Genomic DNA, 235,342 nt, shown 5'->3' on the forward strand with positions numbered 1-235,342 from the left:
TAGTGTCAGATCACTGATCTGACACTGCACAGCACTGTGTCAGATCAGCGATCTGACAGGCAGTGCTCCAGGCTTGCCGACGCCTGCTCTGAGCAGGCGCTTGCAAGCCACCTCCCTGCAGGACCCGGAAGGAGCCCCGCAGCCATTTTGGATCCGGGGCCTGCAGGGAGGAGGAGGTAGGAGACCCTCGTAGCAACGCGATCACATCACGTTGCTCTGAGGGTCTCAGGGAAGCATGCAGGGAGCCCCCTCCCTGTGCGATGTTTCCCTATGTTTGATCGCAGTGTTCCGGGGGTTAATGTGCCAGGAGCGGTCCGTGACCACTTCTGGCACATAGTGCCGGATGTCAGCTGTAATAATCAGCTGACACCCGACGGCGATTAGCCGCACTCCCTCCGTGAACGCAGCTGATCGCCCATGACATACTATGCCATCACTGGGAATTAAGTCCCAGATCACCTCGACGGGATAGTACATCAAACGGGATTAAGGGATTAAAGAAAATTAAAATGAAAATGTTTAAATGACACCCTTCTTTTATTATTTCAAAAAGAAATTAAAAAATTATGTTATCTTCATGTCAATAAAAGTCCAATCTATCAAGAAACCAAGCATTTTTCATCAAAAGAAAGAAAAAATGAACAGCCAAAATTGCCATGTTTCTAAGCAATGGTGACATAAATCAAAAATTCTTTTACAAAGTTCAGAATTTATTTTTAAGTAATAAAATGTCCAAAAAATGTCATAAGCTTAGTATCGCTGTAATAGAAGTGACCTAAAAAATCATGTCAGATCATTTTTACCACACAATGAACATCAAAATTACAAAATCCCCCCCAAAATGGCGGAATTTAGGTTGTTGGTTTTTTTTTGCTCCCGCCATCTCACCATTCCACCTAAACTTGGCGCACTAAAGTTGACAGGAAGGATAAAAAAATGTTGATACCTGGAAGAGGGAGTGGGGGGTGGGTGGACAAATGCCTGCAAGTGAAAACTGTCATGGTTGTGAAGATGTTAAAAGTGAACCCAGACTGATGGTGGGAACTACGACTTCCATGATGTACAGTGCACTTCCAAAACTGTTACCACTCCCAGTAACTTTGAAAAACTAAAAACCCACAGGGGCACGCTATGGAAATCTTCTCCGCCCTTGCCTTGCCAAGTTGCCAACCCTTCCCTGGCAGAAAATACAAGAAATAATAATAATAATGAGTAATTTTCTGGCACATCACATGAACGTGCTGCACAGATGGCTCCACACCTCTTGGTGTTTCAGCTCTGAATCAGGAAAACATGACATGAAAATAATAGCATTTATCTCCTCCAAACCGATTCACAACACGGCGTTCATCTCATAACAGCACGAGCCAGCACTGTGATTATGATTTCATATACCAATAATGATAATAGCAGCGTCTCGTCATCCAACACTGCCAAGAAATCATGCTCCGGCCTCCACCACTAAGCCACATTTACATGAGGATTTTTTGCTTAAAAAAAACGGTGAAAAACATACGTTAACTATGGTAATTTTGTGATATGTTCTTCTAAATATTTTTTGACTAATAAGAACCTCGTTGTACAAATGCAACAATCCACGGTAACATGACATGCAGTTTTTGATGCTTTTATCAACATGGGGTCAGTGTAACTTTCCACATCCTTGTTATTTAAGCATTTCCACCGCTATCCACCTTGATTTATAGTGTCAGCTCTGTATGTGTCAGCACTAGTAATGTGTTATCTGAGCATGCTCATGTGCTACCGAGTGACTTCGGCGTGCTCAAAAAATATATTTGAGTCCCTGCGGCTGTGGCCGCGATTTGCCTAACAAACCGGCAATCCCTGTATGTGTTGCAGCTGTCGAGACATGCAGGCGCAGGGACTGGAACACATTATTCGAGCACGCCAAAGCCACTCGGTTAGCACCTGATCATGTCTAAGATGCCCAAGTGAGGTAGTCGTGGGCGAGCTTCTGTTTCCACTTGCTTTGCATCCTACAGACATCTTGTGCTCCTGTGTGTGAGGAGCATCATACTTACTTTAGGGCTGCAGGCCTCTTCTGAGTCCAGGAATCCCTCTTGTGGAACCAGAGCAGAAATTAATCCAGGAGACATGAGGTTCATATAAACAATCAAACTTTTACTTGATGAATAGCAGTATTTACAGGCAGATGTAGAGGATAAGGCCCAACGGGTTGTCATCTTTCCCACAGGTACCGGATACAACTTCAACCCTGGTTCTCAGTATAGGTAGAATGTCCCTCTCATTGGCTTCTCTAGCCCTAGGGAGTAGAGATGAGCGAGTGAACTCGTTGCTCGGGTGGTCTCCGAGTATTTGTTAGTGCTGGGAGATTTAGTTTTCCTTGCCGCAGCTGAATGATTTACAGCTACTAGCCAGGCTGAGTACATGTGGGGGTTGCCTGGTTGCTAGGGAATCCCCACATGTAATCAAGCTGTCTTGTAGCCGCAAATCATCCAGCTGGGGCAAGGAAATCTAAATCTCCGAGCAGTCATAAATACTCGGAGACCACCTGAGCGTGCTCGGGAAAACCCAAGCAACGAGTACACTCGCTCATCACTACTAGGAAGCCTTCGCCACCATTAGCAGTATATTCGGATTGCAATACCCTCAGCCCCATGTAGTCTGAGTCTGTGTTTCCCTGTTGCTTCACAGGCTGAGTTCGCCCCAGACCCCCGACGTCCATCTCGAAGTTGCCCCAGGCCATTAAGTGGAATCACACAGAAAGGTTTTTCTACATGCTCTAGATTTCAATGGTTTCAATGGTTCTTGTAAATGAAGACAGGGAAGAAGAGAGACCAGGGTTGCCAACTTGTAATGACAATGATTTATTGTGATTTTACAATGTGTCCTTAAAAAACATATTGTCTGTCTGTGATTTTTAGATAAGTTATCCAGACAAAAAAAGTCAAGTTCACACCCTGGGAGATACATACAGTATATAAGGGTGGGATCACACATACGCGAGATACGGCCGAGTCTTGCAGGTGAAAACCAAGCTCTGGCGCTGGCACTCCGGAGCAGAGCGTGCAGCCGCACAGTAATACATGGAGCTGCACGCTCCGCCCCGGAGTGCCGGCGCCAGAGCTTGGTTTTCACCTGCGAGACTCGGCCGTATCTCGCGTATGTGTGATCCCGGCCTAACAAGGAGGTGGGAAGGTGTACGGAACCTTTCCGCAATGCCAAGGGAGCACCGAGCATCTTAATGGCATAACATCTTCAAAATAAACCAATAGATTTTAATACTAGAGGTATCATTTTTCTTAGGGTGCAGTACCTAAAAGTTGCCATCCTTAGTGTCATCAATAATTATGTCAATCAATAATCAATATTCATAATTATGTGCGGGCCCTTTAGTAATAAAATATAATAGATGATAAACTTGCAGAATTTTGCAATTTTTCATCTGAAAACAGAATTCTTTTTCTATTGTAGTGTATGGACAGAGGCGTATCTAGGGGGGGGGGCACGTGGGGCATGTGCCCCCCCCCCATACCATCAGATGAGAAGCATAACCTTATACTGATATACGCCGATGCTGCACTGAACTCTTCTGATACATTCATACTACTGGAGAATGTTTTACATAAAGAATGTGTGTAGTGTATCAGTATATAACAAGGCGTGTGAGTGCAGGATTTCTCAGTGTAATCTGCATATCAACAGAAGTACTGTGATAACGTACCCAGTTCAGAAAGTACCGTACTCCATAGCCTTTGGGTATCCAGGGCTCCATACAGAATTCACAAGGGAGGGATTGTTTGCGACAGGATGCTCAGGGGAGTGGGGGGGATATAATATATCCATTATTCCATCCTGTAAACTGTCTATGACATCATGTGATAACGCTCAATAACCAAATGTGTTAGTGGAGAATATATGCAGGACTTACATCGGCAGGAAGCTTATACTAACTTTACCTCTCACACGGCCAATATTTTTAACATCGTCCTAAATTTGTCTTAAGGCTACCTACCATGGAAAATCTTGGCATAAGCTACTCCATGTAGCAGGTCCAAAGAAGCCAAACCTCTGACTCCGAGATTTCCCTGACCTCCGACTCCACAGCCCTGGTCACTACTGAGCATGTACATAAAGTGCAGCACAGATTCATCTCCACTAAAAGCCGAGATCCTTAGATCATGAATAGAACATTTCATAACTTTCCCAAATTCTTATGAAAACATTTACAGCACATCCTGCACTGAACCCAATTTATTATTTGTTTTAGGAGTCGGTCCATTTTATACCGACTCCAGCAAAATGCACACCGACTCCAACTCCAGGACTCCGACTCCACAGCCCTCGTAGAGGCTCCAGGCTTGTGTCCACAGAGTAGCTGTTGGCAGGTTTAACAAATTGAGGGAAGAGGTGTCGGATCCGATCCATAGATTCTAGGACAATGACAGATTGGCTAGCGTTTGGCCGGTCAGCAGTGCCTTCGCCTATATTAGGTTGGTGGCGAATGCAACCGCCAACTATGACATCCACACTGCCATCTACTCTTGTCAGAGCCAACTGAATTGGAGCAGTGATGCTACATGGTACAGGCAGATCACACTGGAAAGGGGGACAGGACATTTTTCCACACTTATTAGGTGTCACAGTGCCCTTCTCCGGTACCAAACAATCAACAGAGCTAGAGTATAGTAAACAATTCCAAGACCTTTATTTAGGCAAAAATACGAAAGGTCCATATACGATCCACCATACAAAGGATAAAATAGTCCAGAACATGAATGCAGTTCAGTAACAGGATAAAAGTCCAACAATCCAGCAGAGGATAGCATAGTCCATATACTCTTCTTTCTCTCTGATATGCTGTGCTGTTTTCACATCATGGTTCCACACAGGATCTGTGATTGTGTCTCACCTCACTGATATTTTAAAAGTCTCCCTCCTCATTCACAGGTCAGGGGGGAAGGTCTCAGGGGCTCATTGTTTCAACAAGCTAGGTCAATATGTCATTAGCATATTAGCAAACAGTACAGTTCTGTGGGGGCTGATATCAGATGGCAGCAACAGCCATCCATCAATTAATAAATAAAGGTACCGTCACATTTAGCGACGCTGCAGCGATCCAGACAACGATCCCGATCGCTGCAGCGTCGCTGTTTGGTCGCTGGAGAGCTGTCACACAGACAGCACTCCAGCGACCAACGATGCCGGTCCCCTGGTAACCAGGGTAAACATCGGGTTACTAAGCGCAGGGCCGCGCTTAGTAACCCGATGTTTACCCTGGTTACCAGCGTAAACGTAAAAAAAACAAACACTACATACTTACCTTCCGCTGTCTGTCCCCCAGAGCTCTGCTTCTCTGCACTGACTGTGAGCGCCAGCCGGAAAGCACAGCGGTGACGTCACCGCTGTGCTCTGCTTTCCGGCTGGCCGGCGCTCACAGTGCAGGAAAGCAGAGCGCCGGAGGACAGACACCGGAATGTAAGTATGTAGCGCTTGTTTTTTTTTACTTTTACGCTGGTAACCAGGGTAAATATCGAGTTACTAAGCGCGGCCCTGCGCTTAGTAACCCGATGTTTACCCTGGTTACCAGTGAAGACATCGCTGAATCGGCGTCACACACGCCGATTCAGCGATGTCTGCAGGGAGTCCAGCGACTAAATAAAGTTCTGGACTTTCTGCTCCGACCAACGATGGCACAGCAGGATCCTGATCGCTGCTGCCTGTCAAACTGAACGATATCGCTAGCCAGGACGCTGCAACGTCACAGATCGCTAGCGATATCGTTCACTGTGAAGGTACCTTAACTCATTCTACAAGAGAACACCATGATAATCAGTAAAATATAAATATGCACAAAATGATACCCACATAACATATCCCACCATCACACTTGGTTAGGAACCGGATATCCAATTAAAAGAGATGGGAATGCAGTTCTCGGAAAAAGATATCACTGGGACATGAGAAGATGAGTAAAATCATGAATCCAAGGATTGCCCATTATCCATTCATTGCTCTACACACAAGATGTAGTCATCAATCCTTAACTGCTATAGACCACCAGGGACAGGTCCTATCAGTGATTTACATACTCTAGATGACATAAGATGTACTCACCAATCCTACACTGCCATAGACTACCAGGAATACACCAGTAACCCATACACAACTCTAGACCAGATCAGATACTCAATCCTTCACTTCTGCAGCCCACCTGGGATGCAGCCATAAACCCATTTACTTCTCAAGACTACATGAGATGCACTCATCAGTCTTTCACTGCTCTAGACCACCAGGGATATATCCATTATCCCATCTACTACCCTAGACCACAAGAGATATTATAATCCATCCTTCACTGCACTAGACCAGTGTTTCTCAAATCAAGTTGTCAAGTTCCCACATTAGGTCACGATTTATGTATTTCTTTAGAATTGCACAAATAATTATTGGCAATGCACCCCAAATTTCTTTCAGGGCTAGGGATAGCAGCAGGTGGAAGGGTTGTATACAGATCTTCACAATGTGGTGACAGAAGAAAGCATCTAGAGTTTCAGGGAGGGCAGAGAACATAGCAATCCACACAAAGTGAAAATCAGTGCCAGATAAAAGCTGTGCTGATATAGGAACTAATGAGGACAGCAGCACCCTGAATACACACACAGCTCACATCCAGCCTGTATTACTGGGAGAGACATTCCCAAGAGAGAAAAGTCAGATCAGGCTGCATACTGCACAAAAGAGGTTCCAAAAATGAATGAAAGATTGAAGATTGCAGAATGAAACTTAGGGCGATTTTATAAACTAAAACTAACTACTGTCTTATGTAAAAATCATTTTATCCATGTCAGAAGTGTCCATAGGCTTTAAAAGAGTCAACTTTTACTCAGGAAACTGAGATTTAACTATCTATTGTCCTGTGTGCGTGCAGCTATTTTCAGCTTTGGAGAGGCAGACTGTAGTTCTCTCCAATGAAATAACTTATAAAAAGTTCAAAAAACTCCCTGCCCACACAAACAAGATTTTAATCAAAAAACTCCAGATCTACAGTAGCAGTTCTTATAAAGGCTCCACTTTTTTTATACAGCTCCGATTTTGCTATTATTGTTTTGAATGTTTCCATTGACAACTATTACTGAATGCTTTGCTTCAGTCTCTGGCATCTCTTGCAAATTTCCACAATGCATTTCTTTCAGACACTTTCTTTTTGTCTGGAATTACACAGAGTATCTTAAGACACTGTTGCTTCAAAGAGAGATTCCAACCGCGTAATTTAATAATCTACGCCGGCCGGTCACCACATTGCTGCAGGACTGATGCATACCATTCAGAAATGTAACTTAGGAATGAATCACGTTTATGGTGATCCAATAATGGTCACTGTACTCCTTCTACTTATGCTGCACACGGCTTTCACAAAGCTTCCCTGCCTAAAAGCCATCAACACGCCAATGGCAGGATCAGCCTACCATCTACCATGTATGGAGGCCTCCCGACTCTCCTGACAGATGATGTCGCAATGCGGAAAAATTGGACAGTTTGAATTAAAAAGTTCCAATGTTTCCTAGCCAAATCACATCTCGTACTTTGCACTGATGAGGGGAAATACCCTAAAACACTTTCTGCAAATTGAGATTCTGGTTTGGCTTTTATCCCAAGTCATATTGGTCGATATTGACTTTTAGGATCGCTGCTTCCAATAGGAGGCACTAGAGTCCTAGTCATCTTCCTCTCTGAAGAGACAATTTGCACATTTAATTTCCCAGAGCAGCAGGCATGGCGTATAAGTCTCCTCATTCTGACAAGCCAGGCTTGGCTTGTCACTCTCCACAAGGAGAAACGTCACCCCCTTAGTCTCCATCTAAAGGATATAAGCCACCTCCACTGCTGTCTGGTAGCATTCTCCCCGTTGAAAGCGCATGAACACTCAGTTGAGCTGAACATTCATGTGTTGGGGGCACTCAGCCGGAGAGCTCTGTATATATGCATCATTTCGCCAAAGTGTCCTAGGAGCAGTTTTTCAACATGACAACGTCAGGCCACATGTTGCTCGTGCTACTGGTAAGAAGATTGTCTGATCTAAACGTGCTACCATGGCAGGCAGCGTCTCAGAACTAGTCTCCCATCGACCACATCTGGGACGTCATTGGTCATCAATTCCAAAGGTAGCTGCCAGCAGAGAATCTTGATGATTAGCGTAAGTGCATTCAGAGAGGCAGAACATTCCTCAGACGACCATTAATAACCTCATTGATAGAACACCAAGGTGTGTGACTACAGGATTTCAATGTATATACAAGTGTAAAAACGCTTCTCTTCACACCCCTTCCCAATTAAAAAAAGAAAAGAAAGAACAGACACAATTATTATTACAGCATCCATTAAAGTCCAATCCATGGAAATACAACTCATATGATAAACTCCATAAAGAAATGCCAGAATTGTTTATTCCGTCATCATACCTTCCCTAAAAAAAAAATCAGTAAATAGTGATCATAGCTTCATATATGCTCCCAAAAGGTATCAATAAAAATGTCAGCTCCCAATTAAAAAGCCCGCACATAGCACCCTAAAACGATGGAAAAACAAAAAAGTTACTGGTGTCAGAAAATGGTAAAACAAACCAAATTTTTCTTGCAAAGTACTTAACTCTAAAAAGAAAAAAAAAAAAAACTATGTTAGTGTGGTATGGGTGTAATTGTACTGACCTGGAGAATCATATTACCAGGCAATTTTTACTCTACAATGAATGCAGTTAAATGAAAATCAAAAGTCAATGTTGGAAAAGTTTTTGAGATTTTTTTACCATGTTACCCCACTTTGATTTTTCTGGTAAAGATAATGGTCTCATTCTAAACAACAACTTATGGCTCTGTCAAGAAGGGGTTAAGTATACATTCATCTTTAGGGGTATTACAAAATTTCCCATGCAAAAAGGAAAATTACCTTGGTGATGAAGAATACGCCCAAATAAATGTTACCACTCACTATAATACAATAAAACCTTTCAGACATTACTTATTGATCTCCTTCTGTGACCTATAGATTCCATATATTACACATACTGAACTGACCGATTTCACTGCAGTCCATTGGGGATAATAGTGACTGAATAAATGCTCTGTGCCATTTACATTTTATGAGGGTCTACAGATTTGTGAACAGTTGTTCCTCCATCTGCCCAAAGTCCTGGCCGTACATAGGACTCTGCCGTTGACCGATGAGTAGCTTTTCCTCTAAACTATGGCTGATCAGTACATTCCTGATTTTTATATAGCAGATATGTAGCTGGACGTGCAGGCATAATATTTTCCTCCATCTCATCCACTAAGAAAACTTCAGCTTATTAAATGGGGTTGTCGAAGCTTAAAGGGAACCTGTCACCCCGTTTTTTGAGATTGAGCTATAAATACTGTTAAATAGGGCCTGCGCTGTGTGTTCCTATAGTGTATGTAGTGTACCCCGATTCCCCATGTATGCTGAGAAATAACTTACCAAAGTCGCCGTTTTCGCCTGTCAATCAGGCTGGTCAGGTCGGGAGGGCGTGGTGACATCGCTGGTTCTTCCTCAGCTTTACGTTGGTGGCGTAGTGGCGTAGTGGTGAAGACACAGCGCGCGATCTGCGCTGTCATCCCTTTCGTCGGTGGGGGCGGCCATCTTCCTGGGGCCGCGCGTGCGCAGATCGAGTGCTCTGCTGCACGGGGCTTCAGGAAAATGGCCGCGGGATGCCGCGCGTGCGCATTAGAGATCGCGGCGGCCATTTTCCCAAAGCCGAGATGCAAACTCGGCTTTGGGAAAATGGCCGCCGCGATCTCTAATGCGCACGCGCGGCATCCCGCGGCCATTTTCCTGAAGCCCCGTGCAGCGGAGCACTCGATCTGCGCACGCGCGGCCCCAGGAAGATGGCCGCCCCCACCGACGAAAGGGATGACAGCGCAGATCGCGCGCTGTGTCTTCACCACTACGCCACTACGCCACCAACGTAAAGCTGAGGAAGAACCAGCGATGTCACCACGCCCTCCCGACCTGACCAGCCTGATTGACAGGCGAAAACGGCGACTTTGGTAAGTTATTTCTCAGCATACATGGGGAATCGGGGTACACTACATACACTATAGGAACACACAGCGCAGGCCCTATTTAACAGTATTTATAGCTCAATCTCAAAAAACGGGGTGACAGGTTCCCTTTAAAGAGAACCTGTCAGCAGCATTTACTAAGTAAAGTACAGACAGGGCCATATTGCTGCTGTCAGTCATACAGATTAATATGATACCTCTGGTGTAGAAATCCATTTTGTAGATTTTTTTTTAATCTCTGGAGTTTCCTTCTATTCATATCTTCGTGCATCGGGGCGGGCCCGTGGGTAGGGTCTTCCGCTTTGTTCCGTCCCGTGCACTGTGTCTGGGTGTTATTTCTTCTTTAGTTAAAATTTTGCGTTGGTGCTCTCCTAGCCGCGGGCAGCCCTTGCACAGATTGAGCTCTTGGAAGTCTTCATGAAAATTGTGGCGGCTGCGCATGCGTAGATTGCTCCATTTTACTGAAGTCCACCGTTAGATCAATCTGCAGAAGCGCCGCCCGCCGCTAGGACTAATGGTTGGCTTCATCAGAATGGTGCTGAGCAATCTATGCATGTGCAGCCACCATTTTCCTGAAGACTTCCAAGAGCTCAATCTGCGCAAGCGCCGCTCGCCGCTAGGACAGCGCCGGCGAGAGATTTTAAATATAGAAGAGTCAGAGAAGATGGAACAAAGCTGAAGACCCTACCAAGAGTCTGACCCACAGGCCCGCCCAATGCACGAAGATATGAATACAAGGAAACTTCAAAGATGAACGAAGATCTACAACATGTTAATCAGTATGACAGCGCAGATATGGCCTTGGGCCTGACCATACTACACTTAGTGAAATGCTGCTGACAGGTTCCCTTTAAGATATTGATGACTTATCGAAGGGATAGATTATCAATAGAGATGCGTGGGCCAATTTGCAGGTCTCCGGTCCAGCGTACAGGTCAGTGGTACCTGGCGGTGAATCTCTTACTTTCTGGCATCCCCAGCGGGGCATTTGATTTGTCAGGGCTGGCACCAATCATGTTTCGTCAGCTGTGGCTAATCAAAAGCTGTGCCAGGGACGTCGGAAGGTAAGAGATTTGAGGACATCCTGCCTAGCTGCAAGGTAACACTGAGTTCCGCAAATTGATCTGTTCATCCCAAGTAGCGATGAGCGAGTATGCTCGTTACTCGAGATTTCCGAGTATGCTTGTGTGTTCTCCGAGTATTTTGCTCGGAGATTTAGTTTGATTCAACGCAGCTGCATGATTTGCGGCTGCTAGACAGCCTGAACACAGTCAATCCCCACATGTATTCAGGCTGTCTAGCAGCTGCAAATCATGCAGCTGCAGCGACACAAACTAAATCTCCGAGCACGCCGAAATACTCGAACACCCGAGCATGCTCGGGAAATCTCGAGTAACGTGTACAGTCACTCATCACTAATCCCTAGTTATCAATGTCAGATCGATGTGAATCAAACACAAGACACCCCCACCAATCAGCTGTTTTTCAGCCACGGAGAAGTGAACAGAGGCAGACCAGCACAGCTCCATACACTGTACAGCAGATGGGTGCTACAGCTCAGGTCCTATTTACTTCAGTAGGAGAGATGATCTGCAGCCCTTGAGAACAGCCTCTAGACAGCGAACTTGGCCTTTTTTTGCAGATGTAAAAAAATAATAATAATAATTTTTGTCATACATTTGTGATTTTAACAGGAAATGTTGTATGTTTTTTCTCCAAGTTGCAAAATGAACACTTGTCTGAACTCAGCCTTTCACTTTATTCAGACATCCCTGATTTTTCATGTACGCAAAAAATGGTCCTACTTTCACCAGCGTGTTGAATGCAAGTTTCATCTGTGTGTCAATTTTTACCATCAATGTTTCGTCAATGATTTTCACTTATGTAAAAAATAAAAAAGTAAGTCACAAAACGTCTCCCATTCATTGCAATGTTAATCATGGACTGTACACTGACGCCATTCGTGGGCTGTCCGTGATTATACACGGATCCATAGACTTGTATGGGTATTTTTTTTTTTATCAATGTCTTGCACAGTTTCATAACATCAGTATTTAGTAACCTGCTTAGGAAAATACCATAAACACCTTGTATTATCAGCTGCTTACAATAACCTAACACTCAATAACCTAGCATCTCCTGTTTAATATATTTGCATCAACAGTAGTTTGCAAACATGCAATGAATCCCAATACTGTGTAGCTAAAAACTAGCACTAACAAATAAAGTTGCACTCTGTAACACTATAGCATGCAAACATTAAATATGTGAATTTAGAATTTCATTACTGCTCTAGAAAATAGCAATAATCTAAGATACTTAGCGCATAAATTGGCCAATTCATGTATGCCCTGCAGCCACGACAAGGCGATCCTCTTTGCTGGGAACCTAACCTAATGTGATAATCTAATGTGATTTCACCTACATTTATATGGGTTGGTAGGATCCTATATATAAGGAGATGGCTACACTTAGTATGCAACTGTTCATACCTGTTCTCTGTTTGGAAGTGACGGTCAGTCTCTGATAATTTTATACCTAGGTTCTCTAACCCGAGTACTCCACCTATCAGCCTATGGCGGTTTTAATCACAGCAGGATTCTACTTACCCATATAAATGTAGGCTATCAGCTCAGGAGAGGAATCACATTAGGTTAGGTTCAAAGGAAAGAAGATGGCCTTGTCGTGGCTGCCGGGCAAGCATGAATTGGCCAATTTATGTGCCAAGAATCTATGTTTTTTTACTATTTTCTAGATCAGTAATGCAATTCCAAATTCATGTATTTCATGTTACATGCTATTGCATTGCAGAGTGCAGCAACTTTATTTTTTAGTTATATATGGAAATGGCTACTCTTTTTATGTACCTGTTCTGTTTGGAGGTGATGGTCAGTGTCTGATAATTGTATAATTAAATACCAGCACTAGGCCTACCCTGCTTCCTTTATGGTGCCGGCCTAGTTTGAACTGGAAAACATTTAAAGTTTATCTTTAGGATATGTAATCAATGTCCAATAGTTGCATGGCCTGGCCACTGGGTACAATTGTCAAGATTCTGTTGTCGGGTGTCTTGGGACCAGCGGCTCCTTCCCTGTCCCTAACAATAGGGGTGCCCTAGCTCACCCTATTCCCCAGATTTCTTCTGATGATGAAGATGCTGGGACCACGTTCCTTGCCTTAGCTCCTGAATCCTCCCTCTGTCTGTACCCTTCCCCCACCCAGGGAAGAGGGGAGTACTAGTGTATCATAATACACCAACCAGACTAGCAAGTTAATACAAACAGGGATAAAGGAAAATACCAATCATACAAATTTACTCATGCAAACAACAGAGGTAAACAACAGGGAGTGGAGGATGGGGTAAAACCAAAACAGGAGGAGGGGAATTAGCGCACAACCAAAACCTAGCAAGAGTCTCAGATAAATCCACCAAAAGCCTTCTCAAACAACAAGAAACCACCATCTCATAACCATAGGGCATGAAGCTACTCCGGCAATGAGTGCTAGCCAGGGCCCAGATTATATAGGAGATATGAGTGGCCAAAAGTGAACAGCTGAGAGCCTTAATGCAGGAAAGCTTCCAGTAGCTCTCAACTGAGCAGATTAACCCCTGCACTGCTAAAAGAAACCTGCACCATTTAATATGAAGGTGAAGTGCTTCTAAACAGTGCAGGAGTAGGAGAAATCAGACGCTGCCGTCTTCTTGCTGCTTTCTGTCTCAGTAAACCCATGACAATAATGTGTTACTTTCCTCATGCTGAGACAATTTTTTTCTAGAAATCAGTGAGTGAAGTCGCACCAGTCGACAATGATTAATAAAAATACAATATAAGGGTTTCTTGCAAATAATTTGAGGTTTAGATCACATGCACATGGTTCTAGTCAAGATCCATATTATATAGATCATCAATACAGCATCCATAGCCTGCTGTGGGCCTATACCGTACCTCCATGTTTAATATGTACATGGTCTTTCTTTCTTCACAGATTCCATTGCAAGCCGAATTATGGAGCTATTCTCTGTGCCAATGGTGGCATGCAGATAACCTCCAGGTTTAGGGGACACAGAAACACTCTCAGATCGGGAGAACCGCTGGCCTGTCCTTATACTGTGTGCCGATATTGCACTGATTTATCTAGCCGTCTGATGGCGCCCCAAGAATATGTAACCAGACACTGAGTATACCACCGTCCAGGGCCCTCAGGGGAGGATATTAACAGTAGGAGATGGTCCTAATGCTATAATAGTACATTAGCATGCGTTCTGCTATCTAACAGCTAACTTATCAATAGTGAGACGGTAATTACAGTGCTCATTAATATAGTCAATAAGAAATCAGTAATTTTGAGAGCAAGGAACGTTCATACACTTTTATTAATGAGGTAAGGGACGAAAGGTCTCCTATGTATCTGCGCATGCCGCACCCATCCTATGTCTTCCCCTGTGTGGCAGTATTGTGTCTCTTTATGGGAATGTTTAGAAAGGAAAGAAGCGGCTGCTGGCAGTGTCTCAAGTCTGGAGCTCAGAATTATAAGGTTGTATTCACACAGAGTATAAAGGTGCTTAAAAAAAAATCTGGATTTGCAAGAGAAAACTAAGACTTGACCATGAAATCATTATTTTGACACATGAATAATGCACATGTGGCTACCTGCCAAGGTTTTCGAGCAGAATCTGCTTCAATAAATGAATTATTATTATTTTTTCTCCATGACACTGGTTTCTAATAAATGCGTAAAATATATTAACAGGGAATTTCCTTCTGAAATATATAGTAGATGATTTATGGCAGGATTCCACTTTGATTTTGCACAAAAATCCCCTTAAAAACCACACCTATCGCTCCCTGCAAAAACACAATGGCTAAGGCTACTTTCACACTGGCGTTTTTCTGAATACGTCGCAATGCGTCGTTTAGGGGAAAAAACGCATCCTGCAAAGTTGTTTGCAGGATGCGTTTTTGCCCCATAGAGTAACATTACCGACGCATTGCGACGTATTGACACACGTCGCAACCGTCGTGCGACGGTTGCACCGTGTTGTGGCGGACCGCCGAGAGCAAAAAACGTTAAATGTAACGTTTTTTGCTGCCGACGGACCGCTTTTTCCGACCGCGCATGCGCGGCTGGGACTCCGCCCCCACCTCACAATGGGGCAGCGGATGCGCCGGAGAAATGCATCCGCTGCACCCATTGTGTGATGTATCAAACACTAGCGTCGGAATCTTGGCCCGACGCAATGCGACGGGCCGAATCCGACGCTAGTATGAAAGTAGCCTTAGTGTATGTGCACAAGTTGCGGATTTGCCTGCGGATCCGCAGCGGATTGGCAGCAGTTTTCCATCAGATTTACAGTACCATGTAAACCTATGGAAAACCAAATCCGCTGTGTCCATGGTGCGGAAAATACCGCGCGGAAACGCCGCGTTGTATTTTCCGCAGCATGTCAATTCTTTGTGCGGATTCCACAGCGTTTTGCATCTGCTCCTCAATAGGAATCCGCAGGTGTAAAACCGCACAAAAAACGCAGGAAATCCGCAGGTAATCCGCAGGTAAAACGCAGTGCAGATTTTTAAAAAAAAAAACGGTGCGGAAAAATCCGCACACGAATCTGCCTTACACCCCAAGGCTATGTTCCCACGATGAGCTTTTGATGTTGCAGATTTTCTGCCGCCCATCAAGTAATATAATTTACTTGCATTTTTTCGAAGACACGCAACGAACAAAAAAAACTCATCGCGTGAACGTAACCTAATAAGCCCTATAAATCTACAATGAATTTGCAATATTTCCAAAAGAAAAAAAAAAAAAGTCTCTGGTCCCCTTTAATTAAAACAAAGCAAAAGTGTAACTTCAGTGCAACCACATAGGGGAAAAAAATAAAATAAGAACTTAAACCAAAACAGGAAATTAAGAGTTACTGGATGGTTTGTGCATTTGTTCTATTCGGAGGTAAGGCATACAACAGCACAAAGTAACAAGTAATACTGTAACATTTCCCCAATATAAAAGCAAACATGTACCTAAAATACAACATGGTCAGAATTGATACAAAAGAAGTCATTGGTGCAGGCATTCCTCCAAATACTGTCACTTTCTTGGCACCCAAGGACTGTGTCCCCCCCACCATGCCCCTATATAACGCTTTGCCCCCCTTTGCACTTCTTGTAGCAGAAGCAGACTGTGGTGAGCAGATACAAGAGGCTGCACAGGCTGGCGAATATAGAGGCCGTTAGGTAGGTATTATATGGGCATCGGTGCTGGTACTCATCCAGGGTGCAGTAGGAGTTCTGGTCCGTGTAGTTCGCCATAACGATGGTGGCAGCAACGTGCAAAATTGTGGCCAGGACATCATAGACGAGGTTGGTGAGCAGCCAGCGCTGACCCCCTAGGAGGGGCACTAAATCCTGCTTGTCCAGCAGAGTGAGGAAGTACAAGAGCAGGGTGAGGAGCCAGAAGAAGACAGCCACAAACAGGGCGAAGTGGATCCCACCACTGTAAGAGCTGGAGGCGATGGTGATCCACAGTGCAGCCCCCATGACCAGCTGCAGAACTCTCAGCACCCCAGGGAAACTTTTCAGGAAAGTCTTGTTGGCACTCAAGGAGCTCCTGGTCGCCTGGGCAGACATTGCAGCTGAGGACTGGGCACAAGGAGCAGCTAGGCAGAATCAGTGCCCCAGTGTGCCAGGGCAGGAGGCTTCAGCTTCAGAGCCTTGTCTGGTGTGCTGCAGCTTGTTCTTCAGATGTGGGGTGTGGGCAGTCCCACCATGTAACCTAATGCCTCTTCTTCCTCTGCTGACATCACTGTACATGCAACTTCCCCTGGACTCCAACATCTGGATGCAGTGGTTGTAGAGTGTCACACACCCTTTCCTCACCACCCTAGTGTGAGAAATCTGTAAAAGGCGGCTGTGGGATGAGAATCAGTGTTATTCACTGCTGCACAAGATGCACAATTTTGCCTCAAAGCTGTCAAGTTACCAAATAATGTTTTGGGTATTTTTTTGCCTCACGTAAAGAGTATCTGCAATGATTTCAGAGATTGGACCTAACCGGTTTGTGCAAAATATGTAATATGCAAAGTTCAGAGAGACAAGTACCGGCACCAGACGACATATAAAAAATTCCCCGGAAGACTGACTAGACATCCCATGTAGAGCTACAGCGGCTGATCCAACAGTGTTTGGTGTTCTGCATAAAGTGCTTAAATGAGCAATATCGAAGAAAAAAAAGATGCCACGCTCACCAGTTCAAATGAATGTGAAAAATTCCTTTAATAATAATAATAATCTTTATTTATATAGCGCCAACATATTCCTCAGCGCTTTACAGTTTAACAGTTTCAAAACACAAGTCATAAGTAACAACGTTAACGTTATTGAAGTTGAAGCGTTGTTAGGGGAAACAGAAGTCGTCCACTCTGCTGCTCCCTGCGGCCTCCGTAACCTGCGCATAATAATGATAATCTTTATTTATATAGCGCCAACATATTCCACAGCGCTTTACAGTTTAACAGTTTCAAAACACAAGTTATAAGTAACAACGTTAACGTTATTGAAGTTGAAGCGTTGTTACGCGAAACGGCCGTCGTCCACTCTGCCTCTCCCTGCGGCCTCCGTAACCTGCATATAATAATAATAATAATCTTTATTTTTATATAGCGCTAACATATTCCACAGCGCTTTACAGTTTTGCACACATTATCATGCTTCAGTCCAAATCCCAAGGCATGGAATGAAGGACTTTACCACATTCATTTGAACCAGTGAGTGCCACATTTTTTTTCTTCAATATTGCAAAATATGTAATAGATTGTTTGCAGCAAAAATTATTTCAAAGTCGAAAAAAATCCACAGTGTTAACCCCTTTACTACCTTGGGATTTTTCCTTTTTTGAGTTTCTGTTTTTTTGTTTCCAAGACCCGTAGCATCTCCATTTTTTGTGATCTGGGGCTGTGTGAGGGCTTATTTTTTGAGTGCCGAACCGACATTTTTATTGATACCATTTTGCAGTGGATATGATGTTTTGATTGCTCATTATTGCATTGTAATGTAGTGTTGCGGCGATAAAAAAAATGTGATTCTGGCGTTTCGATTTTATTTCTCGTTACACCGTTTACTAATCGGGTTAATTCTTTTTATTTATTGATAGAGCAGATGTTTCTAAACTTGATGATACCAAATATGTTTGTTTGCTTTTTAATTGTTTTATTTTGAATGTGACAAATGGGTGGGGTGATTTGCACTTTCATATTTTTTATTTTTTTTCAGATTTTTAAAACCTTTTTTTTTTTACTTTTTACTGCCTTCAATAGTCTCCATGGGAAACTAGAAACTATGACTATGCGATCGCCTGTGCTACACATAGCACTGTCATGTAGCGGATCTAATGACGCGCTTCCGATGCTATTATGTTAAATACCGCTGTCAGAGATTGATAGCGGCATTTAATAAGTTAACAGCTGTGGGTGGATAGCGATTAGGGGCACATGTAAACTGATGAAATCAGCTGACGTGCTGTAAATGTTGTGGGCTCATCGCCGGAGCCCGCATCAAACTGGTGGAGGCGTCCTATGACATATCTATACGTCATAGGTCGTAAAGGGATTTGAAAAGATCAACGCTGACAATTGAAAATCTCTATCATGTAAATTTATCAAGTAGATGTCAGTGGCTAATCCGCACCAGTTTGTATGTTCTCCCCATTTTGCATGGGTTTCCTTCGGGTTCTCCAGTTTTCTCCCTATCTCCAAAAGCATACTGATAGGGAATTTAGATTGTGAGCCCCAATGGGGACAGTGATGATTGCGTCTGTTAAACACTGCTCAATATAATGGCACTTCAGATTTCTCTACAGTGTTTACAAAGCCAAAATGCTACATGGTAATTTTTCTATATAAAAATACATGCTATAATAATATGACAAAATAAATACCATATTGATTCAGATGACGTGTTACAGAAGTTTTAATCAGTGGGGTCACTCAGAACCCCCAATCTATGGGTAAGGCCAGATTCACACATCTGTGTTTCACGAACCGAGTACAGACTTCGATGCCCAAAAGTCATTATCTCAGTAAATTAAAGTAATTAACAAAAAACACCTGCAAAGACTTCCTAAGTCTTTAAAATGCCCCTTAGTCTGTTTCATTAGGCTCCACAATCATGGGGAAGACTGCTGACCTGACAGATGTCCAGAAGGCAGTCACTGACACACTCCACAAGGAGGGTAAGCTGCAAAAGGTCATTGCTAAAGAAGCTGGCTGTTCACATAGTGCTGTATCCAAGCATATTAATGGGAAGTTGAGTGGAAGGAAATAGTGTGGTAGAGAAAGGCGCACAAGCAACCGGGATAACCGCAGCCATGAAAGGATTGTTAAGAAAAGGCCATTCAAGAATGTGGGGGAGATTCTCAAGGAGTGGACGCTGCTGGAGTCATTGCTTCAAGAGTCACCACACACAGACATATCCACGACATGGGCTACAAGTGTCCCATTCTTTGTGTCAGCCACTCATGACCAATAGACAATACCAGGAGCGTCTTACCTGGGCCATGGAGAAATAGAACTGGACTGTTATCAGAGGTCCAAGGTGTTGTTTTCAGATGAAAGTAAATTTTGCATTTTATTTGGAAATCAAGGTCCCAGAGTCTGGAGGAAGAGTGGAGAGGCCACAATCCAGCAGGACTTGGCCCCTGTCCACACTGCCAAAAGTACCAACACCTGGTTTAAAAACAACAGAATCACTGTGCTTGATTGGCAGCAAACTCGCCTGACCTTAACTCCATAGAGAATCTACTGTATGTCAAGAGACACCAGACCCAACAATGCAGACGAGCTGAAGGCTGCTATCAAAGCAACCTGGGCTTCCATAACCCCTCAGCAGTGCCACAGGCTGATCGCCTCCATGCCACGCCGCATTGATGCAGTAATTGATGCAAAAGGAGCCGTGACCAAGTATTTGAGTGCATTTACTGAACATACATTTCAGTAGGCCGACATTTCCGATTTTAAAATCATTTTTCAAGCTGGCGTTATAAAGTATTCTAATTTACTGAGATAATGACTTTTGGGTTGTCATTGACTGTAAGCCATAATCATCAACATTAACAGAAATAAACACGTGAAATAGATCACTCTGTGTATTGTAATGACTCTATATAATATGAGTTTCACTTTTTGTATTGAAGAACTGAAATAAATTAACGTTTTGATGATATTCTAATTTTGTAAGAAGCACCTGTATGTAAAATTTACTGAAATCTCATATGGGCACAGGTCAGTCTGCTAAGTTTGGGTCTGGAGACCTGTGGCCAGTCCCCCATCACAGACCATGGCACACGGATGTGTGACTCCAACCAACGCCATTTTTCAGCTACATGCAAATGTGACATTATCCGCGATCACAAATATCTATAACAATGAAATTTCATAGCTTTTGTTATGCTGCATAAATTGACTTGTGGAGTGTATTTAAAATCTTTAACATGTCAATTTCTTTTGTGCAGAAAATGGACAGAATTCACAGCACTTAAAAAACCACATTGCTGAGCACATGTTCAGTCCTTTGCGCTATTTATGTAGCTTGTGCAGACTTTTAGGCAGAATTGCCGCAGTCATAGCGTAGAGATATTCCAAAACTTTATGAGACCTGAAAACACCTTCTAAACAGGTGACCCCCTCTGGTACTGTCTGAGCCTTGTTGCTAGCTGTCCCTGTGCACTGTTTCTGTCACTGTTACTATAATGGGTAACATTTTTGAAATATACATTTCTCTCTTCCCTACTGAACACACTGCGAATATCCTGTGCACAGAAAGCCGAGTTAATGAATAGCTGGTGGAATCCATGCTTCATTAATAAGTGACTCTGGGGGAGGGTGGGAAAATAAAGTCCACGTCCCACATGTTTCATGTACTCAATAGCATCCTATATCGATATAAAGTCACAATTTTCTACTTTACTTACTGCTGAAAATGACAAGACAAGTGGTCGACTGGATTATTGGTGAATTCCATTTTGAATGCAATCATTTGGGTTGTGCCAGATGTCCAGTCTGAGTCTCGGAGCAGGAGAAGGAGGCACGATGGCGTCCCTATATTACGTATACAGCGCCGAGCCGCTGAACAGATTTGTAGGCCATTCTTTGTTGTGGAGGGCACATTGGGGCATTACATTACGTGGGTACATTGGGGCATTATATTGAGCAGGCACATTGGGGCATTACATTGCGTGGGTACATTGGAGCATTACATTGCATGGGCACATTGGGGAATTACATTGCGTGGGTACATTGGAGCATTATATTGCATGGGCACATTGGAGCATTACATTGCATGGGCACATTGGAGCATTATATTGCATGGGCACATTGGGGTATTGCATTGTGTGGGTACACTGGAGCATTACATTGCATGGGCACATTGGGGAATTACATTGTGTTGGTACATTGGAGCATTATATTGCATGGGTACATTACGGCATTATATTGTGTGGGCACATTGGGGCATTATATTGCGTGGGCACACTGGGGCATTACATTGCGTGGGCACATTGGAGCATTACATTGTATGGGCACATTGGAGCATTATATTGCATGGGTACATTAGGACATTATATTGCGTGGGCACATTGGGCATTACATTGCGTGGGCACATTGGGGGATTATATTGCACGGGAACATTGGGGGATTATATTGTGTGTGTGTTCCTTCCCAATGTTATGTGCAGGAAAAGCATTGTGAGGATACCATCCTGTGAGGGTTGCATTGCGGGTCAGAAAACACGTCTCTGTTTTCTGTCTTTTAGAGTTGGGACGTATGCTAGTAGAGTCCAACCCTGTACATACAATGATACACAGAAGTTTACTGCATGTCACAGTTACCCGACTCTGACAACACATGGTGGTAAAAAAAAAAAGGTGCTTGCTATTTCATATATAATATAGAGCCACTAGATGGTGGCTCGATTCTAATGCATCAGGTGCTCTAGAATATGCATGTCCACGTAGTAAATTGCCCAGCCACATAGTATTTTGTCCAGCCACATAGTATATTGCCCAGCCACGTAGTATATTGCCCAGCCATGTAGTATATTGCCCAGCCACGTAATATATTGCCCAGCCACGTAGCATAATGCCCAGTCACATAGTATATTGCCCAGTCACGTAGTATATTGCCCAGTCACGTAGTATATTGCCCAGCCACGCAGTATATTGCCCAGTCACGTAGTATATTGCCCAGTCACGTAGTATATTGCCCAGCCACGCAGTATATTGCCCAGTCACGTAGTATATTACCCAGCCACGTAGTATATTGCCCAGCCACGTAGTATATTGCCCAGCCACGTAGTATATTGCCCAGCCACGCAGTATATTGCCCAGTCCCGTAGTATATTGCCCAGTCCCGTAGTATATTGCCCAGTCACGTAGTATATTGCCCAGCCCCGTAGTATATTGCCCAGTCACGTAGTATATTGCCCAGTCCCGTAGTATATTGCCCAGTCCCGTAGTATATTGCCCAGTCCCGTAGTATATTGCCCAGTCCCGTAGTATATTGCCCAGTCCCGTAGTATATTGACCAGTCACGTAGTATATTGCCCAGTCACGTAGTATATTGCCCAGCCACGTACTATATTGCCCAGCCATGTAGTATTCAGCACAGAGCCACGTAGTATATTGCCCAGCCACGTAGTATTCAGCACAGAGCCACGTAGTATATTGCCCAGTCACATAGTATATTGCCCAGTGACGTAGTATATTGCCCAGTGATGTAGTATATTGCCCAGTCACGTAGTATATTGCCCAGCCACGTAGTATATTGCCCAGCCACGTAGTATTCAGCACAGAGCCACGTAGTATATTGCCCAGTCACATAGTATATTGCCCAGTCACATAGTATATTGCCCAGCCACATAGTATATTGCCCAGCCACGTAATATTCAGCACAGAGCCACGTAGTATATTGCCCAGTCACGTAGTATATTGCCCAGACACGTAGTATATTGCCCAGCCACATAGTATATTGCCCAGCCACATAGTATTCAGCACAGAGCCACGTAGTATATTGCCCAGTCACATAGTATATTGCCCAGTCACGTAGTATATAGCCCAGACACGTAGTATATTGCCCAGCCACGTAGTATATTGCCCAGCCACATAGTATTCAGCACAGAGCCACGTAGTATATTGCCCAGTCACATAGTATATTGCCCAGTCACGTAGTATATAGCCCAGACACGTAGTATATTGCCCAGTCCCGTAGTATATTGCCCAGTCACGTAGTATATTGCCCAGTCCCGTAATATATTGCCCAGCCACGTAGCATAATGCCCAGTCACGTAGTATATTGCCCAGTCACGTAGTATATTGCCCAGACATGTAGTATATTGCCCAGCCACGTAGTATATTGCCCAGTCACGTAGTATATTACCCAGCCACGTAGTATATTGCCCAGCCACGTAGTATATTGCCCAGCCACGTAGTATATTGCCCAGCCACGTAGTATATTGCCCAGTCCCGTAGTATATTGCCCAGTCCCGTAGTATATTGCCCAGTCACGTAGTATATTGCCCAGTCCCGTAGTATATTGCCCATTCCCGTAGTATATTGCCCAGTCACGTAGTATATTGCCAGGTCCCGTAGTATATTGCCCAGTCCCGTAGTATATTGCCCAGTCACGTAGTATATTGCCCAGTCCCGTAGTATATTGCTCAGTCCCGTAGTATATTGCCCAGTCCCGTAGTATATTGACCAGTCACGTAGTATATTGCCCAGTCACGTAGTATATTGCCCAGCCACGTACTATATTGCCCAGCCATGTAGTATTCAGCACAGAGCCACGTAGTATATTGCCCAGCCACGTAGTATTCAGCACAGAGCCACGTAGTATATTGCCCAGTCACATAGTATATTGCCCAGTCACGTAGTATATTGCCCAGTCACGTAGTATATTGCTCAGTCCCGTAGTATATTGCCCAGTCACGTAGTATATTGCCCAGTCCCGTAGTATATTGCCCAGTCCCGTAGTATATTGCCCAGTCCCGTAGTATATTGCCCAGTCCCGTAGTATATTGACCAGTCACGTAGTATATTGCCCAGTCACGTAGTATATTGCCCAGCCACATACTATATTGCCCAGCCATGTACTATTCAGCACAGAGCCACGTAGTATATTGCCCAGTCACATAGTATATTGCCCAGTCACATAGTATATTGCCCAGCCACGTAGTATATTGCCCAGCCACGTAATATTCAGCACAGAGCCACGTAGTATATTGCCCAGTCACGTAGTATATTGCCCAGCCACGTAGTATATTGCCCAGCCACGTAGTATTCAGCACAGAGCCATGTAGTATATTGCCCAGTCACATAGTATATTGCCCAGTCACATAGTATATTGCCCAGCCACGTAGTATATTGCCCAGCCACGTAATATTCAGCACAGAGCCACGTAGTATATTGCCCAGTCACGTAGTATATTGCCCAGACACGTAGTATATTGCCCAGCCACATAGTATATTGCCCAGCCACATAGTATTCAGCACAGAGCCACGTAGTATATTGCCCAGTCACATAGTATATTGCCCAGTCACGTAGTATATAGCCCAGACACGTAGTATATTGCCCAGCCACGTAGTATATTGCCCAGCCACATAGTATTCAGCACAGAGCCACGTAGTATATTGCCCAGTCCCGTAGTATATTGCCCAGTCACGTAGTATATTGCCCAGTCCCGTAGTATATTGCCCAGTCCCGTAGTATATTGCCCAGTCACGTAGTATATTGCCCAGTCCCGTAGTATATTGCCCAGTCCCGTAGTATATTGCCCAGTCACGTAGTATATTGCCCAGTCCCGTAATATATTGCCCAGCCACGTAGCATAATGCCCAGTCACGTAGTATATTGCCCAGTCACGTAGTATATTGCCCAGACATGTAGTATATTGCCCAGCCACATAGTATATTGCCCAGTCACGTAGTATATTACCCAGCCACGTAGTATATTGCCCAGCCACGTAGTATATTGCCCAGCCACGTAGTATATTGCCCAGTCCCGTAGTATATTGCCCAGTCCCGTAGTATATTGCCCAGTCACGTAGTATATTGCCCAGTCCCGTAGTATATTGCCCATTCCCGTAGTATATTGCCCAATCACATAGTATATTGCCCAGCCACATAGTATATTGCCCAGCCACGTAGTATTCAGCACAGAGCCAAGTAGTATATTGCCCAGTCCCGTAGTATATTGCCCAGTCCCGTAGTATATTGCCCAGTCCCGTAGTATATTGCTCAGTCCCGTAGTATATTGCCCAGTCACATAGTATATTGCCCAGTCCCGTAGTATATTGACCAGTCACGTAGTATATTGCCCAGTCACGTAGTATATTGCCCAGCCACGTACTATATTGCCCAGCCATGTAGTATTCAGCACAGAGCCACGTAGTATATTGCCCAGCCACGTAGTATTCAGCACAGAGCCACGTAGTATATTGCCCAGTCACATAGTATATTGCCCAGTGACGTAGTATATTGCCCAGTGACGTAGTATATTGCCCAGTCACGTAGTATATTGCCCAGCCACGTAGTATATTGCCCAGCCACGTAGTATTCAGCACAGAGCCACGTAGTATATTGCCCAGTCACATAGTATATTGCCCAGTCACATAGTATATTGCCCAGCCACGTAGTATATTGCCCAGCCACGTAATATTCAGCACAGAGCCACGTAGTATATTGCCCAGTCACGTAGTATATTGCCCAGACACGTAGTATATTGCCCAGCCACGTAGTATATTGCCCAGCCACATAGTATTCAGCACAGAGCCACGTAGTATATTGCCCAGTCACATAGTATATTGCCCAATCACATAGTATATTGCCCAGCGACGTAGTATATTGCCCAGCCACGTAGTATATTGCCCAGCCACGTAATATTCAGCACAGAGCCACGTAGTATATTGCCCAGCCACGTATTATATTGCCCAGCCACGTAGTATATTGCCCAGCCACGTAGTATATTGCCCAGCGACGTAGTATTCAGCACAGAGCCACGTAGTATATTGCCCAGTCCCGTAGTATATTGCCCAGTCACGTAGTATATTGCCCAGTCCCGTAGTATATTGCTCAGTCCCGTAGTATATTGCCCAGTCACGTAGTATATTGCCCAGCCACATAGTATATTGCCCAGCCACGTAGTATTCAGCACAGAGCCAAGTAGTATATTGCCCAGCCACGTAGTATATTGCCCAGTCCCGTAGTATATTGACCAGTCACGTAGTATATTGCCCAGTCACGTAGTATATTGCCCAGCCACGTACTATATTGCCCAGCCATGTAGTATTCAGCACAGAGCCACGTAGTATATTGCCCAGCCACGTAGTATTCAGCACAGAGCCACGTAGTATATTGCCCAGTCACATAGTATATTGCCCAGTGACGTAGTATATTGCCCAGTGATGTAGTATATTGCCCAGTCACGTAGTATATTGCCCAGCCACGTAGTATATTGCCCAGCCACGTAGTATTCAGCACAGAGCCACGTAGTATATTGCCCAGTCACATAGTATATTGCCCAGTCACATAGTATATTGCCCAGCCACGTAATATTCAGCACAGAGCCACGTAGTATATTGCCCAGTCACGTAGTATATTGCCCAGACACGTAGTATATTGCCCAGCCACGTAGTATATTGCCCAGCCACATAGTATTCAGCACAGAGCCACGTAGTATATTGCCCAGTCACATAGTATATTGCCCAGTCACATAGTATATTGCCCAGCGACGTAGTATATTGCCCAGCCACGTAGTATATTGCCCAGCCACGTAATATTCAGCACAGAGCCACGTAGTATATGGCCCAGCCACGTATTATATTGCCCAGCCACGTAGTATATTGCCCAGCCACGTAGTATATTGCCCAATGACGTAGTATTCAGCACAGAGCCACGTAATATATTGCCCAGCCACGTAGCATAATGCCCAGTCACGTAGTATATTGCCCAGTCACGTAGTATATTGCCCAGTCACGTAGTATATTGCCCAGTCCCGTAGTATATTGCCCAGCCACGTAGTATATTGCCCAGCCACGTAATATTCAGCACAGAGCCACGTAGTATATTGCCCAGTCACATAGTATATTGCCCAGACACGTAGTATATTGCCCAGCCACGTAGTGTATTGCCCAGCCACATAATATTCAGCACAGAGCCACGTAGTATATTGCCCAGTCACATAGTACAGAAGTGTCAAACTGCATTCCTCGAGGGCTGCAAACAGGTCATGTTTTCAGGATTTCCTTGTGTTGCACAGGTGATAATTTAATCACCTGCAGAGAATGATTCCATCACCTGTGCAATACTAAGGAAATCCTGAAAACATGACCTGTTTGCAGCCCTCAAGGAATGCAGTTTGACACCTCTGACATAGTATATTGCCCAGTCACATAGTATATTGCCCAGCGATGTAGTATATTGCCCAGCCACGCAGTATATTGCCCAGCCACGTAATATTCAGCACAGAGCCACGTAGTATATTGCCCAGCCACGTATTATATTGCCCAGCCATGTAGTATATTGCCCAGCCACGTAGTATATTGCCCAGCCACGTAGTATTCAGCACAGAGCCACATAATATATTGCCCAGCCACGTAGCATAATGCCCAGTCACGTAGTATATTGCCCAGTCACGTAGTATATTGCCCAGTCCCGTAGTATATTGCCCAGTCACGTAGTATATTACCCAGCCACGTAGTATATTGCCCAGTCACGTAGTATATTGCCCAGTCACATAGTATATTGCCCAGTCCCGTAGTATATTGCCCAGTCACGTAGTATATTGCCCAGCCACATAGTATATTGCCCAGCCACATAGTATATTGCCCAGCCACGTAGTATTCAGCACAGAGCCAAGTAGTATATTGCCCTGTCTCATAGTATATTGACCAGTCACGTAGTATATTGACCAGTCACGTAGTATATTGCCCAGCCACGTACTATATTGCCCAGCCATGTAGTATTCAGCACAGAGCCACGTAGTATATTGCCCAGCCACGTAGTATTCAGCACAGAGCCACGTAGTATATTACCCAGTCACATAGTATATTGCCCAGTGACGTAGTATATTGCCCAGTGACATAGTATATTGCCCAGTCACGTAGTATATTGCCCAGCCACGTAGTATATTGCCCAGCTACGTAGTATATTGCCCAGCCACGTAGTATTCAGCACAGAGCCACGTAGTATATTGCCCAGTCACATAGTATATTGCCCAGTCACATAGTTTATTGCCCAGCGACGTAGTATATTGCCCAGCCACGTAGTATAATGCCCAGCCACGTAATAGTCAGCACAGAGCCACGTAGTATATTGCCCAGTCACGTAGTATATTGCCCAGACACGTAGGTATATAACACTGCCCACGCAGTATGTGTGCACCATATCCCTGTTAAAAAAAAAATAATTAAAATAAAAAATAGTTATATACTCACCCCTGGGATCCAGCGAAGCTGTGTGATGCAGCCGCCATCTTCCGTTCCCAGGATGCATTGCGAAATTACCCAGATGACTTAGCAGTCTCACGAGACCGCTAAGTCTTCTGGGTAAGTTCGCAATGCATCTCTGGGAGCGGAAGATGGCGGCCGGCGGGAGCGCATCGTCCGACGACGGAAGGTGAGAATAGTAGGGTTTTTTTTAATTATTATTATTTTTAACATTACATCTTTTTACTATTGATGCTGCATATGCAGCATCAATAGTAAAAACTTGGTCACAGGGTTAATAGCAGCGGATACGGAGTTCGTTACCCGCGGCATAACACGGTCCGTTACCGCTGACATTAACCCTGTGTGAGCGGTGACTGGAGGGGAGTATGGAGCGGGCACTGACTGCGGGGAGTATGGTGCGGGGAGTATGGAGCGGAGCGCCGGGGAAACTGACTGCGGGGAGTATAGAGCGGAGCGCCGGGGACACTGACTGCGGGGAGCAGGGAGTATGGAGCGGGCGCCGGGGACACTGACTGTGGGAAGCATGGAGCGGGGAGTATAGAGCTGAGTGCCGGGGACACTGACTGCGGGGAGCGGGGAGTATGGAGCGGGCGCCGGGGACACTGACTGCAGGGAGCATGGAGCGGGCGCCGGGGACACTGACTGCGGGGAGTATGGAGCTGGCGCCGGGGACACTGACTGCGGGGAGTATGGAGCGGAGCGCCGGGGACACTGACTGCGGGGAGTATGGAGCGGAGCGCCGGGGAAACTGACTGCGGGGAGCGGGGAGTATGGAGCGGGCGCCGGGGATACTGACTGCGGGGAGTATGGAGCGGAACACCGGGGACACTGACTGCGGGGAGTATGGAGCGGGCGCCGGGGACACTGACTGTGGGGAGCATGGAGCGGGCGCCAGGGACACTGACTGCGGGGAGTATGGAGCGGGCGGCGGGCACTGTGACTGCAGGGGAGTAGGGGAGGGACTAATCGGACTGTGCCCATCGCTGATTGGTCGCAGCAGCCATGACAGGCAGCTGGCGAAACCAATCAGGGACGCGGGATTTCCGTTACGGAAGTTGCCGACAGAAAGACGGAAGTACCCCTTAGACAATTACATATATAGATAGGAACTCTGTAGCACCATACAAGCTGTCACATGGTTTTATTTTTTACTGAGCCCATAGGGGAATGGGGATGTAATGGATTGCTGTGAGTAACTACTCCACTTCCCCATGCACCATGTTTGATTAACCTCTCTTCCGTCATGTTTCATAATGTTTCAGGGCACAAAAAACACAAAATAAACATGTTTTAGCAAATCCACAAACATAGTAAGCATTGCGTGTTTAAGACTATGTGCACACGTTGCGGATTTTGCTGTTTATCCGCAGCAGTTTCCCATGCGTTTACAGTACAATGTAAACCTATGGGAAACACAATCCGCAGTGCACATGCTTTGTGCGGAATCCGCAGCGGTTTTACACCTGCTCCATAAGGCTACTTTCACACATCAGGTTTTTTGTTTCAGGCACAATCCGGCAATTTTTGGAAAAAACGGATCCGTTGTTTTTTTTACGCCGGATCTGTTTTTTCCCATACAGTTGTATTAGCGCCGGATTGTGCCTGATGGCCAGACGTTTCATCCGCTTTTTTCCGGATCCGTCCAAATAGTCGTTTCCGGCAGACGGAGAAAACGTCCACTGCACAGTGATGGAACCGGCCATAAACACATGAAACGGAGGTGTGAAACAATGAATCCGGCGTCCAGATCCGGTTTTCAAAGCATTTTTTGAAACAAATCATGCAGATTTCTTCTTCTTCTCTCGTCCCCGAAACAGCAAGTCAAAAATCCGTGCTCATTAAAGAAGGCCGGATCCAGCTACATAACAGATCCGGCACATCAGTTTTTCACAATTTGCGCCGGATCCGTTTTTTTACAAATTGGCCAGATTTAGCCTGAAAACAAAAAACTGATGTGTGAAACTAGCCTAATAGAAATCCGCAGGTGTAAAACCGCAGTGGAATCCGCGCAAAAACCGCGGAAAATCCGCGATAAATCCGCAGGAAAAACGCAGTGTTTTTGCCCTGCAGATTTATCAAATCCACTGCTGAAAAATCCGCAGTGGATCATTCTACGGGTGCACATACCCTAAAGATCTGAACGCAAAAGGTTTTTTTGAATGGAGACAATTCCAAATAGAAAACTTTTTTTGTAGATTTATTCTTCAAAATTCCTGTAGGGGGAGCTATAGACCAACTTTGATTTTTTTTTCTTTACTGGGAAAAAAGTTTCTTGAACAAAGATGTACTGCTATGCACAAGGCAAGAAGTAAAACATGGAGAATATTAACTCCTTCATGACCCTAGCTTTTTTCGGTTTTGCCCCTCCTTCCCAGAGCCATAACTTTTTTGTTTGTTTTTTCAATATGGCCATGTGAGGGCTTGTTTTTTGCGGGACAAGTTGCACTTTTGAATGACATCATTGGTTGTAGCATGTCGTGTACTAGAAAACAAGAAAAAAAATTCCAAGTGCGTTGAAATTGCAAAAAAAGTGCAATCCCACACTTTATTATTTATTATTGCGCAATTTTCCGATGCCCGTAGCGTCTCCAGTTTTCGTGATCTGGGGTCAGGTGAGGACTTATTTTTTGCGTGCCGAGCTGGCGTTTTTAATTATACCACTGTTGTGCAGATACGTTCTTTTGATCGCCTGTTATTGCATTTTCATGCAATGTCGTGGCGACCAAAAAAAGGTAATTCTGGCGTTTCAAATTTTTTTCTCACTACGCCGGTTAGCGACTAGGTTAATCCTTTTTTTTTATTGATAGATCAGGCGATTCTGAACGCAGCGATACCAAATATGTGTAGGTTTGATTTTTTTTAATTGTTTTATTTTGAATGGGGCGAAAGGGGGGTGATTTAAACTTTTTTAGATTTTTTTTTTTTTTCATATTTTTTAAAACTTTTTTTATACTTTTGCCATGCTTCAATAGTCTCCATGGGAGGTAGAAGCTGGTACAACTCGATCGGCTCTGCTACATAGGAGCGAAGCATAGATCGCTCCTATGTAGTAGATTTACTACATTGCTATGAGCGCCGACCACACGGAGGCGTTCACAGCAAGTCGGCATCAACAACTATAGAGGTCTTCAATAGACCTCTAGTTGTCATGTTGACGCATCGCTGACCCCTGATCACGTGATGGGGGTCAGCGATGCGCTAGTTAAATGCCGCTGTCAGCGTTTGACAGCGGCATTTAACTAGTTAATAGTGGCGGGTGAATCGCGATTCCACCCACCGCTATTGCGGGCACAAAACAGCTGACATGTCCCGGCTTTGATGCGGGCTCACCGCTGGAGCCCGCATCAAAGCAGAGGTTCTGACCTCGGACATACTATCCTGTCCGAGGTCAGAAAGGGGTTAAAATCAGGATTTTAAGGCTAAATTATAATAGTGTTCCTAATGTGTGTACACCTATCAGTCTATAGACTACCGAATAACAGTGAAAATCCGAGTGCGACACGATCTTTTCACGGACCCATAGACTTGCATTGCCGATCTTGATTCGACACTCGGATCAATATCGGATGTCTCTGCAATTTTGCACAGACTGACCGATCTGCAAAAAATCATGAACATGTGAACAGCCCGATTCATATAGGTACAAGTACTCTCCGTGGAAAGCACACGTACGCAAAAAAAAATGGACATTTGAATAGAGCTGTGGGCCTCATTCAGACATTTGATGCATATGAGCTCTATCAGTATATTGCATGGATAGCAATTGTACCCATGATATTCTAAGGGAACATTCACATGTCCAATTTTTTCCTCGGATCGGGGCTCCGCGGCAAATATCGGAGACATGTCTGATTTTGATCCAAGAGTCAGATCAAGATCGGCAATGCAAGTCAAAGGGTCTGTGAAAAAAAATTTCAAGGACTCTCAGAACAGAGAAGGTGGAGAAATTGTTTTTTTTTTTTTATTTCTCCACATACAAGAAAATCAGTTGACCCTCATACTACACTCTGGTCAAATTCTGATCAGAGTCTGATCAGAATAATTGGTCTGGTTTTCTTGTATGCAAAAAAAACAACAACCTTTGAATGAGGCTTTTGGGGTAGTTTATACAGTATGTCCATTTTTTATCTCCGACCACAGTGGTCCGTACAAATGAATGGAGTCTTGGATCAATCTCACCAAAAAAAGTCTATGGGTCTGTGTAAAAAATCAGACAGCACACAGATGACATGTATGTGCGGTCAGTTTTTCACAAAAAATTGGATAAAAACTTGAGAAACCGCCGTCAGTTGTTTTTTTTTCATCCGGAAAAACTGATGAAACTCATGGTTAAAAGGGACGTTGACCAAACTCTGATGACACTCTGATCAAAAACACAGATAAAATAAAAAAGTGATAATGAAAGAAAAAGTACTAAACCTGATGTTGCAGAAATGGCTCTTATCTTTATGGAGGGAACGGCTCCGATTAGGAAAATGGAACAAGAAATGAACAATGAGGTAAAAAAAAGCTGCAAGGACAAAAAGCGCAATAGACATCTTGCTCACCTTGTCAGGTTGTGTGCTCACAACCACTGAAAAAACTTAGGCTGTTCAGACCCATGGAGAAGGAAACATCAAGAGCTGGAAACAAACGGGTTAAAACTGCGCTGCCATCAGAAGGATAATGAAGGCAGGACTACAAAGTATGCGGTTTATTAGTCAACTGTTTCAAAGTTTCAGACTTCTTCATCAGAACAAAACACGGTGATCAGGACAGACACACAATGTCTTTTTATTAGCTCAAGGTTACACTCTCATACCTCCCCTTAGTGAGCTCATATAGAGGCTGGATGTGGGATGTACTAGGTCTGTTAGAATTCTATGAGATCCCTAACTTTCAGGATATCTTCACTCCTGGAGGTCCCAGGCAGTAGATATTGTCATCATGTTTCCAATTGTGATTTTACCTTTCTACAGAGATGTAACATGACATGGATAGCATCATCCATCGGATCAATATTAAGTTGAAGGGGTTAGAATGGCCTTACGGTGATGTGATTGAATGAGATATGTCCAGTGACCAGTGGGGATATGACCAGTGGGGTACCGCAGGGGTCAGTATTGGGACCTGTTCTCTTCAACATATTCATTAATGATCTGGTAGAAGGTTTACACAGTAAAATATCGATATTTGCAGATGATACAAAACTATGTAAAGCAGTTAATACAAGAGAAGATAGTATTCTGCTACAGATGGATCTGGATAAGTTGGAAACTTGGGCTGAAAGGTGGCAGATGAGGTTTAACAATGATAAATGTAAGGTTATACACATGGGAAGAAGGAATCAATGTCACCATTACACACTGAATGGGAAACCACTGGGTAAATCTGACAGGGAGAAGGACTTGGGGATCCTAGTTAATGATAAACTTACCTGGAGCAGCCAGTGCCAGGCAGCAGCTGCCAAGGCAAACAGGATCATGGGGTGCATTAAAAGAGGTCTGGATACACATGATGAGAGCATTATACTGCCTCTGTACAAATCCCTAGTTAGACCGCACATGGAGTACTGTGTCCAGTTTTGGGCACCGGTGCTCAGGAAGGATATAATGGAACTAGAGAGAGTACAAAGGAGGGCAACAAAATTAATAAAGGGGATGGGAGAACTACAATACCCAGATAGATTAGCGAAATTAGGATTATTTAGTCTAGAAAAAAGACGACTGAGGGGCGATCTAATAACCATGTATAAGTATATAAGGGGACAATACAAATATCTCGCTGAGGATCTGTTTATACCAAGGAAGGTGACGGGCACAAGGGGGCATTCTTTGCGTCTGGAGGAGAGAAGGTTTTTCCACCAACATAGAAGAGGATTCTTTACTGTTAGGGCAGTGAGAATCTGGAATTGCTTGCCTGAGGAGGTGGTGATGGCGAACTCAGTCGAGGGGTTCAAGAGAGGCCTGGATGTCTTCCTGGAGCAGAACAATATTGTATCATACAATTAGGTTCTGTAGAAGGACGTAGATCTGGGGATTTATTATGATGGAATATAGGCTGAACTGGATGGACAAATGTCTTTTTTCGGCCTTACTAACTATGTTACTATGTTACTATGTTACTATGTCCGTCCCTTCGTTACAACACCAAAAATATATCTCCCAGAAATATCAGATCAATGCAAACCCCATGTCACGACTCAGCTGTCGGGTGACCCAGGACCAGGGGCTTCTACCCTGTCCCTAACACTAGGGGGCACCCTAGCTTGCCCTATTCCCCGAGATACTTCTGAAGGTGAAGATGCCGGGGCAGCCACCCTTGCCTTGTCTTCTGAATCAGCCCTCCATCTGTTCCCTTCCCCCACACAGGGAAAATGGGAGCTGACATGCATGGCAGTACACCAACCAGACGAACAAGACAACACGAACAAGGGGTAACTGAACATACCAGGCATACAAATATTCACTCACATATGACAGAACAATGCATCAGTGAGTGGATGATGAGAAAAAAAATAAGAGGAGGGAAGGGAATTTGAAGTGGTTAAAATACATTCAAAACCCTGAACATAAGCACAGACATATAAAAGCATATGTTCATTCTTTTCAGCATTTTCTGAGTGCTTTTTCAGGCGGTTTTCGAAATGAACAAGGTCTTACTATTACGCAGAATTACGGTAGTTAATCTGCTTCTTGGGCAGCTGCAGAACTTCTTGTCATATACTGTTCTTCATATCCCCACTTCAGGGGTGTTGGTCCTCCATTTATTTGCATGCTTGCTCCTGCTTCACAGCCATATGTAAATCCGTGACAATGAAGAATGATGTGGTTAAACATCCTGAAATTTTATGACAAGATGGATGGAATTAGAGCGTGACTGAGGATAGGATGGACAGGTTTCCAGTTTCATCGCTGGCGTACGTTCACATGTGGAATATTCATTGCTCCATACATCTGACTGTAGTTGTCAATGCAACATGTCCATAGGATTTTTACAACCCACGCCCAGATATATAAGGCTATGTGCACACAGCGTTTTTTTTTTCGGGCAGATTCCGCCTGGAACCCGGCTGAAAAAGCGCCGTTCGACCGCCGCTTTTCTGGCTTTGGCTCAAAAAAACTTCAGTCAGTACCATTTTTATTTTTCAAAAAAATTGTGTGTGAAACCAAAGCAACATAATCAGACATAGAAATCTTCCAAGTGTGAACATCGCACCCTTCTGATAGTGGTTAAGCTGGAATCACACATGCAGTTTTGGTGGCAGATTTTGTGCCAAAGGGAATTGCGGTTTTCAATGAGCGTCAAGAACCGCGGCACAATGGTTATCTCTGAATATAACTTAAAGGGGATGTCTACTATTGACATATTGGTGGCCTGTCCTTAGGATAAGTCATTACCATAAGATCGGTGGAGGTCGGACACCCAGCACTGCCACTAATCAGCTCTTATCAGTTCCAGCAGAGGGCAAATATGAACCATGTAATGAACTATAACAGTGCAAGTCCAGCTTCTCTCGAGTGCTACAGCCCAACTCCTATTCACTTTCATAAGAGCTGAGCTACATTACCCGAGAACGGTCTGTATCCCCTGTGCTGTTACAGCTCCATACACTGTTTACATATACAGACCTCCCAACTGTCCCGGATCCAGCAAGGCAGTCCCGATTTTGAGAGTCTGCCCCACGGTCACAGCCGGGATCTTACTTTTCCTGCACTACACTGACCGTGATCCATTATTCATTCACTGACTGGTTGCTAAGAGATGTTGGGAAACTTCCTCTGCAGCTTTTCTTTGTACAACAGATCCGGATGGCTGCTCTGTGCACACAGGACCTGTGATGAGGGGAGGAGTCAGGGGTCACATGATCAGGGGCTCCATGTATGCAGGACTCTGCTGTGCTGGTTGTCATGGTGCTGGATGAGGGTAAGTTTATGTGAGGGGTTTACAGTGTGGATGTAGAGCCGCGTGTGTACAAGGTGTATGGAGCAGAGCCGGCTGTGAACGAGGTGTATGGGCAGAGCCGTGTGTGTACGAGGTGTACGGATCAAAGCCGCGTGTGTACGAGGTGTACGGAGAGGAGCCGCGTGTGTACGAGGTGTACGGAGCAGAGCCATCTGTGTATGAGGTGTACGGAGCAGAGCCGTGTGTGTGTACGAGGTGTACGGAGCAGAGCCATGTGTATGAGGTGTACGGAGCGGAGCCGTGTGTGTACGAGGTGTACGGATCAAAGCCGTGTGTGTATGAGGTGTATGGAGCGGAGCCGTGTGTGTACGAAGTGTACGGATCAAAGCCGCGTATGTACGAGGTGTACGGAGCGGAGCCACATGTGTGCGAGGTGTACGGAGCGAAGCCGCATGTGTATGAGGAGTACGGAGCAAAGCCGTGTGTGTACGAGGTGTACCGATTGGAGCTGCGTGTGTACGAGGTGTATGGAGCGGAGCTGCGTGTGTACAAGGTATATGGAGCGGAGTCACGTGTGTACGAGGTGTATGGAGCTAAGGCTAAGTTCACACTGCGTTAGTGCAGTCCGTTCAACACATACGTTAAACGGACTGCCCTAACGCAAGTGCCGACGTTGGCACAGCGCAGCCTGGGTCTCGGGTCCGTCACTCAATGACGGCCATTGTGGGCGTGCGCTAGCGATGCATCCGCCATAGAAAGTAATGGCGGTGTTAACGGACTACATTACACCGCGTTATGCCGCGGTGTAACGTAGTTCGTTTAACGGGTCACACTAACGCAGTGTGAACCCAGCGTAAGCCGCGTGTGTACGAGGTGTACGGAGTGGAGCCGTGTGTGTATGGAGCGGAGTCACATGTGCATAACTCCCAACCATCAAGGATCCAGCGGGACAGTCCCAATTTTGAGACTCTGTCCCGGCTGGGATCCTTCTTTTCCCCATGGCCTCAGACCAAATGTACCGCTGCTTTAAACTGCTTGCGCGATTGCTAGCGGTGTCGGATCGGAGCAGATATTGCTCCTCGCTCGTACACTGACTGGCACAGGAGACATGGAGAGGTCTTTATCAGTGGCGTACCGGAGCTGCAGCGACGTGAGCAGTCAGCGGCGTGGTGCGGCTGGATAACATCATTCAGTGCCGTGGGAGAGGAAGCTGCCAGCTGCTGCGAGGTGAGAGGTGTGTGTGTTTGGTGATGGAGAAGGCAATGATGGGGTGGGGTAACTATATGTGGCCATTGTACTGTAGGCAGCATCATGTGGGACCATTAAACAGTATGGAGCACTGTGTGGCCATTATACTGTATGGAGCATCATGCGTGGCCATTATGCAGTATGGAGCATCATGTGGGGCCGTTATACAGTATGGAGCACTGTGTGGCCATTATACAGTATTGAGCATCATATGGGGTCATAAATACAGACACTGGCGCTCACCAAAAAAAAAAAAAAAAAACTTAGCGATTCTCAGCTGCTGGCATCAATCAGGGTAGTGCCCCCCTAAATAGCAATAAAATTCAATACAAACAAATAGATGCCGCGCTAACATACAAAAATCAATCCTATATAGTACATAATAAATAGCTAAAACAAAGAACAAACAGACCCTCCCCGTGAATGCACAACGTCAGAGGCTCCTTACCCCAGAAACAAATGCTCCCCTCACCGCTGCAGTACCGCACTAGCCGCACAGTCTGTCTCTCAATATATTAAGTGCCAATCACTTCAGCTTACCTACTTATAAGACTGTAACCGCCACGTGCAAGTCCGCGCTGAGTGTGGGTAGGTGTCCCTCTGCCTGGTATGAATCACCGAGGGTCCCGGCGTGGTGCGTGCCAAAAAATACTATGCAGCGTACCTCAGGGAAGCTCCGGCCGGTAGCGTTCCCTGGATACCGCCAACAGAAACAGCAATGGCTGCTAAGCTCCTCCTACCTAGTGACGTCACCTGCAGTAAGGAGCGCTGGATCACTCAAAAAAGGGGGAGAGGATTAGACCAACATGTTTCAAAGAGCACCGCTCTTCTTCCTCATCATATGGGGTCATTATACTGTATGCAGCATTATGTGGGCCATTATATAGTATGGAGCACTGTGTGGCCATTATACAGTATTGAGGATCATTTGTGGCCATTATACAGTATGGAGCATCATGTGGGGCCATTATACAGTATGGAGCATCATGTGCGGTCATTATACAGTATGGAGCATCATGTGGGGCCATTATACAGTATGGAGCACTGTGTGGCCATTATACAGTATTGAGCATCATATGGGGTCATTATACTGTATGCAGCATTATGTGGGCCATTATATAGTATGGAGCACTGTGTGGCCATTATACAGTATTGAGGATCATGTGTGGCCATTATACAGTATGGAGCATCATGTGGGGCCATTATACAGTATGGAGCATCATGTGCGGTCATTATACAGTATGGAGCATCATGTGGGGCCATTATACAGTATGGAGCACTGTGTGGCCATTATACAGTATTGAGGATCATGTGTGGCCATTATACAGTATGGAGCATCATGTACGGTCATTATACAGTATGGAGCATCATGTGTGGCCATTATACAGTATGGAGCATCGTGTGGGGCCATTATACTGTACGCAGCATCATTTGGGGCCATTATATAGTATGGAGCACTGTGTGGCCATTATACAGTATTGAGCATCATGTGTGGCCATTATACAGTATGGAGCACGGTGGGGCCATTATACAGTATTGAGCATCATGTGTGGCCATTATACAGTATGGAGCACTGTGTGGCCATTATACAGTATGGAGCACCATGTGAGGCCATTATACAGTATGGAGCATCATGTGGGGCCATTATACAGTATGGAGCACCATGTGAGGCCATTATACAGTATGGAGCATCATGTGAGGCCATTATACAGTATGGAGCATCATGTGAGGCCATTATACAGTATGGAGCACCATGTGAGGCCATTATACAGTATGGAGCATCATGTGAGGCCATTATACAGTATGGAGCATCATGTGAGGCCATTATACAGTATGGAGCATCATGTGGGGCCATTATACAGTATGGAGCACCATGTGAGGCCATTATACCCTCGTGTGGCTGTGACGATGGAAAAATCAAAACGTTATGGACGTTATGGAAGTAGGATAAGAAAAAAATGAAAAATTGGTCGTGATGGTGAGGGGTGACATTTTTTTTTCATCTCCATACAGGTGAAAAGCTTTTTTTTTCCCGTTGGTCGTCGCTGACAGGACGCATCGGTGACATCACTATAGCGCACGTGACCGCTGCAGTCAATCACAGGGCTCAGTGGTTATAATGTAGTTGTGATGTCACCGATGCATCCTGTCAGCAAAGAGAAAACGTTGGATAACGTTCATTTTCTTATTACATCGAGCACGTACATGACATAATAAAAAGATGGGTGCTGCTTATTATGGCGGACATGTTTATTTTTAAGGTAATTATTGCGCTGTGCTGATGATGATGGGACTGTGTACACTTTATTACACTTGGGTATTTCTGTGCCTGACACCGTGCAGTGATTAGCACACAGTGCAGACAGCCTGCGGTTAGCGTACACGGAGACCATTCTCCTCACACAATCTCCTCAGCGCTGCCGCCTCATGACGTCAATGGAGCGCAGAAGCTACGTCTCCCGCCATTCCCTACACCACGCCCCTAAGAGCGCTGATTGGCTGAGCCGTGTGGATGCGTCAACTACCTGAGCGGGGCGTGGTTACGTCCGTGGCCGGAGAGTCGGACGCTGGAGGCGGAGGAGAGAGGACGTTGTGTCCCGGGCTGCGGCCTCCTGATCCTCGGGTTTCCGTATGTCTGCACAGGTACGTGCTGCTTTACGGTGCGATAGGCCGTGTCACGCACGCTCCATGAAACACACATTTAAAGGGATTGTTTATTTTGCGCTTTCTCCAGCTAGAACTACAGCTCCCAGCATGCATTGTGCCTCCTATTTTCCCTATTGGTGCACTGTTTACATTGATTGCAGACCCCCCCCCATGTAACCACTGCAGTCAGTCACTGGTCTCTGGATTGGCTGCAGTGGTCATGTGGGTTGAACTGTTTACCAGCAGGGAGAATGGGGGATGCAGTGCTAGAAGAAAGGGGAGCATATAACTAAAGGGGGGATTTCTGACTTATTAATTTTCAGTATTGCTGCCTAGTATGTGCAGCTTTTTCCTGAACTTGGACAACCCCCCTTTAAGGACTGAAAAACGTATGGGGGGGGGGGGTCTATCGCCTCTCTCCATGTTATAAAACATGTGCATGCTCGGATAAACTGAGCGTGCATGTGCTTCAGAGGGACGGGTGATGGTAAAACGAGTGCTTGGCAGTCCGTTGTGGGAACCCTTAAAGGGTATGTTATTTTTCAGCAGTCCCATAGATAAGTGATGATGTTGAGCCTCTGCCACCACTGCTCCTTTGATTCCCAGGTTCCAGAGCCCCAATCTTGGGATAGCTGGGAGGGGGGAAACTTCCCTTTAAGAGCCCACTAGGGCCCGTAGACCAGGTATACCTTCAGCACTTGTGACACTACAACCCCCAGCATTCCCTGACAAGTTGCCGTTTGGTGTGACAGACTTACCCTGGACTCAAAGATTTCACAGGTGATGTGAATAAAGTCCTAAAGGGCGACTCCTTTAATGAAATGTTAGGTACTGTAGGGGTCCTGAAACCCCCCCTGATCATATACTAAGTCTATGGGGGGAACCCCCCCCTGATCATATACTAAGTCTATGGGTCTCAGTACACTGCTTGGTTCAGGCAGGAGGTGCTTTAGCCGACAGTGGGGGTCTCAGGAGCTGGACTCCACCAATCAGAAGCTGCCCCTAAAGTATTTTGAATTTATAGTTACCTTTTTAAGAAAGGTTACAAGCCAGACCTGTTACTGGAAGCAAGGATCGCCAAGCTACGACTTGTCTACTGGGGACGCATCATACAGAGAGGACAATGACAGAAGGACCTCATGGTCGGAGGGATAGAAGGAACAAGGCGGAGAGGAAGACCAGCACTCCCATGGCTTCATACTATCCAGATAATGGCTGAGAAGACCCTGATGGACCTATCTAGGCTTGTACAAGATCGATCTTCACACAGGAACGTTCATCTATCAAGTCGTCATTGCTCAAGATTGGCTCGAACTCCTTTTAAAAAAAAAAAAAAAAATAGGGTACATTTTACCTTTAAGGCTTTCTCCGTTATTCTGCAGTGTTTAGTGTGAGGAACTAGGTGCAGCCTCTTATCTCTGGCGCTGACGTCCGCACATCGGTCACTGGGGGATATTATGGCCCCGTGGGATTCTTCACTGACACAATCTGAGAAGTCGGAGCTCAGACAATAGATGGATGCATTATGCTAAGGATTTATGCTGCAGGAACACAAGGGGTTAATTGTATTTAGCAGGATCTGTCGGTAAAGGGTGTCCTCCTTTACCAAAATTGGAGACCCCTTTAACACTTTTTGCAGTAGAAGAGTTGTTACAGTTGCGTCCAGTTTATCGGATGGGTTGGACACAATTCATAGGCAGTGATACAATGTCGCAAACAGCGGCAGTGGCGATGGATTCAGCTCAGATGATTGTCCAGGCGGAACGTGATTGTAGCGAACCATCAATTATAGCAAGTTAAAGGCCGTGTTCAGCCAGTCGGGATTCTGTTTAGGAAAATCCCTGCAGAATAATCTGCAGATTAGCCCCATTTAGGGCTAATCCACTGGTTTGTCCGTGGCCCAGGCCGACCGAATACTCTTCACAGCTGAGGGTTTGCTACAGTTGAATCCAGGCTGATACATTGTATCAGGACAGGGCTGAGATTGCTGCTGCGGATCCTCTACGCGTGTAACAAACTCTTCCAAGTGTGAATAGTATTTTTTTTTTCAACCTCTGCTTGCTGTCAATGAATGGAGACCTTACTATCCATATACAGAGATCTTAGAAGTGGTGTTAAAATAAAAACAGAATGTATCATCGAGCTGTAGAAACCATACAGTGCATAAGTATTCCGACCTTGGGGAGCACCAGGCAAACACCTGGTTTTGGTAGCTTTAGCTGGGGACGAATTTCCCCTGGAAAAACCGCTGCCGGGGAAACAGTGTTCACTGACAGCAATGCCGAAGAATGATCATCACCATAGACAGGTGGCCTGAACTGTTCCGGCTCGTACAGGGGTGACCCCATATTTATGATGGCCATGTACCCCAATAGGTCATAGACATAAATCCCCTTCATGAGCCCACCCCCCTTATCCGCTGCAGAGTGCAATCATTACAAGACTCACATGGGCAGAGCTCGGGCTGGCGCGGCTCCAGGGCAGGATGTGTGATGCCAGCTAATGACCGATAAAGCAGGAAGTGTTAGCCAGGATTTGTGCAGCTTGGCATGCGCCGGTGATGCAGCAGTGGTAACGCGGTTGTGTGTCACCGTCATATCTACCCGAGCAGCGCGTGTTATTACATGGGTAACATCCTCTACTGGTGGGAACCACAGATAACAGATCAGCCTCAATTGACTTCTTGGTGGCTTTTATTTTTAACTTCGTTATGTAAGTAAATGTGATTCTTGTTTTTTTTTTCTATTAGCTCTTCTATAGGACTCGATTGCACTAAATGTGTAAACTAATAAGTGCTGTGAAAAAATGCTTGAAACTTGGGTTTTTACGAGTATTTATAAATACTTAAATCTGCATTTTTTTTTTTTTTTTTTCTATATGAAATGTCAGGTTGGTCTATTTAAAATATTAAATGTATACTGTCCTGATTGCCCACCTCCCCTCTGTAGAGCTGGCCCACTCTCCTGCCAGTCTTCCATCTTCCTTCCAGGCAGGGAGGGCATGTGGAGTCCGGGATACACTACAGGGAAGCTGCAGGCGATCAGTAGCGGAGTATACTTTTTTTTTTTTTAAATTAAAGAGCACACTGGGATTTTTTGGGGAAAAAAAATGTAGTGGATAATCCTATTAATAAAGTATGTTTGTGTGTGAAGGAAGGTTTTAGGCCGGATCACACATGGCAGTATTTCATGTTAGTAATCTACGCACATTATTTAGACCCCTCGCCGTTCTAGAAGTCTCAAGTTTGTGGCTGTCATACCCAGCGTAACATCAGGCTGCAATCTAAGGCTATGTTCACACGCTGTGTTTTCACAGCGTTTTTATGCAAATTTTCAGCTGCGTTTGACAGTACCAGCAAAGTCTGAGGTCTCAGAAATCTCATGCACACAGCTTTTTTTTTTTTTTTTTTTTTTTTTCCCAAAGAGCAGCATGCCACTACTTTCAGCGTTTATTTTTGCAGCGTTTTTCACTCATTGAAAGCAATGGGTAGTGCAAAAAATTCAGGTATCAGGTTTTGCTGCTTTTTTTTACTTGCCAATACATGGAGTTGAATCAAATAATTTTTTTATGCACTAAACTTTCAGCATGCACAAAAGACAGTACCCTGACAAAAACGCAGTAAAAAAAAAAAAAAAACTTTTTTTTTTACGTTGCTTCTTTACTGCCAAGAGAGCAGGTTTTGCCTGCAGAAAAAATGCAAAGCGCTGGCAACACGCATATAGATTTTGGACCGAAGCCAAAAGTGGATCCAGTAGGAACAAATATCAGTCCTTTATATTTCCAATTACGGTCTCCTCTTAGCGTTTCAGGGTGCCAGTCAATTGTGATTAAGTGCTGCGGGATCTATAAGATTTATATTAAATATCCTGTTTAGAAGAATGCACATAGGGGGAACCTGTCTAAGGACAAGGGTAGAAGGAAAGCTACAAGGTGAATCGCTTTCCTGATGATGGCGCTCTTGGGTCCAAACTAGGTTAGAGATTCAAGGGTCATTTACTAGCATGGTGGTCATCCTTCTGTGAATCAGGTCTCTATGACAAATCTTGGGACCAGTTGTCCATTCCAAGCACAGCTGTGTCATGCAATAAAACCATTGAGCACTTAGGAAAGGTATTTATGACAAAGGCCTGGGGTCAATTGTCCCTTCCAGGCACAAGTGTACCCATTGAAAAAAGTGTCACCATATAACCACTAAAGAACGTAGGTCTGTAACCAACAAGTTAATCCTGTTCAGTGATGAAATTCTATGTCCAGAGCTTGATATTCCACGTTGGCTCCCAGGAATATAGATATGATTGTGTTGTAGGGTGAAGTGAAGCGCAGAGCTGCAGTACCAGACACCGTGGCATTGTGTATGGCAAGTGCCATTGTCTATCCATGTTTAGTGAGGGTCTCTCTGGTCGGACATTGCTAATTTTCTTTATCCTAAAGGATAGGTCTCCCTGCTATTGTGAAACTACAATTCCCAGCATGCCCATACTGGAGATGGTTGTGTGATAACAAGTGAGTTAGAAACCACTGACCCCTTTAATGCAGAGCTGGACCACTCCAAGAAGCCACATGACCAATGCACCGTGCTAGAATGACTATGGAGCAGAGCTGTGTACGCTGTACGGTGCGCAGATCCTCCGTAGTCAGATAAGACGCACCTGGCAAAAAGCAGAAGTAGTCAGATGATAGAAGTGAAACTCTTACGTGGGCCGTGGATCTATAGAACAGATTTCCTCTGCGTCTATTTATTGCCCAACATCTGGATGCAAATCTTGATTTTTTTTTGTGCTACTTTCCTCTTGTTTCTCCCTTGCAGTGTTTGCCAGGCTATTCCATCATGGGCACGCCAGCTTCTGTGATCAGCACCCCTGTATCGGCATGGCAGGCCCCTGAACCACGCTGCAGGAAAAAGGCCTCCGCCAACATCTTTAAAGACATTGACCTCCTGCAGATTCAGACGCTGCTCCGCACTAGCGGGGACGAGTGTGCCGACGAGCGGGCCCAGATCATCTACAACTACGCTGGAGACAGACGCATCGCAGAAGCTTTGATCAAGCTCCAAAGGAAGAAGAGGAACAAGGGCTTTCATTCATCGCACCCAAAACTGAGCGGGGATGGGATTGGAGGACTGTCCGTGCAGAATTTCAGCAAACTCTGGTAAGGGTTCACTGCTGACCATTGTAGTCTATGGTGGAGAGTGTGACCGTGCAAAAGCAGCCAAAAACGCTCGTTATCTGGACTGGTGGGGGTTGTCGCACTAGAACGGCCCCTTGCCATAAGCCTTGTTAGGGTATGTGGGTTTCTTAGACGAGACCCAGATTATCCCAGTAATAATTGATCCCATGGCGCGTAAAAAAAAAAAAAAAATTACCATGGAAAAAAACAAAGTGGGAAGATAAAATTTGTTCTTGTAAACAGTGGCCTTATAACCAGACCTGGAGGCACAGAAGTGTTGTCATGAGAGCATAGGAGATGCACTACAGGCCACATTTTAATCTTTATTTATTATATAGCGCTAACATATTCCGCAGCGCTTTACAGTTTGCACACATTAACATTTGAGTCATTTAACCCTTTCCCGTCAGAGCCAGCTTTCATTTTTTTTTTTGTCCCCTTCTTTCAATAGTCATAACCTTATCCATTCACATAATGTTGCCATACATGGGCTTATTACACAAAGACAAAGTGGTTGTTTCACCAAACTTTTAATTTTTTATTTTATTTCCAATGATGGACCTGTGTGAGGGCTTGTTAGCTTTTATTGGTACAAGTTTGGGGTGTTTATGATGTTTTGATCACTTTTGGGGGGAGGTGTGGCCGAAAAACAGCAATTCTGTGTTTTTATTTTGTTTTTACATTTACCTCACTGAGTTGTTAATTTCTTTTTTATTACTTATTTATATAGCATCATTAATTCCATGGAGCTGTACATTAGAGTATTTTTGGATATATTGGACTTTTTCCCCCCGATGTGGTCAAACAGAATACATCAACCCTTTTATTCTTTTGAATTTCAGAATGGAAAAAGGGCAGGGACACAAACTTTTAGGCTATGTGCACACATCAGGATTATGTGCAGAAATTTCCTGAACAAAACCGGACATTTTCTGCAGGAAATCCACATGCGTTTTTTTTTTTCCCGGATGTTCCCAATGCATTAAATAGCAGGAAATCCACAAAAAATCCGCAAAATTAATGAACATGTTGCGTTTTTTTACCACAAAAATGCAACATATGCACAGAAATTGCGGATTGCATTCTATTAGTAGGATGCATTTTTTTCGTGGTTTTATCGCATTTTTATAGCAAAAAAAAGGAACATGTGCACACAGCCTTATCTATTTTTTTAATTACTTTTTCTTAGCCCCCCTCCTTTGTGTCCTTGTACCTATGATTTATGTCTCTTGTACTATATACTGCAATACTTTAGTATTGTTTTGCATTATATAATAAAAACAACCATCTCCCATGAAACCGAATCTCTCCATCCAATATGGGACCCCCGTTCTTGTGAGCTATAAAGGTAGGGCCCCCAAGGATCATACATTTATTCCTGTGGATTAATGATAAATGCTTCCAGACTGAGGATTTATCGAACAGCGTAATGTCACCATCTATGTTAGGGGTCTTTTTCTGACCATAATTTGTTTAATTTCTTGACAGCATCAAGGAAGATGCGGCTTCTGGAGAGGAGGCTCCTGCCCAGCCCATCGCTGATACCCAAGACCGGCCGGCACTGTGCGGGACTAAGAAAACATCCGGTATCCAGAGATCAAAGAATAAACTAGGACGACACCAGGAAAGGTCAATCTCCAGCTACTTACACCAAATAAAACGATGAACGGCGCAAAGTCCGGGACAGTGTATAATATCCGCTTCCCAATCCAGAAAACTGCTAGGCAAGAAAAAAGCCGCTGACTTTCCCCGGCTGCCTCTTGTGGAATTGTGCACTACCGACACTATATCCTCATGTGAGACTCCAAAATCTGCGTGTGTGTAGAGTAACGTTACATTCTGGCCATTATATATGCCATTTATTACATTCCGCTGTAGAAGAGAAACACTAGAGATCATGGATAACCTTCGTGGTCAGATTGGCTTCTGGAGGGATCGACCTGGCTGTTGCAGTCTACAGTATTGTATCCAGCCCCTGATAGAAGGATATCAATGGGGGGGTACGTACGCCTCCTTTAGACTAGATGGAAGATACTGATTGTTCAGCCCACCCGGCCATATATCTCCTCAATCTGAGGTCCACCTTGTATAAGAAATAGGTCGTGGAAATAATGTCGGGAGAATCTGATCTTCTGTCCGGTCAATAAAAGCAGCTGTGTGTGGATTACATGTCACTACAAAAAAGTGTTTGTTTTTTTTTCTATTGCACTTTTTGCTGGCGGTGCTCTGGGGTATGTATTGTTGTAGCCAGGACTGTGGAGTCAGTCGGAGCATCGGAGGTTTGACTTACCGACTCCACAGCCCTGGCAGCCACCTGCACACTATTTAACAGCAGCCAGCTGTATACATCTGAATGAGGTTGGAACGCAGTGCACGGACGGGCTGACACTCTCCCCACCCGAGCGTGATGGCTGCATAGGAATACGTGAAGCTGTCATGCTTTTATGTGGGAGAGGCACCAGTCAGTCTGTGCACTGCATTTCGGTCTTGCTCCAATCTATATGTCCGTCTGACTGTGCCATTATATCCACACTATACACCCATAAGGGGTAACTTAATCTCTTAGAAGTGGATGGGATGAATTATCCATCACCAAGGATCCCAAAATGGGACTGCTGGAAACAGCCCAGGACATCACTCGGCTTTCTCTGCTAGTCTCATGAACAATGAGCGAAGGTCAACCTCGTGTTGTGGTGCATAAACTTAGCCATGTCTGGCTGCTTTTTTTTACGCCGGCCCTGCTAGCTTTGTCGGTCTGTGAAAAGTTGGCAGCCAGATGGCATAACCAACTGCGCCTGGCACATTCATCACAAGTGGCATAAATTATGACAAATGTAAGCCAGTCCTTAATAATGTACATTTCTTACAATGGTGTACAGCAGCTGAAAGATGCACCATATTCACTAATGAATTTGGTGCATCTTACCCCACCACACTAAGTGTGGTGTTCTGTCCTGATTAATAGGAGCTTAAGTCGTCTTACCCCAAAAATGTACTCCAAACCGTCTGCCAGCTGGTGCTCAAGTACCTGTTAAGTGTAATCTGTCTTGGAAAGCAGAAGCCACAAGAGGGCTTACAGGAAGTTGGGATGAGTGTTAGGCTCTCTGCTCCTGCTCTCCTGTCTGGCATAAGATAGGATGGGTTTTAGGCTCTCTGCTCCTGCAATCCTGTCTGGCATAACATAGGATGGGGTTTTGGGTTCTCTGCTCCTGCTCTCCTGTCTGGCACAAGATAGGATGGGTTTTAGGCTGTGTGCACCCGCTGCGGATCCGCAGCAGTTTTCCCAAAGTTTACAGTACAATGTAAACCTATGGGGAAAAAAACCCACTCTGCACATGCTGCGGAAAAAGCCGCGCGGAAATGCTGCGGATTATTTTCCGCAGCATGTCAATTGTTTGTGCGGATTCCGCAGCGGGTTTCAACCAGCACCAATAGGAAAGTGCTGGTGAAAACCCGGCGAAGAATCCGCAGAACAAACTGCAAGAAAATCTGCAGTGAAAACCGCAGTGGTTTTGCACTACGGATTTTCCAAATCCGCTGCGGGAAAATCTGCAGCGTTGGCACATACCCTTAGGCCAGTGGTCCCCAACTCCAGGCCTCGAGGGCCGCCAACAGTGCAGGTTTTCAGGATTTCCTTAGTATTGCACAGGGCAGGGGTCCCCAACTCCAGGCCTCGAGGGCCGCCAACAGTGCAGGTTTTCAGGATTTCCTTAGTATTGCACAGGGCAGGGGTCCCCAACTCCAGGCCTCGAGGGCCGCCAACAGTGCAGGTTTTCAGGATTTCCTTAGTATTGCACAGGGCAGGGGTCCCCAACTCCAGGCCTCGAGGGCCGCCAACAGTGCAGGTTTTCAGGATTTCCTTAGTATTGCACAGGGCAGGGGTCCCCAACTCCAGGCCTCGAGGGCCGCCAACAGTGCAGGTTTTCAGGATTTCTTTAGTATTGCACAGGGCAGGGGTCCCCAACTCCAGGCCTCGAGGGCCGCCAACAGTGCAGGTTTTCAGGATTTCTTTAGTATTGCATCAGTGGTAATGTGATCATCTGCACAGGTGATGATTCCAACCCCTGTGCAATACTAAGGAAATCCTGAAAACCTGCACTGTTGGCGGCCCTCGAGGCCTGGAGTTGGGGACCACTGTCTTAGACAATGACAAGATGCAGTGCATGCTAGGAAGTGAGGGGAAAGGGATTTCCAGCACATGTAGTAATGGCAGACTGCAGGTAAGTTACAGAACATAATTAGGTCCAGGAGCTTTCCCATCAGACTGGTTTGTGCACGCTTGTAGGGGATGAGGTCAAAAAGACTGCTTTTCTAGTGATTTTGTTTCAAATGTCATGCTCACCTTAATGGCAGTCTTTCAGCACAAAACGACTGTACCTTCCCGGTCTGGTTTCCAGCTCCACATCCCAATGACAGCTCTGGGTTTTATAGGAGATAGAAGGAAAACCACAAGATGGGAAGGAGCACGGTGCAGCCACACCTAGGGTGCAGCAAGCGCCTGTGCTGAGTTTGGACATTTATTTTGTGCTGACAGACTCCATTTAATGCTATATAAATGGGAGAAGCAGAATAAAACCATTAATAAGAAAGTTGTCCTTTTCTTAAAAGCACAGTGATCAGCAATAATTTCTGCAAAGCACAAAAGCATCTGCACAAAGTGATAATTAGACATGTCTGCTATATACTTGCTGTGGCTCCTGCCCTCGGCGAGTCTATGTACTTTTAAAGGGTTAACTGCAGTCAGCCCCTGATTTTGCATGAACAGGAACCACCTAGTTTGCTCTTGAAACACACATGCAATGGAAAAATGTTCAGTTCTTAAGTCCTTTATGTATAGGCCTCTATGGTGACTCTTAAAGGAGCTAAACTGCACTACCAGGCCCAGCCAGGTACAAGGGTGGCGCTGTGTTATATTGAATTAGCACATATGAACGCTAGCTATGGGCTATTCTAATATTTTCCCATTAAAATACGAGGAAACAACCACTTTCTGATATTACAAAGAAAGTCCTAACTCATTTGCCATAAAATGTGCATTTTTTTTTTTTACACTTCACAAGGCAGCTTCGATGTAAAAAGTGAGGGAGGGTTGAAGATTTTTTTTTTTTAGTTAAAGGGGTTCTCCAATTGTTTGGCCTCCAGAACCCCATCGGCACAATGACGCGGCCATGACGATTCCTCTGTACAAGTGCCTGTCTCTGGTCCTGCAGATCACCTAACTCTAGAGCAGTCAGCAACCTGTGGCAGACCCTGGGGTGCAATGTAAGGGCATGCTGGGGGTTGTAGTTTCACAGCAGGTGCTATATCAAGGGTTGCTGACTTCTGCATATTATATTGTGGCATCAGCAACCACTGAAAATAAAAAAAAAAGAGAATTTATCCTCCTACGCTACCAAACGTCTGCTGAGGTGACCTAGAATAAAGCCCTGAGTACGGCCGTGGATGAGTGACTGGGAACTGGAGTTAGTGACGTCGGTACCTTGTGCCAGTACTGGCCGGGCTGCATTCCTAGTAAGTAGCTCATCCTGGATATTTCTCCTTTATGAGAAGTGACCTAGGAGCCTTAAACTGCTATGCACGGAGCAGCAGCAGGACAGGCACTAAACTGCAAAACACGCCAGTAAGGCCTCATTCACACAGCCGCTTTTTTGACGTGCAAGAAAAATAATCCAAGGTTCATTAGTGACTTCCATCAGGTTTTTTTCGCCAATGAAGGGGGAAAAAAAAATATAGCACTTGTACATGAAAATCTGACGTGTGATGGAGGCCCAAGATACAAAGGGTAATGTTTCTCCTTGCAGAGAGTGACAGGCCAAGGTGAAGAGACTTAAGCCTTGCAATGCTCCTCTGGGAAACATGCAAATTGTCTCCTCAAAAAGGAAGAGGACTAGAACTCTAGCGCCACCTATTGGAAGTAGCGATCATAAAAGTCAATAATGATTCTTAGTATTGCTACTTCCAGTAGGTGGCGCTAGAAGTTTTCATCCTCTCCGAAGAGACAATTTGAAGTCCTAAGTGTTGCCATACAGAGCTCCTCCAGCATGGATAGGTTTTCAGAGTCTATTACAAGAAGTCATCCGCTTAGCGGCCATTAGTCTAGAAGAAGACATTGTTAGTATGTCTGGAAAAAAAAAGAAAAAATTGCGCAGATGATCTGTTACTTGCTTTTGTGAGGAAGTTGCAAGAAAGTCAGTCGCATTCTACTTGGGTTATGGTCCACAACAGGAAAGTAACATGCAAATTGCAACCAGAATGCCGTTGGGTTTGGATTTTTGGTCAAAGTCGTGCTGCACTTTGTCACGTGCTCCATTGATGATTATTATTGCACGCAAAGTCACTCTGCAAAATAACTAATGGTAATGGCCAACGACAAAGCCAAACCCTTCAAAAAGGTTCGTCTGATGGGCAAAGATTATTCAGAATTGGTAAAAAAAAAAGTCACTCACTTCTTCGATCCATTATGGCTCCCATTTCATTGCTGCTCATTTTCCTGCCGCTGCCACTTACACTGTGTGCAGAATTATTAGGCAAGTTTTTTTTTTTTTTTTTTACACATGTCCTACTCCAAGCTGTTCAGGCTTGAGAGCCAACTACCAATTAAGTAAATCAGGTGACGTGCATCTCTGTAATGAGGAGGGGTGTTGTCTAATGACATCAAAACCCTATATAAGGCTACGTTCACATTAGCGTTGTGCGGCGATGCGTCGGCAACGCAAAACGCTTGCACAACGCAGGTTTTTGTGACGCATGCGTTCATTTTTTGCATGATTTTTGGCGCAGAAAAAACTGCATTATGCAGCGTCCTCTGCGCCCTGACAGTTGCGCCACAATGACGCATGCGTCACAAAAACAGGATTTTTGGTTGCTTACCGTAAAATCTGTTTCTTGGAGCCTCCATTGGGGGACACAGGAACCATGGGTGTATGCTGCTGCCACTAGGAGGCTGACACTATGCAAATAAAAGTTAGCTCCTCCTCTGCAGTGTACACCCCACCGACTGGCATTATACTCTTCAGTTAGTGAGAAAGCAGTAGGAGATAAATAAGGCTGAATACCCATAACCACAAACTTGAGGACTGTAAACGTGAGAACAGTCATAGAACATAGAACAACAGAAACGGAGAAACATTGGGAGGGAGCTGTGTCCCCCAATGGAGGCTCCAAGAAACAGATTTTACGGTAAGCAACCAAAAATCCTGTTTTCTTTATCGCCTCTCATTGGGGGACACAGGAACCATGGGACGTCCCAAAGCAGTCCCAAGGGCGGGAAAAACAGACTTCCGTCAGGTCAGAGGACTCACCACTGCCGCCTGCAAGATCCTTCTGCCTAGGCTGGCGTCCGCCGAAGTGTAGGTATGGACCTTGTCAAATTTGGCGAACGTGTGGATGGAAGACCAAGTTGCCGCTTGCAAAGCTGTAGGGCGGAAGCCCTGTGGTGCACCGCCCAGGAGACGCCGACTGCCCGGGTAGAGTGAGCCTTAATCCCAGGAGGGGGCACTCTGTACTTAACCCGGTAAGCCTCCGGAATTGCAGTTCTGATCCAGCGAGCAATAGTCGCCTTGGAAGCCGGTTGGCCTCTGCACGGGCCATCAGGAATGACGAAAAGAGAATCAGTCTCTTGGAAAGTGGACGTTCTATCCAGGTAGATCCCCACTGCCCTGACGAGGTCCAGCTTGTTCAACTATCGCTCCAAAGAATGAGTCGGAGTTGGACAAAAGGAAGGTAGAACGATGTCCTCGTTGAGGTGGAAGAGGCGGAGGCCTGAGGACCACCTTGTCCTGGTAGATGACTAAGAACGGAGGACGGCAAGAAAGAGCCGCCAACTCGGAAACGCGGTGGATAGAAGTGATGGCCACAAGAAAGGCCACCTTCCAAGATAGGACTAACAGGGCAATCTCCCTGAGGGGCTCACAGGGGGAAACCCTCAGAACGTCCAGTACCAGGTTTAAATCCCATGAATCCACAGGGGCCCTGTACGGAGGAACAGCATGGGCCACTCCTTGAGGAAAGGTCTTAACCTGTGGTCGGGAAGCTAAAGTCTTCTGAAAAACAAAAAGTATGGAAAGCGCAGAGATCTGGCCCTTCAGGGAACTAAGGGCCAGGCCCGAATCCAGTCCTGCCTGAAGAAAAGCAAAAATGGAAGGCAGGGAAAAAGGACATAGATGAAACACGGTTGGACTCGCACCAACGGAAGTAAGCCTTCCAGGTACAATAGTAGATCCTGGAAGACGAAGGCTTCCGAGCCTGAATCATGGTGTGAATCACCCGTCCAAAAGGCCGGACGCTCATAGAACTGCGGTCTCAAAAACCACGCCGTTAAAAGGAGCGACCGAGAATTCGGGTGGCAGATCGGACCCCGAGACCGCAGATCGGGCCTGTCTGGAAGGCGCCAGGGAGCGTCCGCGAGAAGATTGACGAGCTCCGCGAACCAAGCTCTCCTGGGCCAATCCGGGGCGATCAGAATGACCGGCACCCCTTCCGCTTTGATCTTCTTCAACAGTCTGGGAAGGAATGGAAGGGGTGGGAACAGGTAGGGCAGCACGAACTGTGACCAAGGAATGGCCAGAGCGTCGACGCCCACTGCGAGAATCGCGAGACCTGAAGATGAACTGCGGAACCTTCCTGTTCATTCGAGACGTCGTGAGATCCACGTCCGGAGTCCCCCATCGAAGACAAATCTGATGGAAGACCTCCGGATGCAAGGACCATTCCCCTGCCGCGAGGCCCTCGCGGCTGAGGAAGTCGGCGGCCCAATTTTCCACGCCGGGGATATGCACCGCGGATATCACCGGAACTGTTGCCACTGCCCAGAGGAGGATCTTGGATACCTCGGCCAAGGAGCTCCGAGGCCCCCCCTTGATGGTTGACATATGCCACCGCCGTGGCATTGTCCGTCTAGATTCAAATTGGAATACCCCTGAGAATCCTTTTCCAGTGACGAAGGGACAGAAAATGGCCCAGATCTCGAGGACAATGATCGGCAAGATTGCCCCCTGCACCGACCAGCGGCCCTGTACAGTCAGGGGGCGAAACACCGCACCCCAGCCGAGCAGGCTGGCGTCCGTCATCAACACCTGCCAGGGACTGGAAGGATCTCTTGTCTTCGGGAAGAAAGACCTTCGTCTGATGAGTGTCGAAGAGCACGCCCAGAAAGATGATGTGCTGAGGAATAAGGCAGGGCCACTTCCGGTTGACCGGCCACCCGAAACGGGCTAGGGTGTCGACGATGGACAGGCTTTCCTGAGCCTGAAAAAAAAAAAAAAAGGACAGAGCCTTGATGAGGATGTCGTCGAGGTATGGAACAGAACCAGGCCTCTGACCCTCAAGATGGCCGTCAGCGCCGCCATGATCTTCATGAAAACTCTTGGGGCGGTTGCAAGACCGAACGGCAGAGCGACAAACTGAAAATGTTCCTGAAGCACTGCAAACCGCAGGTATCGGTGATGTCCCGGAAATATCGGAACGTGGAGGTAGGAGTCCTGAATATCTATGGAACACAGAAATTCCTGAGCCTCCATGGAAGCAATTACTGAACGAAGGGATTCAATCCTGAAGTGCTTCAGACGAACTCTCCTGTTCAGTAATTTGAGATCCAGAATGGGACGCACCCTGCCGTTTTTTTTTTTTTTTTTTTCGGAACCACAAAAAGGTTGGAATAGAAACCTGTGAACCGCTCTTTTTCTGGGACGGGAACAATTACCCCGGCTTTGAGGAGAGAAGTGATGGCTGCGAAGAAACCTGGAACTAGAGCGGGATCTCTTGGAGGTCGGGATTCTAAGAAACGATCCCGGGGTCGAGAAACGAACTCTATCTTGTATCCGAGGATACAACTTCTCTGACCCATGCGTCCTCTACTGAGGAGATCCAGACATCCCTGAAGAAGAGGAGACGGCCGCCCAGCCGGGGAGGTGGGATGTCGACTAGCCGAAAGTCAGGCCGAGGTGGTTCTTCCAGTCCTGGAGGGCCTACCCTGGGAGTAGCGAGGACGCCAGGAAGGAGTGGGCCTAAAGGAGCCGCCTTCTTCACTTGGCGTGCCTGTGGCCTTTGATGCTGCTGGGAGAAGGCGTTTGATGCCGCGAAGCGACGAAAAGACCGAAATTGACGTCTAAAAGAGAGGCGACGAGGCTTGGTCTGGGGAAGAAGGGAGCCTGTGCCCCCAGTAGCGTCCTTAATGATTTGGTCCAGCTTAGAACCAAAAAGGACGAGACCCCTGAAAAGGCAGGCTGGTAAGGGACTTTTTAGAGGACAAATCCACCTGCCAGGCCTTAAGCCAAACGGTCCGGCGGATGGCAACCGCGTTGCTGGACGCCTGAGCCGCACAAGACGCGGCATCCAGATAGGCTGAGACCAGATATTCACCCGCGTGAGAAATCTGGTTGGCTAGTCCCGCCAGCTGTCTGGAAGGAACCCCGTTCAGAATGCCCTGACGGAGCTGTTTGGGCCCATTTGGATATGGATTTAGAAACCTTTTTCAAAGGCTGACTTCGCAAAAGATTCTATGACTATCGTTGGAATCCTTCAGAGATGTTCCACCGGACAGTGGGAGGACCGTGTTGGTGGATAGTCTAGAAACCGGAGGATCCACCAAGGGAGAAGCCGTCCAATTAGCGGTGAGCTCCGGAGAAAAGGGATATAAAACGCCAAGTCGCTTTCCTCTCTGAAAGCGTCTGGTCGGGTTCTCTCTTTCTCTGGTCATAATCTCCTCGAATTCCGGGTGAGGAGCGAAAAACTTGGAAGGTGGTTTAGCCCGTCTAAACGAAACCGCCTAATCTGCGGGTTCCGTAGAGGACTCCTTGATGCCACAGGTTAGATTTATCGCTCCAATGAGATTCTGAACCATCCCTCATGGTAGCGATCTGGTTGGAATCCAACTCCGAAACATGCTCCGAAGGCGCATCAGAGAACGCCTCGCCTGACTCAGGGGAGGAGGAACGGGAGGACGCCGACCGCAGAGGAGGACCGAGTGGCGAGATGGAGCGAGAAGAGGACTCAGACCGGCGTTCCTGTCTGGACCTTTTGCGGCTAGCAATGGAGGGCTCGGATGGAGCTTCCTGCGACCCGATGGCTACTGCGAGGTCTGCAGGGGTAATCGGTCCAGCACGGACACTAAAGTTTGAGACGCCAGAGTTAGATCGGCCACCGATTGGGACAGAGGAAGCCCAGCCTGGGATGGGGGTATCACTCTCGGGCGGATCGGCCGGGGGATCTTGGTAGTGGTGGGAACAATCGGTTTGCTGCAGAGCCTGACAGAGCGGAGGCAGAAGAGGAAGAAGTAGGAGGACCCCCTTAGAGTTAGACATTTGAAGAGGTCCCTGAAGAAAATGTCAAAGGGTTAGGGGACAGTGGGGCAGAGGGGGGGTGTCAGTCTGCAGTGCAGAGCTACTCACGGCAGACGAAAAGCACAGATACCAGGATGCTGTAGGCCTGTAGGAAGATGCTGTGGATCTCCGGTGCAGATGGTGTGCTATGCCCCCAGAAAGGATCGCTCTGCGGAGTTCTCCGGCGCAGGTGTGTGGCACGATAGAGAAAAACTCGTGCCCCGAGTGTCGGGCAGCCGGCATGGAGGAAGGGGCGGAGCCAGTCGAGATGGTGCCGGTGGGTGGGAAAAGCAGGGCACAGATTATCGGGCGGGAGAAAGCCCACCCGATGAAAAAGGAAGTGGGCGGAGCGCGGCACCGGAAGTAGGCCCCGGGGCCTATATTAGAAGCCGGTGCCCGCTGAGAAGAACCCCCGCGGCGCAGACACTGCCCGGCAGAGCGGCGCGGAAGCCGCCGCATGAGAGAGCGCTGCCGCCGGTTAAGAGTCGCCGGAGTAGGCCCCAGAAAAGCCGGGGCCTAAATTAGGAGCCGGTGACCGGAGAGAAGATCCCCGCGGTACAGACGCTGCCCGGCAGAGCGGCACGGCAGCCGCCGCATTTAAGAGAGGGAGCGCTGCCGCCGGAGAAGAGTCGCCGGAGTAGGTCCCGGAAAAGCCGGGGCCTAAATTAAGAGCCGGCGACCGCCGGAAGCAACAGTGCTGGCTGTGGAGGTGAGCGACGCCTGAGAGGCCGCCGCATAGAACGCTGAGGGGGGAACGCTGAGGGCAGGTGGTACGCCGCAAGTAAGCCCCGGGAAAGGCCGGGGCCTAAATTAGGAGCCAGCGACCGCTGAGGGAAAAGCTGCAGGCAGGAGTGTGCCGCAAGCAGGCCCCGGGAGGCCGGGGCCTGAAGGAAGAACGGCGACCGCTGCAGGAACGCGGTGGAGCATGGAAAGGTAGCGCGGCTGACAAAAAAACGCCACGTCAGAAAGAGCCACCATGCAGGCAAATGCAGCGATGACCCCGCGCTGAGTCCTGGGAACCCCTTTAGAAATACTCACCTAGTAAAATCCCACGTCGTCTGCTACTAACCTTGAGAAGGTATCAGACGTCCATAGGAGCTGCTGATGGACGTCCTCGTCTCCTCCGACCGACAGGCTCTGGTAGGCGAGTGGGTGGGGGACGGGGCCAGGACCGGACTTCTGAGCACGCTTGTGTGCCAGGCTCTTGGTCCTGCTGAGGGATCTATGAGGATACGGGGTGGCAGTACACGCCATACTCATAGTCCGCTTGTGGGAATACAGGTGTGACTCTTCACCCTGTATCCCTTCCGGTAAACCTGAAAAGAAACGATGCACATTGAGGTAGATAAGGGTCTAATGAAAGACTCGTGTCCACCTCCTACTGACACTAAGCTAAACTGAAGAGTATAATGCCAGTCGGTGGGGTGTACACTGCAGAGGAGGAGCTAACTTTTTTATTTGCATAGTGTCAGCCTCCTAGTGGCAGCAGCATACACCCATGGTTGCTGTGTCCCCCAATGAGAGGCGATAAAGAAACGCAAGACAACGCATGTCCATGCGCCCCCCATGTTAAATATAGGGGCGCATGACTGCTGCGCCGCACAACGCTAATGTGAACGTAGCCTAAGGTGTGCTTAACGATTAGGCAACTTCCTTTCCTTTGGCAAAATGGGTCAGAAGAGAGATTTGACGGGCTCTGAAAAGTCCAAAATTGTGAAATGTCTTGCAGAAAGATGCAGCAGTCTTGAAACTGCCAAACTTTTGAAGTGTGATCACCGAACAATCAAGCGTTTCATGGTAACTAGCCAACAGGGTCGCAAGAAGCGTGTCGGGTTAAAAAAAAGGCGCAAAATAACTGCCCATGAATTGAGGAAAATCAAGCGTGAAGCTGCCAAAATGCCATTTGCCACCAGTTTTGCCATATTTCAGAGCTGCAACGTTACTGGAGTAACAAAAAGCACAAGGTGTGTGATACTTGGGGACATGGCCAAGGTAAGGAAGGCTGAAAAATGACCACATTTGAACAAGAAACATAAGATAAAATGTCAAGACTGGGCCAAGAAATATTTTAAGACTTGACTTTTCAAAGGTTTTATGGACTGATGAAATGAGAGTGACTCTTGATGGGTCAGATGGACGGGCCAGAGGCTGGATCAGTAAAGGGCAGAGAGCTCCACTCCGACTCAGACACCAGCAATGTGGAGGTGGGGTACTGGTCTGGGCTGGGATCATCAAAGATGAACTTGTGGGACCTTTTTGGGTTGAGGATGGAGTGAAGCTCAACTCCCAGACCTACTGCCAGTTTCTGGAAGACAACTTCTTCAAGCAGTGGTACAGGAAGAAGTCGGTATCGTTCAAGAAAAACATGATTTTCATGCAGGACAATGCTCCATCACATGCCTCCCACTACTCCACAGCGTGGCTGGCCAGTAAAGGTCTCAAAGAAGAAAAAATAATGACATGGCCCCTTGTTCCCCTGATCTGAACCCGATAGAGAACCTGTGGTCCTTCATAAAACGTGAGATCTACAGGGAGAGAAAACAGTCCACCTCTCGGAGCAGTGTCTGGGAGGCTGTGGTGGCTGCTGCACGCAATGTTCATCGTAAACAGATCAAGCAACTGACAGACTCTATGGATGGAGGCTGCTGAGTGTCATCATAAAGAAAGGGGGCTTTATTGGGCACTCATTTGGGGGGGGGGGGGGGGTTGTTTTTGCATGTCAGAAATGTTTATTTCTAAATTTTGTGCAGTGATATTGGTTTACCTGGTGAAAATAAACAAGTGAGATGGGAATATATTTGGTTTTTATTAAGTTGCCTAATAATTCTGCACAGTCATAGTTACCTGCACAAACAGATATCCTCCTAAGATAGCCAAATCTAAAAAAAAAAAACCACTCCAACTTCCAAAAATATTAAGCTGTGATATTTACTCACGTGAGTAATGAAGGGCAGACACTGGCCACTTTTGACCTGAGGATGGGTCTTTACCATGTTGGTTGTGATCAATAAACACACGACACCTTTACCTTTTACCGGTTAACATTTATTAAATCTGCCATAGGGTTTAGGTTAAAAAGGACGTCGCTTTAGCAGTAGCCTCTCTCCTTTCTTTTCACAAATCACAAAGATTTGCAGAAACTATAACAGATTTTATGAAGAAAGCTAAAACAAAAAAACAGTCCTATCAGTTGCTTAAAAATATATATAATACAACCCTCATTGAGGGTTTAGAAACTTAAGCTTTGGAATAAGTGCAGGGATCGTGAGCGTGACGCTGTGCATATTCCCCCCAATACACACAGGGCGGGATGCGTTGGTAGACAGCACGGCTAGCGGTGCATGCAGTACCCTCGGCATCCATCAGGTGGCAGTCTGTACATTGCGCGGTTTAACACTGTAGAACATGCACGCGTTAAATAATCACCGATGTGGCACCTCCGGTTCCAGCCATTTTGTTGCAAGGCTAATGTGCATGACTCGGTTATTTCAAGTTTACTTTATGGAAGAGACATGTGCCCTGTGGACTTTCACATCCAGTGGAACTATAAGTTCCAGCAATCTGTTGTAAGAGAAGGGGCCCCGGGTGCTAGGTGTAATACAATGTAGTGTGGACGTTTTCCTGTGTTTAGGCATTGCTTGGATGGACTTGGAAATAGGACAATTAAGGGGAAAACTCTTCCCGTGTTTTGGATGTGGGGATTACGCACTGGTGTCCCCAATGCCACATGCATGCACCCGCCATACACTCCGTGGCAGTGACTTCATTTATACCAGGGCCCCCAACACCCACTTGTCAGTTCTCATCACATTTCTTTTTTTTTTTGTCTTGTGACGTATCCAAGAAGCAGCTTTACAGCTGCACACTGGCACCGTCGTGGCCTTTCCATACAGAGCGCCGGCGGGATTACCACCAGGAGAAGAAGGGCTTGCGGCTCTGGAAGCTCTGCGTGTACGACTCGCTGCTGCTCTTCTGATGGGACCGCGCCGTCTCCACTATCACCGGAGGGGTCTGCACCAGCTGCAGGGGGCTCTTCCCATCCTTAAAAGCCTGAGTCAGGTTGAGGATCTGGGGAGAAAAAAAAAAAAAAGTGAGGAATAAAATCTCACTGCAATACAGGATTACTCCCATCATCTGTGTCGGCCTCCTTTCTGACTAATATTGAGGCAGATGAGTGCACGGGTCAGTCCGGTACCATATATCCTATGAGAACAAAGGGTTGGACATGCTGAAATCTGACATGCTCGATCTCGGATTCCTTCAATATTTGCCCTTTTCCACCATGTTGTGTGCCCCTAGAAAATGATCTATTCATGATAGATATATATATATATATATATATATATATATATATATATATATATATATATATATATATATATATATATATATATATATAATATTATATATATACTTTTTTTTTTTTTTTTGTTAGATGAAAAAAAATATATATAATTTTACAGAGAGGTTACACAGAGGAAACCATGTCACAGCTCACTGCTTTTTTTCTTTATAATATTATGTTAACCATGGTCAAATGAACATAAAGATCTCTGGAGATGGACCTTTAACTTTGAGATTATTGATATTTTTTTAACAATTTTAGTTCTCAAGTCCTCAGACAGTTCTCTTCTCCTCGTTCTGTTCTCCATGCTTAGTGTGACACACAATGCAAACATTGAGACAACTTCTCCCCATTTTTTATCTGGTTTCAGGTGTGATTTTTTTATATTGTTCACACCTGTTACTTGCCACAGGTGAGTTTGATCGAGCATCACATGCTTGAAACAAGTTGTTTACCCACAATTTTGTCCGGCCTATTTTTGGAGGTTCTAGAAAATGAAGTATTTCTCCCAGAAAATTATGCATGTTTTGTAAAAAAAAAAAACAACTATATATAGATAGATACACATATATACACACATACGGTGAGCTGTGACATCGTTTCCTCGGTGCAACCACTTAGAGGTTATGGTCGCTATTGGCTGAAAGCTGAAGCGCCTAAGGGGTTAATCTATAGCATAGAAGTAAAGGTAATAATACTCACCTGCCCCCTCATAACCGCTATCTGCTTGTGGAACTGTCCTCGGTCAAAGCCGGCATCTTTCTATAGAAAACAGACATTAACATTACAGTATTGTAGCATCACAGTGATGACAACAAGGGGTTAAGGTCATACCCATTAATACACTGCAGAATGTCCCCCCTCAAAAAAAATGGTTCTAGACAGGGGGTAGAGTCAGACACCCCAACAAAATATTAGGTAGGCCTTATCTGCCACGCCGCACATAACCTGTGTCCCCAAACAGGACGCACAGGGATCGTTTACTATAACACATGGCAGATCCATCTCTACCGATTTCCGTCAGCTCTCCTATTCCCAGGATGCCAATCACATGGTCAATGGGTGCCCCGAATAAAGGGGTAGCCGGGGGTATCCAGTGTATGGCGATAGTGATGAAATGTCCCAACAGGCCTTTCCTGGCCAAGTGAATGGGCCATTCGCCAGTGTTCATCCTGAGCCCCCTGGTTCATAACCAGAAAACTAGATCTGCTTTGATACATGGGTAAAGTAGGAGACAGGATAGGAAATCAATAATAGTTAGGGATCATGAATAGCTGGGTGATAACAGAGGCGCAGACCCCGAATATAATAAATGCCGGGCGGTGTCCCACCGTGGGGAGAGTCATCTAGCCTTCTTATAGATTGGTTTTAGTGGTGATTCTCGGCTACAAAGTCTGTTTTTTTTTTCTTTTTGAAGAACAGCAATCTCTAAATGAGATGAACGGTTCACTGTAAACCTTACAGAAATGTACGATGCGTGGGAAGCAATGTGACCGGCGGAGAACAGAGGGTCGTATTGTGAGCCGCGGCCGGACACTTTCCTCTAAGCGGCTGATGAGATTACAACTTTCAGGAGGTTTCATAATACATTTTGGCATGTTTGGTTTCTCCATCCTCTATGTGTCACTGTACATAGTCTGCAGAGGGAGTCCGTTTTCTCCCAAGCTGTTTTTTGACCACATCAAAGTTTTACTTTGATGTAATCCAATAACTACATATTTTTAGGATTACATAATTTATTGATCCAAATCTATTATTTTAGTACGGAAAAATAGGAAACAAAAATGCAACTCCGCCAATGTTACTAGCAGCAATTTTCTGTTCTAGACCGCACCATATGAATACCATGTCGAATTTAACGTGTGTGTGTGTGTGTGTGTGTGTGTGTGTGTGTGTGTGTGTGTGTGTGTGTGTGTGTGTGTGTGTGTGCGCGCATGGTGTGCCTGCGTGTCCCCGCATTTCCAGACCTGTCATTTTTTTTGTGTATCTTGTTAGTACGTCCATCGAGGTGGCCGTATGGGTGCTCATTTTATCCACTTTATAAGTCTTTTATTATATATATATATATATATATATACACATATATATATATATATATATATATATATATATATATATATATATTTATTTATTTATTTATTTATTTATTTATTTTTAAATGTTGTTGTCATTTCCTTACAAAGTAAAAATTGGGAAAATATAGTGGGAAGTTCTGGCAGTTCTCTAACCTTGAAAAGCTCATAGAGATCTTCCTCCAGATCTTTGACAAAGTTGGGGTCTGATATTTTCGGAAGGATAAGTTCTTTGATTTCCTGGGAAAATGGCACTTTGGCTTGTGGTAACCATGCCCAGTAGAAAGGATCTAAAAGAGGAAGAGGACAAAAAGAAAAAAAAAAAAAAGAAAAACATTAAAAATGCACAACTATTGCCTATACTTTGTATAGGAAAGTATATACCTTAACCCCTATTTTTATTATCATTATTGATTTTATGTTTTCTTCCTCCACTTTTTTCCCCCCCAACAGCAGTTTCTGTTGACATCATCGCATGGGAGCCTGTGGCCTGCGTTTTGCTGGTCTAATTGTAGTTTTCACTGACGCCATCCACATTACATTATAAATTTTACAGAAAAATGCGGAAAAAAAATCCAAGTGTGGTGGAAAAAGGAAAAAAAAAAAAAAAAGTCGGAAATCTGCAATTGATTTTTGGGTTTTGTGTTGCACGGCGTCCATTGTGCGTTAACATGACCCCAAGGTCAGTACTATTGTGGCGATACCAAACTCGTATAGTTTTGCTGCGGCTTTTTTTTTTTCATTATTATTTTAGTGGCTTAAAACAAATTATGATGGTTGTAAAAAAAATTAAAAGTGTGTGCGTTTGTGTGTGTGTTTGTGTCACTTTTCTGAGACTTCTAACTTTTTTGTTTTCTCACTGGTGGACCTGTGTGACGGCACGTTTTTGGGTCTCCACCAGCTGCCATAGTGAACTATCGGCACTCCACAATCACATTGCAAGGGGGCTGATGGGCACTCGAGAAACCCACCACCAGGATTGTGTCACTTATATACCATAATCGGACACAAACAGCAGCATTTAAGTGGTTGAAAAGCAGCGATCGGAGTTGGCTCTGATCGCTGCTGTTAGAGTCCGGTGTCGGCTGTATAACTTCCTGTCTTAGCCCGATTCATATAACATTTAATGGATAAGTGATAAACACTAGATCGGTGAGGGTCCAACCACTAGGACCTTCTTCAATAACAGACCCTGGTATCCCCTTCTGCTCCATTCAAACTCCTCCTAGCCCCGGTCTAGGAGAACATTGATGGACGAACCTGGGTCCCCTGTTCTGGCAATCAGTAGGGTTCCTAGCACTTGGGCACCCACCAATACAGAATCACTCCAGAATAGTCCGATAAAGGGTTAAAATAAATTATTTTAGGGTGTTAAAATTTATGCAGCTACTTAACATTTTCTGTAAGGTTTTAGAGGCGCAGACTTACAGGCTCTCCAGGAATCAGGGTGCTTGAGCGGGAAGGCCAAACCGTTGTCTATGGCAGCAATCTTGATGATGGGTTCTCTTACCAAGACCCAATCTGAATCCTAGGGAGAAAAGCACGGTTACAAAAACCTAATCGGAACTTTAGTAAATGCTGCAGACATCCATACAAACCCCTGACGTACGGACCCTGGCCGCTGCGTTCTCCATGGGATAGTCGTACTTTATCAGCCAGTTGTCATTACCTCGATCTAAGGAAAATGCAAATACAAACAAACATCAGCGAGTCGTGCGCGTTCATTGCCGACCAAGGTCTGCGCGCGTTCATTGCCGACCAAGGTCTGCGCGCGTTCATTGCCGACCAAGGTCTGCGCGCAATCATTGCCGACCAAGGTCTGCGCGCGTTCATTGCCGACCAAGGTCTGCGCGCGTTCATTGCCGACCAAGGTCTGCGCGCGTTCATTGCCGACCAAGGTCTGCGCGCGTTCATTGCCGACCAAGGTCTGCGCGCGTTCATTGCCGACCAAGGTCTGCGCGCCTTCATTGCCGACCAAGGTCTGCGCGCCTTCATTGCCGACCAAGGTCTGCGCGCCTTCATTGCCGACCAAGGTCTGCGCGCCTTCATTGCCGACCAAGGTCTGCGCGCATTCATTGCCGACCAAGGTCTGCGCGCCTTCATTGCCGACCAAGGTCTGCGCGCATTCATTGCCGACCAAGGTCTGCGCGCATTCATTGCCGACCAAGGTCTGCGCGCATTCATTGCCGACCAAGGTCTGCGCGCATTCATTGCCGACCAAGGTCTGCGCGCATTCATTGCCGACCAAGGTCTGCGCGCATTCATTGCCGACCAAGGTCTGCGCGCATTCATTGCCGACCAAGGTCTGCGCGCATTCATTGCCGACCAAGGTCTGCGCGCATTCATTGCCGACCAAGGTCTGCGCGCATTCATTGCCGACCAAGGTCTGCGCGCATTCATTGCCGACCAAGGTCTGCGCGCATTCATTGCCGACCAAGGTCTGCGCGCATTCATTGCCGACCAAGGTCTGCGCGCATTCATTGCCGACCAAGGTCTGCGCGCATTCATTGCCGACCAAGGTCTGCGCGCATTCATTGCCGACCAAGGTCTGCGCACATTTTATGTATTTCTGATCTTTTTCTCCCTCTTTCTTTACTGGAGATACTTTTGGGATATGGATAGGACTCAGCGGTGTCGGTGTTCCCTAGTGACTTCACTGAATAGTGATTGCACAATTCATTGCCAGGGACTGGGCGATCCGGTTTCGGATATCAGTGATCAGACCCCCAACGTAACAGACATTTATGCCATCCTCAATCTATGAAATCGGAAGTAGAAATCTTCCATACATGAGCTAAGATCATGGGTCCACTGTGGTGCTGGAGGACTGACAGCAGTTCCTGAAATTAAAGGGGTATTCCATAGATATATAGCAGATATGGGACCCACCAAAGAGATCTGCATAGATTTTGAAAGCAGGGTCGCGTCATGCGCTGCCATCAGCAGAGAAGTGGTCCGAATTTCCATAAAAATGAAGAGGAATAATGACCATCTCTCCACTGACATTGGCGCACGTCAGGTCCCCACTGGTTGGATTTGCATCCACTCTACATTCATGGCATGTCTCGTGGATATGCCATAAGTGTACAAGATTGGAATACCGCTCTAATGGACGTTCACAGATTTTAACGGGATGTCTTATGGAGTTAGCATCAAATTTACGGGTCAACAAGTAGAGGTGGAGTCGTATGCAGACCGGTCACATCGCAGTGAGTGAAGATATTGCAGGTCATTGGGGTCCTGACCACCAGGAACCTCCATCGATCCAGAGAACAGGGCTCTGGAATGTCATATCAAAATGGAACAGTAGCCGCAACGTGCGCACCTTTGTGGTATAGGGGGGCTTCTGCAAAAAGCTGAGGCCATCTCCAGCATTAACAGACAATGAATGGAGCGATGGACCACATGTGCAGCCCCGCTCACACAAGGCATTTCAGAGCCACATCTTTAGGACAGGTGGGGGTCCCAGAGGGTTTGCAGACCACCATTCATCCTGTGGATAGGCGATCACTTTTAATAACAGGAACAGTTCTTTAACGAGTCACTTAGTACAGGTACCTGTATTCCGGATGATGTAATCTAATACCACCAGCCTCTCGAACTGGAGCTGCAGCTGGCGATTAGTGTTTTCAGGGAGAGGTTCAGCCTCAAACCTCCGGAGCCAATAATCCGCGTCCTTATAGCCTTTAACAAACAGCTGGAAGGAGCCAACCTGCAGAAAGAAAGACAGAATGAAAACTCATTAGAAAAATGGAAGAGACTCACTCAAAGTTTCCTTTTACTTTTCGGTGGTCAGTACCGAGGCGGAAGAAACGTCCAAAAGGGAAATGACGGGCGCAGAGGAACAGCGTCGATCTCTATCAAGTCCAGAATGTTTTTTCGTTCGTCTTAATCTAATCGGTATTGTTTTTATTAAATTATATATATTACGTAGAAGTACACATACATATTATATTTAATATAATATATTTTTATGTATTATTTGCATGACAAGTTGAAGGTTGTGCTTTTTTTTTTTTTTACATTCACACATTAATGGTTGGATTAACTGTCATTTACACAAAAAAAAAAAATTCTGCTGCAGTTTTTATTACGTTTCTTTGAGGGTACACCCCGGTCATGAAAACTTGATGCTACAAATTAATTTTGTCAAGTTGTGGCAATACCAGAATGTGTGCGTTTCCTCCATGATTTAGGACTTCTGTTATTCCCATCATGAGAAATAACGGCGCCCCACTAGGATCACTGGTCCCTTCCATCGGAGAATCCTCGGAGTCGCAGTGATCAGATCCCCAGTTTGATATTAATTATAAGTCACTTTAATCTGATCCCGTCCCCACTGGGCAGCGAGACAAGTCCCCGCTTTTTCTACCTTACCTTAGGAGGCAATCCGATCCGATTAAACCGCTGACCGACTTTTGGCACTTTTTCCAACGCCAGCCGCTTCCCTCTGGACTTCACTCGGTCTATGGCGCTGTAATTGAAGGTTTCACTGGCTAAATACACAACCTGTAAAGTGAGCACAAGACAAGTGTGAAGGTCCACAAACGACTGCTACTACCAGCCACCCTAGTGATACACGTTCGCTCGAATACTCGCTTGAATTTTCAAAAGCCATCCACTATTTTCTATTAGGGAATTCTCTAAAGTTGAAGACCCTCATGTATTAGTTAGAGCAATGTTTATTACACGATTCTCTACTGTACGAGCAGCGAAACTATGGATTCTCTTCTGTACGAGCAGCGAGACTATGGATTCTCTTCTGTACGAGCAGCGAGACTATGGATTCTCTTCTGTACGAGCAGCGAGACTATAGATTCTCTACTGTACAAGCAGCGAGACTATGGATTCTCTACTGTACAAGCAGCGAGACTATGGATTCTCTACTGTACAAGCAGCAAGACTATGGATTCTCTACTGTACAAGCAGCGAGACTGGATTCTCTACTGTGCAAACAGCGAGACTATGGATTCTCTACTGTGCAAACAGCGAGACTATGGATTCTCTACTGTACGAGCAGCGAGACTATGGATTCTCTACTGTACGAGCAGCGGGACTATGGATTCTCTTCTGTACGAGCAGCGAGACTATGGATTCTCTACTGTACAAGCAGCGAGACTATGGATTCTCTACTGTACAAGCAGCGAGACTATGGATTCTCTACTGTACAAGCAGCGAGTATGGATTCTCTACTGTACGAGCAGAGAATATGATTCTCTACTGTACAAGCAGCGAGACTATGGATTTTCTACTGTACAAGCAGCGAGTATGGATTCTCTACTGTACGAGCAGAGAATATGATTCTCTACTGTACAAGCAGCGAGACTATGGATTCTCTACTGTACAAGCAGCGAGACTATGGATTCTCTACTGTACAAGCAGCGAGACTGGATTCTCTACTGTGCAAACAGCGAGACTATGGATTCTCTACTGTGCAAACAGCGAGACTATGGATTCTCTACTGTACGAGCAGCGAGACTATGGATTCTCTACTGTACGAGCAGCGGGACTATGGATTCTCTTCTGTACGAGCAGCGAGACTATGGATTCTCTACTGTACAAGCAGCGAGACTATGGATTCTCTACTGTACAAGCAGCGAGACTATGGATTCTCTACTGTACAAGCAGCGAGTATGGATTCTCTACTGTACGAGCAGAGAATATGATTCTCTACTGTACAAGCAGCGAGACTGGATTTTCTACTGTACGAGCAGCGAGTATGGATTCTCTACTGTACGAGCAGCGAGTATGGATTCTCTACTGTACGAGCAGAGAATATGATTCTCTACTGTACGAGCAGCGAGTATGATTATGTACTGTACGAGCAGCGAGACTATGGATTATGTACTGTACGAGCAGCGAGACTATGGATTCTGTACTGTACGAGCAGCGAGACTATGGATTCTCTACTGTGCAAGCAGCGAGACTATGGATTCTCTACTGTGCAAGCAGCGAGACTATGGATTCTCTACTGTGCAAGCAGCGAGACTATGGATACTCTACTGTACAAGCAGCGAGACTATGGATTTTCTACTGTACGAGCAGCGAGTATGGATTCTCTACTGTACGAGCAGAGAATATGATTCTCTACTGTACGAGCAGCGAGTATGATTATGTACTGTACGAGCAGCGAGTATGGATTCTCTACTGTACGAGCAGCGAGACTATGGATTCTCTACTGTACGAGCAGCGAGACTATGGATTCTCTACTGTACGAGCAGCGAGACTATGGATTCTCTACTGTACGAGCAGCGAGACTATGGATTCTCTACTGTACCAGCAGCAAGACTATGGATTCTCTACTGTACAAGCAGCGAGACTATGGATTCTCTACTGTACAAGCAGCGAGACTATGGATTCTCTACTGTACAAGCAGCGAGACTATGGATTCTCTACTGTACAAGCAGCGAGACTATGGATTCTCTACTGTACAAGCAGCGAGACTATGGATTCTCTACTGTACGAGCAGCGAGACTATGGATTCTCTACTGTACGAGCAGCGAGACTATGGATTCTCTACTGTACGAGCAGCGGGACTATGGATTCTCTTCTGTACGAGCAGCGAGACTATGGATTCTCTTCTGTACGAGCAGCGAGACTATGGATTCTCTACTGTACAAGCAGCGAGACTATGGATTCTCTACTGTACAAGCAGCGAGACTATGGATTCTCTACTGTACAAGCAGCGAGACTATGGATTCTCTACTGTGCAAGAAGCGAGACTATGGATTCTCTACTGTGCAAGCAGCGAGACTATGGATTCTCTACTGTGCAAGCAGCGAGACTATGGATACTCTACTGTACAAGCAGCGAGACTATGGATTTTCTACTGTACGAGCAGCGAGTATGGATTCTCTACTGTACGAGCAGCGAGTATGGATTCTCTACTGTACGAGCAGCGAGTATGATTATGTACTGTACGAGCAGCGAGACTATGGATTATGTACTGTACGAGCAGCGAGACTATGGATTCTGTACTGTACGAGCAGCGAGACTATGGATTCTGTACTGTACGAGCAGCGAGACTATGGATTCTGTACTGTACGAGCAGCGAGATTATGGATTCTCTACTGTGCAAGAAGCGAGACTATGGATTCTCTACTGTGCAAGCAGCGAGACTATGGATTCTCTACTGTGCAAGCAGCGAGACTATGGATTCTCTACTGTGCAAGCAGCGAGACTATGGATTCTCTACTGTACGAGCAGCGAGTATGATTATGTACTGTACGAGCAGCGAGACTATGGATTATGTACTGTACGAGCAGCGAGACTATGGATTCTTTACTGAACGAGCAGCGAGACTATTAAACTGTCACATGATTTTGCAATGGGTCATTCACTACAGAATTATAAAGAGGGCTTGGATGCCTTTCTTCAAAAATATAATATTACAGGTTATGGGCTCTAGATTTTGTTGATTCAGGGAACTAGTCTGATTGCCATATGTGGAGTATGTTAGGTTATAGGCTGAAGTTGATAGACTTCCCTCAACCTTACAAAACCAGGACACTACTGATTTAATGCACACCTGTCAAATACTTCATTTTCCCTGTGGAGGCACTGCAGGGAAATAGAACACATGTGCCCGGGTTTCCCCACAGATTACGGCTGGGTGCCATGTGAACCTTTGCATGAAGGGAGGTTTTCTAAACCCTGTTAACAGACAATGATTTCCTACTGCTTGGGCATTGACCTGGTGTCCAAATGCTTAGTCCACTCCTACATATGAGTGAGCTAGGTGGGTTTAGCTTGGCAGCAGCATCGGATGACAAGATTGTACTGCACCCACCAAAAAGAGGCCACCGTGAAGTGGCAAGTGGGCTCATGCAGTTTGACCAAAATGCAACTTTTCTTCCCAGAAGAAAAACATTCAAACCTCCTGCAGACTGTTGTGAAATGCAACTTTCTGAATAACTGTGCAGCTGCAGACCACGATTAGCACTCGAAAAAGGAAAAAGTGACATTACCCTCGTCCGAGGAACAATATTGAGCTCCAGTTTTTGGTCTACCAGACTGGCTCCGGCCTCGGACAGATACCCCTGGTTCAGAACGAGACAGTCCCTCCCGAAGCAGCACGGGCAGCACAGCTTCTGCAGCCACTTTGTCCACTTGGGGTTCAGCTGACCGTACGGCTCCTCCGTTTTCGGTTTGAAGACTGCGATTATTTCCTAGAAGATAAAGGACAACGTCAACTATATTACGCCTTATTATATCACTATGTATTTATATGGAGCCATCATCTTCCAAGAGGTTCAACAGATTCTGAAAACATATCCATTAAAAGAAAAGTAGAAAACATATTAGTGTCCCGTCAAAAAGAGTTTACAATCAAAAAGTATTGGACAACGGAGACATGAGGGGTGGTGATGTCGTCTGTATGAAAGGTTGGGGCCTTTATACTTTTCAAACCATGAATGAGCGATCACTTGGCATATTGGAGGGTATGTGATGAGCACTTCCATCAGGATGATCGAAAAATGAAAGTCCTGCTGCTTGACTCTGCACCGTACCCACCCGAACAATGAAAGTCCTGCTGCTCGGCTCTACACTGTACCCACCCGAACAATGAAAGTCCTGCTGCTCGGCTCTACACTGTACCCACCCGAACAATGAAAGTCCTGCTGCTCGGCTCTACACTGTACCCACCCGAACAATGAAAGTCCTGCTGCTCGGCTCTACACTGTACCCACCCAAACAATGAAAGTCCTGCTGCTCGGCTCTACACCGTACCCACCCAAACAATGAAAGTCCTGCTGCTTGGCTCTACACCGTACCCACCCAAACAATGAAAGTCCTGCTGCTTGGCTCTACACCGTACCCACCCAAACAATGAAAGTCCTGCTGCTTGGCTCTACACCGTACCCACCCAAACAATGAAAGTCCTGCTGCTTGGCTCTACACCGTACCCACCCGAACAATGAAAGTCCTGCTGCTTGGCTCTACAGCGTACCCACCCAAACAATGAAAGTCCTGCTGCTTGGCTCTACACTGTACCCTCCCAAACAATGAAAGTCCTGCTGCTTGGCTCTACACTGTACCCACCCGAACAATGAAAGTCCTGCTGCTTGGCTCTACAGCGTACCCACCCAAACAATGAAAGTCCTGCTGCTTGGCTCTACAGCGTACCCACCCGAACAATGAAAGTCCTGCTGCTCGGCTCTACAGCGTACCCACCCAAACAATGAAAGTCCTGCTGCTCGGCTCTACACTGTACCCACCCGAACAATGAAAGTCCTGCTGCTTGGCTCTACAGCGTACCCACCCAAACAATGAAAGTCCTGCTGCTTGGCTCTACAGCGTACCCACCCGAACAATGAAAGTCCTGCTGCTCGGCTCTACAGCGTACCCACCCAAACAATGAAAGTCCTGCTGCTCGGCTCTACACTGTACCCACCCGAACAAGGATAGTCCTGCTGCTTGGCTCTACACCGTATCCAAAAATTCAATCACTTAGACTTTTGCTAGGTCCAACAAGTTTCTGCAATTTTTGATAAGAGGAGTAATACTGGGCTATTCTCGTCACCTAAAATCACAGAAATCCTGAAAGAAAGCAAAAGCCGACACAGAGTGTGCTCTGTCCTCACATGTCAGCAACTTACTAAATACAATTAACATATTCATAGTCAGCGCTAAACACGTGCGACTTTTCTCATAAGCGTCCGAGGTATGTGCTGAAAAGCACCAGGAAAATGCGACGTCCAATATTCCCATTCACAAAATTAAAATTACATAAAGAATTATAGGGGGCTCAGAAAAATCAACCAAGCAAACTAATAACACTAAGGATTTATTACTAAGTGAACGCCGGTTTCTTGGGGTAAAAGCGTCAAAGCTTTTGATGCAAGATACAATATTACCTAAGAAGCTGAACCTGCACAACCTGGACCAAAAGTCATGGGATTTCCATGTGCGAGTTTGTCACAGTTTGCCGGCTATGGGGCATCAGACCGGTCAGAGGGGTCATGCCGACCCCTGTCCACTGCCAAAAATGCCTATGATTGCAATAGGAGCACCAGAGCTGGACCACGGAGCGACGGAAGAAGGCGGCTTGGTCTGAGGAATCATGTCTTACATCATGAGGATGACCGGGCGCGTCACCGACCCAGAGAGAAGGTGGCCCCAGGATGAAGACCAGCTGGTGGAGGCAATGTGATGGGGCCATGTTCTGCTGGAAACCTCGGGTCCTGGCATCAAGACGTAAAAGAATTTTGGACATGTAGTCATGTTCTATACCCAAGCGTGACGTCCTCGATTTGAAAATCCTCGTTGACTGCATTCCGTGCATTTTACACAAAATTTTACTAGAAAAACTAAAGTAGAACATGTAATAAATCCTGGAGACAAGCTTCCTATTGTGTACGGAGGCAACGCAGGACCCATGGCTGAAGAATGAGCAGCCGGCCCCGTGATTGATTAGTCAGTAAGACAGAATACACAATATGGGCAAATATCCTAGGACATGCCACCACTGAATTCTGGTTTCTCATTCAGTCCCATTGCCCCAAGTGCATAACTGCTGCCCCCCGGTATATAATCTGCAGCCCCCGCTGTATAACATCTGGCCCCCCGTCCCCAGTGTATAACCTCCGGCCCCCCACCATGCCGTCTGCCTTTACCAACAAGTCTGTTCATGACATTTCTTTACTCATCACCTGTGATTGATATTATTTAGAAGTAAAAGGCACCGCAGCAACTCAGCCACAAAGTAGAGACCCCGTAATATTACAGAGAGGGGTCACCGAGTGCTGCGGAGCAAAGGGTAGAAAAGTCACCAACACTTTGCGGACCCCATAACTGCAGAGTCCAGACCTCCTCTGGTATAACATCAGCACAAGCACTGTGTGCCCCCGCCGGGAGCTTCATGCAGCCGTACATCACCAAGCACAATGCCGAGCGTCGGATGGAGTGGTGTAAAGCCGCCACCACTGGACTCTGGAGGAGACGTGTTCTGTGCAGTGACGGATCTCACTATCTGGCATCTGATGGAGGAGGCTGGGTTTGGTGATTCCAGGAGGACGTTTACCCCCTGACTGCATTGTGTCCCCTGTACAGATAGTGGAGGGGGATAATACTATGGGCTGTTATCATGGGGCGGCCTTGGCCCTTAATTCCAGTGAAAGGAAATCTTAATTCTTCATTACAAGACTTTGTGGACAATTTTATCTTCAGCTTTGTGGGAACAGTTTGGGGTTCGCCCTTTTTTGTTCCCCAGGACTGTGCCCAGTGCACAAGCTCCATTCAGACATGGAGGGGGAACATGAGCACAGAGCTCGGACCTCAAACCCATCCAACAACAATAATAGAGATTGTAAACCCGGACCCCCAACATCAGGGTCTGACCTCACAAATGCTCTGCTGGATGAAGGGGCAAATATTCCCAGACGCCACCAAAATCTTCTAGAAATCCTTCCCAGAAGAGTCATTATATGTCAGCAGAGGAGCGACTCATATTAATGTCTATGGATGTGGACTAGGAGGCCATAAATGCTCCATAGGTATCCTGAATGGGAGGTGTAGGACCTACCATTCTACAAATCCACCACTGTGCCTCTCGGACTATGTAGAAAGCTGCACCTTATTCAATCGGAGCCTGAGAGACCACTTTGCCTTTGCACAATATTCCCTTGCACCCAGCAATTCTGTGGGATGTGATAATCTCTGATCTTGGAGAACATAGAAAATGCCAAAATCTTCCAAAGATCAAAAAAGATCAGAGCACAAAGAGTGAAAACCCAACATCCATTGGGCCGTAGAGCCGAGGAACACACCCAAAAGAATCAAGGACCATTAATCGTGCACCCATCCCCTGGCAAATGGCTCCAGGAGATCGAGAGATCTAATTCCAAAAGGTGGACCTCTCGAATCATGGTAGACCAAATGGTCATTAATGTGAAATTATCATCAAACTGGCACATAAATTACGGTTGTCACCTGTCACCTCAAAAATAAAGACTGAGTGAACGGAAAGAACGTGGGATGAAATCGAACCCAACGGCATCAGTAAAGCGCAGAAACAGCGGCTCCGCTTCCAAATTCAGAGTTTCCTTTACTTAAACATGACCGGCTGTTTTGTTATTCTAAATAGGAGCTGTAGATAGCGGAGGATCGATTCCGACGGAGGCGATAGGCGGCGATCCAAAAATCAATAACCAGCGACCGAAGGTCCGGATAAAAGAAACGACAATAGGAACTCAGCAGATCCAGAACAGCGATAACGCAGCGACGCAACCAACAACATTACCGAGGAAAGGCGAAACAGGAGCCTGGGTAAGGCGAGAAAGCGGGCGATAGAAAGCCGAGACACTCAACACTTTCACTCCGCAACCTGAAGACACCAGCGTGAGATAGAAAGGGAAGGTCGCTCGGCTGCTCTGGTTTCATGGCGCAAAGAAAACGGCTCCGCAGCCCAACATAAGACGTGAGAAGAAGGGACATCTGCGGGAAATATGCCAGAACAGAAATGATACTTCACCAGGAATAATGGAAACCGTCAGCGAGCTCCACCCAAAAACTAATGTCTATTGGAAGTCCTGGGGCGGTGGGAGATATTGCAGGAAAATGCTTCCTACAGGAGTGGTTTTTCTATATCAAGCCTGATGTGAAAACAGAACCCCCCAAACTATCACCCCTGACACTGAGGGCTTGGCAGAATTAAAGGGAATCTATCAGTAGGATCAACCCTGCTAAGGCATGTAGGTCATAGGAAGCTGAGTAAACTGACACATTTTTTCTTAATATGTAAATGAGCCATTAAGATCTATGGGCCGGACATAGATCTCCCTGAGAATCTGCCTTCAAAGCTTATTTGAAATAAAGGAGGGGGGCTTTACTAGTGTGAGACATGTAATGACCGACAGTCTGCTCTCAATCACACATAGTTCTGCAGTGAGATCAGAGCAGGCACGCTACGGCCCGGCAGAGCAGGCACGCTACGGCCCGGCAGAGCAGGCACGCTACGGCCCGGCAGAGCAGGCACGCTACGGCCCGGCAGAGCAGGCACAGCAGAAGTGAACTTTGTCTCATTATAAACATTTATGGCAGCACTTGTCCTCTCATAGTGCTGGCAGTTCTGCTGCAGACCTGTGCTCGATTATAACCACCACAGCAGAGGTGAACCATGTCTTATTACAAACACAAAAACAAGTTGTCAGCTTATTTCTCTGTAATAAGACATCGCATCATAGCAGATATCAGAGTATCATTTTATTCAACTTTCTATGACCTACATGCCTATATAGATGGCTTAAGAGGGTTCATCCTACTGATAGATTCTCTTTAAAGTTAGTCATCTATAGATCTGGAAAATGATCACTCAAAGGCCTCTAAGGAGTTTGCAGACCTTCACTTGATGGCTTTGCCCGAAGTCACTGGCAGATCTTCATTTAAGGGCCTTCAAAAAAATGTCTGGTAGCAGAACCTAGTTAGAAGGGTTACATCTAAGGGCTGGCCACCATTCACTCAGCTTTCACCTAAGGGGCCAGCTGCAGACCCAACCGCAAGGACTTTCATCTAAGAGGACAGGATGGTCCAGGACCTCACTCAGGAGCCTTCACAATGAGATGTCAAAAGAGGGTCTTCATACAAGGATTTTTATCCAAGGGTCTGCTGGACCAGCATGGTAACAATTGGGTTGTCCAGCTTTCAGTATCACCCTTAACAGTTGGGGGCTGTTGGATGTTTTCACAGGAGTTTTCGTCTAAGGGGTTTAAGACCCTCAATTAGGGTCTATCATCTGAGCTGCTAGATACTTGCAAATGAATGGGAGGAATAAGGCTAAGCAACAGCATGTGTGAAAAAGACTTGGGTATACTAAAACTGAACATGAGTTAACAGTGTGATGCAGCAGCAAAAAAAGGGCAAATACAAGTCTGGGATGTATTAACAGAAGCATACGGTCTAGGTCACGTGAAGTCATTATTGCCCTCTACTCCTCTTTGGTCAGACCTCATCTGGAATACTGTGTCCAGTTTTGGGCACCGCATTTTAAAAAAAGACATCAACAAACTGGAGCAAGTTCAGAGAAGAGCAACCAGAATGGTGACCGGTCTGCAGACCATGTCCTATGAGGAACGGTTACAGGATTTGGCAATGTTTAGCTTGCAAAAAAGAGGACTGAGAGGAGACTCAATAGCTGTCTACAAATATCTGGAGGGCTGTCACATTGTAGAAGGATCATCTTTATTCTCATTTGCACAAGGAAAGACTAGAAGCAATGAGATGAAACTGACTGGGAGGAGACACAGATTAGATATTAGGAAAAACTTTTTGACAGTTAGGGTGATCAATGAGTGGAACAGACTGCCACGGGACGTGGTGAGTTCTCCTTCAATGGACGTTTTCAAACAGAGGCTGGACAGACATCAGTCTGGGATGATTTAGTGAATTCTGCACTGAGCAGGGGGTTGGACAAGATGACCCAGGAGGTCCCTCCCAAATCTATCATTCTATGAATGCTGGGCATGTGATACACTCTCCTCCATAAAGCATGCCACTTTGGTTCTCCGTGGCATCTAGACCAGGGTAATGCAATCTTCCTCAGCCGACACTAGAATACCGACATCCTGAGCGCCTCTTGTTACTACTTGGCTCCCGCGATGTCATGACTTCAAAATATGTCATGACAACATGGGGGCCTAGTTACCACAAGAGGCGCTCAGGATGCCCGAGGGGGTCTGCTCAAATTTGGCTGCCACGGATTATCGATGTGGACACCAAATCTTTTGCTCATCTCTATTAGTCAAGGATCCAACTAATGAGATCATTACCAACCTCTTCTAGATATTTTAGAGAAGGGACCCTTGGAAAGGAGGGGGTTAATGTAGACCCTTTTGTCAATGTATAGCACTCCTATAAATGGTGAGGGGATCCTATGGTGGCCTGGCACACAGACGTAAAATAGTGAAATAAAACGTGAACGTCACATGGTTTTTGCACCCATCTCCCCTCCCAGGGGTCATCTGCCGCCACTTTGGCACAATACAACAAGGGAATTAAAATGCAAGAGTCCGCAACCTCTCAGGACGGCTCCTATTACTGCTCCATAAACTACCGTAAAAGTCACTTCAGTTTCCACTCCTATTTAAAAGCACAAAAAATGAAGTAAAGTCTCAAGTATCGACTGAAATGTACAAGGTTTATACAACGTATGTACAGTATACGCAGGAAACAGTGTCGCTTTCTGCTATCACAGCCACCCAAAAATCCCTGGACCTTACTGAACTATTCCTAAACCTCATGAAGTCTTATAAATATAGGGGACTGTTCATCTGATGATACCAGGAGCCATGTAACAGGAAGTTCTGGATGAGCACAGAGCTTGGGACCGTGCACCCTACTGTCTATGGAAAGTCCTCACTTTCCCCTCTGTCCTAGTTCACTTGCAGCCATGAATAATTGAGAATGAGACGTCAGAGCGACCGATCCTTCAGTGACAGACGGGGAGCAACCATGAAGGTGTGCGCAAGAATCCTGGGAATGTCAAACAGGCAGAGGCGACTGTCTCCGCACTCATGTCAAGTGCATTGCAAGGAGATGACGCAAAGGATGGACACGTGATCTGTCATCAATCACTGAGAAGCCCCCACCTCCTATCCACCCAACTCCCATCTGGATCTACGACCGGCCCAAGTAGAACATACAGATGTTGGCATCTCTGAACTCTCCTTACTGTGGCCCTAGGAGATTGGCTCGAAATGTTAGCATAAATCTATGCCAGGTCACAGCTCCTGTAGATTTCAAGGGGTATTCCGGTTGAAATTAGTTATCACTAGAGATGAGCGAACCGGACAGTTTGTGTCCAGGGGTAAAAGCGGAACACGGATTTCTCCGAAAGACCGTTGCAATGTTCAGAGTTCCGGGGAAGTGACAGTGAAAGAGAGAAAATGTTGCTTTGGCAACACTAATATTTTGGCCCTGCCAATAAAGCCTATTTGATTTGAAAGAAGCAAAAAAAGGAGGACCAGAAGGGTAACAAAAAAGGAGGACCAGAAGGGTAACAAAAAAGGAGGACCAGAAGAGTAACAAAAAAGGAGGGCCAGAAGGGTAACAAAAAAGGAGGGCCAGAAGGGTAACAAAAAAGGAGGGCCAGAAGGGTAACAAAAAAGGAGGGCCAGAAGCCAAAGAGAGGGCCAGAAGAAAAAAAAAAACACGACAAGAAGAACAAATGACAAGAGAAAAAGAATTTTACAGCTCAAAAGTTTGGGTTCTGGTACCCAAACTGAACTTTGGAATAAAGTAGAGTACCAGAACCCGAACTTCCATGGGCCCACTCATCCCTAGTTATCACCCATCGACACCTTACCAGAACAGGGCACTTTCAACCAAATTAGTAGTGTATGTCGCAATGCAGACGCACAACCACCGCGCCATTCATTCCCCATGGGACTGTTGCTACTCTGCACTTGGCTTTCTCCAGCAGTTTTCCATTGAATCTCTGCACACAACCAGCACCTGTCTCCGTTATTGGACTTTCCAATACTATTAGACTGTGGCAAAACTGCCGATCGCTGATCACAAAGAGCCGTGATCCAGTCGTAGGACTTGAAATCTCTGGTTGCTGTTCGGCACGACCATCTGCCCATAGACCCACAATGCGATTTCCTGTTGGGCAACTGCTAGTTATGTGACTCCCAGGTACAGTAATTTACCATTCAGACACAATTCCTAGCACTCAGAGAAAAGCCGGTGTAAGACGCAGATGCACAGTGACAGGTTTTCTTTGCATTTTCCCGCATTTTCTGCCGGCTGCTGTGGTCTGGTGACATTTACGGTATATAATTTCTGTGTCATGTAGACGTGCACGCCACATGCAAAGGCACCGACACACAGCCGACGCCATCGGGAGAATTCTCTCATTATGGAGACAAGTACAGAGAATGATACCGGGATCAGAGCTGAGGAGCCAGAATGACATCAGTCCTGAATCTGACACTCAGGCAGTGCGGGAACCTGAAGATCATGAGCCCCAATGTGAAATCTCATACAGGCCCCCAGCTATCACAGGTCATTAATAGCACTGAGCTTCCATATAGGCCAAAGGGACTGCAGGGTCCAAACCCAGGAGTTGTGTGCACCAACAGCTACTGGGCATCCAGAGCAGAACTGTCTGCCATTAAATGGGAAACGTCCTCTGTGCCACCAGCTAAAGGGGAATCTAGGAGGTCCATATGCCGCCAACTAATGAGAACCAAGTACCTATCTATGCCGCCATCTATCGTAAATGTGAACCAAAGATCTCTGTGTGCTGTCAGCTAATGTCATGTGTGCCGTCAGCTAATGCCGAATCCAGATCAGCACCATGTCACCAGTTAGAGGGGGACCAAAGAGTCCTGTGGGCCACCAGGCAAAGGGAAAGCAAGGACCCACGTATGCAGCCTGCCGAGCATGAACTCGGGACTCTTGAGTTGCCCAGTAAATGAAAACCCAAGACTCTTGCGTGCCACCAAATACAGGAGAACCCAGGAGCCCCCCATGCCTCCAGATAGATGTGAACCGAGGAGTCCTGCGTGCCACCAAATACAGGAGAACCCAGGAGCCCCCCATGCCTCCAGATAGATGTGAACCGAGGAGTCCTGTGTGCCGCCAGCTACAGGGGAACCAAGGAGCCCTCGATGCCTCCAGATAGATGGGAATCGAGGAGTCCTGCATGTCGCCAGCTACAGGGGAACCCAGGAGCTTCTGGTGCCACCACATAGATGGGAACTGAGGAGTCCTGTGTGCCGCCAACTACAGGAGAACCCAGGAGCTTCTGGTGCCACCACATAGATGGGAACCGAGGAGTCCTGTGTGCCACCAGCTACAGGAGAACCCAGGAGCTTCTGGTGCCACCACATAGATGGGAACTGAGGAGTCCTGTGTGCCACCAGCTACAGGAGAACCCAGGAGCTTCTGGTGCCGCCACATAGATGGGAACTGAGGAGTCTTGTGTGCCGCCAGCTACAGGAGAACCCAGGAGCCCCCGATGCCTCCAGATAGATGGGAACTAAGGAGGCCTGTGTGCCACCAGCTACAGGGGAACCCAGGAGCTTCTGATGCCGCCACATAGATGGGAACTGAGGAGTCCTGTGTGCCGCCAACTAGAGGAGAACCAAGGAGCTTCTGGTGCCATCACATAGATGGGAACTGAGGAGTCCTGTGTGCCGCCAGCTACAGGAGAACCCAGGAGCCCCCGATGCCTCGAGATAGATGTGAACCGAGGAGTCCTGTGTGCCACCAGCTACAGGGGAACCCAGGAGCTTCTGATGCCGCCACATAGATGGGAACTGAGGAGTCCTGTGTGCCGCCAACTACAGGAGAACCAAGGAGCTTCTGGTGCCATCACATAGATGGGAAATGAGGAGTCCTGTGTGCCGCCAGCTACAGGAGAACCCAGGAGCCCCCGATGCCTCCAGATAGATGGGAACTAAGGAGGCCTGTGTGCCGCCAACTACAGGAGAACCCAAGAGCTTCTGGTGCCACCACATAGATGGGAACTGAGGAGTCCTGTGTGCCACCAGCTACAGGAGAACCCAGGAGCCCCCGATGCCTCCAGATAGATGGGAACTAAGGAGGCCTGTGCGCCACCAGCTACAGGGGAACCCAGGAACTTCTGGTGCCGCCACATAGATGGGAACTGAGGAGTCCTGCGTGCCGCCAGCTACAGGGGAACCCAGGAGCCTCCGATGCCTCCAGATAGATGGGAACCGAGGAGTCCTGTGTGCCGCCAGCTACAGGGGAACCCAGGAGCCCCCGATGCCTCCAGATAGATGGGAACCGAGGAGTCCTGTGTGCCACCAGCTACAGGAGAACCCAGGAGCCCCCGATGCCTCCAGATAGATGGGAACCGAGGAGTCCTGTGTGCCGCCAGCTACAGGGGAACCCAGGAGCCCCCGATGCCTCCAGATAGATGGGAACCGAGGAGTCCTGTGTGCCGCCAGCTACAGGGGAACCCAGGAGCCCCCGATGCCTCCAGATAGATGGGAACCGAGGAGTCCTGTGTGCCGCCAGCTACAGGGGAACCCAGGAGCCCCCGATGCCTCTAGATAGATGGGAACCGAGGAGTCCTGTGTGCCGCCAGCTACAGGGGAACCCAGGAGCCCCCGATGCCTCCAGATAGATGGGAACCGAGGAGTCCTGTGTGCCACCAGCTACAGGAGAACCCAGGAGCCCCCGATGCCTCCAGATAGATAGGAACCGAGGAGTCCTGTGTGCCGCCAGCTACAGGAGAACCCAGGAGCCCCGATGCCTCCAGATAGATGGGAACCGAGGAGTCCTGTGTGCCGCCAGCTACAGGAGAACCCAGGAGCCCCCGATGCCTCCAGATAGATAGGAACCGAGGAGTCCTGTGTGCCACCAGCTACAGGAAAACCCAGGAGCCCCGATGACTCCAGATAGATGGGAACCGAGGAGTCCTGTGTGCCACCAGCTACAGGAGAACCCAGGAGCACCCGATGCCTCCAGATAGATGGGAACCCAGGAGCCCCCGATGCCGCCAGCTACAGGAGAACCCAGGAGCCCCCGATGCCGCCAGCTAATGGAGAATGCCGATCAGCCCTGTGCTACCAGTTAAATTAGGAGAGGGGCCCCGCTGTATTGCCAGGTACAAGTCAACCGAGGAGGCTTGTATGCGGACGTCCGATGCACTGCCACTTAATACAGATCCCTATTGAACAGGGTGGTATAAAGGGGGAACTAGGGGCCCGAGCAGTGACAACAGGAACTTCAAAATCACAAAACATCCGTAGCACAGTGTGAGAATCAGCAGACGCGGAGATGCAGCCGGATCACAGGGCGACCGTGTGACTCAGAACACATGATACAACCAGGGCATGAAAACTTAGAATGTCCTCAGTGGGGCGGTGTGGAACACCGCAGCCGGACCGTGGAACACCGCAGCCGGACCGTGGAACACCGCAGCCGGACCGTGGAACACCGCAGCCGGACCGTGGAACACCGCAGCCGGACCGTGGAACACCGCAGGGGGGCCGGAACAGCCGGACCGTGGAACAGCGCAGCCGGACCGTGGAACAGCGCAGCCGGACCGTGGAACAGCGCAGCCGGACCGTGGAACAGCGCAGCCGGACCGTGGAACAGCGCAGGGGGGCCGGAACAGCCGGACCGGGGAACAGCGCAGGGGGGCCGGAACAGCCGGACCGGGGAACACCGCAGCCGGACCGGGGAACACCGCAGCCGGACCGGGGAACACCGCAGCCGGACCGGGGAACACCGCAGCCGGACCGGGGAACACCGCAGCCGGACCGGGGAACACCGCAGCCGGACCGGGGAACACCGCAGCCGGACCGGGGAACACCGCAGCCGGACCGGGGAACAACGCAGCCGGACCGGGGAACACCGCAGCCGGACCGGGGAACACCGCAGCCGGACCGGGGAACACCGCAGCCGGGCCGGGGAACACCGCAGCCGGGCCGGGGAACACCGCAGCCGGGCCGGGGAACACCGCAGCCGGGCCGGGGAACAGCGCAGCCGGACCGGGGAACACCGCAGCCGGACCGGGGAACACCGCAGCCGGACCGGGGAACACCGCAGCCGGACCGGGGAACACCGCAGCCGGACCGGGGAACACCGCAGCCGGACCGGGGAACACCGCAGCCGGACCGGGGAACAGCGCAGCCGGACCGTGGAACAGCGCGGGGGGCCCGGAACAGCGCAGCCGGACCGTGGTACAGCGCAGCCGGACCGTGGAACAGCGCAGCCGGACCGTGGAACAGCGCAGGGGGGCCGGAACAGCCGGACCGGGGAACACCGCAGCCGGACCGGGGAACACCGCAGCCGGACCGGGGAACACCGCAGCCGGACCGGGGAACACCGCAGCCGGACCGGGGAACACCGCAGCCGGACCGGGGAACACCGCAGCCGGACCGGGGAACACCGCAGCCGGACCGGGGAACACCGCAGCCGGACCGGGGAACACCGCAGCCGGACCGGGGAACACCGCAGCCGGACCGGGGAACACCGCAGCCGGACCGGGGAACACCGCAGCCGGACCGGGGAACACCGCAGCCGGACCGGGGAACACCGCAGCCGGACCGGGGAACACCGCAGCCGGACCGGGGAACACCGCAGCCGGACCGGGGAACACCGCAGCCGGACCGGGGAACACCGCAGCCGGACCGGGGAACACCGCAGCCGGACCGGGGAACACCGCAGCCGGACCGGGGAACACCGCAGCCGGACCGGGGAACACCGCAGCCGGACCGGGGAACACCGCAGCCGGACCGTGGAACAACGCAGCCGGACCGGGGAACACCGCAGCCGGACCGGGGAACACCGCAGCCGGACCGGGGAACACCGCAGCCGGACCGGGGAACACCGCAGCCGGGCCGTGGAACAGCGCAGCCGGGCCGTGGAACACCGCAGCCGGACCGGGGAACACCGCAGCCGGACCGGGGAACACCGCAGCCGGACCGGGGAACACCGCAGCCGGACCGGGGAACACCGCAGCCGGGCCGGGGAACAGCGCAGCCGGACCGGGGAACACCGCAGCCGGACCGTGGAACAGCGCAGCCGGACCGTGGAACAGCGCAGGGGGCCCGGAACAGCGCAGCCGGACCGTGGTACAGCGCAGCCGGACCGTGGTACAGCGCAGCCGGACCGTGGAACAGCCGGGCACTCTGTAATAACAGTCAGTCTGTAATAACACGTTCTGCCGTTTTCTAACCTATCTCCCACATCTATGTAAAGTCTCTGCTTGCTGCCAGTGACTGGAAACTCCATGGATGGAAATCCTTTGTGGCCGCCGCTGTGGTAAAGCTGGGGCCATTCACTGACAGCCAGCAGAGCTGGGACACAGGCCGGCCCCGCCGCTCACCTCCTGCTCGTCCTTCACGAAGTAGCTGCCGCTGGAGCCCTGGTAGATCCGCTCCGGGAAGATCCCGCGGCTGATCGCCCGCTCCGCCCGCCGCACCACCTCCCGGAACTCCGGGTCGTCGGGGAAGCAGTTCTTGTCCCGGCGCTGGGAGCGCTCCAGCAGCGGCTGCCTCTCCCGCTCTGTGGGGGATCCTGGAGGAGAAGGGGCCGGGGCACACTGCGGGGAGGACTGCGGGATCCGGACCACCACCCCCGGGACGATGGGGGGAAGGCGGGCGGCGGGGCTGAGCTGTGCCGGGGCCACCGGAGGCGGCGGAGCCTGGAAGGTGTAGTCTGGCTGCTCCCGGGCCGGAGATACCAGCGGGCTGCTCTCGTCCATGGCGCACGCAGACACCCGGAGAGGGGCGGAGCCTGAGGGGAACAAGTGCCCGGGCACCGCCGGTGACAGCAGCCGAGCAGGTGACAACCAGCTGACTCACAGCCACTGCAGGACACTTCCGGGACTGGCAGCCAATGGGAGCGGGCTGGGGGCGGGGAAATGAGCTTAACCCCACCCAATCACTGCAGGTTACAGTCCGAAGTCGTTTGCCCTTTTTAAAAATGGCCGCTGGTCCTCCCAGTTTTCATCTCCTCTCATAGAGGTTGTAAACGTCTTCATTGTCCGCTTTACGTTTTGCAGAATATAGGGAGCGATTAGAGAGACGTCTAATTTCACGTTCGTTTGTTTTTCCTATTTCCTGAGGTCGTCCAATCACAGTGGTCCACAATAAACGTTGTCGTGACAACGGCAGACACTTCCGCGACTAATGACGGAAGTATGGAGGCGTGGTAAACAGAAGACTCCGCCTACTCCGAACATTAGTACTTGTTACATGTTACAAATTGGGGGCGGGACGTGTTTTCTCCGGGCTCTCATGAGGGTTTGCCCTTTTCAAAAATGGCCGCTAAAGAAGTGTCGGTGTATATATATCACTTCATTTTTAAAAACAAGTTCTTAAATATTGGCGCTTGGTTTATACTTGAGTTTATTTATAATGTGTAGAGACAAAATGAAGAAAAGTATTTGCTGGAACGTGACGGTCCTATCCATATTTTCCATCTTTAAAAATGGCCGCTGTACGTTTTCCTCCTGTCAGTATGTAGCCAATCACAGGCGTCGATGAGCTGTGTTGTTATGACAACAACCATCGGGGCCCGACAGCAACCGGGGGTGAAGGAGACAGGAGCAGAGCAGAGCCAGGACTGAGCGGCGAGGTGTATGGAGATCCCCGAGGGCCACAACCCGGAAAGGTAAGTGTGCAACACCCTGCGGGCACCTAGAGAGAATCACTGACGTATGAGCGTCACCTGCTGCTGCCCGGGTGTCTGTGCTGCTGCCCGGGTGTCTGTGCTGCTGCCGCTGCCCGGGTGTCTGTGCTGCTGCCGCTGCCCGGGTGTCTGTGCTGCTGCCGCTGCCCGGGTGTCTGTGCTGCTGCTGCCCGGGTGTCTGTGCTGCTGCTGCCCGGGTGTCTGTGCTGCTGCCGCTGCCCGGGTGTCTGTGCTGCTGCCGCTGCCCGGGTGTCTGTGCTGCTGCCGCTGCCCGGGTGTCTGTGCTGCTGCCGCTGCCCGGGTGTCTGTGCTGCTGCCGCTGCCCGGGTGTCTGTGCTGCTGCCGCTGCCCGGGTGTCTGTGCTGCTGCCGCTGCCCGGGTGTCTGTGCTGCTGCCGCTGCCCGGGTGTCTGTGCTGCTGCCGCTGCCCGGGTGTCTGTGCTGCTGCCGCTGCCCGGGTGTCTGTGCTGCTGCCGCTGCCCGGGTGTCTGTGCTGCTGCCGCTGCCCGGGTGTCTGTGCTGCTGCCGCTGCCCGGGTGTCTGTGCTGCTGCCGCTGCCCGGGTGTCTGTGCTGCTGCCGCTGCCCGGGTGTCTGTGCTGCTGCCGCTGCCCGGGTGTCTGTGCTGCTGCCGCTGCCCGGGTGTCTGTGCTGCTGCCGCTGCCCGGGTGTCTGTGCTGCTGCCGCTGCCCGGGTGTCTGTGCTGCTGCCGCTGCCCGGGTGTCTGTGCTGCTGCCGCTGCCCGGGTGTCTGTGCTGCTGCCGCTGCCCGGGTGTCTGTGCTGCTGCCGCTGCCCGGGTGTCTGTGCTGCCGCTGCCCTGGTGTCTGTGCTGCCGCTGCCCTGGTGTCTGTGCTGCCGCTGCCCTGGTGTCTGTGCTGCTGCTGCCCGGGTATCTGTGCTGCTGCTGCTGCCCGGGTGTCTGTGCTGCTGCTGCCCGGGTGTCTATGCTGTTGCTGCTGCCCGGGTGTCTGTGCTGCTGCCCTGGTGTCTGTGCTGCTGCTGCTGCCCGGGTATCTGTGCTGCTGCTGCTGCCCGGGTGTCTGTGCTGCTGCTGCTGCCCGGGTGTCTGTGCTGCTGCTGCTGCCCGGGTATCTGTGCTGCTGCCCGGGTGTCTGTGCTGCTGCTGCTGCCCGGGTGTCTGTGCTGCTGCCGCTGCCCGGGTGTCTGTGCTGCCGCTGCCCTGGTGTCTGTGCTGCCGCTGCCCTGGTGTCTGTGCTGCCGCTGCCCTGGTGTCTGTGCTGCTGCTGCTGCCCGGGTATCTGTGCTGCTGCTGCTGCCCGGGTGTCTGTGCTGCTGCCGCTGCCCGGGTGTCTGTGCTGCTGCTGCTGCTGCCCGGGTGTCTGTGCTGCTGCCGCTGCCCGGGTGTCTGTGCTGCTGCCGCTGCCCGGGTGTCTGTGCTGCTGCCGCTGCCCGGGTGTCTGTGCTGCCGCTGCCCGGGTGTCTGTGCTGCTGCCGCTGCCCGGGTGTCTGTGCTGCTGCCGCTGCCCGGGTGTCTGTGCTGCTGCCGCTGCCCGGGTGTCTGTGCTGCTGCCGCTGCCCGGGTGTCTGTGCTGCTGCCGCTGCCCGGGTGTCTGTGCTGCCGCTGCCCGGTTGTCTGTGCTGCCGCTGCCCGGGTGTCTGTGCTGCTGCCGCTGCCCGGGTGTCTGTGCTGCTGCCGCTGCCCGGGTGTCTGTGCTGCTGCCGCTGCCCGGGTGTCTGTGCTGCCGCTGCCCTGGTGTCTGTGCTGCCGCTGCCCTGGTGTCTGTGCTGCTGCTACTGCCCGGGTATCTGTGCTGCTGCTGCTGCCCGGGTGTCTGTGCTGCTGCCGCTGCCCGGGTGTCTGTGCTGCTGCTACTGCTGCCCGGGTGTCTGTGCTGTTGCTGCTGCCCGGGTGTCTGTGCTGCTGCCCTGGTGTCTGTGCTGCTGCTGCTGCCCGGGTATCTGTGCTGCTGCTGCTGCCCGGGTGTCTGTGCTGCTGCTGCTGCCCGGGTGTCTGTGCTGCTGCTGCTGCCCGGGTATCTGTGCTGCTGCCCGGGTGTCTGTGCTGCTGCCCGGGTGTCTGTGCTGCTGCAGCTGCCCGGGTATCTGTGCTGCTGCTGCTGCCCGGGTGTCTGTGCTGCTGCCGCTGCCCGGGTGTCTGTGCTGCTGCCGCTGCCCGGGTGTCTGTGCTGTTGCTGCTGCCCGGGTGTCTGTGCTGCTGCCCTGGTGTCTGTGCTGCTGCTGCTGCCCGGGTGTCTGTGCTGCTGCTGCTGCCCGGGTGTCTGTGCTGCTGCTGCTGCCCGGGTGTCTGTGCTGCTGCTGCTGCCCGGGTATCTGTGCTGCTGCTGCTGCCCGGGTGTCTGTGCTGCTGCTGCTGCCCTGGTGTCTGTGCTGCTGCAGCTGCCCGGGTGTCTGTGCTGCTGCCGCTGCCCGGGTGTCTGTGCTGCTGCCGCTGCCCGGGTGTCTGTGCTGCCGCCGCTGCCCGGGTGTCTGTGCTGCTGCTGCTGCCCTGGTGTCTGTGCTGCTGCTGCTGCTGCCCGGGTGTTTGGTGGCGTGCGCTTATTCTTATTGCCTTTTTAAAGCAATAAGTTGCATGTTCCACTAACACGCCACAAAATTTGAATTATATAAAAAGTGAGCACATAAAAGAGACTTAAGATAAAAGTTGCAAAATAAAAAAAAAAGCCAATACACACGCACACTCCACTGTGTACACGTGTACACATTACACACGCACGCACACACACACACACACTCACACATATATGCACACACAGACATATACACACACTTGCATATATGCCAAACAAGGAAGGCGAAGACCGGGTTTCTCAATGTATCCAAAGATTTGGCCCTGAGGAAGTGGCAGATTGCCACGAAACGCTTCGGCACAATAAAGCTTTCAAGAACATTTCCATTGTGTGGTCAGCGCGGATACATTGAGAAACCCGGTCTTCGCCTTCCTTGTTTGTCACATTGTTATCCACGGGAGTCTGCAGCGACCACTGTTTCTTCTCACATTTTGCAAGGGGTTGTGACTTTTCACAACCTCTAAAGGTGAGTGCACCTACCGTGTATTGTCGTCCAAATTATCACTTTTATCGCCCTATTTTCGCTCTCAGTCCTTAATTTCACACACACATACACACACACACATACATAGTCTCATACATACATACATACACACACACACATAGTCTCATACATACATATACACACACTCACACATACATATACACACATACACACATAGTCTCATACATACATATACACACACTCACACACATATACACACACATGCACTCTCTTATACACATACACACACACACATACACACACACACATAGTCTCATACATACATATACACACACTCACACATACATACACACACACATATACACACACATGCACTCTCTTATACACATACACACACACACATACACACACACACATAGTCTCGTACATACATATACACACACTCACACATACACACACACACATAGTCTCATACATACATATACACACACTCACACATACATATACACACACACATAGTCTCATACATACATATACACACACACACACATACATACACACACACATATACACACACATGCACTCTCTTATACACATACACACACACACATACACACACACACATAGTCTCATACACACACACACACACTCACTCACTCACACACCCGTTGTTACAGCTGGTCACATTATGCAGAGGATGACATTGTGCTCCGTCCTCAGGGAACACTTTGTTGGAATAATGGGCCTCCGCTCCCCGTTTCCTCTGACCTCTGCCCCCATCTAGTATTCGAGTCATTTAGGGCTTTGCGGTTTTGCTTTCTACGCTATTTCACTGTCCATACAAGAGCCGGGTTTTCTGTTTCTGGGCTGCGGTTCTACACTTTGCCGTAGGAGTATGTTCACACTGCGTATTTTTCTGCCATTTATTTGAGCAGGTCCACAAAAAAATGGCAGAAAAAGCGCTAACAAAACGATCAAAAGAATGGTCCTGTTCGTTTCGATGTGTAAAGGACTCGCTGGTCCCGGTCAGACTTATAAACGTATTTTTACCGCTTCAGGCTTTGTGACCCGTCCGTTCTTCTGCTGTTCTCTGCTGGGAAGACTCAGCACTTAGACCTCAGTGGGAAGGACATGTGTCAAAATGCGCTAGTGCTTTCCTCATGGTTAATGGCTTTTTTAAAAATGTGGTTAAAAGACGCATAAAAAACACATTGGAGTGACATTCAAGAACAAAGCAATGCACAAATAAAGGCACTTCAGGTTTCCAAAACTACAAAGCAGCGAATCCTGACGCATCTTCGGCTTGGATAATGGCTGTTTCTGACCCTTTGTGGTCACCTGTTATCGCTCCTAGTGACCCATGGGTGCATGAGATGTAAAGAAAGAACGCTGCCATGTGGTGACTTGTCATGGAGGCGGGGGACAGTCTGTATTAAAGGGGCGGGGACGGTTGCTCTTTTTATTCTTTACTGTTATTAAGACAAGTGGTGTTCTGGGAATTGAGGCAATTGCCCCTGACATCACCCATGAGGAGTGGGCTGCGGGATCCATTACATGATTAAATCATCCCACCAGCCGTCTAGACTTAATTACATCGAGTGCCCGTGTGCAGCCGCCACGTACTTTTAGGGCTTCTGGAAAGGAAATTGCTCCTGGTATATGGTCTATGATTTAGGACTAGATACACAATCTGGATTAAAAAAATAAAAAATAATGTACGGTATGTGAGACTAAGGCCCCCTTCACACATCAGTGTTTTGCCATCAGTCACAATCTGTTGGCTCGACGGATCGGTCGCAGATTGTGAAATACTGATGCAACGGATTCGTTTTTCGATGGATCCCACTAGCTGATCCAGCTGATGGGATCCTAAAGAAATCGGAGCATGCTCAGTTAAAAAAAAACAAAATCTGTCTCCGAATTCTGTCATTTGATGGATCTAGCGCCCACAGGCTTCCACCGAAGCAAACGACGGACGGCGAAGGATCCATCGCTGTCCGATTTTTCGACGTACACAAAAAAATGTTACTTTGTCCGTTTTCTCAGCCGCCGGACAAACAATTTTCGACGGATCTGACAAACAACCGATGAAATGTGAGGCCATCCGTCGCTAATACAAGTCTGTGAAAAAAGAAAACGGATCCGGCAGAATCAGTCCCCGGATTCGTTTTTTTTTTTTGAAAATTTGACGGATTGCGGATGGCAAAAACTGATGTGTGAAAGAGGCGTAAGATGGCACTCGCCACCTATGGGTCCCGTACAGATCATCCGTACAATATCTGATTTTAGCGGGTACATTGCAGTTCCTTATATGAAATTGTACTTAGTCTTGTAAATTTTAATAATTGCCGATGTTTAAAAATGGATTACCTACGGATGACAATTATCCATTTATTTCTAGTACCGGCCCTGCATCCCAAATTACTATCCCGAGTGCGCCGTTCCCCTCTATTACCTCTGCGGTTACAGGCTGGGTTTGATAGGAGACCATCAGCTTCCCTATATATTGCCAAACAGTGGGATTTATATATGATTTTTCTTTTTTATTTGCTTACATGGCGCCATTATTTAGTCTGCAGCACTTTACAGACAGAATCAACTCTGTCCACATTGGGGCTCACAATCTAAATCCCCTGTGTACAGAACAAGAGATCAATCGATCACAAGTTTAGATTCCGTAGGGGAGATAAAAATAAAAAAATTACGGTAATTGAAACATTTTTATTTACTTATTTGATATACAAATTTGTATCACCAACAACCTTTTCAGTAAAAGAGAGAAATAGACATAAGTTATTAACTACCCCGTAAAAGTCCGATCTATGAAAATATAACATTATTTAATGCTCACAGTAAATGCCGTAAAGAGGGAAAAAAATCTAAAATTATCTTTTTTTTTTTCTTTTTTTTGCCGCCGCTCGGCCTGCCAAATATTAAATAAAAAGTGATCAAAATATGGAAAGTGCCCCAAAATGATGATACCAATAAAAACTACACTATTTTTCTACACAAATTTAATTTCTGTTCATTACTTAAAAACCATATACAAGTTCGGTACCATCGTAATTGCCCGTCACATTTGTCAGATCATATTTACCCCTCCCCCAATAAGCCCCAATAAATCAGAACCCAAAAAACAATTATGACTTTTTTTTTTTTTTTTTAAGGTGGGGGGTCTTTCAACATTTCACTGCAACTTGGATTTTTTTCTTTTTGTTTACAAATAAGTCGTGATCATTATCAGCTGTGGAGCTTCTCCCCATGGGCCCACCGAGAACCATTGCCTTCTAGAGCAATTGCCCTAGCCAGGGGGATTAGCTCAAATGGTAGAGCGCTCGCTTAGCATGCGAGAGGTAGCGGGATCGATGCCCGCATCCTCCATATTTTCTGTCTATTCCTAATATTTTCATTCTCAATATTATCTTCATTATATTTAGATTTCTCGAATTTTTCGTATTGATTGTTAAGGCAGTAAAATTAAAGGAGTTTTTTATGTTTCTATCATCCACCCTGTGAAATGTTATAATAGCAGAGGAGGGGAAAAAAACACACAAGCACGTGCGGGGAAAGAGGTGTAATAATGTGCTAGTCATACAGTAAAATTGACTGATATACTAAGGGTTAACCGTTTGCAGGCACAGTAATAAAGTCGAACGTTCGAATCTGATTATTCATTCATTCGAACGTTCCATCGGACTAGACAGACTATAATGCAGTGTGTCAATACGAAGCGTTGGTGGTATAGTGGTGAGCATAGCTGCCTTCCAAGCAGTTGACCCGGGTTCGATTCCCGGCCAACGCAGTAGTTTTTTTTTTTCCCCCCCCCTCTGTCTCCCTGCAAAAATATTTTATTTTTATAGCTGACATTTCTATATATTTTTATTGCATTGGGATATTTTATTGTGTTTTTCAAGTAATACCAGACTTTTTGTTCATGATTGTGTCCTCAGTAAGTATAGTTAGTACAGGATGTGTTTCGGCCGGGAGGTGCTTTGGTTGTGAGCACAGAATGTGTTTTTTGGGGGGAGGTGCTTTGGTTGTGAGCACAGAATGTGTTTTTTTGGGGAGGTGCTTTGGTTGTGAGCACAGAATGTGTTTTTTTTGGGGGAGGTGCTTTGGTTGTGAGCACAGAATGTGTTTTTTGGAGAGGTGCTTTGGTTGTGAGCACAGAATGTGTTTTTTGGGGGGAGGTGCTTTGGTTGTGAGCACAGAATGTGTTTTTTTGGGGGGAGGTGCTTTGGTTGTGAGCACAGAATGTGTTTTTTGGGGGGAGGTGCTTTGGTTGTGAGCGCAGAATGTGTTTTTTTGGGGAGGTGCTTTGGTTGTGAGCACAGAATGTGTTTTTTGGGGGGAGGTGCTTTGGCTGTGAGCACAGAATGTGTTTTTTGGGGGGAGGTGCTTTGGTTGTGAGCACAGAATGTGTTTTTTTTGGGGGAGGTGCTTTGGTTGTGAGCACAGAATGTGTTTTTTGGGGAGGTGCTTTGGTTGTGAGCACAGAATGTGTTTTTTGGGGAGGTGCTTTGGTTGTGAGCACAGAATGTGTTTCTTTGGGGAGGTGCTTTGGTTGTGAGCACAAAATGTGGTTTTTTGGGGAGGTGCTTTGGTTGTGAGCACAGAATGTGTTTTTTGGGGGAGGTGCTTTGGTTGTGAGCACAGAATGTGTTTTTTGGGGGGAGGTGCTTTGGTTGTGAGCACAGAATGTGTTTTTTTTGGGAGGTGCTTTGGTTGTGAGCACAGAATGTGTTTTTTTGGGGAGGTGCTTTGGTTGTGAGCACAGAATGTGTTTTTTGGAGAGGTGCTTTGGTTGTGAGCAGAGAATGTGTTTTTTGGGGGGAGGTGCTTTGGTTGTGAGCACAGAATGTGTTTTTTGGAGAGGTGCTTTGGTTGTGAGCACAGAATGTGTTTTTTTGGGGGGAGGTGCTTTGGTTGTGAGCACAGAATGTGTTTTTTGGGGGGAGGTGCTTTGGTTGTGAGCACAAAATGTGGTTTTTTGGGGGGAGGTGCTTTGGTTGTGAGCACAGAATGTGTTTTTTTGGGGGGAGGTGCTTTGGTTGTGAGCACAGAATGTGTTTTTTTGGGGAGGTGCTTTGGTTGTGAGCACAGAATGTGTTTTTTGGGGGGAGGTGCTTTGGTTGTGAGCACAAAATGTGGTTTTTTGGGGAGGTGCTTTGGTTGTGAGCACAGAATGTGTTTTTTGGGGAGGTGCTTTGGTTGTGAGCACAGAATGTGTTTTTTGGGGGGAGGTGCTTTGGTTGTGAGCACAGAATGTGTTTTTTTGGGGAGGTGCTTTGGTTGTGAGCACAGAATGTGTTTTTTTGGGGAGGTGCTTTGGTTGTGAGCACAGAATGTGTTTTTTGGGGGGAGGTGCTTTGGTTGTGAGCACAGAATGTGTTTTTTTTGGGAGGTGCTTTGGTTGTGAGCACAGAATGTGTTTTTTTTGGGAGGTGCTTTGGTTGTGAGCACAGAATGTGTTTTTTTTGGGAGGTGCTTTGGTTGTGAGCACAGAATGTGTTTTTTTGGGGAGGTGCTTTGGTTGTGAGCACAGAATGTGTTTTTTTGGGGAGGTGCTTTGGTTGTGAGCACAGAATGTGTTTTTTTGGAGAGGTGCTTTGGTTGTGAGCACAGAATGTGTTTTTTGGGGGAGGTGCTTTGGTTGTGAGCACAGAATGTGTTTTTTTGGGGAGATGCTTTGGTTGTGAGCACAGAATGTGTTTCTTTGGGGAGGTGCTTTGGTTGTGAGCACAGAATGTGTTTCTTTGGGGAGGTGCTTTGGTTGTGAGCACAGAATGTGTTTCTTTGGGGAGGTGCTTTGGTTGTGAGCACAGAATGTGTTTTTTGGAGAGGTGCTTTGGTTGTGAGCACAGAATGTGTTTTTTTGGGGGGAGGTGCTTTGGTTGTGAGCACAGAATGTGTTTTTTGGGGGGAGGTGCTTTGGTTGTGAGCACAAAATGTGGTTTTTTGGGGAGGTGCTTTGGTTGTGAGCACAGAATGTGTTTTTTGGGGAGGTGCTTTGGTTGTGAGCACAGAATGTGTTTTTTGGGGGAGGTGCTTTGGTTGTGAGCACAGAATGTGTTTTTTTGGGGAGGTGCTTTGGTTGTGAGCACAGAATGTGTTTTTTGGAGAGGTGCTTTGGTTGTGAGCAGAGAATGTGTTTTTTGGGGGGAGGTGCTTTGGTTGTGAGCACAGAATGTGTTTTTTGGAGAGGTGCTTTGGTTGTGAGCACAGAATGTGTTTTTTGGGGGGAGGTGCTTTGGTTGTGAGCACAGAATGTGTTTTTTTGGGGGGAGGTGCTTTGGTTGTGAGCACAGAATGTGTTTTTTGGGGGGAGGTGCTTTGGTTGTGAGCACAAAATGTGGTTTTTTGGGGAGGTGCTTTGGTTGTGAGCACAGAATGTGTTTTTTGGGGAGGTGCTTTGGTTGTGAGCACAGAATGTGTTTTTTGGGGGGAGGTGCTTTGGTTGTGAGCACAGAATGTGTTTTTTTGGGGAGGTGCTTTGGTTGTGAGCACAGAATGTGTTTTTTTGGGGAGGTGCTTTGGTTGTGAGCACAGAATGTGTTTTTTGGGGGAGGTGCTTTGGTTGTGAGCACAGAATGTGTTTCTTTGGGGAGGTGCTTTGGTTGTGAGCACAGAATGTGTTTTTTGGGGGGAGGTGCTTTGGTTGTGAGCACAGAATGTGTTTTTTTTGGGAGGTGCTTTGGTTGTGAGCACAGAATGTGTTTTTTTTGGGAGGTGCTTTGGTTGTGAGCACAGAATGTGTTTTTTTGGGGAGGTGCTTTGGTTGTGAGCACAGAATGTGTTTTTTTGGGGAGGTGCTTTGGTTGTGAGCACAGAATGTGGTTTTTTGGGGAGGTGCTTTGGTTGTGAGCACAGAATGTGTTTTTTTGGAGAGGTGCTTTGGTTGTGAGCACAGAATGTGTTTTTTGGGGGGAGGTGCTTTGGTTGTGAGCACAGAATGTGTTTTTTGGGAGGAGGTGCTTTGGTTGTGAGCACAAAATGTGTTTTTTTGGGGGAGGTGCTTTGGTTGTGAGCACAGAATGTGTTTCTTTGGGGAGGTGCTTTGGTTGTGAGCACAGAATGTGGTTTTTTGGGGAGGTGCTTTGGTTGTGAGCACAGAATGTGTTTCTTTGGGGAGGTGCTTTGGTTGTGAGCACAGAATGTGGTTTTTTTGGGAGGTGCTTTGGTTGTGAGCACAGAATGTGGTTTTTTGGGGAGGTGCTTTGGTTGTGAGCACAAAATGTGGTTTTTTGGGGAGGTGCTTTGGTTGTGAGCACAAAATGTGTTTTTTGGGGAGGTGCTTTGGTTGTGAGCACAAAATGTGGTTTTTTGGGGAGGTGCTTTGGTTGTGAGCACAAAATGTGTTTTTTGGGGAGGTGCTTTGGTTGTGAGCACAAAATGTGGTTTTTTGGGGAGGTGCTTTGGTTGTGAGCACAAAATGTGTTTTTTGGGGAGGTGCTTTGGTTGTGAGCACAAAATGTGTTTTTTGGGGAGGTGCTTTGGTTGTGAGCACAGAATGTGTTTCTTTGGGGAGGTGCTTTGGTTGTGAGCACAGAATGTGTTTCTTTGGGGAGGTGCTTAGGTTGTGAGCACAGAATGTGTTTCTTTGGGGAGGTGCTTTGGTTGTGAGCACAAAATGTGGTTTTTTGGGGAGGTGCTTTGGTTGTGAGCACAAAATGTGTTTTTTGGGGAGGTGCTTTGGTTGTGAGCACAAAATGTGGTTTTTTGGGGAGGTGCTTTGGTTGTGAGCACAAAATGTGTTTTTTGGGGAGGTGCTTTGGTTGTGAGCACAAAATGTGGTTTTTTGGGGAGGTGCTTTGGTTGTGAGCACAGAATGTGTTTCTTTGGGGAGGTGCTTTGGTTGTGAGCACAGAATGTGTTTCTTTGGGGAGGTGCTTAGGTTGTGAGCACTGACAATGACATGTGTGGTCATCTCCCCAACAGCGGAGGAAGTCTGCAGGTTCCTTCGATAGCTCAGCTGGTAGAGCGGAGGACTGTAGTGGCTAATACGAGGCAGTAATCCTTAGGTCGCTGGTTCGATTCCGGCTCGAAGGAGATTTTTTTTTCCCCTCTTTAAATTATATTATTTTGTATAGTTTTTACAGTTTGTAAAGTCCTGGGTTGGAATCAAGGAAAATATATTTTTTAATAATGTTATATTAATTAAAAAAAAAATCTAATAAGACACCAGGGGGCGCCACTGTGCTGCAAAAATAATTGATAATCCGATTAGCAATACTACCTTGGCCGATTATATTGTATCATTGCTTACATGGCATCTCCATATTCTAGTGATCTTGTTGGAATCCCATATTTGTGATTTACATGTCAGGTGCAACATGGTAAATTTGAAGGTTTGCAGGGCAGCAAAGAGGTTGAAATGTATCATTTTCTCACTTTTCACTACAGGTTGTGTCGACACAGGGTTGCCATCTTTACTTTTTAATTTTTCTAGACTGCTTACCAAAAAAAACACAGACAGACAATATTTTTAAGGACACGTTGATTATGAGTGATAAATGTGTACAGCCCATAATTCTGATATGAGGCATCTGTAAAATAATGATAAAAAATCAGAATAATCTGCGTAAGTTTCTTCGGCTTCAAAAAAAAAAAAATCACGAACGCCTTGCATTTTTTTACAGACAGGGCAAAAACGTGACCAATCTTTGCAGACTGTCCTGTAATTTCTGGAGTGTTGACATCCTTGGTTGGCAGTGTGCGCTGTGCTTGGTACTAAAGGTGTAGTATTTAAAGGGGATATGTCACTTGCTGTTAATATGGAATTGTTTTATGCAGTATAAATGCCGCCGTTCTCCTGAATCCAGCGTTGTTTTTCTTTTGTTCCTGCGCCTCTTTGTTCCTGAGATATGGCCCCTTCTTTCCGGGACATGACTGTATTATTGGTAGCCAATCAGGCGTGGTTCTCAAAGAAACGCCCACAGAGAAGAATTTTAGACCACATTCACTTGTGAACAAGATTACATTTACATACAGGAAAGAAGAGGCAATATCTCCGGAACGGAGAGGGGTAGGAACAAAAGAAAAGCAACGCCGGATTCAGGAGAACAGCGGCATTTACATCAGTTAAAAAAAATACATATTTATGGAAAGTGATAGGTCCCCTTTAATTACTTGCTGCTTGGTGGCTTTGTGCATTATGGCGGGCACTGTGTTGAATGACCTTGTATAGGGGGCACAATGGTGACCACTGGCACTGTTATTATGTTACTATGGGCATTGTTTGGTACTGACAGCACTGTTTATGGACAGTATGGCTGGCACAATGTGGGGGCAATGTTATGGGCACCATATGTGGAGTACATTTTAAAGGCATTGCATTACACAAATCAGCTGCTGCAGACACACTTGACATGAAACTCCTGTCTTCAAAAGCGGTTCTGCAGCAGCTGAAGTACACCTTAAAATATACAAGCATCCCTTTTATTAAAGGGGCGTTTCTGGAGTTAGAGGTTTGATCAGTGAGGGCCCAGTGAGGCTCAACAAATAAAAGCCAAATGGTACTCAAGTATGTGCGCAACCACTCATTGGTTGCCCACCCGTGGTGCCGTGCTTACACTTGTGGGAGTGTCGGAAATCGGACCCCCAGTAATTAAATATTGATGACCAGTAGAAAGGACTGACATGTATTCTGTTTTTTTTTTCCAACAGTTTTCACCCTTCCCTGTGACCTCCCAGAGTCATGACACTGATTAAAGGCTCCTTTACATATTCCACCGGGGAGGAATATCACGGAGAATGGAGAGAAGGTAAGGACCCAGCTTGTGATCAGCCCCATTGGTTATTTAATGCGTCCCATTCACAAAAAATAAGGCTCAGACTCCACTGACTTAAAGGGCTTGTCCAAGCCCTCGATCAAAACTCGCCTTATCATCTCCCCATGTCTCCTGTCCCTCCACTTGGAGGTTCCACTCTGGTGTCATGATGATGTCCTCCTGCCATGATGTTTGAACACAGGCATCTGACCGCTGCAGGCAATCACTGGCTGCAGCCAACACCACTGAGTTCACCACCGCAGTAATTGATTGGCTACACCTGTCCATGTGGAATTGTCATAGATGGCAGCCATGTTTTTGTATTTCTATAGTAGTGAACTAATGTTGCCATCACTCTCTACCCGCAGGTCGGAGGCACGGCCTGGGCCAGTTGTTATTTGCAGATGGAGCCATGTATGTAGGGCAGTTTGAGAATGGACTTTTCAGTGGCTGTGGGGTTCTGACCTTTCCAGACGGCTCAAGGTGAGTGAAAATCAGAAAATGAGCTGGGTATTCTTAAAGGGATCGTCATTGTGGGGCTGGGGCTGCTATCACTCCCACTAAGTAAATTTCCAACCTGAAATGAAGCTTCATCAGGGGGGGCAACACAGCGGTCACTAACAGCAGCTTCTGTCACAGCCATCCCACGTCTTCAGTCCCTGTTCCCTCGTTCATTGAAATGAGACGTCCTCAGGGGGCGGTGATAGAAGCAGGGTAAGTGACAGCAATTTCCCAACTTACGGGAAACATTTGCCCATCTGCATGGAAAGCACCGACTTTAAGGGACCTTTGGTTACTTTGTCGTTTTGTTTCTTTTTGGGAAGAGATAAGAAGTTGCAGTTTATATTTTTTTGTGTCTAGTTTTGTCTTGTTTGGGCTTTTTTTTACATTTTCTTCAGTTTTCAGCATTTTTTTGGTTCAGTTTTTGTGGATTTTTTGGCTCTATTTTTGTGGTTCCAGTTGAAGCCTTTTTGCAATCACTAAGTAAACACACACGGGCATTGAGTCAAAAGATAAAGTGAATCTCGTCCTCCCTAAGGCTACGTTCAGACTAGCGTTGTGCGCCGCTGCGTCGGCGACGCAACGCACAACGCACGCAAAAACGTGGCAAAACGCATGCAAAAACGCTGCGTTTTGTGACGCGTGCGACGTTTTTTGCCGAAAATCGGACGCAAGAAAAATGCAACTTGTTGCGTTTTCTTGGTCCGACGCTTGCGGCAAAAAAGACGCATGCGTCGCAAAACGCAACAAACAAAAACGCATGCGTCCCCCATGTTAAACATAGGGGCGCATGACGCGTGCGTCGCCCGACGCACACTAGCACAACGCTAGTTTGAACGTAGCCTAATTAATTCCTTTTTTGTTTATTGTCACTAACAATGTGTTATTTGTTCTGGATACTAACAAGGTACGAAGGGGAGTTCATTCAAGGAAAATTTCAAGGAGCCGGGGTATTCACCCGATACGACAACATGAAATATGAGGGTGAATTTAAAGGGGGCCGCGTGGAAGGCTATGGTAAGGCGGCTGCTGTCAAGTCATGTTTTCTTGTTTTCTGTTATTGTCGTTTATCTTTAGAAATTCTAGCAAATAAGAACATTGCCTCTCGACCCATTTGACCCAACAACTATCCCCACCGCTCCCCTTTACACATGCATGCATGGGTGTCATTGGAGAAGAAGCTAACCGATGCTAGATCGGCTTATCTCCCTTGAGAATAAATGATCAAGCATGTTGAAATTCGACATGCCCAATCAGTTTTACCCGCTACATAGGCAAAGCATCTCCCGAATGTCTCAGGAGACCTAAGTCTAATGTGTATGGCCAGATTTCGGAACCAAGAAAGATCCTCCTGTCCCTGTGCAACTCATTAAGAATAGCCAACAGGAGCTGAGGGGGCTTTGTGCTTGCAAAATCAAGCAGCCCCTTTATACTAGTGATTGGGGGAAATCTTGGAATCCAGACCCTCAAAAAGGACACAAAGACCACCCTAGTGTATGTGATCTATTAGGGCATATAAGGTACAGTAGACATCTGCTAAAACAGCGGTTAAAGTGGTCGAGCTTGGGTGACTACACCCCTATACCAGCCATGGATTTGTCATAAAATAGTGTTCAGGGGGTTCACATACTTATAATCATACTATGTATCATCAAAAAGGGTTGCCAAGGAATATTAGAAAAATGTGGCTTCCCTTTCCCAGAAGTAGTTTTGTGTAGTTATTGCATCTCGTCCCCATTCCTTGACGCTGCAGTACCAGACCCAACCTGAGGACAGGTGTGGCGCTATTTGTGACATTGATATTGGATAACCCCTTTAATTTATTATTATTTTTTAATTTAATGTACAACCACTTTCCAATTTTTTATTTTTTTTCCCGTGCTTTTTCAAACCCTCAGGTCTTTTAACATTTTCCGACGGTTCCCACGGAGCGCCTCGAAACGAAGGGCTCTTCGAGAACAATAAACTGGTGAAGCGAGAGAAATGTCAAGCGGTAATCCAGAGGGCTATGAGTGCCTCCAAAACGTCCTGCTGCCTGGCTGCCAACCAAGTGTAAGAGGCCGACGTCCTTGTCTCCCCCGAGGACGGTCGTCTCCCCGATCACTGTCTACAAGTGCACTCACCTTTTCTTTTCTTTTTTCGGCTTGTTTACACTGCTTGCTGGTAAAAGCAGACAGACTGCTGCATTCTACGCTCCGAATGGCATATAGCGCTATAGAAATATATAGATGTTTATTTATTACGGGGACAGAGTCTTCTTCTATGTAATGAGCTGCTGCTTAACCCTTCCAAGTGCAATGGAAATTATACAGTGCCTCCTCCAGTGATAGAGCCCACCTCCGCTTCAGCAGCTGGCAACGAATACGATCCCTGCGGTATATTCCGACACGTTCTCTCTTCACAGGGTTCTTTTTATTTCTCTTTCGGCTTTGCACAGTTTTTTTTTTTTTTTTTCTTGCATGGGCATTATATTTATCGGACTGAAATGCAATACACATGACGCTCCAAGTGTATTGTTGAAAGCATGGACTGACATTTTATACCATAAAGGCATTCGCCGCCTAAGGAGAGGGCATGCCTATGCATAGGTATGTCCCATCCCGCTTCCTCGTGGGCGGTACCTTCTTAAACAGGACCCGCCCCCTTCCATAGACATCACAGTAACTGCCTACGAAGACCAGTCGAGGACACCTTCCATCTGAAATGGGAGGGGAAGGGTGTTATTTTATACAAGGGGCCTTGTATAGTCCATATTAACCCTTTATTTCCTAATTGATCTAGTTAAATCCTTGCTGCGTTAGTATCAGCCACATAGAAATAATCTACGTTGGATTGTTATGAGCAGCGATAGTACGGCGCACCTTGAAGTGAGATATTACAGGTAAAACAAGTGTTTGCATGAGGTTTTTAGGAATGTTCAGGGGATGTATGTACGGGGTGGTCTTCATTTATTGGTTACACGGGTTTACTATAGGATGAGATGGCTGACAACCATCATGGTGCGAATATCAGTGGTACAAAATCAACTTTTAGGACTATAATTGAGCCGATGGCTACAAGGCGCTGGGAAGCATCAAGTTCTTACCAGAGAATAGCCGGGGTGGGGACCGCGAGCGGCCATATTGCCTCCATCAGTGGATTCTGAAACAACACAGAAAACTGAAGCCGGCCAGAAACTTTATACAGTTGTCAGCTGAATGTTTGGCCACGAGCTATGCCTCTCGAGCCTCCATACTGGGCTAGGCCGAGCAGACATGTTCTCAGTGGGGAGAGAGGGTAAGTAGATGTTAGACACTTCCGTCTGTGCCATGATACCCATGAGAACAAAGGATCGGGCATAAAAACGCAACATGCCCAATCCTTTTTTTTTTTTCTACCCCATTATTTGCCTTCAGGAAAAAAGTTTGACCAATGAGCGTATAATGTTTAAAGTCCAACGGTAATATTGGGTTAAGATATTGATGATCCACCTTTATTATAGGACATCGATATAAGATCAGTTGATGTCTGGAGCTGCGGCTACCAGACGTTCCCCAGCTCCGTACACCGGGTAGTGACCGTTCAATGAGGGCTGAGCTGCAGTACCTGAGAACGGCCAGTACACAGTGTGTGGCGCTGTTGTGTTCTGACTCCGAACATGGTGCACAGCAAATGGCCAAGGCATCAGTGAGAGGTGCAGATGCCACCGATCTGATATTGATGACTTTGGGAAAAGTAAAAAAAAAAATGGAGATTGTTGTTTAATTTGGCACATGGCCACATGACTAATTAGAAGTAATTGCAGCAGCCATGGGGAGCATCATCCCTTTAAATTTGGCTAAATTAAATCTGCCAGTCGAGGGCCAGGAGCAGAGCACTAGGACTCATGTGAACCTTCTAGAGGATTCACCTGGTGGATCAGCATTTGTTTACCACTATTTTCAGACCCCCCAGTTGGCATTTTGGGTCATCGTCGGGTGGGCATAACGGCCTTCATTGGCTCATCTATGAGATGCCTCATCTAAAGGGACAGATGTTCTGTGAAATATTTGAGCAATGTTCATATTTTATAGCAAGGCTGGGTTTTCCCATCACATGCCATCATTTTACAATCGGTGGGGCTCCAACCTCAGGGACCCCCACTGATTCTGAAGAAGGGGATGTAAACACTCCGACCTACCGGCAGGGAGGTGCGGCGGTTCCCTATACTCTCCGGACCACCACCCATGAAGGTGCCAATGTGATACCTGCCCTCTACTACCTTTCTTCTGCACTATGTTTTTGGATCTTCCGGGAGGAAACCTTCCACGCGGTGGTCTTACTTTATGTCTATTGGACGGGTTGAATGTATTTCTCGGCATCGTGCATTGGCAGTCACGAATGTTAAATGTAGCGCTCGTCCTTAGTCATTGGGGTACGGTTGGTGATAATGGCCGACAATCCCACAGACTGGTGATGGTTATGGTAATTGCTCCATACATATTCAGGTACCAGTATTGGGCAAATACTTTATGTAACTGACGACCCCACCATTTGTTAGATGCCTTTTGCTTCACCCTTACGTTGGGCCACCACCATACGCATTATTTCCAGCCCATAAATGTTTACATACTCTTTTCTAATGAATAGTCATCAGCAATCACATCGGATGACAGAATTTTGGCCAACTGGCCATAGTCAATTTTGACTATGGTTTCCTTTCGCTCCAGTCCCAACCCGTCCTCCGACACAAGCCCATTTCTTGACCCAATAATCGTAAGGTGTACCTAAGCCTAGACATAGTTTGCATACTGAATACTTATCTGGTGTGTGTACCCCCGGATCCCATACTTATCTTGTCCAGTCACAGTCGTGCCATGGTTGGCCACTATATAGGGCTGATATACAACAAAAGAGAATTTTGATGGGAATTTCCTCCTATTCCCAAAATATTTATACAATTGAGGCATTTGGGGGAAAATATCCTACCTTGGACTTGGTGCTTAAGGGGGTCCGTAAGTTCCAAAAAAAAAAAACCACCAGAATTATGAATAGCAGATGGTAGGTCTGGGGCTGGGGTCCGGTGTGGGATGTTGTATTGTAGGGCAGGCCACCGGTGGCAGCAAACAAGTTATATTAATAAATGTTCAGTTCATCTTCTTGGTCTTTTCCTTGGCATTTCGTTGTTACCCCATCCACTGACACTCTATGGTCTACTTTTGGTGCTGGGACCCGTACCTCCTATTTCTACACCCTTGTTCAGGATTCAAGCAAGGTTTACTTTGGGTTTTTGCCTTTTGCCATGCTAGGGTGACAATGAGGCCTCCTCAGATGCTGTAAGGGTATGTTCACACGTTCAGGATTTCCATCCTTTTTTTTTCCTGACTGTTTTTTAAAAAACTGCAGCTCTTGGCAGAAAACGCAGGTCCTTTTTTTGGTCCTTTTTTGGTCCGTTTTTGATGCGTTTTTTGATGCGTTTTTTGATGCGTTTTTTTGATGCAGTTTTCTAGCCAGAGTCTGTGTGTTTTCTAGGAATTTTTTTAGGGTTAAAATGGCTGAAAATACCCTAACCCTAACCCTAACCCTAACCCTACCCCTAACCCTACCCCTAACCCTACCCCTAACCCTACCCCTAACCCTAACCCTACCCCTAACCCTAACCCTACCCCTAACCCTAACCCTACCCCTAACCCTACCCCTAACCCTACCCCTAACCCTAACCCTACCCCTAACCCTAACCCTACCCCTAACCCTACCCCTACCCCTATTCTAACCTTAGTGAAAAAAAAAAAAAAAAAATTCTTTATTTTTTTTATTGTCCCTACCTATGGGGGTGACAAAGGGGGGGGGGTGTCATTTACTATTTTTTTATTTTGATCACTGAGATAGGTTATATCTCAGTGATCAAAATGCACTTTGGAACGAATCTGCCGGCCGGCAGATTCGGCGGGCGCACTGCGCATGCGCCCGCCATTTTGCAAGATGGCGGCGCCCAGGGAGAAGACGGCCGGACGGACACCGGGACGCCGGGTGAGTATAAGGGGGGGAGATTAGGGCACGGGGGGGGCATCGGAGCACTGGGGGGGGGCATCGGAGCACTGGGGGGGGGCATCGGAGCACGGGGGGGCGGGATCGGAACACGGGGGGGGCAGCCACACTCCGCCCACGCACTTCCGCCCGCTCCCCGCACTTCCTGCTGCAGCGGTTCTGCACATCAAATCGCAGTAAAACCCGCAGATATATTTTTGATCTGCGGGTTTTACTGCGGTTTGGACCTCACAATGGAGGTCTATGGGTGCAGAACCGCTGCGGCTCCGGAAAAAGAATTGACATGCTCCTTCTTTTTTCCGGGAGCTATTCAGCGCGTCTTTTTTTTAACAATTTCCGGACCATGTGCACAGTGTGTCCTGTTTTCCATAGGGTACAGTGTACTGTACCCTGCATGGAAAACAGCTGCGGAACCGCAGCGGCAAAACCGCCGCGGTTCCGCGGTAAAAAACGCACTGTGTGAACATGGCCTAACTCTTAGCAGTTTCTACCCTTGATAGCTAGATCCTTGAGTGATTGACACTCTTAGTAATTAGGTCATGTAAACCTTCAAATTCTCAAAGTTGGAAGGTGACGATACTCTTTGGAATTACCATTCTTGGTAATTAGGTTATATATACCTTGAAATTCTAATGGTGGAATGGTGGCAATACTCGTTGATGCCACGCTTGGTAAATAGGTCGTATAAGCCTTCAAAATTTCATGCTCAACAATACCTGTTAAGTTATATAAACCTCCACATTCTTGAAGTTAGAAATAATCTTTTGGTAGTGCCACTCTTGATGTGTGGGTCATATAGACCTCCAAACGTTCAAGATCAGAAGGTGGCAATACACTTCGCTGGTGTCACTCTAGATCATATAAACCTTCCAGCTCAGAGGGTGGCAGTAGCTTTTGGTGGTAAACTCTTAATATTTTTGTTAAAAAAAAATATCCAAGTCAGAAGGTGGACATACCATTTGGTGATATCATTCTGAAGCTTGGAGGGTGCCGATACTTTTTGGTTGTATACACTTGGTGTTTGAGTCATAGCTACCTTGCAATCTTCCAAATTTGAAGGTTTATATCATTTTTGGTGGTATACTCTTGGTATTTGAGTCATGTAGACCTCCAAACTCTCAACGTGAGAAGGTGGCAACATGCTTTGATGATGCCACTTTTGGTATTTGAGTCATATAAACCTTCAAATTCTGAAGCTTGCAAGGTAGCGATACTTTTTGGTGGTATACTCTCGGTATTTTTGCCAAAAAAAATCCAAACTTTGAAAGTCAGAAGGTGGAGGCACTCGTTGGTGATACCACTCTTGGTATCTTAGTATTTGGGTTATATAAACCTCCAAATTCTGAAGCTTGGAAAGTGGCGATACTTTTTAGTTGTGTACACTTGGTATTTGAGTCAGATAAACCTTCGAATTCTGAAGCTTGCAAGGTAGCGATACATTTGTTGGTATACTCTTGGTATTTGGGTCATGTAGACCTCCAAACTCTTAAAGTGAGCAGGTGGCAGCATGCTTTGATGGTGCCACTTCTGGTATTTGAGTCATTTAAACCTCCGAAACGGTGAAGCTTTGAAGTTAGCGATTACTTTTTTGGTGAGCTCATTCGTGGAATTCGGGTCATATAAGCCTTCAAACTTTATTAAGGTACAGGGTTAAGGGTTAGAGTCCATAATTAACCCTAAACTGAGCTCCAGCAAATGAATCTCAGGAGCGGAGATATATCGAAAGGGATCACTGTCACTATGAAGCCATTTGTACGTAAATGTTCATTGTGTGAATTGATTTGACGTGTTTTCAGCACTCCTCGCTTATTTATGTGTCTACCTAAACATTCACTCGCAGTTATTGAATGTCTACGACGCACTTCACAATCTGTTTATTTGGAGAATTGTGCCTTGGTTGTCTTATGTCTGAGTTCTACTATACTTGAAATGCATTAAAGTCACAGACTGAATCCTTGGCTTGTCTGGTGTCTTTTTTCTGTATACGGATCCTTGGCTGGTCCTAACGGGTGACTCTGACCATTGATTGATGCCTCAGCGGATGACGTGGCAAATACTGGAGTTCCATCAGATACATGACTGAGTAAGACTGGAGCTTGGCAGAAGTAAAAAGCCACCACGTACCTGCCACTCGGGACAGGAGGAGAAAGGACAACTTGTAAGAGGTAACCAAAACATTTGCGTAACTGTTTTAAAGCTTAAGGTAGCGTCGCAAATCTATAGGGTCAAAGTCACAGCAATGGATTTTTTTGGCAGTTATCACGGGACGTAAAAAGTCGCAACATGGCCCCAATGCAAGATGTCATTGTGATGTTTGTCACACGTGTCCTCCTGTTGCCCAAGTCTTGCTTGTATGGTGGGAGGCTAGCTTTCTAGAGCACAATGAGGACAGCAATTAGTAGAGATATTAAAGGGGATTGCATATATGCAGGAAACCAACTACTGGGGCCATCATCGATCAGTGGAAAAAGGAATTTATTATCTGTGATGGGGAATTTTTATTCCTGGTGCAAAATGGAGCGGCAAGACAGAAGCCCGACCACTGCTCCATTCATTCTCCATGGGGTTGCTGGTATAAACAGAAGCAGTGCTCGGCTGCCCCATAGGGGATGAAAGAAGTGGCAGTCAAGCATGTGCACTATCCCTCCATTCTAAGCAGGATGAAGGTGCCCCGTTCTGCTGATCAGTGCTAGTCCTAGCAGTAGAATTCTCACCAATCAATAAGGTGATAGCTTGTTTTCACCAGACAGCCCCTTTAAAGCTTGTAGTAGGGAGCATTGGCAATAGCTATAGGGACAACTGGGAATATAACGGCACTGTATGACATCCTCCTGCCTGGCGGCATTATCTCTTCTACAATGGAAATCTTGCACATGTCCTTCCTAGTCATGTGCGATGAAGCCTGGTGCAGTCTCCGCAGCTTCATCGGTGCACTGCACATGCCCAGTAGGAAGTAGCAGCAGGAGCATGCACAATAGTTCCTGTGATGGAGAGATGACGTGGCCGGTCAGGAGGACACAAGTCACATCCATGGCGGTATGATTGCAGTATGTCAGGTCGCACTGCTCTGCAAGAAGAGACTCCTGCAGGACTATTCAGTGTAATTCCGAGGATGTCGGTAAAAGTTTTTCCACATGTCTGGGTTATCAGGGACATAATTGGAAAGCAGGATTAAAATGTTAATTGGGGGGTCTTAGCGGACTTCGGGGTCTTGACAGGTTTCCTTTAACCTCGCAAAGGGGTTTTCCAAGTTCTGCAAAGAAAAAAAAAGTTACATGAAGAATATAATAAAAGAACTTCTACTTACCGGGCAAATCGATCACCGCTCTCGTGCTCCCCGCTGGTCTTTGTTTGGCTGTCATCATTTGCATCATTACCGGCCTTGGCGATAACACCATTATGGACGTATCTATTTTGGATCTTTAAGACATTGTAATTTTTTTATTTTCATCCTTCAGCACATTCCAGGAGTCATACCTTTTTGCAAAATGTTCCTGTCAATGAAACTGTACAGGGGCTTCATTTTTTTATTATAATGGGTTTTTTTTTTTTCTGTAAACTTCCTCATGGATGATATGGCCTAATATAATGGATGAAGCATTTCATTGCAAAACGCGCGTCGGGTGTGGTAGGTCTCCAGGAGCGCTCCATAGGTAACTATTATATTAATTACACTTGTATTTACCCTGACTATTGTTATTTTATCCTTTGCATGTATGTTCATGGTCACTTGGCACTTATGTCATGTATTATGTATTAGGATTGATCTGTTACTGCCTCTGTACAAATCCCTAGTTAGACCGCACATGGAGTACTGTGTCCAGTTTTGGGCACCGGTGCTCAGGAAGGATATAATGGAACTAGAGAGAGTACAAAGGAGGGCAACAAAATTAATAAAGGGGATGGGAGAACTACAATACCCAGATAGATTAGCGAAATTAGGATTATTTAGTCTAGAAAAAAGACGACTGAGGGGCGATCTAATAACCATGTATAAGTTTATAAGGGGACAATACAAATATCTCGCTGAGGATCTGTTTATACCAAGGAAGGTGACGGGCACAAGGGGGCATTTTTTGCGTCTGGAGGAGAGAAGGTTTTTCCACCAACATAGAAGAGGATTCTTTACTGTTAGGGCAGTGAGAATCTGGAATTGCTTGCCTGAGGAGGTGGTGATGGCGAACTCAGTCGAGGGGTTCAAGAGAGGCCTGGATGTCTTCCTGGAGCAGAACAATATTGTATCATACAATTATTAGGTTCTGTAGAAGGACGTAGATCTGGGGATTTATTATGATGGAATATAGGCTGAACTGGATGGACAAATGTCTTTTTTCGGCCTTACTAACTATGTTACTATGTATGTTACTACGTTACCATATCTGGAGTGTCATTTCCTGGATAGCCCACCTTTTTTCTTGTGCTGTGTTCTTGCCTATCACTGTTTTTAAAATAATTGATAATAAAGTATACTTGTTTTTATTTGGTGCTATATGAAGGATGAATTCATTGGTGTTTTCTAGTTAGTTTTTTTCCCTTCATGGTATTTATACATAGGATACATATAGGTGTTTCTAATATAATAACTAAGGCTGACCCGGTGGGTTACCTGTGTTGGACTATTTACTTGTTATCCCAATGGTAATGTCACACTGTGACGATCTTCAGTAAGAAAGGAGGATCCACACTATACCTGTCCTGGGGGTACTCTCGATGGTAGAGGGCCTGAGTCTCAGACCTTGCTATGCTCCTGATAAACTGGTCTGTCCCCTCACTCCATGAAGCATGGGACAGAAACATAAGGTAAAACAGAGATAACAGAAAACAACAAACATGCAAACGCTCACCAAAGGTAGAGAGGTATATAGGGAAGGATAGGAATGCACCAACCAAATGGGAATAGGACACTGAGGATAGCATACATCCAGAAACGGCACACACCAGTCTCCAGTAGCAACAACGATCTCCTACTCAGCACAGCGTCTCCAAGGAGATCGGAAGCAAAACTTTCACTGGCAAGACAGAGAAGGTCTGGCCAGGTTTGATAGGGAGAAGTAATGACCAGATCAGAAGCAGCTGAAATAGAGCTGTATGTTTCTGACCAGCATCGAAAGGGTCCTTAAACTTTTCAACAACAAAGGAAACCAAATCCATTTAATATGGGACACAGGCTAAATGGACTGTGATTCACAATACGTAGTGATCTTCTAACCCCAGATCTCCCAGGAGGACGTGATCCACTCATGACAGGTATCCTACAAGCCTGTGGGAAGCTGCAGATGGGCTGACAGAAAGAGGAGTCTCTATCACACCTCCTTAGATTCTGCGGTCAGCAGGGACCCCAGCGTCTAAGGGATTAAGCGCACGGGAACAAGGTTATCTCGAGTTTTGGCCATTGCAGTGGGATGTTGGTCGTATGTTTCAGCAAGCGCTGACTGACGATGGTGGAGACATAGCTGCTGTGCCGTCCATTAGACAGATTACGGAGAGTGCACTGCAAATGGCACATAAGGGAATAGTAGAGACGTCACCTTTGAGCTCCATGATGTTTATCGTCTGTGAACTCCTTGGTGACTCCTAATCTTCTCATTTACAGTCAGGACACATCACCCCCCAGATATGTGGCAGGACACAACCATTTATGTATTGCGAGAACATTTCCCAATGGCGCCTAAAATCTGATGCAACCGACCAGTACATTTCCTATTTCCATTCACTGCAGTTTTTAATGATGTGTGTACATAATATATGAGGCACAAGGAGCCCTCGGGATATCACTTTTTATTTTTTTTTTACTCACCGCCGCTTCCCTGTCTGTCAAACACGGCATAAATCATCCCGCGGGAATCTCATGATGAGTAAGTTTATATGCCCTGCTAATGTGAGATCAGACCCCTGGATAATAATTCGGGGTATGCATTGGTAGAAGGGCACGGCTAATTCTAGAAGTATTTCGTGGCAGGGCACCGTACTGTAATGGAATCATTACGCCTTAGTTTATGTGCAATGGATACCGGCAGCTACACGGTTTAGAAATGCTAATGCTCTCACACCCGGCGGATTCTGTGACGCTTCTCTTCAGTTTGCATCACATTTCATTCAGATTCTCCGAAATTGGAGTTTGGAGTTTGTAGCCGATGTGAATATTTTTCTGCCCAATGATGACAGAAGTATTCTAGGAGTCATACCTTTATAGGCTAACCAGAAAATAATATGTTTCCAAGTTTTCAGAGCACAATGGCTCCTTCTTCAGGCAAGATTACAAATAGATTAATAAGAAACAAGCACATTTAAAGAATAGTACAGCAGGATATTTGTTAGGGGGTGGGAAGTGTGATGATGAGTCCATACATAAGCCAAGGTAATCAAATTAGGCATATTCTTATAAATGGAGAGGCAGTGGGAATAATGTTCTTAGTTATCTGGAGTCCCTCTGGTGGAGGTGTGAATTGTATCCATGTAGTGACTCATAAATCCAGGTGTTAAATTGAGTCCTAGTGTCAACGAATTAAACATATTCATTAGTTTGTATTCCCAAATTTTTCTTTCCCTGTGGTCCTTAAAATTACCTTTTAGTATTAAAAGTGCAGACAACAAGGATTCGGATTCCTGGACCACGGTGTGAATTACTTGTACGATGGACTCCTCGCCAGAGACGGACTACACCTCAACAAACCTGGGAAACACACATTCGCCAGAAGACTCGCTACACTCATCAGGAGGGCGTTAAACTAGAAGAAGAGGGGACGGGAAGAAAAACATTAGACTCGAACAAAGAAGATCCAGGAAAACATACTCAGAAGGGAGGTAAGAACATTTCTAAAACAATCCACAGTGAGGAGATTGGAACAAAACAAAATCCTCTAAACTGCATGCTCGCAAACGCCAGAAGCCTGACAAACAAGATGGAAGAACTAGAAGCAGAAATATCTACAGGTAACTTTGACATAGTGGGAATAACCGAGACATGGTTAGATGAAAGCTATGACTGGACAGTTAACTTACAGGGTTACAGTCTGTTTAGAAAGGATCGTAAAAATCGGAGAGGAGGAGGGGTTTGTCTCTATGTAAAGTCTTGTCTAAAGTCCACTTTAAGGGAGGATATTAGCGAAGGAAATGAGGATGTCGAGTCCATATGGGTCGAAATTCATGGAGGGAAAAATGGTAACAAAATTCTCATTGGGGTCTGTTACAAACCCCCAAATACAACAGAAATCATGGAAAGTCTACTTCTAAAGCAGATAGATGAAGCTGCAGCCCATAATGAGGTCCTGGTTATGGGGGACTTTAACTACCCGGATATTAACTGGGAAAGTGAAACCTGTGAAACCCATAAAGGCAACAGGTTTCTGCTAATAACCAAGAAAAATTATCTTTCACAATTGGTGCAGAATCCAACCAGAGGAGCAGCACTTTTACACCTAATACTATCTAATAGACCTGACAGAATAACAGATCTGCAGGTGGTCGGGCATCTACGAAATAGCGACCACAATATTGTACAGTTTCACCTGTCTTTCACTAGGGGGACTTGTCAGGGAGTCACAAAAACACTGAACTTTAGGAAGGCAAAGTTTGAACAGCTTAGAGATGCCCTTAATCTGGTAGACTGGGACAATATCCTCAGAAATGAGAATACAGATAATAAATGGGAAATGTTTAAGAACATCCTAAATAGGCAGTGTAAGCGGTTTATACCTTGTGGGAATAAAAGGACTAGAAATAGGAAAAACCCAATGTGGCTAAACAAAGAAGTAAGACAGGCAATTAACAGTAAAAAGAAAGCATTTGCACTACTAAAGCAGGATGGCACCATTGAAGCTCTAAAAAACTATAGGGAGAAAAATACTTTATCTAAAAAACTAATTAAAGCTGCCAAAAAGGAAACAGAGAAGCACATTGCTAAGGAGAGTAAAACTAATCCCAAACTGTTCTTCAACTATATCAATAGTAAAAGAATAAAAACTGAAAATGTAGGTCCCTTAAAAAATAGTGAGGAAAGAATGGTTGTAGATGACGAGGAAAAAGCTAACATATTAAACACCTTCTTCTCCGCGGTATTCACGGTGGAAAATGAAATGCTAGGTGAAATCCCAAGAAACAATGAAAACCCTATATTAAGGGTCACCAATCTAACCAAAGAAGAGGTGCGAAACCGGCTAAATAAGATTAAAATAGATAAATCTCCGGGTCCGGATGGCATACACCCACGAGTACTAAGAGAACTAAGTAATGTAATAGATAAACCATTATTTCTTATTTTTAGGGACTCTATAGCAACGGGGTCTGTTCCGCAGGACTGGCGCATAGCAAATGTGGTGCCAATATTCAAAAAGGGCTCTAAAAGTGAACCTGGAAATTATAGGCCAGTAAGTCTAACCTCTATTGTTGGTAAAATATTTGAAGGGTTTCTGAGGGATGTTATTCTGGATTATCTCAATGAGAATAACTGTTTAACTCCATATCAGCATGGGTTTATGAGAAATCGCTCCTGTCAAACCAATCTAATCAGTTTTTATGAAGAGGTAAGCTATAGGCTGGACCACGGTGAGTCATTGGACGTGGTATATCTCGATTTTTCCAAAGCGTTTGATACCGTGCTGCACAAGAGGCTGGTACACAAAATGAGAATGCTTGGTCTGGGGGAAAATGTGTGTAAATGGGTTAGTAACTGGCTTAGTGATAGAAAGCAGAGGGTGGTTATAAATGGTATAGTCTCTAACTGGGTCGCTGTGACCAGTGGGGTACCGCAGGGGTCAGTATTGGGACCTGTTCTCTTCAACATATTCATTAATGATCTGGTAGAAGGTTTACACAGTAAAATATCGATATTTGCAGATGATACAAAACTATGTAAAGCAGTTAATACAAGAGAAGATAGTATTCTGCTACAGATGGATCTGGATAAGTTGGAAACTTGGGCTGAAAGGTGGCAGATGAGGTTTAACAATGATAAATGTAAGGTTATACACATGGGAAGAAGGAATCAATATCACCATTACACACTGAACGGGAAACCACTGGGTAAATCTGACAGGGAGAAGGACTTGGGGATCCTAGTTAATGATAAACTTACCTGGAGCAGCCAGTGCCAGGCAGCAGCTGCCAAGGCAAACAGGATCATGGGGTGCATTAAAAGAGGTCTGGATACACATGATGAGAGCATTATACTGCCTCTGTACAAATCCCTAGTTAGACCGCACATGGAATACTGTGTACAGTTTTGGGCACCGGTGCTCAGGAAGGATATAATGGAACTAGAGAGAGTACAAAGGAGGGCAACAAAATTAATAAAGGGGATGGAAGAACTACAATACCCAGATAGATTAGCGAAATTAGGATTATTTAGTCTAGAAAAAAGACGACTGAGGGGCGATCTAATAACCATGTATAAGTATATAAGGGGACAATACAAATATCTCGCTGAGGATCTGTTTATACCAAGGAAGGTGACGGGCACAAGGGGGCATTCTTTGCGTCTGGAGGAGAGAAGGTTTTTCCACCAACATAGAAGAGGATTCTTTACTGTTAGGGCAGTGAGAATCTGGAATTGCTTGCCTGAGGAGGTGGTGATGGCGAACTCAGTCGAGGGGTTCAAGAGAGGCCTGGATGTCTTCCTGGAGCAGAACAATATTGTATCATACAATTATTAGGTTCTGTAGAAGGACGTAGATCTGGGGATTTATTATGATGGAATATAGGCTGAACTGGATGGACAAATGTCTTTTTTTCGGCCTTACTAACTATGTTACTATGACTTTTAAGTCTGTCATACTGTGTCCAGGTCCAGAGAAATGTTTTCCCACCGGTGTGTCCACTTCATTCCTGATTGTGTGTCTGTGTAGATTCATCCTACTTTGTAGTCTTTGCATAGTCTCCCCCAATATAAATACTTCCAGGGCACCTCGTACATTGTATCATGTACACCACGTTGGAGGATGTACAAGCTGGCGTTGACATCATGCCGGCTGTACTGGGACGCTGATGTCCTGTGGGTGTTACCACCTTCCTGAAAGAAAGCCTGAGGCATAAAGCGACGTTGTAGTTGAGAATGGCGCTCACCAAGGAGTTCGCATGGGACCTGTGCGGTCGCTCCCAATTCTGCCCCCCCCAGTAACTAAGGTACTGGTCTCACACTATAAGGATAATGCAACCAAGAAGGATCACCAAGTACTGGTCTACATAACACCCTACTCAAAAGTAAATGTCATTCTGTGATGGTCTTCGGTAAGGAAGGGGAGCTTCAAACTGTCCGTGGAACTGGGACACTAACTATCCCTGTAACGGAGGTACTCTTGATGGTAGAATCCCGAGTCTCCAATCTTACTATGCTTCTGATATGACCTAAGCTGTCCCCTCCACCAGGAGGCCTGGGACAGATATGTTAGTGTATAAACACATAAGACAAACAGGGATAACAAAAAGCAACTGACATACAAAAATACCAAAAAGTAGAGAGGAATATAGGGAAGGATAGCAAGGTACAAACCAAATGGGAATACGACAATGGAGACAGAATAAACCCAAAAACAGCAGACAACAATCTCCAGCAGCAACTACAAACTCCAACTTCAGTACACCAACTCCAGCAAGCCAGGAAGTAAACTTTCACAGGCAAGGATGAGAAGGTCTGGCCAGGTTTTATAGAGATAGGAAATGGGCAGGTCAGGAGCAGCTGTGAGATGGAGCTGCATGTCTCTAACCAGCATACAAAGAGACGTTAACCTCTTCAGCGCCAAAGGAAACGATGTCCATTTTAATAAACACACAAGCTAAATGGAAGACCTTTGATTTACAGTACGTCATGATCGCCTAACCCTAGATCTCCCAGGAGGACGTGACACACTTGTGACAGTAAAGCAAAGTGTTAGGGTTCATTCAGACATCTGATTTTTGAGTACAAGTGCCATCCATGATTTTCACGGATGGCACTCGCACTGGAGATAGTCCATGGGGCCATTCATATGTCCGTGAAAATCGCAGAGACATGTCCGATTCTGTTCCAAGGGAAGGTTGACAATGCAAGTCAATGGGTCAGTAAAGCAAATTTGACCGCACTCGAATAACATTAGAGGGTGGGTTCTGATTTTCACAGACTGTCAGAATGGAGAAGGTGAAGATATTTTTTTATTTTTTTTAATTTCTCCACATACAAGAAAATCGGATGACCCTCGTACCACTCTGATCAGGGTAACCGATCCGTTTTTCTCATACGTAGAAAAATCGGACGTGTGAATGAGGCCGTATGCAGGTTTTTATTTGGGCGGTTGTAAACCAGTAGCGGCGGCTTCTCATCTACTTTCTGCAGGGCCTAAGATCTAACATGAAACTACGATGCATAAAAGTCAATAAAAGTTTGGACCCACCACAGATTTCACGCCCTTTATGTCACAGACTTATCCCTTTCAAATTGTGAAAACGAGTCGAATCTGTGGTATAAAACAATATAAAATGAAGTCTAAAGGAGATAATAAAAACATAATGTAAAAGTTTTATTTTACCAGCACTTTTATTTTATGAATTTTTCTGTGTAAAGCTTCTGTTTCCATTTCTTGATTTATGGAGTAACTATAGCCATCCATTATTAGTAAAAACTTCCCTCAGCTCCTTCACCTCCTGCTCAGTCAGGGGTACAAGGGGCGAACGGCATCGGCCTCCATGATATCCAAACCACTCCATGGCCTGCTTCATGCCTGGAATCCCAAATCTGCGTGTCACCTGAAGACACAAATAAAGGCGAAACATTAAGGGGAAAAAAAATTACTATTTTGGTCTTAACCACAAATCTGGTAAAGTTTTCACGGGATTTTCCAGCTTAACTTTTTTATTTTAAGAACAGTGGTAATCGGTGGAGATATTAAATTTAAATTAAAATAAAATCCTTTGAAAGGTCCGGTGTTAAAGGCGAGTGCACCTCAAGTATATGTTCCTGTAGTGTCATGTGCTAAGAAACTGACTGTGAGCCGTCCATTATGTGGCTGACCTTCTATAGGGTCACGTAACTTCATTTAATTACCTTCAGTCATTTCCTAAAAATAGGAAAGAACAATGCAGGCAACGACTTATGATCGAGGGATCTGAGCTTGAGGTTTGTGGAGGGAACATCACGTCCATTCTCCGCTCATACCAACGTGAGTGCGCCGGGTGCAAAATAATAGACCCCCCGCCACGTCCAATAACAGCTAATGACATGGTGACAGCTGATCTTACATGGTCAAATATTAATGTACAACCTCACTGCCGTACATGGGAATGGGAATAGGGGCGCCGGGTTATGCTACATATTTTAAGTGAAATTCATTACTATAATAAAAAGTTTATTCAAGTTTAATATCAAAAATAAAGTTTGTTAATTGGATTCATCTCTCCACAGACAACTTCGCCCTCACTAGAACTTTAGAAACTCCTGGCAAACAACCGATTTTGCCAAGAGAGGACGACACAAGCTGCTCCTTTTTCCTGCAGTGGCCACTAGGAATGAAGTATGGTACTACAAGTGATCATTAGCCCCTTAGTGACAGAGCCAATTTGGTACTTAATGACCGAGCCAATTTTTACAAAAGTTAGAGTTGGGGCTAAAGTTAGGGTTAGGGTTGGGGCTAAAGTTAGGGTTAGGGTTGGGGCTAAAGTTAGGGCTAAAGTTAGGGTTGGGGCTAAAGTTAGGGTTGGGGCTAAAGTTAGGGTTAGAGTTGGGATTAGGATTAGGGTTGGTATTAGGGTTAACCCATTAAGCCCCGTAAATCGTTTGCACGTTAATGACGGGCCAATTTTTACAATTCTGACCACTGTCACTTTATGAGGTTGTAACTCTGGAACGCTTTAACGGATCCCGGTGATTCTGAGAGGATCCCGATGATTCTGAGACTGTTTTTTCGTGACATATCGTACTTCATGTTAGTGGTAACACTTCTTCGATATTACTTGCGATTATTTATGAAAAAAACAGAAATATGGCGAAAATTTTTACAATTTTGCAATTTTCAAACTTTGAATTTTTATGCTCTTAAATCAGAGAGATAGGTCACACAAAATAGTTAATAAATAACATTTCCCACATGTCTACTTTACATCAGAACATTGTTGGAAACAACATTTTTTTTTGTTAGGAAGTTATAAGGGTTAAAAGTTGACCAGCGATTTCTCATCTTTACAACAAAATTTACAAAACCATTTTTTTTTTTAGGGACCATCTCACATTTAAAGTCACTTTGAGGGGTGTACATGACAGAAAATACCCAAACCAGACACCATTCTAAAAACTGCACCCCTCAAGGTGCTCAAAACCACATTCAATAAGTTTATTAACCCTTGATGTGCTTCACAGCAACTGAAACAATGTGGAAGGAAAAAATGAACATTTAACTTTTGTTTTGCAAACATTTTAATTCAGAACCAATTTTTTTTATTTTCACAAGTGTAAAAAGAGAAAATGAACCACAAAAGTTGTTATGCAATTTCTCCTGAATACGCCAATATCCCATATGTGGGGGTAAACCACTGTTTGGGCGCACCGCAGAGCTTGGAAGAGAAGGAGCGCCTTTTTACTTTTTCAATGAAGAATTGGCTGGAATTGAGATCGGACGCCATGTTGCGTTTGGAGAGCCACTGATGTGCCTAAACAGTGGAAACCCCCCACAAGTGACACCATTTTGGAAACTAGACCCCTTATGGAACTTATCTAGATGTGTGGTGAGCACTTTGAACCTCCAAGTGCTTCACAGAAGTTTATAATGTAGAGCACAAGAAACTTATCTAGATATGTAGTGAGCATTTTGAACGCCCAAGTGCTTCACAGAAGTTTGATGCAGAGCCATGAAAATAAAAAGTCATTTTTTCCCCACAAAAATGATTTTTTAGCCCCCAATTTTTTTTATTTTCGCAAGGGTAACAGGAGAAACTGGACCCCAAAAGTTGTTGTCCAATCAGTCCTGAGTACGCCGATACCCCATATGTGGGGGTAAACCACTGTTTGGGCGCACGGCAGAGCTCAGAAGAGAGGGAGCACCAATTGACTTTTTAAACGCAAAATTGGCTGTCGCATTTGGAGACCCCTTGATGTACCTAAACAGTGGAAACCCCCCAATTCTAACTCCAACCGAAACCCCAACACACCCCCAATGCTAATCCCAACCCAATCCATAACCCTAATCAAAACCCTAACCCCAAAACACCCCTAACCCTAATCCCAACCCTAGCCATAACCCTAATCACAACCCTAACCCCAAAACACCCCTAACCCTAATCCCAACCCTAGCCATAACCCTAATCACAACCCTAACGCCAAAACACCCCTAACCCTAATCCCAACCATAACCCTAATCAAATCCCTAAGCCCAACACACCCCTAATCATAATCTCAACCCTAACCTCAAACCTAACCCAACCCTAAACCTAATCCCAACTCTAACTTTAGCCTCAACCCTAACCCTAACTTTAGCCCCAACCCTAACTGTTATGATCTGGTGGCCTTGGAGCAGCATGAGACGTACTCTGGAGAAGGTGGCCCCTGTACTTACCGCAAACCCTGAACCTAGCAGCGCAACTAGAAGTAGCCATGGGGGGTACCTAACACTCCCTAGACCCCTCGACACAGCCTAAGAACTAACTACCCCTAAAGACAGAAACAGGAAACCTATCTTGCCTCAGAGAAAATCCCCAAAGGATGCGATCACATCAGAGGACAGAGAATGACACGCCGCTTTTTTTTTTTTTTTCTTTTTGTGGTCGCTGGTAAACGGTTATTTACCGGCGATCACAAAACAGGAGACCCCGATCATGTTCTTTGGGGTCTCGGCTACCCCCGGCAGCCGAGACCCCAAGGATCTTCCTGGTGCCAGCCGGTGGGCGCACTGCGCATGCACCCGCCATTTTTTTCCCGGAAAAAGATGGCGGCGCCCATCGGGAGCCACAAGGAGCATAGGGGGAGACAGGTGAGTATTGGGGGTTATCGGGGACCCCATTTCTCTGTCCTCTGATGTGCGATCACATCGGAGGACAGAGAAATTAAATCGGAAATCGCGTTTTGGGGGTTTTTTGCGGCCGCTGGTAAAAGGTTATTTACCGGAGATCGCAATCCGGGGGTCGGTAAAAACCGACCCGAATCATGTTCTCTGGGGTCTTGGCTACCCCGGCGACCGAGACCCCAGAGAAATTCCAGTCGTTAAGGGGTTAAAATAAGGGGGTGGCCAAGATGTAAACAGGGACCTGATCTTTGGGGGCTTCTCAGCTACATAAGAGAACAGAGATCACATATGAATGTGGTATGGGGGGGGGCATGATAGCTAAATCTGTTAGCAGGGTCATGTGCGGTGCAGATTTTTATATCTACAGCATGAGTATACAGCTCTAGCAAAAATTAAGAGACCACTGCAAAATGTTCAGTTTGTCTGATTTTTCTCTTTATAGGTATATTTTTTAAGAAAATGTAAATTGTTCTTTTATTCAATAAACTTCTGACAACGTCTCTGAAGTTCCAAGCAATGAATTTTTTATTTTTTTTTCCAAAAAGGAGAAATAGTCAAAATTTAAAAAAAAAACAGTGCTGTCAAATCTCTAACACTCCAAGAAAACAAGTTAAGAATAATTTAGAAATAACAATACTAATGTTTTAACTCACTAAAAGTTCAGTAATCAATATTTTGTGGAATAACCATGATTTTTAATCACAGCTTTCATGCGTCTTGGCATGCTTTCCACCAGTCTTTCACTCTGCTTCTGGCGCACAAATGTAAGCAGTTCTTCCTTGTTTGATGGCTTGTCACTATCCATCTTCCTCCTGATTACATTCCAGAGGTTCTCAGTGGGGTTCAGGTCTGGAGATTTGGCTGCCCATGACAGGGATTTGATGTGGTGGTCTCTTAATTTTTGCCAGATCTGTATATGCTGCAGAATTTTATACAGATTTTACCATAGACTGCAAACCGAGGCAAATCCCCAACAAAATCCAATATAAATCTGCATATAACATTCAGATTATTTTTTCTTAGTCCGGTGTGGTTATTCTCTATTTTCTGGTAAGTTTAGTTATGACATGTGCACAAAATACCAAAGGTTTAAAGTTCTGCTGGTGCAGTCACTGTGTACATACATTACATTACTGATCCTGAGTTACATCCTGTATTATACTCCAGAGCTGCACTCACTATTCTGCTGGTGCAGTCACTGTGTGCATACATTACATTACTGATCCTGAGTTACATTATTATTATTATTTATTTATATGGCACCATTGATTCCATGGTGCTGTACATGAGGAGGGGTTACATACAAGTTACAGATATCACTTACAGTAAACAAACTAACAATCATAAACTGATACAGAGGGGCGAGGACCCTGCACTTGCGGACTTACATTCTACAGGATGGTGGGGAAGGAGACAGTAGGCTGAGGGTTGCAGGAGCTCCGGTGTTGGTGAGGCGGTAACTCCGGTGTTGGTGAGGCGGTAGCTCCGGTGTTGGTGAGGCGGTAGCTCCGGTGTTGGTGAGGCGGTAGCTTAGGTAGTGATGATGCGGCAGCGGGGTCAGTGCAGGCTGTAGGCTTTCCTGAAGAGATGGGTTTTCAGGTTCCGTCTGAAGGATCCGAATGTGGTTGATAGTCGGACGTGTTGGGGCAAAGAATTCCAGAGGATGGGGGATATTCGGGAGAAGTCTTGGAGGCGGTTGGATGAGGAACAAATAAGTGTGGAGGAGAGAAGGAGGTCTTGGGAGGATCGAAGATTACGTGAGGGAAGATATCGGGAGATTAGTTCAGAGATATATGGAGGAGACAGGTTATGGATGGCCTTGTAGGTCAGTATTAGTAATTTGAACTGGATACGCTGAGGGAATGGGAGCCAGTGAAGAGATTTGCAGAGTGGGGAAGCAGAGGAGTAGCAAGGAGAGAGATGAATTAGTCGGGCAGTAGAGTTAAGGATGGACTGGAGAGGTGCAAGGGTGTTAGAAGGTAGGCCACAGAAATGATGTTGCAGTATTCAAGGTGGGAGATGATGAGGGCATGCACAAGCATTTTAGTAGATTGACGGTTGAGGAAAGGACGGATTCTGGAGATATTTTTGAGCTGGAGGCGACAGGAGGTGGAAAGAGCTTGGATGTGCGGTTTGAAGGACAGGGCAGAGTCGAGGCTTACTCCGAGGCAGCGGACTTCCAGTTGGGGGGGGGGAAGCGTGATGGTGTTAATTGCGATAGATAGGTCAGGTAAGGAAGATTTATGAGATGGAGGAAAGATGATGAGTTCAGATTTGTTCACATTGAGTTTGAGGAAGCGAGAAGAGAAGAAGAAGGATATGACTGATAGACACTCCGGGATTCTGGAGAGCAGAGCGGTGACGTCTGGGCCAGAAAGGTAGATCTGAGTGTCATAAGCATAAAGGTGGTACTTGAAACCATGAGACTTTGAGTTGTCCCAGACCAAGTGTTTAGATTGAGAAGAGTAGGGGTCCTAGAACAGAGCCTTGGGAGACTCCAACAGAGAGAGGGTGGGATGAGGAGGTAGTGTGGGAGTGGGAGACGCTGAATGTGCAGTTGGAAAGGTACGAGGAGATCCAGGATAGGGCGAGGTCTTTGATGCCAAAGGAGGAGAGGATCTGTAGTAGGAGGCAGTGGTCAACTGTGTCGAAAGCAGAGGACGGGTCTAGAAGGAGGAGAACAGAGTATTGTCCATTAGCTTTGGCTGTAAGTAGGTCGTTAGTGATTTTGGTCAGGGCTGTCTCAGTTGAGTGATGGGGGCAGAAACCAGATTGTAGATTGTCAAAGAGCAAGTTAGATGAGAGGTGGGAGGAAAGTTCAGCATGGACGTGCTGCTCCAGGAGTTTGGAAGCGAATGGGAGCAGCGATATTGGGCGATAGCTGGACATAGCAGTTGGATCGAGGGTTGGCTTTTTAAGGATAGGCGTGATTGTGGCATGTTTGAAAGCAGAAGGGAAGGTGCCAGAAGTTAGTGATAGGTTGAAGAGGTGGGTTAGGGATGGGATAAGTGTGGTGGTGAGGTTGGGGAGGAGGTGGGATGTGATGGGGTCAAGCGCACAGGTGGTGAGGTGCGATTTGGAGAGGAGACAATTAAGCTCCCCTTCAGTCATGTTGGATAGGGAGGTTATAGGGTTTGGGCATTGGTCTGGTATATAGAGTGGTTGGGGTGGTGGGACAGTAAAAGTTTGCCTTGTTTGATCGATCTTGGTTTTGGAAGTAGGTGGCAAAGTCCTCAGAAGAGATGAGGGAGGTTGGAGGGGGCAGAGGAGGGAGTTATAGGTTTTGAATAATTACTTGTGGTTCTAGGATAGGGAAGATACGAGGGTTGTAAAATAGGCCTGTTTAGCAGAGGTGAGAGCAGATTTAAAAGCGAGTGTTGCCTGTTTGAATGCAGTGAAGTCGTCTTGCGAATGTGTTTTCTTCCAACGGCAGCTCTGCAACCCTGGACAGTTGCCGGAGCTTTTTAGTGGTGTTATTGTGTTACATCCTGCATAATACTCCAGAGCTGCACTCACTATGCTGCTGGTGCAGTCACTGTGTACATACATTACATTACTGATCCTGAGTTACATCCTGTATTATACTCCAGAGCTGCATTCACTATTCTGCTGGTGCAGTCACTGTGTACATACATTACATTACTGATCCTGAGTTACACCCTGTATTATACCCCAGAGCTGCACTCACTATTCTGCTGGTGCAGTCACTGTATACATACATTACATTAGTGATCCTGAGTTACATCCTGTATTATACCCCAGAGCTGCACTCACTATTCTGCTGGTGCAGTCACTGTGTACATACATTACATTACTGATCCTGAGTTACAACCTGTATTATACTCCAGAGCTGCACTCACTATTCTGCTATTGCAGTCACTGTGTACATACATTACATTACTGATCCTGAGTTACATCCTGTATTATACTCCAGAGCTGCACTCACTATTCTGCTGGTGCAATCACTGTGTACATACATTACATTACTGATCCTGAGTTACCTCCTGTATTATACCCCAGAGCTGCACTCACTATTCTGCTGGTGCAGTCACTGTGTACATACATTACATTACTGATCCTGAGTTACATCCTGTATTATACTCCAGAGCTGCACTCACTATTCTGCTGGTGCAGTCACTGTGCACATACATTACATTACTGATCCTGAGTTACATCCTGTATTATACCCCAGAGCTGCACTCACTATTCTGCTGGTGCAGTCACTGTGTACATACATTACATTACTGATCCTGAGTTACATCCTGTATTATACTCCAGAGCTGCACTCACTATTCTGCTGGTGCAGTCACTGTGCACATACATTACATTACTGATCCTGAGTTACATCCTGTATTATACCCCAGAGCTGCACTCACTATTCTGCTGGTGCAGTCACTGTGTACATACATTACATTACTGATCCTGAGTTACATCCTGTATTATACTCCAGAGCTGCACTCACTATTCTGCTGGTGCAATCACTGTGTACATACATTACATTACTGATCCTGAGTTACCTCCTGTATTATACCCCAGAGCTGCACTCACTATTCTGCTGGTGCAGTCACTGTGTACATACATTATATTACTGATCCTGAGTTACAGCCTGTATTATACTCCAGAGCTGCACTCACTATTCTGCTGGTGCAGTCACTGTGTACATACATTACATTACTGATCCTGAGTTACATCCTGTATTATACTCCAGAGCTGCACTCACTATTCTGCTGGTGCAGTCACTGTGCACATACATTACATTACTGATCCTGAGTTACATCCTGTATTATACTCCAGAGCTGCACTCACTATTCTGCTGGTGCAGTCACTGTGTACATACATTACATTACTGATCCTGAGTTACAGCCTGTATTATCCTCCAGAGCTGTACTCACTTTTCTGAGAATGTAATAGAAACCCAAAAGAAATAGAAGACAAAGTAACCAGAAATGATGGGCAGTGATATAGGAGCAGTTACAGTTTGGATTTTATACTATTTGATCTACTGTACATCGGTTCCTCCTTTCCGCAGACTCGGAGGCTCTGGCCGGCGTTCTGAATGGTTCCTGAAGAAAACACTGGATAATTTACATTACGTAGACGGCTGCCAATATGACAGCTGCACATCCATTACTTATAGAAATGGCAGCTGTGCGGCCAGCGGGGCTCCGGCCGGGTTCTAGGAGAAGTTCTGTCTGGACTGACCCCCACCGATCACATAGTGATTGCCTACCCTGAGAATAGAGCATCTATATTACATTCTTATAAAAGCCCTTTCATAAATACGGAGCAATACTGAAATTTAATTAGCGCTGCTCCTTTAAGAAACTGTCAAACTAGACTTCATAGTGGTAATACTGACGGAAACTGCAAATGACATGTGCTACATTATCGGTCACACTCTGCATCAGAAACAGACCTAACCATGAGGCCACTGACCAAGGACCCATGGCTAGACAAAAAACAGAGTATCATAGTCTCATACAACACCCCATGAAATGGGCCAATATAAAATATAGGTGACGCTCGTGAATTTTCATGTGTAGATGGACACCCGGCGCACAGGACAATTTAGTCATATTATAAATTCTGCACGTGCAACATAAAACACTTACAGCACCATTTGGTTCAATTAGTCGATGCTGCAGCTTCCTCGCCTCCTGCCACTGACCAGTGACACACAGACGCTCCAGTTCACATAGCTGGGGACCAAGGATGTTAGCAAGAGCGCAAACCCCTCCGACTGCACCTGTACAGAGAAAAGGTAAGAAAGCGCTATGGGGAGATCAGACAAACCATGCTCACATTATTAAAAATGTGTGTAACCTTCATATAAGGATATGTGCACATGAAGAGAGATTGTCCTTTAACCCAAATAAAGCTGTAAATACTGCCCCTATGTACAATAACATAACTACTATAATACTGCCCCTATGTACAAGAATATAACTACTATAATACTGCCCATATGTACAAGAATATAACTACTATAATACTGTTCCTGTGTACAATAATATAACTACTATAATACTGCCCCTATGTACAAGAAAATAACTACTATAATACTGCCCCTATGTACAAGAATATAACTACTATACTACTGCTCCTATGTACAAGAATATAACTACTATAATACTGCCCATATGTACAAGAATATAACTACTATAATACTGCTCTTATGTACAAGAATATAACTACTATAATACTGCTCCTATATACAAGAATATAACTACTATAATACTGATCCCTATGTACAAGAATATAACTACTATAATCCTGCCCCTATGTACAAGAATATAACTACTATAATACTGCCCTTATGTACAAGAATATAACTACTATAATACTGCTCCTGTGTACAAGAATATAACTACTATAATACTGCTCCTATATACAAGAATATAACTACTATAATACTGATCCCTATGTACAAGAATATAACTACTATAATCCTGCCCCTATGTACAAGAATATAACTACTATAATACTGCCCCTATGTACAAGAATATAACTACTATAATACTGCTCCTGTGTACAAGAATATAACTACTATAATACTGCTCCTATATACAAGAATATAACTACTATAATACTGATCCCTATGTACAAGAATATAACTACTATAATCCTGCCCCTATGCACAAGAATATAACTACTATAATACTGCCCCTATGTACAAGAATATAACTACTATAATACTGCCCCTATGTACAAGAATATAACTACTATAATACTGCTCCTGTGTACAAGAATATAACTACTATAATACTGCTCCTATATACAAGAATATAACTACTATAATACTGATCCCTATGTACAAGAATATAACTACTACAATACTGCTCCTATATACAAGAATATAACTACTATAATACTGATCCCTATGTACAATAATATAACTACTATAATACTGCCCCTATGTACAATAATATAACTACTATAATACTGCTCCTATGTACAAGAATATAACTACTATAATACTGCCCCTATGTACAAGAATATAACTACTATAATACTGCTCCTGTGTACAAGAATATAACTACTATAATACTGCTCCTATATACAAGAATATAACTACTATAATACTGATCCCTATGTACAAGAATATAACTACTATAATCCTGCCCCTATGTACAAGAATATAACTACTATAATACTGCTCCTATGTACAAGAATATAACTACTATAATACTGCCCCTATGTACAAGAATATAACTACTATAATACTGCCCCTATGTACAAGAATATAACTACTATAATACTGTTCCTATGTACAAGAATATAACTACTATAATACTGCTCCTGTGTACAAGAATATAACTACTATAATACTGCTCCTATATACAAGAATATAACTACTATAATACTGATCCCTATGTACAAGAATATAACTACTATAATACTGCCCCTATGTACAAGAATATAACTACTATAATACTGCCCCTGTGTACAAGAATATAACTACTATAATACTGCTCCTGTGTACAAGAATATAACTACTATAATACTGCTCCTATATACAAGAATATAACTACTATAATACTGATCCCTATGTACAATAATATAACTACTATAATACTGCCCCTATGTACAATAATATAACTACTATAATACTGCTCCTATGTACAAAAATATAACTACTATAATACTGCTCCTATGTACAAGAATATAACTACTATAGTACTGCCCCTATGTACAAGAATATAACTACTACAATACTGCTTCTGTGTACAAGAATATAACTACTATAATACTGCTCCTATATACAAGAATATAACTACTATAATACTGATCCCTATGTACAATAATATAACTACTATAATACTGCCCCTATGTACAAGAATATAACTACTATAATACTGCCCCTATGTACAAGAATATAACTACTATAATACTGCCCCTATGTACAAGAATATAACTACTATAATACTGCCCCCTATGTACAAGAATATAACTACTATAATACTGCCCCTATGTACAAGAATATAACTACTATAATACTGCCCCTATGTACAAGAATATAACTACTATAATACTGCCCCTATGTACAAGAATATAACTACTATAATACTGCCCCTATGTACAAGAATATAACTACTATAATACTGCCCCTATGTACAAGAATATAACTACTATAATACTGCCCCTATGTACAAGAATATAACTACTATAATACTGCCCCTATGTACAAGAATATAACTACTATAATACTGCCCCTATGTACAAGAATATAACTACTACAATACCGCTCCTGTGTACAATAATATAACTACTATAATACTGCTCCTACAGTTAGGTCCATATATATTTTGATAGAGACAACATTTTTCTAATTTTGGTTATAGACATTACCACAATGAATTTTAAACAAAACAATTCAGATGCAGTTGAAGTTCAGACTTTCAGCTTTCATTTGAGGGTATCCACATTAAAATTGGATGAAAGGTTTAGGAGTTTCAGCTCCTTAACATGTGCCACCCTGTTTTTAAAGGGACCAAAAGTAATTGGACAATTGACTCCAAGGCTATTTCATGGATAGGTGTGGGGAATCCCTTCGTTATGTCATTCTCAATTAAGCAGATAAAAGGCCTGGAGTTGATTTGAGGTGTGGTGCTTGCATTTGGAAGGTTTTGCTGTGAAGTAAACATGCGGTCAAAGGAGCTCTCCATGCAGGTGAAACAAGCCATCCTTGAGCTGCGAAAACATAAAAAAAACATCCGAGCAATTGTTGCAATATTAGGAGTGGCAAAATCTACAGTTTGGTCCATCCTGAGAAAGAAAGAAAGCACTGGTGAACTCATCAATGCAAAAAGACCTGGGCGCCCATGGAAGACAACAGTGGTGGATGATCGCAGAATAATCTCCATGGTGAAGAGAAACCCCATCACAACAGCCAACCAAGTGACCAACACTCTCCAGGAGGTCGGAGTATCAATATCCAAATCTACCATAAAGAGAAGACGGCATGAAAGTAAATACAGAGGGTTCACTGCACGGTGCAAGCCACTCATAAGTATCAAGAATAAAAAGGCTAGACTGGACTTTGCTAAAAAAACATCTAAAAAAGCCAGCACAGTTCTGGAATAACATTCTATGGACAGATGAAACCAAGATCAACCTCTACCAGAATGATGGAAAGAGAAAAGTATGGTGAAGGCGTGGTCCAGCTCATGATCCAAAGCATACCACATCATCGGTAACACCCGGCGGAGGCAGTGTGATGGCGCGGGCATGCATGGCTGCCAGTGGCACTGGGTCACTAGTGTTTATTGATGATGTGACACAGGACAGAAGTAGCTGAATGAATTCTGAGGTATTCAGAGCCGCCATACTGTGTGCTCAGATCCAGCCAAATGCAGCCAAACTGATTGGTCGTCGTTTCATACTACAGATGGACAATGACCCAAACCATAAAGCCAAAGCAACCCAGGAGTTTATTAAAGCAAAGAAGTGGAATATTCTTCATTGGCCAAGTCAGTCACCTGATCTCAACCCAATTGAGCAGCATTTCACTTGTTAAAGACTAAACTTCAGACAGAAAGGCCACAAACAAACAGCAACTGAAAACCACCGCAGTGAAGGCCTGGCAGAACATCAAAAAGGAGGAAACACAGCGTCCGGTGATGTCCATGAGTTCAAGACTTCAGGCAGTCATTGCCAACAAAGGATTTTCAACCAAATACTAAAAATCAACATTTTATTTAAAATTATTGAATATGTCCAATTACTTTTGGTCCCTTTAAAAACAAGGTGGCACATGTTAAGGAGCTGAAACTCCTAAACCCTTCATCCAATTTTAATGTGGATACCCTCAAATGAAAGCTGAAAGTCTGAACTTCAACTGCATCTGAATTGTTTTGTTTAAAATTCATTGTGGTAATGTCTATAACCAAAATTAGAAAAATATTGTCTCTGTCCAAATATATATGGACCTAACTGTATGTACAAGAATATAACTACTATAATACTGCCCCTATGTACAAGAATATAACTACTACAATACTGCTCCTGTGTACAAGAATATAACTACTATAATACTTCTCCTGTGTACAATAATATAACTACTATAATACAGCTTCTATGTACAAGAATATAACTACTATAATACTGCCCCCTATGTACAAGAATATAACTACTATAATACTGCCCCTATGTACCAGAATATAACTACTATAATACTGCCCCTATGTACAAGAATATAACTACTATAATACTGCCCCTATGTACAAGAATATAACTACTATAATACTGCCCTTATGTACAAGAATATAACTACTATAATACTGCTCCTATGTACAAGAATATAACTACTATAATAGTGCCCCTATGTACAAGAATATAACTACTATAATACTGCCCTTATGTACAAGAATATAACTACTATAATACTGCTCCTATGTACAAGAATATAACTACTATAATACTGCCTCCTAGCTGTGAGGTTGTGTGTTGGTAGCTCTCCTGATGTCTGGAGCAAGCCCAGGGAGGGGCCACCCTGGGCGGGGAAGCTCCCCAGGCAAGGCCCAGGCTTCTCGGCCTACACTGGGACAAGGCTCCCAGACCTCTCTGAATGGGAATGCTAATCCCAAAGCCACTGTGAGACCAGTGAATGCAGCGAGCCAAAGCTGCAGCAGTTCTGTGAAGGAAGAAAAACCAGCAAGTAAAGTTTTGGGAGGAAAATCTACTCCAAGCCCGGCAAAGAAGCCAGAAGGTAAAGTGTTGGTGAGTGATGTTCCACAGCACAGTATGAAGTCCTGTAACTCCCCGGTCAGTCAGCAGCCCCTGCCTGAAGCTCAGGTGAAATCACTCTCAGGTGTGCAGATCACCTCTCCTGCATCCAGGCAGAGACGGACGTCTTTGGAAAGACAGACCATCCAGGAGAATTTGCAGCAACATGGCAGTGTGGCGCTGTCAGGACGCACCCGGTCACAGTCAGGTGGCAGCGATAAACCTGCTGCGGAGCCGGCATCCAGCCGAGGAGCCACAAAGCCATCTGTGGTGGAACCGCACAAGTCTGTATTCAAAGCCCCTGTACCCGTGGTGAAGACAAAACCTGTGCAGCCGGCGCGTGCACCCGAGCTGCAGCTAGCGGACGAGATACCAGGACTTGTCAGGAAACTGGGTGAGTTACAGCAGCAAAAAAAAGCGCTGCAAATGGAGGTAGACTTCATCTATAGCCTAAAGGTCACTAATCCTGCCAGTAATGATGTGTATGACCTGAGGCTGAACACACTGGGGGTGCAGCTGGCAAGTGTGGTGCAGGACATTGAATCTGTGCTGGAGGGCATGGGGCCCCTGGCGGAGACCTACAGGAACCGTGAGCGGTTCGCCTCCTATAAGCAGGACTGTGCTGTAGAGACCGGGACCCCCCAGCAGCGGACACGGCCAGTGCTACAGGCTGCCCGCTTCTGCTTCCAAGAAGGAAAAAAACTGCAGCAGCAAGCAGCTGAGTGTGAACAGGAGCTTGCACTTCAGACTCCAACAGAGGCACCACAGGTCCCAGAATGCCCCACGCAGGAGCCGGACTGTATTTGTGAGACTGTTTGTGCTGCTGAGGCAGCTGAGTGTGAACAGGAGCTTGCACTTCAGACTCCAGCAGAGGCACCACAGGTCCCAGAATGCCCCATGCAGGAGCAGGACAGTGTTTGTGAGACTGTTTGTGCTGCTGAGGCCGAGGCTGAGGCTGGTGATGTTGTGCCCATGGGGTCGGGGGTTGGAGGGGTTTCACTTTCTGTCATGAACGTGGCACTGTCTGATAATGATGCTGCTAATAATAATATGCATGATATGTGTGACTATCCCCCCTTACCATCTAGTCCACAAGGTGTGGCAGCCCCCCCTGCTGCAGACCCTCTCCCTGTCAGTCGGCCCAGTGTGACCCGGCAGGTGCCCCCCAGGAATGCCTGGAGCCGCGGCGCCCCATCCTTCACTTCCAGCGCCAGGTATACCGGCCAGACATTTAAGCGTATTAATGTGGTGCGGTTTAAATACATAGGTGCCAAGGAGGATCTGCCACAGCGCAGGTATGTGGTGAGAGAGCTGCTATGCGGCCAGATGGGGTTTGTGGCAAATGAGATACTGGCCGTGTCCAATCTTCTGGACAGACAGGGCTACGAGGTCAGCTTCAAGCTGCAGTGTGACCTGGACAGGTTCTGGGCCAATTACCCCAGGTTCAGAGACGCTGAAGGCTGGAATAAGTTTATATTGGTTCCTATCTCCAGGCCGGACACTGTCACAGTAAACATCACCTTCTGGAATGAGGCCGTTCCCCCACAGGACATCGAGGTGTGGCTCCGGAGACACTGTGACCTCGCCTCTGGACTCACCAAGGTCAGAGATGAGGATGGTATCTGGACAATGGGGTGGAAAGCTGTGGTGAAACTGCGGCAACTCAATAACATTACTGCCCATTTACCTAACTCCTTCTTCATTGGGAGGGAGAAGGGAAGATGTTATTACCCCGGGCAGCCCAGAAAGTGCTTCAAATGTGGTGAGAAAGGTCATCTGGCCAACGCTTGTACTGTGGTGAAGTGCAGCTTGTGTGGGGATATCGGCCATGTCGCTGTGGATTGCCGGGATGTTAGGTGCAACCTCTGCGGTAAGATGGGCCACCCTCACAGGGACTGTCCAGACGCCTGGCATAATATCTGCAGAGTCTTCCCTGATGAGGCTGTACTGGCAGGGGCAGAGGCTCAGGAGGATGAGGATGTGGTGGCAGGGGCGCATGAGGGGGAGGATTTAATTTCAGGAGAGATGGTGACCAGCCCAGATGCCCAACAGGAGTCCACTCATAAGCAGGGTATAGAGGGTGCAGAGGGGAACTTGGAGGTCGCTCCTAGGGTCCAGCAGCCTCAGGTAGCCCCCCCTTCAGCATCACTGTCTGAATCTGATGACTGGAGCGTTAATCACAATAAAAGGAAGAAAAAGAGCACGTCCTCCCGTAAACCTGAGGCAGAATATGACACCGGTCAGAGCGCTACCAGGAAGGTTCAGAATTGTGCAGGAGTGATGGTTGTGTCCAACAAGTATGGAGTTTTATCGGAGTCTAATGATGATGATTATGAGACAGAGTTGAGAAAAGTTGATGCAGAGTGTGACAGGGACGTAGAGGACCACCCTCCGTCAAAGCGGAAGCCCTTATCTGTAGACCCTCGGGTAGAGTCTGACATGGACACCGGTGGTGGACAGAACATCCCTGACGCATGATGATGGCAGTTACTGTGCTCCTTCTCTATTGTGTTGTGATGGTGGGGTTCTCATTAACACTAACATCAAGTAATGTCAACAGTATTAAGGCAAGGAGGACGAGACATGTGGTGTATGAACATCTCACACATCTGGACACCGATGTCATTTTCCTGCAGGAGACACGACTGACATCTCTGGGGCTTATGAGAGAGGCTGAGAGGGAATGGCGGTGCGGTCCTTCTTTCTGGTCACTGGCTGTGGAGCCTTACGCCGGAGTCGCTGTCCTGTTTAACACCAATGATGTGACTGTGCATAGGATGACGGAGGTGGTCATGGGAAGATGTTTGGTCCTGGAAGTCACTATTCATGGGAGGCGACTCCGGCTTATTAACATCTATGGGCCACAGACAGTGACTGACAGGATTCAGCTATTTAATAACGTTAAGCCTTACCTCTTCACTTCTCTTCCGGTAGTGATGGCAGGGGACTTTAACGCCATACTGACGTCAGGTGACAGTTCCTCGGGCAGGACAGTGACCAGGGACGGGAAGGTCCTACATAACATTATAATGCAGGCTGGACTGACTGATGTTTTCGCACAGGGAGGTCGACAGCCAAAATTCACATATTCATGTTCCAACAGGAGCAGTAGGATAGATTTTGCTTTTGTGAGTCCTACTGAGGCTGTTGACACCCTGAGTGAGAAGGTCGTCCCTTACTCTGATCACCTCGCCTTGTGTTTCTGTCTGGGGACCTCTAACCGTCCCGACATCGGTAGAGGGTTGTGGAAGCTCAATTCCAGTCTCCTGGATGATGCTTATGTTCAGAGTCGTGTCTACTCCCTTATCCAGTTTCATCTAGATAGGGTTGACTTCTATGATAACATGACCGACTGGTGGGAGGACGTCAAGGAGGATATCCGATCCCTCTTAAAGAGACTGTCAGTTAATAAAGGGAGGAATAAGTACAGCCAGTACCTAAAGCTGCGTAAAGAATTGGAGTCACTATATTCGGCGGGCGGGGATGACAAAGTGAAGATCGACCGACTGAAATCTGAGATAAGGCAGTATCAGTATAGTAGGTATACCTCCCTGGTTCTTGAACGGGATTATGGGTCCTTGGAGGCCCCTGATCCCTTTGAGAATTGCAGGGAGAGGGTAGTCAAAAAGATGGTCACGGGTCTCACTGACATCCAGGGTGTATTGCAGGAGTCACGGGAGGGTATCCTGGAGGTGGTGAGATCTTACTATGCTGACTTGTTTCAGAGGAAAGTTTTGGATAAAGATAAGATGGCTCAATTCTTGGAGGCAACTCCTGCGCCTGATACTAATGATCTGGACTTTTCTCCTTTGACAGCGGAGTTAACGGTGGAAGAAGTTAAGGAGGCTATTGATAAATTACATCTGAAGAAGGCACCAGGTCCAGATGGCATAACAGCAGAATTTTATAGGAAATTCAGAGACCTCCTGGCTCCAATCCTCGTGGATGTGTATAGAAGTTGTCTAGAAAATCACCTGATGCCTCCATCCATGAGAGTGTCTTCGTTGATTCTGCTGTCTAAAGGTAAAGAGCCGAGCGACATCAAGAACTGGAGGCCGATTGCCCTCTTGAATGTGGACAGGAAGATTCTAGCAAAGATCCTGTTTTCTAGATTAGTCTGTTTGTCCCCAGCACTGTTGGCAGGCTCTCAGTTTGGCACAGTAAAAGGGCGGAACATCTCTGGAGCAGTCATCTCGATACGGGAGATGTTTGAGAGATGTAAAGCTCTGCGGTGTGGGAAATATATTGTTAGTCTGGACCAGGCTAAAGCCTTTGACAGGGTTGATCATGACTATCTGTGGGCCACTTTGTCAAAGTACGGTATTCCGGGACATTTTGTGGATTGGCTGAAGACATTGTACAGAGAGGCGGTGAGCTTTCCTCTGATTAATGGTTGGCAGGGTGACACTTTTGGAGTTGAGGCAGGGGTGAGACAGGGTTGCCCACTGAGTCCGCTCCTGTATGTTTTTGCCCTAGACCCGTTTCTGAGGTCACTGCAGGAGTGTGATTTTCAGGGGGTGCCGGTCCCCCATTGCCTGCCTCTGAATGTTGTTGCCTATGCGGATGATGTGACGTTGGTGATCTCTAATCCTCGAGAGGTGCAGATGTTATCTTCGTCTATCAGAAGTTACTCAGAGGCCTCAGGGTCTCTAGTCAACCTTGAGAAGAGTCAAGCTCTGTGGACATTAGATACTGATCCCAGCTATGATCTGCTGCAGTTTGCCAAAGCCTCCACCCATATTAAGATCCTTGGGGTTAAATTTGGGAGGGATGATAATGCCACCCTAAATTGGGAGGAGAAATTGGAAGCCGGAAATGCAAAGGTTCAGCGATGGAAGAACTGGAGGCTGACCTACAGAGAAAGGGTCGCAATGTTGAAGACTTATCTGGTCCCTGTTTTCTTGTATGTCTCTGTCATTTTCCCTTTGCCAGAATCTTTCTCAGCGAGGCTCTTCAGCCTGTTCTTCCAGCTCTTGTGGGAGAATAGGTTGAACCTAATAAAGAGGGGAATAACCTACCTACGGCGGAGAGAGGGTGGGCTGGATATGTTGAATCCAAGGGTTTTCTTTGACTCCTTGTTTCTAAAAGTAAATTTTGGGAACATGGACTCAAACAGTAGCTCCCTGTGGGTAAATAGTATCAGGTACTGGATATTGCCTTTTGCAGAATCTTGGATGCGAGGCGGCAGTCTCAAGAGGAGGAGATGGACAGGTGACCACCTCCCCCAGTATCTGGACTACGGTCTGAAGTGTGTTAGGAGGTGGGGACTGGAGAAGTCTTACATTGAGAGCAGTACGAGAAGAGACCTATATGCTCATGTATGTAGGACTTTCTTTTACTCTCCACTGGCCCTGAGAGATTGTGTCACGACCACCCTGCAGGAAAGTCTTAGGTTCCTAAACGGGAAACGACTTCCTCCTAAACTGTTTGATGTCACTTGGCTTTCACTGCATAGTCGTCTCTTTGTCAGGGGGAACCTGAAACATCTGAGTGTCTCTGATAGGAATTGTCCCCTTGGTTGTCAGCAGGAGGAGACTATGGAGCACTTTATATGTGATTGCTGGGGAGGGAGGAAGATCTGGGAGGAAGTGTCTGATAATCTAAGAATCCCCAGACTGCGGACTCTAAAGTATTCTGACATAATCTATGGTGTCCCCTCCACTGTTAGTAACATCGACAGAGAGACAATGTACATTATTATAAGTGTTATCAAGTACTATCATTGGCACATGAGAACCCGGGTGTCACTGCACAATGAGCTGTTTGATCACACTGCTGCGGCTGGTCAGGTAATGTCAGAACTCCGGTGGATAAAATCGCTAGAAGTTGGAAGGAGTCAGAGGAACATTAAGTTATGGAGGAACATAAATTTCAGTTAGGAAATATGATGGTATATATTTATTTTGTTTTGTTTTGTTTAATTTTCTTCTCCCTCCAGGTGTGGACACTTTAATTTATATATGAATATGATCTGACTATTTAGTACTTGTGTATATGTAACCTAAGTGATTTGTGTTTTTGTAATGCTGGGTGATTTTTGTTTTTATTATAATTGTATTTATGTTTGGTTTTATAATAAAAATTGCCCCTATGTACAAGAATATAACTACTATAATACTGCCCCTATGTACAAGAATATAACTACTATAATACTGCCCCTATGTACAAGAATATAACTACTATAATACTGCCCCTATGTACAAGAATATAACTACTACAATACTGCTCCCGTGTACAAGAATATAACTACTATAATACTGCTCCTGTGTACAATAATATAACTACTATAATACAGCTTCTATGTATAAGAATATAACTACTATAATACTGGTCCTATGTACAAGAATATAACTACTATAATACTGCCCCTATGTACAAGAATATAACTACTATAATACTGCTCCTATGTACAAGAATATAACTACTATAATAGTACCCCTATGTACAAGAATATAACTACTATAATACTGCTCCTATGTACAAGAATATAACTACTATAATACTGCCCCTATGTACAAGAATATAACTACTATAATACTGCTCCTGTGTAAAATAATATAACTACTATAATACTGCCCCTATGTACAAGAATATAACTACTATAATACTGCTCCTATGTACAAGAATATAACTACTATAATACTGCCCCTATGTACAAGAATATAACTACTATAATACTGCTCCTGTGTAAAATAATATAACTACTATAATACTGCTCCTGTGTACAATAATATAACTACTATAATACAGCTTCTATGTATAAGAATATAACTACTATAATACTGCTCCTATGTACAAGAATATAACTACTATAATACTGCTCCTATGTACAAGAATATAACTACTATAATACTGCCCCTATGTACAAGAATATAACTACTATAATACTGCTCCTGTGTAAAATAATATAACTACTATAATACTGCTCCTGTGTACAATAATATAACTACTATAATACAGCTTCTATGTATAAGAATATAACTACTATAATACTGCCCTTATGTACAAGAATATAACTACTATAATACTGCTCCTATGTACAAGAATATAACTACTATAATACTGCCTCCTAGCTGTGAGGTTGTGTGTTGGTAGCTCTCCTGATGTCTGGAGCAAGCCCAGGGAGGGGCCACCCTGGGCGGGGAAGCTCCCCAGGCAAGGCCCAGGCTTCTCGGCCTACACTGGGACAAGGCTCCCAGACCTCTCTGAATGGGAATGCTAATCCCAAAGCCACTGTGAGACCAGTGAATGCAGCGGCCAAAGCTGCAGCAGTTCTGTGAAGGAAGAAAAACCTGCAAGTAAAGTTTTGGGAGGAAAATCTACTCCAAGTCCAGCAAAGAAGCCAGAAGGTAAAGTGTTGGTGAGTGATGTTCCACAGCACAGTATGAAGTCCTGTAACTCCCCGGTCAGTCAGCAGCCCCTGCCTGAGGCACAGGTGAAATCACTCTCAGCTGTACCAATCACCTCTCCTGCATCCAGGCAGAGACGGACGTCTTTGGAAAGACAGACCATCCAGGAGAACTTGCAGCAACATGGCAGTGTGGCGCTGTCAGGACGCACCCGGTCACAGTCAGGTGGCAGCGATAAACCTGCTGCGGAGCCGGCATCCAGCCGAGGAGCCACAAAGCCATCTGTGGTGGAACCGCACAAGTCTGTATTCAAAACCCCTGTACCCGTGGTGAAGACAAAACCTGTGCAGCCGGCGCATGCACCCGAGCTGCAGCTAGCGGACGAGATACCAGGACTTGTCAGGAAACTGGGTGAGTTACAGCAGCAAAAAAAAGCGCTGCAAATGGAGGTAGACTTTATCTATAGTCTAAAGACCACTAATCCTGCCAGTAATGATGTGTATGACCTGAGGCTGAACACACTGGGGGTGCAGCTGGCAAGTGTGGTGCAGGACATTGAGTCTGTGCTGGAGGGCATGGGGCCCCTGGCGGAGACCTACAGGAACCGGGAGCGGTTCGCCTCCTATAAGCAGGACTGTGCTGTAGAGACCGGGACCCCCCAGCAGCGGACACGGCCAGTGCTACAGGCTGCCCGCTTCTGCTTCCAAGAAGGAAAAAAACTGCAGCAGCAAGCAGCTGAGTGTGAACAGGAGCTTGCACTTCAGACTCCAACAGAGGCACCACAGGTCCCAGAATGCCCCACGCAGGAGCCGGACTGTATTTGTGAGACTGTTTGTGCTGCTGAGGCAGCTGAGTGTGAACAGGAGCTTGCACTTCAGACTCCAGCAGAGGCACCACAGGTCCCAGAATGCCCCATCCAGGAGCAGGACAGTGTTTGTGAGACTGTTTGTGCTGATGAGGCTGAGGCTGAGGCACAGACTGGGGCTGGTGATGTTGTGCCCATGGGGTCGGGGGTTGGGGAGGCTTCACATTCTGTCATGAACGTGGCACTGTCTGATAATGATGCTGCTAATAATAATATGCATGATATGTGTGACTATCCCCCGTTACCATCTAGTCCACAAGGTGTGGCAGCCCCCCCTGCTGCAGACCCTCTCCCTGCTGCAGACCCTCTCCCTGTCGGTCGGCCCAGTGTGACCCGGCAGGTGCCCCCCAGGAATGCCTGGAGCCGCGGCGCCCCATCCTTCACTTCCAGCGCCAGGTATACCGGCCAGACATTTAAGCGCATTAATGTGGTGCGGTTTAAGTACATAGGTGCCAAGGAGGATCTGCCACAGCGCAGGTATGTGGTGAGAGAGCTGCTATGCGGCCAGATGGGGTTTGTGGCAAATGAGATACTGGCGGTGTCAAATCTTCTGGACAGACAGGGCTATTAGGTCAGCTTCAAGCTGCAGTGTGACCTGGACAGGTTCTGGTCCAATTACCCCAGGTTCAGAGACGCTGAAGGCTGGAATAAGTTTATATTGGTTCCTATCTCCAGGCCGGACACTGTCACAGTAAACATCACCTTCTGGAATGAGGCCGTTCCCCCACAGGACATCGAGGTGTGGCTCCGGAGACACTGTGACCTCGCCTCTGGACTCACCAAGGTCAGAGATGAGGATGGTATCTGGACAATGGGCTGGAAAGCTGTGGTGAAACTGCGGCAATTTAATAATATTACTGACCATTTACCCAACTCCTTCTTCATTGGGAGGGAGAAGGGAAGATGTTATTACCCCGGGCAGCCCAGGAAATGCTTCAAATGTGGTGAGAAAGGTCATCTGGCCAACGCCTGTACTGTGGTGAAGTGCAGCCTGTGTGGGGATATCGGCCATGTCGCTGTGGATTGCGGGGATGTTAGGTGCAACCTCTGCGGTAAGATGGGCCACCCTCACAGGGACTGTCCAGACGCCTGGCATAATATCTGCAGAGTCTTCCCTGATGAGGCTGTACTGGCAGGGGCAGAGGCTCAGGAGGATGAGGATGTGGTGGCAGGGGCACATGAGAGGGAGGATTTAATGTCAGGAGAGATGGTGACCAGCCCAGATGCCCACCAGGAGTCCATTCATGTAACACCAGAGAAGCAGGGTATAGAGGGTGCAGAGGGGAACTTGGAGGTCGCTCCTCAGGTCCAGCGGCCTCAGGTAGCCCCCCCTTCAGCATCACTGTCTGAATCTGATGACTGGAGTGTTAATCATAATAAAAGGAAGAAAAAGAGCACGTCCTCCCGTAAATCTGAGGCAGAATATGACGCCCGTCAGAGTGCTACTAAGAAGGTTCAGAATTCTGCAGGAGTGATGGTTGTGTCCAACAAGTATGGGGTTTTATCTGAGTCTAATGATGACGATTATGAGACAGAGTTGAGGAAAGTTGATGCAGAGTGTGACAGGGACATAGAGGACCACCCTCCGTCAAAGCGGAAGCCCTTATCTGTAGACCCTCGGGTAGAGTCTGACATGGACACCGGTGGTGGACAGAACATCCCTGACTCATGATGATGGCAGTTACTGTGCTCCTTCTCTATTGTGTTGTGATGGCGGGGTTCTCATTAACACTAACCTCAAGTAATGTCAACAGTATTAAAGCAAGGAGGACGAGACATGTGGTGTATGAACATCTCACACATCTGGACACCGATGTCATTTTCCTGCAGGAGACACGACTGACATCTCAGGGGCTTATGAGAGAGGCTGAGAGGGAATGGCGGTGCGGTCCTTCTTTCTGGTCACTGGCTGTGGAGCCTTACGCCGGAGTCGCTGTCCTGTTTAACACCAATGATGTGACTGTGCATAGGATGACGGAGGTGGTCATGGGAAGATGTTTGGTCCTGGAAGTCACTATTCATGGGAGGCGACTCCGGCTTATTAACATCTATGGGCCACAGACAGTGACTGACAGGATCCAGCTGTTTAATAACGTTAAGCCTTACCTCTTCACTTCTCTTCCGGTGGTGATGGCAGGGGACTTTAATGCCATACTGACATCGGGTGACAGTTCCTCGGGCAGGACAGTGACCAGGGACGGTAAGGTCCTACATAACATTATAATGCAGTCTGGATTGACTGACATTTTCGCACAGGGAGGTCGACAGCCAAAATTCACATATACATGTTCCAACAGGAGCAGTAGGATAGATTTTGCTTTTGTGAGTCCTACTGAGGCTGTTGACACCCTGAGTGAGAAGGTCGTCCCTTACTCTGATCATCTCGCCTTGTGCTTCTGTCTGGGGACCTCTAACCGTCCGGAGATCGGTAGAGGGTTGTGGAAGCTCAATTCCAGTCTCCTGGATGATGCTTATGTTCAGAGTCGTGTCTACTCCCTTATCCAGCTTCATCTAGATAGGGTTGACTTCTATGACAACATGACCGGCTGGTGGGAGGACGTCAAGGAGGATATCAGATCCCTCTTAAAGAGACTGTCAGTTAATAAAGGGAGGAATAAGTACAGCCAGTACCTAAAGCTGCGTAAAGAATTGGAGTCACTATATTCGGCGGGCGGGGATGACAAAGTGAAGATCGACCAACTGAAATCTGAGATAAGGCAGTATCAGTATAGTAGGTATACCTCCCTGGTTCTTGAACGGGATTATGGGTCTTTAGGGGCCCCTGATCCCTTTGAGAATTGCAGGGAGAGGGTAGTAAAAAAGATGGTCACGGGTCTCACTGACTTCCAGGGTGTATTGCAGGATTCACGGGAGGGTATCCTGGAGGTGGTGAGATCTTACTATGCTGACTTGTTTCAGAGGAAAGTTTTGGATAAAGATAAGATGGCTCAATTCTTGGAGGCAACTCCTGCGCCTGATACTAATGATCTGGACTTTTCTCCTTTGACAGCAGAGTTATCGGTGGAGGAAGTTAAGGAGGCTATTGATAAATTACATCTGAAGAAGGCACCAGGTCCAGATGGCATAACAGCAGAATTTTATAGGAAATTCAGAGACCTCCTGGCTCCAATCCTCGTGGATGTGTATAAAAGTTGTCTAGAAAATCACCTGATGCCTCCATCCATGAGAGTGTCTTCGTTGATTCTGCTGTCTAAAGGTAAAGAGCCAAGCGACATCAAGAACTGGAGGCCAATTGCCCTCTTGAATGTGGACAGGAAGATTCTAGCAAAGATCCTGTTTTCTAGATTAGTCTGTTTGTCCCCAGCACTGTTGGCAGGCTCTCAGTTTGGCACAGTAAAAGGGCGGAACATCTCTGGAGCAGTCATCTCGATACGGGAGATGTTTGAGAGATGTAAAGCTCTGCGGTGTGGGAAATATATTGTTAGTCTGGACCAGGCTAAAGCCTTTGACAGGGTTGATCATGACTATCTGTGGGCCACTTTGTCAAAGTACGGTATTCCGGGACAATTTGTGGATTGGCTGAAGACATTGTACAGAGAGGCAGTGAGCTTTCCTCTGATTAATGGTTGGCAGGGAGACAGTTTTGGAGTTGGGGCAGGGGTGAGACAGGGTTGCCCACTGAGTCCGCTCCTGTATGTTTTTGCCCTAGACCCGTTTCTGAGGTCACTGCAGGAGTGTGATTTTCAGGGGGTGCCGGTCCCCCATTGCCAGCCTCTGAATGTTGTTGCCTATGCGGATGATGTGACGTTGGTGATCTCTAATCCTCGAGAGGTGCAGATGTTATCTTCGTCTATCAGAAGTTACTCAGAGGCCTCCGGGTCTCTGGTCAACCTTGAGAAGAGTCAAGCTCTGTGGACATTAGATACTGATCCCAGCTATGATCTGCTGCAGTTTGCCAAAGCCTCCACCCATATTAAGATCCTCGGGGTTAAATTTGGAAGGGATGATAATGCCACGCTAAGTTGGGAGGAGAAATTGGAAACCGGAAATGCAAAGGTTCAGCGATGGAAGAACTGGAGGCTGACCTACAGAGAAAGGGTCGCAATGTTGAAGACTTATCTGGTCCCTGTTTTCTTGTATGTCTCTGTCATTTTCCCTTTGCCAGAATCTTTCTCAGCGAGGCTCTTCAGCCTGTTCTTCCAGCTCTTGTGGGGGAATAGGTTGAATCTAATAAAGAGGGGAATAACGTACCTACGGCGGAGAGAGGGTGGGCTGGATATGTTGAATCCAAGGGTTTTCTTTGACTCCTTGTTTCTAAAGGTAAATTTTGGGAACATGGACTCAAACAGTAGCTCCCTGTGGGTAAATAGTATCAGGTACTGGATATTGCCTTTTGCAGAATCTTGGGTGCGAGGCGGCAGTCTCAAGAGGAGGAGATGGACAGGTGACCACCTCCCCCAGTATCTGGACTACGGTCTGAAGTGTGTTAGGAGGTGGGGACTGGAGAAGTCTTACATTGAGAGCAGTACGAGAAGAGACCTGTATGCTCATGTATGTAGGACTTTCTTCTACTCTCCACTGGCCCTGAGAGATTGTGTCACCACCACCCTGCAGGAAAGCCTTAGGTTCCTAAACGGGAAAAGACTTCCTCCTAAACTGTTTGATGTCACTTGGCTTTCACTGCATAGTCGGCTCTTTGTCAGGGGGAACCTGAAACATCTGAGTGTCTCTGATAGGAATTGTCCCCTTGGTTGTCAGCAGGAGGAGACTATGGAGCACTTTATATGTGATTGCTGGGGAGGGAGGAAGATCTGGGAGGAAGTGTCTGATAATCTAAGAATTCCCAGACTGCGGACTCTAAAGTATTCTGACATAATCTATGGTGTCCCCTCCACTGTTAGTAACATCGACAGAGAGACGATGTACATTATAATAAGCGTCATTAAATACTATCATTGGCACATGAGAACCCGGGTGTCACTGCACAATGAGCTGTTCGATCACACTGCTGCGGCTGCTCAGGTTATGTCAGAACTCCGGTGGATAAAATCGCTAGAAGTTGGAAGGAGTACGAGAAATATTAAGCTATGGAGGAATGTTAAATTCAGTTAGAAAATATGATATGACTTTTTTTTTTGTTTTTTTTTGTTTTGTTTTGTTTTTTTTGTTTTTGTTTGTTTGTTTTGTTTAGTTTAATTTTCTTCTACCTCCAGGTGTGGACACTTTAATTTATGTATCAATATGATCTGATTATGTAGTACTTGTGTATATATGACCAAAGTGAATTGTGTTTTGTAATTCTTGTAATTCTGGGTGATTTTTGTTTTTATTATAATTGTATTTATGTTTGGTTTTTATAATAAAAATTGCCCCTATGTACAAGAATATAACTACTATAATACTGCCCCTATGTACAAGAATATAACTACTATAATACTGCTCCTGTGTACAATAATATAACTACTATAATACAGCTTCTATGTATAAGAATATAACTACTATAATACTGGTCCTATGTACAAGAATATAACTACTATAATACTGCCCCTATGTACAAGAATATAACTACTATAATACTGCCCCTATGTACAAGAATATAACTACTATAATACTGCCCCTATGTACAAGAATATAACTACTATAATACTGCCCCTATGTACAAGAATATAACTACTATAATACTGCCCCTATGTACAAGAATATAACTACTACAATACTGCTCCCGTGTACAAGAATATAACTACTATAATACTGCTCCTGTGTACAATAATATAACTACTATAATACAGCTTCCATGTATAAGAATATAACTACTATAATACTGGTCCTATGTACAAGAATATAACTACTATAATACTGCTCCTATGTACAAGAATATAACTACTATAATACTGCTCCTATGTACAAGAATATAACTACTATAATACTGCTCCTATGTACAAGAATATAACTACTATAATACTGCTCCTATGTACAAGAATATAACTACTATAATACTGCTCCTATGTACAAGAATATAACTACTATAATAGTACCCCTATGTACAAGAATATAACTACTATAATACTGCTCCTATGTACAAGAATATAACTACTATAATACTGCCCCTATGTACAAGAATATAACTACTATAATACTGCTCCTATGTACAAGAATATAACTACTATAATAGTACCCCTATGTACAAGAATATAACTACTATAATACTGCTCCTATGTACAAGAATATAACTACTATAATACTGCCCCTATGTACAAGAATATAACTACTATAATACTGCTCCTGTGTAAAATAATATAACTACTATAATACTGCTCCTGTGTACAATAATATAACTACTATAATACAGCTTCTATGTATAAGAATATAACTACTATAATACTGCTCCTATGTACAAGAATATAACTACTACAATACTGCTCCTATGTACAAGAATATAACTACTATAATAGTGCCCCTATGTACAAGAATGTAACTACTATAATACTGGTCCTATGTACAAGAATATAACTACTATAATACTGCCCCTATGTACAAGAATATAACTACTATAATACTGCTCCTGTGTACAAGAATATAACTACTATAATACTGCCCCTATGTACAAGAATATTACTACTATAATACTGCCCCTATGTACAAGAATATAACTACTATAATACTGCCCCTATGTACAAGAATATAACTACTATAATACTGTTCCTGTGTACAAGAATATAACTACTATAATACTGCTCCTGTGTACAATAATATAACTACTATAATACAGCTTCTATGTATAAGAATATAACTACTATAATACTGCTCCTATGTACAAGAATATAACTACTATAATACTGCTCCTATGTACAAGAATATAACTACTATAATAGTGCCCCTATGTACAAGAATGTAACTACTATAATACTGGTCCTATGTACAAGAATATAACTACTATAATACTGCCCCTATGTACAAGAATATAACTACTATAATACTGCTCCTGTGTAAAATAATATAACTACTATAATACTGCCCCTATGTACAAGAATATAACTACTATAATACTGCTCCTATGTACAAGAATATAACTACTATAATAGTACACCTATGTACAAGAATGTAACTACTATAATACTGGTCCTATGTACAAGAATATAACTACTATAATACTGCCCCTATGTACAAGAATATAACTACTATAATAGTACCCCTATGTACAAGAATATAACTACTATAATACTGCCCCTATGTACAAGAATATAACTACTATAATACTGCTCCTGTGTAAAATAATATAACTACTATAATACTGCCCCTATGTACAAGAATATAACTACTATAATACTGCTCCTATGTACAAGAATATAACTACTATAATACTGCCCCTATGTACAAGAATATAACTACTATAATACTGCTCCTGTGTAAAATATTATAACTACTATAATACTGCTCCTATGTACAAGAATATAACTACTATAATACTGCCCCTCTGTACAAGAATATAACTACTATAATACTGCCCTATGTACAAGAATATAACTACTATAATACTGCTCCTATGTACAAGTATATAACTACTATAATACTGCTCCTATGTACAAGTATATAACTACTATAATACTGCTCCTATGTACAAGAATATAACTACTATAATACTGCCCCTCTGTACAAGAATATAACTAATATAATACTTTCCCTATATACAAGAATATAACTACTATAATAGTACCCCTATGTACAAGAATATAACTACTATAATACTGCTCCTATGTACAAGTATATAACTACTATAATACTGCTCCTATGTACAAGAATATAACTACTATAATACTGCTCCTATGTACAAGAATATAACTACTATAATACTGCCCCTCTGTACAAGAATATAACTACTATAATACTGCCCCCTATATACAAGAATATAACTACTATAATACTGCCCCTATGTACAAGAATATAACTACTATAATACTGCTCCTATGTACAAGTATATAACTACTATAATACTGCTCCTATGTACAAGTATATAACTACTATAATACTGCTCCTATGTACAAGAATATAACTACTATAATACTGCCCCTCTGTACAAGAATATAACTAATATAATACTTTCCCTATATACAAGAATATAACTACTATAATACTGCTCCTATGTACAAGAATATTACTATAATACTGCCCCTATGTATATGAAGAGCGTCCGCTCTTCGCCAGTCGTTACACTGGCTGCCCATTCATTACAGGATACAATTCAAAGTACTTGTTCTCACCCACAAAGCTCTCCACAGTGCGGCACCCCCTTACATCTCCTCCCTCATTTCTGTCTATCAGCCTAAAGGTACCTTCACACATAACGATATTGTTAACGATATCGTTGCTATTTGTGACGTAGCAACGATATCGTTAATGAAATCGTTATGTGTGACAGCGACCAACGATCAGGCCCCTGCTGGGAGATCGTTGGTCGCTGAATAAAGTCCAGAACTTTATTTCGTCGCTGGACTCCTGCTGACATCGCTGGATCGGCGTGTGTGACACCGATCCAGCGATGTCTTCACTGGTAACCAGGGTAAACATCGGGTAACTAAGCGCAGGGCCGCGCTTAGTAACCCGATGTTTACCCTGGTTACCATGCTAAAAGTAAAAACAAACAAACACTAGATACTTAACTAACGCTGTCTGTCCTCCAGCGCTGTGCTCTGCACTCCTCCTGTACTGGCTGTGAGCCGGAAAGCAGAGCGGTGACGTCACCGCTCTGCTTTCCGGCTCACAGCCAGTACAGGAGGAGTGCAGAGAAGCAGAGCGCAGCGCTGGAGGACAGACAGCGGTAGGTAAGTATCTAGTGTTTGTTTTTTTTTACTTTTAGCATGGTAACCAGGGTAAACATCGGGTTACTAAGCGCGGCCCTGCGCTTAGTTACCCGATATTTACCCTGGTTACCGGCATCGTTGGTCGCCGGAGAGCGGTCTGTGTGACAGCTCTCCAGCGACCAAACAGCGACGCTGCAGCGATCCGGATCGTTGTCGGTATCGCTGCAGCGTCGCTTAATGTGAAGGGGCCTTAACAGACCACTGCGCTCTGCAAATGACTTTCGATTAACCTCTGCACTAATCCGTACCTCCCACTCCCGACTCCAAGACTTCTCCCGTGCTGCGCCAATCCTCTGGAATGCTCTACCCCAAGATATTAGGACCATCCATAATTTGCATAGTTTTAGGCGCTCGCTCAAAACACATTTGTTCAGAGCGGCCTATCACGTTCACTAATCAAAGTTATGTTATGTTTGTGTGTGTGTAGCCCATTCACTATCTCCATCTATTCCCCAACCCCTAAAGATGGCTGGACCATGATTGTAAATACATCATTGTAAATACACACCTGTACTTTGTATCTCCCCCACCTCATTGTAGATTGTAAGCTCTCACGAGCAGGGTCGTCTTATTTTGCTTTAATTATTGTATTGTTAATGTTGTTACTTATGACTTTTGTGTTTGAAACTGTTAAACTGTAAAGCGCTGCGGAATATGTTGGCGCTATATAAAGATTATTATTATTATTATTATTATTATGAATATAACTACTATAATACTGCCCCTATGTACAAGTATATAACTACTATAATACTGCCCCTATGTACAAGAATATAACTAATATAATACTACCCCTATGTACAAGAATATAACTACTATCATACTTCCCCTATGTACAAGAATATAACTACTATAATACTGCCCCTATGTACAAGAATATAACTACTATAATACTGCTCCTATGTACAAGTATATAACTACTATAATACTGCTCCTATGTACAAGAATATAACTACTATAATACTGCTCCTATGTATAAGTATATACCGTATATACTCGAGTATAAGCCGAGATTTTCAGCCCAAATTTTAGGGCTGAAAGTGCCCCCCTCGGCTGATACTCGAGTCACGGTAGCGGTGGGGTCGGCAGGTGAGGGGGTGAGGGCGCTGAGGTATACTTACCTAGTCCCAGCGATCCTCGCGCTGTCCCTGCCGTCCCACGGGCTTCTGTGCTGCAGCTTCTTCCTCTCTTCAGCGGTCACGTGGCACCGCTCATTACAGAAATGAATAAGCGGCTCCACCTCCCATAGGGGCGGAGCCGCTTATTCATTTCTCTAATCAGCGGTGCCGGTGACCGCTGATAGAGAAAGAAGCTGCAGCGCCGAAGACAGGAGGGGACAGCGCGAGGATCGCCAGGACTAGGTGAGTATGTTATATTCACCTGTCCTCGTTCCAGCCGCCGGGCGCCGATCCATCTTCCCGGCCGGCGCCTCCATCTTCCCGGCGTCTGCGCTCTGACTGTTCAGGCAGAGGGCGCGATGACGCATATAGTGTGCGCGGCGCCCTCTGCCTGATCAGTCAGAGCAGAGACGCCGGGAAGATGGAGGCGCCGGAACGAGACGCTGGGAGCTGCAATCAAGGGAGGTGAGTATGTGTTTTTTTTTTTTTATTGCAGCAGTAGCAGCGGCAGCACAGATTAATGTGGAGCATCTATGGGGCACAATGAACGGTGCAGAGCACCGTATATGGAGCACATCTATGGGGCACAATGAACGGTGCAGAGCACCGTATAAGGCACAGCTAGGGGGCACAATGAACGGTGCAGAGCACCGTATAAGGCACAGCTAGGGGGCACAATGAACGGTGCAGAGCACTATATGGGGCACAGCTAGGGGGCACAGTGAACGGTGCAGAGCACCGTATAAGGCACAGCTAGGGGGCACAATGAACGGTGCAGAGCACCGTATAAGGCACAGCTAGGGGGCACAGTGAACGGTGCAGAGCACCGTATAAGGCACAGCTAGGGGGCACAATGAACGGTGCAGAGCACCGTATAAGGCACAGCTAGGGGGCACAGTGAACGGTGCAGAGCACCGTATATGGCACAGCTATGGGGCACAGTGAACGGTGCAGAGCACCGTATAAGGCACAGCTAGGGGGCACAGTGAACGGTGCAGAGCACCGTATAAGGCACAGCTAGGGGGCACAATGAACGGTGCAGAGCACCGTATATGGCACAGCAATGGGGCACAATGAACGGTGCAGAGCACTATATGGGGCACAGCTATGGGGAAATATGAATGGTGTAGAGCACTATATGGCACAGCTATGGGGAAATAATGATCTATTTTTATTTTTGAAATTCACCGGTAAATGCTGCATTTCCACCCTAGGCTTATACTCGAGTCAATAAGTTTTCCCAGTTTTTTGTGGCAAAATTAGGGGGGTCGGCTTATACTCGGGTCGGCTTATACTCGAGTATATACGGTAACTACTATAATACTGCTCCTATATACAAGAATATAACTACTATAATACCGCTCCTATGTACAAGTATATAACTACTATAATACTGCTCCTATGTACAAGAATATAACTACTATAATACTGCTCCTATGTACAAGAATATAACTACTATAATACTGCTCCTATGTACAAGAATATAACTACTATAATACTGCTCCTATATACAAGAATATAACTACTATAATACTGCCCCTATGTACAAGAATATAACTAATATAATACTACCCCTATGTACAAGAATATAACTACTATCATACTTCCCCTATGTACAAGAATATAACTACTATCATACTTCCCCTATGTACAAGAATATAACTACTATAATACTGCTCCTATGTACAAGAATATAACTACTATAATACTGCTCCTATATACAAGAATATAACTACTATAATACTGCCCCTATGTACAAGAATATAACTAATATAATACTACCCCTATGTACAAGAATATAACTACTATAATACTGCTCCTATATACAAGAATATAACTACTATAATACTGCCCCTATGTACAAGAATATAACTAATATAATACTACCCCTATGTACAAGAATATAACTACTATCATACTTCCCCTATGTACAAGAATATAACTACTATAATACTGCCCCTCTGTACAAGAATATAACTAATATAATACTTCCCCTATGTACAAGAATATAGCTACTATAATACTGCTCCTATGTACCAGAATATAACTACTATAATGCTGCCCCTATATACAAGAATATAACTACTATAATACTGCCCCTATATACAAGAATATAACTACTATAATACTGCCCCTATGTACAAGAATATAACTACTATAATACTGCTCCTATGTACAAGAATATAACTAATATAATACTTCCCCTATGTACAAGAATATAACTACTATAATACTGCCCCTCTGTACAAGAATATAACTAATATAATACTTCCCCTATGTACAAGAATATAACTACTACTAGATGGTGGCCCGATTCTAACGCATCGGGTATTCTAGAATATGAATGTTCACGTAGTATATTGCCCAGTCATGTAGTATATTGTCCAGTCACGCAGTATATTGCCTAGCTACATAGTATATTTCACAGCGACGTAGTATACAGCACAGACATGTAGTATATTGCCCAGCCCACGTAGTATATTGCACAGCCCATGTAGTATATTGCCCAGGCACGTAGTATATTGCCCAGTGACTTAGTATACGGCACAGAGCCACATAGTATATTGCACAGCGAAGTAGTATACAGCACAGAGCCACATAATATATTGCCCAGCCACGTAGTATATTGCCCAGCCACGTATGTCACAGGTTAAAAAATAAAAAATAAACATATACTCACCTTCCGAGGGCCCCTTGTAGTTCGGTCACATGACCGTGACGTCATGGCAGGTCCTTCTCGCATACCATCCTTGGCACCGGAACCTTCCGCTTGCATGGAGCGGTTACCGGAGCGTTGCGAGGAGCGGGAAAGGCGGCGGAAGGTGAGTATATAATGATTTTTAATTTTTTTTATTATTTTTAACAGATGTTTTTACTATTGATGCTGCATAGGCAGTATCAATAGTAAAAACTTGGTCACACAGGGTTAATAGCGGCGGTAACGGAGTGATTTACCCGCGGCATAACGCTGTTGTCCGTTACCGCTGGCATTAACCCTGTGTGAGCGGTGACTGCGGGGAGTATGGAGCGGGCGCCGGGCGCTGACTGCAGAGGAGTAGGGAGGGACTAATCGGACTGTGGCCGTCGCTGATTGGTCGCGGCAGCCATGACAGGCAGCTGGCGAGACCAATCAGTGACTTGGATTCCATGACAGACAGAGGCTGCGACCAATGAATATCCGAGACAGACAGACAGACAGAAAGACGGAAGTGACCCTTAGACAATTATATAGTAGATAATACTGCCGCTATGTACAAGAATATACAGTCATGGCCAAAAATTTTGAGAATGAGACAAATATTAATTTTTCCAAAGTCTACTGCTTCATTTTTTCTAATGGCAATTTGCATATACTCCTGAATGTCAAGAGTGATCAGCTTAACAGCAATTACTGTACTTGCAAAGTCAATATTTGCCCAGAAAATGAACTTTAACCCCCAAAACACATTTCAACATCATTGCAGTCCTGCCTTAAAAGGAGCAGCTAACATCGTTTTAGTGATTGATCCATTAACACAGGTGTGGGTGTTGATGAGGACAGGGCTGGCGATCAATCAGTCATGATTAAGCAAGAATGACATCACTGGACACTTTAAAAGGAGGCTGGTGCTTGGTATCATTGTTTCTCTTCAGTTAACCATGGTTATCTCTAAAGAAACACGTGCAGCCATCATTGCACTGCACAAAAATGGCCTAACAGGGAAGAGTATCGCAGCTACAAAGATTGCACCTCAGTCAACAATCTATCGCATCATCAAGAACTTCAAGGAGAGAGCTTCCATTGTTGTCAAAAAGGCTCCAGGGCGCCCAAGAAAGACCAGCAAGCGCCAGGACCGTATCTTAAAACTGTTTCAGCTGTGGGATCGGACTACCAGCAGTGCCGAGCTTGCTCAGGAATGGCAGCAGGCTGGTGTGAGTGCTTCTGCATGCACTGTGAGACTGCGGAGACTCTTTGAGCAAGGCCTGGTTTCAAGGAGGGCAGCAAAGAAGCCACTTTTTTCCAGAAAAAACATCAGGGACCGACTGATATTCTGCAAAAGGTACAGGGAGTGGACTGCTGAGGACTGGGGCAAAGTCATTTTCTCTGATGAATCCCCTTTTTGATTGTTTGGGACATCTGGAAAACAGCTTATTCGGAGAAGAAGAGGTGAGCGCTACCACCAGTCTTGTCTCATGCCAACTGTAAAGCATCCTGAAACCATTCATGTGTGGGGTTGCTTCTCAGCCAAGGGAATCGGCTCACTCACAGTCTTGCCTAAAAACACAGCCATGAATAAAGAATGGTACCAGAATGTCCCCCAAGAGCAACTTCTCCCAACCATCCAAGAGCAGTTTGGCGCCCAACAATGCCTTTTCCAGCATGATGGAGCACCTTGCCATAAAGCAAAGGTGATAACTAAATGGCTCATGGAACAAAACATAGAGATTTTGGGTCCATGGCCTGGAAACTCCCCAGATCTTAATCCCATTGAGAACTTGTGGTCAATCATCAAGAGACGGGTGGACAAACAAAAACCAACAAATTCTGGCAAAATGCAAGCATTGATTATGCAAGAATGGACTGCTATCAGTCAGGATTTGGTCCAGAAGTTGATTAAGAGCATGCCAGGGAGAATTGCAGAGGTCTTGAAGAAGAAGGGTCAACACTGCAAATATTGACTTGCTGCATTAACTCATTCTAACTGTCAATATAACCTATTGGTACTCATAATATGATTGCAATTATATTTCTGTATGTGATATAAACATCAGACAAACACTAATAAAAACCAGGGGGCAGCAGATCATGTGAAAATATAATTTTGGTGTCATTCTCAAAAATTTTGGACATGACTGTACAGGTGCATCTCACAAAATTAAAATATCATCAAAAAGTGAATTTGTTTCAGTTGTTCAATACAAAAAGTGAAGCTCATATATTATATAGAGTCAGTACACACAGAGTGATCTATTTCACGTGTTTATTTCTGTTAATGTTGATGATTATGGCTTACAGCCAATGAAAATCCAAAGTCATTATCTCAGTAAATTAGAATACTTTATAACATCAGCTTGAAAAATGATTTTAAAAACTGAAATGTTCCCTACTGACATGTATGTTCAGTAAATGCACTCAATACTTGTTCGGGGCGCCTTTTGCATCAATTATTGCATCAATGCGGCGTGGCATGGAGGCGATCGGCCTGTGGCACTGCTGAGGGGTTATGGAAGCCCAGGTTGCTTTGATAGCAGCCTTCAGCTCGTCTGCATTGTGGGGTCTGGTGTCTTTCATCTTCCTCTTGACAATACTCCATAGATTCTCTATGGGGTTAAGGTCAGGTGAGTTTGCTGCCAATCAAGCACGTCGATACTGTTGTGTGTAAACCAGGTATTGGTACTTTTGGCCGTGTGGACAGGGGCCAAGTCCTGCTGGAGAATGACATTTCCATCTCCAAAAAGCTTATCAGCAGAGAGAAGCATGAAGTGCTCTAAAATTTCCTGGTAGACGGCTGCACTGACTTTGCTCTTGATAAAACACAGTGGACCTACACCAGCAGATGACATGGCTCCCCAAACCATCAGTGATTGTGGGAACCTCACACCAGACCTCCAGCAGCTTGGATAGTGGCCTCTCCACTCTTCCTCCAGACTCTGGGACCTTGATTTTCAAGGTCAAGTGTGAAGTCTCCACAATCAGTGATGGTTGGGAGCCATGTCATCTGCTGGTGTAGGTCCACTGTGTTTTATCAAGACCAAAGTCAGCGCAGCCGTCTACCAGGAAAGGTTAGAGCACTTCATGTTTCCCTCTGCCGACAAGCTTTTTGGAGATGGAAATGTAATTCTCCAGCAGGACTTGGCCCCTGTCCACACGGCCAAAAGTACCAATACCTGGTTTACAAACAACAGTATCACTGTGCTTGATTGGCAGCAAACTCGCCTGACCTTAACTCCATAGAGAATCTATGGAGTATTGTCAAGAGGAAGATGAGAGACACCAGACCCAACAATGCAGACGAGCTGAAGGCTGCTATAAAAGCAACCTGGGCTTCTATAACCCCTCAGCAGCGCCACAAGCTGATCTCCTCCATGCCACGCCGCATTGATGCAGTAATTGATGCCAAAGGAACCATGACCAAGTATTGAGCATTTATTGAACATACATTTCAGTAGGGAACATTTCAGATTGTAAAGTCATTTTTCAAGCTGGTGTTATAAAGTATTCTAATTTACTGAGATAACGACTTTTGGGTTTTCATTGACTGTAAGCCATAATCATCAACATTAGCAGAAATAAACACTTGAAATAGATCACTCTGTGTGTAATGACTCTATATAATATATGAGATTCACTTTTTATATTGAAGAACTGAAATAAATTCACTTTTTGAAGATATTCTAATTTTGTGAGATGCACCTGTAACTACTATCATACTGCCTCTATGTACGTAATACTCGTATCTAAACAAGGTTTAACTATGAAATGACCAAAAGGGTTTAACAGCATCATATATAAAAAACACTGCTGCTTTCCTCCATAAACAGCGCCACACCAGTGTTCAGGTTGTGTGTGGTATTGCAGCTCTTCCCCATTCACTTCATTAATGTCAAGCTGCAATACCTGACAAACAATGGAGAGGCGTGATACAGTTTTCTAAATGAGGCGTCCCTCACTTCTATAATTCTGGACAATTGTCTAATAATCTTTTTTTAAGGACACACTGTGACTTTAAAGAAAACAACTTGACTAAACCATAAGATGAAGTAATGACCTGAGGTTGTGATTGTAGTCAATGTGAAAGTCACTGAGCCAAATGCAAATTCTAAGTCGTGAAACAGCAATGTTCAGCAATAACCTAAAAAATGCATTATTGACTTTTAGTGAAATGTACGTCATGTAAATGGCAGAAGCCCACACAATGCTTTCAGAAATTTACCATGTAGTTAATGGAGTCTGCATTATTGCTGGTATTATTAGTGTCTCTCCAGAACAGAACAGTGGCAATGATATTCCGCAGAAGATGAGCTGATCATTAGCTCCGCTTCATTAGATATAATTGCAGGGCTGAAGGGGCAGCCTAGTGGGTCTCACAGTGATTGTACAGAGAGGAGAGCAAAGGCTTTAACTCCATGCGGAGTTTTCTCAAACTTTCTTGATAATTGCTGAAAGCACAGAAGACGAGGAAATATACTGAACACGAGCATTTTATACAACCACACAAGAGCATTCATACTACAGTATACAGATGGAACATGTCCTATATCTACTACAACACTGCTTCCTTATGTAAGAGAATATAACTGCTATAATACTGCCCCCTATGTACAAGAATATAACTACTATAATACTGCCCCCTATGTACAAGAATATAACTACTATAATACTGCCCCTATGTACAAGAATATAACTACTATAATACTGCTCCTATGTACAAAAATATAACTACTATAATACTGCCCTCTATGTACAAGAATATAACTACTATAATACTGCCCCTATGTACAAGAATATAACTACTATAATACTGTCCCTATGTACAATAATATAACTGCTTTAATACTGCTCCCTATATACAAGAATATAACTACTATAATACTGCTCCTATTTACAAGAATATAACTACTATAATACTGTCCCCTATGTATAAGAATATAACTACTATAATACTGCTCCTATGTACAAGAATATAACTGCTATAATACTGCCCCTATGTACAAGAATATAACTGCTAAAATACTGCCCCTATGTACAAGAATATAACTACTATAATACTGCCCCTATGTACAAGAATATAACTACTATAATACTGCCCATATGTACAAGAATATAACTACTATAATACTGCCCCTATGTACAAGAATGTAACTACTATAATACTGCTCCTATGTACAAGAATATAACTACTATAATACTGCCCCTATGTACAAGAATATAACTACTATAATACTGCCCCTATGTACAAGAATATAACTACTATAATACTGCCCCTATGTACAAGAATATAACTACTATAATACTGTCCCTATGTACAATAATATAACTGCTTTAATACTGCTCCCTATATACAAGAATATAACTACTATAATACTGCTCCTATTTACAAGAATATAACTACTATAATACTGTCCCCTATGTATAAGAATATAACTACTATAATACTGCTCCTATGTACAAGAATATAACTGCTATAATACTGCCCCTATGTACAAGAATATAACTGCTAAAATACTGCCCCTATGTACAAGAATATAACTACTATAATACTGCCCCTATGTACAAGAATATAACTACTATAATACTGCCCCTATGTACAAGAATATAACTACTATAATACTGCCCATATGTACAAGAATATAACTACTATAATACTGCCCCTATGTACAAGAATATAACTACTATAATACTGCTCCTATGTACAAGAATATAACTACTATAATACTGCTCCTATGTACAAGAATATAACTACTATAATACTGCTCCTATGTACAAGAATATAACTACTATAATACTGCTCCTATGTACAAGAATATAACTACTATAATACTGCCCCTATGTACAAGAATATAACTACTATAATACTGCCCCTATGTGCAAGAATATAACTACTATAATACTGCTCCTATGTACAAGAATATAACTACTATAATACTGCCCCTATGTACAAGAATATAACTACTATAATACTGCCCCCTATGTACAAGAATATAACTAGTATAATACTGCCCCTATGTATTAGAATATAACTACTAAATGTGGACCCGAAGAAGAAGCAGATTTTATGGTTCTGTTCTGTCGGTTACACCTTTCTTCCTCCAGATTAGTGTGACAGCCTCGAGGAATTGCCGCTGTCGTCTCCTTTTATGCTTTTGATGACGCGGCGGGCGGTATAGAGGTGACCCTGATGCTTACAAGCTGTGACAATGACTGTACAGATTCCATTCCTAGGATGATTGCTCACCCACATGCTCTTCTGACATTGTGTCTCCTGGAATCTGTGTTGATCACTTGCCCGGAGTTGGAGGGACAGGGGGCACACACTTATGCAATGCCATTCTGGTGATGTCCCAGGAGACTTCCAGGGAACATGAAGTTCTGCTATTTGTGTCAGAGAAATGCTCAGAATGCCTCTAACAGGCGAGATCTGCTTCATTCCCCCTCCGTGAATTCGGAGCTTTTTACTGCTCTGATTCTGGGTCAGAGCCGCCTGCCGCTTTCCATCTCTGCATCCTGCCAGCATCGGATAATATACTTGAATATTACATGCAAATATCTACCAGGGGTTCTATCATGAGCTTAAAAAAAAAAAAAAGAATTCCACAATAATTATTTAAAAAGATTCAAAATTGCAAAAAAAAACGCCAATGAGGCCAGTATATGAAGAGCGGCGGATCATGAATGCAAAATACCTGTTTATGTAAATTATTATAAAGATTTCCATTCCTAATATTTTATTTCTTGGCCTCCCAGCTCCAGCAGTTCACTCCGTTATATTACTTGAGGAACGGTTGTAGAACTTGACACGCTTCTAGGCCACCAGTGATATTACCAACACCAGCTTTACTTCCCTAGCCCACCAGGAACTATATTATTATCACCTACACTGTCTTAGCCCACCATGAATGATACAACTACACTGGTCTAGCCCACCATGGATGTTATTATTGACATTTAACTGCACTAGCCCACCTGGGATGTTAGTATTTATAATGTAACTGCACTAGCCCACCTGGGATGTTTTTATTAAGATCTTCACTGCTCTAGCTCACCTGGGATGTTATATTAACAACTTCACTGCCCAAGTCCACCAGGAAGGTTACCATTAAAATATACACTGTCCTAGAGATATTAATGTTAGCAACAACCCTGGTGGGCTAGGGCAGTGAATAGGTTAACGATATGAAATTGTTGAAATGGAAATGTAGGGCAGTGAAGCTGATATTTATAACATGCCAAAGAGCCAAAGACCATGATGGATTAAATGATAACATATTGGTGGCCTAGAGCATCGATGGAGTGAATAGTAATATGCCTGGTGGCCTAGAGCAGAGAAGGGTTAAATGACAATATCCTTGGTGATACAGGTCAGTGAAGGGATTATTGGTAAATTCCTGGTGAGCTAGAGAAATGAATGTGTTAATAGTAATATTCCTGGTGGGATAGGGCAGACCACAGGGGATGTGACTATTAACACATTCATTGCCCTAGGTCACCATGCATAGTCCCAATTATCCCTTCACTGACCTGTATCACCAAGGATATTGTCATTTAACCCTTCTCTGCTCTAGGCCACCCGGGATAATACTATTAGCAGTTGTAATGACCATCATGGCTTTGGCTTGGACCAACCGGGGATGTAACCACTAACCCCCCTATTCTGCCCTAGATTGCCAGGGGTTTTTACAATTAACCCCTTCACAACCCTAGATCACCAGTGATTTACTATTAACCTCTTAACTGCCCCAGATCACTGGAGATGACACATTTAACATCTTCACTGCCACCAAGGAAGTATCCATGAAGCCCTTTACTGCTCTAAAGCATGACAACCGAAGGGAAAATTAGGACAATCGTTTTTGGGTTTTTTTGGGGGGAGGGGGAAGGTAACCACAAAAATAATTTAAATTGTTACAATCATTATACACTTTAGATGTGAGAAGATGCGACTTGCAGTTTGTTGGCAGCAGGAGGTCACAAACTGGGCAAATGACCATGGCCCCCACCCACAAAGGGGCCCCCTGCTTCTTCATACCCTTTCAGCACCTCCATCTCCTGAAATACACTGTGCTGCTGCTGGGGATGCTGCTGTTTTCAGAATCTAGCTCAGCGTTCAGGTTGTGATCTCTTACTTTCCTCCATTGCCCTCCTCACATGATGTCACATTTGGTGATTTCCACCTCAGCACACTACCTACAACAATATGAATGCATTGTACTTTTTTCCTGAAATGCTCTGCGCTGCTTTTTTCTAGCTAATCATTTCTCACTTGACTGAATTCCCCTCTGCACCTTCATTGCATTCTCAGATGGCTATAGTTGGATAGAGCTTGTAAATACAAGCACTTTTGCAATTTACTGCTTATTAAAATTTTCAGCCGTTCTTGAGATATTAACACTTTTTCTTTTGGTTACAGCTCGTTGTCTAAGAAACCGACCACCACTGTGGCGGTCGGTCTCCAAGGCAACATGCTGTAAACAAAAGTGTAAATATCTCAAGAACGGCTGAAAATTTGAATAAGAAGTAAATTGCAAAAGTGCTTGAATTTACAAGCTCTATCCGACAATACCAATTAATGAAGTTGGGAATAATTCTCTAATTCATCATCATACATTGCATTAATGGATGGGTCACTTTCTCCACACAAAATCAACATCATTTTTCCCTGCTGGTCAGAGAATTGCTATTTTTCCCTTCCCCATGACAGCACCGCACATTGAGAGATGGTATCCTTCCCCAGGAACAGAAAACCTGTAGCAGAGAAAAAAGAAGGGGTCGGCACCTCTCTCCTCAGTTCTTGGTTTCCTGTTCCTGCAGGCGGATGCCTTTGCTGAAAATACCTCCGGAGGGATCCCCCTCTGATGTTTTCCGGTCCGGAGGTCGAGGTCCAGGGGGGGCTGCAGCTGGGCCTTGTAATCATGGCTAAGGGGAGCTGTATGGCCGTGCTCGTCCCCCTTGCTGGACTCCCCGGCGGCCGCTCTTGTCAGGAGGCTGGGCCGGGGTGCAGGCGTGCCCATCACGATGCCGGCGCCGACTGAATGGGTGACGTCTTCCGGTCGCGCCAGAAGTGACGTCACACGCCGGCGTGAGAGGGTGTGCTGGACCAAAACCAAAGCTCTGATATAGATTCCGAGGAAGAGCTGGGAGAATGAACCCCCTCCGAAATATCAGAACTAGACTCATCGGATGAGGAGTGTGGCCGCCCTTATTTTTTATCCGAGAATATTGGGGAATTGCTAAAATTGGTTAGGTCCACTATGGGAGGTGAAACGCCCAAGAAACAACACACGGTACAAGACTCTGTTTAGCAATTTAGAAGGGAAAAAACGTAAGGTTTTTCCTTTCTCATGAAAGCCTCCTAAATTTAATAAAAAGAGAGTGGAAAAAAACCTAACAAAAAAGATGTTGGTACCACAGACACTAAAATGTAAATATCCGTTTGATGAGGAAGTCTGTGATAAATGGGAGACAGACCCAAAATTAGATGCGGCCATCGCCAGCACCTCTAAAGGAATTGCCCTACAATTTGAGGATATGGGTGCCTTTAAAGACCCCCTTGACAAGAAGGCTGATGCTTCCTTAAGATCCGCTTGGGAAGCGTCAGCGTGGTCATTGCCGCCTGGGGTTGCCGCCACTTGCACAGCTCGTGCTATGGTTAAGTGGTTGGAGGAATTAACTGAGCAAATTAAAAATAAATGCCCGAGAGAAAGACTGTTAGAGGCCATACCCTCAATACAGAAAGCGGCAGGTTTGACGCATTTTTTTCCGGAGCTTCCCAATGCATTAAATAGCGGGAAAAATGCAAAAAATCCGCAAAATTACTGAACGTTTTTTACCACGATGCATTTTTTTCATGGAAAAAATGCATCATGGGCTCAAAAATTGCAAAAAAAAAAAAACGCAACGTGTGCACACAGCCTAATATTCACTCAAGTGGCCAAGAAAAATCAGGCCACACTAGAGAAAGAAATTTGAATCCTTCTACAGAAAAAAGTATTAAAAAAGGTACCACATCAACAAGTGGGACAAGGGTTCTACAGTACCCTTTTCCTTACACCAAAACCAGACGGTTCAATGAGAACGATATTCAACCTAAAATCGTTAAACCAATATATCCGGGTGGAAAGGTTCAAAATGGAGACTCTAAAGTCGACAGTGAAGTTACTCAGTCCGAGGTGTTACATGGTAGTAATAGACTTAACCGACGCCTATTACCATGTACCAATCTGCGAAGAACACTAGCAATACCTAAGATTGGTAGTAGAAATTGCTCAGGTTCCCACTCACCTACAATATCGGTGCCTTACCTTCCGGGTCTCAGTAGCTCCCCGTATATTTACAAAAATAATATCGGAAGTTGCATCTTAGGCCTCTTTCACACTTCAGTTGTTTGGCGCCAGTCTAAAACCGCCATTTTGCTCAAATAACGGATCCGTCAATTTTTTTTGACAGATCCGTTATTTTCCCATAGACTTGCATTAGCGACGGATTGTGACGGATGGTTGTCCGGTCCATCCGCCATGCGACGGATCCGTCGAAATTTGGCGGACGTTTTCTGAAAATAGACGGACATTGAAACGTTTTTTGTCAACGCCGAAATGGCGGATCGCGACGGATCGGTCGCGTCCGCCATTCCATAGAATGGCCGCCTATGGGCGACGGATCCGCCGCAACCGTTTTTTCGGCGGATCCGTCGCCCCAATCCGTTTTTTCAATTGCGCATGCTCCAAAAAGTAGATACTTTTCCCAGACAACCCCCAAGTAACGGATCCGTCAAAAAAACGGATGCGTTAGAACCGTTTTCTCAACAATTGTGACGGATCCGTCAATCCATCACTATGTCGGTAGTGACTGACACCAAACAACTGAAGTGTGAAAGAGGCCTTACGCAAGAAAGATCTACTGGTGGTACCCTATTTAGACGATTTTATTGTTATAGCAGACAACAAACAAAAATGCAGAAAGGTGGTCACAAAGGTACTGGAAATACTGACAAAATTGGATGATAAACTTCAAAAAGTCAAGACTAAATCCAACCGAGATACAGGAATTCCTGGGAATCCAGCTGAATTCGATCGAGATAAAATGTGTTCTCCCAGACAGGAAGGTTCACTCCGTCCTTCAAAAAATATGCCGGGAACAGACGGGCCAACCCATAGCTCTAAGGTCCGCGATGTCACTTCTAGGGGTCCTAACAGCGACAATTCCAGCGGTCAAGTGGGCGCAAGCCCATACAAGAGAATTACAACATCAGATCTTGTCCAAACAGTCGGTGGTTCCATGCAATCTGAATCGGAAGATTCTCCTATCACCGCAGGTACAAGAACCATTAAAGTGGTGGCTGGGCACGGAAAACTTAATAAATGCTGTACCATGGTCAATTCAAAACCCGGTAGTACTAACTACAGATGCAGGGCCATTAGGTTGGGGAGCACACCTGTCAGATCTAGTTCTACAGGGTCCGTGGGAACCCTCAATGAGAACGGCATCCTCCAACCTAAAAGAGTTGACAGCTGTAAGGTGAGCACTTCTCCATGCAGACAAAAAAGTCCAAGGAAAACACGTCACAATACTGTTCGACAACAGTACCGCTATAGCTTACATAAAACGACAAGGAGGAACAAGATCGACACCACTGATGACGGAAGCAAAACAACTCTTCGAATGGGCAGAAAGCAACCTTTTGTCCTTATCTGGAACACACTTAAAAGGAACAGAAAAACTTGTGGCGGACTTCTTAAGTCGTCATGTATTATGCCAGGGAGAATGGTCCCTGAATCAAGACGTATTTGGGAAAATCTGTGATATCTGGGGCATGCCAGAAATAGATTTATTTGCCACAAGAAAAAAACGACAGGTAAACGGGTTCTACTCCCCCAATCCAAAAGAACACCCAAAAGGAACTTTCATCTAGGGTATGCATTTCCTCCAATTCAATTGATTCCAATAGTTCTAAAGAAGATTCGAGAGGACAAGGCACGGATAATCCTTGTAGCACCCTTTTGGCCGAGAAGGGCATGGTTCACATGGCTCAGACCCATGTCTATCTCGGACCCATGGATCCTCACGGACATCCCAAATCTTCTACACCAGGGCCCAGTGCTACATCCTCAAGTGCACAGACTCCATCTCACTGCCTGGAACTTGAGAGGGGACTGTTACTAGCAAAGGGTTTTTCGACCTCTTTAGTAGACACTCTGCTCACCAGCAGAAAGAAAGTAACATTGGACAAGTACCAAAAGATATGGGAAAAATTCCTGGAATTTTCGGGACGACAGTTGTCAAATACGAGCCAGAAAGTCCTGGTAAAAGAAATACTAGAATTCCTTCAAAAAGGGCTGGAAAGAGGGTTATCTACTAACACCCTAAAAGTACAAGTCTCTGCCGTGAGTGCCTTGTTTGACCAAAAACTTGCAGATCACCCCTGGGTCTATCGGTTCATCCGAGCCTCATTTGCAGCGAGACCCTCAAAATTATTACCCAAGGTGGCTCCCTGGTATCTAAATTTAGTCCTAAATGCCTTAACTTCTCCTCCTTTTGAGCCTTTTACGTCTATTTCGCAGAAGGCCTTAACTTTAAAAACAGTACTCCTGGTTGCCCTCGGCGTATCTGCGAGCTGCAAGCTATTTCTGTAAATCCTCCATATACTACCTTTCTGGAGGACAGAGTAATAATTAAAACTGACCCGGCCTTCTTCCCAAAGGTCAATTCAAAATTTCACAGGGACCAGGAAATAATTTTACCCTCATTTTGTGAAAATCCACAATCCCAGGAAGAACAAGCCTTTCATTGCCTTGACGTTAGACGTTGCCTACTCCAATACATAGAAATGTCAAAACCTTGGCGACAGTCGTCAGCCCTTTTTGTCTCCTTCCAGGGGGCAAACAGGGGTAAGAAAGCTTCAAAATCATCTATTGCACGGTGGCTTCGTGTGGCTTTTTCACTATCTTACTCTTCCTCAAGCTAGACTCCCCCACTGGGTATAAGGGCTCACTCTACAAGGGCCATAGCCACATCTTGGGCTGAAAGGGCAAATGCGTCTGTAGAACAGATTTGCATAGCAGCAGTATGGTCCTCACCATCCACTTTCTTCCACCACTACAGGCTAGACCTAGGACCCTCAAATCTAGGCTTCGGTAGGAAAGTGTTATCTGCTGTTGTCCCACACTAGGATTCTATTCTATTTCTTCCTCTCAATGTGCGGTGCTGTCATGGGGAAGGGAAAAAATTATAATTACTTACCGGTAATTTGATTTTCCAGAGCCATGACAGCACCGCATTAGTTCCCGCCCTATCTTGGTGATGGTTGTGTGATGCACAAAAAAAAAAAAAACATTAAAAGTAAAAGAAGGTGTATAAGAGTGACCTTGTTATGTAATATACAGGTGTACTGATTTGGCACTTACCTTGCGTACTCTGAAACAAAAACTGAGGAGAGAGGTGCCGCCCACTTCTTTTATCTCTGCTACAGGTTTCCTGTTCCTGGTGGCGGATACCATCTCTCAATGTGCGGTGCTGTCATGGCTCTGGAAAATCAAATTACCGGTAAGTAATTATCATTTTTTTCATCCCACGTTAAAGGTGTTGTCCAGGACAAAAAAAAAGTAAAGAATAGCTTGTGACTGGAAACAGCACCCCTTTTGTCTACAGGTTGCAGACATGAAAGTAAGTAGAACTAAGTGGTATTACCAGCAACAATCCATGGACAAGTGCGGTGTTCTTTCTGGAAATGAAGGCATTCAAGGCTGCAATTTTAATTTTTTTAATCAATTGCTATAAATCTGATGATGCAGATTTCACTTACCAACTGAGTATCCGGCCAGGAGGAATCCCGCAGATCCAGACAACACCTGGAAGTCCAGGTGCTGGGTCCTGTGGATGATCAGTCCTATACGTGTGATCTGAAGCATGAATAGAAGAATGATGACGTCACTGCTAAGAATAAATTAGTGATGTCATCACTGTCCCTAATTTTACTACATTATTTAGACACATAGGAGTCACATCAGGTCTACTGGGATCTATCTAAAGACACAGATTTGGGTTTTATGCTGGAAAGTTCTTTGGGTCCAAGAGTTAAATGTCATGTTTAATACGAGCTGTGTTATATAATGATAAGAACAGGTTACAGGAAACTAAAAGCTGATCTGTACAGATAGAGGATAGCCTCAGTCATTTTCCCTGGTGGGCCTGAGGAACCCAACATGGCCAAAGACAGAAACATATGAGCCAGGTTTGATGAACGTTCCAATATGTCTTCAATTTTGGACCAAATACTCTTAAAAGGGAATGTTTTAAAACAAAGCTGGACATGGATGCAGGACATATGAGGGCCTTTAGTGTTTACTGATTTCCTACAGCAGGCTCAAGAAACATCAGTTACATACTGTTTGCAGCTGTCAGGACAAAGTAAATCTGCCCATAAGGAAGGCAAATTAGGATTAAAGGGGTATTCCCATCTCCAAGATCCTATCCCACTATGTAGTAGGTCTAAAAATAATAATAATTGTAAATATCTGTGTGTATTGATTCTGGTACTGTTTGTACGGAGTTTGGTCTTTGTGCTGTATATACAGTGCCTACAAGTAGTATTCAACCCCCTGCAGATTTAGCAGGTTTAATAAGATGCAAATAAGTTAGAGCCTTCAAACAAGAGCAGGATTTATTAACAGATGCATAAATCTTACAAACCAAAAAGTTTTGTTGCTCAGTTAAATTTTTATAAATTTTAAACATAAAAGTGTGGGTCAATTATTATTCAACCCCTAGGTTTAATATTTTGTGGAATAACCTTTGTTTGCAATTACAGCTAATAATGGTCTTTTATAAGACCTGATCAGGCCGGCACAGGTCTCTGGAGTTATCTTGGCCCACTCCTCCATGCAGATCTTCTCCAAGTTATCTAGGTTCTTTGGGTGTCTCATGTGGACTTTAATCTTGAGCTCCTTCCACAAGTTTTCAATTGGATTAAGGTCAGGAAACTGACTAGGCCACTGAAACACCTTGATTTTTTGCCTCTTGAACCAGGCCTTGGTTTTCTTGGCTGTGTGCTTTGGGTCGTTGTCTTGTTGGAAGATGAAATGACGACCCATCTTAAGATCCTTGATGGAGGAGCGGAGGTTCTTGGCCAAAATCTCCAGGTAGGCCGTGCCATCCATCTTCCCATGGATGCGGACCAGATGGCCAGGCCCCTTGGCTGAGAAACAGCCCCACAGCATGATGCTGCCACCTCCATGCTTGACTGTAGGGATGGTACTCTTGGGGTCATATGCAGTGCCATCCAGTCTCCAAACATCACGTGTGTGGTTGGCACCAAAGATCTCGATCTTGGTCTCATCAGACCAGAGAACCTTGAACCAGTCAGTCTCAGAGTCCTCCAAGTGATCATGAGCAAACTGTAGACGAGCCTTGACATGACGCTTTGAAAGTAAAGGTACCTTACGGGCTCGTCTGGAACGGAGACCATTGCGGTGGAGTACGTTACTTATGGTATTGACTGAAACCAATGTCCCCACTGCCATGAGATCTTCCCGGAGCTCCTTCCTTGTTGTCCTTGGGTTAGCCTTGACTCTTCGAACAAGCCTGGCCTCGGCACGGGTGGAAACTTTCAAAGGCTGTCCAGGCCATGGAAGGCTAACAGTAGTTCCATAAGCCTTCCACTTCCGGATGATGCTCCCAACAGTGGAGACAGGTAGGCCCAACTCCTTGGAAAGGGTTTTGTACCCCTTGCCAGCCTTGTGACCCTCCACGATCTTGTCTCTGATGGCCTTGGAATGCTCCTTTGTCTTTCCCATGTTGACCATGTATGAGTGCTGTTCACAAGTTTGGGGAGGGTCTTAAATAGTCAGAAAAGGCTGGAAAAAGAGATAATTAATCCAAACATGTGAAGCTCATTGTTCTTTGTGCCTGAACTACTTCTTAATACTTTAGGGGAACCAAACAGAATTCTGGTGGGTTGAGGGGTTGAATAATAAATGACCCTCTGAAAAGACTTTTCGCAATTTAAAAAAAAAATAAACAAAGAAATAACATTCTTTTTTGCTGCAGTGCATTTCACACTTCCAGGCTGATCTACAGTCCAAATGTCACAATGCCAAGTTAATTCCAAATGTGTAAACCTGCTAAATCTGCAGGGGGTTGAATACTACTTGTAGGCACTGTATGTACTGAGCCTGGCTTGGATACTGTACATATTGAGCTTGGTCCTTGTGCTACATGTATGATTTGGGCTTGGGATTGATCCTGTATGTACTTAGCTTGATCCTTGTACTTTATATATGTACTGAGTTTTGCCCTGGCATTGTATGTTCTCGGATAGGTTCTTGTGCTATATAATTATATATATATATATATATATATATATATATATATATATATATATATATATATATATATATATATATATATATATATACACACACACCGGTTATTGAATACACACGGCATTTTCCTTATGCTGTATATATGTAATGAGTTTCTTCAGGTACTGTATTTGCTCTGCTTGGTTTTATTGATATATATATATAAATATATATATGCTGAGATTGATGCCATTATTCTATTTACCCAACTTGATGCTTGTGCTGAATACATGTACTGAGTTTGATTCTTATTCTCTATGTACTTAGTTTGGTTCTTGTGCTGTATTTATGTACTGAATTTGTTTCTGTATGTACTCAGCTTGGCTTTTATATGTACTAAGTTAAATTCTGAATGTACTCATCTTGATCCTTGTGCTGTATATGTGTACTGAGTTTGATTCTGATTCTATGTGCTGAGCTTAGTCCTTGTGCTGTATTTATGTACTGAACTTGTTTCTAGTTCTGCATGTACTCAGTTTGGTCTGTGTACTGTATTTATGTACTGAACATTGTTTTGGTGCTGTCTCTACTAAAGTTGGGTTACTGTATATTTGGACTATAGTAATTGTTTTATTTCTCTACTATTCTAGATAACAGTATTCTACACAGCAGAAACTTTACATTGATATTTTAGACAAATGGTTAAAATCTGTAGTTAAAAAGTTAGTTTACGCCCCTGGGAATATATGATCTCACAAGTATATCAAGACTTACATCTCCTCCACTGTCCTTGATCCCTATGATATTTGGGTGTTCGGCCAAAGCAACAACAGCATCAACAGGTACGTCCAGCCCTGTGTTTCCGGGAACATTGTAGAGGATAATGGGCACAGGGGAGGAGTCTGCAACCTAAAATTAGGAAATGTGATAAAGTTTGACGAGCACTTCTCAGGAACGTACCTGCTCCCATATAACCTCCGGTCACTCCTCCCCTATATCAATACCTTAGTGTAATGGTGTATGAGAGCAGAACTGGTCATTCTACCGCGATAGTAACAAGGTGTCACCACAAGAACGGCCTCCGCTCCGGCCTCCCCCATCTGACGGCTCATTTCTATGGTGGCCTGCGTAGCTTGAAACAGCACAAGAAAAACATATTAACACAAGAAAGTACATATAAAAAATAGCACTACATCCAACATGTCCAGTCCTTCAGGTTGGAAACTCTTATCGGTCTTTTTCTGACCACCTCTCTGCTAATTTATGACCTCTTGAAAGTTGCGCTGAACTTTGTGGTCATAAATCAACACAGAGGATAAATCAACACAGAGGAGCTCAGTAAAAGACAGATAATGGAGGTATAACCTCCCCATCAGAAGGAGCTCACTGACAAATTCTCAGTTAATTTATTCTGCAGTCTGCAATGTGTAAAAGTCAAATGGTGCAATATTTTTTTAATGAAATCCAATTGCAAAAATTATTTTCTTTTTTAGCATAAAATAAATTAATTAATTAATTTAAGTAAAAAAAATATATATATTACCCAAAGGCGTCCACATACTGTATATTTTACTTATCCAGGAGTCTACACACTCAATACTCCTTCATCCAGTATGAATCTCTCTTACGTTGGCTAAATATATTGCATAGATGATTGCTGGATGTAATCTGCAATTTCCTAATATTTTGTCTATGTTGGGTGATAATAAATCACAAATATGTGATAGATTAAAGCATAAAACTTCTTTTATAAGCTGAATCCATGTTTATTAGTAATGGTCCCTTGACAATAGGGAATCCTGTTCCTGAAACCATCAGTCGTCTGTTTCAACTGAAGAGAAACCTGGAAGGAAGTGTTCAGTTTACCTGCAGTGCCCCCACAGGAGAATCGAAGCATTACACGGTGCTCACTGAAATCAATAGGCTGTTCATGTAATGCCGGGTCCTCCAGGACAGGAGACTATCCCTAATATTTAAAAAAGGAATTTTTTCAAAATCGGATAACTTTAAAAAAAAAAAAAAAACATTAGCGTTACCCATAATTATGCGGATTTCTAGAAACGCAATTATCTCTATATAAATGCGGCTATTAAATTCTGAAAAGATAAAAGGCCCCCGAGAAATGTCCATTACTCATCAAATCTGCATTTTGCTCTTGGGAGCTCCTATTTCCTCAGCTGTCGGAGGTTGATTCCTTAATCTATGGTGACAATTTTGACTCTCGTTAATCACATGGCAGTCCATCGATAATGCGGACGCACTGCACAGTCGCTCCCTGTAAATCATCCCCCCTGTTGGATGAATCCTTTGTGTCATTTATCAGAGCATAGCTGGGAAAATGTTACAGCTGGTTTTTAGACTATTCGAGGGGACAGGCCTGGAGAAGCTGTAGACAGAAACGAGGGGCATGGCCGGCTTCTCAGCCTTAGTTGTCCCTGTATTGGTGGCACTGTCATGGAGGTTCTGCAGCTTGCACTGTAAGGCTATGTTCACACGGAGTTTTCAAAAAAAAAAATTTTTTCCAAGCGCAAACCGCTTTATGAAACACTTATTTTTCTTTGGGGTGGTAGGGGGTGTTCGAAGAGTTTTTCTTTTTCTGCAGTTTTCCGGTTTGACACTGCCTAAATTGGAGTTCAGATTCCACCAAGGTTTTTGAAGCAGATTCTTGTTAAAAAATAAATAAATAAATAAATCTCTTTGTGATCCTTGTTGAGCATTGTGGCTGGCACTGTTCTGCAAGTACTTTATCTGACCCTGGATTAGAGCATTGTGGGTGACACTGTTCTGCAAGTATTTTATCTGACCCTGGTTTAGAGCATTGTGGGTGACCCTGTTCTGCAAGTACTTTATCTGACCCTGGTTTAGAGCATTGTGGGTGACCCTGTTCTGCAAGTACTTTATCTGACCCTGGTTTAGAGCATTGTGGGTGACACTGTTCTGCAAGTACTTTATCTGACCCTGGATTAGAGCATTGTGGGTGACCCTGTTCTGCAAGTACTTTATCTGACCCTGGTTTAGAGCATTGTGGGTGACCCTGTTCTGCAAGTACTTTATCTGACCCTGGTTTAGAGCATTGTGGGTGACCCTGTTCTGCAAGTACTTTATCTGACCCTGGTTTAGAGCATTGTGGGTGACACTGTTCTGCAAGTACTTTATCTGACCCTGGATTAGAGCATTGTGGGTGACACTGTTCTGCAAGTACTTTATCTGACCCTGGTTTAGAGCCTTGTGGGTGACACTGTTCTGCAAGTACTTTATCTGACCCTGGTTTAGAGCATTGTGGGTGACACTGTTCTGCAAGTACTTTATCTGACCCTGGATTAGAGCATTGTGGGTGACACTGTTCTGCAAGTATTTTATCTGACCCTGGTTTAGAGCATTGTGGGTGACCCTGTTCTGCAAGTACTTTATCTGACCCTGGTTTAGAGCATTGTGGGTGACCCTGTTCTGCAAGTACTTTATCTGACCCTGGTTTAGAGCATTGTGGGTGACACTGTTCTGCAAGTACTTTATCTGACCCTGGATTAGAGCATTGTGGGTGACCCTGTTCTGCAAGTACTTTATCTGACCCTGGTTTAGAGCATTGTGGGTGACCCTGTTCTGCAAGTACTTTATCTGACCCTGGTTTAGAGCATTGTGGGTGACCCTGTTCTGCAAGTACTTTATCTGACCCTGGTTTAGAGCATTGTGGGTGACACTGTTCTGCAAGTACTTTATCTGACCCTGGATTAGAGCATTGTGGGTGACACTGTTCTGCAAGTACTTTATCTGACCCTGGTTTAGAGCCTTGTGGGTGACACTGTTCTGCAAGTACTTTATCTGACCCTGATTTAGAGCATTGTGGGTGACACTGTTCTGCAAGTACTTTATCTGACCCTGGTTTAGAGCATTGTGGGTGACCCTGTTCTGCAAGTACTTTATCTGACCCTGGTTTACAGCATTGTGGGTGACCCTGTTCTGCAAGTACTTTATCTGACCCTGGTTTAGAGCATTGTGGGTGACCCTGTTCTGCAAGTACTTTATCTGACCCTGGTTTAGAGCATTGTGGGTGACCCTGTCCTGCACGTACTTTATCTGACCCTGGTTTAGAGCATTGTGGCTGGCACTGTTCTGCAAGTACTTTATCTGACCCTGGTTTAGAACATTGTGGGTGACACTGTTCTGCAAGTACTTTATCTGACCCTGGTTTAGAGCATTGTGGGTGACCCTGTTCTGCAAGTACTTTATCTGACCCTGGTTTAGAGCATTGTGGGTGACCCTGTTCTGCAAGTACTTTATCTGACCCTGGTTTAGAGCCTTGTGGGTGACACTGTTCTGCAAGTACTTTATCTGACCCTGGTTTAGAGCATTGTGGGTGACACTGTTCTGCAAGTACTTTATCTGACCCTGGTTTAGAGCATTGTGGGTGACACTATTCTGCAAGTACTTTATCTGACCCTGGTTTAGAGCATTGTGGCTGGCACTGTTCTGCAAGTACTTTATCTGACCCTGGTTTAGAGCATTGTGGGTGACACTGTTCTGCAAGTACTTTATCTGACCCTGGTTTAGAGCATTGTGGGTGACCCTGTTCTGCAAGTACTTTATCTGACCCTGGTTTAGAGCATTGTGGGTGACCCTGTTCTGCAAGTACTTTATCTGACCCTGGTTTAGAGCATTGTGGGTGACCCTGTTCTGCAAGTACTTTATCTGACCCTGGTTTAGAGCATTGTGGCTGGCACTGTTCTGCAAGTACTTTATCTGACCCTGGTTTAGAGCATTGTGGGTGACCCTGTTCTGCAAGTACTTTATCTGACCCTGGTTTAGAGCATTGTGGGTGACACTGTTCTGCAAGTACTTTATCTGACCCTGGTTTAGAGCATTGTGGGTGACACTGTTCTGCAAGTACTTTATCTGACCCTGGTTTAGAGCATTGTGGGTGACACTGTTCTGCAAGTACTTTATCTGACCCTGGTTTAGAGCATTGTGGGTGACACTGTTCTGCAAGTACTTTATCTGACCCTGGTTTAGAGCATTGTGGGTGACACTGTTCTGCAAGTACTTTATCTGACCCTGGTTTAGAGCATTGTGGGTGACACTGTTGTGGAGGAAACGCAGATCACACTGTTATTGAGCTTTGCAGTTGGCACAGTTTGCATCACTAATGGAGCATTGTAGGTGGCATTGTTATGGGGGTATCATGGCTGATACTAAGACTAGAATACGGTGTTGTGCACGGTTATGGAAATACTGTGTACCAGATGACTGTGGTGATCAGATGATTGTGCGATGTTTTCAGCCGTTGTTATGCACATTAGCGGTATATAATAAAGTTACACACATTCACATCCTGATCCCGCTATGAGGATCTTCTCCTTCGGGAGCTTCTGACGGACCCGGTGCACGACCTCCAGCCTCTCCTCCCTGCTCAGAAAAGCATATTCTCCGTTTGACCCTTGAACAACTATTCCTGCAAAACAAAAACCTGGTTATTACCTTGTGCAATTTCAAAACTGTTGTTCAAACTAATTACATTCCGCCACCAGAATCATCAGATATTCCGCAATGTTGGAAAGGAATAGATTACAGCAGCTAATTAGTGATGAGCGATCGTGCTCAGATTATTCGAGTAGGCCGAGTGTCTGCGGCGTGCTTGAATGATATGCTCGAGTGCCTGCGGCTGCATGTCTCACAGCTCTTCAACCACCACAACACATGTAGGGACTGTCTAACAGGCACCAAACCAGTGACTAGGTCAGTATTCTGTGGCCACCGGACCAGTCCCCTGCGGTGCGCCTCCCACCTCGCATCCCCGGCGCCTCATCTAATTAGTAAATCCAGCGCAACATCATAGAATGCGAAGTGATGCACACAGGACTGCGCACCGGGGATACGAGATAGGAGGTCTCTGGACACTAAATACTGACATGGCCCCTGGATCAGGGTCTTGCGAATCCTTTTGCACAACTGTAATTATTACGTATCGCATGGCCGATCCTTCTCTTCCCTGATGACACTGATGATGATGGCCCCATGGACATTCATTTTCTGCCTATATAAATCTAATGTGTGTGTGGAGGCCTTAAAGGGATTGGACAATTTGTGGGATTTTTTTTTTTTAACTCAAATACATGTATTTATAATAATTTTTGTACTAAGGTTTCCTTAAAAATTTTGCACCGTTTGGCTTTTTACCTGCTCTTTATTTCCCTGCACGTTAAACTTTTGATGTGGTCTGTGGTCATAAATCAGCAGAGAGCAGCTAAACAGAAGACAGATATAATAAGAGTTCAAAAATTATCCCATTGAACCATCAGAACGAGCTCACTTACTGCCTCTTAGTTAACTCATTCTGCAGCCAGCAATAGATCGTACAACACACAGGCTGTAGAAGGCAAACGGCGATACATTTTTGATTAAACCAAAATTGAAAAAAATGTATTTTTTACTCAAAAATAAATGCAGCCAAGTAAGAAATTAAAAAAAAAAAAAAAAAAAAAGGCACCGAAATTAATGACTGATATAAAAACAATTACAAAACACACCAGTTTTCCAGGGAACATATATGCAAACCGCCCTGAATTTGGAGCAACAAACCCAATTTTTGGGAATCAATTCCAGCAATTTTGTGGCATCCAAAGCCAAAAAAGGGGGTTGGGATGGCGATTGTGCAGGAAAGGCATTCTCCGATTCCAGCTTCCCTCATCTGGTCACGCAGAGGCGGTATTATCACATTCTCTCACCGTAAAACAGCGCCACACCTGTGCACATGATGCATGCGTTACTGCAGCTCAGCCTGATTCACTTCAATAGGGCTGGGCTGCAGTACCGCATGCATCCTGTAGACCTGTGCAGCGCTGTTTTTTTATTTGAAAGCAGTCATGTTTTTCTAAATTTGTACGAGGGAAAGTAATTAATAAAGAAGCTTCCATCTGAAATGTGACACTCGTGAAACTTGGCTGCGAGCCCTGTTCTAATTTATAGTTATGCAGAGTGATAATGTGATAATCCCACCCTGCTAATTCCTCATATATCAGCGCCATGCCATTAGGCGGATCGGAGCCGTCAGTCGTCCCCATGAATAGCTGATGACTATTCTTAGTTTTCGTACACTTATAATGAAGAGCCTCATTACGATCAGGCGCTACCCGGTAATCGGTCTCTCGTAGGGTCGGGTGCGCCAGTGGGAACTTTATATGTAAGAGAGTAGACTAACATTTATGGCAATTTTAAAGGGGTTTTCCAGGATCAGAAAAGAGAATCAATTTGACAGAAATGGCACCACACCTGTCTGATGGCAGTGCCGGGTACTGCAGCTCAGCTCTACTCATTTACAGAGGACGTGACTCGCCATAAATATGTATTTTTTAATTTTTAAGCTGATTAATCACAGGCTAGCATTGTTCACGCCGGCCTTAAAGGGAACCTGTCACCCCCAAAATGGACGTTGAGCAAAGCCCACCGCCATCAGGGGCTTATCTACAGCATTCTGGAGTGCCGAGAAAGGTCAGAGGGGCCTGGCGCCTGCGCACTGCAGTACTTTGTCCTGTTGAGGTCAGAGCAAAGTACGCCTGCGCCGGAGCCGCAGCATGAAGACAAGAAGAGGACGTCATCGTAAGAAGATGGGAGGCCCCGGACCGCGACGCCCATCGGACCAGACCGCAGCGGGACCGCCCCTGGGTGAGTATAATCTAACCTCTTTTTCTCATCTTTCAGGATACATTACAGAATGCTGTAGATAAGCCCCTGATGCCGGTGGGCTTAGCTCACCTTCCATTTTGGGGGTGACAGGTTCCCTTTAATAAGGGGGCAGTATATAATTTTATTTTTTGCTTGTGTAAATCCCACTGTCCTCCTGAATCCGGTGATGTTTTTCTTTTGTTCCTGCTCCTCTCCGTTCCTGATATATGGCTCTTCCGCTCCATTATGTAAATGTTTTTTGTTTGTTTTTTTAAAGTCAAGTGGGCGTGGTCATCAACTCTTTTATGGGCGTCTTCTTAAGGAGCACACCCCCTTGAATAACAAGATTAGATTTATATACAGAGAAGAGGAGGACGTATCTTAATATAGGTGAGGCGCACAAACAAATGAAAGACGATGCCGGATTCAGGAGAACAGCGGGACAAATCCTTTACATGCCCAAAATATCATAATAAAATAATATTCTAGTAAACCCTACAAGAGGGATATTGGGGGGCAGGACCAATTACAGCATGGACAAAGGGGAAATTAGCCAAATAGTCTCATTAGTAGCTGCACTGGTGGACGGTAACAAATCCACACCATAATGCTATTTGTAGCATTAATTAGGCACTATATGGTGGCATTACATGAGCACACTATATGGTGGCATTACATGGGCACCCTATATGGTGGCATTACATGGGCACCCTATATGGTGACATTACATGGGCACACTATATGGTGGCATTACATGGGCACACTATATGGTGCCATTATATGGGCAGACTGTATGGTGGCATTACATGGGCACACTGTATGGTGGTATTACATGGGCACACTGTATGGTGGTATTACATGGGCACACTATGTGGTGGTATTACATGGGCACACTATATGGTGGCATTACATGGGTACACTATATGGTGGCCTTATATGGGCACACTATATGGTGGCATTACATGGGTACACTATATGGTGGCCTTATATGGGCACACTATATGGTGGCATTACATGGGCACACTATATGTTGGCATTACATGGGCCCTATATGGTGGCATTACATGGGCACACTATATGGTGGTATTACATGGGCACACTGTATGGTGGTATTACATGGGCACACTATGTGGTGGTATTACATGGGCACACTATATGGTGGCATTACATGGGTACACTATATGGTGGCCTTATATGGGCACACTATATGGTGGCATTACATGGGCACACTATATGTTGGCATTACATGGGCCCTATATGGTGGCATTACATGGGCACACTATATGGTGGCATTATATGGGCACACTATATATTGGCATTACATGGGCCCTATATGGTGGCATTACATGGGCACACTATATGGTGGTATTACATTGGCACACTATATGGTGGCATTATATGGGCACACTGTATGGTGGAATTACATGGGCACACTATGTGGTGGCATCACATGAGCACACTATGTGGTGGCATTACATGGGCACACTATATGGTGGCATTACATGGGCACACTATATGGTGGCCTTATATGGGCCCTATATGGTGGCATTACATGGGCACACTATATGGTGGCATTATATGGGCACACTATATGGTGGCATTATATGGGCACACTATATGTTGGCATTACATGGGCCCTATATGGTGGCCTTATATGGGCACACTATGTTGGCATTACATAGGCCCTATATGGTGGTATTAAATGGGCACGATAAGACCACCCTCAGTGTACACCCTGCAGTTAAATCCTCACCAAATGCTGCTGTGCAGGTAAATTTAGATGGGTATGTTCTCTAAAGGATGTTTGCACTGCAGGCTTTATTAGACAGCGGAAAAACTGTAAGACATCGAACTGCAGATGTCGATCAGCCGCGACACAGCCGAGGGGACTATAGCATTTTTTTTGAGCACCGCGAAAATACTTGTTTAAGACACGAGCGAGCTTGTATAACACCTTATCCGAGCACGCTGGCTCATCACTAACGAGCAAACTCGAGTAACGAGCACTTTTATGACATATAACAGGTTTATAGGTCATAAAAGTACAAGATGGGACGAATCCCTGAAGGGCTTCTGCGCTGGGGCTGAGTGGATGGAGCACATCAAACTTGATCTAAAATATGGGGGGGGGGCAGCACAAATGTCACGACACCTACTAGGAAGGAATTCAGGATTTCCCCACATCCGATCCTTCGCTCCCATAGAACCTGCCACCTTTCCTCGATGTGATGAATACGCACACTCTGCTGGTGCGTGTAAATGGGGGTATAACGGTAAAATACTTTCGCCAAAATACGCACCTCGAAATGGGACGCTGGAGTACTTTCGCAGGTTCTCCTCCAGCTTGTCATAGTCCACCTGTTCCCGGTCATCGAAGGGGGTTGATATGGGAGGGTAGATGCCCGAGATGTCCAGGGCAGGCTTTGTGCTGCTCGCCAGCTTGTGCATGAACCTGGGGGTCCCAGCGTGGAAGAATCCCCTCTTACAGACCGGGAGCAGAGATCTGAGCAGCATTTTTAGGAGCCGTGTTCCTCAGTGAGAGTCTCCCAGCTGGCCTGGAAGGAGTTAATCATTAATGCAGGTTCATCATGCACTGTGTGTTACTCAAGACACCAAGCAAAACTTTTGCTTCCGGTCCTGCTGACACCAGAGCTGCCAACATGGCGGCTTATAGCCATACACCACAAATATGGAGAAACCACAAACCTGTCCTATGTCTTCTTATGCAGAGGCCTTCATGGAAACCTTCATCCTGCCTGATCACATGAGACCTCCCTGATCACATGAGACCCCTCTGATCACATGAGACCTCCCTGATCACATGAGACCTCCCCCTGATCACATGAGACCTCCCTGATCACATGAGACCCCCCTGATCACATGAGACCTCCCTGATCACATGAGACCCCCTGATCACATGAGACCCCCCTGATCACATGAGACCCCCCTGATCACATGAGACCTCACTGATCACATGAGACCCCCTTGTTGCCCCCTGCTGGATCAGTCACTGTATACACATAAAACTGTTCAGACATCACGTGCCCCTAAATATTGTCCCATAGGTGACTACAATTGTATCCGGCGTCCATTTCTATGTATCTTTTTCTTTGTTGCTGCTTTCTAATTGTTTGTTGCAAAGTTTCAGGGTAAATACAATGTATCAGCCGGGACTAGAGAGGAGTGTCTAGACTGGCTGCAACAGTGACAAACTCTCAGCTGTGAGAAGTATCTAGGTCTACACAGGTTTGTAGTTTCCGGATATTAGAAAGAATGTTCTATTCACTGAGAAGAAGCAGATATTCAAAATAAATAGGGATTGGAACACAAAGCCCCCGATTCATCAAACAGATTTCTCCACAATTCAGGCATAAAATAGTTTGAAACGTCACAACATTTGATAATTTCCCTCCAGTCCCAGTAACATTTTGAAAAGTGATCGTAGCTTTACTGGAAGGAGCATGACAAGCAAATTCATCAAAGTTTACACCACTAAAGAGGCGCCTAATCAAGCTACTTTCACATATCAGGTTTTTGCCATCAGGCACAATCCGTCGAATGTTGAAAAAAACGGATTGTGAAAAACTGATGCGACGGATCAGTTTTTTCGACAGATCCGACAAGCCTATCCAGATAATTGGATTTAAAAAAAAATGGAGCATGCTCAGTTTAAAAAAACGGAATCTGGCGCCTGAATCCGTCATCTTCTGGATCAAGCACCCTCCGGCTCCCATAGGATTCCATTCTAGCAAACAGCCGGAAGCGCTGGATGCGGCGCTTCCGGCTTTTTCACCGGAGACAAACAACGTTACTGTGTAGTTTTTTCCAGACATTTTTGCTGGATCCAGCAAAAACCGGACGAAATGTAAGGTCATCCGGCGCTAATACAAGTCTATGGGAAAAAACGGATCCGGCGGCATCTTTCGCTGGATCCAGTTTTTTCAAAATTTGCCGGATTGAGCCTGATGGCGAAAGACCTATATGTGAGAGTAGCCTAAGGCAGAAATATACTCCAGTCACTATTGGCGTCCATTCTTTATGGTGGTGTCCAGCAGCTTGAAAGTTGCACCAAATGTATCCGTATTCCTTAATGAATTTGACGCATTTTCCTCCAGTGCACTCTTGATGATTCGGGGATGAAGTATGGTAGAAAATTGCGCATCATTTTAAAAAATTTATTAAAATAACACAAGTTTTCCTCCAAAAATATTATTTTCCCAGTTGCTCTACTATGTGGCTGCTGATTGCACCTTGAAGCACGGAGAGACCTCTGTAACGTTATAGAGTGGGGGGCCGAGTGCTGAGGAACAGAGGGCAGAAAAGTCACCACCGCTCTGCTGACCCCATAACTGCAGAGTCCAGACCTCCTCTGGTATAACATCAGCCCAAACACTGCGCCCCCTCCTGGAGCTTCATAGAAGAGCAGCTGCATGCAGCCGTACATCACCAAGCACAATGCCGAGCGTCGGATGGAGTGGTGTAAAGCCGCCACCACTGGACTCTGGAGGAGACATGTTCTGTGCAGTGACGGATCACACTATCTGGCATCTGATGGAGGAGGCTGGGTTTGGTGATTCCAGGAGGACGTTACCCCCTGACTGCATTGTGCCCCCTGTACAGATGGTGGAGGAGGATAATGTTATGGGCTGGTATCAGGGGGTGGCCTTGGACCCTTAGTTCCAGTGATGGGAAATCTTAATTCTTCAGCACCAGACATTGTGGACAATTGTATCTTCTATCTTTGTGAGAACAGTTTGGGGTTCACCCTTTTCTGTTCCCAATGACTGTGCCCAGTGCACAAGCTCCATACAGACATGGAGGGGGAACATGAGCAGAGAGCCCGGACCTCAGCCCCATCCAACACCTCTGGGATGAGCTAGAAGGAGATTGTCTATGTATGTAGAATGGGAGGTCAGAAGATCTATGTGGAATCGTCCCTGTCCGTTTGTCCATATTATACACATATATTCACACTGTGCGTGCCATGATTTTAGGACCTGAGAGCTCTAGGAGTAAAACCCAGTTAAACATTGTCTAGTCCTAATGATCTAAACCAAAATGTTCAAAGTCTGCAGCCATCGTGACTTCGATTAAAGGGATTTTTGGTTTAGACAAGTAATTTCCAAACACCGGACACTCGTAGATAATATATGGGACTCCCTGATGTTTAACCCCCATCATATGGGCCGGTGCAGGGAGTGGTTGCAATGACTGCTTCTCTTTTTGGAGGATCCGGCGCGTCCATGCATGAGCCACACAGGCCATATATAATTGGGGTATCTTTGCGGCCCCCCAGTCTCCGAGACCTGGTTGCCTCTGCAGCATTATAGCTGTGCCCTAAGCTCCTTAGTGATATCTGATTGAGATGGTGACACTGAGAAACGTCTAGAATCACAGGATATTTACTGCTGATTTATGGTTTTGGTGCAAATGCTTTTTAAAGGGGTTGTCACATTTTTATTTACTCTATAAGAGCATTCTGGACCCTCATATTAGTCAGAGCACATGGACCACTGATTTGTGCAATGTCACATATCCCCATGTGGTGGCGCTACAGAGGACCCGATCACTTGTCCTTAGGTTCCTCCAGAGATTACAGATGATCGCTTCAGGTTCCAGAAGTAGCACACCTTTTATTCCACCTATCTTTGGGGCAATTCTTTAACAAAGATGAATTATCAAAAACCCTTTAATAAGGAGGAGCTCTTACTGAAGTCTTCCATCAATTAGCAGCAATGGAGACTAGCTAATCAGTATATTGTTCTCTGGAGGACCCAGCACATCCATTACATTGCATTGATGTACATGGGCATCATGTAATACTTCCTCGATCCTGCGGAGGCGCTGCTTCAGAATAGAACCAGACAAAACAAGATCAATTACTTGTCAGTGGGACTTATAAATGTAAAGGTTATTGTAAAATGTACACGGTGATAGGGGAAGGAAGTGTCAGCTCCCGGACAGGAGAGAAGTGTCCGAAGTCTTCCGTATTCACAGAATAACGGACAATACCAAGAACCAACAACCCCAAAATTATATATCGGGAACTCCCAGTACAATTATACCATGAAACTTTATTTTACTAAGAAGCGATGCTTTATACAACATTTATATGACGACTGTACGTAATTCACCGTGTCAACAATTTACAAAAATAATCTTCAGAAGCGATGACCATAATCACATCCAAGAGTCTACTCTGTGCACATCAGCAATAAATAAGAGGCCAATGACTTGTCTCCACTCTACAGCTGCTTCTCCGAGCCATCGTTTGATCGTTTCACCAACGCCTCCCGGATGTCCGACTGCCACTGCTGCACGAGGTCTGTGGGGGTCTTACCATCCTGGACCACACGCAAAGGAGAAAGTGGGTTACTTTATTGGTATCTGTAGTTCTATTAGTCACATCCATACAAGCTCGGACTGGCCGACGGGAGAACAGGAGAATCCTCCGGTGGGCCGCCCCTGTGAAGGAGTGCTGATGAGCAGCGCTATCGCGCTTCATTCACTATTTTCAGACAAAGGCAAAGCTAGCCAGTTTAATATTACATAGAAGCAAAAATAAATTTGCGTAATAGGGTCAGGTACGCAACTGAACAGTGGTCCCTAAGGTGAATGTTATTGGTGGGCCTTTCTAACCCAGTCCCACACTGCATCCATGCATGATTTATAATCAGTAATTACTGACAGTGTCTGGGGGATAAAAGGTTATTGTGGCCGACATTTGGGTTACGACCATATGGTGGTCTTAGGCTCGTTTCGCCCCACGTCTCGGCCTCTGGTCGTGGCTCCATTGTAGGCTTCTGTCTAACTAGGGCTCAGACGTGACCCCCCGATTGGGCCATAGACTTCACTTAGGCTCGTTTCACCCCACGTCTCGGCCTCTGGTCGTGGCTCCATTGTAGGCTTCTGTCTAACTAGGGCTCAGACGTGACCCCCCGATTGGGCCATAGACTTCACTTAGGCTCGTTTCACCCCACGTATCGGCCTCTGGTTGTGGCTCCATTGTAGGCTTCTGTCTAACTAGGGCTCAGACGTGACCCCCCGATTGGGCCATAGGCTTCACTTAGGCTCGTTTCACCCCACGTCTCGGCCTCTGGTCGTGGCTCCATTGTAGGCTTCTGTCTAACTAGGGCTCAGACGTGAACCCCAGATTGGGCCATAGACTTCACTTAGGCTCGTTTCACCCCACGTATCGGCCTCTGGTTGTGGCTCCATTGTAGGCTTCTGTCTAACTAGGGCTCAGACGTGACCCCCCGATTGGGCCATAGGCTTCACTTAGGCTCGTTTCACCTCACGTCTCGGCCTCTGGTCGTGGCTCCATTGTAGGCTTCTGTCTAACTAGGGCTCAGACGTGAACCCCAGATTGGGCCATAGACTTCACTTAGGCTCGTTTCACCCCACGTCTCGGCCTCTGGTCATGGCTCCATTGTAGGCTTCTGTCTAAGTAGGGCTCAGACGTGGCCCCCCGATTGGGCCATAGACTTCACTTAGCAAAAACTGGGTTGAAAACACAAAACCTTGAGTTCCATTTTTTCCCAAGAAAGTCCAACTTTAAAGCCAGACACAACCGTGTACGTCATGAACCTAGGCTGAGACGTGGCATGAGGCTAGCCTTAGATTAAAGAGTTAAACAAATTATTTATCAGCCCAAATCTAGGAAGAAAGCAGAAAATGCACTAAAAAAAGAGGGTTCTCCGGGCAGTGTCGGATTGGGTTGACCGATAACATTTACTCTTGGGGTTCGCTGTTCAGCTACATGTAAAAAAAAGACCTGACCCTAGTAGACAAATATTCTGTTGCTTTTTCTATTATTAATTTGGTTGGCTTGTTTACTGAACGATGATCTCTTTTTCTGCAAATAGTGAATCAATTGCAATAGCGCGGTTCATCAGCACTCCTCCACAGGGGCGGCCCACCGGAGGATTCTCCTGTTCCCCCGTGGGCCAGTCCGAGCCTGTGTTCAGGGTATAATGGCCACGTTAGTAGCCCTCACATTAGAGGAAATAAGGTACATTGTGTCCCCACTTTAATACGGAAATGCAGCTCACTGGAGCATGAAAGGGATCTATCATTCCAGATCCTAGAGGACTATAAGATAAATGGTCATCAGGACTATATTAAGTGAAAATTACCGATTGTAGATGTATTGGGGTCGTACTCACCCAGTTTTTTGCCATCATGTTGGCGCCATATATTATCAGCATTTTGATGATTTTATACCGGTTAAGTCTGACGGCATCGTGTAATGCGGTATCACCTTCCTGTAGCCAAAAAAAGCAAAAGTACAGCGTTAGGCCTCATTCACGTACGAGAAAACCGGACTGATTAGATTGATCAGAGTGTCATCAGATTTTCTCGTTCATGGAGAAAAAAAAAAAAGGTTTCTCCACGTTCTCCATTCTGATAGTCCGTGAAAATTGGACCACACTCAGATGTCATCCAAGTGCAGTCCGATTTTTCACGCACCCATATACGTGCGTTACCGATTCTGATCCGACCCTCATATCAAAATCAAACGACATGTGAATGGCCGCATAGATCACCACAAGTACAAGTGCGACCTGTGAAAAACACAGAGAGCGCTGGTACGCGAAAATCGGGCGTCTGAATGAGGCCTTAATAACCGTATTATATTGGGCTTGGCTAATGTCACATGTGCGGCCACCGTTCACATCTCTGACTTTTCGGGAAACTCATTACTTGGAGTCTTGCAGTTTTCTTATTACAGTCCACTATTTTACAGACAGTCAAAAAGAAAAAAAAGGAAAAAAACAAAAACAAATCTCCCAAATCTTACCCTGTCTTTGGCGTTTATCTCCACCCCAGTAGCAATCAGATGCTCCACTATGTCTGCATGACCGGTACGTGTAGCAACATGCAGGGGGGTACTAAGAACCTAAAATAGGAAAAAAAATAGCAAAAAATATACTAATTTATTAAAATGAATGACTGTTCTTATTGGTGCAGAACAATTAAACATTGCAATTTAATTACTCCCAAAGGTTAGAGATGATGAGACGTGAGACGCCTTGTGCCCCTGGTCTTACCTTGTCTTTTACGCTGATTTCAGCGCCGTTTTCCTGGAGAAGCTTTAGGACATCCAGCTTTCCCCCCCGGCAGGCCCAGTGGACGGCGGTGCAGTCCAGCTATACACAAAAGATGAAGAGAACATCCTATTCTCATTGCTAATTAATAATATGACTGAGTGATTTGGTTTTTCTTTTTTTTTTGCCAAGGTAGAAGCGCAATTTTTTTAATGCAATTTTTGGTAAATTGCGGCACAATGCTGTCTGGCTGCAATCTATGAAAGCTGCCTTAGGATATGTGCACACGGAGTGTTTTTTGCTGAGTTTTCGTAGAAGAAAATGAGCAGAAACTCAGGAATTTAGAGTTTTTGAGGAAGATTTGGAAAGTGTCCGCTCAGTTTATGCTCCAATAACTCCTCAAATAACTCAGTGTGAACATAGCCTAATAGTTGTCAGAATGCAAAGACCAGGACTGAGCAGAGTTTGTGAGAGGGTTGCTACCTTCTCCACCCAAAAAAAATACTGCCTGTGTGAAAAGGAGCCTTGCTTCATGCTGCCACTGGGATCCAGGGTACTTTATCAACATCCCTTGTGCACTAAGGAGGTGAAGCGGTAAGTGTAAGTATCCCTGGTGGTCTAGGGAAAAGAAACTGTAAGTATCCCTGGTGGTCTATGGGAAAGACGCTGTAAGTATCCTTGGTGGTCTATGGGAAAGACGCTGTAAGTATCCCTGGTGGTCTAAGGGAAAGACGCTGTAAGTATCCCTGGTGGTCTATGGGAAAGAAGCTGTAAGTATCCTTGGTGGTCTATGGGAAAGACGCTGTAAGTATCCCTGGTGGTCTAAGGGAAAGACGCTGTAAGTATCCCTGGTGGTCTATGGGAAAGAAGCTGTAAGTATCCCTGGTGGTCTAAGGGAAAGACGCTGTAAGTATCCCTGGTGGTCTATGGGAAAGAAGCTGTAAGTATCCCTGGTGGTCTAAGGGAAAGACGCTGTAAGTATCCCTGGTGGTCTATGGGAAAGAAGCTGTAAGTATCCCTGGTGGTCTAGGGGAAAGACGCTGTAAGTATCCCTGGTGGTCTAGGGAAAAGAAACTGTAAGTATCCCTGGTGGTCTATGGGAAAGACGCTGTAAGTATCCTTGGTGGTCTATGGGAAAGACGCTGTAAGTATCCCTGGTGGTCTAAGGGAAAGACGCTGTAAGTATCCCTGGTGGTCTATGGGAAAGAAGCTGTAAGTATCCCTGGTGGTCTAAGGGAAAGACGCTGTAAGTATCCCTGGTGGTCTAGGGAAAAGAAACTGTAAGTATCCCTGGTGGTCTATGGGAAAGACGCTGTAAGTATCCTTGGTGGTCTATGGGAAAGACGCTGTAAGTATCCCTGGTGGTCTAAGGGAAAGACGCTGTAAGTATCCCTGGTGGTCTATGGGAAAGAAGCTGTAAGTATCCCTGGTGGTCTAAGGGAAAGACGCTGTAAGTATCCCTGGTGGTCTATGGGAAAGAAGCTGTAAGTATCCCTGGTGGTCTATGGGAAAGACGCTGTAAGTATCCCTGGTGGTCTATGGGAAAGAAGCTGTAAGTATCCCTGGTGGTCTAAGGGAAAGACGCTGTAAGTATCCCTGGTGGTCTAGGGAAAAGAAACTGTAAGTATCCCTGGTGGTCTATGGGAAAGACGCTGTAAGTATCCTTGGTGGTCTATGGGAAAGACGCTGTAAGTATCCCTGGTGGTCTAAGGGAAAGACGCTGTAAGTATCCCTGGTGGTCTATGGGAAAGAAGCTGTAAGTATCCCTGGTGGTCTAAGGGAAAGACGCTGTAAGTATCCCTGGTGGTCTATGGGAAAGAAGCTGTAAGTATCCCTGGTGGTCTATGGGAAAGACGCTGTAAGTATCCCTGGTGGTCTATGGGAAAGACGCTGTAAGTATCCCTGGTGGTCTATGGGAAAGACGCTGTAAGTATCCCTGGTGGTCTATGGGAAAGAAGCTGTAAGTATCCCTGGTGGTCTATGGGAAAGAAGCTGTAAGTATCCCTGGTGGTCTAAGGGAAAGACGCTGTAAGTATCCCTGGTGGTCTATGGGAAAGAAGCTGTAAGTATCCCTGGTGGTCTAAGGGAAAGACGCTGTAAGCATCCCTGGTGGTCTATGGGAAAGAAGCTGTAAGTATCCCTGGTGGTCTATGGGAAAGACGCTGTAAGTATCCCTGGTGGTCTATGGGAAAGAAGCTGTAAGTATCCCTGGTGGTCTATGGGAAAGAAGCTGTAAGTATCCCTGGTGGTCTAAGGGAAAGATGCTGTAAGTATCCCTGGTGGTCTATGGGAAAGAAGCTGTAAGTATCCCTGGTGGTCTAAGGGAAAGACGCTGTAAGTATCCCTGGTGGTCTATGGGAAAGAAGCTGTAAGTATCCCTGGTGGTCTATGGGAAAGACGCTGTAAGTATCCCTGGTGGTCTATGGGAAAGAAGCTGTAAGTATCCCTGGTGGTCTAAGGGAAAGACGCTGTAAGTATCCCTGGTGGTCTATGGGAAAGACGCTGTAAGTATCCCTGGTGGTCTAGGGAAAAGAAACTGTAAGTGTAGGTATCCCTGGTGGTCTATGGGAAAGACGCTGTAAGTATCCCTGGTGGTCTAAGGGAAAGACGCTGTAAGTATCCCTGGTGGTCTAAGGGAAAGACGCTGTAAGTATCCCTGGTGGTCTAAGGGAAAGACGCTGTAAGTATCCCTGGTGATCTAGGGAAAATAAACTGTAAGTATCCCTGGTAGTCTAGGGCAAAGAAGCTGTAAGTGTAAGTATCTCTGGTGGTCTAAGGGAAAGAAGCTGTAAGTGTAATTATCCCTGGTGGTCTAAGGGAAAGAAGCTGTAAGTATCCTAGGTGGTCTAGGGAAAAGAAACTGTAAGTGTAGGTATCCCTGGTGGTCTATGGGAAAGAAGCTGATCCCTGGTGGTCTAGAGCATAAAAGTTGTAAGTATCCCTGGTAGTCTAGGGCAAAGAAGCTATAAGTATCCTTGATGGTCTAAGGCAAAGAAGCTGTACGTGTAAGTATCTCTGGTGGTCTAGGGAAAAGAAGCTGTAAGTGTAATTATCCCTGGTGGTCTAGTGCAGGGAAAACATCATTGCTAATATCCCTGGTGGTGTAGTGGTTCATTTAGACATCCCTGGTGGTCTAGAGAAGTAAATATACATGTTAGCAGTGGTCTAGAACAGTAATTTAAGCTTCCCTGGACCATTGTGGTTAATAAGAAATAGCCCTGGTGGTATACTATTGACAAGAGGTTAATTCTGCATTCTGTGTCTTTTCTTTTATGGAAAGGTAAAACTGCTATTCCATTATTGCTGCTGCAAAATGTATATTGGCACTGGTTTGGCTCCCAGTATGATTATCTCCTCCTGGGCAGGCTGGTCACTTTCTGGCCGTGTGGCAATTTTGCATCTAGAAGGACGACCTATAGCCATGTGCTAAGGGTGCTGTGCTAATCGCACATTATTGGCCCTATCCCCACTATCCCCATTTTCCATGGAAGGTTAAATAACTCCAACTTAGAAAGTAAACTAGGAAGGATCCAACCTGAGGACCATGGCAGCTCAAGGCATGGCCGAAGGGGAACATGCCAGACCCTCCTGCCCAGAAATGAGGGCTGTGGTGGCATTGTCCAGCATCACTTAGGCATCCCCACTTTGATTATTGCCATTGTTTGCTTATAATGCAACTTACAGTCTTACCCGATCTCTAAAGTTGACAGAAGATCCACTGTCTATGAGTTTCTTAATGATTTCCATGTGACCCTCCAGGGAAGCTCGATGGAGAGCTGTCCGCTTGAACTGAAAAATAATAGCCCCAATTAAATGCACAAATTATATTTACAGGGGCTTTTCCAAAATTAATGGCACGGTCCGCAGAGAACCTATTGCACCTTTCTAGGAGGGGATCAGTTTACTGGAAGCAATTACTACTATTAGGTCAATGCCTACTTTTTATCGGTTTCTCGATCAAGTCATGGGCTGAAGTAAATCACAGGATACCTTCTATGCAGGTCCTGCGACAGGGAACCGAGTGCAGCCCCCTATATGGAAAGCAGGAAAGGACACAGAAGACCACTCTGTAGGAACAGTATATGGACCGAGTGGTGGTCTCCTACATGGGAAGCGGTAGTGGACACACATAGAAGACGACCTCTCTGCAGGAATAGTATACGGACCGAGTGCGGCCCCCTACATGGGAAGCGGGAGCGGACACAGATAGAAGAGGACCTCTCTGCAGTAATAGTATACGGACCGAGTGCGGCCCCCTACATGGGAAGCGGGAGCGGACACACATAGAAGACGACCTCTCTGCAGGAATAGTATACGGACCGAGTGCGGCCCCCTACATGGGAAGCGGGAGCGGACACAGATAGAAGAGGACCTCTCTGCAGGAATTGTATACGGACCGAGTGCGGCCCCCTACATGGGAAGCGGGAGCGGACACACATAGAAGACGACCTCTCTGCAGGAATAGTATACGGACCGAGTGCGGCCCCCTACATGGGAAGCGGGAGCGGACACAGATAGAAGAGGACCTCTCTGCAGGAATTGTATACGGACCGAGTGCGGCCCCCTACATGGGAAGCAGGAGCGGACACAGATAGAAGAGGACCCCTCTGCAGGAATTGTATACGGACCGAGTGCGGCCCCCTACATGGGAAGCAGGAGTGGACACAGATAGAAGACGACCTCTCTGCAGGAATTGTATACGGACCGAGTGCGGCCCCCTACATGGGAAGCGGGAGAGGACACACATAGAAGACGACCTCTCTGCAGGAATAGTATACGGACCGAGTGCGGCCCCCTACATGGGAAGCAGGAGTGGACACAGATAGAAGACGACCTCTCTGCAGGAATTGTATACGGACCGAGTGCGGCCCCCTACATGGGAAGCGGGAGTGGACACACATAGAAGACGACCTCTCTGCAGGAATTGTATATGGACCGAGTGCAGCCCCCTACATGGGAAGCGGGAGCGGACACACATAGAAGACGACCTCTCTGCAGGAATAGTATACGGACCGAGTGCGGCCCCCTACATGGGAAGCGGGAGCGGACACAGATAGAAGAGGACCTCTCTGCAGGAATAGTATACGGACCGAGTGCGGCCCCCTACATGGGAAGCGGGAGCGGACACAGATAGAAGAGGACCTCTCTGCAGGAATTGTATACGGACCGAGTGCGGCCCCCTACATGGGAAGCAGGAGCGGACACAGATAGAAGAGGACCCCTCTGCAGGAATTGTATACGGACCGAGTGCAGCCCCCTACATGGGAAGCGGGAGCGGACACACATAGAAGACGACCTCTCTGCAGGAATTGTATACGGACCGAGTGCGGCCCCCTACATGGGAAGCAAGAATGGACACAGATAGAAGAGGACCTCTCTGCAGGAATTGTATACGGACCGAGTGCGGCCCCCTACATGGGAAGCGGGAGCGGACACAGATAGAAGAGGACCTCTCTGCAGGAATTGTATACGGACCGAGTGCGGCCCCCTACATGGGAAGCAGGAGCGGACACAGATAGAAGAGGACCTCTCTGCAGGAATTGTATACGGACCGAGTGCAGCCCCCTACATGGGAAGCGGGAGCGGACACACATAGAAGACGACCTCTCTGCAGGAATTGTATACGGACCGAGTGCGGCCCCCTACATGGGAAGCAAGAATGGACACAGATAGAAGAGGACCTCTCTGCAGGAATAGTATATGGACCGAGTGCGGCCCCCTATATGGGAAGCGGGAGCGGACACACATAGAAGAGGACCTCTCTGCAGGAATAGTATATGGACCGAGTGCGGCCCCCTATATGGGAAGCGGGAGCGGACACACATAGAAGAGGACCTCTCTGCAGGAATTGTATACGGACCGAGTGCGGCCCCCTACATGGGAAGCGGGAGAGGACACACATAGAAGACGACCTCTCTGCAGTAATAGTATACGGACCGAGTGCGGCCCCCTACATGGGAAGCGGGAGCGGACACAGATGGAGGAGGACCTCTCTGCAGGAATTGTATACGGACCGAGTGCAGCCCCCTACATGGGAAGTGGGAACGGACACACATAGAAGAGGACCTCTCTGCAGGAATAGTATACGGACCGAGTGCGGCCCCCTAAATGGGAAGCGGGAGCGGACACAGATAGAAGAGGACCTCTCTGCAGTAATAGTATACGGACCGAGTGCGGCCCCCTACATGGGAAGCGGGAGCGGACACAGATAGAAGAGGACCTCTCTGCAGGAATTGTATACGGACCGAGTGCGGCCCCTTACATGGGAAGCGGGAGCGGACACAGATAGAAGACGACCTCTCTGCAGGAACAGTATATGGACCGAGTGGTGGTCTCCTACATGGGAAGCAGGAGCGGACACACATAGAAGAGGACCTCTCTGCAGGAATAGTATATGGACCGAGTGCGGCCCCCTACATGGGAAGCAGGAGCGGACACAGATAGAAGAGGACCTCTCTGCAGGAATAGTATACGGACCGAGTGCGGCCCCCTACATGGGAAGCAGGAGCGGACACAGATAGAAGAGGACCTCTCTGCAGGAATAGTATACGGACCGAGTGCAGCCCCCTACATGGGAAGCGGGAGCGGACACAGATAGAAGAGGACCTCTCTGCAGTAATAGTATACGGACCGAGTGCGGCCCCCTACATGGGAAGTGGGAGCGGACACAGATAGAAGAGGACCTCTCTGCAGGAATTGTATACGGACCGAGTGCGGCCCCTTACATGGGAAGCGGGAGCGGACACACATAGAAGAGGACCTCTCTGCAGGAATAGTATATGGACCGAGTGGGGGTCTCCTACATGGGAAGCAGGAGCGGACACAGATAGAAGAGGACCTCTCTGCAGTAATAGTATACGGACCGAGTGCGGCCCCCTACATGGGAAGTGGGAGCGGACACAGATAGAAGACGACCTCTCTGCAGGAATTGTATACGGACCGAGTGCAGCCCCCTACATGGGAAGCGGGAGCGGACACAGATAGAAGACGACCTCTCTGCAGGAATTGTATATGGACCGAGTGCGGCCCCCTACATGGGAAGCGGGAGCGGACACACATAGAAGAGGACCTCTCTGCAGGAATAGTATACGGACCGAGTGCGGCCCCCTACATGGGAAGCGGGAGCGGACACACATAGAAGAGGACCTCTCTGCAGGAATTGTATACGGACCGAGTGCAGCCCCCTAAATGGGAAGCAGGAGCGGACACACATAGAAGAGGACCTCTCTGCAGGAATAGTATATGGACCGAGTGGGGGTCTCCTACATGGGAAGCAGGAGCGGACACAAATAGAAGAGGACCTCTCTGCAGTAATAGTATACGGACCGAGTGCAGCCCCCTAAATGGGAAGCGGGAGCGGACACACATAGAAGAGGACCTCTCTGCAGGAATAGTATATGGACCGAGTGGGGGTCTCCTACATGGGAAGCAGGAGCGGACACAGATAGAAGAGGACCTCTCTGCAGTAATAGTATACGGAACGAGTGCGGCCCCCTACATGGGAAGCAGGAGCGGACACAGATAGAAGAGGACCTCTCTGCAGGAATTGTATACGGACCGAGTGCGGCCCCCTACATGGGAAGCAGGAGCGGACACAGATAGAAGAGGACCTCTCTGCAGGAATAGTATATGGACCGAGTGCGGCCCCCTACATGGTAAGCGGGAGTGGACACAGATAGAAGACGACCTCTCTGCAGGAATAGTATACGGACCGAGTGCGGCCCCCTACATGGGAAGCGGGAGCGGACACAGATAGAAGAGGACCTCTCTGCAGGAATAGTATACGGACTGAGTGCGGCCCCCTACATGGGAAGCAGGAGCGGACACAGATAGAAGAGGACCCCTCTGCAGGAATTGTATACGGACCGAGTGCAGCCCCCTACATGGGAAGCGGGAGCGGACACACATAGAAGACGAACTCTCTGCAGGAATTGTATACGGACCGAGTGCGGCCCCCTACATGGGAAGCAAGAATGGACACAGATAGAAGAGGACCTCTCTGCAGGAATAGTATATGGACCGAGTGCGGCCCCCTATATGGGAAGCGGGAGCGGACACACATAGAAGAGGACCTCTCTGCAGGAATTGTATACGGACCGAGTGCGGCCCCCTACATGGGAAGCGGGAGAGGACACACATAGAAGACGACCTCTCTGCAGTAATAGTATACGGACCGAGTGCGGCCCCCTACATGGGAAGCGGGAGCGGACACAGATGGAGGAGGACCTCTCTGCAGGAATTGTATACGGACCGAGTGCAGCCCCCTACATGGGAAGTGGGAACGGACACACATAGAAGAGGACCTCTCTGCAGGAATAGTATACGGACCGAGTGCGGCCCCCTAAATGGGAAGCGGGAGCGGACACAGATAGAAGAGGACCTCTCTGCAGTAATAGTATACGGACCGAGTGCGGCCCCCTACATGGGAAGCGGGAGCGGACACAGATAGAAGAGGACCTCTCTGCAGGAATTGTATACGGACCGAGTGCGGCCCCTTACATGGGAAGCGGGAGCGGACACAGATAGAAGAGGACCTCTCTGCAGGAACAGTATATGGACCGAGTGGTGGTCTCCTACATGGGAAGCAGGAGCGGACACACATAGAAGAGGACCTCTCTGCAGGAATAGTATATGGACCGAGTGCGGCCCCCTACATGGGAAGCAGGAGCGGACACAGATAGAAGAGGACCTCTCTGCAGGAATAGTATACGGACCGAGTGCGGCCCCCTACATGGGAAGTGGGAGCGGACACAGATAGAAGAGGACCTCTCTGCAGGAATAGTATACGGACCGAGTGCAGCCCCCTACATGGGAAGCGGGAGCGGACACAGATAGAAGAGGACCTCTCTGCAGGAATAGTATACGGACCGAGTGCAGCCCCCTACATGGGAAGTGGGAGCGGACACAGATAGAAGACGACCTCTCTGCAGGAATTGTATACGGACCGAGTGCAGCCCCCTACATGGGAAGCGGGAGCGGACACAGATAGAAGACGACCTCTCTGCAGGAATTGTATATGGACCGAGTGCGGCCCCCTACATGGGAAGCGGGAGCGGACACACATAGAAGAGGACCTCTCTGCAGGAATAGTATACGGACCGAGTGCGGCCCCCTACATGGGAAGCGGGAGCGGACACACATAGAAGAGGACCTCTCTGCAGGAATTGTATACGGACCGAGTGCAGCCCCCTAAATGGGAAGCAGGAGCGGACACACATAGAAGAGGACCTCTCTGCAGGAATAGTATATGGACCGAGTGGGGGTCTCCTACATGGGAAGCAGGAGCGGACACAAATAGAAGAGGACCTCTCTGCAGTAATAGTATACGGACCGAGTGCGGCCCCCTACATGGGAAGCGGGAGCGGACACAGATAGAAGAGGACCTCTCTGCAGTAATAGTATACGGACCGAGTGCAGCCCCCTAAATGGGAAGCGGGAGCGGACACACATAGAAGAGGACCTCTCTGCAGGAATTGTATACGGACCGAGTGCAGCCCCCTAAATGGGAAGCAGGAGCGGACACACATAGAAGAGGACCTCTCTGCAGGAATAGTATATGGACCGAGTGGGGGTCTCCTACATGGGAAGCAGGAGCGGACACAAATAGAAGAGGACCTCTCTGCAGTAATAGTATACGGAACGAGTGCGGCCCCCTACATGGGAAGCAGGAGCGGACACAGATAGAAGAGGACCTCTCTGCAGGAATTGTATACGGACCGAGTGCGGCCCCCTACATGGGAAGCAGGAGCGGACACAGATAGAAGAGGACCTCTCTGCAGGAATAGTATATGGACCGAGTGCGGCCCCCTACATGGTAAGCGGGAGTGGACACAGATAGAAGACGACCTCTCTGCAGGAATAGTATACGGACCGAGTGCGGCCCCCTACATGGGAAGCGGGAGCGGACACAGATAGAAGAGGACCTCTCTGCAGTAATAGTATACGGACCGAGTGCAGCCCCCTAAATGGGAAGCGGGAGCGGACACACATAGAAGAGGACCTCTCTGCAGGAATAGTATATGGACCGAGTGGGGGTCTCCTACATGGGAAGCAGGAGCGGACACAAATAGAAGACGACCTCTCTGCAGGAATAGTATATGGACCGAGTGGTGGTCTCCTACATGGGAAGCAAGAATGGACACAGATAGAAGAGAACCTCTCTGCAGGAACAGTATATGGACCGAGTGGTGGTCTCCTACATGGGAAGCAGGAGCGGACACAGATAGAAGACGACCTTTCTGCAGGAATTGTATAAGGACTGAGTGCGGCCCCCTACATGGGAAGCGGGAGCGGACACAGATAGAAGAGGACCTCTCTGCAGGAATTGTATACGGACGGAGTGCGGCCCCCTACATGGGAAGCGGGAGCGGACACAGATAGAAGAGGACCTCTCTGCAGGAATAGTATATGGACCGAGTGCGGCCCCCTACATGGGAAGCGGGAGCGGACACAGATAGAAGAGGACCTCTCTGCAGGAATAGTATACGGACCGAGTGCGGCCCCCTACATGGGAAACGGGAGCGGACACAGATAGAAGAGGACCTCTCTGCAGGAATTGTATACGGAACGAGTGTGGCCCCCTAAATGGGAAGTGGGAGCGGACACACATAGAAGAGGACCTCTCTGCAGGAATTGTATACGGACCGAGTGCGGCCCCCTACATGGGAAGCGGGAGCGGACACAGATAGAAGAGTACCCCTCTGCAGGAATTGTATATGGACCGAGTGCGGCCCCCTACATGGGAAGCGGGAGCGGACACAGATAGAAGAGGACCTCTCTGCAGTAATAGTATACGGACCGAGTGCAGCCCCCTAAATGGGAAGCGGGAGCGGCCACACATAGAAGAGGACCTCTCTGCAGGAATTGTATACGGAACGAGTGCAGCCCCCTACATGGGAAGTGGGAGCGGACACACATAGAAGAGGACCTCTCTGCAGGAATAGTATACGGACCGAGTGCGGCCCCCTATATGGGAAGCGGGAGCGGACACACATAGAAGAGGACCTCTCTGCAGGAATTGTATAAGGACTGAGTGCGGCCCCCTACATGGGAAGCGGGAGTGGACACACATAGAAGAGGACCTCTCTGCAGGAATAGTATACGGACCGAGTGCGGCCCCCTACATGGGAAGCGGGAGCGGACACAGATAGAAGAGGACCTCTCTGCAGGAATTGTATAAGGACTGAGTGCGGCCCCCTACATGGGAAGCGGGAGCGGACACAGATAGAAGAGGACCTCTCTGCAGGAATTGTATACGGACTGAGTGCGGCCCCCTAAATGGGAAGTGGGTGCGGACACACATAGATGAGGACCTCTCTGCAGGAATTGTATAAGGACTGAGTGCGGCCCCCTACATGGGAAGCGGGAGTGGACACACATAGAAGAGGACCTCTCTGCAGTAATAGTATACGGACCGAGTGCGGCCCCCTACATGGGAAGCGGGAGCAGACACAGAGAGAAGAGGACCTCTCTGCAGGAATAGTATATGGACCGAGTGGTGGTCTCCTACATGGGAAGCAGGAGCGGACACAGATAGAAGAGGACCTCTCTGCAGGAATTGTATACGGACCGAGTGGGGCCCCCAACATGGGAAGTGGGAACGGACACAGATAGAAGACGACCTCTCTGCAGGAATAGTATACGGACCGAGTGCGGCCCCCAACATGGGAAGCGGGAGCGGACACAGATAGAAGAGGACCTCTCTGCAGGAATAGTATACGGACCGAGTGCGGCCCCCTACATGGGAAGCGGGAGCGGACACAGATAGAAGAGGACCTCTCTGCAGGAATAGTATATGGACCGAGTGGTGGTCTCCTACATGGGAAGCAGGAGCGGACACAGATAGAAGACGACCTCTCTGCAGGAATTGTATACGGACCGAGTGGGGCCCCCAACATGGGAAGCGGGAGCGGACACAGATAGAAGAGGACCTCTCTCCAGGAACAGTATACGGACTGAGTGCGGCCCCCTACATGGGAAGTGGGTGCGGACACACATAGAAGAGGACCTCTCTGCAGGAATTGTATATGGACCGAGTGCGGCCCCCTACATGGGAAGCGGGAGTGGACACACATAGAAGAGGACCTCTCTGCAGTAATAGTATATGGACTGAGTGGTGGTCTCCTACATGGGAAGCGGGAGCAGACACAGATAGAAGAGGACCTCTGCAGGAATAGTATATGGACCGAGTGGGGGTCTCCTACATGGGAAGCGGGAGCGGACACAGATAGAAGAGGACCTCTCTGCAGGAATAGTATATGGACCGAGTGCAGCCCCCTACATGGGAAGCGGGAGCGGACACACATAGAGGAGGACCTCTCTGCAGGAATTGTATACGGACCGAGTGGTGGTCTTCTACATGGGAAGTGGGAGCGGAAGTGGACACAGATAGAAGAGGACCTCTCTGCAGGAATTGTATATGGACCGAGTGCGGCCCCCTACATGGGAAGCGGGAGTGGACACACATAGAAGAGGACCTCTCTGCAGTAATAGTATATGGACTGAGTGGTGGTCTCCTACATGGGAAGCGGGAGCAGACACAGATAGAAGAGGACCTCTGCAGGAATAGTATATGGACCGAGTGGGGGTCTCCTACATGGGAAGCGGGAGCGGACACACATAGAGGAGGACCTCTCTGCAGGAATTGTATACGGACTGAGTGTGGCCCTCTACATGGGAAGTGGGAGCAGACACAGATAGAAGAGAACCTCTCTCCAGGAACAGTATATGGACCGAGTGGGGGTCTCCTACATGGGAAGCAGGAGCGGACACAAATAGAAGAGGACCTCTCTGAAGAAACAGTATATGGACCGAGTGGTGGCTCCCTATATGGGAAGCGGGAGTAGACAGATAGTAGAGGACCTCTCTCCATCATAAACAGTATATGGACCGAGTGGTGGCCCCCTAAATGGGGAGCAAGAGTGGACACATATATAAGAGGACCCCTCTCCAGGAACAGTATATGGGCTGAGTTGTGGCCCCTTATATGTGAAGCAAGAGTGGACACAGATAGAAGAGGACCTCTCTCCAGGAACATTATATGGGCTGAGTGGTGGCCCCCTGTATGGGAAGCAAGAGTGGACACATATAGAAGAGGACCCCTCTCCAGGAACAGTATATGGACCGAGTGGTGGCCCCCTATATGGGAAGCAAGAGTGGACGCAGATAGAAGAGGACCTCTCTCCAGGAACAGTATATGGACCGAGTGGTGGCCTCCTATATGGGAAGCAAGAATGGACACAGATAGAAGAGGACCCCTCTCCAGGAACAGTATATGGACCGAGTGGTGGCCTCCTATATGGGAAGCAAGAGTGGACGCAGATAGAAGAGGACCTCTCTGCAGGAACAGTATATGGGCTGGGTGGCGGCCCCCTATATGGAAAATGGAAGCAGACAGATAGTAGAGGACCTCTCTCCATAAACAGTATACGGACAGAGTGGCGTCCCCCTAAATGGGAAGCAAGAGTGGACACAGATAGAAGAGGACCCTTATGCAGGAACAGTGTGTGGACTGAGTGGTGGCCTCCTATATGGAAAGCAGGAGCAGACACAGATAGAAGAGGACCTCTCTGCAGGAATAGTATATGGGCCCCTTACAGTCATCAGAAAGCACAATTTTTCCTGAATTTGAGGCAGTAGTGGCCCTGTGGCCCTGTGTGGGTGAAGAGGGAGGTGTGACTAACAGTATGTCCGCCCTTGACGGGAAGGACTGTCATCAAGAAGTATAGGTCATATTTATGCCTAGGGCCCCTTTCAGAAATTGTGCCCACCATCACATTTAACCATGGCTCCCCTCCTGCCCATCAGTTAACCAATAGGAGCTGCACCATTTCCCTTAGATTGGACCTTATGCCAAAATGGAACAAATTTAATGTAATTGCCCAAATCCCCAATTCATCTGTAATTTCCACAATAAAGGGTTTGTCTTGTTATACGAGTTATCACCTATCCACTTGTTGATCGGTGGAGGTCCAGCCACTGGGATCTGCATCAGTCGGTAGAATGAGAACTTGAAGGCTATTTAATCCCTAAAGGGCTACCAAACGCGGAGCTTCGCTTTTTACGGCATCCCCATGGGGAATTAATGGAGCCACGGTGGGGCGTCCACCCTGCTGTCCCATCTTGTAATGGGAATAAAGGTTCCCAGATCTGTCGATCATTGGGACACCCATTGATCGGCAAGTTGTGATTGTAAACCCCTTTAACCTACAAAACTTGAGATTTGATCCTTACGGGTTACAAGACTAAGAAGCCCCTATATTTAGGAAGGAGAGTCCATTTTGTCCGTATATTGGTTGCTTTCACAACAGATGTCCCTTAGAGAGTCCTCTGTCCTTGATCTCACCCCTACACCGAGCTGCGGGACTTTTACATGTAATTGAAATTCATTACAACCATCGAGCATCCCAAAAGGCTTTGGTGCTCCTATTTTTAGGCTAATAAATAAATAATTGCAGACGTGTCACATGAGCGGGTCGCCTTACAGCTCGGCTGGTGATATGTGCAGCGCTTGCAGCTTTCAATCACATTATCGGTAAATTAGACCAATGTTAATGATTGTTATGATTATCGGGTGTAGAACTTAATCTCGGGGCAAACCTTTGGCTCGGGCGATGGAATGGAATGCAAAAAGTTGGCCAAGAAATGCCTTGATGAGATACGCTTGATACCCAAATGTCTTAGATAGTGCGAACAAGCCAAGGAGGCCTCTTATAGACGTACCTCATCACAAGTGTCTGGGGAGCCACCATCTTCTAAGAACTTCTCGATTACATTCATTTTACCTTCAACGGCGGCTTTCAGGAATGTGTCTGGACTGATGGGTTCTGTCTGTGGGTCAAAAATTGATTTTTTGACTGATATTGTATTGATGTATTAGATACATTTGATCTAATCTCTGAGAACAGCAGAGTCCTCCTTTGCTGAATATTTTGGATTTTTGGAGGATCTACAATAGGATCTTATAGTAAGCCGATCCATATAAAGGTGAGAACTTATGTCCTCCATTCTGGCGATCCCAGGAGTGAGACCTCGAGGATCCACCAAATATCACCTATCCACTATCATTTTTAGGAATGGAATAAACCTTAAAGTCTTTTTTATAAGTCTTCCAAGGGAAAAAAAAGGTTGAGTCACATAACTTCAAGACTCCATCTCACTGTATAAATGATCATTTTTAACTACAAATCAAAAAACCTGATGTATTATTGGATCTGTCAGTGGCAGAAGCCACTCCACACATTTATTAAAGAGCAACTGTCACTTGCAATAAAAATCTTTTTTTTTAATAAATAACCTGGTATAAATGCCGCTGTTCTCCTGAATCGGGCAATGTTTTTCTTTTTTTCCTGCCTCTCTCCATTCCTGAGATATGGCTCCTTCTTCCCTGTATGCAAATCTAAGTGGGCGTGGTCCTGAATTCTTTTTTTATGGGAGTGTCTTTGGAGACCACACCTACTTACTTAACAAGATTAGATTTGTATACAGGGAAGAGGAGGCCATATCTCAGGAAAGGAGAGACGCAGGAACAAAAGAAAAACAATGCCGGATTCAGGAGAACAGCGACATTTACACAGTTTAAAAAAATACATATTTATATAAAATGACAGGCCCACTTTAAGTCTACTAAATTGAACACATACTTACAATCTCTTCTATTTCTGGCTTAGGTTCTGGAGCCACCACTTGTGACTTCTTCTTCTTACGCTCTTGTCTCCTTTTGCGTATTTCAATAAAGTTTTCTATTCCGCCAATATCTACTATTTCCTTACGCAAATCCACAGAAGTTTTCCGTACCCGATCTTCACCCTGTGAGAGCCAATGGTTATTGAGTGGTCAGTCTATTATTACCTACAGGCCTGAGAGTACAAATAATAAAGAACAAAAATCTTGAAAGAACTTTTAACATAGGACTTCTCACTAGGTGACAGGTGGCTATTATTTTACTCTCACACCTCCCGTGAGTATTCAATTTTTTTTCTAAATCTGTTATACAGTCCTAAAGATTTAGTCCTTACCAAGGGGGTGTGGCTCACATGGTAATTATGCAAAGCTGCACAAAGACACGCCCCAGAGGATCCCGTGAGCTACACCACCTTGGTAACGACCATAAAAATTAGCACAAAATAAAAAGGCCCATATCTCGGGAACCCTATGGCGGATTTAATAAAAGGAAAAATGCAAGATTCCTGATATTTTCTTTTTTTTGTATAAAATAGGGATATATAGAACTGAACAAAATGGTCAAAAATCATTTTTTAAAGTTTTAATGTAAAAACATGATGTAAACAATGGGTCATTTTGTGATGGCACATTACTGTTAATAACTTGGTCACGTTTAAGCTATTTTTTGGACATACTCGATAAATGGGTAAATATTTCTGTGGTTTATTTTTTATTAATGTTTTTCTTCCCATTTTTATTATTTTTTATAATTAACAATTTTCCTAATTTCATACCTTAACATAGAATTTATCATTTTGTCATGTGTCATGAAATAGTTATTTAATATACGGTAATACTTTACAAATGCTGTAATTTACCCTTTTTTTTTGTTGTTCATTAACTTGTGCCACCAGAAGGTCACTATGCAAATTGACTGTTGCCTATTTAATTTCCAAGAGGAGCATTATATGGCCTATAAGTCTCCTCACACTGGCATGTCAGGCATGTCACTCTCCACAAAAAGAGAGACTACTCCTTAAACACCAGAATATCAGAAAATGCTGCAGGAACATTGGAGGACAACAAGGGCAATCTGGGACAGCTTTAAATCAGTGTTTACAATCCATATCAAAACGAGCTTGTAAGCACGGCATATGCTGTCTAATAGCAATGATTGATAACCTAGAGTACAGACATGATTTTTAATAAGAGGTAAATTGCAAAGTTGCTTATTTTTTAGACAAACTTTGTAATTTTAGCCATTGGGAATATTGAGACTAACGCTTTAAGGGTGGGGAAAAACAGAGAGCAATATTATTATTATTATATTATGAAGCAAAAAGTGCAAAAAGCCTAAGAATGGTAAAATACATTATTGTCAGTAGCTCTAATAGACTTTAATGGGATTTTCAGGCAATATAATGTCTACATGACCTAGTAGACCCTCTCATGGATGACCACTAGGTATCTGAAAAAAGAGCTTTTTCTTGTTTGATTCTTTGGATTCTCCTTATATTTACACCCTATGGCCTAGGTTAGAATCAGGGGCGTAACTAATGGGCCTGGCAAGTGAGACGCCCGCTGATGCCAGCAAATACTTCGGCTGGATGTACGTCCTCGGAAGCACATTCAGCTACAGTGCGTCACAGCACACATACCCATCGGATTCGTGAGTGGCAATACACGCTGCTAGCCAATCGCAGGACAGCAGCTGACGTCGGCATGCACATGACCGTGGACGCACGACAGTGACGTCACGCCCTCCCATCGTTTGCACGCTGAAGTCAGCTGCCGGCTGCGGAAGAAGACGCTGTGCATCGGGAGAGTGGAGGGAAGGTGAGTATTTTTTTTTAATCAGTTAGTACATGGTGGCCATACTACTACATGGATGACTATGGGCTGTGCATTATACTGTATGGAGAACTACAGGCTGTGCATTATACTGTATGGAGGACTACGGGCTGTGCATTATACTACTTTAATCACTAGGGACTCTGCATTATACTACATTTTATTTATTTTCAATTTTACTCACTCAAATAGCGCCATTAATTCCTCAGCGCTTTGCAGACATCATCACTGTCCCCATTAAAGCTCACAATGTAGATTGCCTATCAGTATGTTCTTGGAGTGTGGGAGGAAACTGGAGAACCCGGAGGAAACCCACACAAACGCTGAGACAACATACAAACTACTACATGACTGATGATGGGCTGTGCATTATATTATATGAAGGATATGGGCTGTGTATTATACTAACATGGAGGACTATGGGGTGTGTTATACTTTATGGAGGACTGTGGAGTGCATTATACTGTATGGAGGACTATGGTGTGTGCATTACACTATATGAAGGACTATGGAGAGAGCATTATATTATATGGAGGACTATGGTGTGTGCATTACACTATATGGAGGACTATGGTGTGTGCATTACACTATATGGAGGACTATGGTGTGTGCATTACACTATATGGAGGACTATGGTGTGTGCATTACACTATATGGAGGACTATGGAGAGAGCATTATATTATATGGAGGACTATGGGGTGTGTATTATACTATATGGAGGACTATGGTGTGTGCATTACACTATATGGAGGACTATGGAGAGAGCATTACACTATATGGATGACTGTGGGGTGCATTATACTATATGGAGGACTATGGGGGTACATTATACTATATGGAGGATTATGGGGTGCATTATAAAATATGGATGACTATGGGCAAAATTATACTATATGGAGGTCTATGAGGGGTGCATTATACTTTATGTAAGACTATGGGGTACATTATACTATATGGAGGATTAAGCAGGGTGCATTATACTTCTATTATAGTGCTCCAATACTTTTATGTACACCCCTGCTGTGTATAATGGTTTATTTTTTTTTCTATGCATTAAAGAACAGCAACAGAACGGGGGATATATACCAAGATGGGGGATATATATACCAGGATGGGGCCCCTTGAAAAAGGACATATATACCAGGATGGTGCTAGGATGAGGGGCATAAATACCAGAATGGAGGGCATATATCATATAATCAGGGTAGGGCCGGTCCAAATCTTGCACTGGGACCCATCAGGCTCTAGTTACGCCACTGATACCATACTTTGACCATCCAAAGCTGTCTCTCCTGCTGTCTTCATGAGCAAGACGCTTGGCCCAGCCCCACAATGACAAAGGATTGGGCATTTTAAAATCCAACATGTCCCATCATATTTAACACCCAATATTAGGAGACCTTCGTAGAAATTGAATTGTATTCTCCGGGAGATAATCCCCTGCTAGAGGAGAGAACATAGGGGCTCTTGGTCAAGTTGAGCGTCCGTATGTATGGCGGACTAAGGAGAGATAGCAGTCTGACAATCTATTTCCTAAGTGGCTTTAATACACTATACTTTAGCCTGGATTAGTAATATCACTTGTTATTACATTTCTCTAACGTTTAGAAGGACAGACCTATTTTTTTACCCCAAAAAACTTATGTAAAAAAAAGTCATAAAATCAATCGCAAGTTCTGCTGCCAACTCCCATGTCTGGCTTTGTATATTCTTTCGTAATTTAGTGCTCTGCAGCCTGCAGCACTTGTAGCTCTGTGTGCTCAGCTGCTCTCTGCAATAATGAAAGACCAGCGGACTGCTGAATGCTGTTTATCACACAAGGGCCAGAGAGTGAAATGTAGGTAATAATAAGTCCCAACATACAGGAGATTTATAACCTCATTGTAGATTGATAGCCAAGAAAATAATGTGGTAATAAACTGTACTGCCCGAGAGTGTGGGCAAAGAGATAGATAGATAGATAGATAATAGAGAGACAGATAATAGATATATAGATAGATAGATAGTAAATAGATAGATAATAGATAGATAGTAGGTAGATAGATAGATAGATAATAGATAGATAATAGATAGATAGATAGATAGATAGATAAACTGTACTGCCCGAGAGTGTGGGCAAAGAGATAGATAGATAGATAGATAGATAGATAGATAGATAGATAGATGATAGATAATATATGATAGATAGATGATAGATAGATAATAGATAGATAGTAAATAGATAGATAGTAGATAGATAGATAGATAGATAGATAGATAGATAATATATAGATAGATGATAGATAATAGATAGATAGATAGATAGATAGATAGATAGTAAATAGATAGTAGATAGATAATAGATAGATAGTAAATAGATAGATAGTAGATAGATAGATAGTAAATAGATAGTAGATCGATAGATAATATATAGATAGATGATAGATAGATAGATAGATTATATATAATAGATAGATAGATAGATAGATAGATAGATAATAGATAGATAGTAAATAGATAGATAGTAGATAGATAATAGATAGATAGATAATATATAGCTAGATAGATAGATGATAGATAGATAGATAGATAGATAGATTATATATAATAGATAGATAGATACCTGCAAATTTGCCAGATTCCGGTTCACTGGAGGTTTGCAGTTTTCTTTATTTAATTCATTCCGGTCTATGTCAATCACACCAGTCTTCCGAAAGCGAGGCTTCAAGATCTAAAATAAATGTAGTCGTGTGTTTTTACTTGTAGCTGTATTCTTATAAAATGAAGAATAGAAGAGTAAAACAATTGAAGGGAAAAAAATGTAGATATTAAATATAGGGGTTGACTTGTAAACCACAATTATTATTGTCAGTATTATTATTACCGTAATTCTATTAGAATGAATAAAAGTCTGTTGCTCCATCCTGAGATTATTTATTAACTGTGCTATCTCATAACACTTTTTGGATCACTATGATTAGTAATTGCACTCATGACACTGATATTTGGTATCAGATTACCTGAATGATACCAGTTACATGATACGGTATTACTGGCGGTACTGTAACTGAATGGCAGAGATATTAATCTTTACTGGGTCTATTTATTAATTCTGTTAATTTGTTCTATTATTTTATTATAAGCTCCACAAAATGAGAATCAATTATTAAAAGTATTTAATACTTAGCCTAATATTTTTTTGTTACTTTTAAATATCATCTCCAATGTTTGATCTTATTACAACTACTCTTCTGTCTGTTTATCTATTCTATCTTTCTATCTATTATCTATCTATCATCTATCTATCTTTCTATCTATTATCTATTATCTATCATCTATCTATCATCTATTATCTATTGATCTTTTATCTATCAATTATCTATCTAATATCAATCTATCATCTATCTATCTAACTATCTAACTATCTATTATCTATCTATCTATTATCTATCTATCATCTATCTATTATCTATCTATCATCTATCTATCTACCTACTTATTCATCATATTGGTTTATAAACCTTTCTGTTCATCTCTAGCATACAATTTTAACAATTTAGCAAAATTTGGACTAATTTTCCTCTGGTTTTCCTATCTAATACCAATTTATATACGGTACATCTATAGCTAACTAACCATTATTCAAGGATCCCGAAAAAATTACAATTTTAACGCCTTCCATATTGAATTATAGTGATTGACAATTAGTTAAAAAAAAAATAGATATTTTCAAGCAAAAAAAAATACTTGCAAAAAAAAGTTATTAAAAATGATTTCATTACTTAAAAAAAACCTGAGAAAATCCAAATAATGCAATAAATATAATAATGTATGTACTATAATACAACAGCATAAAGTTATCACTCACCTGATTTTCTTTCTCGAGTTCCAATTTTTGGTCAATAATTTCGGTGGCCCATTTCACGTTGTCCTCCATTTTTAATATTCCAGAATAGAATGGCAAATGGAGACTGATTCTGGTGCTGAAGGCTTGGTGTTTATGTGTAGCTTGATAGAACAGGCAGCAGGGTGGTAGTTAGAGGATGATGGGGGTAGAGGGAAGAGTTGTCCATTTCATTTCCAATTCTCAGGGAACTTTATAGGGAACGTCCAGGGACAGCTCCACCCATGTATCAATCAGTAGATTCGGGGTCCATCATTCCAAAACCAACAGGTGTAGCCTTCTCGCACATGACCTGGGAGTCTTCAGCATGAGCTCATCCTGCCACATTATGTCATGTCTCCAGCCCTGACCTTATGTCACATTCTCGCCCCCTCCTAAAGTGCCTCATGTCACAACAGTACCAGGATCATCCTCCCTGCTCCTGTTGTCCTTGATGAAGAATGGAGCATGCTTTCCAGGGCCAGGAGAATTTTTATTAAAAAAACAAAAACAAAACTAAATGATTATCTTTTTAAGAACGTAGAAAACACTCCAATAATATATTATTATTATAACACATTAATGAGATAATAAACTAGTATAATAATGTGCTATTATAATAATATACAGTACTGCTTTAATAAAACACTTCCACAATATTGCACAGGAAAGATATATATCTTGGTACAGTGTTAGCCAGTGGATAGAAAAATATTTAGAATTGAGAGTCCTCAGTGGTTGATACCTTTTTTTTTCAGTTGGCCATTAAAAGGTGTCAACCACTGAGGACTCTCAATTCTAAATATTATTCCACCATATTGCAGTCATTTAATAGTATAATACTATATTAATGCACTATTATGTGTTTTTGTATACATTTTGTAAAAAGTACACATATACCAACTTTGGTGCATGATCCATGCACTTTCAGACAACTGGACCTCAATTGACAGATAATGTGATAAATAGACAATCTACAAATTATTCATAAATTATATTGTCTTACGAAAAATTCCCGAAAAAGTTCCAGACTCAAGATGTTTCCCTTCTTTGTGACCTTGTAGTGGAGTGGAGTCAGGTCCTTGCCTCTCTACAGGAAGTGGAGGCGGGTCCTTGTCTCTAGAGGAAGTGGAGGCAGGTCTGTCTCTCTACAGGAAGTGGAGGCGGGTCCTTGTCTCTACAGGAAGTGGAGTCAGGTCTGTCTCTCTACAGGAAGTGGAGGCGGGTCTTTGTCTCTACAGGAAGTGGAGGCGGGTCCTTGTCTCTAGAGGAAGTGAAGGCAAGTCTGTCTCTCTACAGGAAGTGGAGGCGGGTCCTTGTCTCTACAGGAAGTGGAGTCAGGTCTGTCTCTCTACAGGAAGTGGAGGCGGGTCCTTGTCTCTACAGGAAGTGGAGGCGGGTCCTTGTCTCTCTACAGGAAGTGGAGTCAGGTCTGTCTCTCTACAGGAAGTGGAGGCGGGTCCTTGTCTCTAGAGGAAGTGGAGGCGGGTCCTTGTCTCTCTACAGGAAGTAGAGTCAGGTCCTTGTCTCTCTACAGGAAGTGGAGGCGGGTCCTTGTCTCTAGAGGAAGTGGAGTCAGGTCCTTGTCTCTCTACAGGAAGTGGAGGCGGGTCCTTGTCTCTTTACAGGAAGTGGAGGCAGGTCCTTGTCTCTCCACAGGAAGTAGAGGCAGGTCCCAGTCTTTCTATAGGAAGTGGAGGCGAGTCCTTGTCTCTCTACAGGAAGTGGAGTCAGGTCCTTGTCTCTACAGAAAGTGGAGGCAGGTCCTTGTCTCTAGAGGAAGTGGAGTCAGGTCCTTGTCTCTCTACAGGAAGTGGAGGCGGGTCCTTGTCTCTTTACAGGAAGTGGAGGCAGGTCCTTGTCTCTCCACAGGAAGTAGAGGCAGGTCCCAGTCTTTCTATAGGAAGTGGAGGCGAGTCCTTGTCTCTCTACAGGAAGTGGAGTCAGGTCCTTGTCTCTACAGAAAGTGGAGGCAGGTCCTTGTCTCTAGAGGAAGTGGAGTCAGGTCCTTGTCTCTCTACAGGAAGTGGAGGCGGGTCCTTGTCTCTTTACAGGAAGTGGAGGCAGGTCCTTGTCTCTCCACAGAAAGTAGAGGCAGGTCCCAGTCTTTCTAGAGGAAGTGGAGGCGGGTCCTTGTCTCTCTACAGGAAGTGGCCACTGACACTGTTCACCCCTCTCTCTGCCTGCACCCCGGCCATCACTCACTCACTGCACTCAATTGTATTAATATCTGTCAGACGCGAATACAATTGATATCGGCACCGAATGGGTCAGGAGCAGAGGAGCTGTAATCGGCTCTCTGCTCGGCCGGGAACTCCAGCAGAATACAGACCGCTTATAGCCTGCATCCTGTTGGAGACAGCGCACACAGGGGATATCAGATGGCGTGATACAGAGACATCATCGCGCCATCCACCACCCACTGATGAGGAGCTGGGAGAGGACGGGGAGCCGGGATTAGGTGAAGATAAGATTTTTTTTCTTATTTTACTTTGCCAATAAGGCTATGTTACGTGCCCACGGTCAGGAATAGCAGCATTTTGAATGCAGCATATTTTCGCCACCACCAAAATGCTGCATTCACAGGAAGGATATATATCTTGGTACCGTGTTAATTACTGGCTTTCTAATCACGCAGTTAAATCCATATGCTCTTAGTTAATTATGCGTGTTTAACGCATCTAATGACTGGCTACGGGGGAAACCATGGAGCAGAGATTAGCGTCTCCACTGCTGAAATTAACATGCTGTGGCTTGTAAGCCCGCACCGAGGGTGGGTGTGCGCAGCGGTATATAGAGGCACAGTGGCCAGGAGATATCTATAGATCCCATTAACTGTTCTTGTAATGTAGAACGCAGCGTTTTGGACATAGTGCAAATGCTATAACAATTGGGGCTGACTGTGGAGACATTGAGGGGCTGAATGTGGGAACAATATGGGGGAGCTGGCTGTGCTGACAATATGGGGGAGCTGGCTACGTGGACAATATGGGGGAGCTGGCTACGTGGACAATATGGGGAGCTGGCTATGTGGTCAATATGGGGGAGCTGGCTATGTGGACAATATGGGGGAGCTGGCTACGTGGACAATATGGGGGAGCTGGCTACGTGGACAATATGGGGGAGCTGGCTACGTGGACAATATGGGGAGCTGGCTCTGGTGACAATATGGAGGAGCTGGCTATGTGGACAATATGGGGAGCTGGCTATGTGGTCAATATGGGGGAGCTGGCTATGTGGTCAATATGGGGGAGCTGGCTATGTGGACAATATGGGGGAGCTGGCTATGTGGACAATATGGAGGAGCTGGCTATGTGGACCATATGGAGGAGCTGGCTATGTGGACCATATGGAGGAGCTGGCTATGTGGACAATATGGAGGAGCTGGCTATGTGGACCATATGGAGGAGCTGGCTATGTGGTCAATATGGGGAAGCTGGCTATGTGGACAATATGGAGGAGCTGGCTATGTGGACAATATGGGGGAGCTGGCTATGTGGACCATATGGAGGAGCTGACTATGTGGACAATATGGAGGAGCTGGCTATGTGGACCATATGGAGGAGCTGGCTATGTGGTCAATATGGGGGAGCTGGCTATGTGGTCAATATGGGGCAGCTGGCTATGTGGACAATATGGGGGAGCTGGCTATGTGGACAATATGGGGGAGCTGGCTATGTGGTCAATATGGGGGAGCTGGCTATGTGGACAATATGGAGGAGCTGGCTATGTGGTCAATATGGGGGAGCTGGCTATGTGGACAATATGGAGGAGCTGGCTATGTGGTCAATATGGGGGAGCTGGCTATGTGGTCAATATGGGGGAGCTGGCTATGTGGACCATATGGAGGAGCTGGCTATGTGGACCATATGGAGGAGCTGGCTATGTGGTCAATATGGGGGAGCTGGCTATGTGGACCATATGGAGGAGCTGGCTATGTGGTCAATATGGGGGAGCTGGCTATGTGGACCATATGGAGGAGCTGGCTATGTGGTCAATATGGGGGAGCTGGCTATGTGGACAATATGGAGGAGCTGGCTATGTGGACAATATGGAGGAGCTGGCTATGTGGACAATATGGAGGAGCTGGCTATGTGGACCATATGGAGGAGCTGGCTATGTGGTCAATATGGGGGAGCTGGCTATGTGGACAATATGGAGGAGCTGGCTATGTGGACAATATGGGGGAGCTGGCTATGTGGACAATATGGAGGAGCTGGCTATGTGGACAATATGGGGGAGCTGGCTATGTGGACCATATGGAGGAGCTGGCTATGTGGACAATATGGAGGAGCTGGCTATGTGGACAATATGGAGGAGCTGGCTATGTGGACAATATGGGGGAGCTGGCTATGTGGACAATATGGGGGAGCTGGCTATGTGGACAATATGGGGGAGCTGGCTATGTGGACCATATGGAGGAGCTGGCTATGTGGACAATATGGGGGAGCTGGCTATGTGGACAATATGGGGGAGCTGGCTATGTGGACAATATGGGGGAGCTGGCTATGTGGACAATATGGGGGAGCTGGCTCTGGTGACAATATGGGGGAGCTGGTTGTGTGGACAATATGGGGGAGCTGGCTGTGTGGACAATATGGGGGAGCTGGCTATGTGGTCAATATGGGGGAGCTGGCTGTGTGGACAATATGGGGGAGCTGGCTGTGTGGACAATATGGGGGAGCTGGCTATGTGGTCAATATGGGGGAGCTGGCTATGTGGTCAATATGGGGGTGCTGGCTATGTGGTCAATATGGGGGAGCTGACTCTGGTGACAATATGGGGGAGCTGGCTATGTGGTCAATATGGGGGAGCTGGCTCTGGTGACAATATGGGGGAGCTGGCTGTGTGGACAATATGGGGGAGCTGGCTGTGGAGACATTGAGGGGCTGGATGTGGGGACAATATGGGGGAGCTGGCTGTGGAGACATTGAGGGGCTGAATGTGGGGGCAATATGGGGGAGCTAGCTGTGGGACAATATGGGGGAGCTAGCTATGTGGACAATATGGGGGAGCTGGCTATGTGGACAATATGGGGGAGCTGGCTATGTGGACAATATGGGGGAGCTGGCTCTGGGGACATTGAGGGGCTGGATGTGGGGACATTATAAGAGGGACTGTGGGGGACATTATATTATATGGGGAACTGGGGGACATTATACTGTATATAGAGGGCTGTGGTGGACACTATACTATTTATGAGGGGCTGTTGTGGTGACCATACTGCAGAATAGGGGGCTGTGGTGGACTTCGCACTGCTTAGGGGCTGTGGTGGACATCAAAGTATATATTTGTGGGTTGTTGTTGATATATTGTTTGGGCTGCTGTGGTGACCATCATACTGTGTAAGGTGACAGTGTGAGGAAGGGGTATAATTTGGAGAATACAATGTGGTGGGCAATATGAGGGCATATTCTGAAGAGGGAGCTCAGAATGAATATGGAAAGGGGGTAGCCTGAAATGTGGATACAGAATGAAGAGTGGTTAGCATAGCGGGGGACAGTGTGGAGATATAGAGAGTGTAAGGGAAAACCGTGGAGAGGGGACAGCCATGGTAATGGAATAGGTCGTGGTTCAGAAGGGAAAACTGTGTGGCAGGTAAAGCTGATAATGGCGGACAGTGTGGTGGTTATGGACCATTAATGCAGACAATGTGGAGGTCAGATACCATAGGATGCTTATTTAGGGCATAGTATGGGCACATATTTTTATGCAGAGCGCATTTTAACCATACTATTATTTTTAAGGGCACCGTGTTGGTATTTGCTGAAGAAGAGCGGAGAAGAGGGAAGTCTGCAGACATGAGTTGTGGATAAGAAAAGTCATCATGACGTCAAGACAAGATGGAGAGGAAAAGAAAGAAACGACTCAGTCAGAGAAGATGTCACCTATAAGGTACTTGGATGTAAATGTTTACTTGTGGATATTGTTGATACAGTACTGTGGTTCTTGAATGGTCTGCAGTCTGATAATGACAACTCCCAGCATCTCCTTACTATTGTAATAGAAATACTGGGAGTTGTAGGTTCAAGAGATACAAATGTATATGGGCCTAACTTTACATTACAACTGCTGAACTAAGCTTCCTGATGTAGTCATGTACTGATGGTGGTTCTGGTGATGTGTTCATGTGCTGATGGTGGTTCTAGTGATATATTCATGTGCTGATGGTAGTTCTAGTGACCTATTTATTTACCGATGATGGTTCTGGTACTGTATGTATGTATGTACTATTGATGGCTATGGAGTTAGATTTATGTACTGATGATGATTTTGGTTTTGTATTCATGTACTGATGATGGTTTTTGTGATGAATACATCACCAAAGGAACCATCACTACATGAAGATGTCAAAAGAACCAACATCCGTACATAAATAAGTCACCAGAACTACCATCAGTTTTGTTGCAAACTATGTTTGTCACATGACGGACATAAACACCATCAGATGTATCCCTTTATCTATAGTGGGGTCTGTTTAGTTTCCATTAGGATAGCCGCCAAATGCTGGACAATTTAATTTAAACCAAACAGCCCCAATTATAGTTAAGCTATATTAGTTTCCATGACCATCCTTGGGTCTGACTTTTAAATATAGGACGTCAGGGATGAATATCACTATTTGCCCCTCATATTGTGTAAATGGTCCGCAAACAATGAATAATTCTATATCAAACTTCAAAAACACTCCCTTTGAGCCTCACCCCTATTTATTTTTACTTTTGATAGTATTTTTTGGAGAAAAAGGTAATAAATTCTTCTGGAAGTGGTCATCAAAGCTGATGGAGGGGACCTGAGCTGAGCGTTCATCGGGGAGGGGGCACCATGGGCTTCATCTGCCTAAGGCAGGGGTCCCCAACTCCAGTCCTCAAGGCCCACCAACAGGTCATGTTTTCAGGATTTCCTTTGCATTGCACAGGTGATGCAATTATTACCTGGGCAAGACTAAGGAAATCCTGAAAACATGACATGTTGGTGGGCCTTGAGGACTGGAGTTGGGGACCCCTGGCCTAAGGCACCAAAATACCTTGTCCCAGGCCTGGCTGCTGGACTATTTAGGCTTATATCCAGCAGGCCCTGAGTTCATACAGACAGATAAGGTCGGCTCCTTACATCCGCTCCTTATTTTGCAATACTCCAGTACAACTTGTTCCAGGTAATTAAATGCAATGGTGCAAGAGATCTGATTCATTGTAAGAAAAAAAAAACACCAGACAAGGTGCAGAAGCGAGAAGTTGTGCAACATTGGTGTGAAATCCCAAGGTCTGGTTATAAGGGGATCCTCAAAACTATCCGAAGTATCCCAGGACTAGACCTGTAAACTTGTTATAGAGTGGACTCAGGGTCATTCTTGAAATATTTAGAGGCAATAAAAGGTCTAAAAGCTGCTGGTAGTAAACAGAACTCCCTGTTGTGGTCAGTGGAAGATGTGAATGATCTGTTCACAGTCTTGTGCGCCGCACAGTAAAACCAATAACTAAGGCTATGTTCCCATCTGCACTGGAGGGGGGAATTATGATACATGGAGTGAAAGACACCACAGTGCCGTACACCTGTAGTGGCCGCTAACAGGTACTGCAGCTCAGATCACATTCACTTCAATAAGGGATGAGCTGCAGTACCCAAGAATGGCCACTACACAGTGGGTGGAGCTGTTGTGTCCTGGTACTTTTTATTTTAGAAACTTGCAAACAGTTGATACTCGGCAATACTGATAATCTGACATTGATGATCTATCCGATCCTAAAATAATGAATTGCTGGACATTTTACCGTTCCTCAGCTGTCCATTCTGGGAATGCATGTATAAATTGACAAGTGTTCTTTTCATCAGTGTGGCTACAATGTGACATGGCCCAGTCACTTATGTAAGTGATAGACTATGTAGTAACATATCCTACTAGTAAGGGCAATATTAAATCCCTGTTCTAGATTTATTAATATAAATTGAACATTTTTGTTTTTGCTTCCATTTTTCAGAGCTGACATTGCATTGACAATGCTGCATCCAATCACTGAGCTCAGCAGATCTGCTCGAGACACTGAACTGAGTGATTGGCTGCAGTGCTGTCAATGTGACTTCAGCACTGCAGACAATAACAAATGTCGGGAGCAGTATCGGAATCTCAGCGCTGGACCCAGGGATAGTGTGTAAAGCAAATTTTGTTTGGATTTTTGGAAAAAAAATGAAAACCCATTTAGGGTATTTGCACACGTAGAAAGATCCTCTGCGTTTCCACGCGTTTTTTCCGCAGCATGTGCACAGCGTTTTTTGTTTTCCATAGGTTTACATTGTACTGTAAACTCATGGGAAACTGCTGCGGATCAGCAGCAAAATCCGCATCGTGTGCACATAGCCTTAAGAAACTGTTTGCTCTCTACAAATTATTAAAGAATTTGTGTGCGAACTGCGAACCGACAATGAAACAGTATAAATGACGGGAGGAATGGACGCCCAGTGCAAAGACTAAACCACGGTTACCCAAGAGGCCATCAAGGAACACAAAGTCCATCTCATCTCCATTTGGATGCAATCTATTGCTTCCCGGTATCAGACAGCCCAGGTCCTGAAGTATATAATCATAGCGTTCTTCAATGCAGCTGCTGAAAAAAATCTCTGCCCCTATGATCATTATTTTATACTAGATGGTGGCCCGATTCTAACGCATCGGGTATTCTAGAATATGTATGTCCACGTAGTATATTGCCCAGCCACGTAGTATATTGCCCAGTCACGTAGTATATAGCCCAGCCATGTAGTATATTGCCCAGCCACTTAGTATATTGCCCAGTCACGTAGTATATTGCCCAGCCACGTAGTATATTGCCCAGTCACGTAGTATATTGCCCAGCCACGTAGTATATTGCCCAGTCACGTAGTATATTGCCCAGTCACGTAGTATATTGCCCAGCCACGTAGTATATTGCCGAGCCACGTAGTATATTGCCCAGCGACGTAGTATACAGCACAGAGCCACGTAGTATATTGCCCAGTGACGTAGTATATTGCCCAGCCACGTAGTATATTGCCCAGCCACGTAGTATATTGCCCAGTCACGTATGTCACAGGTTAAAAAAGTAAAAAATAAACATATACTCACCTTCCGAGGGCCCCTTGTAGTTCGGTCACATGACCGTGATGTCATGGCAGGTCTTTCTTGCGCAAGCGCTCAGGGCCTGTGACGACGTCGCGGTCACATGTCCGTGACGTCATGGCAGGTCCTTCTCCCATACCATCCTTGCCACCGGAACTTGCCGCTTGCATGGAGCGGTTACCGGAGCGTAGCGAGGAGCGGGAAAGGCGGCGGAAGGTGAGTATATAATGATTTTTTATTTTTTTATTATTTTTAACATTAGATGTTTTTACTATTGACACTGCATAGGCAGCATCAATAGTAAAAACTTGGTCACACAGGGTTAATAGTGGCGGTAACGGAGTGAGTTACCCGCGGCATAACGCGGTCCGTTACCGCTGGCATTAACCCTGTGTGAGCGGTGACTGCGGGGAGTATGGAGTGGGCGCTGGGCGCTGACTGCAGAAGAGGGACTAATCAGACTGTGGCCGTCGCTGATTGGTCGTGGCAGCCATGACAGGCAGCTGGCGAGACCAATCAGCGACTGAATATCCGTGATAGAAAGAAGGACAGACAGACGGAAGTGACCCTTAGACAATTATATAGTAGATGATATATGTTAAGATCAGGAAGATTTACAGATAACAGTAGTAGTTCATTGCACTGAAAGGGGTATTCCCATCTTGACGATCCTATCCCAATATGTAATAGATGTAATAATAATATTAGCATATACCTCCAATTATAAACGTAGTATAGTTCTTCTGATTCGCTCATGTGCTGGCATTGCAGTAGCTTAGGTAGCCATGGTTATGACCACTAGCAACTAATTAACTCACTATATCAGTGGTCATAACCATGGATACCTAATGTCCTGCAGGTCCTAAGTAATCAGAAGAACTATACTACCTTTCTAATTGGAGGTATTTGCTAATGTTATTATTATTATTACACCTACTACATATTTGGATAGGATCTTGGAGATGGGAATAACCTTTTTAAGTTTTAATGTTCCACCACTATTGAAATTAGACCCTTCTGTACTTACCCTTTGAATACATGGTAACGGATTATTGTATAATGGGTTTACTTAGAAGAACTTCTGTTACTCGAAAAATCCAGACCCCAATGATCACGAGTAAGCAGAAATAAAAAAAAATAGACCGCGAGAGGAGAATGCCCACCCAAGCTGTCATCTGATCCCCGACTCTTTTGCCATCTAAGATCAGCTATCAATTTCTGCTGTCGTAGGAACCCAGCTGAGAAGACGAAGACTTTTGGTTAAATAAGTCAAAAGCCTGTTGCTATCAATGAAACGTACAATGTCTCCTCGCCAAGGATGGGAGAAATGTCCCGGCAGCTGTTAGAAGTTGCAATCATGTGTCAGAGTATGGGAATCATGTGCATTGATTCCATTCTACGCGGGGCCCTTCGATCTCTATTTAGGTGCCTTATAGACTGTCACTTTGTGCATTACATGGGTAAGGTCAAGTGAAGCAAGAGCCAAAGATTCTTGCTCTAGAGCTTTGCATAGCGACTCTTTTGTTAAAGATTAGGTTGCATGTTAATGGAAAACATAATACTCAGAAAGTCATCGAGTCCATCATGGACATCCATCATATTCATGCTGTGTTGACTCCGACTCCGAGAAAGCAAAGGCAAAGTAACCTAGTGAAATAGTCGCCAATTCATCCTCATTTCATAAATCTCAAAATATATAGGACGTGTAATTCTTTTTTTCTTATTATTTGGGCATACGGACAATATACAAGGGGACTCGGTCTCTTCTCCACTCAAACCATCCATCTTCCCTTCCAAACCCAAAATCAGAAAATCCACTATGACGAAAGTTAGCTGCCTGTAGGCAAGCCCTATATATAAACTAAAAAAGTATGTGTTATGAACAGGTGATTCAGAACCCCAATGGACCTGGTGGTTACGAGCACAGAAAATGACCTGATAGTTGCTAATCACGTAGGACGAGCTCTGAGACGTGGGAACTCTGCTGACCGCAATCCCTAATCCTATCACACCACACTAGAGGTAGCCGTGGATTGCTCCTAACGCTCCCTATGCAACTCGGCACAGCCTGAGAAACTAGCTAGCCCTGAAGATAGAAAAATAAGCCTACCTTGCCTCAGAGAAATTCCCCAAAGGAAAAGGCAGCCCCCCACATATAATGACTGTGAGCAAAGATGAAAACACAAACACAGAGATTAAATAGATTTTAGCAAAGTGAGGCCCGACTTACTAAATAGACCAAGGATAGGAAAGATAGCTTTGCAGTCAGCACAAAAACCTACAAACAACCACGCAGAGGGCGCAAAAAGACCCTCCGCACCGACTAACGGTACGGAGGTGCTTCCTCTGCGTCCCAGAGCTTCCAGCAAGCAAGACAAACCAATATAGCAAGCTGGACAGAAAAAATAGCAAACAAAAGTAACACAAGCAGAACTTAGCTTATGCAGGGCAGACAGGCCACAAGAACGATCCAGGAGAGAGCAAAACCAATACTGGAACATTGACTGGAGGCCAGGAACAAAGAACTAGGTGGAGTTAAATAGAGCAGCACCTAACGACTTAACCTCGTCACCTGAGGAAGGAAACTCAGAAGCCGCAGCCCCACTCACATCCACCAGAAGAAGCTCATAGACAGAACCAGCCGAAGTACCGCTCATGACCACAGGAGGGAGCTTGACCACAGAATTCACAACAGTACCCCCCCCTTGAGGAGGGGTCACCGAACCCTCACCAGAGCCCCCAGGCCGACCAGGATTAGCCAAATGAAAGGCACGAACCAGATCGGCAGCATGAACGTCAGAGGCAAAGACCAAGGAATTATCTTCCTGACCATAACCCTTCCACTTAACCAGGTACTGGAGTTTCCGTCTCGAAATACGAGAATCCAAAATCTTCTCCACTATATACTCCAACTCCCCCTCAACCAAAACCGGGGCAGGAGGATCAACGGATGGAACCACAGGTGCCATGTATCTCCGCAACAATGACCTATGGAATACGTTATGGATGGAAAAAGAAGCTGGAAGGGTCAAACAAAAAGACACAGGATTAAGAACCTCAGAAATCCTATACGGACCAATGAAACGAGGCTTAAACTTAGGAGAGGAAACTTTCATAGGAATATAACGAGATGACAACCAAACCAAATCCCCAACACGAAGTCGGGGACCCACACAGCGCTTGCGGTTAGCGAAACGTTGAGCCTTCTCCTGAGATAATGTCAAATTGTCCACTGCATGAGTCCAAATCTGCTGCAACCTATCCACCACAGTATCCACACCAGGACAGTCAGAAGACTCAACCTGCCCTGAAGAGAAACGAGGATGGAAACCAGAATTGCAGAAAAACGGCGAAACCAAAGTAGCCGAGCTGGCCCGATTATTAAGGGCGAACTCAGCCAAAGGCAAAAAGGACACCCAATCATCCTGATCAGCAGAAACAAAACATCTCAGATATTTTTCCAAGGTCTGATTGGTTCGTTCAGTCTGGCCATTTGTCTGAGGATGGAAAGCCGAGGAAAAAGACAAATCAATGCCCATCCTAGCACAAAAGGCTCGCCAAAACCTCGAAACAAACTGGGAGCCTCTGTCGGAAACTATGTTCTCCGGAATGCCATGTAAACGAATCACATGCTGGAAGAACAATGGCACCAAATCAGAGGAGGAAGGCAATTTAGACAAGGGTACCAAATGGACCATCTTAGAAAAGCGATCACAAACCACCCAAATGACCGACATTTTTTGAGAGACGGGGAGATCCGAAATAAAATCCATAGAGATATGTGTCCAGGGCCTCTTCGGGACTGGCAAGGGCAAAAGCAACCCACTGGCACGAGAACAGCAGGGCTTAGCCCGAGCACAAATCCCACAGGACTGCACAAACGAACGCACATCCCGTGACAGAGACGGCCACCAAAAGGATCTAGCCACCAAATCTCTGGTACCAAAGATTCCAGGATGACCAGCCAACACCGAACAATGAACCTCAGAGATAACTCTACTCGTCCATTTATCAGGAACAAACAGTTTCTCCGCTGGGCAACGGTCAGGTCTATTAGCCTGAAATTTTTGCAGCACCCGCCGCAAATCAGGGGAGATGGCAGACAAAATTACCCCCTCCTTAAGAATACCCGCCGGCTCAGACAAACCTGGAGAGTCGGGCACAAAACTCCTAGACAGGGCATCCGCCTTCACATTTTTAGAGCCCGGAAGGTACGAAACCACAAAGTCAAAACGGGAGAAAAACAGCGACCAACGAGCCTGTCTAGGATTCAACCGTTTGGCAGACTCGAGATAAGTCAAGTTCTTGTGATCAGTCAAGACCACCACGCGATGCTTAGCTCCTTCAAGCCAATGACGCCACTCTTCGAATGCCCACTTCATGGCCAGCAACTCTCGATTGCCAACATCATAATTACGCTCAGCAGGCGAAAACTTCCTGGAAAAGAAGGCGCATGGTTTCATCACCGAGCCATCAGAACTTCTTTGCGACAAAACAGCCCCTGCTCCAATCTCAGAAGCATCAACCTCGACCTGGAACGGGAGCGAAACATCTGGTTGGCACAACACAGGGGCAGAAGAAAAACGACGCTTCAACTCTTGAAAAGCTTCCACAGCAGCAGAAGACCAATTGACCACATCAGCACCCTTCTTGGTTAAATCAGTCAACGGTTTAGCAATACTAGAAAAATTATTGATGAAGCGACGATAAAAATTAGCAAAGCCCAGGAACTTTTGCAGATTCTTCAGAGATGTCGGCTGAGTCCAATCATAAATGACCTGAACTTTAACAGGGTCCATCTCGATAGTAGAAGGGGAAAAAATGAAACCCAAAAATGAAACCTTCTGAACACCAAAGAGACACTTTGACCCCTTCACAAACAAAGAATTCGCACGCAGGACCTGGAACACCATTCTGACCTGCTTCACGTGAGACTCCCAATCATCTGAGAAGACCAAAATATCATCCAAGTATACAATCAGGAATTTATCCAGGTACTCTCGGAAGATGTCATGCATAAAGGACTGAAACACTGATGGAGCATTAGAAAGCCCGAATGGCATAACCAGGTACTCAAAATGGTCCTCGGGCGTATTAAATGCTGTTTTCCATTCATCGCCCTGTTTAATACGCACAAGATTATACGCACCACGAAGATCTATCTTAGTGAACCAACTAGCCCCCTTAATCCGAGCAAACAAATCAGACAGCAGTGGCAAGGGGTACTGAAATTTGACTGTGATTTTATTTAGAAGGCGGTAATCAATACAAGGTCTCAACGAACCATCCTTCTTGGCCACAAAAAAGAACCCTGCCCCCAATGGCGACGACGAGGGGCGAATATGACCCTTCTCCAAGGATTCCTTTACGTAACTCCGCATAGCGGCGTGCTCAGGTACAGACAAATTAAACAGTCGACCTTTAGGAAACTTACTACCAGGAATCAAATCGATAGCACAATCGCAATCCCTATGCGGAGGTAGGGCACTGGACTTGGGCTCATCAAATTCATCCCGGTAATCTGACAAGAACTCTGGGACCTCAGAAGGGGTGGATGATGAAATAGACAGAAATGGAACATTACCATGTACCCCCTGACAACCCCAGCTGGACACAGACATTGATTTCCAATCTAATACTGGGTTATGGACTTGTAGCCATGGCAACCACAACACGACCACATCATGCAGATTCTGCAACACCAAAAAGCGAATATCCTCCTGATGTGCAGGAGCCATGCACATGGTCAGTTGGGTCCAATACTGAGGCTTATTCTTGGCCAAAGGCGTAGCATCAATTCCTCTCAATGGAATATTATGCTGCAAGGGCTCCAAGAAAAACCCACAGCGCCTAGCAAACTCCAAGTCCATCAAATTCAGGGCAGCGCCTGAATCCACAAATGCCATGACAGAAAAGGATGACAAAGAGCAGATCAAAGTAACGGACAAAAGAAATTTCGACTGTATCGTACCAATGGTGGCAGACCTAGCGAAACGCTTAATGCGCTTTGGACAATCAGAGATAGCATGAGTGGAATCACCACAGTAAAAACACAGCCCATTCCGTCGTCTGTGTTCTTGCCGTTCAGCTCTGGTCAAAGTCCTATTACATTGCATAGGCTCAGGTTTATGCTCAGGTAATACCGCCAAATGGTGCACAGTTTTACGCTCACGCAAGCGTCGATCGATCTGAATGGCCAAAGACATAGACTCATTCAGACCAGCAGGCATAGGAAATCCCACCATGACATCCTTAAGGGCTTCAGAGAGACCCTTTCTGAAAATTGCTGCCAGAGCACATTCATTCCATTGAGTGAGCACAGACCACTTCCTAAACTTCTGACAATATAGCTCTACCTCATCCTGACCCTGACACAGAGCCAGCAAGATTTTCTCTGCCTGATCCACTGAATTAGGTTCATCATAAAGCAACCCGAGCGCCAGAAAAAACGCATCAATATCACATAATGCAGGATCTCCTGGCGCAAGGGAAAATGCCCAGTCTTGAGGGTCGCCACGTAATAAAGAAATAATGATCTTTACTTGTTGAACTGGGTCACCAGAGGAGCGGGGTTTCAAAGCCAGAAATAGTTTACAATTATTTTTGTAATTCAGAAACTTAGCTCTATCTCCAGAAAATAACTCAGGAATAGGAATTTTAGGTTCTAACATAGGATTCTGAACCACTAAATCTTGAATGTTCTGTACACTTATAGCGAGACTATCCATCAAAGAGGACAGACCTTGAATGTCCATGTCTACACCTGTGTTCTGAACCACCCTGATGTAAAGGGGAAAAGAAAAACAAAACACAGTGCAAAGAAAAAAAAATGGTCTCAGAACTTCTCTTTTCCCTCTATTGAGAAGCATTAGTACTTTGGGCCTCCAGTACTGTTATGAACAGGTGATTCAGAACCCCAATGGACCAGGTGGTTACGAGCACAGAAAATGACCTGATAGTTGCTAATCACATAGGACGAGCTCTGAGACGTGGGAACTCTGCTGACCGCAATCCCTAATCCTATCACACCACACTAGAGGTAGCCGTGGATTGCTCCTAACGCTCCCTATGCAACTCGGCACAGCCTGAGAAACTAGCTAGCCCTGAAGATAGAAAAATAAGCCTACCTTGCCTCAGAGAAATTCCCCAAAGGAAAAGGCAGCCCCCCACATATAATGACTGTGAGCAAAGATGAAAACACAAACACAGAGATGAAATAGATTTTAGCAAAGTGAGGCCCGACTTACTAAATAGACCGAGGATAGGAAAGATAGCTTTGCAGTCATCACAAAAACCTACAAACAACCACGCAGAGGGCGCAAAAAGACCCTCCGCACCGACTAACGGTACGGAGGTGCTTCCTCTGCGTCCCAGAGCTTCCAGCAAGCAAGACAAACCAATATAGCAAGCTGGACAGAAAAAATAGCAAACAAAAGTAACACAAGCAGAACTTAGCTTATGCAGGGCAGACAGGCCACAAGAACGATCCAGGAGAGAGCAAAACCAATACTGGAACATTGACTGGAGGCCAGGAACAAAGAACTAGGTGGAGTTAAATAGAGCAGCACCTAACGACTTAACCTCGTCACCTGAGGAAGGAAACTCAGAAGCCGCAGCCCCACTCACATCCACCAGAGGAAGCTCATAGACAGAACCAGCCGAAGTACCGCTCATGACCACAGGAGGGAGCTTGACCACAGAATTCACAACAAGTATGCCTATTCATTTCTGACCGTCTCTTCTCGAAAAGTGGAGAATGCGCTGTAGACATTCATAGGCAGTTTATGGGTAGAGATAGCACCTGGTAGGTCTATAGGATTTCAGCTCTTGCAGGACAACAGATCCAATCACAACAATTTATTAATGCGCCCAACGTGGTGCAAAAGAACAGAAAAAATAAAACCAATACTGGTGCCACTCATCCGTTCTACTTTTTCCGTGAAGAGCTCCCGGCTTCCTCTTCTGGTGATTGACAAAGCCAGGTGCCCTTGAGGTTCTAAACTGGGCACATTAGTAAAATGTCTAAAAAAAATTCAGTGAATAATACCTTTAACGCCTGGGCAAGATTATCTCCTATATAATTTCATAACTTAGTTCTAGATATAGTGTTCCTCTAAATATTGTGTCCAGCGTACTAAAATTACCCAAATTTCCACTATATGGAAAGAAGAATTGGGCCTCACGTCTTAATTATTGAGGTACTGATTTTCATTCAGTCCACTTGCCCCCTGGTGTATAACCTCCTGACATATTGCCCCTGTGCATAACATCGGTCCCCTCACACCCTCCATGCATAATCCTTGGACCCGCCATGATGTCTGTCTTTACTAACATTTGACAGACCGGCCGGTGGTGCAGAGCTCACTAATGTCAGCGGGCTCAAAAATAGGAGCCATCGGGGGAACAAGTCTGTTTATGTCACTTCTTCCTCCTGAATCTTCCCTCATCACCTGTGAGTGATATCGTTGGCCAACGAAAGCCCATTGGGGCTACGTTCAGCCCCCCTCCTCCCAGTTTATATTATGCTGTAGGGACTTGCCTCCTTTTCCCCTTTGGGTCCAGTAGGCTTCAATAGTCCAGCCGGGGGACTACGGGACTCATTCTTTTCAAATAGGGGTCACTACCGAGGCCGCAAGAGCAGATTTGCTGGAGGCGGAGGTTCAAAGGATAGGAAGGTGGCCTTCATCTTGTTACGCTAGGTATATACCATCGGATTTATTCATTTAATTTTTCTTTTCTGGTTGTTTAGGTTCCCCCAGTCCAGCTGTGTGGCTCCTAGGCCACTCTTATATTTTCTGGGCAGCTTAACGGGCAGAATGACACCCAGGCAGAAGAAATGTGGGTTTTCGGGGGGATGAAAGTACATTGGAGAGATATCAGAGGTCTGAAATGAGCTAAGGTTTTACAAGAGGCGGTTAACATTGGGAGGAATGTTTCGGGACCAGTAATACTGCATGTTGGTGGTAATGAACTGTGTTCCTATAAAATAGCTGAGCTTATAACCATGATGAGGTTGGACCTGGAAAGATTTCCCAGTTTTTTTTTGTTTGTTTTTTTAGAACTCCTACTAGTTTGGTCAGAAATAGTTACCCAAGCTCTGTGAGAGCTCAGAACGGGATGGGGGTGGAACGGACCAGACGTATGTATATTCAAAGTCATGCAGGATAAGTTTGGTGTGGTAGTGAGGCATCGCTAGCTCGAAGCCGACAACTCATCTCTTTTAAGGTCAGATGTTGTCCACCTCATAGACAATGGGTTGGACTTTTTCTTTTCTGGTCTCCAAGATGGGTTAGAACAAGCATTGTATTTGATGGGTGGAGGTCGAAGACCTGTGTAGGACCACCCAGGATTCTTCTTGGCTGTTATCAATGAAGGAAGCACCGGCATGTTGCGGCTAAGTAGACTGACTTACCTGTAGGTGTTTCAGGGTATTTGGCTACTGGTCTTTTGTTGAGTTTTATGTGCTTCCTTTTTATTGTTATTTATATGAAAAATGAATTAAAGCTGTGACCGACCTTCACCCATCAATTCTGTGTGCTTACCTCGTTACCGTCAGTTGGGATGTCTGGGAAGGGTGGGGGATTATTTGGGGTGTTTGCGTGGGTCGCTGCAGTCTCGACTATAGCACATAGATTTGTCTCTTAGTCGGCTTTCTACACAGCGAGAGGGTGCATGTAAAAAACAAAATCCTTCATTGCTCCCCTCTGTCTCAGAAAACAGTGCACCCAAGCGATTCAAATGAGTAACAAGGGGAATAAAATGTAGGCTGCACCTGACCGGCATAATGATTATATGTCTCATAACTAAAATCCACAGGCTACAAAGACCAGACCGGCAGTAATCAGGCTGCAAGGGCTCCTCCGCGGCCAGCATGGTGATTATAATGGATATATATCTTATTTTAATATCACGTATGAAATAAAGTCTAAGAAAAAGTCTATTGGGTGATAAGTGACAGTCACGACTCACGACTTTCCAAATACTGGTAACGCCTGTGCCATCTAGTGGTTGACACATCTACACCACCTCACACGGGACTTAAAAAAACTAGACTGACCGAGTCCCTAAGGGACAGACAGTAACGCTGTGCACACTGAGGTTTTTGGAGTAGATCCTTTCCAAAATCTGCCTGAATAACCGCTATGAAACTTCCTTTTCATTTCTGTGGTAAATCCACATTGCTGTTCATATTAGAGGTTTGCTTGGTTTTTTTTTTAAATTTTTTCTTTTTTAGGTTTTGAAAAATCCCTAGTGATAAAAGGAAAGTGCATGTCACTCCTTCAAGAGAATCCTGAAAGAAATTTCTCCAAACTATGTACTGTTTAATCAAAAGTCTAAAAAAAAATACATCGGGGGACTATAACAAGAAAACAATAAAAATTTGTTCCAAATCTCTGAAAACAGCATCAGGAAAAGAAAAAACTCCTACAACACCTGCCCGTATGAAAGGAGAATTTCCTGATGATGATTCCACTTGAAAAAATAATCTTGGTTTTTGAATGTCCAAAACAAAATAAGAACAGCTCAGTGTGAGCATAGCCCAAGTGTGCAAGTGGGACTTATCTGCATGGGATAAAATCACCAACGAACGTGTTCAGATTTACTGCAGATTTTACATTTTACATGAGACCGGTTTCACACGTCAGTGGCTCCGGTACGTGAGGTGACAGTTTCCTCACGTACCGGAGCCACTGACACACGTAGACACATTCAAATCAATGCATCTGTGCAGATGTCATTGATTTTTTGCGGACCGTGTGTCCGTGTGCCAAACACGGAGACATGTCAGTGTTCGTGGGAGCGCACGGATTACACGGACTCATTAAAGTCAATGGGTCCGTGTAAAACACGCACCGCACACGGACGCTGTCCGTGTGCAGTCCGTGTGCCGTGCAGGAGACAGTGCTACAGTAAGCACTGTCCCCCCCACTGGTGCTGAAGCCGCGATTCATATCTTCTCTGCAGCAGCGTTTGCTGTAGAGAAGATATGATAAATCCTTTTTTTTTTGTTTCTCGTGTTTAAAATAAAGGTCCATGTCCCCACCCCCCTCCCACCCCCTGTGCGCCCCCCCGCTGTTACTAAAATACTCACCCGGCTCCCTCGCTGGCTGTCGCTGCTTCCTGTCCTGGCCGCTCCTTGTACTGTATGAGCGGTCACGTGGGGCCGCTCATTTACAGTAATGAATATGCGGCTCCACCCCTATGGGAGGTGGAGCCGCATATTCATGACTGTAATCGGCGGCCCCACGTGACCGCATACAGGAGAAGGTGCGGCCAGGACAGGAGGCAACGCCAGCCAGCGAGGGAGCCGGGTGAGTATTTTAAGAACAGTGCTTTAGCACTGTCTCCTGCACGGTGCGTGTGGTACCCAGTGGGCACACGGGTGGCACACGTGTGCCACACTGATGTGCCACAGAAACGCACGGGCACACGGACACGGATAATTCCGGTACCGATTTTTCCGGTACCGGAATTATCTGGACGTGTGGGACTGCCCTTCCAGTGGCGGTTAAATTTTGCTGCAAATTTTCTCATGACTTCTGCTGACCCAGATCCCGGAAATGCATTGCCTAGTTTGTAAATTATTGCAATTCACTTTTCCTTCATCATCATATTTTTAATACATTTTACAAATTCACTTTTATATACAATTTTAATAAACCTACAGTATTTATTTTGTAGTAAGGATATCAGCCCCATCAGGTCTAAGAGATCCATTTAATAATGTATGCAGTATTGTAAAACATTCTTAATAGGCAAGTGCATGTGGTATAGCCTTATTAGTTACACGTTGCTTTGAGGGACCTCTGAGGTAAAGCTTCCTGGGCGTGTTGGTAAAGTATCTATGATTAATACAGCCCGCACCTCGCTGTACTAATAGCTGATGCAGCTTGAGTGTGAAATGCATCAGAAGCAAAATCCACTCTTTTCTCAATATGAAAAATCCTAAAATGCACTATATAGGGCAGGGGTGTGCACCCTACAGCTCTTCAGCAGTTGCATAACTACAATTCCCAGCATGGCCTGAGTAGTAGTAGTTCTCTTAGGTTCTGAAAAGAAAAAGCTTGCAGGTCACTAATATGAAGATATATTATAAGGTTATGGTCTATGGACCTCATTTATCAAAACTGTTTTTGCAGCCCATAGCAACCAGAGATCTGATTTTATTTTTAGAAGTGCAACCAATCAGAGCCCAGCTTTCATTTCAACAGAGCCATTAAAAAAAATAAAAGCTGAGCTCCGATTGGTTGCTATGGGAATGAATACTTGCTATTGAAAACAGTTGATAGATCCATGAGCTCTGGAGCTTATTATTTTCTGCACATTTAACAAAAGTATTCTGGCTCCATAACTAGGCTGAGTGTGTGGGGGGCTTTGGAGAATGTTTCTTTGGCTCTCTACGTACCATTACTCACAAAATCATTTAATCAGATAGCTTCAACTCAACTGCAGGAGGCACATGTGAAGATTCCAGAAGGTTTACTTTCCAGCTGAATTCTTGTAGCTATGCGCAATTACAGTAGGTCACACAAAGGTCTCCTTCTTGGAGGTTAGGCCTTGACGTCTGCCATTTGTGACGACCTTGAGGCAAATGCAGGTTTTCAGTCTTCCAGCGGTGCCGAAACACATTGGACAGGTGTTGCACTTACTTCCACTGGGGATTGAAAATATCACAGTGGTCAAAATGTCCTGGAGGGATTGCAGCAGCTCCAACCTTTTGTGTAAGATGTGTGGCCAGAGTAAGAATTATTGAGCATCAGGGTCCAATGATACCGGTACTAATGGTCTTGAATTTGTAATAGCAGAAACTTCAGCAACTTCATGGGTGAGAGGTAGCAAAAGGACCAGCAACATCGAATTGAGGATTCTTCATGAGATACCAATCATAGGCTCCAAAGATCCCACCAAATTTGATGAATGTTAAACACCTAGGAGGAACCATTGTCATTCAAGAAGTTGTCTAGCTGCAATTCCTTGTGGATGGAAAATAACCTTCTGAGGGCATTAATAGAGCCAAAAGAATTCATGGATTCAATCACCTCAATGTGAACTGCTTGGATGTTAAGACTGACCAACTGACCATTGGCCAAAGATGTCCACACCGACATATGAGAATGGCTGTCCTGTACTTACCTAAACAGCCTGGAGATTCGCTATTTGTTGATGTCGGTGTTTTCCTCTTAACCTTTGACACTTAATGCATCTTTGGTGCACGGAGGAGACACATCTCTTCATTCCCACAATCTATAAGTCAGCTGACCTGATGGTGCCTTCAGTAAGCTGTCTTCCTTGGTGCTCAACTTGTTCATGATGTGCCGACCTGGAATGATGATTGGATTCTGCTCCTTACCGCATATATCAGACTTTTCTATAAGACCACCCATTCTTAGCAGTTTGTGAATCAACCACTGTGTTCAATTCAAGCAGTGTACTGTTCTTGGACAGGCTGGTACCCTTTGTGATACGGTCAACCTCGGGACATTATTTTTCTCGTTGCACTGTATTAGACTTTAGCTTCAAGTTTGACATGACAGAAGAGTAGTGAGTAGAGATGATTGGTCTAATTTCTTTATCCGATTTTGGTTCCACCAGCTCATAAGTATTCTTGGTGTCAATTGAAGAAGAATCCTCGTATAGGAGACTTGGGGGTGACAGCCACATGTTGTCGTTGAGCTTAGATCATGCTGTGAGTCTTGACCTTTGGTCAGCTGGGTTTAGATGAGTGGCGATGTGAAGCCACTGCTCAGGAGTAGAAAAGCGCCTGATGCGCTCGACTCTATTGCTGACGTAAATGTAGCAGTGCTTGGTTTGGTTAAGTATGTAACCAAGCAGCACTCTATAATGTAAATCAATCAATTACAACGCCATTTCATCTTTTATAACGTCAGCAATTTTCACTGCCAGTACAACAGCACAAAGTCCAAGCCTTGGTGCAGAATGTGTAGATTTTGAGGTTAGTTTGGCTGTACCGGGACAAATCCACAATGTACCTTTTTGTTGGCTTCTGAGGTCTTCAGATAGGCTACTGCAGCTATGGCCTCTATTGATGTGTCAGAGAAAATGTGCACTTTTTTGATGGCAGCTGAAAAGGACTTTGAGGAATAGCAATGTGGGACTTGGAGATAAACTAAGACCTTCAGGGACTTCTACGATTTCTCCCACCTTTGTTGTTTCTGGCACAGTAGCAGACTGAACCAATCCATATTTTCAGTGGTCAACTGTCTCAACAGTATCTTTCCTTGAATAGTTATGGGTGCTATAAACCCAAGAGGATCATAGCCGTTCACAACACATCACGGGAGACAAGATCTCAGTCTGCACAAGCGCCATTTTCTTGAAGTCCACAGTAGTGAAAACGATAGGAAGAGCCAGCACTACGCCTTTGCATATTTTGTGAAAGCCCGGGCCCCATCGCAGCCTTGCATCACCCCCTCCCAGGGCCAGCATTAGTAGCAGGCAGACTAGGCAGCTGCCTAGGGCCCCCGCTTCCAGCCAGTCGCCTGCTGCCAGCATAGACATCTCCCCACCCTCTCCCCCCAAACTTCAGCGCTGACGCATTCAGCTATACAGTTCAATGCAATGATGGAGGAGAGAGAGTCAGCTGACGCTCCCTCCCCATCATTTACCTCTGCCTCTGACACTGGGGGTGCGCGATGATGTCATATCATCACGTACCTGCTGTGTGCTGGGCAGACTGCAGCCGCTGAGACCGGAGCAGAGCCTGGAGCGAGGAGAGGTGAAGATTGTTTTTTTTTTTTAAATGTATCAATGAGAGTGACTGTGGGGCAATTCTCGTGGTGGGGGGCTGTATTATACTCTCTCGGGGGCTCATTATATTCTATGGGGGAGGAATATATCAAACTCTTTGATGGGGCTACATTATATTCTGTGCAGGCTGTATTATATTCTATGGGGGAGGATTGCATCATACTCTTTGATGGGGCAACATTATATTCTATGGGGGCCTATATTATATTCTATGGAGGGGCTGTATTATATTCTATGAGGAGGATTGCATCAAACTCTGATGGGGTACATTATATTCTATGGGGAGGTGGGTTGTATTATATTCACTGGGGGGCTACATTATATTCTATGGGGAGGTGGGTTGTATTATATTCTCTGGGGGGCTACATTATATTCTATGAGGGAGGATTGCATCATACTCTTATGGGGCAACATTATATTCTATGGGGGAGCTCTACTATATTCTATGTGGGCCTTAATCATATTCTATGGAGGGGCTGTATTATATTCTATGGGGGAGGATTGCATCAAACTCTGATGGGGCTAAATTATATTCTATGGGTAGGAAGGCTGTATTATATTCTATGGGGGGCTGTATTATATTCTATGAGGATTGCATCATACTCTGATGGGGCTACGTTATATTCTATGTATTATATTTATTCTATGTATTAAATTTATTATATTCTATGAGGGGACTACATTGTATTCTATGGGGAGCTGCATTATATTCTATGGGTGGCTAGATTATATTGTATGGGGGTTTCATTATACTTTGAGGGGGCTACATTATACTATATGAAAAGGGCTACATTGTATTCTATGGAGGGGTTACATTATATTCTATGGGGGGCTGCAATATACTCTGAGGGGGCTACCATATATTCTATGGAGGGGCTACATTCTATTCTGTGAGTGGTTACATTATATTGTATAGCGGGGCTGCATTATACTCAGGGGTCTACATTATATTCTGTGGGGTGGCAGCATTATACTGTTATCGAGGACTATGGGGAGTACATTATACTATATGAAGAACTAGGGGATGCATTACAATATGGGAAGTGAATTGTACTACATGGATGACTATGGTGGTGCATTATACTATATGAAGCACTATGAGAAGTGTATTATACTATATGACTGAGCAGTGCATTTTAATATATGGAGGACTATGAGGAGTGTATTATACTATATGGAGGACTGAGTAGTGTATTATACTATACGGTGGACTGAGTAGTGTATTATACTATATGGAGGACTGAATGTATTAATATATGGATGACTGAGGAATGTATTTACTATATGGCGGACTGAGGAGTGTTTTATACAATATGGAGGACTATGGGGAATGTATACTACTATATGGAGCACTATGAGGTGAGTATTATACTATATGGAGGACTGAGCAGTGTATTTTAATATATGGAGGACTATGAGGAGTGCATTATACTATATGGAGGACTATGGGCAGTGTATAATATTATATGGAGGACTGAGCAGTGTATTTTAATATTTGGAGGACTATGAAGAGTGTATTATACTATATGGAGGACTATGGGCAGTGTATAATATTATATGGAGGACTAATGAGTGTATTTTAATATATGGAGGACTACAGGGAGTGTATTATACTATATTGAGGACTATGGGGTGTGCATTTTACAATATGGAGGACTGTGGTGCACATAATACTATGCGGAGGACTATGGGGTGTATTATACTAAACAAGCAACATGCTGCATATTCATTGAGAGATTAGATTGTTTATGCCGGACAGAAATCATTGCTCCACGGCAGCCAAAACTCCCCAGGTAAGCTACATTTGGATTACAGGACGCACTCCCATTTTCCTCTCAAAAGTGTTTGGAAAAAAGTGCATCTTATAATCCGAAAAATATGGTATCTGACGGGAACAATTTCTTAAAGCCCATGTCCACCATTCTGTCTGAATGTACTGGTCACTGCACCGCCCCTCCCCCCCCTCCATAAAAAAGTGGTATTTTCATTAACTGATCTCATATTAGCTAATAGGATTTAAATCATAATTGGATGCATTAATCAAAAAGGATGCCTGAGCCTTTACCACCTGTTATGTCAGATGAGCCTCCGACCATCAGTGTTGCCTTGAGACTAATTCATCTGTTCACAAACCTTCCGTATATAAATTTAACAAGAGATTTAGAGGCCACAGTGGTCAGTAATAAAATCTAGCTGAGTGTTACAAACATTTCGTGTTCTGCTAGTATTCCATGGGTAATTTAGTCCCCCACATAGATATACATATCTAACTCTACCAGCAGAATAGTGAGCGCAGCTCTGGAGTATAATACAGGATGGAACTCAGGATCAGTAATGTAATGTATGTACACAGTGACTGCACCAGCAGAATAGTGACTGCAGCTCTGGGGGATAATACAGGATGTAACTCAGGATCAGTAATGTATGTACACAGTGACTGCACCAGCAGAATAGTGAGTGCAGCTCTGGAGTATAATACAGAATGTAACTCAGGATCAGTAATGTAATGTATGTACACAGTGACTGCACCAGCAGAATAGTGAGTGCAGCTCTGGAGTATAATACAGGATGTAACTCAGGATCAGTAATGTAATATATGTACACAGTGACTGCACCAGCAGAATAGTGAGTGCAGCTCTGGGGGATAATACAGGATGTAACTCAGGATCAGTAATGTAATGTATGTACACAGTGACTCCACAGCTGCCACTCACTATTCTACTGGTGAAGTCACACATTTCATTATAGAGTGCAGCTCTGGACTCACTGAACATACATTGCTTGTGCTGTACTGATCCAGAGTTACATCCTGTGTTACACTTCACAGCAGAGACAGGAGGAGTGGTAAGTAGGATAAGCAAGTGCCTAGGGTGACACCTCCGGCCTACCCGAGGGGGACGCACTTCTCAAAAAAAAAGAAAAAAAAAAGAAAAGCTGAATATCTGCTGTAAGACATCTTCCTGCGGCCGCAGACATGCAGCACAGTGACGAGCAATGTCAATCACTAGCACTGCTCACCCCTCTCTTTGCCTGCGTCCTGGCCTTCCCTCCCTGTACTCAATTGCATTTGCGTTGTCAGCGACGGGATTTCTTTTGTTATGATCCAACCTCAGATATTGCTTTAGCTTCGGTACCTAAGAGAAGAAGAATGAGCAGAGAGACGCGCACGTGTTGTCTATCCAAATAGATCAGATGTGAATGCAATGGGTGTGTGCGCTGCCTGAGACAGGAGCAGAGGAGCGGTCATCTCCCCTGCTCCGCCACCGGAATCTCCAGCAAGATGCAGGCCACTCCGGGGCTGCACCTTGTTGGAGAAGGCGCACACAGGGGACGTTGGATGGCGCGGTGCAGTGACTTCATCTCACCATCCAGTGTCCACAGCTGTACAGAAGAGACGGTGGACAGGAGCCGGGATTAGGAGAGTATGAGCTTTAATTTTAATTATATTTTTGGAATTCTGATATTACTGTGCAGCAGGCCAAAAAATGAGGGGAGGGGCTGTGCTGATGGGGGTTTTGAAATGAGGGGCTGTGCTGATGTGGGTCTTGAAATGAGGGGCTGTGCTGATGGGGGGAATTAAAATGAGGTGAGGGACTGTGCAGATGGGACGAATAACCTGAGGGACTGTGCAGATGGAGGGAATAAAATGAGGGGCTGTGCAGATAGGGGGGAATAAAATGAGGGGCTGTGCAGGGGACATGAAATGAGAGGCCGTGCCAGGGCACCAGAATACTTTGTACCGGCTCAGCTTCACAGCTGCACTCACTATTCTGCTGGTCGGGTCACTGCGTACACGCATTACATAATCTTGTACTGATCCAGAGTTACATCCTGTATTATACTTCAGAGCTGAACTTACAATTTGGCAAGGCGTCATTGGAAACCATCATCAATCTTGCTGCCTGGTGCACTACTAAGAGCCTAGCGGAGTTCCCACAATACAGCTGTACGTATAGTTCTTAAATCATATTACTATGCAGTGCTGTAGTATTTCTAGAATACTTTTTGCAGGCAATGAGACAGCAAAGAATGCTAACAAATTTGAGCTATAAAACATGTTAAATTGAGAATGCAGCTCTGAAGTATAAAAACAGGCTAAGAGCGTATGCAATAAGAGAACTAATAAATTTATAAAAGTTGCAACTTTTTTTCCATTAACTGGAATTATGTAAACGAGTGTTTACACGACTACAAGCATCAGATATCAGCCCCTTTTGTATCTAGGTAGCTAGAAGGAATATAGAGCGCACATAGGGTCTTATCCGAAATAAAGGGAATATTCGTGAGAGATAATACAAATTCACTCACCTATTATGGTTGTGTGAGACACAACCACTGCAATTAGCATTGGCGGCTGCTGCACACCCCGATGTGATGATCCTTGGCTAGATGAAGAGAATGGGGCATCAGACTGCGCTGCTCGCCTGTCAGGATAGTGTACCGGTCTATCAGACGGTCCTAAGGAAGTGGTGCGATCACCACAAAACGCGTAGAAATAAAGTCTATTCTCTATTATATCTACTTAGACTTCCAGGATATTTTAGAGCACTTCATACTTCCTAGGCCAACAAGCTTTTTGGAGATGGAAATTTCATTCTCCAGCAGGACTTGGCCACTGTCCACACTGCCAAAAGTACCAATACCTGGTGTAAAAACAGCAGTATCACTGTGCTTGACTGGCAGCAAACTCGCCTGACCTTATCCCCATAGAGAATCTATGTGGTATTGTCAAGAGGAAGAGGAGAGACACCAGAAGCAACAATGCAGATGAGCTGAAGGCTGCCAGCAAAGCAACCTGGGCTTCCATAACCACTCAGCAGTGCCACAGGCTGATCGCCTCCATGCCACGCCGCATTGATGCAATAAGTGCACACTGCAGCATATCACTTCTTTCAGCGTTTTTACAATATGCAAATTGCCTCTTCTGAAAAAAAGAGGACTTAAACTCTATAG

The 235,342-nt window shown here is 45.6% G+C and overlaps 6 protein-coding genes and 2 non-coding genes across 9 annotated transcripts; 4 read left to right on the plus strand and 4 right to left on the minus strand.

Annotated features, from left to right (window-relative positions):
• Positions 1 to 15,875: 15,875 nt before the first annotated feature.
• On the minus strand, positions 15,876 to 16,897 carry MARVELD1 (MARVEL domain containing 1). Its single transcript, XM_069754025.1, has one exon. The coding sequence runs from the start codon at positions 16,688 to 16,690 to the stop codon at positions 16,196 to 16,198; it is 495 nt and encodes a 164-aa protein (XP_069610126.1). The 5' UTR covers positions 16,691 to 16,897; the 3' UTR covers positions 15,876 to 16,195.
• A 23,295-nt stretch (positions 16,898 to 40,192) lies between these two features.
• Positions 40,193 to 47,679, plus strand: AVPI1 (arginine vasopressin induced 1). The gene is made up of 3 exons (XM_069754026.1): positions 40,193 to 40,332; positions 45,143 to 45,483; positions 46,990 to 47,679. Exons 1-3 carry the CDS (start codon positions 40,321 to 40,323, stop codon positions 47,165 to 47,167), a joined length of 531 nt encoding a protein of 176 aa, XP_069610127.1. The 5' UTR covers positions 40,193 to 40,320; the 3' UTR covers positions 47,168 to 47,679.
• Positions 47,680 to 59,842: 12,163 nt separating this feature from the next.
• Positions 59,843 to 85,546, minus strand: PI4K2A (phosphatidylinositol 4-kinase type 2 alpha). Its single transcript, XM_069754027.1, has 9 exons — positions 85,042 to 85,546; positions 71,204 to 71,404; positions 67,614 to 67,745; positions 66,795 to 66,948; positions 64,850 to 64,911; positions 64,665 to 64,764; positions 63,393 to 63,526; positions 61,867 to 61,926; positions 59,843 to 60,887 (listed from the first exon to the last, which is right to left on the minus strand). Exons 1-9 carry the CDS (start codon positions 85,417 to 85,419, stop codon positions 60,726 to 60,728), a joined length of 1,383 nt encoding a protein of 460 aa, XP_069610128.1. The 5' UTR covers positions 85,420 to 85,546; the 3' UTR covers positions 59,843 to 60,725.
• Positions 85,547 to 86,192: 646 nt separating this feature from the next.
• On the plus strand, positions 86,193 to 105,350 carry MORN4 (MORN repeat containing 4). 2 transcript variants are annotated; one of them, XM_069754029.1, is made up of 5 exons: positions 86,193 to 86,330; positions 99,007 to 99,104; positions 99,479 to 99,593; positions 100,519 to 100,628; positions 101,510 to 105,350. In XM_069754029.1, exons 2-5 carry the CDS (start codon positions 99,038 to 99,040, stop codon positions 101,665 to 101,667), a joined length of 450 nt encoding a protein of 149 aa, XP_069610130.1. In that variant the 5' UTR covers positions 86,193 to 86,330; positions 99,007 to 99,037; the 3' UTR covers positions 101,668 to 105,350. The 2 variants fall into 2 exon arrangements, with proteins under 2 accessions (XP_069610130.1, XP_069610129.1); XM_069754028.1 differs by lacking the exon at positions 86,193 to 86,330 and adding an exon at positions 89,228 to 89,361 and having other exon boundaries at positions 101,510 to 103,321.
• On the plus strand, positions 92,649 to 92,721 carry TRNAA-AGC (transfer RNA alanine (anticodon AGC)). The gene has a single exon. It is a non-coding gene; the product is annotated as a tRNA-Ala (tRNA).
• Positions 97,298 to 97,389, plus strand: TRNAY-GUA (transfer RNA tyrosine (anticodon GUA)). Its single transcript is given in 2 exon segments — positions 97,298 to 97,334; positions 97,354 to 97,389. It is a non-coding gene; the product is annotated as a tRNA-Tyr (tRNA).
• Positions 105,351 to 117,105: 11,755 nt separating the features above from the next.
• On the minus strand, positions 117,106 to 178,878 carry HOGA1 (4-hydroxy-2-oxoglutarate aldolase 1). The gene is made up of 8 exons (XM_069755905.1): positions 178,809 to 178,878; positions 178,403 to 178,657; positions 173,764 to 173,892; positions 169,451 to 169,578; positions 169,221 to 169,355; positions 165,950 to 166,046; positions 126,190 to 126,323; positions 117,106 to 117,332 (listed from the first exon to the last, which is right to left on the minus strand). The coding sequence occupies exons 2-8, from the start codon at positions 178,614 to 178,616 to the stop codon at positions 117,183 to 117,185; spliced, it is 987 nt and encodes a 328-aa protein (XP_069612006.1). The 5' UTR covers positions 178,617 to 178,657; positions 178,809 to 178,878; the 3' UTR covers positions 117,106 to 117,182.
• Positions 178,879 to 182,144: 3,266 nt separating this feature from the next.
• ANKRD2 (ankyrin repeat domain 2) lies at positions 182,145 to 206,902 on the minus strand. The gene is made up of 9 exons (XM_069755906.1): positions 206,512 to 206,902; positions 205,267 to 205,374; positions 200,795 to 200,956; positions 199,871 to 199,978; positions 188,840 to 188,938; positions 185,153 to 185,251; positions 184,903 to 185,001; positions 184,268 to 184,366; positions 182,145 to 182,446 (listed from the first exon to the last, which is right to left on the minus strand). Exons 1-9 carry the CDS (start codon positions 206,578 to 206,580, stop codon positions 182,348 to 182,350), a joined length of 942 nt encoding a protein of 313 aa, XP_069612007.1. The 5' UTR covers positions 206,581 to 206,902; the 3' UTR covers positions 182,145 to 182,347.
• Between the last annotated feature and the right edge of the window lie 28,440 nt (positions 206,903 to 235,342).

This window comes from Ranitomeya imitator, chromosome 2 (genome assembly GCF_032444005.1).
Source record: "Ranitomeya imitator isolate aRanImi1 chromosome 2, aRanImi1.pri, whole genome shotgun sequence".
NCBI classification, from domain to species: domain Eukaryota; kingdom Metazoa; phylum Chordata; class Amphibia; order Anura; family Dendrobatidae; genus Ranitomeya; species Ranitomeya imitator.

What these genes read in the sequence shown, in the direction of transcription:
- MARVELD1 (XM_069754025.1), bottom strand. Translation starts at nt 16,690, where the DNA reads ATGTCTGCCCAGGCGACCAGGAGCTCCTTGAGTGCCAACAAGACTTTC.
- AVPI1 (XM_069754026.1), top strand. An exon ending in CAGAATTTCAGCAAACTCTG is followed by an intron (nt 45,484 to 46,989) that starts GTAAGGGTTCAC and finishes ATTTCTTGACAG; the next exon opens with CATCAAGGAAGATGCGGCTT.
- PI4K2A (XM_069754027.1), bottom strand. Translation starts at nt 85,419, where the DNA reads ATGGACGAGAGCAGCCCGCTGGTATCTCCGGCCCGGGAGCAGCCAGAC. An exon ending in TTACATCATCCGGAATACAG is followed by an intron (nt 64,912 to 66,794) that starts GTACCTGTACTA and finishes CATTTTCCTTAG; the next exon opens with ATCGAGGTAATGACAACTGG. An exon ending in ATCTCTATGAGCTTTTCAAG is followed by an intron (nt 61,927 to 63,392) that starts GTTAGAGAACTG and finishes TGTTTTCTATAG; the next exon opens with AAAGATGCCGGCTTTGACCG.
- MORN4 (XM_069754029.1), top strand. Translation starts at nt 99,038, where the DNA reads ATGACACTGATTAAAGGCTCCTTTACATATTCCACCGGGGAGGAATAT. An exon ending in TCACGGAGAATGGAGAGAAG is followed by an intron (nt 99,105 to 99,478) that starts GTAAGGACCCAG and finishes CTCTACCCGCAG; the next exon opens with GTCGGAGGCACGGCCTGGGC. An exon ending in ACCTTTCCAGACGGCTCAAG is followed by an intron (nt 99,594 to 100,518) that starts GTGAGTGAAAAT and finishes GATACTAACAAG; the next exon opens with GTACGAAGGGGAGTTCATTC.
- HOGA1 (XM_069755905.1), bottom strand. Translation starts at nt 178,616, where the DNA reads ATGCTGCTCAGATCTCTGCTCCCGGTCTGTAAGAGGGGATTCTTCCAC. An exon ending in CTCCAGCGTCCCATTTCGAG is followed by an intron (nt 173,893 to 178,402) that starts GTGCGTATTTTG and finishes TTTGTTTTGCAG; the next exon opens with GAATAGTTGTTCAAGGGTCA. An exon ending in TAATTGAACCAAATGGTGCT is followed by an intron (nt 117,333 to 126,189) that starts GTAAGTGTTTTA and finishes TTGTGTCTTCAG; the next exon opens with GTGACACGCAGATTTGGGAT.
- ANKRD2 (XM_069755906.1), bottom strand. Translation starts at nt 206,580, where the DNA reads ATGGAGGACAACGTGAAATGGGCCACCGAAATTATTGACCAAAAATTG. An exon ending in AACTCGAGAAAGAAAATCAG is followed by an intron (nt 205,375 to 206,511) that starts GTGAGTGATAAC and finishes CATTTATTTTAG; the next exon opens with ATCTTGAAGCCTCGCTTTCG. An exon ending in CCCCAGACACTTGTGATGAG is followed by an intron (nt 188,939 to 199,870) that starts GTACGTCTATAA and finishes ATTATTTTTCAG; the next exon opens with TTCAAGCGGACAGCTCTCCA.